The 288,358-nt window shown below is 33.9% G+C and overlaps 4 protein-coding genes and 1 pseudogene across 4 annotated transcripts in view; 4 read left to right on the top strand and 1 right to left on the bottom strand.

Moving 5' to 3' along the window:
- Positions 1 to 12,600, top strand: part of LOC100916733 (collagen alpha-1(XIX) chain) — a 69,744-nt gene extending 57,144 nt beyond the window's left edge. The window contains exons 6-16 of the mRNA XM_031968610.1: positions 630 to 665; positions 776 to 829; positions 1,482 to 1,535; positions 3,853 to 3,906; positions 4,511 to 4,600; positions 6,052 to 6,096; positions 6,202 to 6,279; positions 10,845 to 10,880; positions 10,989 to 11,033; positions 11,154 to 11,207; positions 12,445 to 12,600. Of these exons, the coding sequence (XP_031824470.1) occupies positions 630 to 665; positions 776 to 829; positions 1,482 to 1,535; positions 3,853 to 3,906; positions 4,511 to 4,600; positions 6,052 to 6,096; positions 6,202 to 6,279; positions 10,845 to 10,880; positions 10,989 to 11,033; positions 11,154 to 11,207; positions 12,445 to 12,600 (702 nt within the window). The remainder of the gene's footprint in view (positions 1 to 629; positions 666 to 775; positions 830 to 1,481; positions 1,536 to 3,852; positions 3,907 to 4,510; positions 4,601 to 6,051; positions 6,097 to 6,201; positions 6,280 to 10,844; positions 10,881 to 10,988; positions 11,034 to 11,153; positions 11,208 to 12,444) is intronic.
- A 6,184-nt stretch (positions 12,601 to 18,784) lies between these two features.
- LOC116423177 (collagen alpha-1(XIX) chain-like) lies at positions 18,785 to 39,085 on the top strand. The gene is made up of 8 exons (XM_031964671.1): positions 18,785 to 18,843; positions 19,102 to 19,155; positions 24,246 to 24,299; positions 26,464 to 26,517; positions 29,401 to 29,445; positions 37,919 to 37,969; positions 38,049 to 38,093; positions 38,753 to 39,085. The coding sequence occupies exons 3-8, from the start codon at positions 24,258 to 24,260 to the stop codon at positions 38,810 to 38,812; spliced, it is 297 nt and encodes a 98-aa protein (XP_031820531.1). The 5' UTR covers positions 18,785 to 18,843; positions 19,102 to 19,155; positions 24,246 to 24,257; the 3' UTR covers positions 38,813 to 39,085.
- A 7,842-nt stretch (positions 39,086 to 46,927) lies between these two features.
- LOC116419034 (collagen alpha-1(XIX) chain-like) lies at positions 46,928 to 89,767 on the top strand. The gene is made up of 12 exons (XM_031968609.1): positions 46,928 to 46,993; positions 51,705 to 51,758; positions 55,485 to 55,529; positions 58,442 to 58,486; positions 58,586 to 58,648; positions 62,079 to 62,114; positions 62,241 to 62,285; positions 66,701 to 66,871; positions 68,944 to 69,010; positions 79,247 to 79,375; positions 87,143 to 87,220; positions 87,383 to 89,767. The coding sequence occupies exons 1-12, from the start codon at positions 46,928 to 46,930 to the stop codon at positions 87,514 to 87,516; spliced, it is 933 nt and encodes a 310-aa protein (XP_031824469.1). The 3' UTR covers positions 87,517 to 89,767.
- An 8,435-nt stretch (positions 89,768 to 98,202) lies between these two features.
- On the bottom strand, positions 98,203 to 222,613 carry COL9A1 (collagen type IX alpha 1 chain). Its single transcript, XM_031968607.1, has 37 exons — positions 222,436 to 222,613; positions 220,753 to 220,830; positions 220,487 to 220,619; positions 210,677 to 211,073; positions 189,370 to 189,447; positions 188,520 to 188,540; positions 186,927 to 187,001; positions 186,369 to 186,404; positions 186,184 to 186,246; positions 174,449 to 174,502; positions 174,055 to 174,090; positions 169,980 to 170,003; positions 169,535 to 169,588; positions 167,025 to 167,078; positions 166,418 to 166,450; positions 164,668 to 164,724; positions 163,539 to 163,592; positions 159,533 to 159,586; positions 152,719 to 152,772; positions 147,440 to 147,493; positions 145,515 to 145,568; positions 145,307 to 145,360; positions 145,055 to 145,108; positions 144,383 to 144,436; positions 141,652 to 141,696; positions 140,066 to 140,119; positions 139,910 to 139,963; positions 127,659 to 127,712; positions 126,974 to 127,045; positions 124,204 to 124,239; positions 123,452 to 123,496; positions 122,215 to 122,247; positions 116,518 to 116,664; positions 115,944 to 115,998; positions 113,551 to 113,739; positions 105,745 to 105,822; positions 98,203 to 99,163 (listed from the first exon to the last, which is right to left on the bottom strand). Exons 1-37 carry the CDS (start codon positions 222,611 to 222,613, stop codon positions 98,979 to 98,981), a joined length of 2,850 nt encoding a protein of 949 aa, XP_031824467.1. The 3' UTR covers positions 98,203 to 98,978.
- Positions 222,614 to 263,940: 41,327 nt separating this feature from the next.
- On the top strand, positions 263,941 to 273,772 carry LOC100917260 (annotated as a pseudogene).
- Positions 273,773 to 288,358: the final 14,586 nt, after the last annotated feature.

Here is a 288,358-nt window from a genome sequence, read left to right as displayed (position 1 = left end):
CATGGCATTAAAAGCTATGGACTTAGAATCCAAAGGTTGAGATTTATGTTCCACTTTATCCAATTACTGGCTGTGTGACAATGAACAGGTTCCTTCATCTCTCTAGTCCTTAGTTCTTATCTATAAAATGAGGGATCTGGAAAATATGATCTTTAAGATCTCTTTCAGCTCTAAATCCTATGATCATATAGTACATTTACTTGAAAATAAAATATCTAGAACATGAAAAATTAAATGTTCTTCCTGGTTTTTTTTTTAGTCATTTGAATTCTTCATGAGAATAGTTGGCACTGAATTATAATAACACTGACCAAGTGGTGTCAAATGTAAAAAAGATTATATATTAGAAGAATAAATTTATAGGAAAAATAATCATTGTGAGAGAAGTGAGAGAAATGGCATTTGAATAAGAAGATGAATTTTTGTAGTCACTAATGAGAAAGAAAATTTAAAAATAATTATTTGCTTAATCTATCCAAGGATTTTATATTGTAATTAGTCTGTGAAACATTATTAACTTTACCATATCATCCAAAATTTTACATCTACTGTATATCAGTTACTATTTAGATAGATTGAACAATTACATTTATTGCTTTTGAAACTTAAGCTTATCATTATATTTATAGGGAGAAATTGGGATAAAAGGATCAACAGGAATGAAGGTAATCTCATTACTATCTTCATTTCTCATTTATAAACTTATAGTGATTCCTCGAGCTATTTTGAATATAAAGTAATCTTTTTTTTTGGTCTTTCTCAATAATATATTTAGGGTGAACCTGGTGATGCTGGTCCACCTGGACTCATAGGGAATTCAGGAATTAAGGTATATAAAGTTATAGTTGAAATAAAATGAAAAAAAAAAACCTATGTTCTCGTGTTCTATTTAAAGCAAAAGATGTAGGTTTGTCATGCATTTTTGAGATATACATGACTCTATGGCTTTACAATGCTCTACAAATTCATTAGTAAATGAATTTACTAAATTCATTTGTTATATTTACTATATTTGTGCTATATGGTCTACAATATAATTTTGATGATTGGGGGGAGGTTCCAAAATTATATTTGACATTGAATACTTAATTCTTGCCAATACTTGGCACCTATACCAATTACCTAGCTTCCAAATTCTTGAATTCCAAGTATTTTTGCAGGAATGCCCCAGCTGCTAGCAGCTATTGAGTGAGTGTAGCAAAGAATATATATCCTATTAGTGGATAAGCATATAACTCAGGCATCACCTGCTGTTAATAATAGATTTCTTTAAATGGAAACATCTGTAAAGAATCCCTCTAAGTCTAATGTATACAAAATTACTATCAAAGGCTAGTAATATCTGGAACAATCGCACATTCCTATAGACAAAACATTCTGGGTAGTCATAAAAGATGTCACTGAAGTCATGTGTATTTTGAAAATTTTATTTAGATATAGTATTTTTTTAGAGATAAAATATATGTCAATTTCTTATACAGGGTCAGCAAGGACAAGCAGGCCCTATGGGACCCAGAGGACCACCAGGAAATATTGTAAGCATAGAAGAAATCTATGTTTCTGATTTAGCAAAATGAGATATAAAGCTTTGAGAACAAGCTTGCTTTATAATCCCATTAAAAACAAAAAAAATAGTTTCTGAGAATTTTAAGATCTCTTCATGTGACTACTTTATTTTTTGTCACTGAAGCATATGATTTTCAGAGCAAGATTTGTCATCACCTCTACTAAAAGCTTTTGCACCTGCTCACTTGAAGTCAGTAACCAACTGCAATACAAGATTCTTTTAAGTATAATTAGCCTGCTTAAAAATTCCTTAAAACTATTATTAATTAAATGTTGGTTTTAGACTTCTAGGATAAGAAGAAAATGTGAAGCAATCATGTAAGATTAAGTATGTTGAAAGAAAAGTAGTCTTAGTGCAATTACTGCTAACTATATCTGAGTCTTAAGACATCAAAATACTTCTTGCATTGATATTTTCATTCAGAACAATAGCAATATCATTAACGCCAGAATAACAGAATTTAGAATCGAAAAGGATCTCAGTCCAACTCACACTAGAAAGGAATCACAGCTTTAACATACCTGACAAATAGCATTTCAGTCTGTCTTGAAGATTTCCAAAGAACAGAAATCTACCATTTGAGTTCCAGAATCAAGTACATGAATGGAGTATTTAGATTATTTTGCATATTTTGAATATGCAAGTGTTTTGGTGTTTTAGATGAATTTAAATTCTATAGATATGAACTTCTTAAAATGAGCTACATCCTAGAGCTTTCTATATGTGTTATGGAATTATTTGTCTGTTCTTGTTCTATAAACATTTATTATTTAGTGAATGTCTTACTCATTTTCTTCAAATAACTCGACAATTGTATCCAATGAGAATTTGCCAAATACTATCATGGAAGAAGGGTAAGGAAATAAATTAGGAACATCAAGGGAGGATATTAGGGAAAATGAAATTAGGAAAAAGTGAAGAAAATATCTGTTAGAGAGAACAAAGACAATTCCAGTATTAAAAGCACTTCATCTACTTCATTATCTCCCAAACTGTTCTTTCTGGCAGTACTGCTGAAAAAACTGCTTTAAATGAACTTTGTTTGGGTAATGGTTGGATTTCCCCAAGTGAAGCAGAGACTCAAGAACAAATTGTCCATAATTTATCAAGATGATCTAGGTAAATGTTACCTTGGTCTTGCAATGTGGGAAGAAAAGTATTTTATTAATTTTATCACCTGATAACACAAAAACACTAACTTGATAATAATATAAGTAAAATAGTAAAATGAAAGAGATAGGAGAGGAAAGCAGAAGTGACCAGAAGAGAGATAGAAAAAAGAAGGGAAAAGATGTAAGGAAGGAAGGGAAATAAATAAAAAAAGAGAATTGAGAAATAAAGAAAAAGAGAGTTAAAGAAAGATAATGACAAGAATATATAAACTAAGCAAGAGAAGAAATAGAAAAGTAGAAAAAAGATTTTAAAAAGGGAGAATAAGAAAAAGGGAAGGAGGGAGGGAGAAGAGAAAAAAGGAAGGAAGCAAGAAAAAAAATTTAAAGGAAGAAGACTAGTGGATTCCTAGAGTCAGTAGCTAGAACCACATATTTGCTGAGACAAAAGAATAAGAAATAGCTAGTATTTCAATCAATTATTGAATCAATTTTTATTATGTATTTATTATGTGTCAAGTATTGTGCACTACTGATAAAAAAAAAAGAGGCAAAAGATAGTCCCTGCCCTCAGAGAGCTTACAATTTAACAGAGAAAGATAATCCACAGATAAATATATTCAAAACTAACTATAAACAAGATAAACAGGAAGTAATTACTGGAGGGTAGGCATTAGAATTAAGAGGGGTTGGGGGAATTTTTCAAAAAATTAAAAAACAAAAAAGGAAAAGATATAGAATATAAAATGTCAGTAGGTAGAAAAGATTCTTGTCCTTTTTCCTTCCTAAGGATTGTTATATGTTATATTCAATTCCTCTGGAACCACAATTTCTCTTTGTGTCTCTGTCCATGATGTGACTATGTTCCAAAGTATTTGTTCTAGTTTTATCTTTAGCAGAGATGTTCCCAGGTGGAGACTGAGTTCAGTTTCCCTTTAACAGGTTACTTACTTATTGACTGTTTGCATTAGACCTCACCTAAACCAATGGTCTCAAGTACTCCTGCTGAAATTCTCTTATCTGGCCCAGCACTCCCCAAATGGCCTAATTTCTCTATACTTCTTTTACTTTCTTTACTTTCTATAACATTCTTATGATTAAATATTTCAAGTATAACTAATAATGCAACAAAATCATTTTTCAATCATTTATTTCCTTTACTTTGGAATTGCCAAGGGGTTGCCAGGAGAACATGGTATTCCAGGAAAACAAGGCATTAAAGGAGAAAAGGTAAGGTTTTGAGTTGATTGTTTTAACATATCATGTATTTTGATATATTTGAAAGGTGCAGAAAGTCTTATTTTGGGAAACAGCAAGGTTTGATAGGACTAGCTTTCTTTAATATGTATAACAAAAAATCTGTAGACAAAGTCAACTGAGGATCTGTGAAATCTGATCATCCATTTTTGGTTCTGTTATTACATTAATGTCAGTACATTAATAAGAAGTAATTTAATCTGGAGGTGGGAGGGGAGGTCCCTTTTTACTGATCTTTATATGGGTATATTAATGCTGTATAAAGATATTAATCTTGATTTCTTACTCAGGGAATTCTTTTAAATTATTTCATCTAATATATTATAGAAATGCACCCAATTAAACACATATTTGAAAATGGTGTTTACATAACAGTGTCACTATGCCCATGGTGAAATACTAGTAATAAAAAAATTTATATAAAGTTTTAAGGTTTCCAAAGCAAACCGAGAGATGAAGACAGGCAGCAGAAAGACAGAGGCAGACACTGGTCTGGTGGTTAATGTAATTTATTAGTATTTTTCCTTTAAAAATTACCTAAATAATTAAATTATCATTGCTTTTTTATCATTTGCAGGGAGATCCCGGTGGAATTATAGGACCTCCTGGACATCCGGGTACAAAAGGTGAGGCAGGTCCTCCAGGGATAAGCCTGCCTGGTGAACCAGTAAGTATGATTCTTAACAGTCATATTTCCCTTCATGATAATCAATATATAATCATATATGTATCTAGTTTCGAGTAACATATGGGCAAATCAATGTGTATAACTTTATTTCATCCTTTAGATAATAGTTAAGCCTTTTAAGGTGCTAATTTTATGCCTGGTCTTTCCAGAACCCATGCAGAATCTTGAAACTTTCACCAAGAAGTCCAGCAGAGAATAGGTGTGGAAAGTCATTTCAGAAAAAAAAAAAAAAAAAAAAAACATTAAACTTTCAGAGAAATAGAGCATAAGTTTAGTTCACAAATCAGTTCCAATTGTTCAGTAATGAAGAGAACCAGCTACACCGAAAGAACTCTGGGAAATGAGTATGAACCACAACATAGCATTTCTACTCCCTTTGTTTTTGTCTACTTGCATTTTTATTTTCCTTCTCAGGTTATTTCTACCTTATTTCTAAATCAGATTTTTCTTGTGCAGCAAGATAACTTTATAAATATAAAAGATAAATACATATATTGTACTTAACATATACTTTAACATGTTTAACATGTATTGGTCTACCTGCCATCTAGGGGAGAAGGTGGGGGGAAGGAGGGGAAAAGTTGGAACAGAAAGTTTTGCAAGGTTCAATCCTGAAAAATTACCCATGCATATGTCTTATAAATAAAAAGCTATAATAAAAAAAATAAGTTTAGTTCGGCCTTATAGATTTATATGTTAATGTAAATATTTATAAGTGTATATGATTACAAATATCTATATATTTATATTATTTATGAGTATATGTATATATATAAATATATTATGCTTAATTGTAGTCTTCTTGAGGGAAGTAAGGGGAAGAATGAGGAGAAAAAGAATAAAGTAAAAATACAAAGCAAAAAATTTAAAAACTATAAGGAAGCAAAGAAAAGATGGACATCTCTGAATATAAGGTGCAAGATTTATTATACAGACTTTCTTGAAACAAAATTTGTTTCATATTTTTAATCCTCTCTTATGTTTTATTGTATACATGGCAATTTTTTTTTTCTTTTTCTATTTTGTATTTGACATTTAAATATTTTTTAAAAGGAAAAAGGTCCAGCGTAGGCTAAGATCTAGCATATAGAAAATTCTGTATAGTTATTAACTTTAAGCAATTATACATAGCATTATTATCTCATAATCCTTTTTGTAACTTATCTTTAGTATTAATAACATAAATTATTAGTAAGAAATATACTTAGATATGTTCTCATTTTTTTAAAAGATACTTTCCATTTTTTTAAAGTCATTCCAATCTTTAGACTTCCTAAATCTTAATTGTCTATTTCTTATCTTCCTTAAAGACATAAGCACACCTACTAGGGATAATAAAAAAGAGGAGTTTATTTTAGACATTGACTATTCAAAACCTTTGCATTTTCAAGAGGACAAAAATAATGTTCACCTACTTGTTTATTCTTTAGGGCTTAGATGGAATTCCTGGGACACCTGGTCCACGAGGGCCAAAGGTATGAAAATTATAAGGCTTCTACCTTAAAAGAAACTGACAAAATATGGCAGCAGAAGTATGTTCTCCTTGAGATATGCATAAGTGGAAATCTCTCCTTACATAGGGTGAAAGAGGACTGCCAGGTGTTCATGGACTCCCTGGTGACATCGGACCTCCAGGAATGGGAATTCCTGGCCAACCAGTAAGTAAAATGAGCAGGTACTTTTGTAAACATTTATAACAATAATATATTCTTGATATTATTCTTGTTTTTTCAACTATCTACATGATATTTCAAGATAACCTAGAAACTAGTAACCTACTGATCCCTGAACTAAGCCTGTCTATATCACCTGTGGATATCATTAAAGTCTAACTGTTTATTAATTCTTGAATCCATTCACATTATATTCTGGCAGAAAAGGTAATAGTATCTGAGAGATTATACCATTTCTACTGAAAAATTTCTTGAATCAGGGATCTTCCTGATTACTGTCATAATATAGTTTCATAGAAAGGATGTGTTCCAAGAAAAAATAAAAGATGATTGCAAACTTATGGAGAGAAAGGAAGGCAACATTCACAGAAATTTGAAGCAATGTGGGAGAAAAGTTGGAGAAAGGAACAAAATTGAATGCATCTATGAAATTAGCCTAAACAAATTAAAAACAGTGCAAAAGTTATAGGGAAAAATTAATTTAATAAGTGTAGCAAATTCCTAAACTTGGAAAGGAAAAGAGCTCTGGAACTCTGCACACACAATTGGATTTGATTCGATCAACAAATTTTTATTAAGTCTTTACAATGTGGTAGGCACCATCCTAGGCTCAAAGAATTCAAAGCCAAAACTTAAATAATTCCTGCCTTCAAGAAATTTACATTCCAACAGGAGAGATAACATGTACATGTGGAAGTCTATATAGAGTAAATACAAAGTAATTAGGAAGGCAGGACTAGTACTGAAGGAAATTGGGAAAAGCTTCTCCTACAAGGGAGGGGAATTTTAGCTCAGCTTTAGAAAGAAATGGATTCCAGTAGATGGAGGTGAGGAGGGAGTGCATCGTAGGCATGGGACATGGCAAAGTTAGGGAAATAGAGACTGAATATCATGTGTGAGGAATAAGGAGAAGGCCAGTTTGCCTGGATTGTAGAGTGTGTGAAGGGGAATGATGGAAAATAATCAAAAAAATGTAGGTTAAAGCCAGATAAGGAAGTACAGGGAACATATATTTGATTTAAGAGGGAATTATGCATCAGTAGAGTTTATTGCACACAGGAGTGACAAGATATATTTGTTCAGAGAAAGTGGTCTTTTAAGACCAAGGGCTAAAGGTTCTGATAATGGCTCTATGTTTACTCTCTATGGGATTTGAGACAGTTACTTTATCCCCTTTCTTTCATGTAAAATAAGGGACAAAGAAACTTGCTATCTGATTGTATCCTACTCTTTGTGATCCTTTTAAAGATTTTCTTAGCAAAGATACAGAAGTGGTTTGTCACGTCCTTCTCCAGCTCTTTTTAGAGATAAGGAAACTGAGGTAAACAGGATTAAGTGACTTGTTCAGGATCACACAGCTACTAAGTGTCTAAGACTAGATTTGAACTCAGGAACATGTTGAATTCCTGACTCCAGATCTACAAACTATGGCAACATATGGCAGCCAAAAAACATCAAAAAAAAAAAAAAAAAACTTCCCTTTTAAGATTTATAATGGCAACTATTGAAAGATTACAAAGTACTTTGACAACACACTGGGGCAGAGAAGACTCTATTTTCCCTGATGTCATCTTTTCAAAGCTGAAAAGAAGGAAATCCTAGTTAATTCTCCTATTCTGGAATTGTGTCAGCTGTTATAAACCCTTAGCAAACTGACCAGCACATAGCACTTCCCACAACACCCCCTTTCCATTACACCACCGAAAAAAACCACACAGACTGGCAATATCCCTAACCTTAGGATCCCTACTCTTTTGGAACACAAGAAAGCACATTTTCCTTATTCCAACTCTGACTAGGCTGACTCAGAGGAAAACAGAAACTCATGTAGCAAATTAATAGCTCTATGAGCTGATCAAAGAAATCTGTGATGCTGATTCTTAAAAGACACAAGTTACATACTTCTATTGGGAGCAGCAGTTGATGAGAACTAGTTATAGCATTGTGAGTTGTATAGTTGCTCTTCCTCTGCTATATTCAATCACCCTTCTCTCTCTCAGTTTCTCTCCAAAGCTCTACTGCCTGTGATTATATGGTAAATATAGTACATTTTTGATAAGTACATTTGGATTTATTTGCTTTTTGACTGCCAACTGCATCCTGGATATCTATGGCTTTTCCCTATTGTCAGTCATAATAAATTCACACCAATGAAAAATTTAAAATAAATTACAAAGTTAATATCTTAATTGGAAGCAAAATACATGAATAAAATTATGAAGCACTACAAGAAATAGCTTCCATATAAGGGTTTTAGCAATTAAGAAAGAATAGAAAGAACATTTTAAAATTAGTCTTATAATTTGAAAATAAAAAGGGAAGAATTAACTATTCTTTTAACCATACCTTTTTGGGAAATAGGCCTTTATCAAATTTATCCAGAAATGTAAAGGTAGGAGGTGTGGTGAGAAGGAATGAAAATGAAGTAATGTCAGATAATTAATTTTTCTGAGAATACGAGATAGCTGGAAATAGAAGACTGAACATAGGGAAAAGTAGTTTTAGGGATTCCAGTTTGGGAATTTTTAGTCAAAGATAAAATACAAAGGAAAAAGAGAAGAAAGTAATAAAAAATCAAATTGATAGAAAAGAAGCAGCTGGAATGAATGGTGGAGAGTTGGTCTTAAAGTGAGGAAATACTGGGTTTGAGTCTTTAATTTTATACAGGATACTTATGTGAGTCTTAATTTGTCAATGCTATAAATTACAATCACTATAAATTACAGAGAAGCTGTCAGTCTACATAAGAAATACATGCTATTATTCTTGCCAAACACAAATTTTTTGAGGGTGTGGACAGTTTTTGTTTCTGTATCCTCAATGCAAAATGAAGAGAAGGGGATAGGTAGGAAAAAGTAAGAAGAGAAGGTAAGGGAATGGAAGGGAAGGCAAGACAAGGCAAAGCAAGAAAAGACAAGACAAGTGTCTGGGAGAGAAGAAAGGGAAGGAAGAGAAAGGAAGGAAAAGGAAAGAAAGGGGGAAAAAGAAAGGGAAGAGAAATGAAGGAAAGGGAAAGGAAGGGAAGAGGATAGCTGGGAAAGGATAAGGAAGGAAAGGAAAGGAAAGACAAGTGTCTTGGAGAGGGGGAAGGGAGGGGAAGGGAAGGGAAAGGAAGTGTAAAGTAAGGAATAGAAGAGAAAGGAAGGGAAGGGAATGGAGGAAAAGGGAAAAGAAGGGAAGAGAAGGGAGGAAAAGAGAAAGGAAGGAAAGAGAAGGGAGGAAAAAGAGAAAAGAAAAGAAGGGAAAGAAAAGAAAGGGAAGAAAAAGAAAAGGAAGAGAAGGGACGGGAAGGAAAGGAAAGGGAAAGGAAGAAAAAGAAGAGAAGGGAAAGGAAGGGAAGAAAAAGAAAGGGAAGAGAAGAAAAAGAAGGGAAGGGATAAAAAAAGAAAGGGAAGGAATGAAAAGAGAAATTAAGGGGAAAAAGAGAGGGTTGGTAAGGGAAGAGATAAGGATGAGAAAGATGGGGAAGGAAAAAGATTGTAAGAGGAAAAAAGCTAAGGATTAGGAACAGAAGAGATGATAAAGAAAAAGGAAAGAAGGGATGAAAAGGGAAGAAAAGAACAGAAAGCTGCTATCCTGGTGTTTCATCTACATAGAGTCTGAGAATTATCTGTAGAATAAAGGAAGAATCTAAATAATTAAAATCTTTAAACAACTCTAAACCTTTTTTTTAATTACTAAATGCTAAACTTTTGAAATTAGAAAAAAATGACTGGTTTGAATTTTACTCTTACTCTGGTGATTATATACCAGTTTTTAAGGTACCACTAAGCAATTCCTTACAAGCAGCAAGAATAGCAAGCTCTGGGCCCATATCTGGAGCTGGAAGGGACCTCAGAGTCCGGTCTGCTCCCTTCATTTTATCTATGTAGAAAATGAGACCCAAGAAGGTTAAATAATTTGTCCACAGTCATACTAGTACTAAGTTGTCAGAAGTAGGATTTGAACTCTATTATTTTGACCCAAAAGCCAATAATCTTTCCACTCTACCATGTTGCATGCAACTTAATAAAGCTTTACAGCAGAAATTAAAGGTGGGTATATTATTTGGTGGGAAGCTAAGTGGCAGAGTAGATAGAGCTCTGGGCCTGAAGTCAGGAAAACCTAAGTACAAATATGGTCTCAGACATTTACTAGCTGTGTGATCCTGGGCAAGTCACTTAACCATGTTTACATCAGTTTCCTTATTTGTAAAATGAATTGAAGAAGGAAATGGCAAGTGTCTTTGCCAAGAAAACTCCAATAGGATCATGAAGAGTCAGGCATAATTGAAATAACTGAACAACAACTATATTCATATTGAAAATGGGAAATATTATTAATTGTGAATTTTTTTAAATACCTGAATGTTAAAAACATTAATAACTCAATTGTAATATGTGTGTAATTTAGGAGTTGGATTATTTTAACCAAATGAAGATTTGTTGAATCTTCCAGAGAGTTGTTGAATTCAACTAAATAATTTACAATCCTTACTCTTAGTAAATGCTAATCCTAACCTACCTATACCTAAAGAGAGAATTCTAATTAATCATGTTTTCATTCTGTAGGGATCCAGAGGGCCCTCTGGAGAGCCAGGTATTCAGGTAGAATACTTACTAAGTCATTTGGTTAAGTAAATACAGCATGCTTAATAGACAGTAATTGTCAGAAGACTTCCATCATAAGTAATCATGATTTTTCTGTATTCTCAGGGTCCTAGAGGCCTTCCTGGGTTACCAGGAGCTCCAGGGAGTGATGTAAGTAATAGGTTTACATTCTAATATTTTGCATTGAGCTGATCTTTACATTTAAAAAATAATATTCTCTCTCTCTCTTTCTCTCTCTCTCTCTCTTTCTCTTTTCTTCTCTCTCTTTAGGGAGCTCCAGGGAGAGATGGGAAGCCAGGGATGCCAGGTCCCCCAGGTGACCCAGTATGTATGCAAGCTGAGTCTAGTTTATGTATTTGAAATACCTAGATTTTCACACAAAAACCAAGTAGTTCTATCAGAGCAAATAGATTTTTATTATCACAGCTAATTAGAATGTTTCCTCATTGTCTGGTGATTTTGTTTGCTCCCATTATTTTAGAGAGAAAAATCAGATTGAGTCAGCATTGTTTTGTGATAAACATTCATTTTCTAGAGTTTGTGATTCAGCTAGAGAAGTTTGGCCCCAGCTGAGTTTGGGCATTTAATATCTCAATCCAATAGCAATTATAGTCAAAATATATGTAGAGGTTTGACCCTTCCTAGTGCTAGATATTTAATAAATCTCATTATTTTCTAGGTAAATAGCCTGGATTATTGTTAGCTATTATTAGCATTCAGGAATGCTAATATTTTAAGAGATGGAAATGATGATTGTGATAATTAGAAACAATAAGTTTCTCAAAATTAGTTTAGATCAATAAAAGTTTTCTGATATTTTGTTATGAATATATTCTTATTTTCACGGACAATAAAATCTTCTTAAATAGCATCAGCATTTCTATATATGAGGTCATATGGAACATGGCAATCAATCAATAATTTTAAATGACGAAGCTTCCATCTGACCTCACAGTATTTAACCATACATATTTCTCACCTTTTCATACCTTGAACTCCTTCTGACTAAATGAGTTGAGTGTGGATATATATCTAGTCTTTATTTTTAGATTTTTTAATGAGTGAATCATTTTGTAAACTAGTAAATATCTATTTTAGCTTATAGAATAACCACAATAAAGGGCATTTTAAGGTGTAAACAAAATAAAATAAGCATTTGCTAAGGTTCTAAAGGTCCCTCTTTAGCCTCATTTTGACTTCACTGGGAAATAAAAGTACAGAGAATTAATGTAAAAATTATCTCATTTTCTAAAGCCTGTGCAACTACTTTTCAATGGAGTAATTTTTTCTCTTTCTAAATAAATTTTCTTTGTAATCCAGCCTATAATCAGTGGCAGTATTTGGGGGCATTACCCCAGATAGAATATTCTCAGAAAAGGGTAATACTTTCTCAATAGAATTCTTGGATCTCTCGTTTGAAACTCATAAATTGAAAGAGATGTGATCTTAAAATGACATTTATTCTTATGACAAGGATAGAACAGACTATTAAAATTTGGAACGGATTTTAGTGTTTGTTTATTTTTAAGTGTATTTATTTGTCCTTTTGTTCTTATTACAGATTGCACTTCCTCTTTTGGGAGATATTGGTGCTATGTTGAAGGTAATCTGTTATGTAATATATTTTTTGTTCATTTCTAAGGAAATAATCAGAACATTCTTACAAGATGGGGCTTGTTTATTTAGTTTCATCAACAAAATTAAATTTAAAAGGTAGGATGTGTATTATACATATATATATATATATATATATTCTAAAAAATGTATCTTACACCTTATAATCCCTCTACCTTGATTTCTCATGGGAAAGTTATCATACACCCAGTATTAAAATAAGCTATGGAAAAGAATAACATTAGTAACCTGAACAGATTGTTTTCTTGGTCTAAAGGAATTTTTTTTTCTAATAGAAATCTCTTTGCAGTATTTTCTTAATAGGAAGTTACCTGCATTGCTCCCTTAATGGGAGCCATTAACCCATTTGCTATACCTGTTCTGAGTAAGTATAATCTAATAGGGAATAAACCCAAATACAGATAACTAGAATAAATATGTGAATTTCAGATTTAGAAAACACAGTGGTGTGCAAGGTCAGAGAAGGAAGGTTAACCACTGCTTCTTTTCACAAAACTTAAGGAACCAACATATTATATCAAGGGACTATGCAAAAAGGAGAGAGAATATGACCAACCATGACAACTAGCTTATTATTAAGTTAAATGGGAATAATTTTCCCCACCTGCAAATTCAAAATTATATACAAAGTTTTAATTTTTATTCTGACATTTTCCCTGTACTTCTTAAGACTTTAAGTGTGTTAGAGCAACTGGATGTAAAAATAATCTATGTCTATATATGTTGTGAGCAGAAATCAAGGAGACTAGTGCCACAGGTGCAATGCAGTCTCATTTTTTTCCTAGTCCCTGACCTTGTGGGGGTTATGTTCCACAGTTTTGTTTGTAGAAATAGCAGCTCTCTCTCTATAAGACCTAAATCACAGCATCAGGTTTATGATCCAGTAATGAGAGGACTGTTTTCTTTCTAGGATTGTACATGCATTTTTATTGGAGGAATAAACATCAGAGGGCAGTTAGGTAGCCCCATGAAGGGCATGCCAGGCCTGGAGTCAGGAAGATTCATCCTGAATTCAAATCCAGCCTCAGACACTTACTAGCTTGGGCAAGTTACCTTGGGCAAGTAACTTAATCCTCAGTTCCTCACCTATAGAATGAGCTAGAGAAGGAAATTATAAACTCTCTTTGCTGTCTAAATGGGAATCATGAAGACAACAATAAACTTCAGTAGCTTTTAAACCTCATTAATCAAAAGCTGTTATTAGAATATCAAAAGAGTTTTAAAATTATCACTGAATACATTTATTTTTGTTTACACCTTAAAATGCTCTTTAGTGTGGTTTTTCTATAAGCTAAAATAGATATTTACTCGTTTATAAAGTAATTCACTCATTAGAAAATTTAAAAATAAAGACCAAATGTATATCCACACTTAACTCATTAAGTCAGAAAGGGTTCAAGATATGGGAGGGTGAAAGATTTGTATGTATAAAAACTGTGGGGTCCAATGGAAACTTCATCCTTCAAAATTAGTGATTGATTGCCATGTTCCATATGATCTTACATAATGAAATGCTAATGCTGATGCTATTTAAGAAGATTTTATTGTACATGAAAATAAGAATATATTCATAACAAAACATCAGAAAATTTTTATTGATCTAAACTAATTTTGAGAAACTTATTGTTTCTAATTATCACAATTATCATTTTCATCTCTTAAAGTACTAGCATTCATGAATGCTTGCTAGTAATAGCTAACAATAATCCAGGCTACTTACCTGTTAAGTTTTCCTTTAAAAAATAATGAGATTTATTAAGTATCCAGCACTAGGAAGGGTCAAACTAATACGTATATTTTGACTATAATTGCTATTGGATTGAGACATTAAATGCCCAAACTCAGCTGGGGCCAAACTTCTCTACTGAATCACAAATTCTAGAAAATGAATGTTTATCACAAAACAATGCTGTCTCTGTTTGGTTTTTTTAACCCTTTGTTTCATTTAGCTTACTGTCTTCATTAGCATGGCCAGCTTTGAGCAGGACAGACTGATTTTAGTACACTAATGTAGCTGTACAGGTAAAGCCTTTCAAAGTATCAAGGATCTGTTGGCCATTCCTTTGACCTGTTTTGTTCCATCCAACCTCACAATTTTTAAGAATTTTTAAAAATACAATTTTTAAGATTTGCTATTTTTGGCTTCAATAGAACTCTGGATTTAAATGACAATAGCAAAGATAATAAGTAGCCCAATTGGCATGGATATTACTGCCAGCACCTGCACAGAGTCAGTGCTTCAAAACAGTGAGATAAAGAATGTCACAATCCATCCATATCTTTCGTATTTCTCCACAGAACCAACAAAGATCTCCCCAAGCTGGGAAAGTGCTCCTTCCAGGTCTTTTTTATTCTTTGTTGATATTAAGCAACACTACATCTCTCTGTTATACCTTATTCTGGCTACATAACTGGCCCACCTACTTTTCCAATCTATATGATATCTTTTAGACCAGATGGTCTGTGAAGATCATTGCTAATAATAGTCTGAAAGGTAGTGAATAGGGTCCTGTATTTGGAGTTGTGAAGCCTTGGGTTCAAATACTGCCTCAGTTATTTATTAACATTGTGACTCTGGGCACCAGTCTCAATTTCCTCATATATAAAATTGGGATAATAATACCTGTAGTTCTTACCTCCAAAGATAGGATGAAGATATATTTAAATCAGGTCAAGACTTAAAGTGCTATATACTGAAGAACTAAGAACTGAACTACTTTCTGACCCTCACTATCCTCTCACACTTCCCTATTCTTTCTCCTAATAGTTCTTGTTCCTGGGATTCCCTCCTCCCATTTTGTTTGATGAATTCTTACTCAATTCTTTGAGATCTAACTCAAATGTCATTTCTTCCATGAAACCTTTTTAAATCTTCATTAAAAGTGACAACCTTATATCATCCCACCTCACCTATCTTTAGAACTCTCTGAACACTTTATTTTGGAACTCTCCTGTTCACATGTTTCTGATATATTTTCCTCCCACCAGACTCAGAGTATATAATTGTTCAGGGGGGGACTAGTACCTCTGGTAGGAGAGAATCTTTTGGTGTCCTCCTATCATCCCACTGTCATCTGTGATTCCAAGAAGTGTAGCATATGCAGTGGATGCATTCTGGTAAAAATTAGAATTGGCAGGAGGGCTAGCCAATTGATAAGTTGGGGGACATCTGTCCCAAGCACACCCTTAGTGGTTAGAATAATTCGTTCCAGTAGCCGTGAAGGCAACTGAAACAGCACTTAGAGTTTGGTCAGACACGGAAGATGCCAAATTTATCTACCATACCCAGCACCACCACTGGACATCTTAACTTTTAAACCCTTGGACTTTAATGACTTTGGAAGAGAGAATGAGGCTGAGCACTTTGCACAACTCAGTCTCACTTTAAATTCAATTCACATACAAATCAAGACATCATCCATCATCCACTAACATCATGATGCCTTTGGTCGTCTTTGAAAATGAAAGATGAACAACAATTGAACTCTTAGCTCATGGAGAAGAAAACCATATGTAATTTAAGTCTTATATTTCCTCCAGGTCTTAATACAATATAAATAGTCTGCACACATTGTCCTGGTTAGATTCCATTTGGAATAGGAACTTCCTGAAATTTGATTTCCAGGAGGAATTCCCAAATGAAGTAACTCCCTTACCAATGCAGATAGGCTTGCATCTTTATTATAATATATAGAATACTGAGAGGAAGAGTAGTTCTCCAAGAGTCACATAACCATTATGTGTCAGAGGTTGGTCTAGGTATTCTTGACCATAAGACCAGATTTTTAACTATTCTAGTATTTCTAACCTTATAAAGATCTAGCAAACAACTCTTCAAATAGCTATATCTACAGATATATAGATATATATATTTGGGGAGTTGGTATATATATTATATAAATATATATGTCTTATATATGTATATACAAAGGATACTCAAGTTTAATTTCTATTAATAAGATTTTGTCCATCGCTTTCTTAAGTCTAAACAATAACAAAACAATAAATCAAGCCCTGATTTGTAATGCTTGGCAGTTTCTAAAATATAAATTCTCACACTGAACATTTAATAGTTGGCTCTCACAAGATACTACAAACTGGCTTCAGTACATCCTGATGTTGTTTCTCTATGTATGGATTATATTTTCTCAGGGGTAAAACAGGAAACTATTTCGCTTCCACCACTCCATACACACATACCCCAACTCATTCCTATTAACCATTCTCCTATTTCTTATTTTATCACATCCAATGTTGTTATTTAACCAACAAGCCAAATATGGTAACAATCAATTCTATTAACAAAAACCATATAGATCTCAAATCATCCTTTGTGCAATAAACGAAATATGAACCCTGAATGTTGGAATTTCAAGTTGAACAATATGTAGAGAAGCAACAGAAAAATACCCTTCCTCTTGTGGATACAGTCCCACGAACTCTAGTTACAAAGAAGTAAGAGAATCGTTAGCTGCTCCTATTCTTCATTTTACTTACTATTTATCATGTAGTATTGCATATTTGTGATTGTATGTACCTTCATATACTGCATCCCCCTATCTCACCCTCAGATCATCCTGAAGGAACTATGAATCCTGTAGTAACAGAGACTAGGATTTAATTACCATTGAGTTTCATATAGAACCCAAAACAGTGCATTGCATGCACTGTACATTTAAATATTGGATATTTCGAAGATGTGATGTCATCCATGTGAATATTCTTTACCAATCTTATACCCATCTTTTTTTAACTTGACTAGCTTTGTTCTTAAAGGGCAGATATAGACTCCTTTGATGTGTACTCATTAATACATGATATTTCATGACAGTTTTCTAGTAGTTCTAAGATACTATTGTTTCATATTAAGCTATTAGTCAACTAAAGCCCCTAAGGGTTTTCCAGAGAGGAAAAAAAGGAAGGAGAAGGGGATAAAAGGAGAGAGACAGAGACAGAGAAACAAAGAGACAGAGAAGAGACATATACATACACACACATAAATATTATTAGAAATCTAAGCCACAGAAATAGTGCTAAATGCAGTAAATACAAAGACAAAAGTAAACTAGCCCTTCCCCTCAAGGAGATCATTTTCTAATAATGTACCTATTTAGGTATATACAAATCAGAAACAGAGTAACCATGAAGGGGAAGACATTAGAATCTCAGAAGATCAAGAAATGCTTTTCTCAGTGGGTAGCACTTGAATTGAGTTTTTAAGGAGAACAGGGATCCCATTATGTGGAAGTAAAGAAGTAAAGCATATCCAGGCATGAGTGAGAGCCAGTACAAAGACATGGGGCATTGGAGTATTGTATACAAGGAACAAAAAGTACAAGGAACAGAGCTACAGTTGTAGAGTACATGAGAGTAAATATAACAGGATGGAAAGTCAGGAAGGTCCAAATTATGAAGAGTTTTAGCTATATGATAAATTTTATGTTTGATTTATATTTTAAGTCCAAGCATTAAAATATAAAAGAGAAATGTGAAAACTACAATTGGTGGCAAATTAGTATCTTGTAAAGGAATCAATAAAGCAAAAGAAAGAGAATTTCCTTTAAAATGTTTTTAACAGTTTTTGGATTTGATGTAAACTAACATTTATTTCTCTAATGAATTTCTCCCCATTAAATAAATTTATTTTCAAATCACATTCTTTTTCCCCAATATACCTTTGAGTAAAGGAGAAAATCTTTTATCATAGGTTTTTTTTTCATATATTCCAGTGTTTGTGACAGCCTCAACTTTTAATCTGGATTCCTATATTGAAATTGAAGCCAGATTTTAGGGATTTGACCAAAATGTGTTTCCTATACATGACTAAAGTCAGTAGATCTTTATCCATTCCTAACAGAATGTTTGTAGCAGCTGTCATGCTAGTATCCCAGGGTTAAAAATTGCCAAAGGAGAGGAAGGAGGAGCTGGGGAGCCTGGAAGAAATTATTATGCAGCAGGAAAGGTAAGCGTAGAAATGATCTCATGGTACATTCTATTCCTCTTACCATAATCTAATTAGTATTAATTTTTGTAATACTATGTTATCTCATTTTTCTAGACTATAAGCTCATAAAGGGGAACACTTTCTCATTTATCTTTCTATATCCACCAACATCTAAAATAGTATATTGTCAATAGTATTCAATTAATAAATATTTGTTGAATTAAATCATACCTAATAGGCATTTAATAAATAAATCCTGAATGTGTACCTTTTGTGGAGTATAGATATGATGGTTTCCTTGATGTGTATCCTTAATATTCTCTTCAGGGTGATACTGGGCCAAGAGGCCCTCCAGGAATCCCTGGCAGAGAAGGACCAAAGGTAAGACAATTTTTTTATTTTTTCCTCTGGCTCAAATCCTTAATTCCAAGTAGAAATATAAAGATGTGTAGAAACCATATCAGTTCATCTGTGGGAGCAATGTTTTAAAATGAAGCTAAATTGACAAGGTTACATAGGTTGAGTGTTTTGACTGATATCTGGCTTCTCTCTGAAGTTTGGTCAGCATTTTCAAAGCTGCATTGTTCTAGTGTTTTCTGGAAAACAATAGAATGATTATTAAATATGATGTCTTTATAGGGAATCAAAGGTGAGCGTGGATATTCTGGATTACCTGGTGAGAAGGGTGAAGAGGTAAACATGATTTTTATTTTAATTATATTTTCTGTTATTCCTAGTGATGAAACACTAGTAATATATGACACTACCAAGTACAGAGTTCCTCTCTAATCGGTTGGTTTGCAATCCATGTCAAACTAGAATTAATTGGTCAGTTGAAAGACTCCTTTCTTTCCTCTTTTCCTTCCTTATGTCCTTCCTTTCTTCCTCCCTTCCTTTCCTTCCTTTGTTTTTTCCTTCCTTCCTTTCTTCCTCCTTTCCTTTCCTTTCTTCCTTCATTCTTTCTCTCTTTCCTTCCTTCCTTCCTTCCTTTCTTCCTTCCTTCTTTCCTTCCTTCTTTCCCTCTGTGGATACATAGGGCATCCTATGTGGATACATAGGGCATCATACCCTTACCTATAGATGCTCTTAAAAGCAGTTTTTTTTTTCCTCTTTTGCATTTCTAAATCCTCCTAAGATATTTGGGAGTTTACTCTCTAGATTTCTTTCTTAGCACAGACCTTAAACCAAAATCAATGTGATTCTAATCCACCAACAGGTCCCAGGTCAAGCCTCATTTGGTCATTGTTTGGCCCATGACTCAGATTGAATGTAAATAGCAGTCATTTCTGCTTTGGCCAGAAATCTTTAAGGTCTCCCCCTCCCAGATTCATTCACTCATTCATTCATTCATTCATTTAGACTTTTTTTGGACTAGGTGAAAGAGAAGATTCTTTGTCTCAATTGCTACCTAGTCTTAATCACCAAATGGATGCATTCTCAATCAAACTAAAACCTGTCGAAGACTTTAGCTTTAAAAAGCCCGTCTCCCTCTGCATCTGGGGCCATCTCCATCTATATCTGGTCACTGGTCCCAGATGGCTCTGGAGGGAAAGTGAGGCAGGTAAATCTTGTACAGCCCTCCCTCACTTAAATCCAAATCACTTGAATGTCATGGCAATACCTTTGAGAACGAAGGACAAACAACAAACAGCCTTAAACTGCTAGCAAAGTAAGAAAATAAATTTTTATAAATGTCTTTGTGAGTTTCAAAACTGTTTTTACTAGCTGATTTTTCACATAACAAAATATATTGATGTTTACTGCTAGCTTTTCCATTTCAAACATGAAGAAAATTGAAGCACTGAGTAAAATGACCAACTGAAGGTCAAATATGGTTCTGAAATAATGTCTGAATTTCTGCTCTGGGCCAGAGTGATATTCAGAATGCAGTTCTGTCCATGTATCACATTAACTCTTGGAAAAAATAACAATTATGATGATAAATTGTTGTTTATTTAGGCAGTTTTGAAACTAATAATTCTTAATGAAAATAAGTAAACCATCTGGCATATGCTAACCTTGATGCTAGTACAGGAAGCCAGCATACCATGAAACAGATTGGTTTTTACAGGTGAATCTACCTATCATTTTTGCTAACATAGTCATCCATGCTTTGTTCATATTACTGGGTATTATCTGCATTAATTTTTTTCATTTGTATTGATGCTATTTTGTAAAGAACTTTTTTCCAAATTGATGTTTAGGGACAATGATTTTTCATTTTTATTTTCACCTATAAATAAAGCACTAAACGGATTTTATTTTCAAAATAACAAGAGTAAACAAGTTTATGCTTCCTTAAATTCCTTAGAAGACTGCACCAAAGTACAATAACAGTAACAGATTTTAAATGGTCCAACAGCTTTTAACTGCCTAGATTCAAGAGGTAGATTTTGGAAGCAATTGAAAAGGTAATAAGAGAAAGGCCAGGAAATAATTGGAATTTGGTTTTTTAAAGAGGCTTCAAGGTAAATTCATTAAAAGTTAATTTTTATTGATTCTGTAGGGTACTTTTACTCTCTTTGTGGACTAAAAAGCTATTGCATACTGCTCCACTAGAAATAGCTACTGGTTCTAATATATTGCATAAGGAGTCCATAACATAGAACACAATAGAACTCTCATACAAGATTTTACTCAAAACTATTAATAAATTAAAGGATTCTAGTGGAATTTAGTGGTTTCAAGTTACCAGCTTCACAAGTGATGACATGATAAATCAAACAGAACCAATCTATTAATTTAGTTTTTCCCTGATTATTCTCAGCCATGAGCAGAAATTATAATTTCTAAAAATATTTTTTTAGAAAAATAATATAACTCTGCACTCTATCATTACAGCAATATGGCACAATGGATTTGAGACAGGAATTCTCTGGGTTCAAGCCCTATCTTTGATACTTACAATTTACTAACTTAGCCATGTGGCCATGGATAAGCAAAGCATTTAACCTCCCTATGCCTTGCCCTAGGCAAATATTTAGATATCTGAATTGCTGATATATACTGGTGTGGGAGTTTTTCCAATGGTAGTTCTCACTTATGTTGAAATCAGTAATCCTAAAATATCTTTCTCAACCCACCTACCCCCAATCTATTAGTCAAATAAAAGACAACATATGTGAATATCATTTTCCTCCTAGCTGAAAATATCTGTCCAGCTGCAAAATACTTTTATATTTTCAAGTCTTCCATTTCCCATTGCTTCTTTCTCTAACTGAAGGTACTTTTAGAGAGAAGTTACATGTACATTGCTTATGGCAAAGTGACTTCATTTGTCCAATACTCATGATTTACATTTCTGCAAAATTTATAGCAAATACCAGGGGAACAACTTGTTAGAAGCTGGTAGAGGACAGACACACCTCTTTCAACACAATGGACTCTCACTTAGTGCTCAAGGCTTACTAAGCATGTTTTCAGGATAATATGGATAATTAAGATATGGGGAGCTACTGTCAGCCATGAATTATTACAATGGGAAATAAATATTCACTAGACAATTACTGAGGCAAGACTTATGAGCTCAAAATATCCAAGCAATGAAGGGCCATAGCTCTGATGATCCCTGGATGGACATATAGTAAATTTTAATTTCTACTCATGGTTGGTACCCTGTGCTAAATGGAGTGCCCTACTACCTATGATGTATTTGTCTTCCTCAATGACCAGCTTGTCTCTTAAAATTATCTTATTGCCCTTTATGAATCCACAGTAATTTCTATCTATGCTACAACATTTCAGCTTGTTCAGAGAAAGACTGCTGAGAATGTATTTTTTTATTTATGGGCTGCAGTTTATTTTAAAGTTTAATGTGGTCATCAAAGGTTAATGAGCCTCAAGCTTATAAATTAGAAAATCTCAAGACTCATTCAGCAGCTATAGACTGATACAATGGTCAGGAAAGAATTATATATGAAATAGAATACACACACAACTTTATAAAAATAGGAAGATTTTTAAAGGAGCCCTCTATGATATTCATATTGTCTAATCTATAAATAGTATCTTTCTAAAGGAAAATGTTTCTTTTTATTAGAGAGATTGATAATGGGGTAAAAAGATGCCAAAAATCATGTTCTTGGTTAGGTGAGACACATTGTTATACCTTAGCATATATAGGGTGTCCCAAAAAATTTAGTTTTTAAATTAGCATGTTAAGCTACTAAAGCTTTCAATTGCCCTAAGAAATTTGGAATGCCTTGTGTAGTATGAAAAGCACCAGTTGGGTTTTGAATCATTCCTATAGTCACACAACTCTGTGATCTTGGATAAATTATTGAAGTTTCCTGCCCTGGGTCTCAGTTTCCCTTTTCCCCCTCTCTTCTCTCTTTCCATCTCTTTCTCTGAATCTCTATCTAATTCATTCTTTTTCTTTCTCTCCCCCTACTTCCTCTTCTTTCCTCCCAGTCTTGCTTCTTCCCTCAGTATTATTATATCATATTATTTGAAATTTGGAGGGATCTTACAGATCATCTCATCCAAGCCTCTTATTCTATAGATGCTAGAATTGAGGCCTAGAGATATTATATGACTTTAGAGTGATGTCAAGTATTATGAAAAAACAATAGAAAAAATGAGTTGCTAATTATTATATTCATCTGTTTTTATCTTTGTATATTAATAGATAGTTGGCAAAAAATATTCACATATGTGCTCATGTAAACTTTAGAAAAGCCCTATGAAGTTAAAGCAGTCATTATTATTCCCCCATTTGATAGTTGAGGAAAATGAGGTTCAGATAATTTAAATAAAAATGTCGTCCTCATTTTTCAGTCATGTTCAATTCTTAGTGATCCCTTTGGGGGTTTTCTTGGTAAGACATAAGTGGTTTGCCATTTTATTCTTTAGCTCCTTTTACAGATGAGGAAATTGAAGCAAACAAAATTAAATGATTTGCCTAGATTCACATAGCTAGTAATGTCTGAAGCTAGATTTGAACTGAGGAAGAAGAGGCTTCCTAACTCTAGACCAAGCACTCTCTCCACTGTACCACTTAATTGTCCCTAAATAAAAATATTGTCCATTACCTTAAGCCTTGTAAAAAAAATTCAAAATAAAAACATTTTGTTACTAATTCTTAAGCAGTATCATCAAACCTATGAGATCTTAGTCAAGTCACTTTACTTCTTGGTTTCCTCATCTAAAAAAATAAATGAATTAGACTAAATGATCCCTTCAGACCCTTCCATCTATGAGTTTACAAATCAAATTCAGATTTGCTTATAGACTGAAATTCCTATTAAAAAACAAAAGCTATTAAATTAATCTAATATTTTTAAATGTTGAAAAGTTGTTTCTGTCAAGAAATTATCTTTAAAAACCCTCTACTAGCTGATTAATAACATTACTTAAAATAATTTCTGTTCTAGGCTATGATTTGACATTCATGAATTAAATGTGAAAATCAGAGCCATAACTAAAGTACAAGAAAGAGTTTTATAAAACATTTATTCAATCAGAAAACACTTTTAACTAGCAATTCAATGTATTCATATAATGCTTGTGATGAAGCAATTCCTAAATGAATGCAATAGAATAAGAAACTTGTAATTTTTAAAGTCCATTACAAGTACAGAATTCTGGGTTTCTGTGACCCTCTGGTCCTAAAAAATCCTGAAGTGCTTTGGGAATGATCAAAGAAAAATCCAATTATGGTGCATATAACTTTAATGTTAGATGTATTTCCTTGCATGCATAATATTTTTTTTAGTTGGGTAAGTTATGGCTGGTATGACATACAGATATACAATTATTTTATGCTAAAATCATGTCCATTTCAGGGTCTTCAGGGAATGCCAGGCACTCCAGGAGCCCCAGGGCCTGTTGGACCTGCTGTAAGTGTTTAGGGTAACTATGTTTTGTTTCACAAGCTATTCCTAAGACATATAGACATGAATATAGTATAGGGCTACAGAAGATGTAGATCCATACCAGTTTTCAGTCAGTATTATTTGCCATCTTTCTGAGCATTAGGAACTTTCCATTGGTTCATAGAATAAGAATTTCATCCATAATTCAACAATAGATTCAATTTAACAAGCTCTTATGAAAAACCTGATATTTGTAGAGCACTTTTCATGTCTTAATCAGGAAGAGAATTCCTCAATGGTCAATAGCCAATCTGAGGGGTGAAAGCTGTCTCTAATGGAAGTCTTCTCTGTCCCCAAAGATAAGATGTATTTGGAGAGTCTTTTCCTCTTCCCACATCTGTCCTTCTTGTGCTTCATTCTACATGAAGTCTTCCCCATTGATTATTTGATCTTCATTGTACTTCTAATCTTTGCTACCAATTTAACTCTCAATTGCAATGGTCTTCTGTAGTGTAAATTAGTCTTGATTCCAGACATCAATTTTTGGGAAATGGACTGTACTTTGTTGATCTTTTGTGACCCTCCCAGTGCCCAACATATGGGCAAATATTGGTTAAGAAATCAGTGATTGGCTGATCGATTTCTATTTATTCAGTTTCAGTGTTCAGTTTAAGTGACTCACCTGATTTTACATGCTTAAAAACAACAGATATTATAAAAAAAAAAAAACTTAGCTAACTCCATGCTAACCCCAAGATTGGTGGTCCACAAAAACTTCCTGAATTTAATTCCCATAACCCATAACTTCATTTGTCCTGCAAGTTAAATAGTGTTTCTCATGCAATATGCATATTGATGGATATCACTTTTCTTTTACCATAATGCAGAGTCCTTAATTCAGGCATTATCCCTGTTTCTCAACAGCAAAGTTACTGCATTTTGCAGATAAACTAGTTATTGAATTAGATGAGCTAGGAAGAGAATTTTTTTTTTATTCTTTTAACATTGAATGAGAAACTTTGTTCTGTGTCAGCACAATCCTAGTATATCCTAGAAACTTTGTTCTACCTCTATACAATCTGAGCACAGTCCAATGGTTCTATAGGAATTATTTTTTTTGTGTGTAAATATGATCATGTTACTCCTTATAGCTCAAATATTCCCCTTTCCCTTTTTACCTGTGTTCCATCCCTATTCTTATTTTACTTCATACTCATTTAATTCATACTTGAGTCCAACTCAAGTGCTGTCTCCATCAAGTTTTTTTTATATTTCTACTTCACCTCCTGGGTTGCTAATACTTTTTCCAATCAGATCTCAGATTGTTTTATAACTTTCTTAGCATGTACTATTAGATTGTTACTATCTTTGTAAGTGTCTTATCCACCTACTAAACTGTAGGTTCCAGAAAATGAAAAACAATATTTTAATCTAAATTTTGTGCCTGTCCCACTGACTAGAACAGTGTTCTTCATATGTGAAGTAATAAAGAAATGTTTGTTGTTACTGGGGGAGGACTTAATTAGGATTATGCTATAAAAGGCATGGATTTATATGCTATTAGGTTCCCTGATGTTCTTAGGGTGTAGCCAACAGCTGACATTTCTAAGTCACTTATGTTTTACATATAATCATCATAGACCCAGCTTTCACAAACATAAACCTAATTGAAAATTATCTCTTAATATTAAAAGTGGAGGTAGAGGCTATTAAAGTGAATATGAAAATGTGGTTTTTAATGCTCCCAGGGACTAAAGTTAGTTTTTATTTTCTGTTGACATGATGCAGATCATATAAACCAGTACAGAAATCATTCTTTCTCCACTTTCTTGAAGTATTTAAAAAGTTGACAGCTTTCAAAAATTATAGCCCATTTAGTAAGACATAATGGGTAATGTTATGTAAATTACCATTTAAACAGCAAGTCTAAATTCTTAGCTGTATCAAAAGGTTCCAATTAAGGTCACTACATGTAGTTGGCCAAGGTGAAGAAAGCAGCCACAAAAAAACAAATTTTACCATTTGGAAGGCTTATCAGTCAATTGCAGCTGTTCTATCGGCCAGAAGAAATATAAACTTTTAGGACTGATTTAATTAGGACCAAATGACCTTTAAAATGGGTAAGTTTTAGTAGTCAAATCTAGTGTCATTTTATTGTTTTCCTCATAAACCAACTTGGTTGTTACAGGGCTCATTGGGAAGAATCGGACATCCTGGTCCTCCTGGAGCAAAAGGTGAAAAGGTAAACCCCGCCAAAAAAACACAAATACACACACACACACACACACACACACAAATATGTATACACATATGTCTCTAAATATATATAGTCTCAGAATATATATATATACATACGTCTTTGAATATACATATATATATACACTTTTTTGCGTGTAACTATGTATTTGTCATGTATATATATTTGTGTATATATCTTTCGGTATATGTGTGTGTGTATGAAATTGTTATAACCAAAACTCAGGTGCTAGCAGAACAAGACAGGCAGAGAAAGTCAAAGTGGAATCTCAAGAGAAATCCAGAGGGCTGAGTGAAGTTTGGAATGAGGGGATCTGAACGTGGCAGTAACAAAAGCAAGTCTACAGGGAGGGGAGTTTAAAGATATCCTTCCTCCCTCCATAGTGAGTGGTCCAGACACAGAAGATCCTTTTACAAGGAAGAGAACAGACAGGATCTAAGTACATTAGGCAAGAAGGTCATGAGGTCTGTCTGTCAAAGCAGAAATAGGAGCATTAATCAGAGGGCTTCCAAAGAATTGACAAGGACAGAGGGCAGGAGATAGAAGGGACCACTGAGTAATTCTAGCTTCTAAATCTAGGAGAATTGAAAGGAATTGAGAGGAGGTAGTAGCATGACATCACACTGTCCCAGTGAAAGTTCATTTTTTTTAAATTACCAAATAACATCATTGAAAAGAAATGGGGCATAATGGTTGTGAGTAACAGAAAAATGCTAACATAAATTTAAAAGACACAATGTGCTTATTCTATAGAGTTTTTGAAGATTTGCACTGACAATGTCACAAGCCCCCCCCCCTTTTTATTTCCATTCCCCATCCTCTATGGAATCCATTCAGTCATTCCATTGGCTTTGAAGTTAATGGGAATTCCACACTCAGATAAGCTTTGAGGCACAAACCAAGATGAAAAATGAGTTTCAATTGTAGATATTGTGCAAGAAAGTGTCTTTTAGTGGTCATATATTTTTCCTTGTTAATTGACTCATGGAAACTTTGGCATAATTCCCTGAAGGACATTTTGCTACTAGTCACTCACATTTAACAGGTTTTAGAGACACCCAAGAGGATGGACTACCTGGATGTAATGTGTTTAAGCAAATGCAAAGACTTGGTTTCTGAAGGAATGAGAAGCTTCAAAAATTGCAAAGTTTTTTTTTTATTTTAAAAGACTGTATTATGCTTTATGTGAATATTAAAGATGGTATAATACTTGTATGAAAAGTTGTCCACCACATATATTTGACCCAAATTTAGGAAATGAACTAACATCATGGACCATCAAAACACTTGAGTTGTATAAATAGGACATATATAGCTTTCCATTCTTATTTTTGGGACAACATAAAGAACAATATTTTTTGAGTCAAGAGTTTTGGATTCTGCCTCTAACACTACCATTATGACTTTAGGAAATTAATCAACAAACATTAAGTGCCTACTATATGCCAGGCACTGTCATAGATGTTAGGGATTCAAAAACAATAAATGGGATTGTCCTTAATATTAAAGATTTTATATTCTCTTGCCCTCCCTAAACTTCAGTTTCCTCAATTGTAAAATGAAAGAGTTAGAGTAGCTGGCCTGGGTGTAGTATTATGTGCAAAGCCATCCACAAATTCTGCTGTTGTTTCCTATAGACACAAAAATTATTGTTCAGAGAAAAACTAGGAATATTAGAATACCTTGAGATTAACATTTCTAAAATCACTTGGATTTTAGAATTAGAAAAAAAATATATCTTGGAGAAAAGAAAACTTCTGAATTGTGTTAAAAAAAATTATGAAATACATTACCTCATATTAAATTCTAAATTACTTCTCTCATAAATTTTTCATCCTGATTCTTTAAAAAAGAATTATGTCCCAGATAATTTTTAGTAAATTCCCCCAAAGGTAATATTCTATATTTATTAATTATATTCAATAGTAAGCTCCACTTTTTTTTCTTTTTTATATTGTGCCTGTGATCTCATTAGAGAAATTCCTAGTGAAAAATTCTCCTTTAATAATCTAATCATTGCCTGATCTGTAACCTATAGTTGCAGAAGTTATCTGACACTCTGAGAGTTACGTAATATGCCCACAATGCTATACCTAGTATTTATCAGAGACAAAATTTGAACTCAGGAACCAGCTCTCTGTCTACTCTCTATCTACTATACTATATCTCTAAAGCTGTTCATTATGGTTTTTCCCACAATTTTACATGAATATTGCCCTGAACACCCAGAACCTTATGTAGAAACAGTGGGATCAAGGTAGAAACAAGCTTACAGAAGGCAGAAAAATCTCTCTACAAAAGCCTCACCATATACATTCAATGTGAAAGGTTGTTTTTGTCAGTTGTCATTTAGAGCAGGCATAGGACTATCTTGGGTGGCTAACTCTTCTGTTATTTCTGTCACTATTTCTGTCACATGAACATAATTCTTACCAAGAAGAATGACAGAAGAATATGAGAAGAGATACTGCCCTTTTCCATGTTTAAAGAACAGAATCTGCCTCCAATACTATCATTGTTTCTTTGGACAATTAATAAATGCCCACTATGTGCCAGGCACTGTGCTAGGTGCTAGGGCTACAAATACAGTATATCAACAATCTTTAATTTATATTCTCTGAATCTCCTTAGGCCTCAGTTTCCATATATGCAAAATAAAGGGGTAGTCTATTATTTGAGTTGGAGGGAGAGAATCAGGGTGAATGAGCAAGCAGGTAAAAGCAAAATGATGTATCAATATATTTTTTCAGAGCATGGTTCTCTTGATGTTCAGATTTATGCTTTATAGACACTAGGTGACATACAAAAAGGAATAACTAAGCCAAATATTTTCTGACTGTGATATATATAATTCTTACACATTTTCAGGGCAATGAGGGATCACCTGGAAAACCTGGACCACCTGGACCTCCTGTAAGTTTTTTAATTGTTGAAAACTTTGAAATTTACATTTTTAACAATGATAGTTTATTTATCTAATCTATGTTTAGATGTAACACAAAGTTAACAAAATTATCAGGTATAATTAGGCATATATAGGTATATATCTACATAGGTATAGATATAGATATACTATTAATAAATAAACCATATATCCATTTAACCTTGGAGAGATTTAGCTCTCCTCTGTGTGTTCTACATGCAAAATACATTTATCTTTGCACTTTATAAATATTTTATTGCTCACTCTGCATCAGTATAATTATGTGACTATTCATTCCCCATACTTGCTTGTACTCATCAGTACTTCCTTAGAGTCTAAGCTCCTAGGGGTCAAGGAAAATCAACAAATTAAAATCAAATCAACAAGCATTTTCTAAATAGCTATCACATTTAAAGTATTATGCTGGGCAAGATAGGTAACATATGGTCCCTGCCCTCAAAAAGTTTGGGGATAAGATGTGTAGTACATGAAATTTTCCCTATATAATGGTTATATTATAATTTTTATGATTTTGATGAAAGACATATGACTCTCCAGATAAGGAGGAGAGATGAATAATTTTCTGTATTCTCTTTAATCAATATCAATTAAAATAATTGGATGTGACTAATCGTCTCTAAATCAGCTCCCTTGTAGTTCTTTAAATCTGTTCATTGAATTCTTTCCTCATCTAAACAGCCTCCATTGAGTTCTTTCCTCATCTGAAACAGAGTTCTATAGTCCCTACAGAGCCAAAGATTCATCTCTCTTCCCAAAGCCAAAAGTAAGGAACTTTTTCATGTGAGGCGAAAAAAAAAAAAAAAAAAGTTGAGATAAGAACAGCTATATAAAGGACTATCCAAATGTAAATGAGAAAGTAGAAAACTTAACCATTGCTCTTGCAAGGGTTGGGATGAAGGAAATAAACTCTAGCAAGAATTGAGCCATAAGAATCTTGGTAGGAAAGGAATGTCTGAGCTAATTGTCATCAGGATGGTAATTGCCTTTTGGTGCAACTCCTCATGGGGAAGAAGTATCATCCATACTAGCACTCTGAAAAAAAAATATTGCTTTACCCAAACTGGTACTGGTACTGGATTTAAGAATTTTAAGAGCTCTTAGTCCCAATAAGTAGAAAAATTAAATGTTGGGTTTTTTTTAAGATATCTAAGAAGCACACTACTTAAGTGCTCTACTTTTAACCCATTTCCTCCCAATTTGCTTTAAAGTGTTTACTTGACAAAAAGCAAATCATTAAAACAGGAAATATTTGAGATAAAAATTATGTTGTAGAGTTTTGTAGAAGCTGGACTACAAGGCATCAGGAAAAGAGTCATCAGATATAGTCCACAAAACACTTTAACCCATGCACTACAAGTCTAAGAAATCCTTCCCTTTTTCCTAGAAACAGCCAACATTTATTTAACTTTATCATTATCCTTTGTTTCATATCACTAAAAATACATAATTAAATTAAGGCCAGGAGAGAGACTAGTGTTTAAAACTAACATTTTCTAAGTAAGCACTTGAATCATATCCCATACAAGTAAAGGGGACAGAGGAGTCTATGTGGAACAGTAAAGGACAGAAAAGGATAGTCTAAGTATTATGGCTATATTTTTGTGCAAAAGCAGCTCACTGTTTCTTGGGGTAAAAAAAATCATACAACCCTAGAAATTAGAATAGAAGATTTTTTGTTCAAATACGAAGCAATATCCTCAGAACATTCAGAAGATATTCCTAGGGTTGACATAAGTCATCAGCAAGTATTTATTAAGTACCTACTATGCATTAGATACTGTGATAAGTAAGTACTGGTGATGCAAGTAAAAAAATGTTTAAAGATTGTTCTCAAGGAGCTCTCAAAATCCCTCAAAATCTAAAGGAGAGAGACAACAGGCAAACTATTTCCAAACAAGATATGCACAGGAGAAAATAGATATAATCACAGAGCAATTGAAGGATATTTGGAAAGACTTCTTGTAGAAGGTTGAATTTTAGCTGAAATTTAAAGAAAATCAGAGAAGTCAGGAGACAGAGATGAGGAAAAAAGAAATTTTAAGCATGGGGACTAACTAGTGAATATGTGAAAGTCAAGAGATATAAATGTTTTGTACAATGAATAGAAAGAGAGTCAATGTCATTGGATCACATAGCATATGTGAGGAGGAAGGACATTATGAAGGGATGACTCATCAGACCTGCGATTTAAGAAGATCAATTTGACATCTGAGTTAATTGTCATCAGGATGGTGATTGCCTTTTGGCACAACTCCTCATGGGGAAGAAGTGTCATCCATACTAGCACTCTGGAAAAAAAATACTGCTTTGCCCAAATTGGTACTGGTACTGGATTTAAGGATTTTAAGATCTCTTGTTAGATGGAGTGGGGAGAAAAGAGACTTGCTGGTCAATCAACCAGTAGGTTATTGCAATCGTCCAAGTGTGAGGAGATGAAGTCCTGCACGAAGGTGCTCAGTGTCAGAGAAAAGAAAAGACATACAAGAGAGATGTTACAAAGGTAAAATTTGCAGAATTTGGCAAGTGATTTGATATAGAGAATGAGAAATTAAATATGAAATTTAGGTTGAGAGACTTGGTGACTAGATGGATGATGGTGTCATCTGTAGCAATAAGAAAGTTCAAGAGAGAGAAGGGTTTAGAAGGAAATAAAATGAATTCAGTTTGGGGACTTCTTTTTAAAGTTTTAAGTTTAACTAAAATCCAATTCAAGATATCCAATAGTCACTAAAGATTCAAGACTGGGGGTTAGAACTGAGCAAATGGATCTCAAAATCAACAGATAAAAATGATAATTAAATCTATGGGAATGGATGAGATCACCCAATGATATAGTATTGAAGGAGAATTGAAAAAAACACCAGGATGGAGAATCTGGGAATACTTATAGTTTGGGGACATGATCTAAATGAAGTTTTAGCAAAAGAGAGTTAGAAGTAACAGGTAGAAAAAGATCCAGGAAAGAGCATCATCACAAAACCAATTAGAGTATCAAGGAGAAGAAGGTGACTGACACTATAAGAAATTGCAGAGAGATCAAGAAAGAATTGAAGGAATATAGAAAATACCCTCCGATTTGACGATTAAGACATCATTGGTAAACAGAGAAAGCAATATCTGATGAATAATGAGATCAAAATCCAGACTGAAGTTTTAAAAAGAAATTGAAAAGAAAGGAAATAGAGATATTAGCCTTTTCAAGATGTTTAGCCACCATCTTCTTTTGGGGAAAGAGGTAAGGCACAGTCTTTTATAGTCTTTCAGTGTGCTTTCCAATCCCTGCTACTTTGTTTCCTGAGGAAAGAGGAAAGGCTGTTGCCCAATTTCCATCTGCAAGATCTTGACTTCCATCTCCCATTTCATGGAGTGCTTTCCATATTTCCTGAGTGATGAAGAAGAGGAAAGGCAGCAGGAAGTAGGACTTCCATCTCCTTCTACATAGATACCATTTCTCAGTTTTTTTCCATAAAATAGGAGGCAAGATTCTCAGCTTAGAGCATGGAGGAATGGGGAGACATGGGAGGCTTGAGGAGAGGAAGCATGAAAAGGTTTGGAAGAGCCACTAGGTATAGTGGAGGGTGAACCAATAAGATAGATATTAAAGATTTTCCCAGCAGCAGTAAAGACCTAGTTGAGGTTATGTAACAGATTTTCAGTTGACTCAGAAAGTTGTGGATTTTTTCCTCTGTCATTAGCATACATGTAGGATTGAAGGTAGCACATAATGTATGAACCAAGGAGAGATCCAAAGCCAAAGATTGGCAGGGAAAAAATCCTCAATATAAAGGAGCCTCAATATAAAGGAGTTTTTACAGAAAAAAAAAAAACATTCATTATAAACCTCTTCTCCATTCCTCCTCATTTCAAATCATTCATGTCTTCTGCCACTATTTTCTCCTTCATTTCTATCTCACACAAACACATATCCTTTCTCCTTGCCAAGGCAAATCCTTCTTTATAAAAAGAAGCAATTCCGTTCCATCCTCCCTCTTACAGATTGCTCCATTTGTCATTTCTAAACTCTTACTTTAATTTTTCCCTGTCTGCTAATTGCTTCCCTAATGCTTACAAATAGGTTTATGTCTCCCCCATCCTTTAAAATCATCTCTCAGCCCTTCCACTCCCTATCATTTTAATGATCTTCTATGTCTTGGCTCTTATATCTAAACTCTGAAAAGACTGTCCTACAATAGGTCCCTCCACTTACTTTCCTCCTTCTCTCTTATAACTACCTACAATCCAGCTTCTGGCTTCATCATTCCATTGTTATTGTTCTCTCTAAACTTACCAATAATCTTCCTATTTCCAAATTCATTTTTTTAATCAATCTTCATTCCTCTTAGTCTTTGACTAAGTTTTTGTCAATGTAATCTTTTAGTTGTAACAATGTTAACTACCCTCTTCTTTTGGGTATTCTCTTCTTGCTACATATCAAGACAATATTCTCTCTAGATTTCAAGACACTTTCTCTCCCATTCTCTATCTTTTTGACTACTCCTTTGTCTCCATTAATGGTTATTAAATCAGATCATGCCCACTAACTATAGATCCTATAGGACTCTGTCCTGCACCTTCTTCTATTCTTTCTATATATACTTTTCTTGGTGTTCTCATCAGGTCCTATAGTATCAATTATTCTATTATTCTTTATGATAATGATTTTGAAATTTGCTTGTCCATCCCTCACTTCTCTGCTGACTTCCAGTCTCACATCTATAATTGCCTTTAAGACATCTTGAACTATATGTCCAGTAGACATCTCAAGCACATCATATCTAAAACTGAGTTCATTTTCTTTCCTCCTAAACCCTCTCCATTTCCAAACTTATCTCTTATTTTCAAGGCTCCACCATCTCCCTATATCCCCAGCTTCATAACCCAGGTATCAACTTTGATTCCTTACTATCTCTCACCCTTCCATATTCAGATTGTTGCAAGAAATGTAGAGTTTACTTTTTTGTCTCTTGAATACACTATTTTATCCTCCTATAGTATCCTATAGTATCCTCTTTTGGGTCTTCAAAGCCCTTTATTACCTAATCCTCCTACATTTTCAGTCTTCTTATATCTTACATCCCCATACATATTCTTCAATCCAGGGAGACTAGCCTCTTTGCTTTTCCATGAGCAGAACAATATCTCTTGATTCTGGGCAATTTTTGGCTGTCTCTCATGCTTAGAATGTTCTACCATATCTTCTCCTCCAGGCTTCCTTCAAGTCCCAGGTAAAATATTACCTTCCATACAAACTTTCTCCAATCTTTTATAATTCTAGCACCTTGCCAATGTTTAAAGCTTGTTTTGTAATATTTGTTTGCTGCTTGTTTCCTCCTTCAGATTGAGTTTCTCAAAAGTAGGTATTATCTTTTGTCTTTTTCTGCATCCCCAGGATTTTGCACAATGCCTGAAACATAGGAGGCATTATTAAAATACTGGAAATAAATGTAATAGTTGTTGGGATTTAGGTATCAAGTAAAGATTTTTTGAGGATGAGAGATACTTTCTTTTCTATTTATTGTAGTAAGTTTATTTTTAATCCACATTGCTTTATGAATCATGTTGAGAGAGAAAAATCAGAGCAAAAGGGAAAAACCATGGGATAGATAAAAAAAAACAGAAAAAAAAGAAGTGAACATAGCATGTGTTGATTTATATTCAGTCTTCTTAGATATTTTTCTGGATGCAGATGACATTTTCTATCCAAAGTCTTTTGGGATTGCTTTGGATCACTGAACCACTGAGAAGAACTAACTCTTTTGTAGTTGATCATCACATATTTTTACTGTTATTGTGTACAATGTATTCCTGGTTCTGCTTACTTCACTCAACATCAGTTCATGTAAAGCTTTCCAGGCCTTTCTATAATTAGCTTGTTCATCATTTTTTATAGAACAATAATATCCCATTACTTTCAGGTACCACAATTTATTCAGCCATTATCTAATTAATGGGCATCCACTCCTTTTCCAGTTGTTTACTACCACAAAAAGAGCTACTTCAAACATTTTGCACATGTGGTCTTTTTCCTTCCTTTATGATTTCCTTGGGACACAGACCCAGTAATGGCACTGCTGGGTCAAGGGGTATGCATAGTTTTATAGCCCTTTGGGCATAGTTCCAGATTGCTCTCCAGAATGGTTGGATCAGTTCACAATTCCACCAACAATGTATTAGTGTCCCAGTTTTCCCACATCACCTCCACTATTTATCATTATCTTTTCCTGTCATTTTAGCCAATCTGAAAGGCATGAAATAGTACCTTAGAGTTGTTTTAATTTGCACTTCTCTAATCAATAGTGATTAGAGCATTTTTTCATATAACTATAAACAGCTTTAATTTCATTATCAAAAATTGTCTGCTTATATCCTTTAACTGAGGATGAGAGATATATGGGTTTATCTATAGACAGTAGGAAAGCAGCTAGTAGACAAAAATATATTAGTTTCAAACTGGGGGTATTAGAGGAAGCAGTCCTCTGGAGAGGATAGAATGGAATGGGATCACTTCATGTGGAGGAACTTGCAAGAAGGACAACCAGAGGTGAATAAAGAGATAGAAGTGGGAGGTATCTGAGTGATGTTATATGAGATGAGGAGGAGAGAGAAGATGGCACTCTGAGCATATGGGCTCAATGTTTTTTCAGTGAAAAATGAGGTAAGATTCTCAGCTGAGAAAGTAAGGAGATTAGGAACCATAAGAGATTTGAGAAGGAATAAAAAGTTTTGGGAAAGCCATTGTATCAAGTGAGATATGAACCAATTAGGGAGGTATAAAAGAATTGTTTTGCAGCATAAATGCCCAGTTGTAGTTAGGTAACATAAATTTGTAGTAGATCCAGTCAGCATGATTTTGTGATTTTCTCTGTCTGGCTTTGTAGCTCTAAACTTCTCTAGCTTCTCTAGCGCTAAACATGAAATACATGACTTAGATTTAAGGTGGTGGAGGGAGGGATTAACCCAAGATTGAAACTTGGCATGGTCAGATCTTTAACAGGATAAGTAGGCAAGAGATTCAAGAGAACAACATAGCATTAAGGTAGTTCCTCAAGGACTCATTATTGGGACAAGAATAAATTGTTGTCTGTGCCTATGAAAAAATTTAGTGTTGAAAAGAAGGAAGGTTAAACAGAGGAAAAGAACTGGATTTGGGGTTGTAAGGAAGAGGGAGTATTCATAAATCTTTTCATATCTTCAAGCATTCCTGTGAAATTCAGAATGTCATCTGTTGCTTCTATATTTTTTAAATGGAACATATGCAACTATAAAAGTGCAGGCACAGTTAGGAATATTTGTCCACCCGAAGAAGAAGAATTTGGTCTACCTGACATTTACTATGGCATGGTCAGCATCTTAGTTATAAAGGATCATCTTCATTTTATGAAAATAAGACCCTATGAGATAAAAAGTCTTACCCAAAGTCACCCAAGTAGTTAGCAGAAGAGCCAAAGTAAAATTAAAAATATTCTGAGATTCCTAGGGCAACCATTATCTTTTATAATGTAGTAGCTATGTGACCCTGGGCAAGCCACTTAATACTATTTGTCTCAGTTTCCTTATTTGTAAAAGGATCTAGAGAAGGAAATGGCAAATCACTCTACTGTTAAAAGGATCTAGAGAAGGAAATGGCAAATCACTCTACTGTCTTTGCTAAGAAAACCCTGAACAGGTCATAAAGAATCAGATACTACCTAAACAAATGAACAGCAGGAAAAGATTGGGATTTCCCTAAATGGAAACTTCCTGTCTTAAAGATTCTAGAATTTTTTTTTAATTTTATTAATTCTGGACTTTACAAGTTAACTTTATGCCTTTAAAGTTATTCCCCAATTTTCCTGGGAATGCTTTTTTTTGTAGATAAATTCACACTGTGACATTACAGCATCTACTCTTTAACCATCAGTGCCTTTTGAAGAAACTGTGGGGAAAACTACTTTTCAGTAACCTGATTTTAAATCAGGTTATGCATTTCCATTTGTATTAGTTTTCTTGTATGTTAGCCTGTGGCATATACTAGAGAGGTCAGCAGGCTCTAAACAACATAAACTAGTAATTCAGCAACTGAATTTTAATGAATAGGTACCATTTTCCTTCATATCCATACATTTTTCATCTACTACACTTTAGCATTTGTTTCAATCCACCCTAAAAGTACTTTTATGCTCCAGGTATGACTCATATGCTTTTTTATCTTTTTTTCCACAGGGATTTTTGTTTCAATTTTTCCCTAGGGAAGCTAAAAACAGAAACTGAATTGTTGTAATATTAAATTCTGTCATTTATAGAATAAACATCTTCTTAGTTGAATATTTTGCCATTCTTAGAGTTAGCAAAATTTATTTCAAAAACCCAGTATAAATCATAAATTCTATTGGATCCTTGCCTTTAAGGGATGGAAATGATAATTACTGCATAAGTTGAGTGATTTCTTTTTTCATCTTTCAGGGTATGCCACTCAGTGAAGGGAATGGAATGAGCAGTTTATATAAATTCCAGGTAGTTATTTTTAATCACTTAAAATCATTTTCCAGTGTTATGTAAACATTAATTAACACTTTTCTCTCTATCAATTTAGGGAGGTGGAAGTGTTGCTACTTATCCTGGGCCCCCCGGTCCTTCAGTGAGTACTTATTTCTTTTAAGTAAACTCATGATAGCCAAACAATCATGGCAAAATGATTCTCAAAGTCGGTGACAGCCTTCACTTTGAGTTTCAGAGAAAATTTTCACAGAACAATAAAAATAATGAAACAATTTCATTGTTGGATTATATGTGCATTAAAAACAAATAATTAAAATTTTGTCTAGATATCATCTAAAACTAAAAAGATGGGATCATAGATTAAGAATAGAAAGGGATATCACAGGTCATCAAACCCAACTTCCTTATTTTGAAGAGGAGAGGACAGAGATCTAGAAAGGTTGTAACTTGTCCACAATGATACAGATTGTAATCAGCAGAGCCTAGAATAAGCATTCACCCCCCTCCCTAGACCCTCCAGAAAATCTTATTTTTTATGTGATACTCTTCAGGTATTGATTTTTAAGGTGGAAGAATTGCTCTGGGAACATTCAGAGTTTGAATGAATAATAATAAAAAATCCACCAAAAGATGAGCCAATGCAAACTGAGAGTGGGTATTATGGTTCTATTTTTAATAGTCACTTTAAAAATGTGTATATGCATATGTGAGCATATGTCTATGTGTTTGTACGTATATGAGTGTAATTATGCATGTGTGTATTTATTTATTTATACAATTTCAGTGATTTTCTTATAGGGTCCAAAAGGAGATCCTGGCGTAATGGTATGTATACTTTTGCCTTTTTGCTCCTTTTAAAAAATAATATTTCTTTCTAAATTGAGATTGGAGAATATGGTGAAATGGGTCTATCTTTCTAAATATCCATCCATTGCCATTTGAAAATAATAAGTCTGTGGCTAACATAAGAAAGGTAATATACTTTTTTTTAAAGATCCATCAATCTTCTCCCAAAGTCTGATATTGTTACTGTCAGTGGGACTCATCTCTCAGCCTTAGCTTGCTTCAGAAATCATCCTGTTACTCAGCAAAGAACACACAAACAGACCTTTTGATAAATAAAACATTTTCTCCTGGTAGGACTTTTCCTATTGCTGATTCATTATTTTAGCAGACTGTGGATTTACCCATTGGTATGAAAATTCCTTGGGGAATTTCTGAACAAAGTTCCTACTATAAATTGCCTTTCTTGGGATGAAATTCCTTAATACATGTGCCAGAGAAAAAGAGAGGCTGTTTGTTTGCTTTATAAGCATTATACACTGATCCCAAAGGGGAAGATTTAGTATGCTGTCATAAACCTACTTATTAGGAGTAATGTATCAAGAGGTTAACTCTCAGCATGTAATGAGAATACCTTATCTATTAGCCAAGAAGATGATAATTGGATGCAACATCCCTCTCAACCATGGAACTTGACTCTAAAAAATCTGTCAAATTTAATTAGATTTCCTTAATTCTTTGGCATTCTTTCTATTCTGTCCTTTTTAAACATATGTTCTAGCCTGTGTATTCTCCTTTAATGTCCCTTTAACCTTCAGGTATAGATTCAAAACCAATGGATTCATTCCCATTTTCAAGTGAAATATTTTAACAGCTATTTCATTCTACTTCCATCTGATGAGATTAAATTAATGGATTTTTAAGTCAGTAAGAACAAGCTGGAAAAAGCAACCATTGCACATCTGACTAAATTTTAAATAGAGGATTGATGAGTTCAACATTTTCTCTTCTTGGTAATTGGAAATGTATATTCAGAGCCTTAAGGACAAAATAAAATTATCTTTCCCTATAAACCCCTTCTCAGCCAGTACTACCAAACTAACAAATTTTCAATTGGATTGATGTGTAATTTAATGGTCATCTTTGCATCATTACTCAATGACCAAAATTTGTCAGTTCTTCACCTGTAATATTTTTGTTCTGTTTCCTTAACCTAATTACATATCCTAATTTGAATCATTTTTTCATATTATCATGAAAGCCCTTGCTTATCTAGTCTTACATTTTCAATCCAAATGAACAGTATGATCTTTATGAATCATCCATATATCTTCAAGATAGTAAATTGGGACCAGATAAAATACAATAAGCTGTCCTACTGGCAATTTTCCCTACACTAGGAAACTAAACTGTTGTTTTATCTTCATGCTAATAGTGCTGTTAATAGAAGAAACTGAAAATCCATTGTAGGAAAACAAAAACAAATTGAACTTTATTTAGGTGAAAACATAAGCAATAGCCTAGACTGTTGGATAGATTTGCATGAAATTTGATAGGTAGATCAGTCAAGCTACCAAAATGTGAAAAAAAAAAAGCCACAAATATGCAAGCTCCAGAATTAATCTGGAAAATAATCTTCTGTTTTTAAGGATTTTTCAATAAAAATGTGAGTTCTTAATATTTTAATATGTATAAATATGAAAGAGGAAGAAAAAAAGGGGGAGAGGGGAGAAGGGAAAGTGACAGACAGACACAGAGAGGGTAGAGAGAGGGAGAGAGAGAGGAGGAGGAGGAAAGGAGAGAGAGCTAGAGAGAGGAAGGAGGTAGGGAGAGAAAGAGAGGAAAAGAGAGGTGGAAAGGAGGGAGAGAAAGAAACAAAGGGGAAGGAAGAGACAGACAAACAGAGAGATACAGAGAAAGAGACAGAGACAGAGATAGAAAAACAGAGAGAGAGAGAGAGAGAGAGGAGCGAGAGAGAAAGAGAGAGGAGAGAGAGAAGAGAGAGAGGAGCGAGAGAGAAAGAGAGGAGAGAGAGAAAGAGAGAGAGAGAGGAGAGAGGGGGGGAGAGAGAGAGAGGAGAGAGAGAAAGAGAGAGAGAGGAGAGAGAAGAAAGAGAGAGAAGAGAGAGAGTAGAGAGAGAGAGAGAGAGAGAAGAGAGACAGAGAGAGAGACAGAGAGAGACGCAGAGACAGAGACAGAGACAAAGAGACAGAGATAAAGAGATGGAGACATCTTCCTAGGCTAGGGAAAATTTAATGTAAGTAAAATTAGTTTTCAGCATCCTTATGTCACCCCTTCCTTTGTGACCTGCCCACTGCCTTCTCCCCCATTCCTAGATGCTTGTTGTAGACAATCAAGTCTTTAGCCAAAATTTAATAATTATTGTTGGTGGGTTTTAGGCACTGTGGGAGGAAGACATAACAATTGCTTTGAGATGAAATTCTGTTTCACTCGGCTGTCCCAAGTATAATACCTGCTTCACATAGTACTCAGCTCCCCCTTTTTCTAGATTCTATGTGAAGTCTCACTCTTCTTTTTTGGAGGGTTTCTATATTTAGTTTTAATAACCATTGCTTTATGAAGCATGTTGGGAGAGAAAATCAGAGCAAAAGGGAAAAATCATGAGAGAGATAAAAAAGAAGTGAACAGAATCTGGGTTAATTTACATTCAGTCTCCTTAGTTCTTTTTCTGGAAACAGATGGCATTTTCTGTCCAATATCTATTGGGACTGCTTTGAATCACTGAACCACTGAGAAGAATCAAGTCTTTCATAGTTGATCATCACACATTCTTGCTATTATTGTATACAATGTATTCCTGGGTTCTGCTTTTTAATTTTTTTTTCTGTTTTCACTTAGCATCAATTCATGTAAATCTTTCCAGGTCTTTCTCTAATCAGCTTGTTCATCATTATTTATAGAACAATATTCCATTACCTTCATATGCCTCAACTTGTTCATTCATTCCCCCAAGTGATGGTATCTACTCATTATCTAATTCTTTGATACCACAAAAAGAGCTGCTACAAATATTCCTGCACATGTGGGTCCTTTTCCCTCCTTTATGATTTCCTTGGGATACAGAGCCAGTGATGGCACTGCTGGGTCAAAGGGTATGTATAGTTTTATAGTCCTTTGGGCATAATTCCAAATTGCTCTCCAGAATGGTTGGATCATTTCACAACTCCACCAAAATGCATCAATATCCCAGTTTTCTCATAACCCCTGCAACTTTTCTCATCTTTTCCTGTCATCTTAGCCAATCTGAGAAGTATAAGGTGGTACCTCAGAGTTGTTTTAATGTGCATTTCTCTGATCAGTAGTGATTTAGAGAATTTTTTCATATGACTATATGATTTATAGTCATATGACTATAGATGGCTTCTTCATCTGAAAAGTGTCATATTCTTTGACCATTTATCAGTTATATTCTTGTAAATTTCACACAGTTCTTTATATGTTTTAGAAATGAGACCTTTATCAGAAATATTGATTGTAAAGATTTTTTTCCAGCTTTGTACTTCCCCTTTAATCTTGTTTCTGTTGGTTTTGTTTACATATAAACTTTTTAATTTAATGTAATTAAAGTTATCCATTTTGCCTTTCATAATATTCTCTAGTTCTTCTTTGGTCATAAATCTTCCCTTCTTCAAATTTCTGATAGGTAAATTATCCCTTGCTCTCCTAATTTTTTATGGTATCATCCTTTATGCCCAAATCATGTACCCATTTTGACGTTATTTTGGTATGAGTTGTGAAATGTAGGTTTATGCTGAGTTTCTGACACATTATTTTCCCATTTTCCCAGCAAATTTTGTCAAATACTGAGTTCTTATTCCAGAAGCTGGAGTTTGGGAGTTTAATATTAGATGACTATAGGCCTTGATTATTGTATTGTGTATATCTAATCTATTCTACTGATTTACCACTCTATTTCTTAGCCAGTAACAAATGATTTTAATGACTGCTGCTCTATAATATAGTTTTAGGTCTGGTACTATTTAGCCACCATCTTTTGTATTTTTTAAATTAATTTCCTTGATATTTTTGACCTTTTGTTTTTCCAGATTAATTTTGTTATTATTTTCTCTAGTTCTAAAAATATAATAAAATAATGTTTGGAAGTTTGATTGGTATGTCACTGAATAAGTATACCAATTAGGCAGAATTATCATTTTAGTTATATTAGCTTGCCTAGCCATGAACAACTGATATTTTTCCAATTGTTTAGATCTGACTTTATTTGTGAGAGAAATGTTTTATAATTGTGTTCATATAGTTCCTGTGTTTGTCTTGGCAGATAGACCCCCCCTCAAGTATTTAATTTTGTCTACAGTTATTGTCTTTCTATCTCTTGCTGATAGGTAAATAGATAAATAGATAGGTAGACAGAAAGATAGATAGATAGATAGATAGATAGATAGATAGATAGATAGATATAAAAATATATTGAAATGCAGGTGATTTGTGTGGGTTTATTTTATATCCTGTAATTTTGCTAAAGCTGTGAATTGTTTCCAATGAGTTTTGGGGTTATTTTCTAGAATTCTCTAAGTATATTATCATATCGTCTGCAAAGAATGATAGTTTTATTTCCTCATTGACTTTCTAATTCCTTTAATTTCTTTGTCTTTTCTTATTGCTAAAGCCAACATTTCTAGTAAAAATTTAAATAGTGGTGATAACGGCCATCCTTGTTTCACCCTTGATCTTATTGGGAATGCAGGTAGCTTCTCTCCATTACAAATAATGCTTGCTGTTGGTTTTAGATAGATACTACTTATTATTTTAAGGAAAGCTCCCTTTATCACTATACTCTCTAGTATTTTTAATAAGAATGGGTGCTGTATTTTGGCAAAAGCTTTTTCTGCATCTATTGAGATTACCATATGATTTCTGTTGGTTTTGTTATTGATATGGTCTATTCTGGTAATAATTTTCCTGATATTGAATCAGCCCCACATTCCTAGGATAAATCCCACGTGGTCACAGTGTATTATTCTGCTGAAAAGTTGTTGTAATCTCGGCTAATATTGTATTTGAAATTGTTGCACCAATATTCATTAGGGAGATTGGTCTATAATTTCCTTTCTTTGTTTTGGATTTTCCTGGTTTAGGTATCAGTATCATATTTGTGTCATAGAAGGAATTTATAATTTACATAGTATTAAAATTAATTATTCTTTAAATGTTTGGTATAATTACCTTGTGAATCCTTCTGGCCCTGGAGATTATTTTCTTAGGGAGTTCATTAATGGTTTGTTCAATTTCTTTTTCTAAAATGGGACTATTTAAATAATTTATTTCCTCTTAATCTGGGCAATTCAGATTTTTGTAAATATTATCCATTCAATTAAATTATCAGACTTACTGCCATACAGTTGAGCAAAATTGCTCCTAATTATTGCTGTAATTTCCTTTTCATTTGTGGTAACTTTTTCATTTTCATTGTTGATGTTTGTGATTTGTTTTTTTCCCTTTTTTTCTAAACAAATTAACCAAAGGTTTATCTATTTTGTTGGTTTTTTTCATAAAACCAACTCTTAGTTTTATCTATTAGTTCAATTAGTTTCTTAGTTTCAATTTTATTAATCTCTCCTTTGAGTTTCACAATTTCTAATTTGGTATTTAATTGGGGGTTTTTAATTTGTTCTTTTACTAGCTTTTTTAGGTGCGTGCCCAATTCATTGATCTCCTCTTTCTCTATTTTATTCATGTAGCTATTTTGAGTCATAAAATTTTCCCCCTAAGAACTGTTTTGGCTGCATCCCATAGATTTTGGTATGTTGTCTCATTACTGTCGTTCTCTTGGATGAGATTATGTATTGTTTCTGTGATTTGTTGTTTGACCCATTCATTTTTTAGAATTAGATTATTTAATTTCCAATTTTATTATTTTATTGAATATAGTTTTTATTGCATTGTGGTCTGAAAAGGAAGCATTTACTATTTCTGCTTTTTTGCATTTGTGAAATTTTTATACCTTAATAGATGGTTAATTTTTGTGTAGGTGTCATGTACTGCCAAGAAAAAGGTATTTTCCTTCTGTCCCTATTCAATTTTCTCCAAAGATCTATCATATCTAAGTTTTCTAGGATTCCATTAACTTCGCTAGTTTCTTTCCTGTTTGTGTTGTGGTTAGATTTGTCTGATTTTGAGAGGGGGAGATTGAGTTTCCCCACTAGTACTGTTTTGCTATTTATTTTTTCCTGTAACTGGATTAAAATCTTTTCTAGGTATGTGCTCTATCACTTGGTGCATACACATTTAGTATTTAGTACCATTTATCAAGATGTACTTTCCTTCCTTATCTCTTTTAATAAGATCTGTTTTAACTTTTGCTTTATCTAAGATCAGAATTACTACTTCTGCTTTTTTTTTTTACTTCAGCTGAACCATAATAAATTCTTTTCCAGCCTTTTTATCTTTACTCTGTATGTGTCTTTCTGTGCCAAATGTGTTTCTTGGAAACAACATATTATAGGATTATGTTTTTTAATCCATTCTGCTACTCACTTCCCTTTTATGAAAGAGTTCATCCCATTCACATTCAGTTATGATTGCCAGCTCTGTATTTGTCTCCATCCTATTTTCTCCCCTGCATGTACTTTTTTTCTCTCTTACTTCCCTGTCCTTAGAAGTACTTTTTTACCCACCCCACTACCTTATCTCCTATCACCCCTTCCCCTCTTCTCTTACTTTTTATTCTAGTGTTTCTGGCCTCCCTTCTAGCCTGCCTCTCCCTTTTCTTTTCTCTTTTTCTTCCTACTTCTTTTTAGGGTTAGATAAATTTCTATGCCCATCTGAATGATTAAGTAATTCCCTCTCAAAGCCAAAATTGATGAAACTAAGCCTCAAGTAATTCTCATCACCCTTCCTTCTTTCCCTGGATTTAATAATTTTTTGCACCTCTTCATGATCCTTGTGGGATCACTTTTGAAAGATGATCAATAGATTCTTTCAATGATTATCCCCCTCCACCCCGCCTCTATTTCTTGAAGATTGCTATACAGGCTCTTTTTTGGTCATGAATTTCAGGAAGGCCAATAATTTTTAAATTGTCTCTTCTGGATCAGTTTTCCAGGTTGGCTGTTTTTCCAATTAGGTATTTCAAATTTTCTTCCATTTTTTCATTCTTTTTGGTTTGTTTGACTAATTCTTGCTGTCTCACAGAATCATTAGCTTCTATTTGCCCCATTCTATTAATGTGTGATTTTCTTTAGTTAGTTTTAGTACCTCTTTTTCCATTTGGTTAATTCTATTTAGAATATGTTTTCTTCATTGGATTTTTTTTTGCATTTGGCCAATTGTTTTTTTTTTCCTGATGCAGTTGGGGTTAAGTGAGTTGCCCAGGGTCACACAGCTTGGAAATGTTAAATGTCTGAAGCCAGATTTGAACTCAGGTCCTCCTGACTTCAGGGCTGCTGCTCTATTCACTGCACCACCTGCCAATTGTATTTTTTTAAGGAGTTGTTTTCTTCAGTCAATTTTTTCCTTCCTTTTCCAAGCTGTTGATTCTTTCATGCATACCTCTCATTTCCTTTCTTATTTTTTCTTCTACCTCTCTTATTTGCCTTTTAACGTATTTTATGAGCACTTCCAAGAAGCCTCTTTGGACTTGACACCAATTCATATCACTCTTTAAAATTTCTTCTGTGCATATTTTATCTTTGTCTGAGTTTGTGTTTTGGTCTTCCCTATCATCATAGTAGTTTTCTATAGTCAAGGTTCTTTTCTGTTTCTTGTTCATTTTCTTTCCTTTTCTTTTGGTATTTCCTTTTTACTTTTATGGTTGAGCTATGCTCTGGAGTGAAGAGGGCACTGTCCCAAATTTCCTGTGCAGCCCTAAACCTTGCCTTTGAGAACAGGGGCTCCTTGTGTTTGTGGGGGATAGCTTTGCCTGCAACTGTTCAAGAAACAGCCTGATTTCCCAGTGTTTGCCTTCTGAGCTGGGACTGGAAGTTACCCCACTGATTTGCTCCTCTGCTGAGTCAGGACTATGGGTCTTAGATGCTAATTTGTTGTGATTTAGACCCTCTTACTGACTTTCCCAGAGTCTCGTCTGACCTACCCCACTCCATCCTCACCTTAGTAGATGTAAGCTGATAAAGACCAGGGACTGTTTTGCCAAAAAATTGTCCTGTACACAATAGGTGCTTAACAAATATTCATAGTGTCTTAGTGACAGAGATGGTAAAAAGTCAAGCCAACTTGGATTTGGGCTTCACGGTAGCAATTATCTTAGTGGGCTCCATGGTACAAGTGTCTCACCATCATCTCCATAGTTTGAAGACTTTGATATTAGGATCAAGATCAAAAGGGCTAATTATTTCCATACCATATGCCTCCCTAGTGGAGAGGTTCACTCAGGAGACCAAAATGTATATGAGTTTGCTTAGTGAGCTTTGTATAGAAACAAAAGAATTTTGATGTTTCCACCATATGACTGGTCAATGAACTGTCTTCACTTTAATTTTATCCTATCTAACTTGTAACCTACATGGACAGTAACTGGGCAGACAAGTACAACCTGGCAATCACACAAACCTTCAGCAATGACTAACCATTACTTGCCTACTTCCTTACTAATTCTCATCCTGGGTTTATAAGGAAATCAAGGGTACAAGCACAGATAGTGTTTTATGAATTGATAGGAATGTATGGTCTTCTTATTGACTAAATAACTGTGAGCCCCAACCCAGAAACAAAAGAAATCACTTTTCATTGTGTTCCCCTCTGTCTCTGTCTGTCTCTCTGTCTCTGTTCTCTCTGTTTCTCTGTCTTTGTGTGTGTGTGTGTGTCTCTGTTTCTGTGTGTGTGTGTGTGTGTGTGTGTGTGTCTCTCTCTGTCTCTCTGTCTCTGTCTCTGTCTATCTGTCTATCTGTCTGTCTGTCTCTTTCTCTCTCTATCTTCTCTTTTCTCTGTCTTTTCCCCCTCTGATCTTCCCTCAGACCTTACATTTGTGAGAAAATTCATGTCATCTCTAACCATAGGCTACAGCTGCTGACTCATCCAGACCATAGCCTAACTATTCAATTCTCCTAGAATAACAATTAGTCTTCTTGTAGATAGCAAAGTTGCATGGTGAGCATAGAATCAGAACAAAAGGATTTCAATGTTTCTAAGCCCTGGTAGACCAATGAAATACCTTTCTTCACTCTAACAATAAAATAATCTCTCTTATTTGTATCAAAGTATGTGGACAGAGTTGGAACAATCTCATACTGTTTGTTTGACTCTCCTTCTAGACACTATAAAGACTAATGCCCTATTTGCCTTTGCTGATCACATAATACCCTTTTCAAGATGATTTATCTTATATTAGTCTTATATTAGTTACATTTAGATTGTTTTCCTCATGGTGAGAGTTTAGGAGACACTCAGCATCAATAAACTGTAATGTCTAAAATGCTTTGAGGTTTCCAGATATAAGAGCCAAAAAAGAAGCAAATGAATCCATGTGCTCACAGTGAACACAACACTTGCCATGCATTCATGTCCCCTGAATAATTTGTCAATAAAAAGACGCTGAGAATATTTGGAAGAAAGAACTTGCAATTAACACAGCAGCTGCATGTTTTTTATCAATTGCCTCCTCCATTGTAGGCATTTAACTCGAGTCTATGAACCATTGTCAGGGAAACTTCTAATGCTAGTGATCTTGCAAAAGCACTTTCTTTCCTAGATATCATCCTTTGAGAGTAAAGACAGGAAGAACTTCAGAGCAAGTTCTGAAGTTATATTTCCTCAAAAATAGAAGTTTTTAGCCTGGGGTTACGCATCCCCGCTGACCTTTGCTGTGAAAAGATTTCAGGAGATTCTTGAACTTAGATGGTGAAAATTTAACATTTTTATTTCTACTAACCTCTAACTGAAATTTAGCATTTCCTTCAGTTTTTTAAACATTATTCCAAGAAAGGATTTATAGCCTTATCACACTATAAAAAGGGTCCATGAAAACCAAAAGGTTAACAGCTCCTGCTCTAAAACAAGGGTGTAATTAACTTAGTCTGATCCAATTTCCATCAAAAAGCATTCCTAGAAATAAGACTAATTAAATACAGTTTTGTAGACCCTTCTTATTAATCATCAACACAAACAAATCTGTGACACCCCTAATCAAGGAGTTTCCACTATTTCATAAACACAGACAGAATACAATCTTCTTTATACCCTTTCTCTAAATGGGGAAGGATAAATTGACATAACAGGACAATTGTTGGAAGCATCGAAAATATTGAAATAATGGATATTGGCAAGGTTGAGAAAGAGATCAAAATCTTTGTGCAGTTTTATATTGCCAGACTTTGTATGTGACTGCATGGAATTCCTCACTTTCAGCATCTGGAATCTTCTTTCAACTTGCATAGAATCAGAATTTGTGTCTTCCTCTGGTTATCTCACTCCACATAGCTAAAAAGGAATTGAGTCCTACCTTTATATGGCTTGAAAATCCATGAAACCTTGGGTAGATCTCCAAATAGTTTTTATGGGGGTGGTGGGAAAGAACCATGGAAATGAAGACTACTGAAGATAACTTTTCCTAATTAAAGCTAATTAGATTATTGTCTGGGAAGATGACATTGAGAGTCCCCAATATCTATTTTTAAGGGATTCATTCATTTATTCAATAAGCATTTAGTAAACAACTACTTAGTGCTATTCACTGAGCTATATTCTAGGGTTACAATATCAAAATGACATAGTCCCTGAATTCAAAAATTGAACATTTTGAGGTGACATCCATAGAAAATGTGGGGTAATGTGATACAGTTGAAAGAATTCTGGGTTTGAAATCAGAAAAATTGGGTCTGACAAGTTTGAGTAAATCACCTATTTTGGGGGGCCTTATTTTCCTCTTCTATAAAATTAGGAGGCTGGAATATATGACCTTTAAATTCCTTCCAGGTATATCTGATCCTAAAGTATCATCTCAATATTCCAGAATTATTAGCAATATGTTCACAAGTCATCTCTACAGTAAATTATTGCAGAAACTCCTTCATATCATCCATTTTGATTATTATTTGTTTTCTTTTCAGAGCCAAAGTCAAAATGACTTTATAGGTTAGAATTGATGATAGTTTATTCTTTCTATCTAGAAAGATAGTCTTTCTATCTTAATCAAATATACCAGAACTGTTCTACATTTCAAGACCTCAGAGTCACATCCATGTCACAATGATGTGTTGAAGTTGGATTTGACTCAAGATGCTGAATGAAACATTTTTAAAACATTTTGATCCAAGTTACTCTTTATTTTCTACTTCTATTTTTTTTTTCTTAGGGAGAACCTGGACCCATGTGGCTCCCAGGACTAGAAGGATTTCCAGGTGTAAAGGAAACTGCTGTCTCCTATATTCTTACTATAGATAGTATTCTTTTTTGGCTGACTGGTTGCCTATTAATGGACATTTAAAAATTTCTATAACCCCAGTGCATGAATGGCTGTTATAAGTCTATTTATTAAATGCTGATGAGGATAGCATAAGAAGTCATAACAGAAATCTGAGTCATGGCAATGTTTTCAAAATAAATTGATGTTATATCTGCCCATGTTTGTGCATAAATTCATTTTAATTACATGCCATTATGGAAACTCTTTCCTATGTAATTGTATTTAAATACCCCAGTGTCAAAAAATGGGAGCTTAATTTGACAATCATTAACTGCCTCACTTTAAAAAAACCTGACAAATATCATCTGTTCTTACTTATAAAGTTCCTTTTTCAAATTTCTTGTATTCTCTATTAACTAACTCTACCTAATATACCAATTCAAGTGAACCACAGATTAGAACATGTAAAACATTCATATAAAATTAAAAGTTATTATATCTTTCCTGTGACTTAATGACTATCCATATGAAAAATTTCCTTTTTAAGTATCATAAATATCAATTTTAAAGGAATCAAAGCATGCACGGTACTCATGCCCCTTTACAAAATAAATAAGGAATAAAATAAACTTCATTGAATATGTGCTGTCTTCATCTACTATTGAAATGTGTGGGCAAGTTTTCCAGTAATCAAGTAGTCCCAGGTGCTTCTATAATTGGCAGGCTTTGTTAGAACCTGTCCATTCATTCTAATTTTGCTTGAAATTGGTATGGAGTTGACCTTGACTACTAGAGGGATTCATTCTGATTAAATTGTTAATCAGAATTGAAACAATCAGGAAATAAACACACAACACTCCTAGGAATGACTTTTTCTTCAGCAATTTTTAGAAAAACAAATAGCAAAAATGCATGGACAAATAAAAATGAGATAAATACTGTATTTCTCTAGCAATTTAATCTTTACAAAACAACTGTGTATATTAGATAAGTGTAAGTATAGTCCTTTATAAATTTTAAAAAATGAGACTTGGAGGGATGGAGTTATTTGTTCATGATCATAAAGCTAATGTGTAGGATTTGGGATTGGAACTCAGATCTCCTAAATTAAAGTATTCTTTTTTTATTATGCCATGCTGCTTTCCCCATCACTGTAAATAACCTTGTTGACTTTATCTCCAATCAGTATTTGAGTTTTCTTTGCAAAGGTTAATTCTGTTACTCTTGCTTCAATACTTCTGGGATCTATAATTTCATTAGGGTTGAGTATTTTCTCCATCAACACAATTCAGTATCTATATCTAATTGAGAAAGTTTTTAAGAGATTTTTAAGAGTTGAACTGGCCAAAAGAATACATTTTCCTATGGCCAACCTTGTGATAAGTTTCTCCATACCTAAATAGAATACCATTCAGACAAGTATTCCATTCCCAAACCTCTACTCAAAGTTTAGTCTTTCTATCTTAATCAAATATACCAGAACTGTTCTACATTTCAAGACCCCAGAGTCACATCCATGTCACAATGATGTGTTGAAGTTGGATTTGACTCAAGATGTTGAATGAAACATTTTTAAAACATTTTGATCCAAGTTACTCTTTATTTTCTACTTCTATTTTTTTTTCCTAGGGAGAACCTGGACCCATGGGGCTCCCAGGACTAGAAGGATTTCCAGGTGTAAAGGTAACACTGTCATAAAGTACTTGAATTAGAAGTACTGCACTGCTATTTGTCAGCCTGACAGGTTATTTTCATTAAGAGAAATGTTCTACTGTATGTATTTCCAGCGGAAACCCCTTAATTTAAAAGGACAGGAATGACACTGACAAATGATTGTCTTTATCTGCAGTTGTATATTTTATGTGGAATTAGAAAAGCCTGTCAAGAAATATGCCCTCAAATAGTAATATATATAAATATATAGAGAATAACTCTATAAATACAGAATTATTTTATTTATCTAAAGATCTTTCTCTGTATATGTGTGTATATATCTATATATGTGTGTGATTGTGAGTGTGTATACAGAGAGATGCTTAGAGAAGTACATAGAAAAGAACTTGTATTTATAGAATTATTCTGTATGTATATATTTATATAGGTTTATGAGAGAGAAGGAATGCAGAAGCAGTATGGCATAATTCAAGAATTCTTAACCTACATACATTTTTAAAATGTTTTGTAATTATTTCTTTTTTTTTTCTTAGTAATCTTCTCCATTTTATTTCATACACTTAAAAACATTAGCCTGAGAAGGGATCCTTAAAGCTTTACCAGACTCATAAAATAATTCATGACACAGAAAAGGCTAAGAACCCATCGCATACTGGTTATTGAAGCCAGGGAGACTTCTACCATATACCAGCTATGTGACTCTGGAGAAGTAACTTAAGCTCTCGGTGTATTATGACTAAATATTGCAGAGAAGGTGCTAACCTACATTGGTAGAAGTGATATTTGTAAAGCCTTCCTAAACCTAAAGTCCTTTCTAAAACCTTTCTAAACCTAAAGTCTTATACTAGTACTAAGTATGATGATGATGATGATGATGATGATGATGATGATGATGATGATGATAACAATGTATGTGTATATGTATATGTATGTTGTCTGTCTTCCTATAGAGAGCAAAGTTCTTCTCTCAGAGAAACAAATAGCAAGAGGTATCTAAAATAGTGTGCTCTGAGTTTCCAGTCATACATTATCAAGTATGAAAAGTGGAAACTTCTACTTCCAAATTAGTGAACAATAATACAAAAATATGTACTTCCAAATTAATTGACAATAAGAAAAAATAAGTACTTCCAAATTAATGGATAATAATTGAAAAACAGAGTATAGAAGTTAGTGTTCTGGGCCTGGAGTCAGGCAGACTCTTTGTGATTTCAAATGCAACCTCAGACATTTATTAGCTATGTGACCCTGGCCACTCATTTAACTTTGTTTGACTCAGTTTTCTCATCTATAAATCAAGCTAGAGAAAGAAATGGCAACCACTCCATTATCTTTGCCAAGAAAATCCCAAATGGGGTCACAAAGAGTCAGACGTGGATAAAATGTCTGAACAACGACAAAAATAGAAAAATAACTTGTTAAAAACTCTTATTAAAAGAAGGTTATCCTTCTGAAGTACATCTAGAAAATTTATGGATTTCTAACATATATGTTATTTGTGCAAATAGATTGTATTGCATGTCTGTACATGCACAAACCATATTTATGTATATAGGGAACTCCAGTTTAAACAACATTAATTACAAAATCTGATATTATTACTGTTTCTAAGGGAGAAGGAACAGAATCAGTAGCAATATCCCAAATGTATATAGCAGAGGCTGTTTAAACCAAATTTTCAAAGGCATATATCAGCAAGTATATGTGACTATATTACCATATATACTCAACATATACATATAAATATATACATGTAAATGGTGAAACAAGAGGTTGGGGAAACATGGCAACTTTCATGAATTCATGTTTATTTACCATTTCCTAGAGCTGTACAAATATAGGAGTAACTAAGAGTTATATAGCCCTTCCTGTAGAAATCAGATTTCTTCCCCATAAAGAACATATATATAAGTCCATAAATGTGCATATATACTTTAAAAGTCTAGAAGAATAAGCTCTCATTAAATTGCAAAAGGGTTTCAATTATTTTTCCATTATCATTTATTAATTTGGAAATGTCAGTTACTACTCTTGATAACATAAGGCTAGTTGCTCAATGTATAATCTTTAAGATACATCCAATTTTTGTTTCTTCTCAATAAGATTATGCTTTCTTTTGAAAGGTCTACATAATAACCAAAAAAACTTCATTTATATAGCAACTTAAAGTTTGCAAGGAATTTTACAATTATTACCATATTTTATCCCCAAAACAACCCAAAGAAGTCAGTATTACTATTAACCCTATTTTACAAATGAGGAAACAGAGCATAAAAATAATAAGTGACCTATCTAGAGTCACATTCCCAGCTGGTTTATAGCAAAATTTGAACTCAGGTTTTCTGACTCCATGTCTCTATCAACCTTTATCCACCCTTCTATCAATTGTATCACCTAGCTACCTATAATCAATCACTAGTATTTGTAATATACTAGTGATACATACAACACTCTTAGTCACTACTGTATTTCTATCCAGAAAGTGGTAAAAAAGCATGAGTTCATGAAAGCAGCCAGTTCTCCATTTTCCTCCTATTTCATGTTTTCTTTTGCTTCACTTATGAACTTTCCATACTTTAGGCAAACAAAAAGGTATAATAGAAAGATCATTAGAGTAAGAATCAAGAGATTTATATTGTAGTCCCAGCTCAACTACTAAGTAACTATGTTCTTTGGACAAGTTATTTAACTAAATTTTGGGCCACTATTAAAATTAGGGGAAGTGTATTCAGTGAGCTCCAAGAATCCTTGAGCTCTAAAAATTCGATCTTCCTAACATCCTACTTGTGGTCTCCAGCATTTCTTTTTTAGTATAGTCAGCTGCTGATGATAGTAAAAGTTACCTAGGATACTGGATTGCCTCATTTTCAAATGAATCTCATGAGAACAATTGAACCACTGTACAGTTGAGAACAATACAAGCTAAGTTTTCTTCCAACTGAAGAAATGCATATAATTAGAACATTTTTAATTGTTGATCTTTTTATTTCCATCTTTCATGCAGAAAGAAAAGCTTCTGCACAGCTACTGGTAGATGCTCAAGATGTTTAATCTAAGCAAATTTTTAAGTATATAAAAATGACTATTGTTTTAATGTTCTTTAGCATTATCTATATCACTTTTAGTCTCTACATTTCTAATAGGCTAAACTTAGGCAAAATATGCCTAAGATCAATTGGGACAGTAATAACTTGAAATCTTAGTTTCATTAAAGGCAATGTTTTTGTTTTTGTTTTACTTAAGGAAAAAAAAAGGAAAGACCTGGTTAGTTTTATTTTCGTTATTGTTGTTCAAAGATGAAACTAAACTTAATTTAAATTTAATTTAAACTAAATTTAATCATTGTAGACAGATATTCAATTGTTGCCCATAGGTAACTCTTTCACAAACTTATAGTCTTCAAAAAGTCACATGGGGGTACTAAGAGATTAAATGACTTGTCTAGGGTCATAAAGTTCATATGTACCAGAAGAAGTACTTAAACACCATAATCTTTCTAACTCTAAAACACAATACACTGTCAAGTCCCATCTCTAGTTATACATGTTAATTGATTTTTCATAATGTACTCTCAGCTACCATTTGTTAAGTTTTAACCAAATGTAGATTATTTCAGCCAATAGTTTTATATATAACTGTAGCATTTCTTACCCATCTTCATCAATGTTTTGATTTTTGAGATTCTACAAAGAAGTTACTGAAGTAATTAATCTTTTTTTTATTACCTCTGACCAGGGAGATCGAGGTCCAGTTGGCTCACCAGGGATAGCAGGAATACCGGTAAGTTTATTTCACAGGGTAGGGGGAAGTAAAGGAGGATTGTTGTAAATTATATCTCATTGGTAAACTTGTAAACTCTTGGCAAGATAATTAATGAAGAGTGTTAAGAGCAAAGAAAAGTTATAATATTTTCGTTGCCAGAACATAATGGTATCACTTTCCCTCTTCCATCATAAAATTGTTCCCTTCAGTGTATTTTCAGGTTCTTCATTCAGTAAAGACTCCTCCATTTTTCAAGGAAAACTGGTTTCTAATCAAAAATAGTTCACAATCGTAGTTATTTCACAGAAAGGATTGTGTCTGCGTTTACTCCACAATTCACGCCCACTCTTTTTCTTCCTTTCCATTAGGATCTATGTTATTTCTGACCACCCTAAGATTTTTTGGATCCTACATTATCACCATCATATGGTAGTCTATTCTTTGTCTTTTTTCTTCTTTTTCCTTTATTTTCTCTTTTGTACATTAATGTGGTCTTTCTCCTCTTTTCCATATTCATTCTATTAAACTTTCAAAGCTCTAAAAGGTTACTGATGATAAGCAATGTATAAGTACACAAGTGCAACTTACAAATGCAAATTAGGCTTTTCTCTTCTTTATTTTATCTCTTAGTCCCTAGTTATAATCTTTGGTACTCTAGAGACCATATCTTGTAGTCCCGTTGTTCATGCACTTCAAGTTGCTTTGCAGAAAGCCATAACCTGCCTTAGGTTTCACTTAGCCTCATTTTATTAGCTGAGCTTTATTACTGTTAATATTTCCTCATAAATTAGTCTTTCAATCCTCTCAATCATTTTTGTTGCTCATTGGTGTCAAATATTTTAATCTATTCAAGGTCTCCTCAAATGAATTGAAAGTACAGCACAAAAGGTTGGAATCATTTAGCAGAGCCCTGGAGATCATTCTAGTCTCCATTCAGGTTGCTCTAATTAAAATTTTGTGGTCACGCTTCATGAATAAAGGACCATTTATCCTTTTGCTAGGTGCCCCTGCAGAGTAGGTTCATGATAACTTCACAGAGGAGTCATTGGGAACATAGCACTTCAGGCAACTGTACAAATGCAAAGAAGATGACAGACAGGCTCCTGGATAGGACTGTAGCCATTCCCATTCTCTATTATTCCATGGAGCTATGCATAAGATATCAAAAGAAACAGAATGCATCCTCCATCTGAATCCATTGTGGAGCCTGATGATTTACAATACTTGTTTAAATTGCTTTGTACTTGGATAAGATAGGGAGTATGGGATGGTGAAGAATGGTCTGGTCTTAAAATCAAAAGACCTAGTTTCAAATCCTTCCTTGGACACATCCTGGTAATATGATCTTAAACAAGTAGCTTTAAACTCTCAGTATTCTGGGTAACTACAAATCAACTCTGTAAGTTTCAGAGAAGGTACTACTTTGCATTGTTAAACGAAGTCTCCTTGTTGGGAATTCTCTTTGACAATGAAAACATATTCCTGGTACAATTAAAATAAAATAAAAATTGTGGTATTATGATGAAGGTGATTTTCTTAATAAATTAAACTGATATTCAATTATATATATATATATATGAAGAGAGAGGAGGAGGGAAGGAAAAGGAAAGTAATGGAGGATAAAGGAGAGAGGGAAAAGAAAGAGAAGGGGTGAGGGATAGAGAGAGAGAAAGAGAGAGAAAGAGACAGAGACAGAGACAGAGAAGGAGGAGGAGACAGAGGAATAGAGAGATGGAGAAAGAGAGAAAGAGAGAGAAACAGAAGTGGGGAAGAAAGAGGAAGAGGGAGAGAAGAAGAGGGAGAGAGATTGTGCTAGGAACTGGAGAGTCTCCAAAGAATAAGTCTATACTCCCTTCTCACCTTCTTTTCATTTATTTATTTAATAGAGTTTACTATTTATTAGTATGTATATATCAAATAGGAATTACTCTTCTAAATAGACAACTTCAAGCTATGTGGCCTTGATTGAATCAAACTATCATTGATCAGGACATTTTTGGAGTTCCAAGTTTATGTCAGACAAGAAAAGTAACTTCATTATTTTTTCCAGCTTATTATTCTCCTAAATTGACTCTTAATAAGGTTGGAAATAATGTACCCTCTTCTTCAAAGGGGCATTAAGTGTAGTTACAAAATCTAAATAGGCTACAAGGGCAATTCCAAGAGAGGAATTCTAAACAGATTTGGAACAAATGGTAAATTCATTGGAATTGCTTCTAAGGTGAATACTTTGAGGGTAGCTAGGAGATATATAGTAGATATAGGCTGCAAATCAGGAAAATTTGTCTTCTTGAGCTCAAATCTGAACAGTTGTATTCAGACATTTACTAGTTCTATGACCCTGGGCAAGTCATTTAACCCTGTTTGCCTCAGTGTTTTCAACTGTAAAATGATCTGGAAGAAGAAATGGCAAATTACTTTTGTATCTTTGCCACGAAAATCCCAAATGGGGCCATAAAGATTTGTCCCCAACTGGAAATGACTGAACAAATAACTACTATGAAGGAGGACAATATCCTTGATAGATAAGTTTTAATATGCTTATATAAAACTCAGTAAGCCCCATAGCTAGTTATTGATAAAGTGCTTTAGGGTCTGCAAATCACTTCTTAAATGTCATATCATTTTAGTCTCACAATAATCCTGGTAGTTGGATGCTATTATTATCCCTATCTTACAGGTAAGGAAAAAGAGATTCGGATAGGTTAAATAACTTGCCCAGGATCACATAACTAGAAAGTGTCTGAAATCTGATTGAATCCGTATCTTCTGCATTCCATTTTCAGCACACAATTGTACTACCTAGCTGCCTGAAATAGTCAGATGACAATGTAATAGGCAAATGTACGCCTTCAAGATACAATGAGAAGTGGCTGTATCTGTCATATTGCCACAATGAATGTAACGTTTCTTTTTCATTCCTTTCCCAGGGAAAGTCTGGGGCTCCAGGGCCTCCAGGAGTACCAGGAGAACCAGTAAGTGTCCCTTTACCATCTCCTTTTTCCAATACATTTGAAATCAATAATTATTAACATATATGTGTATGTATGTATCGCTTTGTGTGTCTCTTTTAGGGTGAAAGAGGGCCTATTGGAGATATTGGATTTCCTGGACCTGAAGGACCCACAGGAAAACCAGTAAGTTTTAAATTTTGGTTTGTTTTTTGTTTTGTTTGTCAATTTCCAGTAGGCCCATAAAAGTGTGTGATTCTTAGCTTATCTTCTAAGGAGAATTAAGACTGAATTAAAAAAACCACCAAGAAAATAATTCCAGATTCAGCAAAGAGAAACTTTCATTTGCTGATTCAGCCTTGAATAAATCCATGCAGCATGAGTTACTGACTTTGTTGCCAGAAATGGTGTTGGAATGGGTCCAGTTTTATCAAAATGTACTAAGGAATTAATAATTCTTCCCTAATTCTCAGACACTCTTAAGAGTTTTGGTGGGGAATGTTTTGCCACATCATCAAATATCCATAGATAAAAATAGATAAGGACATCCCATTTGGATTTTAGGCAAAAAGCTTAAGTGTCAATTAATTTTCTTCACTGTTCTACTTTTTTTTTTTATCACTGCTAGACAACCTAAGCTTGATGGTGGATAGAGTGTTACATTCTAAGATTGGAAAACTTGCATTTGAATCCTATCTTTTACACTTATATATATACACAACTCTATGGACTCCAACAATCAATTTTCTTCTCTCAACCTCTGTTTTTAGAATCAAATGAAATAATATATGTAAAGTGCTTTGCAAATTTTAAAGTATTGTATAAATAAATATTATTATTGTTGTTGTTTCACTTTCTATGTAAATCACTACTTCAATATGTATTACTTCATTGTATCTTGTAAAAGTATATTATTACTAGCATATAGCATCAAGATGATATTATGACAAACATCTCTACTAAGGCAAATATTTTCTTTAAGAAAAAAAATTATCTTTCCATTAAAAATGAGAACAGGGAGGAAAGAAAGATGAAGGAGAAAATAATTTCATTTGATTGCACACAGACCTGCATAATCAGTCTCTTCCTCTTTTCATATTCATTGGCTTTATTCCCCTTCATTTAGTCTGTGATCCAGAGACTCTGACCTATTTGCACAGACCTAAAACACAACCCTCCATCATCCTTTCCTGTGCCTTTTCACTGACTGTTCATCATGGCTAGAATGTGCTGTCCCTTCATCTTTATTTTTGGTTTACCTGTCTTCTTTAAGACAACTCAGTTCATTGCATTAATCAAAGTCCTTTGCAAGTCTATTACACTGTTATTGTACTATAAAATTCTCCTGTTTTTCTCACTTCTGTTTGTATCAATTTATTCAAATCTTTCCAGGTCTCTTCAAAACTATCACCTTTATTGTTTCTTTTAGTACAGTAGTATTCCAATACCTTCATATCCCATAGTTTATGATACAAACTACCTTCTGCCCCATCTTCCTGTTCTCTCAGCCACTAGTATTTTCCCCTCTCAAATTACTTTCTGTCTACTCTCTATGTATCTTATTTTTTTTTTACATGATGTCTTTCTCCCATTAGAATATTAGCTCCTTGAGGATAGAAAGTATTTTTGTCTTTCTTTGTAACTGTAGCACTAGCCCAGTACCTGGCCATAACAAGCACTTAACAAATATTGATTTATTTACTGACTAGAACGACCTTTGAAGACATTGAGATCAACCCCTTCATTTGGCAAATGAAGAAATTGAGGCAAAGGGTTATCTTTTACATATCACAGTTCATAACACCATACAATGTCAGAACTGATAAGAACTTTAACCAGACTCAAGTTAGTTAGCTCAGTTGTAGAGCAACAAACTAATAACCAAAGGCAATAAATAGTCCCTTTGTGGGCCACTTACTTTTGCTGTGTTTCAGAACCACAGAGTATATCCTGTACTCCTGTAAGCCATCTAGAGAATGAATGTCAACAGTTCTTAGAGGAAATTGGGCAAGATAGTGTGAGTCAATCTGTGCAAATCTATCCCCACCAATAGAAAAACAACCCAAAACAAAACTGCCCCATAAGTGGTACGTCAAGAACAACAGCTCCAGGATTTACTGTTTATGTTTTGCAATATATAGGTTGCAAATAATATGTACTAAATAAATAAGTTTACAAAAAGTAAGGAAGACAGTATACAAATTTTCTTCAGTGACTTACAAAAGACAAGGAGGGCTAACATGATCTTTGATGGCTTGTAGTATATCTGAAAACACTGAATTAAATTTTTTACACTAGATTTATCTTCTTTTCTCCAAGTGACAGAGTTGGCTCCTTTCACATCCTCTCCTTAATCAGCTTTATCTTCTTTGCCTGTGTTTCTGATGTAATAAATTCTGTGAACCTTACACTTCAAGTAACATGTTCTTATTTAAAGTACTCACCATCATTCCCAGGATGTTTCCGAGAGGTTGGGAGACTTTGGTTGGTTTATCAACCGTGACAGATTTTAGTGTAATTTACAGCAGTGAAAACACACAGTTGTCTGCACTTCCATCCTCATAGAATCCATCCTGGCACAATTCTGGTCTCTTAGGCTTTTCAGAGGAGCATGTCCATGCAATTGCCTGCTGGCTAAGAAATCATTTTCCTTACCTTGATCTCCCTTTTCAAATCAAATCTCAAAAACACATCTGCAGTTAGGACTCTAGGTATTTGACTTGACCCCAAGTGCTTTTGCTTCTCACATCTTCCAGACAATAGTCCTCCAATCTCATAAATCTACTAGTAGGGCTCTGCTTTATTATCACCTCAGGAATAGCCTTGCAAAGTTCAGGAGACTTCACAATTTCTAATAAAAAAGCACTTATTTAGTACTCTCAATGACAGTGATTAAGGGTTCTCTCCTTCCTTCACCATGTGCCTACTGAGAGACATGAAGCCATCTTTTGATTGGCAGGTTATTTCATGCTAGGAATTTATTCCAACTGTACAGTGAAACTTGTTTCGAGTTTCAATTGAAGACATTTAATGAGGGTTGCTCTGTGCAGGAATATATTAGAGAATAGTGTTGCTTTGACTCATATTACCATGAAAATCTACCATAGCAAATACCTGGGGCATCCAGATTTTACAGGAAATGTTATGCACTGGGATCTGTAAGTAGCAATAATAAGAATAGCTAATATTTTTATTATACATATAGTCATATATGTATATCATGTAATTATATACACATTTATGTGTATATAATTTACAAATCACTTGATATAGTTTGACATTTCATTTTTACAACATACTTATGAGATGTACAACAAATTATTATTTTCCCTATTTCACAGATGAGAAAACTGAGTTTAAATTGATGAAGGAACTGGTTCAATTACAATTACACAGCTAGCTAGTGAATTTGAACCTTGGTCTCTTGTCTCCAAGGCCAGAGCCCTCTCCACTATATTATAGTGCCACATCAGTATGATCTAGGATCTATCTGACAGGGTCACAGATCAATTCCCTTAAGTGCAACTCATTTACTGAAATATTTTCCTCCCTCTGCTTTCTTTTCCTTTCCCTGTACATCCAGATGCAAGTAACAATGATTTTTCTCTTTTTACAGGGAATAAATGGAAAAGATGGCTCACCAGGTCTTCAGGTACAACAACTACATTGAAAATCAGATTTATAGTTACCAGAAGAAACTCTGCTATTGTTTAGACCAGTCTGGTAGTCATATGAAGGATCTTGGCAAATAAGTATCTCAATTATGATTTTTTTTCAGGGCCCAGTGGGCAAGCCTGGTGATAGAGGACCCAAAGGAGAACGTGTATGTATATAATCATTATCATTGTTTGAATCTATCTAATACAACTGGGCTTATCATTGCTCTGTTCTCACAGAATGGGCTAAACATACTTTATAACTTGAGGTACATGAAGGAATAGAGAGAGAACAAAATTCCAAAGCTAATGACATACTATGGGACCTGCAGAAGACCCTACCATAATAAGCTACATTACCAGTGTTTCATACCTGACAACAATAAATATTTCAGCAACACTACTTCTGTAAGGAGAGGGAATTTGTGACTGACTTAAGTGCATCACAGCTTCTAGACTGTTTAGTCTTCACCTCATCTCCAGTAAAGAAATTCTCACTACAACTACTACCCTTCCATACATAGCTTCTTAGCTTCAAATAATGGCTATTTAAATTTAGCAAGTATTAAATAAGTGTTCATTCTATTCAAGAATAATACCTAGAAAATACTTGGGGAAAAGACATTCATACATAACTGATAATAGGTAGAAGTGGTAAGAACAATGGTGAGATCTAGGCAAAGTTCTATGGGTAATTTAAAGCATGAAAGCTCATCTCAGAATGGGGGGGGGGGGAAGAATAGATGACTTCATGAAGGATGTAATGCCTAAATCTGAACATTACTGAAGAAAATGAAGGATTTCAATAGAAATTAAAAGAAACCTTTTGTGGCTAGAATAATGGTGGAAGCAAAAGCAGAGAAACAAGAGAAGACAAGATGAGAAGGATGGATAGAGTAAGAGAATGGTGAATATTCCAATTTGACTAGACTACAGAGTATATGAAAGAGAATGGTACAAAATAAGGCTAGAAAGATGGGTTGGAACCAAATTTGGAGGCCTACAAACACTTGGATCAGAGTTTATATTTCATTGGCAGGCATAAGAAAGCTACTACAGTTTTTTTGTTGTTTTTATTAAAGGAATGATGTGATAAAAGCAGTGTGTTTGCAAGACCATTTGAGCAGTAATTTAAAGGATAGACTGATTGTGAAAGAAATGAACTGGAGTCACAAAAACCAATTAAATGGATGTATTCTCTAAGTGAGAAAAGAGAACAGCATTTGCCATGGAAAGAGAAAGAAGAGTATGAATATCAGGAATCCTGTGAAATCAGAAATGAGAGAACTGTTCAGCTTATTATGTGCAAGTGTTAAAAGAGAGAGAAAGATTCAATATTACTTTGAAATTTGTTTTTTTTTTTAATTTGAGTCTACATTCGTGATTTATTAATGAAAGAAACTGTTTGTAAAACTCCTTCTAATAATACAGATCTCAACTCATCAGCAGCCTAGTCTTAAGACAATTGGGTTTCATTTCCATTGATAGGATCAGCTAAGGCATTTGAGTAGATCAAAATAAACAATGTAGACAGTGAAAAACTCTCAGACAAGGGCAGAACTTGAAGAGTACCCATGTTTAAGAGATGGAAGGAGACTGAGTAAACAACAAAAGAGACCACAAAATAAATGATCAAAGTGATAGGGAAAATGTAGAATGATGGAAAAAAAGAGAGGTATCAAGGAAATCAAGAGAAGATACAAAGAAAGAAAACAGTGATGATTAGCTGTTAAATGTGGTAATATTAGAGATTTGGGCAAAGGGGAAAAGTGCATTAAGTTTGGCAATAAGTGGTCCTGGGTGACCTTGGGGACAATAGTTCCAATAGATGGTAGGTAGGGAAGCCATAGTCCATAGAACTGAGAAATGAGTGACTAATAAGAAAGTGGAAAAAAATAAGTATAGGTACTTCTTTGCAGAAGTTTGACAATTAAAAATCAAGAGATACATAGAATAATGTTTTAAAAAATTTCAGGGTCAGGGAAAAGAGTTTGTTTTAAGAGAGCCCTATTTCTATAAAGTCCTATCCTTGTATCTCACAATGGTAGAAAGATGGCATTGTGCCAGAGAAATATAAGCTTAGGTGGGTGCAGTGTGACCTCAAGTGAAAGACTGAATCTGGTATTACCAACCCAGATAAGTATAGTTCATAACCATTATGTTGCCAACTACATGAGGAATTATTTGGCTGTGGCAGTCAAGGAAACAAAGAAAAATAAAGTTCTCAAACCTATGATGCTCTTCCTCTTCCTCAGTGATAGTGAGAGAAAACAAAATCATCCATAAATCTTAACAATAGATTCTCTTTATATGAGATGTTTGTCCAATGACAAATTGATATAATAATAATATTCAATAACAAATGTTTAAGCATTTATATAGTATCTACTATTTGCCAGGCACTTTGCTAAGTATTTTACAAATATTATCTTATTTGATTCTAACAAAAAACCTAGGAGGTAGATGTATGACATCCATGTTTTTAACTTTTGGTTTGTTTTTCTTAGAGAGTAATTTGACAATTCTTAGGAAGTAGTATTGAACAATGGATAAAGAGCTAGTGTAGGAGAAAGAAAACCAGGATTCGCTTTCTGCCTCTAACACATACTTGCTATAAGTTCTCAGACAGCTCTCTAAAACAATTAAGTCACAAAACAGATACTGATATAAGCAGTTTCCTATTACTAAAGAAAACACAGGTCTGGTCCAAAAAGAAGTGGGATAAATTTAGAAAGGTATCACAGAATCACAGAATATGAGTTATAAGATACCTCATTCTACATTATTATATAAAAATTGTTCTTTATAACTTTATACCTGAAAATAAATCATATAGCTTCTTCTTGAAAACTTCCATTAAGGAACTCACTAATCTCCTACCTTGACACATGGCCAGATGAACTTCCAAATTCCTAGATGGAAAAAAAAGAAGAATATTTTTAGTTGCTCCTGTACCTTCCAGAAGAGTAACTTTCTAATTCTGGCTGCCCACAAAGAAATAAAGGAGCCACAACCTCTCTCTCACTCCAGCCTCCAGAAAAAAAGGGAAACAAGATAGAAAGAAATCTCTGCTCACTTGTTTAACATGAGGAGAAAAAAAAAGAACAGAAAAAGAATCAAAAGATTGTAGCTTTCATAGCCATCCATAAGTGAAGAGAAATGAAAAAAAGAAAAGCTGAGAATAAGGAAAAAAGCTGAAATGACTTGTATCTTAAAGCCAACTGTTTCTGATCAAGTCAGGTCACATAATAAAATCCAGCTCTTATTTCTCAGTTCTAACCCTGAGGATGAAAGAAAGTCTTATTCTCTATATTCCATGGTCTATCAGCTACAAATATAGTGGAGATGGTATCACTTTTTTAATGAAGGGATCAGTTTTGAATCGATAAGGTCCTGCCCTATTAATAAATAGAAAGTCACATTCTCAATCTAGCCACCATGATTCATTGAAGACTACTATTTTGAATTAAAGAGATTGTGCCCTATTAATAATAGAAAGATACTTCCAGAATTTGTGATACACTTGGGGACCACTCCATCCTTGACTCTTCTACTAGGGTAGAAAGATAGTTTCTAGTATAATAGGTCTCAGTATGTCAGTTATTAACTGTGCTGTTGTGCTATAATGCTAAGTATGGCTAAGCAGACAGGCAGCTTCATTAATAGTTCCCCAGGTAGGGTATTAATGATATCTATCATTATACCTATCATATTATAACTGAGCAGACACTTCCTAACTTACTAGTATGCTTCTCCATAGCAAGCATTTTAGCTCTTGGGATATCCTAATAATTGTCTTTTTTATTGAAAGAAATACAAGAGAAATGGAGGTTTTTACATTTACCATATTGCTTATAACCAAAAGAATAAAACTCTAAAATATTTATGAATGGCAAGGCAACCTTGGTATAAAACAAGCATTAGAGAAAATTTACAACAAATTCAGATATAGCCAAATAATAACTTTCTAACTTCTCCTGACTCATATTACCTAATGAATGGCCATTTTGAGAAAATCTCTCATGGGTCCTTCATTTATGCCTTTTGAGAAAGCATTTCACTCAACTATCTAAGGACAAATAGAAATGGCTTCCATCATTTATGTTGGATTTTTTTTAATGCTTCCCTTTCCCAGGTGACTAGGCTTGTATACAACTTAAAGCAGATGTATGTGTTCAGAGTACATCTACCTCTACACACACACATAAAAATGTACAATATATTTGAAATACAAGCACAATAAACCACAAGTCTAAAAAGCAAGAATTTCAAATGGAAAGCAAATAAGACAAAGCAGGAAAAAAAACAGGTCAGATGTATGAATTCAGGAGAGACTGAGTGCCCTAAAATTTGATAGATTAGCCTTTTCATACCCTAGTACAAAATTCAAGTGACAAAATCCTCTACATCAATTTATCTTGTTGTTTCATTGACAACCTGGGCCTAAGAGTTATAATGTTGCAACAGCATGAAACATTAAAATTATAGACCAAGGCAAATAAGTGTAGTTTGATTCATTCCAGCCTTGATAGCTATTAAAATGAGTATAATGCCCTAAGAAATGGTCATTTTTCTCTAATAGGGTGATCAAGGAATACCAGGAGACAGAGGTCCACAGGGTGAAAGAGGAAAACCTGGCCTTCCAGGAGTAAAGGGAATAATAGGTCCCATGGGACCCCCAGGAAACAAAGGTTCTCCAGGAACCCCTGGGTATCAAGGGCCTCCAGGTACTCCAGGAACCCCTGGAATTCCGGTAAGCTACATCAGAGTTGCTTTTCTTTAAAATCATTATTGTTATGAATTCAATATCACAAATAAAACATGGAAAACAGGGGAAACACTATATCAAATACTGTAAACTTTGTAATGTGTAAACACATTCAATGTATTATTTTTTAAAGACATATATGAACTTAACCAAGTAGTAACAAACTGCTCTCTTTGACTTTTTCTGGACTTCTACTCTCCTATGTAAAACTTTTTTAAATGCTTTATTGATGCTCTTTATTTTTTCTTTTCATATCTATTGCTGCCCATCAACTTTCTTCCTTCTTCTCCTCACCTCAAGAGAAATCTTCCTTTTTTAAAAATATGTAGCATAAAGCCAAACCAAATCATGTTGATGACCAAAAATGTCTGAAGACATTTGTCTGGTTCTGTACCTTTATTCCATCAGCTCTCTACCAAGCAAGGGAAGAGATGTACCATTATCAGTCTTGCCTATTGATTTGATCAAAATCCTGAGGTCTTTCACAGATTTAATTCAATGCTTAAAAAGCAAATGGACCAAAATGATATGAAATAATTCTTAGACAGGGTCTATATAACATCAAAACTCAATTTTCTGAAGAGTCTGTTAAATGATGGACATAGAATAGAATATAAATGCTGATGAGGGTCTTCCCAGGGAAAACTTTTTGGTCTACCATGCTTTTTAATTAAACCTATGTAAAGAAAACAGATTATTTATTAATAATCCTCACTGTGATGACTATTATTTATTTAATGGAGATAAAATATCTTAGAATTAAAAAATATGGTCAAAGTGAACACTGACTTCTTCACAGAAATGTCAGAAGCATTAGACAAACTATCACTATCGTGAATTGGATCTTACTCAAGTTTCTGGATATTTCCCTTAACTGAAATAATTTAACCAACAGAGTTTCTGCTTTATTTTGCCCTCTATACAATGAAAATAGATCTGGGGGTATGGGGGGAGGAAAGGAATTTACTTGGTGTTCTATCCTTCCTTCCCTGGCCATTGCACACATGACCTATAATCTCCAAAATTGAACAATTAGATATGTATATTTAAAAATAAACAAAGCAATAGTGTTTATTAAAATTTGTAGTTGGTGGTATAAATCAGATTTAAATGATTTTAATAAGGATTTGGAATAATTTTGACAGCTGTATGTGGGCTTTTTTCTCAAGTAGATAAAAAAATTTAGCTTACACCATTAAGCTTTACTTAAGAGGTTTTATCTTTTTTTCTTTTCTCCTTAGTTCTCAGGTATGAGATACTAATGTTCTTTTTTATTTTTAGTTAAGACCAGAGGATGGTTCAATTCTATTATCTCTCAATGTAAACCACAGGCTTAAACCATTTTAATAAAAGAAGTTTCATTTACTAAAGATAGAATAATATGTAGTTTTCAGTCCTAAAAATAAAATCTCATTTTGGTCCCAATAAATGATATTCACCAATTTATTTATTACAGGTGCTGCCTTTTTGAAAACCTATTAAACCAATCCTTAATTCTTCCATTTCCTAACTTTCTTTAGCAATCAACTTAATTCTGTCAGTCAATCAACAAGGATTTGCTAAATAACCCATGTGATAAATATTGTTAAACACTACATTAGGCACTAGAGATTTAATGATAAAATCCATATAGTCAAGAAGCTTATATTCTAGTAGGACTAATATTATTGGGAAATCTGTTGTAATAATAATAATAGTAAAAATGTATATCTAATCCCACGGGTTTTGTAAGAGGAAATGTGAATATTCTTTAATTATGTAGTGCAGAAACACTTATCCATATATAGAAAAAGTGACACCCTTATGGCTTATCTATAAACCCAGCTCAGAATAGGTCTTTTTAAAATAATGAAACACCTCAGTTTCTTTTCAGCATTTCATCAACAAAAAAAGATATTTGCAACTTTGTTTAATCAACCTTCAAAAATATTATCCTTTGATTAAATTTATCTCTTTGATAGTTTCAGAGATAGAGTTACAAAACCAACTTTTTTATTCCATCTTTATTTGTAAGATGCTGTGCTGTAACAATTTATTCTTGTTTTTTTTTTCTCCAGGCTGATGCAGTTTCATTTGAAGAAATAAAAAATTACATAAATCAAGAGGTCCTGAGGATTTTTGAAGGTTAGAACATGATTTTCAGTCTGTGTTTCTGAAATTATTTCATGGAAAAATCCAATTCTGGACAAGATCTGAGTGTAATTTTAGTGGGGAAAAAAGCGCAGTCTGAATCAGAAAACCTGAATTTGAGTTCTACCATTTGTGTCTCTATGGCATGATTAACTTTAGAAGGACTAGAATTTAAGAACATCTTGAAGAACCAGACAGATTTGTGTATCACTTGATATACTTGTTCTCTCTAGTGGGGTTTTATCTCATATGTTTAAACTCTGGTATCTCACCTAAAAAATTATCAATGATCTCTAAAGTCTCTACCAAATCTATTCAAAATGAAAATCGTATTATCCTTGACCTAAACTAAGCATTACAGAAATCCCCTCTACAATCTGACAGATAAGGATTCAGCCTCTTTCTGAATACCTCCAGTTGTGGGAAATTCACTTCCTTATTAAGTTGCACAGAGTTATAATTGTTAAAAAGTTCTTCCTTTTATGAAGCAAAAATCTGCCCTCTATAAAATATTTCTGCCTACCAATGATGTTTCAGCCCTCTGGAGTAAAACAAATTTCAGTCTTTCTTCAATGTGACAGTCCCTTCAGATTCAGCTTCAGCTTAACTCTTTTGGTACATTGTGGTGCAACCAGTTATTAATTCACCCAGCTATATTATCTCACACTACCATTAGCTCACATTATGCTGTTTTCACAATTGTCCATCCACAAGACAATCATGAATATATTTGACATAGTATTTATCTACTGATATAAGATCAGTTTGTTACATCCTAGAACAGAAATGTCAAAAACATGGCAATGCTCCCCACAACACTCAAGTATCATAGAAACCAGACTAAAATACATTTGGGAAATATTTAATAATATTGAATAAATAAAAGTTGCAATAGAACATCAATTTTTGGTTTTCTAAGCCTTTTAAAGGCCATCAGGTATCCTTATGTGCAATTTAGTGGTCCTGTTTCCATTTAAGTTTAACATAATTGTTCTAGAATTTTACCAAAAAGTCAAATACATTAATCAATAATCTTTAGATTTAAGTATTTGCTTTCTCTGCCTCTTTTTTCTCTCTGTCTCTCCCTTTTTCTCTCTGTCTCTTTTTCTGTCTTTCTCTCTGTCTCTCTCTATCTCTGTCTGTCTCTCTCATTAAAACTTTTATCTGTTTCCTTTCTTCTGGCATCTCTCTGATTCTACTTTATTTCACCAACATTACCACTAATGTTTCTGCATTGACATCTAGAATTTCTTATCTGGACTTACTTGAGCTCAATTCTGAACCTAAGTGCTTTCTTTTCTTACCCATCTTGGGCTTTAGTAGTCATTTAATCATGTTGGTTCCACCCTTCCCAATTTAATGATCATTCTCCATAACAGAGGAGGTGGACACAAAATAGGAGTTATGTAATTATACTATATTACTTTAACCCATTATATTAAGCTGTGAGGCCAGCCTTTCTTAGTTTTTCCAGACCATTGCATTCTTTATAACTCATTTAAGATTTCACATTTTCAGATGCTAATTATTCTTATATATTCATTCCACATTTTTCTATTCATCCTTGTTATTAGTTTTCTTATATATACTTTTAAAAATATGATTTTGTCAAACAACTTTCTATGCAATCACAATTATTTAAATATGTGATTTCATTTTCAAAACTTTGTTTTTTGAATTGTCTTGTCTTTCTCATGCCATTTTTCCTTTTAGAAATTCTGACAATGGGATCTTTAATCCTTTATTATATCCAGAATGCTTTTTTTAGGAAATGCAAGATGGTTCCTATTCTTTCTATTTTGATATCCAACCAACACTTTCTTATTAGTCAGAATTAAATCCAAAGTAATGGCTTACCTCATTGCTTGATTAATTTTCTGAAATGTTCATACTATGGTTCATAATATGCTATCAGGTGACTTGTGAGTCATCAGTGAGATGTTGTTATCTCAAAAGTTAAAATGATAGAAGGGGATAATCAGAGAAGGGATAGGGAATGTTTTTGACATTTAAAATCCTGCATCCAGTTCACTTAACAAACTTTACATAGGTACTATATGCAAGAAACTATGCTAAATATTGAAAATACAGAGATGAAAAATAATATACTCTGTGCCTTTAAAAAAAATAAGCCTTAGAGTTTAATGAGAGACATGACAGATGACCAAATAAGTATGATATAGGTAAGTGGCACGTGAGAAGGACAAAACAGAGCCAAGAAGAGTGTTTTGAGAAATTTGAGGAAAAAATGATGATATCTCTTATTTACCTGTGAAAATCCTTCTCTTTCTTCAAGGCTCAGCTCACCTACCACAACCTCCAAAAAACCTGCCAGCAACTGTGGTCCACCCCACACCCACACCCCCCCCACAGCCTAAAAAAGTATGTCGTCCTCATCAGATACCATTAGAGAACTTTAATTAGTGTCCTCCTTTTCTTCATTGCATTCTGATTCATGTTATATTCATGTAACTAGATATTCAAGCTGATTTCCCTGTGGGCAGGGTAACATTCTGAAACCTAACTGTGTGGATTCTAAGAATTGTAGTCCTATACAAAAAGCATCCACCCTGGGAGGAGTTTGTGAAGAACATACTGGGTTGGAAGTGTGTGTAATTCAAATGAGGATATGGAATAGAGGCTCCACAGATACTTCCTCTGCTTGTCTGTCACAGACAATAGAAAAGCTTGAAGCTGCAAGTACAGGTGTATCTGGTTGTTAGTGAACTTTTCTCCACAAAAGGACTGATAAAAGAGATATAATTGGCTGCCCTTTTCCATGCCCACCCCAGTTGGTTAAATGTATGTTAAAAGCTTATCTGTTAGCTCTAATTGTTTACATACTAAATTATTCAATGCTTTTTAAAAAGCTAGTTTACCCTTGATTGAAAAGAAAAAAAAAAAATCCTAAACATTTAGCTGTCCCAGTTTCCACTACTATTTGGCTAAGCTAAATGAGAGAGAGCCTTCTAGATTTGATTTTATAACTCATGTTATATATTTTATACATCAGAGAGAGATGGACCATGTCCCCTTTCCTCCTAGCCCGTTAAGGTAGGAGTAAGCAAAATTCAGGTGGCAAAGAGCTCCAGGGAATCTAGGGATATGCTGAAATCAACTCAGCTTGGGAGAATCCTTTATTATATTTTCAGTGTAAGCATTTGTACCTCAGAAATTGGCAATTTCTACGAATTAGAACTTGATTTATTCTTTTATTGATTGCTTAGACTTTAAAAAGTGATGGAGAAAATGTGAACAGTACAGATTGTTTTTAAAATGTGTCATGTCATTTTGGAGGGGTGGGGTGGGGAAGAGAGAGCTGATTGTTAAACATTTACCAGCATGGCTCTGCATGCATCTTAGTGAGAAATGCAGCCTCCAAAAAAAGGGTATAAAGGTATGAACAAAAGGTAGTTCACATTGCATAGCTGGCTAGGGAGAAAAGAAAGATGTGATCTGCAAAGAATATAACTGGTCTACATTCCTAAACTTTAGCTTTTACTTTTCACCTACATCTTTAAAGCTTGCCACATAGTGCCACCTGCTGGTTACATTTATTTGTACAACTATTGTAACCTACCACCCCCAATAGATTGGAAATATCTCAAGGGAAGACAAACAATCTTTTTTCTTTCTTTCTTTCTTTCTTTTTTCTTATTTTTTCTTCTTTTTTTAATCTCTGAATTCCCAAAATCAAAGATATAAGCCTAGTTCATAACAGATGCTTAATAAATTTCTCTGAGATTAAATCTAATTGAATTGTCCTTTGAGAAAATATTATTTAACCTGGAAGCTCAAAAGTACTTTGAAGAAATGTATGCAGAGTTTCACAGAGAATGCTGATCTGCTGTTCTCTCTTCCTACAGAAGATGGAACAAGAGAAAATAGGTTCATTATAACAAAAGAAAAGGGTAATTAAACACTAGAATAGGCAACCAGGGAAGATTATGGAATCTCTGTTCTTAGAGGTTTTTTTGTTTTGTTGTTGCTGCTGTTTGTTTGTTTAATTGCACTAAAAAAAAAAAACCACACACAGTTTTTTTAAATTAATTAGAGAATGACCTAGAAGGTCCCTGATTGTCCTCCACAATACTGTGATCCAATGAGTTACCTTCTTCCTCGTCATTGCCTTGGTGCTCCCATTCTCCAAGGATGCCAAAACACTGAGTTCATTTTTTAAAGTGATTGTAATGGATTTGCCTTAACAGGCAAAATGTGGGTATTAACTGTCAGTAATCTTCCATTAGAACTATTTAATTTCCTGGTCCATTAGAAAGCATGGCCAAAAACTGTTTAATTGACAAAAGATTTCCCAAAAACAGAGGAAAGGCAATTAAGAGCACAGACGTTCCCATTTCATTTAGAGCATACAAAACATATTATTTTTAATTATCTAGCAGTTGGACAGGATTTATAAGAAATCATTAGCCTTGTGCTAAATAATTATTTTGGTGTGTATTTTAAAGGTGAGTAATTTATAGTTGCATGTAATTATTTAAAAGATTTTTTCCTGTTTGGTTTAAAAATTATAAATTACCAAAACCAATTGCTTTTGAATTTAATCCCATTCAACCCACATATGGAAGGAAGAAAAAGTGAGTTGTGAGTACTTTTGTTTGTAAGTTGAAGGTGTTTGAAACAGATGTGCCTATAATTAAGTTAAATGACACTGCACAAGTAATTGCTTTTCTGGATAAAATTAGAAATTATTTGCCAGTTGTACAATGGAAACTTGTCACTTAAAATATACTTTTTGAATTATTATTGCTTATGTAATGGGTTGTCATAGGCAAAGTATAGCCTACAGACCCCCCACTATCCTACTAATATCAGAAGAAAATGAGAAAAGTACCTCATATTTGGAAATTCTCTCCCTGTGGCAGATTATAGGCAGATTTAACTGTCACAGGATGGGCAGTCATGGAAAATGGCAGTGATCTGCATTATTGGATGGAACATTCAAATCAATAATATCATTTATCCCATTTGAGATTTTTGAGTATAGAATATTTGCCAATATAGCAAAATTTCAACAGAAGTGAAAATTAATGTCTAGTCTATAATCTAGTAAGAGAAATAAAACTACGCTAAAAAATAATTTGATATGTGTGAACAAATAACAAAAATACTGCTCATCATACTGGTCTATTTGTTCTTCCTTACACACATTCTTCCACTATACTATGTCTTCTTTCAAAACTCAGCTTAGGTACTACCTACTTCGGGAAGTCTTTCCCTGTATCTACTAGCATCTTCCCTTCCAAGGTTATCTTTTATATTTGGCTTGTGTGGGTTTTGACTAAAATTATATATGTACTTGTTTACTCTAAATATCAACTTTTGTTTTTATGTCTCCAACAGCAATTAGCATGGTAACTGAAATAGAGCAAGTGCTTACTAAATGATTTGTTTTGGGTTTTTTTAATAAATGCTTGCCAAATTAAGTCAACTCAGCAAGCATTTATTAAGCACATATTATGTTTCAAGTGCTGTACTAAGTGATAAGAATGTAAATACAAGCCGAAAGATAGTTCCCACCTTCAAGGAGCTTATATTCTCATAGAGGAAGATCATGAATACAAGGAAACTGAGAAGTAAAGGGAGGGAAAAGATATGAAGATGCATGGTGGGTGAGAAGGGTGGAAGAAAGAAACAAGTAGAAACTTGCTTTGGTGATTAATGGACACTTAGACATAAAACTCATTATATCCATGGGAAATTTTCCTGGAAAATGGCTACACCAAGCCTGATGAGTTTTTGTTTTAATTTTTTTATCCTGTTGGAATATGTGTGATATTGGAATTAGAAATGTCCCTCATTTTATATACCAGATGTATTCTTGAAAAAATGTTTGTAAATTGTATTTTTTAAAATTAAATAATATTTAAATAGACTAAATAGATTAGTTAAATAATATTTAGACTATTTTAAAAGTCTTCTTATCAGTTCTTTTGTAAATCAAACACATAATTTATAAAATGTTCATTCCTCCCTAGTCTATCATTTTTTTAAACTTGTAGCTGTCTCTATTCAATTTACTTAAGTGAGGTATATCAACAGACTTAGAAGACAGTCTTATTTAAATGGGCTTAAATACCTCTCATCTACAATCAAGTCAGATAATCTTGAAGATCTCCATAAATCTTATATGAACAAATGAAATAATTTATAAGAGTAATTATAATAATCATTTTATCTAAAATAAATCCCAAAATATGATATTTTTGTAATTCAAATTAATGGAATTGTTATTTTTAATGGTTTATATTGGTAAATTGTATTATGACATATCTACTCTAAGAAGCAATTCTATAAATAATATCTCAAATTGAATGCTAGTCTATATGTCATGTAGGAATTAATTTCTTCACAAGCGGCCCCACAGTAGCATTTATAAAATTATAAGCAGTAGTACTTGATCTTTTTATTGACTTTCCCCAAATTAGTCTCTTTCTACCTTATTAAGCCATAACTCCTGTAACATAATATAATTCCTAATATGGAAATATAGCAATGCTTAATTCTTAGACTTGAACAAGAATATTGCCTTCTAATAATATTTTATTGTTGATACATTCATTTTATAGTCAAAACTATTAATTAAATATTACTTTTTGCATTTTTTTTGCTGTTTATGCCTTTCTCTCCAGAGGCATCACATCACTTGAATTTCTTGATGTTGTCATAAGATAGAAGCAAGGCCAGCTAACAGGAGTTAAACATAAGAGTGTTAGCTCTGCCTTCTTTTTTTTTTAAATGTCAATAATGCTAAAACTCAGAATAAGTTGAGATTGGTGATGAAAACTAAGGACAAGAAAAAGGGTTTGTTTAGACATATTGGGAAAAAAAGGAGGATCAAAGTATGGATTGAATCCTTACTTAGGGTGGATGAATGATGATAACTGAGAAAAGAGAAGACAGAGCCTTTTTTATTTTGTTTCTAGGTTGTTGTTGTGTTTTTTTTTTCCTGCAAAGGAGAGTAATTGTTATACTAGAAATGACAAGGAGAAAAAATAACTAACAGGGACTTGACACCCACAATAAATAAGGAGATAGAAAGAGAGCACTTAGCTGTCCTTGATAAATTCAAGTCGCCTGTTCTAGATGAACTACATATTTTGGTCATAAAAGAACTGGCAGATGTGATTGCTGAACTACTGTCAGTGATATCTAAAAGATCATGGAAAATAGGATATAGCAAAATGTTGTACAGTCATTTTCTCTTATTCATGACCCTGTTTGGGGTTTCCTTGGCAAAAATACTGAAGTGATTTGCCATTTCCTACTCCAGTTCATTTTACAGATGAGATATTGAGGCAAAGAGAGTTAAGTGACTTACCCAAGATCACACAGATAGTAAGTGTCTAAGGTCACATTTAAACTCAGGAAGAAAAATTTCCTTTATTTCAAGTCCCCTGCTCTATCTACTGTACCACCTAGCTGCCCATAGCAAAATTGGTTAAGGCAAATAGCAGCATTTGTTAACCATAGGTCACTGATTCCTGGGAAAAACCTGGGAAGAATCTTTAAAAAGATGGTCAGCAAATATTTAGAAAGGGAAGTGATATAGTCAGCATGACTTCATCAAGATAAAATCATGCCAGGTGAAATTCATTTCTTTTTTTCTTTGATTATAAAATAATAAATGAGGAGAATGCTATCGATTATAGTTTATTTAGATTTTAGCTAAGTTTTTGATAAAGTATATCATATTAATCTTGTGAAAAAGTATGGAGAAATGTGGACTATGTAGTAATACAATCAAATAGATTCAGAATGGGATGAGTAGCCAGACTCAAAGAATAATCATTAATAACTCAGTATCAACCTGGCAAGGCATCTGCAGTGAAGTACCCCCAGTAATCTTTACTTACTTATGTTCTACTTAACATCATTCCCAATAACTTACTTGTAGAAAGGCAGATATGTCATGGTCATTAAATTCACACATAATACCAAGCTGGGAAAATGACTAAAACACTGGATGACCCAGGTGAGATCACAAAGGATCTTGACAAATTAGATAGAGGATCAGCATGGGGCTGAGTCTAATAAGATGAAATTCAATAGAGATAAATGTAAAATCTTATACTTGCATATAAAAAAGCCAACTCCACAGATATAATAAGATGAGGAGACATGGATAGATTGCAACTGTTCCAAAAAGAATCTAGGGGTTTTAATGAACTACAAGCTGAATATCAGTCAAAAGTGGCGTTTGACAGTCAAAAAAGCTAACAAGATTTTGCAGTGATTAGGAGTAAAATAGTTTTTAGGAATAGAGAAGGATCCATTTCACTGTACTCTGCCTTATCAGACCTCCTCTGTAGTATTATATTAAGTTCTTGACATCTTGGTTTAAGGAGGACTTTGAAAAGCTAGATTATTAAGAGGAGGACAAGCAGCTTGACAAAAAGCCTTGAGTATAAGACATATAAGAATTTGTTGAAAGAGCTGAGTATATTTAGTCTGGAGAAAAGAAGATTGAGAGAGAGCATAATAGCTCTGTTCAAAATTTGAAGGGATGTCATGTGGAAAAGGGATAAGTTTTGTTTTATTTGTCTCTAGAAACCAGAAATAGGAGTAATGGGTAGAAGTTAAAAAGAACTTTGGTACACAGAAAAATATAAAAGAGAGCCACCTATGGTCGTTGTCCCTGTCAGGAGTTTGGTTAGTACATTATAAAAGGTGTCCAACAGCATTGCACAGTGGATAATAATAATTGCTAACATTTATATAACTGTTTAATATTTGCAAAGCACTTTGCATATATTTACTCATTTTTTCTCTCCAACAATCCTGTGAGGTAGGTACTATTATTACTATCCCCATTTTTATACATGAGGAAACTAAAGTCCAGAAAGCTAAAGTGATTTGCATGGTATCAAACAACTATTAAGTGTCTAAAGCAGGATTCATGCTCTCACATATAGATGTAGTCTTCATTATAAGTTACTGAGCATTTAGCTCATTCTTTGAAATTTAGATCTTTGTCATAAATTCCACTGACAAAATCTCCTTTTTTGAAGAAGGGTGATTATCTTAAAGCTAGAAAAGACTTGAGAGATCATGTACTTTATCTACTTGGAAATCTGGCCTGGAGTCAAGAAGACCTGGTCCAAATTACCTGTCTTATGACCATAAGCAAATCATAGTGATTATCTAAGAATTTCTTCTAAAGTCATACTTCTTTGATATCTACATAGATAAAATGACAAATACCAACATTTCAATTACCTATTAACATATAATAAAGCATACCAATGAGGAGAGGGTTTTTTTGTTGTTGTTATTATTGTGTTGTTATTTGGTGGGTTTATATCTTTGAGGGCAGAGAAGAAGAAAACAAATATTCTACCAAAGAAGACCTGGAACAATTTCAATAATATTGAAACTTTGTCCTTTATAACTTATAAAAGTAACTTTTAGAGAACAAATATGAGTAATTTCTAATATATATATATATATATATATAAAACATATAAATACACATACACACATATTGGCCTAGCATAGCATTAATAACATGGAGTTGTGGTAAACATAGACCAGATTGTCATTCCTAAAATAATTTCATCTGTATTAATAAAACAAAGAACTCCGGTCCCACATATATTTAAAACATTTCTGTGGAATAGCTAAGGGAAGGAAGGTATTTTTAAGACTATTTTTAAAATGTGAAACTGAAGTGATATACCTAAATATAGTTCAGCAAGTCAAAGTCAGTCCAAAAATTGTCACCAGAATGTGATATAGCCTCAGTTCAGGGAAGAACCATTTATCAAATCTGATAGAAGTAGACAGCTAATCTCTAAATTTGAAGCAAAGAATCCCAACCTATTTTTTCATACAAGACAAGGTCTAGAAGTCTAAAATTTCCAAATAATTGCCTGGAAATGGTTCATTTGAATTATATAGAATCCAAGAGCTCTTCATTTTTTTGTGTATCATAAGTCCCTTTGGTGGTCTGGTGAGATCTATGAACCTCTTCTCAGAATAATACTTTTAAATGTATAAAATAATATGTAAAATTACAAAGGAAACCAAATATGTTGAAATATAGTTTCAAACAATTAAAAAAAAAAACCAACGTTCATGGAATCCAATTCAGAGCCCCCTAATTACAAATTGCAATTGCAGAACAAACAGGAGATGAGTTTTGGATTGTTGATATTTACACTGTCTCCTTGGGATTTTTATGTATTTTTTTCTGGGTTTTCATTAACATAGAGAGGATGGCACTATTCCTCTCCCAGATGAAGCTACCTGCTGCGATGCTTTCTGCACAAGGTCATGGAAAACCAGGGGCACCAGGAAAAGATGGATTACCAGGCCTACCAGGAGATCCTGGCCCCCGAGGTAAGTTTGTTTTTTTTTTATCAGTTTCTACCTCTAAGGTTTCTTATTCAATCAATACTTCTGAAAGCAGAAGAAGCCACACAGTTTCTTAATAATGTATGTTTTAAGACCATAACAATGTTTTACAGACTAATGATCAACTACTAGTACCAGAGATGTGTGCTATCTAATAAAAATTCTTATTCCATATAGTTGGGATTTAAATTGATCAATTTTAAATGCTGATGATATAAATTAAATTATTAATAGCAATAACCATTACTATATTAACAATATGTGATATATACATATTTCTTTGAGCATTTGATATCTAAGAATTTCAAAACTCATTTTTCATATGAGCAGAAATTATTATCCTTATTTACTTAATTCTATTTACTTCATGAACAAACTGAGGTGACTTTTCCACAAATGATGGTTTGGTCCAAAATATTTTTTTAGGATAACTATTGATAAGATTCAATTCATAAACTATTCCATCTCCCTTAAACTCTGGTTATGGTCTCAGAATCTATGTGCAGCTCTAACATGGGAATATTAAATGTAAATAAGGAACTGTTTCCAAAGGAAAAAATAAGGCCACAATCTTTCATGTGTTTCCTCTGTAGCCTTTCTCCCTCTCACCACCATCCTTACACTGTTTGTGTGTGTGTGTGTGTGTGTGTGTGTGTGTGTGTGTGTGTGTAGTGTTTCTTTTTTTACCTCCAGAACCCTTGAAATCAAAGAATACCTTGCATAAAGAAGGGAGATAAGGCTTAACTTAATTTGAATGAAGTGCATACCAAATCTGCCCTTCACTCAATAATTTCCTTTTGATGCTATTTCTCTGCATTTCAAAAGTTTTCTTATTTCTGTATAAAGTATTCCAAACTGTAAAATCATCTTATTGTTCATCAGAAATTAAAAAGCTGCAACTGTAGTCAGTCTTCCCAAATTCTTTCCTGGTATATTTGGTTTTAATTAGTGTGATTTCTAGTGTCATCCCACCTGATTTTTCATTAGTTGGCATGGGAGAAAAAAGTATCAAGGAAGCAATTAAAAACTGCCTTCATTCCCCTGTCAATTTCCTACAAGTCATAACTAGTGAGAATGTCACAGAAGACAAAACAGATAAGAAAAATTTCCAACAAAGGGCCGTTCCTACTATTGCTATATCACTAAGTGGTCTACATCATTGTAGAACTATTGCTTCATTTGTTACCTTTTTTAGTTTGGTTTGTCCTAAAGTCAGATCAAATTACAGACTGAACAGAAGAGTGAATACCCAGATGAAAATACATGGAAGTGCTATGAAAACCATGACGTCTAAGAACTATTAACACTGATAAGAGTAAATGCATGGTTGGAAATTGGTGAAATGATCACCAAAGAAGAGAAGAACATGCAGAAATGAGAGATCCAGGGAAAGAGATCATGGGATTAGAGGTAGTCTGTAGTGAATTATCACTTATTCTTTCCCTAAACATTTAACATATGCTCTACAAACTACAGTTAGATTGTCCAGGCAGGAAGTATTCCAAAGAAAGGATAAGCAGTATAGATGGTTGTAATAGAATAATCCTATTGAATATATTTTGAAAACAAACGGGAACTTTTTTTAAAAAATAATGCTTTTGCTAAATATCTAGCTCATTGGGTTATATAATTAGAGCTAGAAGAGAACTTAGAGTTGATCTAGCCTATATTCCTCATTTTTCCGGTGAAGAAACAGGTTCAAGAAAATTAAGACTTACCTTGAGTCCCATAGGAAGTACTTAATGGAGTCTGAATTTGAACCTTAGCATACCTCCTTAACAGCATCCAATTTGCAACTAATTGCTTTTCATAACATAATTATAGCTGGGCTCATAATAAAATTCCTTTACTTTGTGGAATGTCAAATACTACTGTTATTCATATTAGATGGAAGAGTAGAGACCTGATGGAAAATTTTATTTGAATGTTAAAGCATGCCTTATCTGATTTATAAATGACATGATTTCTAGCTTTTTAACAAAGCCTTGCTTCGTAAAGAAGGCAAGCTGACATGTTAACCATTTTTAATTAAAAGTTAATTTGAAGCTACAAAGTAACTTAAGTCAATTTAAGCATAACTCTCAATTTCTTAATTTCTCATATTGAACACAAGCATCATAAAGTAATTTAATTTATAATTTAAAATATATGTCTTCTAATCTCTACTACTGTCTTTTTTTTAAGTGTACTTTTTAATAGGTTATAAGGTACATAACAGAAAAAAGGTTATGAACTTTCAAAAATCTGAAAAATCTGAATATATTTTTGTGATGTGGAATTTCAAGTGAAAAATAGGAATATGATTAGTAGAGAAGATACCTCTGCACATATGTGTGATGCTATTTAACTTGATTTTTAAAAACACAATTTTTAAACTGTGCCTGAGTTGAGTGCCTGAGAGATCAGGCACACAACTGAAAGGAAAATAAATGTTATTTTTTTTAAGTGCTGGTATTGGATTGTGAAAAGGTATACAGCTCCAGTAATTTGTAGTTGACTTCACATAGGTGACTGCTTTAGTATTCAGAATATTTTAGTATTTAGTTTTGAATCAAAGGACTCCAAGGCTGGCTGTGCTATTTATTACATGGGCAACCAGAGCAACTCATTTTAATCACTGTAGGACTCAGTTTCCTTATCTTTAATTTGAGATAGTTGAATAAATTCTAATCCCATCCTGCTCAGGATCTATAATTTATGATTCCTATGAATTTGAATTGTTTGCTCTCCCAAAGTTAAGAATATTTTCTAGGATAAAAGAAAATGGGTTCAACCTACTAATATAATGGTCAACCTCCAGACTACTGGCTCAATCAGACTGATCCAGAAATTTCATCATTGTTATTAAAATTCAGAACTGGATCAGAAATCTCTAGAAAAGAGACTATTTGAACTTTGTATATGTGAGCTTGTTTATGAGGAAGAAAGATGCTTTGGTTTAGCAGTTTGTGTTCACAAACTTCTTTGGAAAGGAAGAAATAGAAAGATGCAAAGTAAATAGCAAAACCATCTCACATCCTTTGATTGTATGTACTCAGCAAAAAGAAAATCAAGTCTGAGAACATGAGATTAAGATCCAAGTTTAAGAAAGGAGTGTTTAACTCTTAACCATATCTTGTGGAATAATGTTATGTTTCATTTTTCAATTGCTTGAAATGACCAGTTAATCAATCAATAATCATTTAAATGCCTACCTGCAAATATAAAAGTGAAATCCTCCCTGCCCTCAAATAACTTATATTCCTTTGTATGAGACAAGAAAAAAAAATACACATATATATATATACATATCCACATATGTACATATTAATATTATATATATACCTTCACATATGCATAAATACATGCATACATATATTATTATAATGTTTACAAAATACACCAAAAGTAATTTCTCAAAATAAGGAGAAATATTACATATACATATATACATATATATATAAATGTTATTTTCTCTCGTAGAATATAACCTTTTTGAGAGCAGGAATAATTTTCTTTTACCCTGTAAAATTATCTTGCCTTTATTATATATAGATGTATATATCTATATATATATAGATAGATATGGATATAAAGAGAGAGAGAGATTTCATATACAAACATATATTTTTGCATATATGTATAAGTTCAAACATATAATCTGTGCATATATACTAAATGCAAGGTCATCCCTCAAGATCATGGAGAGACACATTTCATATATATGTGCATGTGCAAGCATACAAATACAAATAATATATACCTTTATATATTGTAATCTCTAATTTCTCTTCTATAATAGAATGTAAAATCCTTGAGGGCAAGATTCATTTTAATTTACCATGCAAGGTAAAAATTGCAAAATAATTACAGTATAATTTTAAAGGGGGAGGTACTAGAAATTTAGGGAATTAGAAAACACTTAAATAGAAGTTGATATCTGAGCTGAAAGTTGAAGGAAACTAGGAACTCTAAGAAGTATAGGTAAATAGGGAAGGCATAATAAGTCTTTGGATAAGAATAGATATTATGCTTCCCACTTTCAGTGACTTTATTTATACTTTTCTTTTGATCCCAAAAGCAAGGCTTTTAAAATTCTATTTTAAATGTTTTTTAGACAATTTTAGATTATCATTGTGCCTACAGAGTTTCAGTTAGTCCAGATCTATTAACTAAATTAAGAGGAAGATTCTCCTGGGTGTTTGGAATCAATTCTCTCTTGCCTGAAGTATACACCATTAGGTCTCCATGGTGCTACCGTCAGGGGAGTGATGATATTCCTCATTTATAATAATAGTAGAAATGCCCAAGAAAATCATAAGTCAACATGGGTTCAGCAATTTGAAGAAGAGGAGAAAATTTCCCTAATTGTTCCCCTGGTCAGCCATGTAAATTTAGAAAAGAGAAGTTTTTTAATTTTTCTGATCTCACTTGCCCTCTCAAGCCCCTAAGTATTCTAAAGAAACAATCTGATGTTGTAGCTAAAAGGCCCATCGATTTCAGAAGCCTCTAACGTACAGATATACAAGTTTATGGGACTCAAAACAAAGAAAATTCACATCCATGAGTTTGCTTCAATCCCTGTACCTGCCAGATTGAAAAAATCAGGTTCTTCTTTAATTCCTGCTCTTTTCAAGTTCTTCCTTCCATAAGGATGAGAGAGAGAGAGAGAGAGAGAGAGAGAGAGAGAGAGAGAGAGAGAAAGAGAGACAGACATAGATATATAGAAAGCTTCTGTTATCAGACCTTTCCTGATTCTTCTGTTAGTATTTAATAATTGTTTGTTGAATGATTATTTGTGATCACAGTTATCCACAAACACACTAATCCAAAAGATTCTTCTATAAAAACCTTCAAAGTCTGAATTACTGAACATTCATGTCTGAGTGCCTGAAAATTATATCAAAGGGAACACAGATGAGTTTTGATATATTCCTCCAACAGGAGCAATATTAAATGTCTGACAGACAGAGTAATATTTATCTAATATGCCCACAGATACATAAATGAAATCCTTAAATGTAAGTCTCAAGTTCCAATTGAAATGTTAGTAACATTTGTTATATAGTAATATATATGATACATAGTAACATATGTTATATAGCACATCATCTTTTTTTAAAAATTATTAGTTCCTCTATATCAAAATCACCACCCCTTTTACTTAATATATACATACATAAATATAAATACGTACATATGTGTATGGATATACACACACATAATACAGGCTCCAAAATCACGAACAAAATCACTAATTAATGTCAGCTTCATGTTTCAATTTCCAAATGTTATAATTTATTAATTTGAAATAAGATATCTTTACCTTAATAGGGCCATTTCTATTTATCAGTAATCTAGTCCAACTGCTCACTGAATATATACATACATATACTCATAAACTGTGTCTAGAGAGAGAAAGACAGACAGACATATTTGTGTCTTGTGGGTTTTTTAAAGACTGTATAGTAATATAATTATTAAAGTAGATGGGTCAAGATAAACACAGAATTTTAATTTGAATATGCAAGAAGTTGATAAATAAGGTTCTTTGTTGTAAACTACATCCCTTCATGCAGCTATAGCTCTAGTCCTTTCACTCATAGCAAGTCTGATGTTAGTTGGTCATTATTGCGTTTTTTTCCTTCTCATCATCAATACATTCTCATGTAATTGTTCTTCCAAAAATGCAGTGATAAAGGCTGTAGCTAAATGTCAAATACAACTCATATAAAGTTCATTTTTTTCTGTAATAGGGCATTTTTTAATTAGGTACTTCTAAAAGCTTTTTGATGAAGCTGATTAACATATTTTTCCTTTATTGTGTGTATCCTATAAAAATCATTTCTGCAAAAGACACTAGAGAAATGTTTTCATTGCTAATTAATATGAAACTATGATATAGTACCAATATGCATTAGACACAATTTTCTATACAATCCAAAATTGTGCTCTGTCGTTGTAAAATAAACATTACCAATCCCACCCATAAATATTTGGAGGCTTCTTGCTGGGTAGGTATATGGCATATGCTTCAACCTATTTATTAAATATACTATTTTTCTTGATTATTTCATATTTGTGAAACAAAAACAAAACCCATGGTCATGAAAATTCTCATGCTGCTCAAAAACTAACAGGTATTTTTTTTTTGCCTAGTCAAAGCTCAAATAGCATTAGATAAATACGAACCGTGCCACTGACTTGTTGGAATAGCTGAAAATCAGAATCTCTAAGGGCTGATACTTCTATACATATACAGAAAGCTGAGGAAAATTTTGAAAGAATTTTCATATGCTGTTTGTAGGGAACCATGAGTCTATAGATTTCATGTATTTGCCATCAGTCTGTTGTAATGGGACATAGTTATTAAAATGCATGACCAATTTGAAGCTAATTTTTTGCATTGATTATTTCCTATTACCATTCCATCTTTTGCTATGTCAATTGCATGTTTCTGCATGGTTTTATTGTTATTCTGATATCAAATACTCCTTAGGTAAAAAGAAAGTGGAAAAAATTATCTTTTCTCTTCTAGTTTATTTACTGTTAAGTGAGTTTAGAAACTAGTACAAGTCGGTATTGAATTTGATGTGGAGCTTAGCTTTAATTTAAAGCTCTGTAGTATCTGGATATCTTTTCCTAGTCTTAAAACACATTCTTTGGAAGTCCCTATATTTATATCTTTTGATATTTGTCTATGGGTTCTGATGAAAAGTAATTTGTGGTAGATAAATGGGCCAACACTCCATTTGGGCTCAGTTGCCTTCAACTGAAGAATGTTGCCTGATCAATATTTATTCAATGTTTTCAATCAGTGTTTCATCTCCTTATTTTTCTAACCCTCCTTGTAGTTTCCAACTCATGGGAGCAATAAAATCTCAGCCCTCATAAGGCATGAGAACTTGTACAATAAATAAAAATATAAATGGTAAATTGAACCAAGCCCTTATTCTTTATCCAGTGATTACAAGTATGTCACATATATATACACATTCTAGCTGTCATGTTGTTAAACATATAATGACTTTATTGAACTTCTGAAACTTGAACTGTTTCATGACCAATTTATTTAATTAAAAGAATAACATTTAAGGCAAGTCATTAAATATGATGGTTTAGCCTTGTAAGTAACAATGACTTCCAATAGATATTTATGTCCATTTCTGTTTCAAAATTATTTGAAGAAGAAGGTAAGTTTCATTTTAATTGCTTTGAGACTATTTTGATGCTCATTAGATAGAGTTTGACCAAGAAAACTTGAATGGCAAATGATTATCTTAAAAAGTAATAACATTATTATAGTTGTTATGAGAAGAGAATCAGTGATTGTGCCAGTGAATTCAACCCCTAATAAGGAAACATCACACACACACACACACACACACACACACACTTTTTTTTGCAATTTAGTAATTTTAGAGAATTGCCTAGTCCTGAGAAGGTAAATGATTTCCCCATAGTCAAACAGGTAGTCTGTGTCAGGGAATCCATGTTTTCCTCACTAAATTATTATTTATTTAAATAGGTAATTCCTAGCTATGATTTGATGGTCTATTAAATTTTAACTTGAGAATGATATGTAAATTTAACCATGTGATTGAGACCAAAGAACACAGCTACCATTTATCGTAATTTAACATTTAAGAATAACATTTAACCTTAAGATAACATTTAAGAATAAAGAAACTTGAAAATGGTTGTTGGGTTTGCTCTATTGTCACAGAGCACTTTTATTGTTTTGTGTTTATTTTTTGCATATATGTTATATAGGTTACAGAGGACAGAAAGGAGAAAGAGGTGAACCTGGAATTGGGCTCCCAGGAAATCCTGGTCTTCCTGGGCCTTCAGGTAATGATGGTATTGTTTTCACAACCAATAAGCCTTTATTTGTTGAAAAATATTTCTTCTTATCCTTGACTTTCCTACTTTATTATGTGTCATAGTATTAGGAGTAGCAGATGAGGATGTGGCCCCTTGTCTCCAAACTAATGATTTCTTTTATTTTATTAGCAACTTGTATGCCAGGTACACCCGGTGTTCCAGGGCCTCAGGGTCCTCCCGGACCTAGTGGACGGTGTAACCCAGATGATTGCTCCCACCCTGTGTCTCATGCTCAGCCACCAGGACATGAAAGTGGAAAATGAGCAGCTTCCTGAAAATGGCCTGATGTCTAGCGATGACCTCTACCAACTGAAAAATCTGTGGAACTTGGTTTGTTTTCATCAAATCAATTGTCCTGGAGCAGCACTTTGAGAGCATTTAAGCCAAATCCTTTGACTCCAGCTTCTGATGTAGACACCTCTATACTTTTTCCAAGTCCATTCCCAATGATTTATTTTATTTTTACTGTCTTATTGAAATTTTTCAATAAGATAAACAAGCCCAAACATTATTATGAGCTTTCCTAATTTGAAAGGAAATTGTTTTAACAATTTAGTTAGTTGAAAATTGTACATATTTTTACTGTCTCATCCATATGAGTTTTATTACTGTAAGGCATAGAAGAGACAGAATTACAAGTTGTCTTAAAGTTTAAATTGAATGTTCTTGCTGAAGTTTCCTGTCAACTCTTTACTCCAATATACTTCATATTGAATTTTTCCATCTACTTTTGATGGCCTAAGGGTGTGATGCTACTGCCTTCCAATTTAGTCAGACAAATCTTTTGATAATTTCCTATATAACAATGAGAGAAATTGTGTTGCTCTCCCACTTCTCAGGAGATTCTCATGATTTTAAAGAACTCAAAAACTCACCTTTACAAATAAAGTAAACTTTTGTTTTTGTTTTTTTTCTAATGATTAGCTTAGTTTAAAACTGAGCAACATTAGCTCCAACAACATGGGGGAAGAAAAAATTCAATACATACAGCCATATGTTCCATCACAACATGTACACTTCTCCAGTTGCAGATATTATGACCAACCAAGTAGACAGAATCTTCAACTGTGAAACAGAATACAGATTCTGTTAAGAAGAAATATTTGATGATGATGATGATGATGATAATGATGATGGAGTGAACTAAGGATTCTTTATCACATCTGAAACTGCAAAGAGCTCATAGGCTTTTGGTACCTGGGCTTAATGACTCACATATCAAGAAAAGACCATCCATCTAAGCAAAAAGCAATTGGGTCCATCGCTGCCAAAAAGAGCCCATACATAATAAAACTGACTAGTTCGGGGGGAACCTCCTAAAAGGTGAATGGAGAATTGTAGCAAGTATGCAACATCAGAGTGAAAGTGTGTATTTACTAAATACCCTCCCCAAAATAGAGCAAAGGACATAGATCAGATGAGGGACAGCAACCACACATCTCTGCTCTTGCAACCTGTACTCAGAGTCTCAGAAGATGGGATTCTTTTGAAACATTTATACAAGCTCCTGGAAAAGAAAGCCCAAAGAGTATATGTGGGTATGAGAGCAGGGAAAGAGTACAAAAAAGGAATTAATGACTGTGTTGTCTAAAACAAAAGAAAATGAAATTATAATCACTACTGGATTCTTAATCAATACAAGTTGTTTCATAGTTATTTATTAACTTAGCAGGAAGTTACCATTGGTTGTAAGAAATGAGTTTTTCTTAAATGTTTGATAGCTATACCTACAATAGCTAATCAAACGGATTGTAGCAATTCAAAGGCCATGTCACTTGTAGGATGGGGGTGCTTCTCCCCTAACACTGTTGTAGAAAATCCTCACTTTCCAACTTTCTCTTCTTAATAAAGAGGTTCCAGTTTTCCTAGAACAGAATGGAAAATGACTTTTGTCTGTTCATCGAAAATAAGGTTAAGATGGCAACTCCATTGTAAAAGCTCTACAGACAGTATAATTGGACTCTGAAATTGAAACAGTCTGAATGTAGTCATCATGTCTGTGGAACATGTCTGGAATTGAAAGTGGGAAAGAATTGAAGAATTGGCAGAACTGAAATTAGGATATTTCTTGTACTTAGCTGTGCTCATGATTTTAAATACTTTTCATTTTAATTTAGTGAACTGCTGGTCAGCTACTATATATGGCTAGGAATACATAGAACATCTTTTGTTTGTTTTGTTTTGTTTTAATTGATTTGCATTGATTTATTTTGTATCATTCAAGTAATTCCAAATCTCACAATTTTTGTGTTTTTTTTAATTATGAATTCCTGCTTAACACTAGTTTATTTCTTGTGATGATACCTACAATGGTGCTGTGTTTTAAACAAACTTTATGATTGGAGTCTTCATAAGTGTGTTTCTTTAATGGGATGTTATGTTCAAAAGAAGTATAAGAGAGTTATGACTTGGTGCTAAGTGTATATTTAAAATTTGGGGCTAATTGAAATATGATTCTCAAAACTTGTACCTTTCTTAATAAGATTTTATAGTGTTAATTTATTTGAATTTGTCAGGAGGTTTAACATTTTTGTAATTTAAAATAATTATTTTTACTTACTAATCTCCCATTATTTGTTTATCTTTTTCCTCCTTCATTAGATGAAAAAATATTTATTGTAATATTTTTTTAATATTTTCACAGATGGAAATATCTTCTGCTTGTGAGTAATGATATTTGTTTCATTGCTTTCTTGAATTTATGCTTTCACATGGTTTATTGACCCAGTTCAATTTTTATCCTATAATGAAATATGTTCATTTCAGTTTTTAGATGGTCTGATGCTATTATGGGTGACTCTACTCCCATGCTTACATATATTTATAGGAGCATAGTTTTTTTCTATTCTTTGTTAATTTTTTTCTTGGTAATTTTGGTTAAGATCTTATTGATTTATTCCTGTTTGGAGGATTTGCATTAATGATTTTTCAGATTTTTTGATAAAGAAAAATTATTTTATTTATTATTATTGCATTAATTGATACATAAGGCAAAGAAGATTTGTCCCCAGGATACAAATTCCCTGTTTTTTAATCAGGAACTGGGAACTGGTTTTCACTTTAGAATAAATAAGGATATGGAGTTGAGGTGAGAATTTTCTTCTCTCCTATTTTATTTGCCCTCAAACACTTTTGCTCCTTCTTATGAGTTTAGTAAATTTACAACACAGCAAAGATGTTTGAGTCCAAATAATACAAGATCAAATGAAGTAGTGATTTGGCCATCATCCAATTACTTTGAAAAAATTAAAAAAGAAAATTCTTACTACAGAAATGAATTTTTGTAAAGTATCTAGTTTTACTATGTTATAGATAATTGCCAAGTCCTTCTTCATTTCATAGAATATTTTTTTCATTCCAAAAACATTTGTTTGCTTTTATAGAGATGTCATTAATGTCTGATCTACTCAGCAGGGAGGAATAATTAGTAAATTCATGAATCTTTATACTTCAGATAAACAGCATAATTGTTTGACTAACAAGGTCTGTCATGATGACAAGACCATCAATAATTGACACTGTGTATACTTTTCCCAAATTTGTTTGAATTCCTCAGTCCTACAATTCAATTTAAGAGCTGAGTGAGCTCAGCCACAATATTCATTTGGGAAGTTTCTGACCACAGCATAATAAGGAATGACAAATTAAGACAGTTTTTTAAAGTGAGGATGCAAATAGAAGTATAATATAAGAGTTTGTTAAATAGTCTTCTCTACTGAGGTCATATATTCTGAGTTTTAACATAGGTCCACACATAGCCTTAATGGTAAATGTGAAAAGGAGGGGAGGACTCCAAAATATCTTAACTTGGTCACAACTAAAAAGAATATCAGTTCTCTGTATTTAATGACTATGTTTATTTATTCAAGACACTCCCTAAAGATATATTAGATATAAAATTGTCATTTGAAGTTTTTCTTATAAAACAATTGTATATAGATATGTTTTTCAAGTTTCAGTTAGGCTCAGATTTATTTTCTCCTTAGGTTTTCTCAACTGTTGAAAGCCTGTGATATACCTCCTTTTGTCCACACGATGGTGTACAGAGCAAAAGTGTTTAGAAGAATTGAATGGGCTTCTAGAAATTCAGAGCTTGACAAGTTCATTGGCAATGCCCTAAATCAAAACTTTCTTTGCACTTTGTAATTCATTAGGCTTCTCTTTATTAATGGTCCCCTGACCTTTAAAAGAAAAAAGGAGAGGCTGATGGGAAGACCTGAGCTAGCAACATCTTTTACTAATTTTGTAAGTTTTTCTTGTCACTGAACACTGGATTGACCATAAACTTTTTGGTTTAGTTTTTCTCCTTCAGGAAAAATATTCCTGAACATCTTGCAGTTTTTTAATTTATTTTATTTGCTTCCAATTCCCATACTCTAAGATTTCTCACACTTTATAATCACTCTGCCTTTGGAGTATCCAAGACATCTTTTGTTGACAAACAACTGACAAGAAGCATATCTTTTATAAAATTCTGTGTTTCAGAACAAGTCTAGTGTTCATAAAATCTGATCATTGCTTAAATCTCTATCATTTTTCAAAATATTTAAATTTTTACATTTAGATTTTTGTATTTCTATTTTTCTAGCAATAGCATAACTATTTGAAGTTGTTTACTTTGTTATTTAGCCTCCTGACCTTAGTAGTAGCCAGCCATTAAGAACTTTGGAGGTCAAACTTCTATACTCCTGGATTGATGACTCCTGGAGAAGTCCTGTGTTCCTTACCTATTCCATAGATTGCTTCTCACATATGTCTGAGCCTACTTTCAGAGAAGACATATTATCTTTTCTATGACTTCAGAAAGGAATTTACTTATTCTTTTCACCATGGTATTTTCCTGATTTCTAAGAAGGAGGAAGAGAAGGTACTTACAGGAATATCCAACTTTTTCATCAATATCTGTTAATATTCCCTAGCTTATTGAACCTTGTCCCTTGATATGCTGGCTGTTAAGAGTAACGTTGTACAAATTTTCTTAATTTCTCAGGAGGGTCTTGGGAAACAAGATAGATGGAGCATGTCTTTTGAGGATGTGACATACATGATAATATGTTCCAAAGATTTAACATAAACTGTACTATTCAACATCTCTCCTGCCAAAAATAACTTGCTCAGCTGGGTTAATTGTCAAAATAACTTGTTAGAGCCAGAGAAAAACTTAGTTCAAGTTAAACTGTGTTTGCAATGATAGGAAAAAGGGCAAAAAACTGACAGGCTGGGAGTAGGACCGAATTTGTGATGGCGGCTACATAGGCACATATGTGAAATCATTTCACCTCTAAAATCAGGCTTAGGGACCAAACTATGGCATAACCTAAGATTTTGGGGACCTAAATAGAAATTTTTCAGGTTGACTTCTTGTTGTGATCTATTAGTTAGAGTCCCCAAATATCTCAACTAACTTGCCCAACATGAATCATGATCAACTGGTATTTTTTTTTGTCATGAATGAATGTAAGCATGGGTTAGGTTTATCAGGAATGGTGTTTAGGACTTGATTATAATAAGCTCAGAAGTATAAAGAACACCAATTATTTTATTGTCTTACTGATATTTAAGTGTATTTCAGGATTGAACATTTTTCAATGACTGTAATTATATTTAAATTCAGACTGAATATTGTGGCATATTTTATCATTGTATTTATTTTTAAATAATGTTTAAGCATTGAACTCTCCTGATTGTGTTTATTTCTTGTCTTTCATGTTCAAAATGAGTATGGTTCAGTTCATGCAAATTATAATGAAATTAGAAAATTTATAACATATTCCTCAACGGCTATAAAACTTTCAAGTCCCTTAGGAATTTAAAATTTTTATAGCCATTGAGGAATACTTTCAGAAATTACAGAAGTAATTTCTAAAGTCAATGGCCATGCTTTTTCAATAAAGGACATGGTCCTAGATATAAAGATAGGGATTGAAGCCATGGTTTCATTTTATAGGGAACTCCCAGATGAAAAAACTGTTTTTCTTTACTCGTGCAAATGAAGTAACACGTATCAGATATTTTAAGAATCTAAAAGCTCTATATAAATGCTAGGTGTTATTAGTTGTAGTAATTATCACTTATAGTCTTAGAAAGCTGCCTAGAGAACTGAGAGCTTAAGAGACTTATCAAGAAATACACAACTATTATATGTCAGAGGTCAGATTTGAATTTGGGTCTGCTTTATTCAAGACCAACTCTATCCATTAGACTTCACTGCCTCTGCCTTAATTGGGAACTAACTTTAAAGTTAGTTACTTTAAACCAAATTAAAAACTAAATTTTAACTTACTTATTGTCACTGAGTAAAATATAAAGCTTTTCTCCATCCCTACTAGAATTTTTTATCATTGACTCTTTAAATATGTTCCAGGAATTACTGAAGTCCCATAAGGAAGTCTATGATATGGTCTGTTGGAGAATTAATGTTTGAAATTCAGTGGTGGCTATAGCTTTGTTTTAGTTATAAATGTTTTGGTCCTTTTTGAGCACTGTTGTCTTGGAAACCAGGTATATAAAAAAAGTGTGCCATTTGCTTTGGTCAGCAATTTCAAATTTATTTGAATACATGACATTATTCCTAGATACAATTATCCAATCTTAATTTTGTCTTTATGAAGCATTGGATTTCATTAGGACCTAGACAGAATATAAAGAATACTTACTGAGTAAAGCACCAAAAATAGCTGTCATGTTTTCATTGAATCCATTGTGTTTTATAATGCTCATCAAACATGGATGAATAAGAAGTTCTTGCAGTAGTTTGCTAACAAAAAAGCTATTGAGAACATCTAGTATAGAGGGACTCGAGCAAAGAGAAATATTCCAAATTAACTCCTCGCACACTCACAAAGATTTCAAATGACTTCCCACTCAATTCAAAGCCTATTTCTGTATATCCTAATTCTAGGTCATATTTTTCTTATTATTATTTAACATAGGTAAACAACTAAAAGCCAAAGTGTTTGGCATATGAACATATGAAAAGGCATAATAAGTACTAGGAAGCAGAAAACAATGGAATCTAGTCCCAACTAACCATCTGTGTTACATTAGGTAAGTCATTTAACCCTGGCCACAGGTTTCTTGTCTAGAAATATTTACTCCCTCTCAGCTCTGAAACTTTTCATGAGAGAGAAAGGGAGAAAGAGGTCTTTTCAACCCAGAACAAAAAAAAGTTTAAATAACCTCACAGAAGAAATTAAATACGGGATACCACTATCCTTTATTATCATCTGTCTACTGAGAGACAAGAATTAGGAATAAGAACAAATATAAAAGTCTCATTTTCAGAAAAAGTTAATAGAGGAAACCAGTTTTGTTAACAGCCAAAAAAAATTAATTTCAGACATTATTCTCTTAGAAACCAGGCATAAAAATTGTGTGCCATTTGCTTTGGTCAACAATTTCAAATCTATTTGAATATATGACATGATTTTATCTTTATCAAGCCTTGGATTTCATTAGGGCCTAGGCAGAATACAAAGTTAAATGTAATCTCCAACTAATATGGTTCCTCCCAAACAACCCAAAGGTAAAATTTTTGTTGTTCAGTCATTTCATTTATATTTGACTCGGTGATTTAATTTGACATTTTCTTTGCAAAAACAGGAGAATGGTTTGCCATTTCTTTTTTCAGCTCATTTTATATATGAGGAAACAGAGGTAAACAGGGTTAAGTGACTTGCTAAGGGTCACATAGGTAATGTCCAAGGCCAGATTTGAATTCAGGAAAGTGAGATTTCCTAACTTCAGATCTTCATTCATCACCTAGCCTTACCCAAAAGGCAAAATACACACAGGAAAACTATTTAGATATTTTTTCCTTCATTGACTTAAAAGCAATAAGGGCTTAATCTAAATTGCTGTAATACAAATATATCAAAGAAGTAGATTTCAAATTAGTTGTGTCTACTAGTCATTTAGAATTTCAGTTTTTGAGTCACTGTATTGATGAAGATGATGGACTGTGCTGATCCAGCTATGAAGCTGTTTAATCTTGAGCAAGATACTTACTTAATCCTTTGATCTCTGACTCTCAGTTTTCTTATCTATAAAAAAAAAAAAAGGTTGGCCCTAAAATGGTATAATTTTTAAAAGAACAGTACCATAGAATTAAAGTCATACCTGGCCTGCCTTTGCTTGGAAGACTACCAAATACTTAAAAAGCCATTCCAAAGTAATAAAAATAGTAAACAAAATCTTGCCTTTATAAAGAGCTTTTAAGTTTTTTCACATGAATTCATTTTTATTCTCCTACTCACCCTAGAAGATGGGTAAAGCAAGTGTTAGTAAAGGTAGAAAAAGACAGACAAAAAAAAGTATCTATTAAAAGCAGGATTTAGGAGAAGCTAATTTTAAGGTTTGCAGAAACCAGGTTCGATCCTGTGATATTTCTGAATGTGGAAATGTTTGCTCAGTTATTCTTTTCTTCCTTTCTTCCTCCCCACACACACACACACAAAATTGAACACAAATGCCCATAAATAGACTTTCCAAAGAGCTTACTATTCATTCCCTTCCTGCTAAAATTCTGGCAGACAGTGAAATTAATTACTCCAAATCACACATGCTAGTGAGTCACTGTCCAGTTAGACTGAGCAGTGACTTGCATAGTAAGTGATCTTAACTAAATGGTCTAATATTTTGCAATAAAAATTAATAAGACCTGAGAGGCCTACCCCAGAAGGGACTCACGGATGAACTTCACTAGCTTGCCAGTTTCCACCCAGCTCTGCTTATCTGACTCCCTTTTTTAGTGTTATTCCAAAAGATAGTTTATCCATCTCATTGTTACGTCTTGGATTAGGGAGAATTAAAGAAGAAAAAAGAGAGAGATACATGATTTAATCCCATATTCCTCAATTCCTCCAGGTAAAGAAACTGCTGAGCAGTTTTTTGGGGGGGTTTGCATTTCAATTCAATAGAAAGTCTTATGATACTCTACTAATGACTGTAAACTAATCCACTTTCCTGAGATTTACAATGTATTGTTCCTACTCTTTTGAAGGTGTTCATTTTGCTTATTCTATTTGAAAGCACTCATTTCCATAACCAATATTTCTCACTTGAGCTGTGAAATTTTTGAACACAGTATTTTAAAATAGGAACCTGGTTTTAAAAATAGTTGGATTAAATATATACTTTTCAAATACATTTGTTCTTTATTTTATTATGACTGTTATTATAACTGGGGAAAGTGTTTATTTGGTTATATAATTTTTCTTTTCTTGTATTGATTATCTTACTCTAGTTCAAATAAAAGTGTCTTGTTGAAAAAAAAAAGAATGGACTTTCTTGGCAGTTATTAAATTGAAGATGAATTGTGTTGTCTAAAGTAGTCCACCATCATCCTAGGGAACTTTAACCAGAAACCTATATTTCCTACACATTTATTTACTATTTGATATATGACAGAAGAGAAGATAAAAGGGAAGATAACAACAGAGTTGATCTCTGCAAAATGCACTGATCTCTACAGCCAATAAGCATTATGAATGCCTATAGATTTTTCCAAGGAATTAGATTTATTAAGCAGTTCTGATGAAATACAAACAGAATCTAAGATGATTAGATGATTGATTCATCTAAGCAAAACCATGTGTATTTTTTTAGCCAGTGCATAGCCCATGAAATATAGAGAGACATATATATGTGTGTATATATATATATATATATATATATATATATACACACAAACACACACATACAGACATATATATGTATCATTACATTATTAGGTCCCTCCATTCATCTAAGAGAATTGAGTTTTACTAACTTGAAGACACTGACTCCTTTGATCTATTGTTATGTATCCTGGGACCATGTATCTCAACCTTTGTGTGACATAAAATGAAAATGATAAATTCAGATAAAATATTGGAAGAAAAATCAAAATAATACAATTGTACAAGATGTCTGGAAGATGGAGGGCCCAACCTTGAGCCCCGTTGTCTCACTATGAGATGACTTTTTGTTTAATGAGAAGAGGTAAGCTTGGAAATGGTTTTGCATGAACTGAGTTTTGCGTATGGCCTTTAAAGATTATCCATGTGTTGGCATAGATGGCTTCCCCAAAAATGTCATCTCTTCCTTTGTTTCTTATACAGAAAGTAGAAAAATAGAGAGAAATTTCAATTCTGTCTCTAGAAAGTGACAATTGTCATTGTGAAGAATATGGAAATCCCAGGAACTTCACAATTTTTAGAAAATGTGCCGCCCTTTTTCAGAGGAATAAATGATCCACTTATTATGTATGTATGCTATATATACCTATTTATTTATATATTGTCCCCTCCATTATAATGTAAGCTCCTTGAGGATAGGACCTTACATCTTTGAACTCCCCAAGATTTAATGTTGTGCACTTTAGCACATGGTACATCTTAAGCACTAGTATTTTGACTGCCTGTCACCACCCTTCATGCCTCTCTGGTCTGGGGATCTGAGTGAATCACACTTTTTTGCTAATTGAATTCATATTATCGAGAATTTTTTATATATGTACTTGTAATTTCATCAATTTATTTTACTTTTGCTTAAAAAAAAACTTTTTTCAATTAATATTTATTTTTTCTTCTTTATACCTCTTTCTTCCCTATTGAGAAAAAGAAATAAAAATAAAGCCCTTGTAATAAATATTTATATAGGAATCACAGGTGAAGAAATTCATTCTAGTAATGCAGGTGAACAACTATTCTCTGAAACTTATCATTTTAGAGAGTTGTGGGGTGCTGAGAGATTTGGTAGTTTGCCATAAAGCATCTGAGGTGGGATTTGAATCCAGGTTTTCCTGACTCTGAGACTGGCTTTTTACCCACTAATACCACAAGATATCTTTTCTTTAAGAAGATAGATAGATAGATAGATACAGATATAACTCTGCAAATTTTAAAATGTTACATAAATGCCAGTTGTTATTACTGACCATGGCAATTAATTCAAAAACATACAAGGAGTTAAGAAACAGTGTTTATTTCTTTTTTGTTACAATGAAAGATGTTACTTAGATCTTTAAAATAAATAACCTGACTGATAAAAGTATATGAATTTCTGGATATTATGACTCCATTTACAGTGGCCCATTGCCCTGCTGCTTTGTCTTGTCACAGAAGGAACCAAGATGGAATTAATCTCCCAAAACAATAAGGATCACCAAAAATCATCACCAAAAATGAACACCCATTTTGTGTGACTTATGGAAGCCATTCAACATGACAGTGTTAGCCACCCAGCAATATTACATCGATGGAGATGTACATCCCAATGTCAAGTCAATGTGTCAAGTGTCTCCATAAGCAGTGTGGCAAGCTCTCCATAAGAGTTGGAATTGTGATCTGAGAATAAGGCATAAGTAGTTGATAATGCTGCAACTGAGGGAAACCAAACAGTCTTTTTTGTGTGTTTATTGGCCAAGGGCCCAACATACAGCATTATGTGCGTATATAGCACGCTATAAATTAGGGCTGCTGGTCACCGGGAAGTGTCTTTATTTAAAGGGATTTGGTTTTGTTAACTTTAACTTTGTTTTTCCTCTTGAGGAAAAAAGACAAAAAAGTCTTCTTGTATAGCACCATTGTTCTAAATCTGATTGTCAAGTATAACTTTTGTAATAATGTTAAAAAAAAATAATGAAAGTCTTCCGCTTATTCAGCGGCTTTGTGTACTGCTCCTCAGTTTTTTTTTTTTTCCTTTTGCCGTTATCTGTGGAAACAGTGATTAGCCACTAGGCCTGTCACTGATCTGGACCTTTGCTGAAAGCACGCTGGCCAGCCTGGACTGTACAGGAGGCTGGCTCACAGAAACCAGGGGGACCAGCAGGGCCTGGAGGGCCAGGGACTCCAGGAATTCCTGCAGGACCTGGAGGGCCCCGCTCTCCATCCCGTCCCTCTTTTCCATAGCTTGCTGGACCTGGATCACCTGGGGAGATAAAAGGAGGAAAATAAATAAAATACATTTATGAGTATGTATGTGTATGTGTGTATATACATGTGTATAAATAGGGGAAGTGGGGGGGATAGAATAGATGGGGTCTTTTCAACTTGCCATCATTTAACTTATTCTGTACAATATATTTGGGTGTTTAATAAATGACTAAGGTCTTCCTTCCTTTTTTTGATCCATGGTGGTAGAAATAAGAAATCCTAGCCACCAGATCACCAAGATTCCACACCAAGGAAGAACTGGGAAATTTGGCACAGCTCCAGAGCATTCACAATAATGAGAATTTCACACTGATTCCTCTTAAGCATGAAAGTCAATGACCAGCTTCAACAATCTTCCCTACGGATTTTGTCTTATGACTCCTTGGAAAAGCTCATAAGAAATCAGCTTTGTCATATTGTCTAGTTCTAGCAATAAAGTATTGGTGAACCAGTAACCTTGGCATTTGTTCCCAAGGCTACAATTAATTTGTTGGGTGGTTTTGGTCAGAGAAGCCTTTCTGAGCCATATATTCTCCCAGTGTTCATGCCATTCCTGAGGAGTAAATAAGGCAGAATGCCAGGAGAGGTCATAGCAGCCTTAGAGTTACGATCTTTGAGTACATAAATAATATCAAAGCCCATAAAAGGGGAAGAGGATGATACTTTTTCATATTACTGGCCAAAAATGAATTGCTCAAGGTGCTTTATTCCCCCCAAAATATTAGTCATTCCCATGGATTATCTTCCTGGAATGTTAATTTACAAACTACATACAAAATTTTAATGTATCCCAGGGTAAGTAGGAGAGCCACTTCATTGGCTAATGTCCACTTGCTCTCTTTATGGACATATTTGTAAGACCATTAACTTAATGATTATAATATATCCTAGCTAAACTTTAAAACAAGGCTTTAAAGAAATATCAAAATTCCAACTTTTATAAATACCTATGTCATTCTCTATACAATCACTGGAGGGCAGCATTGTGCTATATCTATGGATACTGATTCAGGAGGTTAGATTCTCAAGAGTATTTTAGCCTAGTTAAACTTTCAAATGAAAGGGGCTGTGTTTGCTGAAATTTTGTAAAAGGCTTTCTATATCAGATCAGGCCTTTGTAAATTCACAGCTTATTATTTTTGGCCCAGAATGCCCTTCCTAGAACAGTGAGGGTTTCATATTTGGGGGTTACGGTCAGCTTGTGCTTAAAGGCACAGTATATTTTTAAGGAAATTGATGTAAGAAGCAGTTTATTTGAAGTTCATAAAATAATTAAAATATCAGCCTAACATCTATAGTATAGATGTAGAAAGCTTCCAAGGAACATTTTAAACTCTAGTACAACTTGGTACTCTTTTTTAAAAATTAACATTTAGAAGGAAAGTTTGTTTATCAGAAAATTTTAATAAAGGAAATAGCTCATAAAATGCCATGGACTAATAATCCTGAAGTGTTAAGTGCTTATAAGCAACACATGAGAGACTGTGAAAAAAAGAAGAAGAAAGAGGAAAAACATGTGGCCAGTGGATTTATTGCATAAGCTCATATTTCATAGTTATCTCAAATTTCTTGACCTTTGCTCTATCACCCTCAACAGGAATCTCCTTAAAAGAATCATCAGATCCCCAGCTTCTCCTCATCTTCAAATATGCAGTGTATGATTCATGAATAGAATGGAGATCAGAGGGAACTAGCTTATGTAACCTCAGTTAATAAAAGAAACAAACTAAACAATAGCAATAATCAGCCACAATTGAGAATAAGAAAAGGAAAAAAAATTGGCATCCTTACAACCCAGCAATTGAGATAGCAGAGCAATATTACTTTTGATTGTGGAATGGTACTGTGAAATTCCATAAAATGTAAACTCCTTGAGGGCAGGACCTTTGATTTTTATCTTTGTATTTCAGTGCCTAGCAAAAAGCCTTGCACATGGTATGAAATCAATAAATAAGATAATGATCAAATGTGATAATAACTGCAAAATGCTTAACATAGTGCCTAGTACATAGTAAGTACAATAAAAATATTACTGTTGTTGTTTTTGTTATTGTTATTATCATTTGTTGAACTGAATTGGATTTGACTTTGGTGTCAGAAGACCTGAATTCAAATTCCTAGTCTGTTACAATCTGTATGACCTCTTAGGGGATGGCACTTCATTTTTCCAACCCTCAATTTTACTATCTGCAAAATGAGGGAGTTGGACTAGATAATATTTAAGAGAATTTTCTCTCCAATAACAGTACAGCAAAGATTGCAGATAGCACTGAGGCTTGGAGAAAACAACCAGAAAAATGAGAGACAAAGAAATTTCAAAGAAAGGAAAGGAATAAAATCAGAAATTGAGTTGGAAGGGACCTCAGAATTCACCTGGTCTATCTCATTAACAAAGTTATCCCCACCATAAAATGCCCAACAGTAACATACCAATTAGAAAGAAAGTTCTTTGAGAATATGTACTCTTTGAATCTTTATCTCTAGTGCTTAGCATAGAGCCACTTAATATTGACTGGCAAATCAATAACCTAGATGAAGATTTGTTGAGGGGAAGCCCTCCACCTCTTAAAGCAATCCTCTCTATTTTGGATAGATCTGGTTGGTAGGAATTTTTCCCTAAGATCAAGCCTCAGTATGCCTCTTTTTCTCTTTCTATCAATTGCTCCTGCTTCTGCCTCCTCAAGCCAAAGAAAACAAATCTAAACTCTCTTGCATATGACAATTCTTTGATATTTCAAGTTTGCTGTCCTATTCCTCTGCACCTTTTCTTTTTTTGGATTAAACAAGATTTATTCACCTGGTGAATTCATATTAATAGACTCAAAACCTTCATCACCCAACTGGAAATTCTCCAGTTTAAACTGACACCTGGAACCGAACACAATGTTTCAGAAGTAGGAAGGGTCCAAAGGGAAGAAGATGAAAATGAGAAATATGAGAAGGAAAGAGGGGCTAGGAAGAGACAGAGACAAAGAAGACAGACACAAAGACAGACAGACAGAAAGAAATATAGACAGAGAGACTGAGAGATGAGAGACAGAGAGACAGAGGTAAGACAGAGAAAGACAGAGAAACAGAGACAAAAATAGAGAGAAATAGCAGGAGTATAAAGAGAAGCTGAGTGACAAAAAAGGAGGTACAAGGAAATAAGTGGGAGAGGATGAGACATAGAGGGAATGGAGGAGGAAAGAAAGGAGACAGAAGGGGAAGGGGACAGATGCAATGCATGCAAACTGGGAAGCTACCCCATATGTTTCTACCAGTAGAATTAAAATGCTGAAAATAAAATCACAGAAAATATACTTTTAGATTTTTTTTCTTTAAAATAAAAATGAGAAGAAAATTGGAACATAATTCTTCTAGTCCTAAATTCCTATGATCCCTTGAAATATATCAAGAAATCTTTTTCACAGACACTGCAAAAGCAACTTTTTAAATAAAGTCTTTTTGAAATTGTCTCCAAATTCTGGAAGGGGACACTTTACCCTTTATGGGACGATATCTATATTAGATTAATGAAGCCCCAATGTGAAGAAGTGGTTCAGGAGGAACTCAGACGATCTTCAGTTTTTCCAATCTGATGCCTAATCACTTTTTTTCCCATAGGACCCATCATAGAATGACATTAAATAGTTCCCTCAGTCATCTTTAGTCCTACTTTATGCTGGGTTGTTCCCAATATGCCTTTCTAGGAACAGAAAAGTCAAAGGAGGTATCCAGTTTGGAGTTTAAAATTATGAGCTTACTGGTTAAATGACTATGGGTTATATAGTTGCCTTTCTTTGAGTCTTGGATCCTAATCTATAAATTAAGGAAGATAATATTTGTAGCACAAACCTCATAGGGATATTATGAGAAGTCATTCAGGATCATTTGTGTAAAAAATTTTGTAAAAATCTTTTATACCGCCTTTTTGATATCCAGGCAAATGGAAAGGAAATGTCTCTTTTCAACAAGAGACAGCATGATTATAGCTAATAAAAAGTTGCCCTCAAAGTCAGGAAAGCTGTTTCAAGTTAAATTTCTGGGCTATACTGGCTGTGTGACTCTGGACAAATCATTTAACTTTTCCGTATTTTTAATCAACCTCTAAGAATCCTATTCTCACCTCTCAAATAAATGAAATAGGTACCAATAGTAGAGGATGACATTATCTACACAAGCAATTAGGCCATTTATTCTAAAACCAATTGCATATAAAATTGGGAGAAAAACAGTTTACAAGAGCTGCAATGTAGGCAGCTAGGTATAAGTGTCTCCCAGGCCCATTAACTTGTGAGCTTGAGAGAAAGCGTAAGTTTTGTTTTGGGAGGAGTTAATTTTTTTTGTTTGATTTAGGTTTTTCATTTTGTTTGTTTTGGGTTTTTGGCCTTTTTTCATATCCTTATCATTTAGCAGTGTCTGGCACATGTAAACCCCTAGGAAATGCTTGTTGACTTAGAAAGAGATGGCATCAGTGTTTCATTAAAACTAAAATCATCTACTGTGAAACAGTAAATTCCTTTTCTCCTTCCTTCCATGCATTATACACTGGATCAGATCATGTTAAATAATGAAATGTCTAGTGTAGTCTTCCTCTTATCATCTCCTTGAATGCAGCAGAATTCTTCCTTTCATCAATCACCAGGGTCTTTGGCAGTCCTTAGTCAGCCTCTTGAAGGGCCCATGAATCAACAGCTTTCTAACAGTAGTGCTTTTTCTGTTTCTAAATTTATTCACTTTTTCAAAATGCCATTTTAAATAGACAATATATCACCAAGGGCAAAGGAATTATTAAATTCGGAAACTAAGACATAATTTTAACATTAATGAAAACCAGTGGTGATGAAACTACATAAACCCTTGGCAATTTTAAAAAGAAAAGAGAAAAAAGGTTTTCAAGAGCCAATTTCCCAAAATTCCCAGTTTTTCTTTTATTTTCTACACTAACCACTCTGTGAGGGAAATGGGTGCTTTGGGATTCTATCTATACTAAAGTTGACACAAGAATCTAAGGTAAAAGGCCCCTAAGTTAACTGGGTGCAGATAAATTGAGACATGATTCCACAGGGGCCTATTGATCTTACACTGAATTGTCTTCTAGGCCTTACTCCGATGCTCCCATGCAAGTTGAGGCTATGAATCAATTCTAAATGGATTGATAGTTCTACTCTAATTCCTACTGATATTTACTATAGGCAGCAGCAACAGCAGGAGGCTGATACTACCCTGGAAATATAAGCACCTAAGCTTCCCATCCCCTCTGGGGGACCCAAACCCCCAGAGTCTTCTGTCACTAAGTTGCAAAGAGTTCAGAACAAATCTCATAAATGTTTATTAAATCTACTATCTTTCGAAAGTGAGAAAGTCATAACATCATCGATTTAGAATAGATTTAGTTCAATGATCCAGCTACCAAGCCAGGAGTTTTTAAATATTTACTTTGAAGCAAGATACAACTTCTATTTTTAGACATTAGCTATTCATTCTACAAAATGGAGTGAAAACCAAATTAATATGATAATTGGTGATAACTCCCACAGGGTTATGCTGAAGATTACTTCTTTAGTGTTGGTATATGGGGATGTATAGCAGGGGATGAAGTTGTGCAGAGTTACTCTGGGGAAATTGTTCACACATTTTGGAGTACAAAGGACTAAACTGATAGACCTCTATTTGTTTATCTCTAGACTGGACAATTATAGCAACTAACTCAAAGATTTGTTGTGAGACTCAGTTGAGATAATTCATATTGCTATTCATCCTTTGATGTCAAACAGGATTGGTGATATCATGTTTGGATAAAATAGTGGATGATGGGTGATGTCGTGCCTTGTGAGAGAATTGGATTTAAGTGAGACAGTTATATAAAGTCGTCAGTCTCACTCTCCATGGCAGGACAAAAGTCAAGGCAACTGGGATACAGTGGATGATCCTGGCATCTTCCATGTCTCACAAAGCTCTAAGCTTCCACAGAACTTGCTTCAGCTGTTTTGCTGGCCTTTGGAACAAATCGTTCTCATCTGCCCATTCCACAAGGGAAGTCATCATGTACCTGGGATAAATATCCCTGTACCTCCCTAACTAGTTTGAGGCTCATCCATTACCCAGTTAGTCCATCTGCTGAGATGGTTTTACCATGATGTAGCTAGTACACATGCTACAGCTTTTTCATTATATAAATGTGGGTTATTATTTTTTTCATCTACAATGACTATCAATTACAGACCTCTATTTATTTAAATAGATTATAGAGGAAATCTTTTAGTTAATAGTTTGTGTTACTTTATGGAATTGAGTAATAAAATGTCATATCTTTTTAAATGACCTATAATTCAGACTTCATACTAATTGATTGCCCTTTCTCCAATTCATCTGAATTACTGGACTATTAGTCTACATTCTTCCTTATCCTTTTTTCTTTTTTTTCTTTTGTTTTTTCCTTGGTATTGCATTGGCATTAGATACCTTTAATATCTCTCAAGTATTTCAAATTGTTTAAAATAAGAGATACAAATTTTCACATATTATACTCAAAAAAACCAGATTTTTATGTTCTGGGTACAAATCATTTATATAATGAAAAGAATTTTTTACCTGGAAGACCAATGGATCCTGGTAAGCCTTTGGGTCCTCTTCCAGGAGGTCCTCTCTCACCCCTTTCACCTAAGTCACCTGCATCAAATTACACAAATGTTATTTTTTCACACTTATTTTTAGGGAAAAAAAAAACTTACCTGTTTATAGCATTGAAAGTCAAAGAGTTAGGTAACACAAATGTGATATTTTAAAGCATAGTAAGAACTTGGAATGAGACCTCATGTAATACAGAGGTATCCGATTCTCAACCTACACTGAATACAACCCAAACAAATTAAAATATATTTGGAAAATGTTTAACAAAATAAATAAAAACATATATAGATATTATTAATTTGTTGTTTTCTAAGTTAATATGGAGCCCCCATTTCTCTGAGTTTGACATCCCTGGTTATAAAAGATGGAGAGCAGACTTTGACACCAAGAAGCCCTGGGTTCAAGTGCTTTCTCCTCTGACAATGATCACCATGTAACTCTGGATAAGCCACAATCTCTCAGAATTGGTGTCCACTTTCCAGACAGAGAGGATACTGACTTGTATTGTTGAAGACAGTTTCTTTATCTGGGAATTCCCTAGAAATATAGATAATTGTTGCAGTGGATGGAGTGATGCTCCTGGAATCAGGAAGTCCTGAGTTCCAATCCAGATTTAGATTCTTTCTAGCTGTATAAACCTTGGCAAGTGAACTTGTGTCTGCCTCAGTGTCCTTAATTATAAAACAGGGATAACTAATAGCACCTAATTCATAGAGTTATGAAAATCAAATAAGATAATATTGTAAGTGCTTAAGAAATGCTTTCCTTCCTTTCTATACCAATAAAATCACATGACCCTTCCTTTTCCCTCTACAAATACTAATAATAAATGGTGAGACATCCCTGGTTTGCCATCAAAAAGAAACATATTTTGAGTTATTTTTCTAATAATGATAGGTTCTCACTAAGCCATCCACATTTGGCCAATGACATACAGCAAGACAGTTGTCCAGAAATGACACAATCTTCTGTCTGTAAAACAAAGCCAACATCCTGGAAGCCAGTAGCTTTTTGTCATTAGCAGGGTCTTCCCCATATAAACAGACAGCCTATGTTATTGCTAATCTCAAGTAATATATTATTTTCCATCTCCTTACATTATACAGTAATATTCTACAACAAGGAGAACAATTCCCCCCCATACAACTGTTTCATGTCAGATTCATCACCATCTCATTTGTCAATCAAAAATAACAACTACCATATCAAAAATTCAAAAAGTAAGACATGACTGTCACCAGTCACTGTATAAGCAAATATTCCTGTGCAGTTTTCTATAATGTTAAGGTAAATGTTTAGTAATAATAATAGCTTTTATATATAGCACTTATTATATGCCAGGTACTATGTGAAATGCTTTACAAATATTATCTCACTTGGTCCTCCCAATAACCATGGAAGAGTGTAGGTGCTATTATTATTATCCCTATTTTACAGTTGAGAAAACTGAAGCAAACAGATTAGGTGACTTGCCCAGGGTCACAGAGCAAATAAGTAATTTAGGCAAGATGGGAACAGATTTCTATCCAGGGTACTACTCAGTTATATGTGTGTGTATTTACATATATATGTGTGTGTGTGTGTGTATATATGTGTGTGTGTGTGTATATGTGTGTGTGTGTGTGTATAAGTATATGTGTAAGTATAATTGTATATCTATAAGATTATATATGTATGTATAAGTGTATATGTATAAGCATATATGTATATATAATACACGCATATATATTTATCACTACCTACATATACAGTATGCATGTGCATATGTATATTTGTGTATACACACATAAATACATATCCATTGAATCCTTATATACTGCAATCTTAAGATGAAGGCCTACATACTCATGGTGCTTCTGTCTTAATTGTACTTACTTGATATAAGAATTTTTCAGAATGAAATGACTAGCTTTTCAAAATCATTTTAATTAAGAATCCAAATATATAATTTAAGTGGAAGAGAAGGAAACCTCTTCTTTCAGATAAGCTCCAATCTTTTAGACCTGGTTATTTTCCATAAAGTGTCTGGATGATGATGTTACATTAAGATATTACAATTATCCTTTTAAAAACTAACAGCTAAGAAGCTACTTCAAAATTAGCAATTTAAATGACTCATCAGCGTCATTCTTAAGGCTTGCCTCCAAAGGTACCAGCATCCACAGGAGACAGGAGATGGGAATTATAAATTAAAATGGAGTTTTCAATTGAATTCTAAAATCTAAATTTATTTCCATATTCAATCTTGAAGACTGAGTTGATTTTCTACAATGGATTGCAAAGAAGCAACCTGCTATCTTTGCTACTTTAATATTGCCCTTGTATCTATGCTACTGAACGCAAAATTACCTGATAATGAGGTCTTATTACATGGACTCTCAGACTGAGCTACATTACTCTAAATTCACTATAAAACAAGGGGAAATGAGGCTCCTATGTGACATAAACCCTAAGCAAGCCTCCTTTCTAGGATTATGTAAACCTGACTCAGAACAGGACAAGATATTCATCAAGTATATACTTTGGGCAGGATACTATAGCTTTGAGAGAGACACAAAAGTGAGTTAAGATAGGATCCCTGCCTTTCTTGAGTTCACAGTGTAATAAAAGGATAAAACACAAATACAGATACAAAATATATATATGATAGGTGCATTAAGGAGAGGTATAGACCAGGGAAGGCATCATGGAGGAGGGAATATCTAAAACAGATTTTAAAAGATAGATGAATAGGAATTCATCCAAAGAAGAGAAAGAGAATGAGAGAGAAACAAGACAAGCAGAGGGACATAGAAACAGGGAAAGACACACTGAAAGACACAGAAAGAAGGAAAGTTAGAAAAAGATATAGTGAGAGAGACAGAAAAACAGTGAGAGAAAGAGAGGCAGAGACAGAGATAGACAGGACATTTCAGATATGGGTTGAGGTCATCATGTTGAAAGGACAGAGATAAGTTTGCATATAAGAAGGACAATAATAAAAGTCAAACTAGACCAGTTGGTTGATAATAAATTCTGAAGCATTAGTGAGCTGTGAAACTGTACTCCATGAGGCCAAAGGGTAAAGATTGTTACAGATTGTTAAGGGGGACCTTAAAGATGAGACAAAAGACTTAAATTTTACCTAAAAAATAATAGGCAGTTGCTTGGGATTTTTGATAAGAGGTATGACATAACTAGCTCTACAGAGAAAATACTTTTGATTGTGTGTGTTTTGGTCAACTACTTATATCTAACTCTGTCACCCCATTTTGGGGGTTTTCTTGGTAATGATACTGAAGTGGTTTGTCTTTTCCTTCTCTAGTTCTTTTTATGGATAAGGAAACTGAAGCAAACAGGCTTAAGAGACTTGTCCAGGGTCACATAGTTAATATGTCTCTGAAGATGGATTTGAACTCAAATCCTCCTGATTATAATATCAGCAGTCTATCCACTGTGCCATCTAGCTGACCTCAGAAAAGAGGTAGGAAATCCAATTAGGAAGATATTGTAATGGCTCAATCAATGATAATGAGGCTTTCTACTAGGGTGGTAGCAGTAGAAATAGAGAAAAGATGGATGCAAGAACAGACAGAATAACAGAAAATAGTTACTGGTTGGATACATAAGAGATAAGGTAGCAACTAGGACAGAAGCAAAGATTTGAATTTCTAGAGTCTGTTCTTTGACATTTCTTGAGATGGGTCCAAGATGAGATTTGCTCTGAGTCAGACATGTATGGACATACTCATTTCCAAGAAGAAAAACAGCTTTCTGGGAACATTTATTTAATATTTTAAAACTTTAAAAAGTCTTCACCAATCTAGAATTGTTATTTCTTTCCCATCTTTGCAAGCTACAATTGACACTCTTGTTCTCTATGAAGAGATTAACATTGAAGGTAGTGCTCTTCACAATTATTATATAACATTTTTTCCAAATATGAATCTGTATATTGGCACTTCTTTTTGACTCACACCAAAATGTCTAAAAATAAAGATAATGTCTAAAAGATCTAAGAGTCAACATAGATAATGAAAATTTTGAAATAATACTATTATATAAATACTAACATTGTTACATATAAATAAATACTAATATATATAATGTTTTGAAAAACTAATTGAGTATTAACTTCAGAATCCAATATGTTAAAAGGGGGGAAGACAAATTTAAAATCAACAGAAGTGATACAAAACATTATTTTAATCTTTATGGACCAGATTGCACCCATGCATTGGGTGGGACAAAATGATTCATCTATTAAAGGGAACCAGCAAAAGTTCATTTAATGTAAATTCAATGGGGAGAGATATATAGTAGGCACTAAATAAATGCTTATTAAATAAATGTTTGAGAAGTAGTGACATTACCAAAATGATTTCTCAAGGTCAATTATTAAAAGTTCTTCCCCTCTTCCTTCCTTAGAAGGAAGCTTCAGTTTCCTTATCCATAAAAAGAACTGGAGAAGGAAAAGACAAACAAACCACTTCAGTATCATTACCAAGAAAACCCCCAAAATGGGGTGACAAAGAGTTGGACTTAATCAAACGATTAAGATCTAAAGTATATAGATAGACTAAAGAGCAAGTAAAAACAGTATGTATCTTAGTTCTAAGGTGCTTTTATATTACTGTGTTAAATATGTAAATGAAAAACAAGATAATTTACAAATATTCTTAATCTAAAGGACATTGATGCTAACTTCTACTGAGTTCTAAAGCAAAAACTGTAAGCATCTCCCAGAAAGAAAGAAAAAAAAAAATCAAGAGAGGAGGTATTTCAGGGCTTTTCTTTCCTGGATTTCATTTATTTTCCTTTTTTCTTTTGAGAAGATCTTAGGACATGGCCTGAACTGATTACAGTACATTGTACAAAGTCTTTTAGTCCTTGGGGGAAAAAAAAGGATTTCTAAAAAGAGTCTTTTGAAAAAGGATTCTAAATAAAGTGACAATGTGAGAATAAACCGCAAGTTAAATATTCATGAAGTCTCTTCCCTCCAAGTCATCATTCTTTCTGAATTTGGCTGTGAAAATCCAGAAAATGACAGTAATGCTAAAATCTATATCCTCTCTCATTTGGAGTGCCTTGGGCTAAAAAAAATCTAAACTGTTAGTATATGAACAGATCTTAGGATACATTTGGAACATAAAATTTAAGGATTTTTAGAACAGAAGGATTCATGCTAAAAAAAAATATATTGTTATATTTACAGACTGTTAAGTACAGACTAAAGACAATTTACAAATGGGATAGGGTTATCTCTAAGAGGAAGCATAACCCCCATCCCCTAACCCCATCACCCATTTTCAAATGCAAACTGAGAGCAGATTCTGTAAAAGAAATATCATTATCACTTTTATATATATATTTTTTTTAATTTAATTTTTTTTTTTTTTTTTTTTTTTTTTTTTTTGCTGAGGCAATTGGGGTTAAGTGGCTGAGACCACATTTGAACTCAGGCCCTCCTGACTTCAGGACTGTTGCTCTATCCACTGCACCACCTAGCTGCCCCATCATTATCAATTCTTAAGGAAGAAAATGTAAACACTTTCTTGGAAGAGCTTTATTGAATCAAAGCCTTTATCTGATACACCAAGTATCTTTACTGCTTAGAATTCATATCCCAAATCAGGAGATCATTTGGAAGGAAAACAACTATTTCATCAAACTATGCTTGACATTTGAATTGGGTGTTGTTGGCATTTGGTAGTTTATGTAGACGGAAGCCTTTTTCTCTATTAAATGGAGTTTCTGGCCTATTCCTGACACACCTGATGAGGCCACATGTCAGGACTGCAGAGAAAGAAGCTACTTTGGAAGCTAGCTTCTCAGAGCCGCTGCATCCTGACCAATTCGATCACCTCAGCTGTGGAACAAATCTCTCTCAGGGGCACAGAAAGGCATTTTCATTCTCTAAGTGAATAAGGATGGGACTTAAGGGGAGACAATCAATGACTGACCCAGATAAAGCTCTGCATCCAATACTTCCATTTTCTTTTGTCCAAATAGAATAGATCCTTTCCAACCAGTGGCTTTCTATAGAAAGTGGAAATCTGAAATGTGTTCCTTCCCTTTCAGTGATAAGTTGAGTAATTGTTAATGCTCTAAAGGGCACCAAGAGGCTCTTAACAATGTGATCTGGTCTAGCAAATCAAACTGAGGAAATAATCGATCACAGAGAAATGGAGAACACTGGAAATAGTTTGACAAGTAAAGAGGGCCCAGCCACTCAGACCAGCATCCGAGTAAGAGTATCCAAACTAACAGCTGAAAACAGACTAAAGAAAAATAGCTTTTTCTGCCCCTTAGAAAAAGGCATGAATTCTAATCTTCAGGACGAATTCTAATCTCAGTTTCCTCAATGCACCTTATTGTGATCAACTTCTGAAAACTCAGAAATATTAGGCATTTTGCCAGATTTGCAAAGGAACCCCAATTAGACTCCCTTGTTTTGATGAGCAGTTTTGCACCTGCAAAAAATCACATATGTAATTAACTAAATTGCTCCAAATGAGAGCCTGGTTAGCTGACTGCACCAGTAATTCACTCCTACATCCGAAGAAGCAGCTTGCTTGCTCTTTGACAATTTACACCATAATATTTACTGCTAATTGGAGCAACACATTAAAGAAATTATTTCTCTACTTTGTGATGATACATCTTTCAGGTGTTTCTGAGAATACAACCCTCACTCAGAGTCATCCCTTGGGATGGCACAGCAGCTCTGGATTTTAATTTTCTCTGCAAACCAGTCAGCACATTTACACACCAATCTAATATACGTTTCTGTGCCAAAAAGCAAATGGTCTACAGGTTTGACCTTATAAATACCTAACACATTTTACAATTCTATTTTCTATAAAAATAATGGATCATAGGATCATAGATTTAAAGCTAAAAGGGACCTTAGTGTCAAGTTCAATTCTGTCATTTTATAGATGAAGAAACGAAGGTACAAAGAGTTTAAAATTAACCCAACTGATAAAGTATTTGAGGCAGAATCTGAACTCAGGTCTTCCTTATTCTCAGTATATGTCTCATTCACTATATCATGCTGTCACTCAAGATGAGTGGTTTAAATTAAATTGCCTTAAAAAGAGAAGAAAAAGAAGAGCCTCCATTAGGTAAAGGAAACTTTAATATGATGGACCACAATTCACCCATGAAGTAGGTGGGACCAAATAATTCCTCACCTACCAAAGAGAACCAATAAAAAGTTCATTTAATATAAATTCATTGAGGGAGAGGGACTTACATTGTAATCATCCAAATTCGTTGAATGAATGATTGAAGAACACTAGGATCACTATTTAGGCCAGAGATGATTCTGAGACAGGAACACTATCCATTAGAGCCTGCTTTATCTCATGCATATGTGGGAGTTGGGAAAGGTATGTGTGTGTATGTGTGAATATGGGTGTATGAGTATGCATACAACCTTTCCAACTTCAGCAGCATAGTACAGTGGAAAGAACCCTTACTCTTCAATCAGAGGACCTAGGTCCAAATCCATCATTAATCTTCCTAATACACATCTTAATATCTCTTCCTTACTTTAAAAAAAGGCCCAGATAAAAGTTAACTCTCCCTTCCAAATTTTTGAAGGGATATTTTTTTATCATACATATTCATGTAAGGAAATAATACCCTTATTCTTCCTATAAATCCCCATCAGTAAAGAGATAATCTGGGTCTATCACATAGCAAATGCTTCATAAATGTTTCTTGATTTCAGTTGCATAATATCTAAAATATCGCTGTTTCTAATAACAAAAAACCACTTACCCTTAGGACCTCTCAAACCAAGATCGCCAGGAGGACCTTTAAGACCTGGGAGGCCACGGGGTCCCATCTGGCCTGGAAAACCATTCTCTCCTGGAGGCCCAGGTGGACCTGGTGGTCCAGGTCTTCCTGGTAACCCAGAAGCACCTGAGTCAGGTCTCTTCAAGCTAGCAGCCATTAAAGCTAAATTCTCTGTAATTAAAAAAAAAAATTTTCAATACAGAAGTAACGCAAATTAAAGGAAGTATGAATTCCTAAATCTGTTCATATATCAATCAGCATTTATTAAGCACCTACTGTAGGTTAGGCACTATGCTAAGTGCTGGAGATATAAGTAAAACAATAAAGCAATCCCTATCAATTAAAAAATCTCCATAATCAACAGTGAGATTAATCAAATTAATCATAACTTCTCCATTATTTTTCTGTTCAGAAACCTCATTTTCTGGGGTAGACAGAAGAGAGAGCACACAGGATAAATATCAGACTTTTTTGACCATAAAAAAAGGTTCTGTAAGTTTCAAAATACAACCTGAATCCTCCAAAAGGCTAGAAATGACTTAAATAAGTGATCAAGTATGAGTAGATGGCCTGTTATCCTAGATAGGTCAAAAAAGGATGAACTATTTAATATCATTGAGGTTTAGGGACCCAGATGAGGACCAAATTCCTGCCTACAAATTAATATTCAAATTTCACCTCAGATTTATCTCCATTTTCCAGCCAAAGTTGTTTATTTTGACAGCTAAAAGCATTCTGGGAGTCAAGAAGTCTCAAGAAATAACCCATAATTTTAAGTTTTCTTGAAAATGTTTCCTCCAAAGTCTCTTCATGCTTGTAACAGACAGAGGGAAATTAAAAATAACCTGCTTCATTGAAGCTGTCAGATTCAGTCTTAAAAATTAATACCCTTTTGTACTTTTTTTCAGAACCCATTAAATAGACTATGAATCTTCAACAAGATCATGGAGAACAATGCCAAACAAGGAAATTATCCCATTAACAAAATTAAAGCCTCGGGAAGAAAATTGCTGTTTGTGACAAATGGAAGTCTGTTTTTTAGAGAATAGAAAAGAATATGAATTTTAAAAATGAATATTTTTATAATTGTTGATATGGATTAACGAAAATAAGTTTTGAAAAAGCTGAGAAATTATTGATATCTTGATTGACATCCTACCTTATACATATTTTGGGAAGGGGAAACAATCACTTTCATGTTCAAGTTACATGATTTTTTAAAAATTGAATTAAAAAAATATCACTTCTCGACCAAATTATAGCAAAGATACCTAAATTGATGTTTTCCAAAAGAAATATGCATAAGCTGCATATTTTATTGCTTCTTTTGTTCTAGGTATTTTCCATTCTTAATCTCTGTATTTCCTGTATCTAGCACGGTGGCTTGTACACATATTTAATTATTGTTAGTTGAATGGATTTGAATTCCAGGAATTTCCATAACTGCATGGAATATAGGAAAACAGGTAAGGCATTTTAAAAATCAAGTATTACAAATAAATGTTTTTCTTTCATGGAAGAGTTTCTTTCTGACCAGGCTCTAAGGAAAAATACCTCAATATCTCAGCAATAGAACCATTTCTTAGACTATTATTTCCTTTATGATTTCAAAACCAACTTAGAGATCATGATAAAAGGCACACTGTGACATTGGCTGGCTTTTTAAGACTTAGTCGATGGCACTTTCAGAAATTAATCATTGTCATCATTTTCAGAAATTAATACTTAGTGATTACCTAAGAAGGTATGAACATTATTTAGCCCTGAGTGAAAAATAAGATCTGTTGGCATTTTAATATCCCCATTAGCAGATTGGTGTTCCATTTCTATTTGCAAATGATCCACTGGTTTGGGGGAAAGCCATTTAGAGCCTTTTTTCGGGTATGTCACACTGATAAGTGGCTGGAGGTCCAAGGATGTGCCAAATTTTTTCTTTCTTTCCTTTTTTTGGTACTAGACACACATTTGGCTTTTACTAGTTGGATTAAATCGAATGAAAATGTAAAGAAGTAAAAAAATAAATAAATAAAAACAATGTAGAGGAGACAAGATACCTCTGTCACAATACTCTAAAAGTTTAGCTAGCTGACAAAAGAAAGCAGAAAAACACTGCCCTCTTGCAAATTATCCTCTTAGCAAAGAAGCAGGGGAAAAAAATAAAACTTTTTTTAAAAATAGCAAAATTGCTTTCCCAGTATGTCCCCAAGGCACTAGCAGCTTTTTAAATGCAAGATATCCAGAAAGCTAAATTATTTTTCTTTGAGTTTATAAGATATTATTGATGGTGACACATTCAATAAAATAGGTCTGACATAGTTATCCAAATTCCACCTTCCTTAAAGCACAAAATAGTCAAACTGTTGTAATGTATTTACCTTGCATAACTCTTAGGCAAACTTGCTTAATATGCTGATCCGTTGGTGCTCTACCCTGGGATAGGAAAGAGAAAAGGCAGTTTATGTGCAGAGCTATAAAGAAGGCACTGTTAAATTGTGAGCTGACAAATAGTGTCAGAGGGATAAGAACTCGGGCATTCAGGATGACTGTCTATGGTGTGAGCTGCCACAAATAGCCCTTCTGATAATAATAAACTTTTTTCATAAAATGCACATATTCCTACATATCTCAGGGGGTTAAAGTCATTCAGTTTTGAACTTCCCAATCATGGAATACTTTTCATAAAGGGACATATTACCCCATAAGAATATCAAGCACTTATCCATTGGTTTATTTATCTTTTTCCTGAAGACTAGGAAGAGCTAGGAATGAAGAGAAAGAAAATGGGCATAAAGAAATAGAACTGCAGGGGCCTGCTACCTTTGGGAAATCTACCTAATAGAATTGTATTATAAGAATTTTAAAAGGTTGTTCCAGCATCCTTCCATATAAATGATATTTTTTCCTAGGGAGGACTAGAAAATAAAATCATGTGAAATGACCAACACTTACTGCTGGGCCCTGGATACCAGGAAGACCTGTTGCACCTCGTTCACCTTGCATGCCTCGTGGTCCAGGAGGGCCTCTAGATCCTTCCACTCCTGGCAACCCCCGTGACCCTTCAGGCCCTCTTGACCCAGGCTCTCCAGGATTACCCACCTAAGAGGAAATGAGGCAATATAAAACCGTGCTAAATCCATTTTTAAATGCTGATTAATTTTTATTTTCATTCATTTGTCAAGCATTTATCTTTTCTTGTCTCTTCCAACATCCAAAAAAAAAGAAAGAAAAATAAAACCCTCCTAATAATCATGCATATTTAAACAAAACAAATCCCAAAGTCAATTATGTCCAAAAATGTGTTATCTCAGGAAAAAATAATGATAAATGTTGGAGGGGATATGGGAAAACTGGAACACTAAAACATTGTTTGTAGAATTGTGGAATGGTCCAATCACTCTGTAGAGCAATTTGGAACTATGCCCAAAAGGGCTATAAAATTGTGCATACATTTTGATCCAACAGTGTTACTACTTGGTCTGTATCCCAAAGACAACGTTAAAAAGGAAAAGAGAAAATGTTTGTATCAGTTCTTTTTGTAGCAGCAAGGAATTGAGTTGAAGATTGACTGAACAAGTTATGTTATATGAAGGTAAAGAAATACTGTTCTAATATAAGATAATGAGCAGACTGATTTTGGAAAGGTCTGGAAAGATCATTATAAATAGATGCTGAGTGAAGTCAGCAGAGCCAAGAGAACATTGTTCGCAATAACAAGAAGATTGTGTGATGATCAACCGTGATGGACTTGGCTCTTCTCACCAATGTGGTGATTCAAGAAAATTCCAATAGACTTGGGATGGAAAATGCCAATAATATCCAGAGAGAGAATTATGGGGCTGAACATGGGTTGAAGCATTGTATTTTCACCTTTTGGTTTGTTTAGTTTTTCCTTTTGTTCTGATTTTTCTTGTACAACATGACAAATATAGAAATACATTTAAATGGATTGCAAATATTTAACCTTTATTAGATTGCTGTCTTGGGGAGGGGAAGATAAGGTCTGGAGGAGAAAAATTTAGACCACAAAATTATACAAAAATGAATGTTGAAAACTATCTTCATCTCATTCTGAAGGTTAGTCCTTCACTTCTCTGTCAGATGTGCATAGCAGCGGGAATCATGATGTGTCTTTGTTAACCAAGGTTAAGTGTTTCAAATTAAATAGTGTTTTTGAAGATACTAACTTTTCTTTCTTTTATTAATGCAAGAAATTCGTGCACTGAAGTCCTACTCCAATTGCTCATCATGTCAGAGAAATGACTGTGAACTCTCAAAGTCTATTTAAGCAGAGTGCAAGGCCTGATTGGTCCAATTAAAATGGTAAGACTTAAGCAGTTGGACTGTATGAGGGCTTTATATCAGAGGATCAAAAATTTAGAGCTGTAAGGAATCTTAGCAGCTAAGGGGTTTCATTTCGCAGATGGAAAAACTAAGGCATACATAAGTGAAGTGACTTATTCAAGGTTATATAGCTCATAAGTGATGGGCAGGATTTGAATTCAAGTCTTCTGAATTCTCTAAAATCAAAGTGGATCATGACCAGATTGGCCATAGGGTGATGAATGTTTTGACAACCTTCAAAGGCTACCTAATAATAGTTAATATTGATATCTCCCTTTAAGATTTGCAAATATATCCAAGATGTTATTTTATTTTATCTTCACAACAAGCTTCTGTACTATGTGACAGATATTATTAGTATCATAGATAGGAAAACTGAGGCTGGAGAAGGCTTGGTGATTTGCCCAGGAAAAATAAATAGTTGAAGCAGGATTTGAACTCAGATCTTCCTGACTCCAAATCCTGCCCTCTAACATGTGTCAAAAATGAGAATCTACATTGAGGATGCTAAATTTGCTCATTCTTTCCCCCCCGCTTTTTGGGAGGAAAAGTGTATTTCCCCTTGCCCCTGAACATCTGTCTAAACAATAGCTGGTGATCAATCAGTCAGTTCAGTCAGCCAATAAACATTTATTAAGCACCTACTATGTGCCAAGAAGTGTGCTAAGTCTCATTATTGCTCTATAAGAAATGATGAGCAGGCTGATTTTAGAAAAGCCTAGAAAGACTCACATGAACTGATGCTGAGTAAAGCGACTAGAACCAAGAGAACATAGTTTATAATAGCAACAAGATTATGTAATGACTGGCTGTGACGCACATGGCTCTTCTCAGCAATGTGGTGATTGAAGGCAACTCCAATAGACTTAGGATGGAAAATGTCAATCGCATCCAGAGAGAATTATAGAGACTGAATGTGATAGAGGCATAATATTTTCACCTTTTTGTTTGTTTGTTTGCTTGATACAAAAAAGAGTCAAAACACAGTCCCTGCCCTCAATGAATTCACAGTCTAATGAATCATGAGAACTGAAGTAGTAAGATTTATAGCTGAAAGGGATCTTAGGGATCACCTAGTCCAATATTCCCTTGTTTTAGAAATGAAAAACCAAGGCACAGAGACTGAATTGTTCAAGATCATCTAGGAAGGTAATTTGACCTCCAGTTCTCTTACTCCAGTATTCACCATTCTTTCTACTGTGCCACAAGTCACCTAGAATCCCTTAGATGGCACACAGAATAGAACATAATCCTGGAACTAAGAAAAACTAAATGTAAGTCTGGACATAGGCACTTACTAGAAGAACTAGAATTTGAATCAAGATCCTGTAACTACAAATTCAGCTATGTCAGAACCACATAAATTTTTTTGCAAGGCAATCAGGGTTAAGTGACTTGCCCAGGGTCACACACAGCTAGTAAGTGTTAAGTTTCTGAAGCTGAATTTGAATTCAGGTCCTCTTGATTCCAGGGCTGGTATTCAGACCACTGTGCCATCTAGCTGCCCCCAAATCATATATTTTCTTAAATATAAATCACATATGTAAAAGAAGGTGGAAATTTATTTTTTTAAATGTATTCTTAAAAGCATTTACCATAATGCACATCCAAAGATCATTTCTAATAAAAATAAACTAAATTCACATTTTGTCAAACTATCTGGTGGTATTTATGGCAGAAGCAGCTACAATGTACTACTGTTTGCAGAATATGAATGAGATGATAAAAGAACAGAAGGCTGCAAGAGAATATTAATGTTCAAGAAAAGCGTGTTTATAAAACCAGCATATTCCTGGCTCTGTGTCATGAATTTAACATTACCCTTTAAGAAAGAGCTAATTTCAGGAAAAAGGAAAGGAAAGGAAAGGAAAAAGAAAAAGAAAAAGAAAAGGGAAGGAAAGGGAAGGGAGAGGAAGGGAAAGGAAGAGAAGGGAAGAAGGAAAGAAATTCTAAAGAGCAAAAAATAAGAAATAAACTAATATAATTTACTACCTTATGTGCAAACACAGTTTAGCAAATGTTTTATTTTTGCCATTCCTTTTTTATAAAAGATTGGCCTCCATCTAAGCCTCTCTGCCAAAAAGTATCCCCCTAGGGGATTTATGGCACAAAGGACTATGCTAAACAATAGGAAATGAGAGTTAGTAGTGCTAAAGAAATTCTACAAAATGCTAATAAATTCCCAGAAGTCCCTGTAATGATCCAGAATGGTTGAAGGTCAACAGCTGGAAAGAAACCAGAAGCAATCTACAGCAATACATTGTGGAGTTCTTGAGTCACTCCTTGGCAACAGAGGACACAAATTTGTAGTCACACTGAAAGTGTATTGGTGGAATCAGGATATAAGACAGATACTTTTTGCCCAAAAGAGATTCAGAGTGAAGACAGTCCACCTGGAAAGGGCAGTCCTAGGTGAAAAGTCACAGTCATGAGCCAAAGATAGAGTGACAGCTTTAAAGCTTTATATTGGAATGTCCAAAGCATACATAAAGGGAATAAGAGGGGCAATTCTGTCACAATTCTGTCTAGGACTCTCCTGAACTAAAGGGAAAGGGGAAGGGCAGGATATATTCTGTTAGTAACTTCTGGCTCAATTCAGGGAAAGGAGCAAATCCGAGGTCATTGCTTTTCATTAACAATTTTTTTTAATAACTAGGAATTTGATCCAAATTTAAATAAAATTAACAGTCATCCTCTCTCTTTTTATTTTTAATCGATGGACAGCTTTTTTGACTAATCAGTTATTTAAGTCCTTAGAATCAATATGATCCTGAGTATTCCTTCCATGTATACATAAGGAAGAAGAATTTTTCACTCCAAAATTCTATGAAAATTTTCTTTGCATATTTTCCTGACCCATGCTATCTATTTGACATTCACTGATATAGTTAGGTGACAGGACAGAGTACTGGACCTGGTGTCAGGAAAACCCATATTTATATCTTTCCTCAGACACTAGCTGTGTGATCTGGGTAAGTAACTTAATCAGGGCCTGCCTCAGTTCGCTCATTGGTAAAAACAGAATAGTAATATCATCTATCTGAGGAGGTATTGCTATGAAAAGAAAATGCAATAATATTTGTAAAGAGCTTTACAAAACCTTATTGTGCTATAAAAATACTACAATTACTATTACTTCAAGTGTTTCTGTAAATAATGACCTTTGAACATTAAGAGCCTTAATGGTATAGGAGTATGGCTGTCTCTCCCTCTACCTTGTCCCTCTCCCTCTCTTCCTCCCTCCCACCTTTCCCCTCTCTCCCTCTCTCTCTCTCTCTTTCTCTCTCTCTCTTTTTTCTCTCTGTCTGTTGTCTCTGTTTCTCTCTCTCTCTCTCTGTCTCTCTCTCTCTCCCTCTCATCTTTCCCTCTCCCTCTCCTTCTCTCTGTCTCTCTTTCTGTCTCTTTCTCTCTCTCCTCTCTCCCTCTCCCTCTCTCTGTCTCTCTCTGTGTCTGTCTGTCTCTCTGTGTCTGTCTGTGTCTGTCTGTATCTGTCTCTGTCTCTCTGTCTCTGTCTCTCTCTCTCTCTCTCTCTCTCACACACACACACACATACACACACACACACACACACACATACACACACACACACAGAGTATCACAACTGGCAAAAAGAAATGAAGAAATGTTTGGTTAACTACCTTCTAAATGTCTAATAAGCAGGCAGCTTATAGAAAATTTCTCTTCAGTTTTCAATGGTCAAAAGCATTTTAAAAGAGAACTACGACTACCTTAATGGAGGATTTCATAAAAGCTCTGAACCTCATATTGAATAATGTGAGACTTCTGATACAACAAGGAAAAAAGAGATCAAAGTCTTCCATCTGAAATACACTTTAATGTGCTTACTTTAACTAACATCATTTCTCCAACACGACTTGCATGTCCCAACACACAGATTACAAAAAATCAAAGAAACATTTTTCAATCTTATAATTACTTAGGAAATTACAATAAATACTGATGCTTTTCCCTAATGAATACAATTTCATTTTTTAAAATGACCAATTTGGGCAGAAAATTGGGAAATATATTGCTACTTAATGGTGACTGAGTCATTCCTAAAGAAATACAGAGACTGTCCTTTAGCAGAGTTACTTCCAAAGTTAAATGTGTTTCCATCATGGCAAGAGTTTTCTATTGGTTCAATCTATTATTTAAATAAATTAGTAAATTTGGTTTTTCTTTTACTTGGAGGCAAGTCCTTGAAGGATTGATGGTTAGAGATGGATTTCATAAAGTAGAATGCAGCAAAGATTATACAGTTTTATTGATTTTTATTATGATATTACTCTTCATCATACTTACAGATCCCTTTGGGCCTGGCAATCCTATATCTCCCTAAATCAATAAAATAAAATTATATTAGAACAATGTATTCACAGTTGAGACAATTTGCTTAAAACTTTCTAAACTGGATTCTATTATTGAAATGTTAGAGAAAATATGATCAAATTAATAAAAATGTGTCATAAAATGTGAAAATATCATAAAAAGTTCCAATGCCTTATAAAAATCGCAAAACCTAAATACCTTTTTTATTTTCTTGGAAGTACTTTTTTTTTTAATCTACTTCACTACATATGGTTTTCTTTCATAATTAAAAAAGTGAATAGAAAAATATCCCACCAGTGATATGTCAGCTAATAGAAAAGACATGTTCGCTCAAAATTGTCAGTCATCAGTTAATTAGCACTAGAAAACAAATGGGATTCATTCTCTTTGCCTAGAATAAATATCTGTAACTCAGAGAAAAATTAATACAAGCTTTTTTTCCAAATTTACTTGATAATGAGGACCATTTTGCTAAATGAAGTATCACATTTAGATTAAAGTTAATGTTTAAAATCAAAGAGAAAATCAGATCCCAGTTCTTGTAGCCTTTTACACTCTAAAAATGGTTTTAAAGAAGAATATGATGAGAAATGTTTCATCCTACTTTAAAGGAGAAAAAAAGTTGGTTTTTTTTAAAAATTTAATTTGTTTAAATGACAGAGATGACTAAATAAATTTCCAAATTATTTCCTAGAATCATCCATTGCACCAGGGTTTTATTGTTTCAAAACTTTAAAACTATAGTGGAGGATTCAAAAGATAGTTGTTTGTCAAGAATTGGGACAGTATCCCCTCTCTCCAACATATTTTCTCAATGGCAGAAACTATTAATTATGCGTATGTGGGAATACCATAGGAGAATTACTTATCAACACTGGATGCAAATTTTCTTTCACTGTGAAGATGTGTCCTCTAGAGACAAGTACTTTTTTTGTACTCAAAAGATGGAATGGAAAGAATAAGTTCATAAGAGTTTAGAAACCAAGTTTTCTCCTTATTCTACTTAGTAATTTTTTACTTATATATTTTACCTATAACAGAAGTAAGCTTATAGGCCACACTGTCTGGATTTTTCAGAAATCAATGAAATAGATTTCAATTAGAAAACATGCAATTTTTTTTAAATCCAAAGAAAACAAGTCAAAAATCTTTATAAAATTTAGAGCAAGATCACTTTAAAACAGAAATGAAATAAATAAGAGTGCCTTACTAGTTCTCCTTTTCCTCCTGCTTCACCTTCTTCACCAGCACGACCCTAAAATGAAGGCAAAAATTTCAAATTATTACTGTTCTAACTTAGTTTTAATTATCCAGCCAATCAAGAGAGTATTTACTGATTGCCTATTGTGGTCCTATCTTTCTGCTGAACATTGCAGAAATCAAAAAAAAAAAAAAAAAAAAGTATTTGTGTGGTATCTGCTTTCAAGAGGCTTATGGTCTAATGGGAAGTGGTACTAGCCCAAATAAGGCAATAGCTTCAGAGAGAATCCAAAAAAGATTTGGCCTGAATTTCATTTAGATTTCTGGGTTAATCATTAAAATCCTTAGCTTATTCATTGGGAAGCCTTTGAAGAAATGTTCTTTCCAAAGCATGAGGAACAGAGGAGAAAAAAATTTAACTTTACCTGTCAGATAATTTTAGTATGATTCTTTTACTGAAATTGCAAAATGTTAAAACTACTAAAGGCTAGCCAATTTGGAGGATACATGCCAAGAGGTTCTTTTTTTCAGAGGACAAAAAAAAAACATGTGCAGGCCCAGAGGGAGAGCAATAATTAACAGGAGATTGTGTGTGGCTAGGAAGAAAAATCAAACAATTTTTTCATGGGGAAAGAAGTTACTAGTCCCACTTTTTTAAAGCCACATCCATACAACTTCAGAGTAGCAATTGCAATTTACCATATACTAAATACCACATAAAGTATTTGATGAAACATTACAATGATCAAATTAAAGACTTACTTGTTCTCCTTTTGGACCAGGCTCACCAACTGAACCCTATAATGAAGACATTGCAATATTATCTCAAAACTAGGTACTTTAAAAATAATATCATTAACATATATTTCTATCTTGCCTAGATGGCAAGTAGTCCAATATACTTAAACATTAGACAACTTCTAGGGGAGGACATGGGGGGAAGGCAGGGAAAATTGGAACACAAGGTTTTCTAAGGGCTAATGTTGAAAAATTGTCCACACATATGTTTTGAAAAATAAAAAGCTTTAAAAAAAAGTGGTATCATTTTTTAAAAGGATGAAAGTACAATATAAATTTAAATTAACTATCTCCCCATACCCATAATAATAGGAAAAAGTAAGGGAATAATATCTCCCTGTCATATCTTGATGACAGTCAATTCACTAAAATATTTATTAACATTAAGCATATATTAACCCCAGCTTCTTAAACTATGATCCATGACCCTCTATGGGGTTTCAGAACTGAATGTAAGGGGGTCTTGAAATTGATTTATAATCAGGAAATGTTTTCATTACCTATATACCTGGAGTCACGTAAAAATTTCTCAGGTGAAAAGGGGTTGCAAGTGAGAAAAATTTTAAAAAGTCTTGCATGCAAGGCAGCAAATGCTGAGCATTTAAAAAAAAACAAAATGAAAACATTCTCTGCCCTCAAGAAGCTTACATTCTACTACTACTGTAAATCAGGTAGATAGAATTTGTACATAGGGATGTTTGAGTCAACTTGAACCAGTTTAAGAACCCATTGTCAAATTTTCAGTGTGAGCATTCACACCTTGGAAATCAGCAAAAAGTTATAAAACCGGTCTTGATTTATGGTTTTGGTGAATATTTTAACACAAGATAAAGATTCTAAAAGCCAGAGATAAGAAAGGAGTCCTTTCTAAGCTTTAAGGAATAGCTTGTAAAAATGAAAAGAAGTAGGAAAAAAGTGTCAAGGTTCAAAAATACAGTTTATGGACAGAATAGAAAATTAGGGATATAGTTGTATATTTTGAATTAAGGGCCAGAAAGATACTTGGGATTCAGATTGTAAAGAGTCTTAGAAAGTATATAGTTTATTCCATTACCAATGGGGAGTACTGAAAGTTTTTGAGCAGGAGAATATCTTAGGATGCCTTAAGAATATTGTTTTGGCAGCTATAGAGAAAATAGACTTCAGATATGATAGCCTGGGAGCCCAGAGATGAGTAAGAAAACTAGCAGAAATGGGTAAGATCTGGAATTCATTATTAGAGAAGAAAGTTATCAAGAATAAAGCATCCTGAGGCAGCAACACAGAACAGTGGCAAAAGCATTAGAGATCGGAGGTCAATGGCAAGAGTCAAAAGATGTAGGTGTGAATATCTGCTCTGTTGTTTAATATTTATGAAAACTTGACTTCTCTGAACTTCAGTATTTTCATCTAATAGATGAGGAAATTAGATTAGATGTTATCACTAAGGTTATTTCTTGCTCTGAATTCTAAATCCAAATAATATCTGAAGAATAGACAGACCTGGGCAGCTAAGAGGTACACTGAATTGAAAACTGGACTTGAAGTATGGAAGATTCCTTTTCCTGAGCTCAAATGTGATCTCAAATATTTTCTTGTTATGTGATCTTGGGCAAACCCTGTTTGTCTCAGTTTCCTTATATGTAAAATGAATTGGAAAAGGAAATGGCAAACCACTCCAGTGTCTTCCCCCCCAAAAAAAGAGAGGAGGTCAAGAATTGGACAAGACTGAAAACAGATTTAGAAATCAGTGGGATAAAAGAATACAATTCTTCTGCTTCTTGGAATCCCTACTTCTTTTCAAAGTGCAGCTCAACTGCTACCACCTACACAAGGCTTTTTCCTGATCTCCATCACCCCCCTGTTGTTAATCTTCCCTTTCAAAAGATGAATTTTGTATGTTTGTATATATACACACATATGTGAATATATACATGTATTTATATAAAACATATTTGTATATATAAATCTGTGATGTGTCTTTATGTATATATATATATATAATATATTCTTATTTATAAACTTATCTGTATACATTTCTCTCCAATTGAACATAAATTTCTAGAGGGCAAGAACTGTTTTCATTTCTTCCTTTGTGTCCCCCACACCCAACACAATGCTGGCCACAGAATAAATGTGTGTTTGACTGAATTGAATCGAAAATGAGAGGGACATTGTGGCATAATGGACAGGACATATCAGGAGACCAGGATTTCAGTGCCAGCTTTGATAATAATTAGCTATTTGAGGTGAGGAAAATAATTTGACCCCTCTGGGTCTTGGTTTCTCAGTTTGTAAATGAGCAAGATGGGCCTAGTGTTCCATGGTCTCAAAAGTCCTTTCTATTCCTAATGATCTGTGAATTGATGATCATAAAGTGAATATCCTTTTTCAACCCATAGTTCTTTTCTCTTTGGACAATAAACAATTACCATCTGGAGAGAGGTTTTTGGTTTTTTTCCATAATCTCCAAATTTAAAGGTCATTATAATCCAACTCTCTCATTTTATAGATGAGGAAACGATCCTAGAGAAATGAACCTCCCTCTTCAAAGGATACTGAAGTGTTTCCACTGCACCACATTACATCACACTAAAGAGACTCATCTGCTTTGTAAGTGACTGAACTATATTCTAGGGAAATTTTCCATTTGATTGAAACAAGCCTCCTACTTAGTCAGCGGATTCTCTGTATAACTATTTGTTAGCTTAGAAAATGCAGTAAATGCCCATCGACAAAGCATCTGAATCCTTACCCTGTCGCCTTTCAATCCAGGGAGTCCAGGGGGACCAGGCAGACCTGGAAGGCCTGGGCTGCCAGAGGGACCCTGTAAATCACCAAGCACAAAAAACAAAAAGTTAATGTAATAGCTAACACTCTGATCATACAGTCCCACCAGCTCATAGGAGCCCTAGCTGGCTTTGCCATTTCCTGAAGTAAATATAAGTCAGGTATCTAACTTTGTTCCTCTAAACAGCCCATTCTTCATAGATTTTTTTTTCCACTTGAGATCACCAGCTCTCATGGTTTACATTCCTCAATAACAGTGGGCTCTTTCAGTCTGGGCTTCTGCAAGGCTTGCTGTGTAAATAAGCAGTGTAGATATTTTAAAAGACAGCATTCATGCAACAGACTCTTGAGTTCCAGGAATAACCACAACCCAAATGTGGTACCTGATGTTTCTCATCAATTCAGAAAAAAATGTCACAGAATGCAGCTATTAACACGCTCTTCCCTCAAGGGTATGGAATTTTTAGTTATACTATTTCAAATATTGCTACCTTTCATTTCCAGGTAACACAAACTAAACCTGTTTTATCAATGACTTCTATATTCTTTCCCTCTCCATTCTGGACTTGGCTCACCCATCTCTCCTTTTTTATAATAGCATGAATTATAGAAAAATATAGCTGGGAAATTTTTTAAAAGGCATCACTTACCAGTTTACCTGGTGAGCCTGGAGGACCACTGGGTCCTAATTCTCCTCTGCTACCCTGTAAAGAGGTAAATGTAATTAATTTTCATGAAACAGCCCTCTTTTCCAAATTCAAGTGCTTCATGAAGATTTAAATAAAACAATATCCAACTAAAAACTGAAGTCATCACAGTAGCATCTCCATTTCTGGATCATTAATTTGAAGGAAGAGATTATGCCGATTCAACCCAATTGAATTCAATTTAACAAACACCACCTATGTGCCAAGCACCTTGTTAGCTGCAAGGAATACAATCATACAAACAAAACAGTTGTTCCACTGTGGGATCTTAAATTCTATTCCAGGAAGGTTAAAAAAAATGTTTAGTCTTTTTTTTTTTTTAAACTGGATTCGCCATCTTGGTGATTTCCTTAGTAGAGAAAAAACAGAGCTGCCTGAAATGCATAGAGATTTAAATTATTTACCCAGAAACATTGTATTAAGAATCAAAATCAGGAGTCAGTGAACAGTCTGAACTATTTGTTGATTATAATAATATTCTAGAAGAAATATCTTACAATAACCCTATGTGAAGGACAGCTAACTAACACAAGAGATAGAGCATTCAGTCTGGAGTCAAGAAGATAAGTTCAAATGTGACCTCAGACACTTAATGGGAGTGTGACTATGGCCAAATGATTTAAGCCTGTTTGTCTCAATTCCCTCATCTGTAAAATGACCTGAAAAAGAAAATGACTGAATAACAACAAAAGTCCTAAATGTGTGTATGAATAAGTATATATGTATATAAATGAATGTGCACATATATGTATATATATGTAGATGTAAATGTAATCATATATCTTAAGCATCTGAACAGAAACTAGGGATTTAGAAAACATTTTTAAAAATAAATATTAACAAACCAAAATTTCAAAAAGGTAATGTTAAAAAAAAAAATCCTGTTCTCAAAAGATTTTTTACTCAACCAGGAGAGGTGTAAAGAATGAAATACATCTCTTTGTTCTGCTTATTATTTGGTTCCCCTTTAAAAAAATAATGTAAGTAGACTTCAGAAACTATGAGAAAGAAACTATTATGCTTTCATTCTGCAAAACAACATTCTCTTTAAGACTTGATGAAAAATGATGAAAAGATTCAACTCTCTATTGGTATATAAATTTGTTCATCAATGAAATCAGAAGTCCTGTTAAAAAAAAAAATCCCTAGACATAGTTAACTATGTTAAACACTGAAGTTATTCAAGAAATAATTGCATTCCAAATCAAAGATACTTTTTCTTTACCTTATTTTTCTTGCGGTATTGGGGAATAGTTGTCTTTGGGTTTTTTTACAGCATGATTTACATGGAAATGTGTTTTGCATTTCTACACATGACAAATTGTTTGCCTTATCATTGAGGGGGAGGGAAGTTCCGAGAGAATTTGAACTCAGAACTTGACAAAAGAATTTTTAAATTGTTTTTATACGTAATGGGAGAAAATATTAAATTCTAAAAAGAAATAGTTGTATTTCTTATAAATCTAACATGTTAGGAGTGGTTATTCCTTTTTTAGTTTTTTATAATATTTAAAACTGTATCCAATAATACCATTCTATTCTTTATTACAAAGCTGGTATCTGTCTTTATCTTAAAGTTTAATTAATTATATTTCAGAAAAAAGACCCCCCCCAAAAAAATCCTCAAAATCTTTAAGCAATGTTTAAAGTTTAGAATATCTCTGAAATCAGTAAGAACTCATTACTGAGCTGAAATAGGCCCCAGATACATATTTTCAGCATCAGATATACTGACATCTCAGAGACAAAAGAGTTTCATGAGCTTTGTTGTCAACTGTAACCGAACACTCTAATATTCATTAAAACAACACTTACAGTTAAGGAAACAAAGCAGCTGAATATCTAGAGGGAGCTTCCTACTCAAATCCAACAGACATGGCCATCTATATTCCCAACTACCTATTCTGCCAGATTTAGCAAAAGTTTGCAGGTAGAGCCTATCATTTGTTCAGGCCATTTCTACTGTGAAGATCACTCTGAAAGGGCCTGAACTGGAGATGTGTGACTGTAGATGAAGAATGGGACAATAAAAATGAGATATTTCCTACCTTCAGATTATGAATTTCAAGATTATGTCCCACTCCAATGACTAGGTCACATACTTCAAAGTTTAAGACTTCTTTTCTCCAGAACACTGCTATGGTGACTAGTTCAAATTATTTTTTGGCAGAATTGTGGCTTCAAATAACATCATGCTAAAATAATCTTAACTTTAAAAAAAATGCAGAGGAAAGGTGTGAAATATAATTTACAACACCAGAAAGTAAAAGTTCATTGCCTGAGGCATACCCTGAAGCATTCACTTCTGAAGGATTAAACCCCCTCTCTTATCATAAATAAAAAGTGAAAGATTATCATTTTTTCTTCTACTTATAAACAAATTTTGTTTGGTGGTTTGGTGGGTTTTTTTTTTTTTACAAACATGCAACTAGGTAAAGGATTTGTGGGCTTCTACTTCTTTAAGGGGTTATATTACCATGAAAATCCAATATTTTTCTGATCTTGAAATCTTATTCCCTCTTCTTTCAATGAATGTCAGTCAATCAGTATGCTAGGCACTAGATACATTAAAAAAGCCAAAATAGTATCTGTCTTCAAGGAGCTTAGATTTAAATGGAGGAAACAACCTGTAAATAAATAGGGACAAACAAGATACATATAGAATAGATGGAAGGCAAATAGGGGGCCAAGAAAGAGCTGCTGCTTAAGGCAGACTTTGAGCTGAGTACTGAAGGAATAAAAAGGATTCCAAAGGTAGAAGTGTGGAGAGGGAACATTCCAAGAATGGGAATAACAAAAAAAAAAAAAAAAAAAAAAGGCAGAGAAATGGGAGATGGAGTGACATGCTTGAGAAACAGCAAGAAGCCCATTGTTGCTAGATCTTAGCCTTTGGGGAGGAGAATAAAGAGTAAGAAGACCGGAAAAGTAGGATGGAGATAGGTTTTAAAGGTTTTTAAAATACAGAGGATTTCATTTTTGAACCTGAAGGTAATAGAGAGCCACTAGAATTTACTGACTACAGGCTGAATTGCTCAAATGAAGATATTAGATTTAGGATTTCCTAGATTTAGAACAACATCTCCACCTGAGGAGGGGATAGATTAAATTAAGGAGAAACTTAAGTAAGGGAGGCCAATCAGGAAACCATTGCAAAAGTCCAGATGAGAGCTGATGAAGACCTGAACAAGAGTGATAGTTTTGTCTGTCCAGAGAAGAGGACCAGGAAATGTTATGAAAACAGAAATGAGATCTGGCAACACATTGAATGTTGGAGAAGGGTAGCAAGGGAGGGAGAGAGAGAGGGTGAGGGAGGGAGGAAGAGAGAGACAGAAAAACAGAGACGGATACAGAGAGAGAGGGGGGGAGGGAGGCAGAGAGACAGAGCCGAGAGAAAGACAGAGAGAGAGAAAGAGACAGAGAGAGAGAGAGAAAGACAGAGACAGAGAGAGAGAGACAGAGACACAGAGAGAGGGAGAGACAGAGAGAGAGACAGAGAGACAGAGAGAGAGAGACAGACAGACAGAGACAGAGAGACAGAGACAGAGACAATGAAAATGAGATTGGGAGTCTGAGTGACTAGGAGGATGGTGATGTTCTCAATAGCAATAGAAGATTTTGGAAGAAAAGAGGGTCTTGAGGATTTGGGAAGACAATGAGCTCCTTTTGGGATTCTTGAATTTGAGATGTTTATGGGACATAGAGTTTAAAATGTCCAGTAGGCATTTGATAATGTAGGATTGAAACTCAGAAAATACATTACATATATAAACAAATAGGTAGCTGAGAGCCATACATCTGGAACAACAGTTGGATAAGCTAATGAGATCATCAGGTAAGAAAATATAGGCGGGAAAAAAGAGAAGGCAGCCCAGGAGAGAGCATTAATGAGCTCAGTTAACAAGCCTTATAAACATCAGTAGACCATGCCCCTCTCAGTATCCCAGAAATAGTCAAATGTAACTATTATAAGTCTGAAACTTGAACATATACAAAAGCATGCATGAGAATTAATTAAAGGAACTGTGACTATTAATCCTGGAGAAGACTGATAGAGAATATGATAGTTATCCATCAAGTATTTGTTATGACATGATTTGAGATTAGTTTTTTTCTTCTGCTTAGTCCTATAGGGCAATAGGGGGAAGTTATGAAGACACAAAATTTAAGTTTCATATGAAAAACTTCTTGGTGATTAAAGAATAAAAAATTATTTAATTAGATTAAAGATTAAAACTGTCCAAAATGGAATGGGCTGCCTCAGGAGGCAATGGATTCTCTCCTTGGATGTGAAGCAAAAGTTGGATGGCCATGTGCTGGATACAATGTAAAAGAAATTCAAGATATAAGCTAGACCAGATGGTCACTGAGGTCCCTCTCATCTTTGAATTCAGCGAGTGACCTTACGGTAAGATCCATGAATTTAAGGGCATTTGTTCCTCTGCTTATGCAAAATTGAGATTCTTAACCTATTTGGGGCAATCTGGTGAAATCTATATAGACTCCTCAGAATAATAGTTTTAAATGCATAAAATAAAATACATAGAATTACAAAAGAAACCAGTGACACTGAAATTCAGTTATTAAAAAAAAATTTAAACAAGTTCATGGAACCCAGGTCAAAAATCCCTTACACAGAAGATGTTTTTAGAGACTATAGGACTTCTCCCTTTCTTTTCACTTCCCTCCTATAAGTCTTTGGCTAGTGAGTTCTTAGGTAAGTCTATAACAACATACTCACCAAATAAAGAAATAAAATATTTACTTTTCAAACAATGACCCAAGAGAAATAAAGAGTTTGTTTTGTACTAGAGGAATGGACAATTCTGGGGCCAAGTCTTATGGTTTCTACTTTAGTCTGAAAATAATCAGGTTTTCTTTCTAAGGTCTGCTATTTCACTATATGAACTAATGAAAGGATATTAGCAAGAGTGACAGGGACACAAAACAGTAATCAGTGCAAGCACAGATTAAGCTAAACAAATTCCATGAGAAGAATAATTAACTATGACACTGATGACAGGAAATGCAATGACAGAGCTGTTAATTAAAAGATAGAAACTGCTATACATCAGTGAGCTGGGGCGATAACAATATTCTCAGATACCCTGAGTTGGGGATCGGAAGTTAATATTTTTCTTCCAAAATACATTCATTTCTATTTCTCCCAAACAGATCAACCATCACAGAAAAGGCACTGGAATTTCAATTTAGTAGAAAGACCTCAAGGCACTGGAGTTTCAATTTAGGATTCAGAACTAGAAAGGCCCTCCAATCTCTTTTGACAAGAAAAATGAAGCCCAGAAAACTTAAGTGACTTAGTAGAAATAAAACTTTCAGTGTAGACAAAACATAAATGTAGGACCTCTCATTCCCCAAAATTTCAGGCTTTTTTTCATTCTATTAGTAGCCCAGAAACAATTTTCAATAGAAAGAATAGAGGCTAAGGCAGAGTCTTAACAGAATAAGAATGTCATGATGCAAGAATCAAGTTAGCTCAAGTCTTTTCCCATATTTAGGGAACATTTTCATAGTCCTCCTCCTTTTCCCCAGGTTAGGGTTTAGAATTCTTCAAGATGTATGCTGCTATGGCTACACCCAAAGAAAGAACACTTGGAAATGAATGTAAACTGTTTGCATTTTGGTTTTTCTTCTCAGGTTATTTTTACCTTCTGAATCCAATTCTTCCTGTGCAACAAGAGAACTGTTCAGTTCTGCACACATATATTGTATCTAAGATAAACTGTGACATATTTAACATATATAGGACTGCTTGACATCTGGGGGAGGGAGTGGAGGAAGGGATGGGAAAAATCGGAACAGACATGAGTGCAAGGGATAATGTTGTAAAGAATTTTTTTCAAAATAATATATATATATATTATATATATATATATATTTATATATATAAAGATCTATGCTGCTATGAGAAAGGCACATTGCCTTTTAGAAGCTTCTATTTGCATTGTTCTCCATGTGTAAGAGTAGTAAATTCCTTGAAAGTAAAAACTATATTTTTTCCTTTGTTCTTTTTTTTTATTTTTATTCAAGTGCCTAGCAAGATACTAGTAATGTAGTAGATACTTAGTAAATGTATTGCCAGCCCTTAGCATGGCATATAGGGTTTAATAAATGTTTCTTGTATTCTTCCTTTGTTTTCAAAGGGGACCAATGATATCACGGGTGATATCTTGACTTGCATGGAAAGTGGATTTAAATGAAGCAGAGTTGTGCAAAGTTGTCAACTTCACTCTCTGTTCTAGTCACTGAAGTCCAATAACAAGACAAAAGTCAAGAGAAAAATAAATGCTTATTGACTTAAGGGAAAGAAAAGCAACTATAAAAGACTTCTCTTTCTATTTTGTTGTGTACATTCTAATATGTTTACTAATACATTTAAGGACCAATCAAGGCATTATTACAATTTTCAGGAGAACTGGGATTATATCCCAAAGAGATTATAAAGAAGGGAAAGGGACCTGTATGTGCACGAATGTTTGTGGCAGCCCTTTTTGTAGTGGCTAAAAACTGGAAACTGAATGGATGTCCATCAGTTGGAGAATGGCTGAATAAATTGTGGTATATGAAAATTATGGAATATTACTGTTCTGTAAGAAATGACCAACAGGATAATTTCAGAAAGGCCTGGAGAGACTTACACGAACTGATGCTGAGTGAAATGAGCAGGACCAGGAGATCATTATATACTTCAACAACAATACTATATGATGACCAGTTCTGATGGACCAGGCCATCCTCAGCAACGAGATCAACCAAATCATTTCTAATGGAGCAGTAATGAACTGAACTAGCTATGCCCAGAAAAAGAACTCTGGGAGATGACTAAAAACCATTACATTGAATTCCCAATCCCTATATTTATGCACACCTGCATTTTTGATTTCCTTCACAAGCTAATTGTACAATATTTCAGAGTCTGATTCTTTTTGTACAGCAAAATAACGTTTTGGTCATGTATACTTATTGTGTATCTAATTTATATTTTAATATATTTAACATCTACTGGTCATCCTGCCATCTAGGGGAGGGGGTGGGGGGGTAAGAGGTGAAAAATTGGAACAAGAGGTTTGGCAATTGTTAATGCTGTAAAGTTACCCATGCATATATCCTGTAAATAAAAGGCTATTAAATAAAAATAAATAAATAAATAAATAAAAAAGCAAAAAAAAAAAAAAAAAAAAAAAAACAATTTTCAGGAGAAGAGTTACCTATATCTATGTATCTTTGTTAGCTATACGACACTATTTCAGCTTTATTTCCATGACTGGTAATGTTGTATTATCACTATTAGATAGTAAATGGTCCCTGGGAAATGAACAGTCTTGCTCAATTTAAGCCTGCTAAATGTGGCTTGGCGAGCACAGATATGGGCCCTGCTGTAAGTCTTCAGTCTATCTAAGGGAACCACTAAAGCATTCCATCAAAATTTCCTTCAAGATCATCCATCACTGAACAGACTGAGCAGGTATCTTTTTTAATAAATCAGAACCAGTTGTTCGTTCAAAAAATCCATGTAGATAGAGGTCATGGAACATGACAGTCATTTTTAAATAACAACCACTTATCTTAGGGTAGTGTTTGTGAATCTTCATTTAATGATGTGTCTGTTTATAAATGGATCTATTATTCTTGCACAGAATCATGAGAAAGGCACATTTGCTGACTTAAATTACAGTTCCTGAGGTTGTTTTGTAAAATCTTCCTAACTTTATTGAAGAGTCCTTCACTCTTAGGATTACAGAGAATAGGTGCAAATATTTTACACTATTGAAGGGACCTTAGAGGTCATTGTGTCCAGACCATTCCCTTTTCAGAGAAGGAAACTGAGGCTCAGAGAGGTTAAATAATTTTTCCTACATTACATGGCTAGATATGATCTGATTCTAATTTATTCCAATTTTCTATACACTATACCAGAGGTGTCAAATCCAAGTATGGTCAGAACCAGATTTAAATGTAATTGGAACATGCTTTCTACAAAATAAATAAAATATAATTTTTCATTGTTGTTCAGTCAGGTCTGACTCATTCTACCATTTGGAGATTTTCTTGGCAAAGATACTGGAATGGTTTGCCATTTGCCTCTCTAGTTCATTTTATATATGAATAAACTCAAGATTAAGTGAATTGCCGAGTATCACACAGCTAGTATTGGGACCAGATTTAACCTCAAGAAGATGAGTCTTCTTTACTTTAGGCTTTGCACAGAACATAGATAATGTTAATAGGTGTTTTAAGTCAATATGTGAGCTATGATATCCTTAATTAATGGTTATTAGCTTTAATGGTTTAGTGGCCCCTCTTATTTGAGTCTGATCCCACTGCAATAGACCGTGTTGTTGGAATAATTGACTGATGTTCACTTGATTTAAAACAAAAAAAAAAACAACTCAGTTGTTAAAAGATATTTAAAAAATCTATAAATGCAACCACAGCTTCAAAATCTTGCTGATTGAAGAAATAGAAAAATAGGAAGTCATTTTACATAATCTATATCATATACTATATACGAAATGCTTCTCTCTGGCAAAAGGAATACCAATTAACCCAGAAAGTCAGTTATAGATCAATGCTTTTATAAACCCATTTTATGGGATTAAAAGTACAGTTTGACTAATTATTTTACATTACCATGGTGAAGACTTATTTAGTCATGATTTAATTATAACTTTTGTGTGCATCACAAGGATATAAAAGACCAATTCACTTTTATAGTCATATTATAGACTGTTCTCTACTAAGTCCCTCTCTGCTAGTTTTTTTCATGGCATAGAGGTGACCCTGAGTTCCCAAAAGATGAGTCGGTGAAGCTTAAACTATAACAGATCCTATGGCAACCTGGAAAAATGTCATGGAAAATCCAGATGATGGATTGTTTATTATCTGAGAAAGGGCACTGATTCTAGTATAAAGGGCCTTTTCCTATCTCTGAATCCCCCTGTCATCTTAAACCAATCACATCATTTTGTGGGTCTCATTTTCCTCATCTATAAAGGGAAAATAGTTACTTAAATGGCCTTTGAGGTTCTTTTCAAATCTAGTTTTACGATATCAGCTTATCTCAGTTCTTAAAGACTCTTTATCAGATTGACTTCAAGGCCAAATTTAAAATTTTCAGCCATACCAACTCTTACAAACCATCTAGTAAGGTCTAGAATATGGATTCTTAACCTTCTTTGTGTCATTGCCCCCTCTGATTATTTGATGAAGGCTGTGGACCCCTTTTCAAGATAATGGTTTTTAAACACATAAAATAAAATACATAAAACAACAAAGGAAAATAATTCCATTTATAATAATATGTAGTTATCAAAATATTTTTAAAAACAAGTTTATGGGCCCTAAGTTAAGAACCTCTGACTTAAGGAGAAGGTTTGTAATTATATCAATGAATGTAAAAATCCTTGGATATATTGAAATATTTTTAAAAAGTACTTCTAGCTAGTGTTAGATAGACATATTTTGACCCATGCCACATGACTTATTTGGATATTTTATTATATAGGAAGTCTAGTTCTACTGTGAAGCAGACATTTTCAACTGCTTAGCTGGATTCCTTATGTCATTTTCAACATTATTACATGTGTCCTCTGCCATGGATAAAGGCTTCATTATAGAGACTGCAAGCCTAATCTCTGCCTTTGGAGAGTTTACAATAGAGTTGGAGGGGAGGAAAGTCTATGTATGACACATACATAGACTACTGCAATTTTAAAAAATGGTAAATTATAAGTACCCACTGAAATGGTCAGGAAAGTATCATGAGTTTTCTTTGTACCACTCATGCTCAGCACAACACTTGGCACATAAAAACTAAATAAATATTTTTGACTGACTGAAAAAAAAAGTATTATGGTAGTTCTTAAGAGGGGGGAAAATACTTCTTGATGAAAAGGAAGCCATGTTAGGAGCATCAAGGGAGACTTCAAGGAAGAGCTGGCATTTAAGTTAAGCCTTGAACTATGGGTAAAATTTTGATAAATAGAAATGATGGTAAGGACATACTAAGTGGTAAAAATCAGCTTGACAAACAGTCAAGAAGGCATGGGACATACTTAAGAAATTGGAAATCATACAATTTGGCTTGATATAGAATATATGTAAGGAAGTAGCACATGAGATGGCTAAAAGGTAGTTTGATATCAGTTCATGAAGAACCTTTGTTGCCAGGCCATGGAGTTTGGGTCTTATTTTTCAGTTGCATTGGTGGTTTTTGACTAGAGTAATAAAATGAAAAAGAGTAATGTTTTATGAAAATTCATCTGGGAACAATAAATTTCATGGACTGAAGCAGGAAGAAACTGGAAGTAGGGGAACTATTTGAGAGGCCAAAACAAGAGCCCAATGTTTTGATCTGAGACAAATCACCTTACTCCCATGGATCTCAGTTCCATTGTCTATAAAATGAGAGAGATTAAATTAGATTACCGCTGAGGTACTGTTTAGGGTTCTATGATCCTATAGTCTATGATCCTATTATGAGGAAGAGAAAAAGCAGCAATAAAAATTTTAAATATGCAGAAGACAAAAAAGACATTCGGGAGAAGACACAAAGAAAAATGAAAACTTTGTTATGGTCTAAATTTAAAACACATTTTTTAAAGCTTACCATGTAAAAGAAGAAGTTTATGTTTGTTTTATTCACAATTCCCTTTTTTGTTCATTGGATATTAAAATATTTTTGTTGATGTTAAATTCATAATAAAAAAAAGAAAAATTAATTTAATAAAGACCTGAACTCGTGTAGTAATGATGGTGATTCACATTTAAAAGTTGGGAATGGGCAAATAAATTATGGAACATGAATGTAAGGGAATACTATCATGCTGCAGGAAAATAATCAAAGAGAAGGGTTCAGTGAAAATGGGAAGATGAATGAGTTGATGTAAAGTAAGTGGAATAAGTTCAGGATAAGTTAAACAATAACAATATAATAAACAGATTTTTTTGAAATACTTGATAACTGGTCAGTGCAATGACCAATTATGATTTCAGAAAACTAATGACAAAGAATGATACCACCAACAAGACACACATTTTTGGATATGATCAATGAGATATATTTTTTTGCTTGACTATGATGTTTGTTACAGGAATTTTCTTATCCTTTTTTTCTGGGAAGTGTGGAAAATGGAATAAAATAAATATTTATTAAGTGAAAAAAATTAAGTTTTATTATGAGAAAAAAGGAACTATAGATTCAAGAAACAAAAATAGAACTGACATAGTGAAGTGATGATTAGATTTTAAGTGAGAAGAGATCAAAGGAAAGGGGAATTTAAGGATGATTACAAAATTTCAAGCCTGTATTACTAGAAAAATAGTAGGACTGTTAACAGAAAAAAATCTAATCAGAAGATGCCATTTCTAACTAGATGAAAAGTCTAATCTTACACACACTCAGATTCTTACCCAAAGAAATGAAGATAGTAGAACAGAATATAATAGATGCCTAGAATCCTTAGAATACCAGAAAATCTTCTGTATTAGTAATATGATCCTTGTTTTTAGATAAAACCTGATCAAAGCACAGAGAAATCTTTATACAAAGGTCAGATCCAAGAAACTTCCTCTACCAAGGAAGATCAGTACCTATTTATAATTTTACACTTGCCTGGGGCATCAAGAATTTTTATAATATGCCCAGAGTCTGCTTCTACACATGCATGTTTTAATTTTACAAAAGGAACTGAATTTTTAAAATTGAATTGAATTACATGAAGAGAAGATGCATGTCACTATATCTCTTGCACAATCCATAATTCCACAGAGCAGTAAAGTGCTAAGGATTATTTTAAATTCTATAAAATGCATTCACAGACATTGATCATCATAACATCCCTATTAATGAGGCATGGAAAATGGCAGGATCACTTATTTTGATGAACAAACTGAGATTCAGAGAACTTTTAAGTAATTTGCTAATAGTAAGACATCCAGTAGGTATCAAAGCAAAATTAAAATCCCAGTAGATTTGATTGACTCTTCTGAGTTCCACTATGACATGTTATCTCTTAAAATTGTTTCTTCCATAACCAAAGGAATTATTACATGGTCTTCTAAGAACTTTTCTCATTTCTTGAGCAAAAAAATCTATTTCTCATTTCATCTGTTTACATAATCAGGAAAGTCCTAGAAGAGATAAATCTGCAGGTACAGAAAAGACTAGTACTTACTGGTAGCCCCCGTGGTCCTCTTGGTCCAACTTCCCCTTGAGGTCCCTGTTGACCCTGTTTTCAAGAAGATGGGTAAATAACAAATTAGTAACAAATGGCCTTTTGCCTCTTGACAATAAAATTAATGAATTATGGAAAGTAGAAACAATATCTTACCGGTTTGCCTGAATTTCCCATAACACCAGGTACCCCAGGAGCACCTGTATTACCCTATGAAGTAAAGATATGCAAAATTCAATCAGAGCTAAATATCCATTCAATAAATTCACCAGCAAAACAAAAAAGGAAGGGAAGCTTATATTTATTAGAATTAAATGGCATTAATTTGTTGATTGCTTCTCTTAAAATTAGGGAGGTTTGTAAAGAATGTAGAAGCCACAAGACATTAAGTCATTCTACCCTTAAGATTTAAGATTGTATAGCTAAGCTCCAAGCATGATATTTTGCTTGCTAGAAGTATTTAAAACTGCAAAAATGAAGGTTATAAACCAGATGGGAAATTTCATTGAATGTCCCTCTGCAATGATTTTCACATCAGTCTTTTTTTCATCTTCTCCACTAATACTGTCTAGATAATGTCCTTATAACCTAAGGCCTGTAATGCTACAACAGCTTCTAAAGGATCTCCCTTACTTCCAGTCTCCCCCACTCTAATCCAGAAAATACACCACTATAGGATTAATATTAAGATTTCTTACTAAGACACTATGTTCTCATTATTCCCCTACTGTAAATTCTTCAACGGCTCTTCATTGCCAAGAGCAAAAAATAAAAAAAATTAGTCTATGGCCTTCCAGAGTCTGCCTCAACCTAAGAATAATAATAGCTAACATTTATATAGTCCCTCAAAGTTTGCAAGGCACTTTACATATAAGTTATCTCTTAGAATTAGGATTCTATGATCAATAACTAATTTTATATAGAACTTTACATGTATATGTCATATATTTATAGATACATGTGTTAGTTATACATACGCACATTTAACTATAAACATACAGTCAGAAGAACTTCATAACAGCCTTGAAAGGTAGGTACTATTATTACTCCCATTTTACAGATAAGGAAATTGAGGTCCAAAGAGTTGTCCAAAAAAGTATTAATATTATTTAATTTATTAATATCAAGACAGTAACAACTAGGCACTAAGGTATCTCTCCTAGTAGTACATGCATTTTTATTCAAAATCTAATTCCAATTAATTCCTATATTGTGTTATATTTAATTTCCTGAAATTTTTTCATTAATTCTCTGAAAAGTGGCTTTGGATAATATATTATCAATGTTTAGTAAAGCAGATAAGCATATAACCTTATATCTCTATAAACAGCTACTAGTGACTTTAATGATGTTCATTAATATGGAGAGTACTGTAATTTAATAATCCTATTCTTTCTATGTAAATTGTACTGAACAATCCATCTCCGTGTAAAAGGATGACAGTTTCATTAGATTAATACAAAAATCACAAGCAGCAAGCTTCTCTTCAAAATATTTCTGTTCACACATCTGAGAAAGAGATTTCATTATCTTCTTTATTCCTTTAACACCCTGGCTCTCATTTCTCTCCAATGTCAAATGCATTCAAGAAAGAACTTTTACATTTTGCTAATGTACTTAACACCTTGGCCTTCTTCTTTCTCTCAAATGTCTAATGTGTCATAAAAGTCAGGCTTTAGAATCTAAGAATTAGAGGATAAAATACCCCTTTAATCAATTAAGAAATATTCAAGCACAGTTACCTTTTCACCAGCAACACCTTTTGCACCAGGACTTCCAGGTAAACCCTAAAAGAATTACACAAAATGTGATCAAATGTTTCAACTGGAAATCTACATGGATTTCCCTAATGCTATACTGACATATCTGGAGAACACTGTAAGGAATTAAAAACAATTCACATTTTTTAATATTTGACCATTTGAGCCAGATTTAGCATGGGACAATATGGCTATTCACATTTCAAAGTGAATTCTTTGGATCTTCTAACACCACCTTATATTTCTCTTAGTCTTTCCTAATTAAAACATGAATTTGCTATTATATTGAAGCAACTAGAAGCAGAATAATTTCTATTTTAATTTTAATATGTTAAATTTTAATGAATAAAATTTTAATAATTTATTTTTCCCAGTTATATATAAAAACAATTTTTAACTTTCATTTTTGTTACAATTTTGAATTCTAAATTCTCTCCCACCCTTCATCCTCTCCCTCCACATACTCATTAAGAAGGCAAGAAATTTGATAAGGTTAAACATGTGAAGTTATGCAAAATATTTTCATATCAGTCACATTGTGAAAGAAAACAGACCAAAAAAAAAAAAAAAAGAAAGTTTAAAAAAAATTAGTTTGCTTCCATCTGCATTCAGTTTCCATCAGTCCTTTCTCTGAGTTGGATATCATTTTGGATCACATTTTCCTTCAGAATTTTCTTGGATCTTTGTATTTTTGAGACTAGCTAAGTCATTCATAGTTGATGATTGTATAATACTGCTGTACTGTGTGCAATGTTTTCTGGTTCTAAAGCAGAGTAATTTCTCAAATAGGAATTACCAAAATAGAATCTAAGGCCATCCAGACCAATAACAGTTCTTGTGGACAGGACAGAAGATACAGTAATTGGGCAGATGTAAAAACATCTGTAATAGATATAAGAACATCTCTAATAGCTGTAATAACAAACAGAAAATGAGGGAAGAGGGAATTACAGAAGTAGTTAGAACTTTACAGAGGAAGAAGGCAAGGTGAAAGGGAAGATATTTGGAGTAAGCCAAAGTAAAGAGCTATCAGGAACATTAAGATTCTGTAGTCATTAGTGATGAAGAACTTGGACATGAAAATTTCAAAAAGGATTTTAAAATTTAGTCAAAGATCAAAAAATATAGGGGACTATAGACTCAATATGATAAAATATTTTCTAGGGCTGACATTAATCAGGATCAACATTTACAATTAGATGTCCAGGAATGGACAATACAATTATCTTTCAATATAAAACTCTCAAGTTATTTATGCTAATGTAGCACAAAAGTGATATGAATAATTATGGTCCCCTCAAAATGCCAGGTTTAGAGATTCTAATTGTAGACATGTCCCCCTGTCCTGATGGATATCCTTTCCTTTCTTGTTTGTCCCTTCTCTGGAATATCTCTTAGGTAGAAATCTCTATTCTTAGAATTCTTCAATTTAGAAATGCTCAGTTTGGGTTTTTTATAATTGACTGACATCCCTCCAACTGCTACCTCAAAGGTAGGAAGTTAATCAGATTCACCTAAGCAAGCCTTTCATTTGAGTGACTCTGATTTCCAAACTGTCCTGAAGCAAACAGTCAAGTTAACACCAAGATTTCTCTTCCAAGAACATTATGGATTCTTTCCTACCATGATCTAATGACCATCATACATTTAGGACTCCTTGGCAACATTCCTGACTACAATCCTTCTATGCTGTTCCCTATACTACTTGGAAGGTATCAATCTTGACTTCACTGTGTGCAGTCAATAGACTGCCCTGATTTTGAGATATGTCAAAATAGGCTTTTCTAGTATCATTTGCAGTTTTATTATTGCAATTTTCTCTGCCATCTCCATCCTTGCATTTTGATTCAGGGTTTCCAATTAGTTAAAACACATGTTGACTTCCCATAAATGTACCAAATGTTCTTTCAATATTGTCTAGCTCATATAATCCTCCTGTGAATCCTTTTGAGTTACATCAGCAGACCCAAACTATATTTCAAAGTAATATATGATCCAAAACTCATCACTCTCATATTGCCCCTGGTTTCCATCCCATTCTCCTTGAGACTTAACCTCACTTCAAGAATCTGACCAGAGAATCAGAGAAGAAAAAATTCTTAGAGGAAATCCACCCAGCATCAAGGTTAGCCGAAGGAAAACATAGTGAATTTATGAAAAGTAAACATTTTGCATCCCAAAGAAACCCCCCAATACAAGTTTATAAAATTACATATTTTGGAAAAAATCATAAATAATTTTATTTGGAATTTGATAATTAAAATCAAACTTAATAAATGACAGAGCAAAATAACATTTTTGTTTTTATGGTTAACTTTTGATGTCACATTTCCTTCATTTCACATAACCTTCATTTCCCAGTATGCCTCTTCAACCTAATATAGTCATTCCTTCTAATAAGGAATGGGGAAAAAAGGGGGGGAGGGGCAAGAATTTGGCAAAATTGACCAACACAAGTCCAATATTGTTTCAGTGTTCCACACCATAGTCAGTTCTCTATCTTTGTAAAGAAATCAGGAAAACATATTCTCATATTTCTCTCTTTATTGCCAAGTTTGATCATTTTAATTTCACAACATTCAGCTTCCATCTTTTTGTTGCTATCCTTTTCATTTACATTGTTGTAATCATCATGTATATTAATAAATTTTTATTCAAATTTTCCTTACATATAATTATTGATTCAACTACATTTTAAGAACTAGATACTTACAGGAAGCCCCTGCCTTCCTACATCACCAGGAGGTCCAGGCTTCCCAGGTTCACCCTGAAAAATAATGTTTATATTTTCAGATAGAAATATTTCTTGAGTCATAATTGTATTACTTGAAAGGTAATAATAGCACATATACTATATATAAGAAGTAGTATTGCAAAGGGGGTAAGGAGTCGATCTATAAGAGCAAGATAGATTTAAGTCTTCTCTCCAGCACTCATTAGCTGTATGATTCTGAGTAAATCTTCCAATTCCTTAGGGTACTAATCAACTCTCAGTCACCATAAGTTGCAGAAAAGGCACCACCCAACAATGAAAGGAGTTCCCTTTAGTATCAGGGTTTCAGAAATCACAGGTCTAATCCCTTTCCTTATCCTTATCCATATATCATGTATTTAAGAGGAAAAAACACGCTACAAATTCTTAGATTAGCTATGTAAAATAACACATACTTGTAAAATGGCATATGACTCAAGAATATGGCAGTAGTCATTTATTCACTCAACAATCATACCCCGTCTCTTATACTTTTAGTAATAATACCGTTTCATAGTGCTATTGAAACCAAGCAAACTGGCTACAATAATCAACATTGTGTCTTATCATTGTGGCTCATTTTTTTTTTTTTAAAGACTACTAAATTTCACATTGATTAAGTTAGGTATCTACCTTTGATCCAGGCATTCCAGGGATTCCATCTCGACCATCTACTCCTGGCAAACCCTGGAGACATAAAAATCTTATATGGAAATTAGGAACAGAGACTCTGTTGCTTTTAGCTATTTGCTAAATTCCAAAATAGTTGGTAATTATTTTAAAAGAAATGGGCTTTCAAATAATAATAAAAATAGAATTATTGTTTTAATAACTAACATGGCTATATCAATTTAAATATGGAAAGTGCTGCATATGAGTACATACATTCTCTCCTTTGGGACCTGGAAGGCCATTTATCCCTCTAGGACCCTGAACACCCTGAAAAGAGAAAAAAGATAAGGGAGAAAAAATACATTTAAGTAATATACACGAGAAACATCCGATTATATTTTCAAAATAATTATTGTGGTTCTGTATATAATAGGAATAAAGGTTTTTGTGAATGCAGGGTCTGAGAGCATTTAGAACTCACTCTGTCACCCTTAGGGCCTGTTTCTCCTAGTGGTCCTCTCTGCCCTTGATCACCCTGAAAGAAATACATTTCTTATTAATAATGCAGAAGTTGCAGGGGTTTTTTTAAATCAGTATGCATATTACATGTTGTAATTGCTATTTTGTCCCAAATGTTTTTCACATTGTCCTAGAATGAATCAATATTTTAGAAAACATTGATATAAAATGAAATTGACTTGGAAATTAAAACTTCTTCATTGACTGAATTGAAAGATCATGATTTTGACAGATTCCTTCTACGTTATAGATATCTTTTGTCCAATCTGCAGATGACATTAAAATAAACCACCAAATCTGCACACCATCAACATTTATTGAGTGATGCCAACCAAATGTTCAGAAATTCAATATTTTGTGGAAAAGGTTAGGAATTTTGATGTGCAACAAACAATATTGATGTTGAGCTCTTTGGACTTTGAACTGTAACATATGCACAATAACAATAACATGTTATCATGAAGACATGAAAATAATTTTCAACAACAATTCTCAGTTTATATACATACATATACATACACACACAAAAAGTCTGAGTTCAAGTGGCTGCCACTGATACAAAAACTGTATGGTCCCTGCAACTTCTTTAACCTCTCAGGGTTCTAAACACCTCTCTAAGACTAAGTTGCAGAGAAGTTGCCAACCTGCATAGGTAAAGGGAATTTCCTCTCCTGGATTTCCCTGTACCAGTAGAATCACAGGTTCAGTCTATGCCTCTCTCTTTATTTTATATTTACTTTCAAGTCTTATAATAAGGGGATAGTTTTCTATTGATTCACCCATACTCTTTTGCCTGATTTTCTTCATGACCAACAGCTTGTATCTGTATTAAGTTAGAGGGACCATCAGTATACAGAGAGAATAATAATCCTATGTGAAGGTAGTGGTATAAAAAAATAATCAAAACAACAAAAACAACAACATATATAAGAATTAGAAGCACAGGCTCTTTAGCTATTTGCTAAATTTTCAAAGCAACTGAATAATTATTTTTTAAAATATGGACTTGAAAATTATAAAAATAAAATTATTATTATTATCATTACTATCATTAACATGGCTGCAAATACTTTAGGATATGCAAAATACAGAATACTACAGTCCGACTGAACTGTCTCTCTGTTCCTCACATATGACCCTGAGTCTCCCATTTCTGTGCTTTTAAATGTTTCCTATACCTGGAATGTTTACCCTTTTCATCTCTGTCTCAGAATCCTTAGTTTCCTTTCATATTTTTTTTCTAGCCAAGAATATGCATTCTATCCCTCAAATAACTTTGTCTATTTTAATATACTTATATTTGAACTTGCTATTTCCCCTTGCTAAATTGTCAGCTCCTCAAAAGAAGTTGTTTTATGTAATGTCTGGGCTACCTTTCTGAAGGATCTCAGGACCAGTCTTGGTCTTAGTGGAGAAGTGATGAAGGCAGGAGAGCCACAAGAGGATGGTCAAAAATGGAATGTCTCTTTTCTAGTTCTCTCAGCCCTTAAATACCTTGGTATGATTATATCATTACAGCACACTAAGTATATGTAAACTAGAGAACCATTACATCACCATGCTAAGTACTAGGTAGTTGTATACTAAAGAACCATCATCTCATCAATTCCACTGAGTTAACACCTTGTTGTAAGTATCCTTCTTTCAAGTATACTTCTCCAGAGTTCTGGCCCTCTACAATTTTACTTCTCTGTATCCATATCTCTTAGCAGAAATGCCTGGCATATAGTAGGCACTTAATAAATGTATTTGGTTAATCGATACCCAAAACATTTTGAAACATGAAAAACAATTACAACATCTATCATTCTATCTCTTCTGCTCTGATCAATAAAACAACAACATATTCCCCAAATATGAAGAATTAAGAAGAGAAAAACAACTTACAGGTGCACCAGGAAGTCCCTGGGGCCCAGGTTCACCATCAAGGCCACGAGCTCCCTGTAAAATAGAAAACAGGTGATAATGAGGTTCTCCCAAAAAGAATTGCATTGAAAAATCAATTATAATGTACAAATGTGGTGGAACACTATGGTGTTGTAAGAAATGAGAAAGGGGATCATTTCAGAGAAATCCAGGAAGACTTGTATGAACTAATGCAGAGTAAAGTGAACAGAACCAGAGGAACAAAATATATGATAATAGTAATTAGAGACTATAATATCCTATAATAGTTATAGTAGTTTAATAGTGAGTGGTTGTGTGTGGGTTTGAGTTAGACTTAGCTGTTGCTTGCATGTGTTTTAGTACCTATTTCTTCACGGTATTTAATTACCATACTAAAGGCCTATCATCCGGTTTTGGGGTTTGATGGAAGCGATAAAATTTAGTAAGGGGGGTAGTGGGGTTTAGTGGTAAGAAATTATTATAAATATTGTTTGTCTTTGCTTCTCGCCTAAACACACACAGACACACAAATACACACATACACCTTGGGAACAGCTAGATGGCACAGTGGATGGAGCACTGGTGCTGAAATTAGGAGGACCTGTGTTCAAATCTGACCTCAGACACTTAATATGTCCTAGCTGTATGACCCTGGGCAAGTCACTTAACCCCAACTGCCTTAGCAAAAAAAAAGAAAGAAACCCTGATTCACACATTGACCAACTACAGTTCCAAAAGATTAATGATGAAAAATGCTACCTATTCTAAGATAACAGAGCAAATGGACTGAAATGCAGTTTGCTACATGTTATTCTGTGTCTGTAATTTGGTTGTGAAGGAGGGTTTGTAACATAGCTAATATAATCATCCCTATTTGAAATGGATTTTATATCTCTTGCTTTCTCAATATGTAAAGAAGAAGGTGGGAGAGAATCAACAACTAAAAGTAAAATAAAATTGAAAAAAAATCTTATTAAAGAAATGAAAAAACATTAAAAAAAATTAAATATCATTTTAGCTGTTCTCCTTTCTTTTATAAGATTGATTTACCAACTTGGAAAGTCAGCAACTCCTTAAGCCTAAGAGGTGCCTCATTGATTTTCATGTACCTTTTATCTAACATGAGGGTTCTTAAGCTTTTTTATGCCAGGGACTCTTGACAGTGTTGTAAAGTCCATGGACCCCTTCTCATTTTTTTAGAAATGCATAAGAAAAAATGCATAGGATTACAAAGAAAATCAATCATATCAAGATAAGTTTTTTTTTAAGATCATATATCCCAGGTTAAGAACATCTGCCTAACAGCATGCACTAAGGAAAATTCAGTTAAGCACTTAGCACATTGATGCATCAGCCCAAATTTATAGCTCACATCATTGAAAGCACTTCAATGGTTATACTGCTTTGCTTTGATACATCTATATAGCCTTTAAGAATGTTTTTGTAAGTTAATATTGCTACCCCATCAAGGCATCAAGGTTTCAATAATACTAATAACTAATTGTTATAACTAAATTCCAGATACTTTGCTAGGTCCTCTCCAATCATTGTTTCATCTGATCTTCACAGCAACCCTCTGAGGTAGGTGAAATTATTAAACCCATTTTACAGATGAGGAAATTGAAGCAAAATAGAAATTAAATGACTTGTCCAATGTGTTTCTGAGGCTTTTATTAGAATTCAGGTCTTCCTGATTCCAGGCCCAGTGCCCTATCCACTACGCCACCTGAGCCTAGAGGATATATAAATAAATGAAATTCTTTAAAGTTTTGAGATATAAATAACTGCTCTGCAGTCACATTCCCAGAGTTTCTAGAGCATCTGGGCAAATCAGATAGTGAGTCAAGCTCTGATAGGCACTGCAATCACAGCTGCTCCAGCTTCTGTTGCTACAGTTGCTTGAAGGCATTTCTGAGACTCCAAAACCTCAAATCACATCAGAAGTCAGAATCTCAGGCATGTGGCCCATTTCAGGCGTGCCCTACAAAATCCTTTTATTTGACATTTCTACTCCCATTTTCAAGCTCCAGATATTGCCAAAGGTATCAGCTGTCCCTCCCTCTCTTCCCCGTCCTTCTCTCTCTTTCTCTCTCTCTCTAGCTCTCTCTGTGTGTCTCTGTCTCTGTCTCTGTGTGTGTATGTCTCTGTCTCTCTCTGTCTCTGTCTCTGTCTTTGTCGCTGTGTCTCTATGTATCTCTATGTGTCTGTATCTCTCTGTATCTCTCTGTGTGTCTCTGTCTCTCTCTCTCTCTCTCTCTCTCTCTGACTCTTTGTCTCTGTCTCTCTCATCTCCGTTGCTCTGTCTCTTTTTCTCTCTGTCTCTCTCTCTGAGACTCTGTCTCTTTCTCTGTGTGTCTGTGTGTCTGTCTGTCTATCTGTCTCTCACTCTCTCTCTCTCTTTCACACACATACACACACATACATACATACATTGGATAAATCATTTTATCCTTTCAACTTCAGTTTCCTTATCTGTTAAGAGGATAATAATAGCACCTACAGGATGGGTTGTTGTAAAGATCAAATGGAATCATACATATAAAATGATTATGGCTTGAACGTGTTTTATATGTCTGGATAATTAATAGTCAGATTCCGCCTAATACAGATTTGAAATAACTTATTTCAATCATAACTTTATAAGATAATTTCTGTCTTTTATTACCATTGACAGGGTAAAAATAATAATCCAAGATAAGTAATGTAATCTATTATTAAACATAAAACCATTAATAGTGTATTATTAAATATACAAATATTTTAAATACCTTATTGAATAATTAAATTATACAATTCTTTATGTTACTTGAAGACATGTGGCATGGTACATTGGAAAGAGCATTGTCTAAAGTTAAAAGGCTTGGCTTTACCTCCTGCTTTTGAAACAGACTATCTATGTATCCCTTGACAAGTCATTTAAACTCCTATCAGTTTCCTTCTTTGTGAAACCAAGAGTATTGGTCTGGATGACATCTTGTAGTCTACCATATATAGAACAATGATTCTCTGATCCCCAAATGCTGTTACAGCTCTCTCCACATTTTTTCTTATCAATAAAATAGGGATTTAAAAATTTAATTAAAAAAGAATGAGGATCATATTACTAGAAAAGGCAAAAGAGACAGCAAAAGTATCCTTATTTTATGATATCATAAGGTTCTTAAGGTCAGATGGGTAGAACAATGGGAAAGAGGGCCAGCCCTAGAGTAGGAGGACATGAGTTCAAATTCAGCCTCATATAATACAGTCCTGAACAAGTTACTTAACTCTGTTTGCTTCAGTTTCTTCATCTGTAAAACGAGCTAGAGAAGGTAATGGCAAATCACTCCAAATGAAGTCACAAAGAGTCAGACACTGATTGACTAAACAACAAAAAGGTAATAAAGGCACTGTGTACACATTATTTTACTTTTTCCTAATGACAAAGTATAAGGCTCTTCTAAATAGCTACTAATAGAAAACTTTAAAATTTGGATCATAAAAGTAAATGGTTTGATGCTGGATTAGAAGGATGGATAATCAACCTCACAACAAAGTTGAAGTTATTATTCCCATTTTACAGATGGAGAAACTGAAACAGGGACAAGCTAAGTGACTTACCCAAAATCATATAGCTAGTGAGTAAAGCAGACTTTGAATTCAGACTTTCATGACTCCAAATCCAACACTGGGCTATTATACCACCTAGATTAATACTTTTACATAATACAAATAAAGAAAAACTAATGTAATAGACAAAAATGTACAAGGTTGATGAGAAAATATAAAAAGAAACAAAAGAATAGACAGATATTGAAGTAAGATGACAGAACAGAAGAGGCAACAGTGAGCATTTAGAATTCACAACACCTTTTACTAAGATTCAAAACCAGTTACAGATCATTTGAATTTGAGGCAGCTAAAGAATCATAAAATACACTGATCCTTAAGAATTAGGAAAAAGCAAAATGTTACTCAGCATTCTCTTAGGTGAAGAATGACCCAGGAATAATAAAATAGACCTTATTATTCATCATTAGTTTTATGTAATGATTACAGAATGTAAGTTCCTCAATGACAGGGAGTAGCTCACATCTGTCTTGGTAACCTCAACACTTAGCACAGCATCTGACCCATAGTAGGTACTTAATAAATGCTTGGTAAGTTTAATTGAATTAAGACCACAAAAAGATACTTTTTATATCAGAATTCATAAAAAGAACATGTTTGAAGAACAACTTGATAAAAACTAAAGCAAAAAACTTTTATTTTTGTTCAAAAAATATCAAGTGGAAGCAATTCTCAAAAATCATGTCAGGAAAAACTCTGTGCTTTGCTGCTAACTAGCCTTGAAGTTTAAGGCAAGGTACTCTGGTCTTCAGTCTTTCCTCTCCAATAAAATAAAAGGGTAGGAGATTTAATGATTTCCAAGATCCCTTACATCTCTGAGAATCCATGTTCCTAATACTAATTAATTTTCTCAGTGAAAGATCATTTATTTTAAGAGATGATTAGGATCCAAAAAGGAGAGGCCTTTATAGGAGCAACTTAAAACTCCAAATAGGATTAGGAAACTATGTATAAATGGAAGGATACGTAGGAAGAAGGTTAAGTTCACATCCTCCATAAATGAAAAAACTTGATGTGTTTTGTATAATAGGGGACAGGGTAGGAAAAGAAAGGGAAAGAAAGGAGCAAAGAAGACCTGGTTTCAAAACATAGAATACTTCATGAATCTGTAATTCATATACATGAGTTGGACGCCCCATCTTATTTTACCATTATTAAATAATATTTGTTTAAATAGCTATTTAAATAAAATCATTTCATTTTTAAAATCAGTAATTAAAATTAAGTATTCATAATCTTCATAAGTTTCCTAAACTAAAAACAGAACAGTGTGAATAGGCTACTAAAGTGTTTTAAATGATTCTATCAATACGATGATCTTAAGCAAAAAATAGTTGAATAAATCATGACACATCCAAGCAATGGATTGTAATAATGCATTAATACCAACAAATATAATAAAGGTAAAGGGAATTGGACAGACCTTGGTGAATTAATACAAGGAATCATAAAGAGAAAACCAGAATGCATACTAAATATGAGGAATATTGATTATGAATGAAGAATACTGACTTAGAATGACTTAAAGTTATCAGATATTTTATACATTTAAATTAGTTAATGCAAAAGTATATATTTGTTAGAAAAAGGTAATAAATGTTATGGTTCTTCATCATTACATTTCTAATAAGTCATTTAATGTTTTAAAAATAAGATAATTTTGATCTTACTTTGTCCCCTTTGGCCCCAACTATACCGGTTATTCCTCTTAAGCCTTGAGGACCCTAAAAATTAAGAAAAGAAAGAAAAAGAATAAAAAAATAAATTTTAACTGAAATACATTTTAAAAAAAAATTTTATTGCTTCATTTTTTCTTTAGAGTAGGCTTTGTGCTGGTGAGCGGTTTAAAAACTATATCCCTCTATAAGAGAAAAACTTAAATTTAGATGGCAAAAATGAATGGCTTGGTACTGAACTAGAAGAAAGTCAGTGACCTTGACTGAAACATTAGAAAAACAGAATATTTTTATAACCAAAATGAATATTTGTAAATGATGATATCCCTAATAAAAAAAATTAAATCACAAAGGCTTTCTTAGCCTTGAAAAGTAAAAATGATTTTAAATATTATGAAAATTTCCATACAAAGCTAGAACTGGAATTACTAACAATCAAAACTGAGACTGATATTTTTTTTCATAAACATATCAAAACTTACATGCTCAGGCCAAATTGATAAAAGGCTTATCTTCTAATACAAAGTTCTAAGACTTCTAAGAGTTCTTTGACATCAAAGTTGTTTGAAATGTGAATAAGTTTTACCATTGGGGGAAAAAAACTGTTATACCTGACCAATACATCTGGCCTCAGTAATCATACTAATGTGCTTGAAGCCCAGTACTACAAGTTCTAAAATGAAATATATATTATCCATAATAGAAACTATTATAGATAATTGCTTTTCACATACAGTTTCTTTGAGGAATATAGATTTCAAGTTTCAACAAAGATTGCTTGAGACAAATATCTCATGACTCCCTTATTAACACATTGATATGTGGCTAGATAGATATGTGTGTGTGTGTGTGTGTGTGTGTGTGTGTGTTATGAGATATATTCAAGAAATAGGGAAGAATTGGAAGTTTGGGGTGTTCCTAAAAAAGTGTCAAGTGTTCTACCAGAGAATGGATTACATCCTATATACCCCCAGGCACCATGTTTACATCTGCATAGGAAAAAAAATAGTTCTCCATTCAAGCAATCTTGGGGTATTCTGAATTAGGAAACCAAAGGCAGCCAAGAAGTGAAGCACATTTCTCAAAAGTCAAATGTCTGTAATTAAAGGAAACTGGTAATAGTTAAAAGAACATTAGAATTGTGCCAGGGAACCTGGGTTTGAATCCTGAATGCTTCTCATCTACATAACTCTAAGGAAGTCATTTTATTTTTCTAAGTATCATTTTTCTTATCTGTATAACATTTAACAAATGTTTTGGCAACATATATGGTCTTTGTTTCAATAAATCAATCCAATTTGCCTCAGCTGTCTGTAATCACTCTCTAAGATTATATATTGCAAAGTTTGTTCACTGGGGAATTCCCTAAACCAATGAAATGACTGATCCAGTTTTTAAAACATCACTAGAGTTAAAGCAACATGTTTCCTTTAAAAAAAAAAAAAAAAGGTTAGTTGATGGTGGTTGTCTTTCATTCTCAAAGAGGACCAAATGACATTATTATGACATCCTTTAACAAATATATTCTATTAAACACCAATATACAAGGTGCCTCTGGAGGTATGGGCATTTTTAAGCTTTAATAGTTTTTAATAAAATTTATCAGCTTAACATTTCACTGATATTTTTGGTATATCCTTAATCTCAAAAGAAAGGCAGAGTAGAAGCAACTTCTTACTCTTTCATTCACTATTCAATTTCCTCTAGCTTGGTTTCTAACATGTTCTTTGGCAGGATCCAATTAGAAGAGCTCCCTGAATTAGTTCATATGAGTTGAGTGGAGAAGTTGAACAAGTGACCCATCTTCTTCCAACTTCATATGTTTGGGCTTCTGACCTTTATAAACAAAAACAATGTTTGTTTCCTGTCTCTCCTATAATGTTGAATGTACTGCCATGTTCAGTGAATATTTGGAAATTATTGCTCCTATAATTATCATTATTTATTCCAACATGAAAAGCAGAGTGTGTTAATTCTATCTTCATCTAGTGATCCCCCCAAATGGAACAGTCTGGCATAACATAATGCTTTGAAAAGAGGAACACTGTTATTTCAAATTAATTAACTATGCATATTAAAGCAGCAAACTACTAAAACACAAGGGAATGCCTTTTTATTAAAAGACATGATTGCCAGCAATTAAGAATGTTCTAATTAGAATGATAATATGCTGGGTTTAAAAAAACTAATCAGTCTGATCCTACCTACTCCATATTCAAGAGGCATATAATTGCCAATGAACAAGTGGCTAGTCTTTTGAACATGGAATACATACAGAACACCTTTCTTTGCTCTATGGGTAATCTTTTGGATATTTAAACCTTAAATCTGTTTTTTTTAGATTTTGGGGGGACAAATAGCATTTTATTTTTTATATTACATATAAAGGTAGTTTTCAACATTCATTTTTTGTCAGATTTTGAGTTTCACATTTTCCCCTCTCTCTCACCCCCTCCCCAAAAAAGCAAGCAATCTGATATACATTACATATGTTCAATCACACAAATATATTTCCACAATAGTCATGTTATGAAAGAAGAAACAGAACAAAAGGGAAAAGCCACCAAAATAAAGAAAATAATATGCTTCAATCTGCATTCTGACTCTATAGTTCTTTCTCTAAATATGCATAGCATTTTCTTTCTTTTTTAATTTAAAATTTTAAACAGAAAAAGGGAAAAAATCATTGTCATGAGCACAGCAGAACATGAGGGGATTCAACATATATAATGATAAATTTCCATTTCAAGAACTTCAGAATTGTCCATCTTTCCTTTGCTTCCTAATAACTTTTCTTTTGTTCTCTGCTATGCACTTTTTAACTTTACTTTTTTTCCCACTTTGTCCATCCCCAACAGGCTAAAGTTAAATACAGGTATGTTTGTTTTAATATACATACATAAACACATATATAGATATTCATACATATACATATATACACACATACAGATATATGGGTTGTTTCTTGTTTCCTCTAACTCTTCTATTTTACTTTTATTTGCTAGTTTGCCTTGCTATTATTTGGCTCCCCTCCCACTCCCACCCCAAGAATTCTTCCCCTATCTACTCCCTACACCCTTTTTGTCCTTATGTAGCCCTTTCCCATTAATCAACACACCTAATACCACTCATAAAGACCCTTCTATAGCTACCTTTTCCTATTCTCTCCCCCTCTTATTTCTTTATAGATTTTGGAAGTTGTTATACACTTCTGTGTGTGTGTGTGTGTGTGTGTGTGTGTGTGTATAATATTGTTATGCCCCCTTTAACCCATTCCTGATGAGTGGGATTTCAGCTCTACCAGTCCTGCTCTCCCATCTAATTCCTCTCTCTTATACCTCATTCCTATAGCATAGTTACTGTTTTTACCTTTTCTAACATAGTTTTGCTTTTTAGTATCACATCATACTCAGATGTATCCCAATCTTTCTTTTGGACTACCTAATTACTAATGACAATCTTATATGATTTACATTTCCATATATAAAACATAAAAAGTTAGACCTTACTGAATCTGTGAAGTTAGTCTTTGATGTCAGTACTTATATGTCAAATTTTTATTGACTTCAGGTTTGTTTGTGACAAAATTCTAAAAATCTGACAGTTCACTTAATGTTCTTTTTTTTCATTCAGTGTTATACTTAATCTTGTTGGATATAATATTTTTGACAACAAGTCTAGTTCTTTTGATTGTCAACATAAAATATTCCAGGCCCTGTGGCCTTTATTGTAGTCACTGATGAGTCTTGTGTGATTCTAATTGTGGCTTCAGCATTTTGAACCAAGTTGTTGTTGTTGTTGCCTGTAAAATTTTCTTTCATCAGGGAAGAGGAGTTAGAGTTCAAAATTTAGCAATGATGTTTCTGTATATTTTCTTTATAGAAACTCTCTGAGGTGGTGATCAGTAGATTTTTTTTCTATTTCTACTTTCCCTTCTTATTCTATTCCTGCAAGCAAATTTTCTTTAATTATTTCTTGTATTATTGTGGCAAGATTCTTTTTTTGATCATAGGTTTTGTAAGTCCAATTATCCTTATTTTTTCTTTTCTCCAGATCTATTGTTTTTCTTATAAGATGTCTCACATTCTCTTCTATTTTTTCATTCTTTATTCTTTATTATTTCTAATTTGGTGTGTAAGTGGAGATTTTTAATTTGTTATTTTTCTACCTTTTTAAATTTCATCCCTAATTCAGTGATCTGCTCTTTCTCTCTTTTATTCATGTAAGCATTTAGAAATATATAATTTCCCTAAATATAGCTTTGACCCTTTACTATATATAGTTTTTTATTGTATCATGAGATTAAAAGATGCATCAATCAATTTTTGTGCTTTCTTTTCCAAATTAACTTTTTTCCATAATTCTCTTGCATAAATATCATTTTTTCAACTTTCCAAGTAGATGTTTTGGGCTTGAAATCAATTCACATTTTCCCTTTCAGGTTTTAAATATAGTCATTTTGACATTATTATCCTTTTCTGAGTTTGTGTTTTGATCTTCCCTGTTGTCATAGTAACTGTGTAGGATCAGGGCTGTTTGTTTGTTTTTTTGCTTATTTTCAAGTTGATTTCTGTTGCTGGGGTATCAGGGGGCACTGTCCCAAACTTCTTACACTGGGAACAAGGGACCTTATCACTGACTTGCTATGTCAGGCTTCTGGGACTGACAGCTTGCCCACTGTGCTAGGGTGGCCCAGCCTAGTTATACCTATTGTTTCTGGGTATCCAGGACTGGCAGTTTGCTCTGCCTGCTGAGCCATAACTGCAAATTTTCTATTGCTGAACTTTGCTGTGGCTAAGAGCCTTCCGCAGCCTTAGCTAGACACTGCTTGCACTGAGCTGTACTCTCCTTTTATTCAAATAAGACAGACCTTTCCTGAAGTCCTTTCTAAGCCTGGAAAATTGTTTCACTTTGTCATTTTGTGGATTCTGTCACAGTAGAATTCTTTAAGAGACTTGGTTTAACATTGTTTTTAGGGGAAACGGGATAATTCAGGCAATTTCTTGCTTTCTCTCCACCATTTAGTCTCTTTCTTTTTTTTTTTTTCTTCTTTTGTTTCTTTCTCTTTTTTAGGTTTTATGTGATGGTAATTAATAGTGCTCCAAAGGGAGACATAACTTTGAAAGTAAAAGTCACATTACAAATATTTTGGAGGAATGAGAAAGAAATCACCTTTCAAATCTATGGATGGAGAAATAGTTCGTAACTAAACAAATGAGAGAATTACACAAGATGTAATTGGCTATTTTGATCATAATAAAAATTAGAAGTAAAATAGAAACCTGGGGGGGAATATCTTTGGAATTAATTTCTCTAATTCCCAAGGTATATAAGGAGCTGATTCAGATGTAAAAGACTAAAAGCCATTCCCCAAAAGATAAAATAGTCAAAGGTTATTAACAAGCAGTTCAAAGGAAGTTCAAATTTCTTTCACAGGAAGAAATCCAAGCTATCAACAATCATATGGAATAGAAAAATGCAAAATAAAACAACTTTCTACCCATATTCATCAGACTGGCAAGGGTAGCAGAAAAGGGAAATGACAAATGTTGAAGGGAATGTGGGACAACAAACAGATGGAACTGTGAATTAGTCAAGTCCTTCTGGAATGCAACTTGAAACTATGCCCAGAAAGTTATTAAACTGTGCATAATTTTACCACTATTCAGTGGTAGATACTATTTTACCCCAAAAAAATCAAAGAGAAGAAAAATCTGCATGTACAAAATATTGTAGCAATTCTTTTCATGTTATTCAAAAACTGGAACTCAAAAGGCCATTTTTCCATTGGGAAATGGTTAAACAAAGTATGACATATAGATATAGTAGAATATTATAGTGGGATAAAAAATATTAGAATGGACAACTTCAAACTAAACTGAAACGCTCTTGAAGATATACAAAGCAAAATAAGCAAAAAAAAAAAAAAAAAAAAAAAAAAGAACAATTTATAAAATAATATTATGAAGAAAAGCAGCTTTGTAAGACTGTAGAACTCTGATCAACACAATGATAGACCATAAATCCAAAATAATTAAGCTGAAAAATGCCACTCACTTCCTGATAGAAAAGTGGTGAACTTAAAATGTAGACATATATTTTTGGACATGGCTAATGAAAAAACTTGTTTTGCTAGACTATATGTATAATATTGAGAAATTTATTTTGAGGGTTTGTTTTTTAATTTGCTTATTGGGGAAAATGAGGGAGATAGATTAAATTTATAATACTAGTTATTTGAAAAATAAAAAACAAAATTTTAAAATAAATTATAATACATCCCCCCCCCAAAAAAAAAAGTATTTGGCTATATATTAGAGTTCTATCTCTCCAAAAGAAGGAAATTGCCAAAATCTTAATCTGTAATATTATAATACAAATTAATATTATAAAAGACTTAACAATTACAAAATGTGCATATTAAGTCACTTCAATTGCCTTTTTTTTTTTTTGTTCTTTATCACCCAGGACATTCTATCTTCCACCTTCATACTTTTGCTGTAGCCTTTCTACATACCTAGAATGCATCCCCTCTCACCTTACGTCTTAAAGTACTTAGTTTCCTTGAAAGTTCAGTTCAAGTTTCTGCTTCTACATGAAGCTTTTCCTGATTCCCCTAGAATTCCTGATTCCCCTAAAATTATCTTGCATATACTTTATATGCATTATTTATATGTACATGTCTTACCTAATATAATATAAGTTCCTCAAGAAGTGAAATTTCATCTTTGTATTTCCACTGCCTAGCATATTTCCTGTACATTAATAGAGGCTAATTGATTGATTAATTGTTTAAAGAATTCCTTACCGGTGGTCCTTGAGCTCCCACTTCTCCAAGTTCTCCCTGATCACCTTCTTCTCCCTAAAAAATTAAAAATTAAAAAAAAAAACAGTGAAAACTGAAAAATGTCAAGCAAAACAAGCATATTAATATCCCCAGTCTAGCTTAATTTCACATTTTAAAGTTTTCTAGTCTGTAGTTTAAAATACTCTGAAGATAAAATATTAACATAAGAATATTCTACCAAAGAGCCCAAGGCTTGCCAATGAAAATGTTATTTTTTATTCTCCATGGAGCTACAGGGAGTCACATTCAACCAAATAATTTCATGTGATTAATCTTTTCCAAATGAATTCTCTATAGAATATAAATTCAGACAGCTTGAACTTTTGCATTCACCTTAGCAATAATCCACAAAATGACACAATTTGACAAGAGCTTCTTTCCTTTTAATAGCTTTTCCTAAAAGATGCTTTAGGAAATTCAACTTCATTTCTATTTTCATTGTTCCTTTGTTCCATATTAAGAATAATCCACCTTCATTTCTCTCAAGGTCTAGCAGTGATAGTTAGAAATTTCTGCAAATGAAATGACAGTCAATTCCAACTATCAGCGTTAATGGAGAGGAACAAGTGATTCAGATAACCTAAAGCAGTGTAAAATGCAAAAATCAGTTATATTTGGTGTAAGAGTGTATTATAAGGTTTTTTGCAGATGATTTACCTCCCTAATTATGTTAAGATTGCATTCCCTAAGTACCAATAACTGATAGTGTAAGGAGGCAATTCAGATAGTTGCAAAGGATATCAGTCTGGTACATATGAATTGTTAGGAATAATTCCCTAAATAGATAGTACACACATGAATGAGCAACAGTTGTCTGCATACCTCTGATTAATTACCTCTCTAGACCACTTAATGTGGGGGAATGGAGAGAAGAATCAAACAAAGGTAATTTGCAGTTTGGCTTTAGTATATTTTTATTCCTTAGTTTATTTTTCAGGATTTTAGATATCAATTCAGATGTTTAACCCCTAGGACAGTACTGTATTTATTTGCATAAATACAAAAACCTGGATGTTATTTTTGCAAATCTAATAAATAGATTTAAAAAAGGAAAGGGTGGTAAAAAGGATCCAGGGTCAGAAAATTTGAATTCGAATATCAGCTATATTTCTTACTCCCCCCACTGTGAACTGGGGAAAATCCCAAAGTTCTCTGTGTCTCAGCTTTTTCATCAATAAAACTAAGAGATTGAAGATCACAAAATAAACACTCTATGTTATTTCATTTGATCCTCAAAGCATTAATTAAATGCTATATCATTATTGTTATCATTATTATTATTAAACATGGGAAAACAGATCATAAGATAAATGAATGCACCAGAATGTCCCTATACCAATAAAATTACAGGACTACCCCCCAAAAAAAGAATCCTATTTTAATGGCAAATTAAAATAGCTCCTTATTGGCCAATTTTCAGGTCACCTTTGCCAGCAGGTCTGAGGTATGATCCTCAATAGGGCAGTTCAAACACAGAAGGTACTTCAACCCAATAAAGTGGATATTCAGATAAAACTGTTCCTTACAAATAAACCGGCTTTAAGCATCTTCACTTGGCAAATGCTTAGATTTATGCATTTGATAAAAGGTCAATTTGCATATCTAATGCCTCCCACGAGGCCTACACAGCAATATTCTGCTTTCCTTCTGAGTTCTGTCAACAATACAAACATTAACTTCAAATAAGAGCTTTGGAAGCTCTTTCTCATCAATTATTTAATCCTTAGGGTCCTTAAGCACTTGTTGAGTGTAAGTGCATGGAAAGATAGGGTAAATCGTAGCTATTCAATAAATGACTGCTTACATGTATTGAAATTGTGTAAGACATCTTTGTATACTGTTTCAGGTGAGAAATTCAATTAATCACCAGAAATACAATAGTAACTTCTACTTAAAATGACAAATTTTGTGAACTCAGCAAAAATTTCAAAGGGAAAATGAATTATCTCTATGCCATATTTAAATAAATGTATGTTTCATTAGAATGTAAGCTCTTTGAGGTTAGGAACTGTTTTGTATTTGTTTCCCTACAACCCACAATGGTTTTTTATTCTTGACAATTTCTTTAGAAACTCCCACTGAATCTGCACAAGGTGATCCCAATTAGCTGAATATTTTTAAACTTCCTAAGGAACTTTTTATGGAAGAAGTAATTGCACACATGTAACATAAAACTAAAACTTTTCTGTGGCAACATCATCTCTCCAAATATAATAGAAGTCAACAGGGAAAAAATGTATAATTCCTCAGGGTTATACAATATCTGAAACAAGATTAACATGTTAAGAAGAAACATGGTATAAGGAAAGTGAATCTTCTTTGTGGTTCCAGTCAACCTTATTTTAGGGTTTATGAGCTAACTAGGAAAGAACAAGAATCAAAAATGATAATAAAGTTCATATGAGATTTCAATAGATATTCAAACTTCCTGAGTGTGCAACCAAAAGCTCTTCTTTCTAGGCATCCATTTCCTAGTCTGACACTAGTTATTATATACAGCTGTTGTATTACAGATGAGTAAAATGGTTCAGCTATATAGGGACTACAAAAACATGAGGCTTTAGCAAGTTCATCAAAATTCTAATCTGAACTCTGTCATAGTATGATATAATACCAAGCATTTGTATAATTCATCAAGGTTTTCAGAATGTGCATTTCATTTAAGATGGGTAGCTAGAGTGATGGAGCTAGAGTCAGGAAGACCCAAGTTAGAACTTTTCATCAGTTAGCTATCACTGAATCACTCAGAGCTTCAGTCTCCTCATCTGTAATATATGAACAATGAATGCAGTAACTTCATAGGTTATTATAAAGTTTGATTCTAATAATGAATATAAAGGACTTTGCAAACCTTAAATCATTATAACAATGTAAACTGATATCATCATCATCTTCATTAGCATTATTAATATTCCACAATAAGAAAAAGTCCTCCTTTTTTTCCTCTTATGTGAAATCAACGTAGTTTGACCTGAATTAAGTTTGAATCTCCTAGATTTAGAGTAAATCATTTGCCAGTATTCTTTTGGATGTGAGGCAGCTGAGTCTTTATGGCACTTGCCAATAGGTCACTAAATCTCAGTTGTCTCAGTAATAATGGCAATTCTCAATTCACTTTATCCCGTTTCTCCATACCTCGCAGTGATGATATAGAGTTGGGGTAAGGAAAAGCCTTTGTAAACCATAACATATTACCCAAATAAATTATAATTATATCTCTACAAAAGCCAAGGAAATAGAAAGCCAAGCACTATTCAACTAGCATTGGTATTGAAAATGTTTGCACATTGAAAAATGCAGTTAGGGGTTATTGTTGTTGTTGTTGTTTTTAATTCACTCTCATTTTCACCTTGACTCTTCTGATGGAAAACACATCAGATGCAATTTACAATAATGGATTTCATGAGGTGGCCATTTTGCTATTAAGTTAATAAAGTTGCATCATTTATGCCACCACCAAACTGTCTGGAAAACTCCCCCTAACTCTAAGCTTTAGAGACAGAAAATAAAAAGCTTTAGAGACAAAAACAATTCTGACCCAGAGCTGAGGAACCCTAATGATCAAAACCTATTGTGAAACTCTCTATTGGTTGATGCCATCAATGGTTTGCATACCTGAAATAAAATGAGTTTTTCAAGGAATAAAGCATTTAACTAAATAATGATGAAATAGTAGATGTGTCCAGAAAGGAAGCCCAACAAGAATGTGATTCACTTGGGAAGGAAAAAAGAAGACAGCAATGAAAAGAAAGAAAAACCTAAATGAATGCATTAAAAACTACACTTATTTCTTGTAAATGATTTACGTTAAATAAATCAAGGCAGGTCAAGAATATCAGTATATGCCCCTAAGAATCTTGCATTTAGGGAGGAAAGGTAAAACATTTTATGCTTTAATAATGGTAATACTGGTATTAATCACTACTTCTCAGAGTCAATTTTCCAACTAAATATTTATTTTTCTTACCTTATGACCTTGTCTTCCTGGTTCCCCAATTTCTCCCTTTGCTCCTTTGTGACCCTACCAAATATGAAAAAAATATATATCATTTCAGTTCTTATCTTTCTCTAGAGGTTGCCCTTAAAAAAAGATTTGGCTTCCCCAAATCCATAGCAATATGCTACTGGAAAAAGAATTATTAAACTCAAGAAAAGAAAGTTATTGCTTAAAATATCCTTTTAATCTTCATATAGTATGCGTGGAAAGATCTCACATTATCCAATGTTCCAGTCAACTATGGCTGCTCCCTATTCTCTAAGACTATTTTTCTCACTTTAAAATGAACGAGACATAAAGACTGCTACCTCAGTCATCACAAAAGCCAGGAGATGGCAGTCTTGACTCAGCTACCCACCCCAAATCTCCAAATTAATGTGAAAGTTTATGAAACCGGGCTCCCTCCCACACAGAAAGCCCTTTCTTGAGAGATAGTCATAGGCAAGGTTATTGAACAGCTATTTGATCCTATCAACTATTTCTGTACCTGACATGACCTGTCTAATGATTCCCATAAGGGAAATTGGAATTGGGTGGCAAAAGGAGATTTGAAAGTAGCTTCAGTTGATTAGTAGTTTCTTTTGGTATATGCTCTTTGGGTGAAAACCCAGGCAGTTTATCTTGCTCTTGGCTTCCAAAAGCTCATCTCATTCCAGGACCAAAAGTCTTCATCCTGTCTAATCGAATAATTCCCAGTTCTCCAGAACTATTCAGCAGTGTGTTTTTAGGCTAAGGCCACCAGAATCCAAGAGGATCTTTACTGGTAAATCAATCATTTTCTCTCAGTAGTTCTTCAGATTGGGACAAAGGCTTTCTCTGTGTCTCTCTTAGGGCTCGATCTAAATTAAGCTGAGCTCAGAGATAGGGAGAGGAGAGAGCAATTTATACCATCACAGAGTCATTTGAGATTTGTCTAACAAACTTCCTTTTAGGAGATTGTATACTCACCCAAAAAAAAAAAAAAGAGACATAGTAAGAGAGAAGGTTTTGAGAATACTGTTGCTCTCTACATGAAAGAACAGAACCCAAAATAAATATTTCCCTTCTTCTCTCACCCCAATAGATCAATTCTAATAAATGTAATAATAAATTCCCTTACCCTCATGCCTGGTAGACCTGGATATCCCGAACGACCAGGTGGACAGGAATTGGGACACTACAAAAATAATCACATAGAGTTAGCAGGGGAAAAATAATATTTTAAAACCAAATAGGCTAATCAAATAAAAATATTAAGAAGTTTCAATTGGCACACCAAGCAAATTAAATTAAATAGGTATTCATATCTCTTTTCAAAATTTCATTTCATTAATTCAGTAGCCTATTTCACTAATATTAATCACTAATATATTAAATGAGAGGCAAAAAAATGGTATAGTAACTAAAGACCTAGACCTAGAGGCCTGGGTCTCATATCTCAGCCATCCTGGGTTAATGGCCTCCAAACTTTTTAATTCATAAAACCCAACAGAAAAAAAATGAACACATACTCACAATACATTTATATTTATTAATAAATTATATACATGTCCTCATTATCTGACTCAAAATGAAAATGAGAATGAGACAGAGACCTTAATTTGAGTTGATTACCCTCAGCATATTCCCAAAAAGGCATATATTCCAGCAGGGAGCTGTTCTAGGGGACAGAGGGTATTTTAGAATTCAAATAGGTAGGTAGAATTGTAGCAATAGGTGTCTAGGTGGTGATTAGATTATATTTATATCTATTTTTATATCTATTATATTTATATCTATATAGAATATGGATTATAATTGCTTTGAGGCACCTACAGTTTAGTTTAGTTTAGTACAGTAAAGGGGAGATTAGGAGCTCACAAAGTAAAATCAGAATGCAAAGTAGGGGAATTTGGGTCACCAAACATAAGGGTACATGTAATTATGTTAAAGACAATCATCATGAATGGCTATCACAGGGATGTTGAGATGCAATCCATCTTTCCTACTCTTTGACTGGTTAATCACATTTAGCCCAAAGATTATGCCATGATTCCTTAAAGGGCTGCTGCCCCAATTCTAGAGACCACTTTACTGAGAGACCCTCTAAGATTATAATTTTCAGCATAGATTTGCCTTATTGGAAGCAATTTGCTCATAAAGAGCTCTCTAAATTGATGAATTCAAAGGCTCAGAAGCAAAAATGAACCTAAAGCAAAATACTATAGTATAATAGATGGGAAAATGGACTTGCAGCCAAAAACCTGGGTTCAAGCTCTGCCACTAAAATATATAAACTATATATTGTATTTAATTATACTTTAACATACTTAACATGTATTGGTCAACCTGCCATTGTGGGGAGGGGATGGGGGGAAAAAGGGGAAAAATTGGAACGAAAGGTTGGCAATTGTCAATGCTGTAAAATTACCCATGAATATAACTTGTAAATAAAAAGCTATAATAATAAATATATATATATATAAGCTATATGAATTTATGGTTGTTACTTAATTGCTACCCAAGCAATTTAATACTATGTTACAAAAGATTGGCTGAATCATATCAATAAAGCTAGTTTCCACACCACCAATTCCCTACATTAATGAAAACATAGGTCCAGATACAAAAATACCTAAATATAAAATAGTTCACTTCTGAAATAAGGGAAATGAAATAAATAATAAACATTGGTCAGTTCCAAAAGGTCATAGAACAAGAATAATTTCATGCATGGAAAAATAACCAACTAAATCCTGTATTATCCAATAGGAAACTGCTGGGATACAAATTATTTGTTCATCCAGATATCAGATGAAAGTCTGCTTCCTAAAAAAGGAACATACAGTTTTTGACTGACACAATTTTATTCATAAAAACTAACATCTTACCAGTGGATCTCCATCATGAAATCCAATTGTTCCCTAAACAAATAAAAAGAAAACAAGTTACAGAATATTCAGGATCATAACTTTTCAAGTAAAATAAATATAATTAGTTCAAATATCTGTGGACAAATGGTGGCAGAGAGGCATCTGCCAAGAAAATAAATGAAAATATCGCACAATTAACAAGACATGGCAATATGAAATATTTAAGAATATCCTAGAAAATCAAAAATCTCCTAATAATTGTGCTAGTCCTTTAAGGGGGCTCTATAATTGTTCTTTCATACTTTGAGGGATTTCTCCCCACAAGTTTGTAGGAAGGACACTTCCCTAAAGACAAATAAATCCTATCCAATCCTATCTTGATCTTATTTTTAAAATTTCTTATTCTGCAAAACATTATTTTTCCACATATTTTCTATATTTAAAGAATTCATGCCTTTAATAAGAGATGAAAATAGATAGCCACATTGGGAAATGATGATAGTTATAAATAAGGGATAATAATGATACTTTATGTTTACACTCATTCCTTTATTTGCTCTATAACTACATTTGTAAAGTTTGACTCTATGGACCACAGAAAGATCACAAGGTTAAGAGTACTTACACTTGGTCCTGGAGGACCTGGAGGGCCAGGTGGTCCTCTTCTTCCAGGATCACCCTAAATATTGGGGATATAGAAGCAAATGTTTAAACAAATGACAACTTGTGGCACAAAATAGAGAACAAATGATGTGGTACATAAAGACCCACAAAACTCATCAAATGTTTAAAGCAAGCAAGGAAATCAATGAGTCCTTCCTAATCTAATAATTTCCATGGAACAAGAGCAAGATAATGAATGAGTTCCATCTCTCAAACTAATAAAATGAGTCTAGACCTGAACACAGAAATATAGAAAAGCCAATTCTTTTGGACAGGGCATTTCTATGTCCAAGTCAAAGGTAAATTAGGAAGGAAATGCTGCTTGATTTTTATAGCTATTGATAAAACCAGTAAACATTAATGGTACTGTGAATACTATATTATAGTAATAATATTACCTTCATCATGAAAAAAATTAGTTTCAAATGAGAAATAGGTAAGTCTTTGCAGTAAGTCTGTCCCATGCCAGTGTTTTTTATATCTCATTCATCACTTGAGTTATTATACTTACTCAGAAAATTCTAATTGGCATTGTGTTTTAACTGGTTTTGAAATCAGAATTTATGCATGGCATGTGATTTCCTTCTTCCTGTTCTGCCACAAAAAATCACTAACAAAAACTTGGATCATTTCCATCTTATTATTATTTCAAATGTTTCCAACTCTACCTAATCTACTCAAATCTACTCCTTAAATCTTACTGTGACCTAAAATTTTTAAAATGTTGATCTCTCAAAGTCATTTCTCTGATCATAAACTTCTTTATTCTCATTGCAAACGCATTGCAATTATTTCTGTTCTAGCTTGTTCTTTTTCCTTATTCTCTCTGGTCTAGTGTGACTTTCTGCCTTTCAGTCTTGACCCTAGAGTTAATCAGTTCTAATACTATGTACTATGCTAGTGCTGTGAAGATGTAGTACAGTCTCTGCCCTTATAGAGTTTGCAAATTCTAAACATTCATATGATGTTACTATAACAACTATGAAATGCTTAGTATAAGAGTTGACATTTTATATATTTTACTTTGGCATATGTAAAATGTTCTTTATCCATAGTTTTGTACTTTATAGCAAAGGGGATCCACATATAAAGTGTGCTGAGTAAATACAATGTGATTTCAATGGATTCTGAAATCCAGAATGAATTTCAATTGAAAATATATCCATTTTAATCTGATACCCCAAACTTTAACCCTAATAGATGTAAATATAATTTTGGGTGGTTCTATATGATAGAGAAGAAGCTGTTGATATAATGAGTTTTGGCTTTTCACAGAGAAATCCTAGATTTGGTCTAGCCCAGAGAATACTAATAAATGTTTTCATCATCAGCTAGGGGAGAAGGAGAATGTATATAACTCACACTTAAATTTAATCTGCTTTATCAACACTTTATTAAACCTAGACAATCAACAAAAGGATAAATCAAGCCCTAATGTGAATTTTGTGTATTTCCAAGATATAAATGTTCATACTGAAAATGTAACAATTAGCTCTCACAAGCCACATTAGGAGTTAGTCTAATTCCAATTCTATTATTTATTAATTGTGAGATTATAAGCAAGTTACTTCAACTCTCTGAACATCAGTTTCCTTATCTGTAAAATAGGATAATAAAATATGTGCTTCCTTCTTTGTGAGGTTGTTATGGAAGTCAAATGTGATGATGAATCTAAAGTATTTTGAAAACTTTAAATTCACATAAATTATCTGCTGCTACTATTATCATTGTATTCATGACACTTTAATATAAGTGGTCATAATTTTAGACCACTAATTCCTAATTTCATACAAATGATCTAAAGAAAAAACTTTGCCTAAGGATTAAGTAACTTGTTGTTCAGTTATGTCCTACTCTTTCTTACCCCATTCAGATTGCTTTTTTGGGGGGGAGAGATTGCTTTTTTGCTATTTTTAGCAAAGATACTAGAATGATTTGTCATTTTCTTCTCCAGCTCATTTTTTAGATGAGGAACTTGAGGCAAGAAGGATTATGTGATTTGCCAAGGATCACATAGCTAATAAATGCTTAAGGCTATATTTGAACTCAGATGTTCCTGACTCCAGGTGCAGCTAGTTCTCTATCCATGGTATTCTAGAGACTTCAATCTGCCCTTAACTAGTTGTATAACCTCTGGCAACTTACATATGGCAGTAACTATATGCTATACTAACATTAAACCAATAGTTCTCAACTCTTTTGGTGTCAGGACCTTGTCCCTGAACTGCTTTACTGCTTTAAAGATTTGCTGACACAATGAAAATAAGGGTATGCTGGACCATACTAAGAAAAAAAAAAAAAAGCAGAAGACAAAAGCAAAGTGACATTACTGTTCTAAGAACCCATCAATATTATTACTTAAAGGCAATAGTTCTACACAAACAAGTTTGCATATTTATAACAATTTCTTTCTTTTTGATATCTTCCAACAAATCAACAAACATTTATTGAGAAATAATCCATTTTACTCACAGATGGTCCCACACGTCCAAGTTCTCCAGGAAGTCCTGATGCACCAGGAGGTCCCTAAAGTTAATAAATTAAAAGGAAATTAGGGTTTTTTTGGAAAAAAAAAATACTTGATCAAATCATATTTAAAATCTGATTTAAAGGTATGTGACCACTGGTCTCTCAACGAGATAGTAACACATTCCATAAATGACCAATTACTTTGTGTGGACCAGACATTTCATAAACTAATCCAAAAATAATTTTCTATCCTGAAACACATAGCATAAGAGGATTGCCACAAAACAATGGGGAAATATCATAGTCACCAAAAGACAGGTGAGCAACAAAAGTACCACATGGCAGAATATTATTTGTGGAACAAACCTAATAGAGCAAAAGATGGACCATTCTTTTTTCTAACCTCATCTTTTTAAATAAGCTAATTGTTCTATAAAATGATACTTACCGGTGGTCCAGGAATACCACGACCCTGAAAAAATAAAATTTTTATTTTACGTATATAATATCATTTATTCATGTACATGTAAATAGACACATAGAGATATTTCTTGAAAATAAATTATGTGGAATACTACTTACTGTACTAGAAAAATGATAAACTGGTTAATTTTAGAAAAAACATAAAAAGACTTGCATGAAATAATGAAAAGTGAAATGAGTAGAACCAAGGGAATGTGGTACAAAGTAACAGCAATATTTTTCTAAGAACAACTTTGAATGACAAAGTCATTTTAAGTATTACAAATATTCAAATCAACTACAAAAGACCTATGAAAGAAAATGCTCTCCTATTCACACTCCAAGAATTCATAAATAGAAGTATGTATAAAATGGTTTTACATATATATGTGTGTGTGTGTGTATATATATATATGTATATATATATACACATATATATATATATGCATGTTTATGTCAAATGGTAGTCTCTACACCAAGGTGGGGGGGGGGGAGGGGGGGAGAAAAACAATTAAAACTTATTAGCAGAAAAGCAAGAGATGTTTGAAAATGATGTTAGTATTTATTGCAGTGGTTTTTTTTAAAGCACAGTGCAAAATGAAATTCATGGTCTTATACAGACTCCTCTTTTTATGTTATTCAGTACTAATGGAAATAATCTTTTTATTCTGTCTTTTTATTTAATGAATACAAAATAAATTTTTAAAATTTAAAGAAAATAATTATAAACCATACCACCAAAGATAGACATTATATTGCTCTTTTTAAAAAATGTTTCATATGAAATGAATTATTTGTCTAAAAAAAAAAAAGGCAAACAAGTCTTCATTTCTAAAAGTTTTAGTTCTTGGAGAGATAAACTAACCAGTAAGATTTTTCTCCCCAATATTTCAAAGACCTGTGATTTCATTAGTATGGTTATTACTTCTAATTACCCAGATTACCACGATTTCTCCTTTTGGAGATGATGTTTATGCATTGTGGAGATAAAGAGAGTTATCATCCTGCAGTCACTCAACAAGTATTAATTAATCACTTAGTGGCAAGAACTGTAGTTGCTAAGGGCAGTGGAATGGACTTTGAATGATACAAATGGTCTGTCATCATCTGTTGCCAGGGCAATACCAAAAGTCTTTTTGGTACAAGAGAATCTGCCAGGGCTTGAGTTCAGTTGTCAAAGCCTTCAAAAACACAAGGTCAACTGTACACTACAATGGGGTAATGGATGAGGACTTGAGAAGAAGAATCAGCAAGATGTTCCTTTTAAAATATTTTCTTTCTGTTTCTTTTAATGAAAGTAAATGAAGTCATACAATTTTGCTTATAGAATTCTGGCTGCTATAATACTTCACATTCATGGAGTGTCACATTTGATGATGATTTAAAATGTTATTTTTTTCATGTTTTTAAATGCAATTTACCTTCAGATAATTATGACTACAGTATGGAAAAGGATAGAAACTGGATCTACTTTCACTGAGATAGTCACAGAAATGTCGAACTATAAGATAGCAAGCAGCCTGCCAAACTCCCTAGTGCTGGCAGAATCAGATTAAAATATAATTGAGAAATGTTTAACAAAATAAGTGGAAAATGTAACATAACATAGAGAGTGTTAATTTGTGGTTTTCTGAAGTGTCTCTTTCTATTTGAACTTGATAACACTTGATAGGAAACTCCCAAGTGATAAAATTCCTTCTATTACTGAAAGTCAGCATCTTAAATTTGTAGTCTCATAAAGTAGATTAGAATATTAAGAAATTGAGTGACTTGCTAGGGTCACACAGTCAATATGCGTCAGAGGTGAAACTTGAACCCAAGCCTTTTTGACTTTGAAGTTAGCTTTTTATCCACTATGCTCAATTTCCACTTTTACAAACTTGTAAATATGATATATTGGTTCCAAAGAGACAGGTTTAATAAAAAAAAAAAGTTTTTTGTGCATTCATGAAGCACAAATAGTCAAGTCTATGGCAAAGAAGAGAGAACAAACCTTTTAAACAATTGGAAATTTATGTCATAGACTTCTTTCCCGGCAGTACTTATGAGAATTAAAAGTGTCTCACCTCCCAAACTTTGCCATAATAAATTTGATCTTGAATCAAGTCATGCTATCTTTTTGTATTATTTATATACTTTTGCACATGTTTTTGTCCTCTACTTAGAATACCATCCTCTTTTCATTGCCTCCATCTAATCTTTTTTTCTCTTGAGAGCAGTCCTGGTTTTTTATTCTTCTGTTCCCGATTCTTTTTCTTCCAGGTAGATGCCTCAGAATCAGTCATCTTTCCTGCTACCTTTGCAAAGTACTATAGAGTCCATTATAATAGCCATTTTAGGAGTCAGCAGACCTGAACTCCCTTCTTCACTGTACCACTTCTTAGACATGTAAACTTAAGCAAGATACTACTTCACTAAGCCTCGGTTTCCTTATCTACAAAGGCAGGGGAACAAAGAAGACCCATCCTCTGCCTGCCTTCTAAGATTATTTTAAAGATCTAAATAAATGAAATAATGTGTATAAAAGTCTTTTGAAAATAATAAAAATGTAGGTGAAATATAAGTGATTTTTGTTATATGAATTTTTTTAAAATCCTCATAACTGAAACATTCAGTAAAATCCCTAGGAATTCTCTTGGTAAAAGTTGTCTACACAAGCAATCAGTTTGGGGTGTTTTTTTAATGGGGAGGGACTTTTAGAAGGGTATAAAGATTGGGATTTGGAAAGTGAGAGGAGAGGATGGGGGAGACTTTTGATGGGAATGTGTATTGAATTTCAGCATTAGAGGAGGGAATGGAAGGATTGTTGGAAGGGAACTTGAAGTAGGGGATGGAAGGTGGGAGGAGAAGACAAGGTAAAAAAGGATAGGGTAAAAAGAAAGGCTGAGAAAGAAAATAGTGAGTAAAGCAAACAATTAGTTTGATAGTTTTAACTGAATTGGCTAGTTATTCACTGTTTCATTCAGTCCTTCATTGAGTGAATCTTTATTTGGTTACCATTATGCACTGGGCTAGACAATGAATCAATAACAGTTGAGACACAGCCAGAGGTAACTAAGGAGTTTTCAAAAATATTATTCATTTTGTAAACAGAACTTATTGAAGAGTTACACTTATTTGCAACATAATTCTTATACAGAACAATCAGATTTATACAATAAAATATGGAAGTGGTGTTTTTCTAAACAGAAAATGAAAACATATTGTTTGGCTATAGACTACTAGTAGTATTTTTCAAACGAGCAAAAAGATTTGGATTTTACAAATTTAACAATTCAAGAGATATGGTTGAAGAAAAAGTAGTGCAAGTTATTCACTTCAGAAAATAACTGATAGCATATGAAAGTCTAATAGGAAAGTGAACAGATGCTATGATATAGCAGAACAAGCTGGAAGAAGGATGTAGATTTACAAAGAGTCAATGGATGAAAAGTAGTTCTCCAGGTTGTTCCTTTTGAGAGAAAGGCACTGTTACAGTGATCTATGTTGAATGTCTAACCCCATTACTAAATTTCAGCCTAATGGTAGGTACAATGGAGAAATGACAAGTACGAGAACAGGATAAGAACTCCCAGGAAAACTGTTTTTCATTAGGGTTAAAACCAAGATGCAGGGAGGATACCACAATTTATTCATGACTATTGGACCTCTGCTCTTGGTTTATCTTAGGATACGGTTTTTCTCTCAGGCCGTTATGCAAGAATGATTTTCCTCTATAACAAAAGATTGGGTTTCCTAGAAAAGGAATACTTAAGCAGACTGAATAGTAACCAATCAACCCATGAATACTGTATTATTCATCTATGTACTTTATACTGCACATTTAAATTTGTCCAGAATTATTCCACTTACAGAAAAAAGTAAGATTCCATTATAATAAATTTCAGGGTGGTGTTCTACTTAACCCCATGCAATTAATTGCTATAGAATGTTCATTTTATCAGTCAAAACTTTTAACTATATTTCTATGTAAAATGTTTCACCAGGAATATCATTGAGGCAGAATTAAACATTTTCACACTTTTATTTCATCCATATAGTATCTAAAAATTTTTACTTACTGGAAATCCACGTGATCCTGGGACTCCAGGCTCTCCCTAAAAACATAAAATAATTTCTTTTTATTTAAATATTCAGAAGAATATGTGGATATATGTGTGTGAGAGAGAGACAGAGAGACAGAGAGACAGAGACAGAGACAGAGACAGAGAGAGAGAGAGAGAGAGAGAGAGAGAGAGAGAGAGAGAGAGAGAATGAGAATAGGTGTGTTAGGGAGTGGGGTTTGCCTATGTAAGTTATCATGGCATTTTTATAAATGAAAAATTATTTATGTGCTTTTAAACGACATTTCTTTATCAATACGATTGTTTCTATTATTGAAAATTAAACTGACATGCTTAAATAAATTTTCCCCAAAATGAGTCATAAACATTCAAGAAAAGGTTTTCAACTTACTTTTTGTCCTCTTGGACCAACTGCACCAGGTGATCCATCAGGTCCTGTCAAGCCCTTTCAAAATAATATGTGTAATGTCAATGTTAGCTCATATAATTCTATGGTAAATTGCTATGCAACTAATTTAACTTAAACATATTAAATATTATTATGATGTTTCCAAACTAATTGTGCAAATAGCTTCACAGAAATACAACTATATTTTATTCAAAGAATAGTAAACTCTAATGACTTTTGCCTGTTTTTGGACTATGAAATTAAATCAATCTAGTAATAAGTTTTGATTTGACAAGGACATTGTGACCAATTCAATCTTTTGCTTTTTATATTAAAAAAAAATCTGTCTGTTCTAGTGAACAAAATCGTTTATGACCATGATTAACACATCTGTTATATTTCACTGATTTCTTCTATCTCCACATTGTAAATATTATTAAGGATAATTCATTATGACATAAAAGCCTTTCTAATTAAGTATGGTCATTTGCAGAATATGCATTTTTGTTTTGGTTCCACCATTCAACTAGTAAGCGTACTTTATTTTTTTCTATATGTAAAATAGAAATTATATTTGAACACTCACCATCTCCCTACTCACAATAATGTTTTGAGTATAATCAAATGTTTGTAAAATATTTTGTATAGAAACCTGGTATATTTACCTTCTTTCATTCATGCTAGATAAAATGTAATTGCATTCTAGATAGGACATTCATGGATCAAGGGATATATAATAGTCTCAAAGGTTTGATTGAGTAAATTTTTTACCCTTTTGGTTTCAATGCATCATTTTCATTCCTGAGTCTACATTCTTTTCATTGGCTAAAGAAACATAGGAGTATAATGATAGAAGGTAATTGAATGTCAAGTCAGGTTCTAATTCTGTCACTAACTAGCTCTGTGAACTAAGACAGTTTGTCTTAGTTCTCACCGGACCTCAATTTTATCATCTGTAAAAAGAGGAGTTATATGAGATGACCTCTAAGGTATTTCCTTATACTTTAGGAATCCTGTGAAGGATTCCTTCTAAATCTTGTGAAAATACATTAATCGATATTTACATGCCAAACAAACCCTACTTGAATTCAAAACTTAAATCTATTATTATGAAATTCTATGTATATATCATAATTTTTTGATACCTCATTGTTACTCCAGATTCCTTGTATTGAGAAGCATTATTATTTAATGGAAAACACACTAGATCCAAAATCAAGAGAGAACTGGGCTCATTAATAGTCATGTGATCACAGTCAAATTATTTAATCTCTCTGAATCTCAATATCCTGATCTGTAAAATGGAGGTGACAATAAAACTAAAGCAACTTGATCAGAGGGCTATTATGAGAATTAAATAAGATAATAGCTAAAGAAAAAAGCTAAATATATCAAGCTTTAAAGTTTGTTAAATGCTTTACAAATTTTATCTAATTTTATGCTTCCCAATCCTGGGAGATAAGTGATATTATAATCTCCATTTTACAGATGAGAAAACTGAGGCAGACAAAGATTTTTTTTTTTCTGTTTGTGTGTTGGTGTGTTTTTTTTAAATGACTTACATAGTTGGTAAGTGCTTGAAGTCAGATTTCAACTAGGGTCTTTTTGATATCAGGTTCAGCATTCTATACATGTATTTAGATACATAAAGCACTTTGCAAATCATTATGTATTTATACAAATGAAAATTATTATTTATTTCATTTTGGTTAGTGCTGGATTATTAAAGTATAGCTGAATTTAGAAAAATATTGTCAAACTTGTGTGTGTAAGTTTCTATATTTGGCAAGACATTTGAATTTATTTTACTGTTTTCCATTTTTAAACTTTTCTTTATTCTTATTCATTTCTAGTTGTGGGTTGGCAACTAAAATTAAAGTCAACAATTGTAACTTTTTTTGATTTAGTAAAAAAAAAGTAGATATAATATATTCTGAAAACCACTTATTAACTAGTTCTTAATAGAAATTATTAAGCAATATTATCTTGGGAATAGTGGTAGCAATGTAAGAAAATCTTTAAAAAGTTTGAAAGCAATACCTAAAACTACATTAAATCTGTCATGTTCTCCACCTAAAGGCATGGAGAAGGGTATGTTTTATATTAAGCTGACCATTCATCTTGGAATATCTTGGAATTTATTTCATTGCTTGTTCCTTTATACTTCTCCATGACAATTAATTTTCTGTAATAATCATGTAGATAAAGAAAATGAAAAGGGAAAGATTTGAGTTCATAAAGTTAATTACTGGACATTTACCAAAGGGGAGAAAACTCAGACAAGCAGAATAGCAAGAATTTTTGACAAGCTTTCTTTGATTTTTTTAAGCTTCATAATCTAATTACAAGATTATAATTTGGCAACAAGACAAATGGCCACTTGCTGAGTTCCTATTATAAAATCAAAACTGCTCTCTTAATTTTAACCAAATAAATCACATCTTTGTTGAGAATGTATGTACAAAGTAAGATACATTTTTTTAATCCTGGGTCCAAATATGACTGCTATAAGCATATCATTCATTATAACTTATCTACAAGCATAATTTTATGCATAAATATTGTAACACCAATGGGGTGAATTCACAAAGATTCAGCTCTTTCATCTGTTAGTGGAGGCTTGCTGGAATGCTTATAAAAGAAATATTGAAACCACTACAATGATTGTATGTGCTACATCAGACTACTGACTAGATCCCAGGTTGATATCCTTTCTTTAAAAGGACTGGAAAAGCAGCCTCACAAAGATAAGGGGCAGAACTTTTCTGACAACTACATCATTCTCATAAAAGGATAAGTTCCCATGTGGTTAACCAGACATCTAACTATTATGTTTCTTAAATAGCATGAAAATACATTACAGGAACCGACATTTCTGGAACTAACTTTACTCAGGATCAAAATGGAATTTTTAAAAATAGGCCCAGAAAAACTATGTAGTCAGTTTGCCATTCAAGACCAAAACTTGACAGAATACAATCTAATATGGATCCCCATAAGTTTCTCCCCACCCCATTCCAGGTTGATCCTTGTAAGAAGATATCTTTATACCGTGGAATCATCTTTTGTTCATCTATCTTAAGATGCAGACATAGAAAATAAAGAAATCCCTGAAGGAATGACTGAAATTGAAAGATTTATGCTAGAACAAAGATTAGTTCTATATATCCCTATGGGATAGATATATATAGATATAGATATACTATGATCCCATGGGAAAGTATAAGGTGATACTAATATTTCCATATTTTTAAGTCTTGAAATATGATTTACATATATATGTAAAATAGAAATCTCTCTCTCTCATACACACACACACTCACACACATACATATTGTAAGTCAAGTTATATTAAGCATTTATTAAGCACTTACTATGTTCCACACAGTAAAATACTAGGAACAAAAAGAAATGCAAAAACAGTCCTGCTCTCAAGAAACTCTAATGATGGAGACAACACATAAACAATTATGTACAAACAAGATATATACTGAATAAACTGGAGATTATCTCAGAGGAAATGCATTAAGATTAAAAAGGAATGGTAAAGGCTTCCTGTAGAAGATGGGCTTTGGAGGAGACTTATAGAAAATCAAGGAGGCCAGTAGGTAGAGATAAGTTCCAAGAATGGGGAAAAGCCAGTAAAAATGTCCTAGGGTCAAAAGATGGAGTGTTATTTTGAGGAACAGCAAGGAAGTCAATGACATGGATCTAAGAGTACATGAAAGTGAAGACTTGTAAGAAGAGTAGAAAGACAGGAATGGGTCAGATTATAAAAGGCTTTAAAAGTGGCACAGGATTTTATATTTTATCTTGGATGCAACAAAAAGTTTTGATAAATGCTTTTTCATAAATTGTTTGATTTCTTCCTACTTTTTATTTTCATTCTTCTCTGTTCTTTCATATTTTCATTGCTGTTTTTTTTTTTTTTTGGAAAGGGTAATTATGTGTTGCTTCTTTCTCCTTATTTTGGAGAAAAACTAAGAAAAATTTTCTCCTCCATCATTCTCAGAGCTCCCATAATTTTTCTGAAGACTAAAAGGTTAAGAGATCCTTTCCCTCTTGTGTTTTCTCCCTAATTAGAAGCATCCCAGTAAGACTGACATCTCTTGTTCTCAATATTCTCTCTGGATGAGTCTTTTCCTCTCATGAAACTTAATTGTACTCCTTTCCCTTTGATGTATTCTCTGGTTGACCATAATATGTATGTGATTTGCTATTAGAAATCATTAACGTCAAGTTCTTAATGAAAAGTAGTTATCTGGTTAAGCAAATTCCCCTTTTGTTTTTCAGTCCATATTTATCTCTGAGCTGAACTGTCCCAATAGTGTCCTGAATGAGATCCATAATCATTTGAAAAAATTCAGTTAAAATAGCCATAAAAGAAAATGTCCAGTGTCCAAACTAAGACATACTGTCAAAAGTGTAGCCAATAGAGCTTATCCATCAGCATTTAAATCTTCAAGAGACACTAAGGAAAGACACTGAATTGAACATCATAGGAAAAAAATTGGGCTGGAGGGACTCTAGAAAATAAAGCTATACTTTTAATGACCTCGAGCTTCTCTCTAAAATAAAGTCTAGTTTTTTAACATGAATATTCTTCCAGAGATGCCATATGCCTGGATGTCACAGAATATTACTAAAGTAATCCAAAAATTAAAGTTGTGCACCAACCACTGAACAATGGAGGGCGGAGGGGATCTTGATCATTCTGAGTAGGCTGCAACCACTTAAATTCACATCCATTTAGATGCTTCATGAGGTCAAAAAATTTAGCAATGGAGGACTTTAAAGATTGATAATTACAATCTAGTTCAGAAGAGGTTGAGAAGTTTATGCTATAGATAGAGAGGTACTAAGGCATTATATCATTTGGCCCCATCAAATCTCATGGGAGAGTGGGAATCAGAGGACCTGGGTTCAAATGCCAGAACTGTTACCCATGTTAGTTTAGTTAGTTTACATCTCTGGGCTTCAGTTTTGACATCTAAAAATGGGTATTGTAAATTTGCACCAGATGGTCTCTACATTTATTCCAGTTCAACACTATTTCTTTGACTGTCTTGTTCCCAGCTGATTTTCAACCCTTACCATAAATTTTCCAAATAACCTGCACAATAAATTATAATCTTAAATAGTTACTATCTACCAGTCATACTATTTGTACATATGTACAAGGATTCAGAGTAACTCTTTCCTGTCACAGATTCTGTAGCTTACATGTACAACCAGCAAGGGCCTTGTAAACACATCTCTGGTACTTCTAAAAGTCTAGAATCCAAGCACTCTGAATCTAACCTTAATTCCAATTATACCTGCTTGAGAGGGATGCTATAAAGGAAACCAAAATAATTATGTGCCCAAAAAGTCATAACATATATATATATATGTTATGTATGTATTTATGTATGTATACAGATGTATATGTATGTATATATGTACATGGACACACAAGTGTAGACATATCCTTTTTAGTAGATATACACAATTATTTCTATGTAATAATATATATAATCCTATATATTAAACTATAATAATACATAATAATATACTAAATATTATGTGTCATTTATTATAGCACCTCCCTCCCAGTTACTGTGAGTATGAGTTAATATTTGCATAGTGCTTTTCAAACCTTAAAATACTATGTAAATATTAGCTATTACAAATTATATATGTGCATAATATCAAAGATTTATGCACATTAATGCACATATGTATGTATGTATAGGTATTCTTCATACAGAAATATAATTGATAATAATTTCTCTTCTAGGTAAAATGTTACCATCAAACTTTTGGGGGATTGGTTTCATTTCTTTTGGTCTTAAAGAAAAAGACATAATAAGTGAAATAAATTTTTTAAAAGATAAGAAAAAGATTTTTCTTGTTCTCAAAACAAATTTACAACAAACTTCCATCAATGTTCTTTTAAAGGGATATCATGAGGACATATTGCTAGAGCAAAGAATGAATTGCTTATATTCAAAACTGTTATAAAAATGAAGGTCATAGGCAGAAGACAGGATAAATAGAATGTTCTCAGCAATTTGCACACTGCTATGATGCTTGATGGATAATCCAGAAGTTATACCAACTCCAGAGGAAGACTGCACTGTTATACAAAATATCACCTATGATTAATTCATAGTTCCCCAAAATTCCACAAAGCATAAATAGCATGATCAACTTTAAATTATTTTGCTTTCAAATGCCTATTAACTTCCTTCTTGATATTGTCAATGATCTCCATGTTCAATTAAACAGTATTCTGATTCCATAAGGGGTGGAATAAAAAGTGAAAAACCTGATTTCTAATTCTGTCTTTGCCACTACTAACTAGCTGGGTGACCCTGAAGAATTTTCTTATTTGTGCTGAGTGCCTCAGTTTTCTCAACTATAAAACAAGGATAATAAAATCCAACCAATTAACTTCACATGGTTTTCATGAAGTTAAGGTAAGAAAGTAAGTAAGTAATTAAGTAAGGTAACCCAATTAGGAAGTATTTGGAAGAAAAATGCTATACAACTGCAAAACTACAAAATCCCATTTCTACTATTCAGCCAGGTTTTTCCCACCATCTTAAAGGTTCTTCATGTAGTTTGAATCCCTTAAAGCTTTCTAAAGAGGACTGACCACTAATTAATAAGAAAATCCCTAAGTACTATACCTTTCTCAGGTTTTTACTGTTCCCTTTCCCTAACATATAAGCTCAATTTAGATGCATACCCACAAGTGGGGATGACTGAAAGAGAGAGAGAAACAGATCTGAATTTTATTGTTTCTCTTTCTGTCCTCTTATCCTATTCTAGAAGACCCAAGTGGGGATGTGTACATGTAAGCTACAGACTTTTTGACAGGAAAGACTTACTCTGAATCCTTGTACATATGTACAAATAGTATGACTGGTAGATAGTAACTACTCAAGGTCATAATTTATGTGCAGGTTATTTGGAAAGTTTATGGGAAGGGTTGAAAATCAATTGGGAATAAGACAGTCAAAGAAATAGTGTTGAACTGGAATAAACGTAGAGACTATCTTGTCCAAATTTACAACACATTCTGCCTCTACATCCAAGAGAATGTATGACTCTCTTTTTAGAAGGGATGTCTATTCTAATCTTGAGATCCAGGAGATTGTTAAGTGATTTGCTCACACTCATAACTGGTAGTTACTATGAGGGGCAAGATTTAAACCTCTTTGGTGATTACAGAGTCAGTGCTTGTTTCACCATCAGAGAGAAACGAACTCAAGTGGAAAGGAAGGACCTAAGAAATTAGGCTGAAATGAAAGAAGAGGAGGTTTTCCACATTCTAAATTGGTATTGGTGCTACAGAGGAGGAGATAGTATCTGACCATATGTCACCCACACCTGCCTTCACCACCTTTGCAAACTACAAATATTCAAAAATATGAATTACAAAATTGAAAAGTAAAGAGGTTTCTAATACCAAATTAGGCTTATTAGGATACAGTGACCTTTTGAAGTCATTGTATTAACTTTTTCAAGCCACCAGGAGACTATTTGGATGCACTAAACTAAATGGTTCTATGAAAAATTTAGTACCTTTTCCTAAGTATCTAATTTACTCTTTAACTAAAGAAGAATGACCAAGAGACACATAAATGTAATATTGTAATAATACTAATATATTATCTCTCTCTTTTTCAATGAGAGATTGTAGGAAGACTGTTGTTTCAGAGTCAGAAAATTGTACTTGACCTTGGTTAAGTAATTTACAGTCTCCAAACCTCAACTTCTTCATTTGTAAAATTGGAAAAATAGTATTATCACTAGTCAATTTATAAGATTGTTGTGAAGAATGAATTTTGTAAACTGTAAAGTGCTATATAAATGTGAGTTGGTATTATAATTATTGCTGGCTACCAAAAAAAAAAAAAAAGAATAACATTCATTCAAGTTCAGTTTTGTTTTTAAAATCCAGTTAATTCTACACCAAGTTTTCATAGCTCCAGGCAAGTAAATTACTAACGCCATTATATGTATCTATAACTCTAAGGAATTATTGTTCTATAAGAAACAAATAGTAGGATGATTTCAGAAAGGCCTGGAGAGATTTACATGAACTGATGCTAAGTGAAGTGAGTAAAATCAGGAGAACACTGTACACAGCAAAAACAATATTATATGATGATCAACTGTGATGGATTTGGCTCTTTTCAAAAATGAGGTGATTCAGGCCAATTCCAATGGACTTATTATGTATCCAGAAAGAGGACTATAGGGATTGAATGTGGATCACAATATAGTACTTTTACCTTTTTAATGTTGTTGTTTGCTTATTTGTTTTTTTCTTTCTCATTTTTTCTCCCTTTTGATCTGATTTTTCTTGTGCTGCATGATAAATGTGGAAATATATTTAGAAGAATTGTACATGTTTAACCTATATTGGATTACTTGCTGTCTAGGGGATGGGGGAGGTGGTGAAGGAGGGAGAAAATTTTGGAAGATAAGGTTTTGCAAGGGTGAATGTTGAAAACGATCTTTGCATGTATTTTGAAAAATAAAAAGCTATTATTTTAAAAAGAGAGAGAAATTATCTTTGCATCAGAAATGAATACATTCTACACAGAAATCATTTGTTGCACTAAGCAGTAGAGCTACTGGTTTTAGTATTCTCATACTGACTATCCTTTCATTTTATTATGAGAACACAGTTCAGTATATAGGATATCATTATGTGTCAAAGCAGGAACTGAAATCAAATTAATTATATAGTCTGAGTTTATATTACCCAAAGACTAATATAACATTCCTTTTCCCAATCCTAGAGTTCTCACAATGCTACCACTTTACATTCATAAAAAGCCCAATAAAACATTTTAACATATAATGGGAGCCAGCCTAGCAAAACATTAAATGGCTTACAGAGATTATCATCGTAACTGACTGATAGGGAAGATCTTGTTTAATTAAATGTTTTAACTCATGGGGAAAAGTAGCTGCAGCTTTTCTTAAAATATAGGGTCTTAGGGGCAGCTCGTTGGTATAATGGATAGAGCATCAGCCCTGAAGTAAGAAGGATTTGAGTTCAAATCTGGACTTAGACACTTAATACTTCCTAGCTATATGACTCTAAAAAGTCATTTAACCCCAATTTCCTCAGATAAAAATATATATATATATAAGGTCTTATCTAAAAGTTGAAATCAAAACATTGTTTCTATCTTCAGAGGTTCTTAGGTATTGAAAATTACCTTTAAAATTCGAGTTCTCTATAGTTTTTAAAGACAAGTGGAGAAATGTTAACAGCAGTATTTCCTAAAATGAATATCAGTAGGTAAGGGGGACAGGAAGATATTTATCTTCCCCAGTAGTAATCTGGTGGGAAAAAATAAACCATTCAATCAATAAGTGTCTACTTAGTAACTATATGTTCATGTACTGTCCTAAGAACTACACATTTCTAGGGCTCATATATCCTCAAGCACCTAAAATTTAGATAGATTAGTTAGAGTTTTAGACTGGGAACCAGGAAGAAATGAGTTCAAGTATTGAGACGCTTACTTAATTAAGTTACTCAGGGCAACTCACATAACCTTGGTTTGCCTCAGTTTCCTCATCTAAAAAATGAGGATAGTAACAGCACCTATCTGACAAATCTTCAAATTTTTGTGAAATATTTGTAAAGAATTTTTAAAGCTTTAAAGTGCTACATAAATGCTATTTATTATTAATGTTAATTAAAAGTAAAGGAAACTTCAGAAGTTTACTTTAGATTGTGTCCCCTAGAACTTGAGAATCATCCTTTGAAGGTAGAGATAAAATTGCTTTGTTAGTACCTAATTTTGTATGGAACTTAGTTCTATATAGGTTATGTCAAGTTTCATCAATGATTATATTTTGGAGAATGATATGGAAAGAAATGTCTTCTTGGTTATCATTTGGGGTTTCCTTTTTATTGCATGCTACTGGCTCTTCCCAAGGTAGAAAGAGAGAAGGAAAACAAGGAAGAGAGAAAAAAAAACTAGCCGATTGGACAAATTACTTAAATTTCACAGTTATAAAAATGTCTCCTTAAGAAAAGTACCTTTGATACAGTAGATTAACTCTTTCTTTTGAATTTAGAATCTGAGAGAGTTGCCTAGGACTCTAAGGTTAAATGATTTGCTTAGAGTCATCTAAATATGTCAGAGGAAAGATTTGAAGCCAGGTGTTCCTAAATATGCAATTAGTTCTCCATCCATTATGACGTATTGCCTCTTAAATATAATATTATGATACGACCATTCTTCTTCTGGAAGATTTACGATTGTCACCAATCTCTAAGGCTTCTCTCACCTAGAGTCTGCAATGATAACTTGGCTTGTCTTTCTCCCTCCATTATCTTCATCTACCCATAACCCAAAGTCCTGGTTCCCATTGGAAAGCAAGGAAATTAAAGAGACTTTATTAGAGGTTAATACTATCTTATCCTCCTTCAGAATGGTGTAATGATAACAGCACTAGACTTGGAGTCAGAAGAATTATTCTGAATTTGAATTTAATTTAATAAACCTAGTGTCAAATTTTCTTGGTATAGTTTGGGTAGTCTCTTATTTCTCTTAGCCTCAGTTTCTTCCACCATAAAAATTAGAAAAGGACCATAATACTACTTATACCATTGATCTCACTGGATGCCTATAAGAAAAGTGTTTTTTAAACCATAAAGGGTTTGCGTAAAATGCAAATATAAGATGTCTTGCTCAATTCTTAGGTACATTATTTTATCTAAATGTTTTTTAATCTCCCTAGCACTTGTTTTATGCTACAGTAATAGGAACTTAAAAAATAAGAAAGAAAGAAGGAAAGGAAGGAAGAAAAGAAAGAGGGGGGAGAGAAAAGGAAGGGGAAAGAGGAGGAAAGGAAGGAAGAAAGGAGGAAAAGAAGGAAGAAAGGAAAAAGAAAAAGGAAGGAAGGAAAGAAAGAACGAATGAATGAATGTACAAACAAAAGAAGTAAGAAAGGAAGTAAGAGAGAAGGAAAAAGGAAGGAAGGAAGGAGAAAAGGAGGGAGGGAGGGAAGGAGAGAGAGAGAAGAAAGAAAAGAAAAGAAAGAAAGGGAAAGAATGATGGGAGAAAGGAAGGAAAGAAGAAGGGAAGGAAGGAGAGAGGGAAGGAGAAAGAGAAGGGGAGGAAGGAAAAAAGAAAAGAAAAGAAAATTAAAGAAAGGAAAAAATAAGACCACCAGATATTTTCTTTAACAACACCAGATGAAGAGGGACAAATCCCAAGAATGTTCAAGATACAGATTTAAACATTTCCTCTCTCAGGTAGCAACAACAACAACAACAACAAAAAGCCTCACAGCCCAAACAATGTCCACTTCCCTGCCTCAAACCAGTCAATCCGAAAATCATTGGACAATTGATTGGGCACTGAGTGTAGAGAAAGCAAAGTTATTTCAGTTAGATAAGACAAGGCACTTCTGTATTCCTCTTTTTTGCAGAAAGGGGATAAAGGCCAAACTGTCTGAGATTCTTCACAATCCCGGCTCTGTTTCTGAGGGGCGGAAATACCAGCACAAGCTAAGTCCACTTTCCAGGGATGATCCAGTTTTCCTCACACTCTAAGCCCAGAGCTGTCAAAAAGCCTCCTGCAGCGTAGCCAGCCAAAGGCTAGCACAAGGAGGTATTCAAGGCCTCTCCAGCAATTAGCTCTCAATCAACCTCCAACCCAACTCCACCCCACCCTTCTGCAAGTTCTGCCCCAGGTCAGTAACTATGTACTCACATCTGCACCTGGTGTACCCGGCAAACCCGGAGCTCCTGGTTTTCCTGGGTCTCCACTGGGACCCTGAGGAGGTGAGGGAAGGAAATAACAAAGAGAAAGAGATTTTTAATTTGAGGCACTTTTTAAATGTTTCAAGGCATTTTTAGAAGGAAGGGAAGAAGCTGTGTTTGAGGCCATTCACTTACCGGGGGACCTGGGGAACCCTTTGGACCTCGATCTCCCTAAAGTAGGAGAAAAAAGAAGAGAGGCTTTAAATGAGTGACCTGAGCTACTGAATTTATCCAAAATGCACATAAATTCAAGGAAATGGACTATACAGGGACATGGAATGAGAAGATTTGTGGATATAACACAGGGAAAGGGAAATGTGACACTTTCTCCTCTTGTGAGGCAAAATTTATAAAACGTGTAGATAGATGTGAAAGGGTGCAAAGTGCAAACTTGCATCTTTGGCTCCTGAGTACCAGCAGCACTGTGTGTTAGTCTTGCAGTCAGTTTGTTACTGATAGATCATGAATAGGGCCGTGGTGATAGCAATGTGCATGTTGGGGGAAGTATTAGTTAATTTTGGTTTGATTTGGGAAGTTTAGGGGTAACAACCCATGGACCATCCTCTGCAGCTTCCGGTGGACAGCCTTCCAGTTACAGGATTTGGGGGGAGTGATCAGGGAAGGGAAGCATCAAGGCAGGGAGGACCAATTACCTCCAGCCACAGAATGGGGCACCCCAGAGAAAACACTTACGTCAATACCATCGATGCCTGGAACTCCTGGGGGACCGGGAGGACCAGGAGGCCCTTGGGGACCCGGGGGACCTCTCTAGTGGAGGATACACAAAGAACAATTTAGAGAATTGAGTACTTTGGTTCATATCTGCATCTCCACCTTCCCACCAGCCTCCCAACTAGGTCAGCCCAACTTGAAGCCCACAGGAACCTCTCAGTCTTAAAGCAAATCCTGGGCTCCAAGACAGCTGAGCAGCCCAGCTCCTTATAGGTTATCCGATTGGTTATTCATCACTTTTTAAAAGCAACATTCTGGGCGGGGCCTCTGCCTAGTTGGGTGTTCCACTGTTTTAGCAAGTGATCTGGACCCAGGATAAATGAATCTAGAATTACCACCTAAGAGTTGTGTATTGAATGAGAAAGTGCAATGATTTTAAATCATCTTCAAATAAAATAAGAAAAGGCTCATTTGATATATGACTTGAATAAAAAAAATGATTTTCTGTTTTAGTTAAAATTCTCTAACTAGATTCTAAAATATCTCCAAAATAAGGATAAAAGTTCAGATCAACATATAACCTTTGTCTTGCGAACTGAATTTATTTTAATTTCTTTCTTTGATATACCCTATAGCATGGGGAGGAAACTGTTTTAATGGAAAGAAAGTTGGGGAAATAAACTAGAAAATACAGTCTCCAGGGAACTTGGAGAAATTCTGCCTTGCAAAAGTTTTGGCTTGAAAATTACATTCAGCTTCACAATGGAGTGGTACCTTTTATCTTAGCAAAAAGTAAGATTAGCTTATAAAGTACTAGAGAAATTATATACATATGTAGCTATAAAATAGAAATATTAAAAGTAAGAGGAAGGGGGATTTTTTGCTATGATTTAACAAAAAGCTCCTAAGACTACACTTGGTCAAGGCAAACTCTGTTTTCATGATTTCAGAGCTCCATCTGCCAGGCAGGTTACAATGGAAGCTTTGTAAGTGAAACCTCAAACCTCCACTACCCTCACCCACCCCAACCCCTATATCCACTAGCAAAGGAGGGAGCAGACAGGCTAGAATTAGAGTCTGCGGGAAGGTGTCTTTAAGACTTGGTTGCCTAGTGTCAATTCTGGATCTTTCAAAACTCCCTCTCTTCTTACCTTGGACTAGAGGGAAGAAGCTCTAACCTCAGTTCCTTTTTTAGAACCAAATCTTCTCCATTTGCACTCAGAGAATCTGTCTCATAACTATGATGAGCCTTAATATAATTTAAATTTAAAAAAAAAAACATGCAGCCATTCAATATCACTAATTTCTTTCCTGAGCAACTAGATTTTTCCTTTAAAGGCTGTCTGACTGACTTGCAGCTAGATCAGAAATTGAGTCCTCCCCCTGCTCTAGCACAAATTGCAAATACTACAGGGCTGGTAACTGCAGCAACAGCTAAATTTGATGGAAGAGATTAGATAGTCCCTAGCCTTGCACTGGCTATAATGAGCATCCTCTGAGACTCTTCTCCAGTTTGCCTTTAACAGGGCACATCAGGTTTTCCAGAATAATTTCTCTTTAATTTTTTAGTTTTGAAAGAAAAAAAATACCCACATGCCCAGTGACCAAACTTACCTCCCCATTGATCAGGCTTGGCTGCAGAAAAAAGATATGAGAAAGTAAGAAATTGATTACATAAGTCACACAAGAACTTACTTGAGCCACGCACAAGCAAAGAAAGTGCAGAAAGACCCAGAGACGGAATGGCCCTCGGTCCTGGGAAGCAATAGCCATGTTCACCACCTCTCTGGCTAATCCACGTGCTACACTGCACTGCCTGTTGCCCCCGGTGGATTTTTAGACTCACAGGACATATAAAATGATCTCCATCAGCACCCTAGCTCTCCACCCCCCACCCACAGGTCTTCCAAGCAAAAGCCCTGGGACACCAACAGCAAAGGTAAACCAGCAGCTGGAGGCTTCTATTTCTTCTGTTTATGAATGATCCTGGAGGAGGGTCACCAGGATTGGAGGAACCTGGAGGCTGGGGCGAGGCAGGATAGAATGACAACAGTCCCCTTTAACCCTTTCTGCAAAAGCAGCCTCCGTCTGGAGCAACTAAAAAATGGTCCTTGGCTTCGATAGCCTCACCACAGCTGTCCTGGGCATTCAGTTTTGCCTTCAGCTTTACTGAGAATGACAAGTGAAAACTACCAGGAATAAGCTTTAAGGAGGGGAAAATGGCACACCTAGGAATAGTCTGTGCAATTGGACAGACTGCTGAGCATTCAGAAGAGAACGCCAAATATCAGCCAGGCGGTATGGCAAAGTGCCTCCTGAAAGACTGGCTGGGGGCTGGGGTTTAAGCTTTCTGTGGGACCTTGAGTGCATCAGGAGAATAAAGATATGTAGCTAACTCCTTAAGAGAGGGCAGCAATTAGAAATGTAAAGGAAGGGGTGGAAGAGGAAAGTGCCCTAGCTTTACCCGGACTGGAAGTTCATGGCAAGTTTCTCTTCTGGGTCTCAGAGGGTCACAATGAATCAGCAACCACTGGAGTTCAAACTAGAGAAAGACAAAACAAGGTTCAGTTCCTTTTAAACAGAAATATGTATGCATGAACATCACCAAAAGCCTATCGTGATCGTTGTTTGGCTTAAAGCTAAATTCCCAATAGGTCATCTCCTAGATGAAGTCATCCTTGAACTCCTAGTTCCTCCCCACTAAATTTTTTTAGTCTTCACTTTGAATGTGTATAGGGTTGGATGTGTACATGTTGGAAAGTAAGCTCCTTGAGGACAGGAACTGTCTTTATTTTTGTTTTTACAATCAACAGTAGCTGCTTATAAAATGCTAGTTGGTTAACTGATTTACCTCCAGGACCTATAGCAGCATTTGATAAATACTTGTTAAGTGATTATAATGCTTACTGTCACACAGAGGCAATCCTGAGTTCTCAAAGACGACGCCTGCACAAAACAAAGCATCTTTGGCAGGTCCTACCTAAGTGAAAAGACTATAGACCTAGCAATAGACTGTAAAGACCAGTTCAAGTACAATTAACCCTTCCACATCATGACTTTCCTATCACTCCTTAAACCCCTCAACATGGAAGGGATAAGTTCCAATTGTTCAAGGATGAAGAGAACCATCTATACCCAGAGAAAAGACCATGGGAACTGAGTGTGGAACACAACATAGCATTCTCACTCTTTCTGTTGTTGTTTGCATGCATTTTGTTTTCTTTCTCAGTTATTTTTCTTCCTTCTTGATCCAATTTTTCTTGTGCAACAAGATAACTGTATAAATATGTATACATACATTGGATTTAACATTATTTTAACATAGTTAACAACAGTATTGGACTGCCTGCCATCTAGGGGAGGGTATGGGGGAAGGAGGAGATAATTTGGAATGGAAAGCTTTGCAAAGGTCAATGTTGAAAAATTACCCATGCATATGCTTTGTAAATAAACAGCTTTAATTTAAAAAACATGGAAGGGATAACTGTAAATTCATTGAGAATCAGCAACTAAAGGTCAGTCACCATGTGATGAACTGGGTAACCACAGTAATTATTATTGAATATTATTATTTATTATTGAAGGAACATGATCTTCATTGGAAGAGGAAGCACACAATCCCCAATCACCTTTTCATAAATCTCAGGTCAGCATAAGAAATTAAAGAGTAAATTTGGGGGAAGTTTTGCTTGAATCACAGATGACAATATAGACAAAGTTTAGAAATTCAGAAATGCATGAAATATATTTACAGTATTGCATAATATTAATGTTTTTGTCACATACCACAATAATTTAGACTGCTGTGATGCAAAAAGAGGGCCAAAAAAATTTACATGGGTTTTCCAGATCATGGAAATACCACATTCCTTAAACCCCTCAACATGGAAAGGATAACTGTAAATTCATTAAGAATCAACAACTGAAGGTCAGTCACCATGTGATGAACTGATTGACTACAGTAATTATTACTGAGGGGGCATGATCCCACTGGGAGAAGAAGTATACAGAGAAAAAATTCTATAATGAAATTAATGAAATGTTAAGTAAAGACATAGCAAGTATCATTAAATAAGGATCAAATAATATAATGGAGAGTTCATTATGTGAAGTAGTACAAAAGCTATTTGGGTGATTATAGGCTAACATGACCTGGGCAAATTGGAGAGTATAGAGCAATAGTGTCCAATTCAAATAGAAATGGAGGTCATATACAAGGCTCTCTATGGGCCTCATGTTGTCCTAAAATAATATATATTAATATTATATATGTTTTATTATAATCTAGTTGTGACCCCCCATAGAGACAAGTTTGACATCTCTGGTATAAAACATGTACTTTTCCTTGAATGGAAGAATTTACCCTTTTTATACATGTAAATAAAACTTCTCTGTCCAGGAACCCCAAATTCTGGGTACCTTAATGGCTAGTTGACTTGCCAAAGGGGCACAGTTATATCCCAGTCCTGCTCCCTTCAAAAAGAACATGAAAGAACACCTGTACCTAGTGGATGCTCTTATCATGAAGATAGAAAATGGTCACAAACAGCAATGACAGAAAGATAGAAACTTGGTATGTGTGTAAAAGCAGAACTAGGATCCTAGTTTAAGAATCTTTGACTCATATATTTAGTAAATTGCCTAGAGGGATGTGGCATTTAAAAAGGTGAGTAGAGCATAAGAAATCTAGGTACTAAGAAAAGTTGGAGAAGCATTATTCATGCTGGAATGATGAACCCTTAGAATCTAAGAGATCAAAAAGAAGGGAACAGCAAGGTCCAGTGGAATGTGAGATGTGGAGTAAGGAAAAGAATAAAAAGAAGATTTAAACAAGGCTTAATCACATCCAGATGGCAAAAGCTTTTTTCCAAAAAAATTGGGAACTAGTAATACAAAAGACAGAGGCAGTTAGATGGCTTAATAGATGGAGTTCCAGATCTGGAGTCTGGAAAATTTGAGATCAAATCTAATCTCAGACATTTACTAGTAGTGTGACCTTACAGAAATCAGTTAACTTCTGTTTACTTCAGTCCACTGGAAGAGGAAATAGTAAATCATTGCAATATTTTTGCCAAGAAAACCCCATGGATGGAGGATCATGAAGAGTCAGACACTACTGAACAGCAACACCACATCCTCTAACACAGCCATACCAAGTTATTAGTTTGCTCTTACCCCTGAAATTATTTTTTATCACTTTGTATAGATTTTGCATTTATTTATTGTTTCTCTATATATTGCCCCGTCTCCTCTCACCCCCAAGAGGAAGCTTCTTGAAGGCAGGGGCTGCTATGTTTTGGTTTTTGTCAGTGCATATTTCCATCACCTAACACATTGTTTTGCATGTGGCAAGAGCTTTAGTGTTTGTTGAATTGAATTGTGGTGGAAAGAAGATGAAAGTAGGGAATGAGCATAATAATGGGAAGAATGTTGAGATATGACTTAGAAAAGCACTAAAGCAGTAAAGAAGGGGAAGAGGAAAGATTTGAGTCACCAGAAAAAACAATAAAAAGGTATTATCATGCTCAACTGTATTTTTTGTGAGATTTCTTCATAGGCACTTCAAACCAGATAAATTGTAGTTACTGAGTAAATAAATTCTATCGGTACTTGAAAGCCTTCTGGCAAACCACCAGATCATAAATCCAGACACATTAGGCCTTTTTCTTCTATTCAAGGACAAGATTTCCTCCTCTAAAAATCGATATTATTAGACCTTCTAGATCTAGAGAGGGGTTAAATTACTGTCTTATTACATCTGGGAAGATAGTCTAGGTTATATGACTGGATGTCAAGTTATGTGGGCAGACAAAACTCAAGGAACAGAATGTCCAGGGTCCTTCACTCTTGCTCATTTGCAGAGAGAGTTTTCTACTGAGCAAGACCTCAATCTGCCTGTGACTCTGTAGATGTCTTAAGAAGTCTGAAGCCAACCAATTGGAAAAATATTAAATGCTCTTGGATAGGGCGAGCAAATATAATAAAGATGACAATATTACCTAAACTAATCTATTTATTTAGCGCTATGCCAATCAGACTCCCAAAAAAACTATTTTAATGACCTAGAAAAAATAACAACAAAGTTCATATGGAAAAACAAAAGGTCAAGAATTTCAAGGGAATTAATGAAAAAAAAATCAAATGATGGTGGCTTAGCTGTACCAGATCTAAAATTATATTATAGAGCAGCAGTTACCACAACTATTTGGTATTGGCTAAGGAATAGATTAGTTGATCAGTGGAATAGATTAGGTTCAAGGGATAAAACAGTCAACAAATATAGCAACCTAATCTTTGACAAACCCAAAGATCCCAGCTTTTGGGATAAGAACTTACTGTTTGATAAAAATTGCTGGGAAAATTGGAAACTAATATGGCAGAAACTAGGCATTGATCCATACTTAACGCCGTACACCAAGATAAGGTCAAAATGGGTTCATGACCTAGGCATAAAGAATGAAATTATTAATAAATTAGAGGAACATAGGATAGTTTACCTCTCAGACCTGTGGAAGGGGAAGGTCTTTATGACCAAAGCAGAACTAGAGATCATTACTGATCACAAAATAGAAAATTTCGATTATACCAAACTGAAAAGTTTTTGTACAAACAAAACTAATGCAGACAAGATTAGAAGGGAAGCAATAAACTGGGAAAATATTTTTACAGTCAAAGGTTCTGATAAAGGCCTCATTTCCAAAATATATAGAGAATTAACTCTAATTTATAAAAAATCAAGCCATTCTCCAATTGAAAAATGGTCAAAGGATATGAACAGACAATTCTCAGATGAAGAAATTGAAACTATTTCTAGTCATATGAAAAGATGCTCCAAGTCATTATTAATCAGAGAAATGCAAATTAAGACAACTCTAAGATACCACTACACCTGTCAGATTGGCTAAGATGACAGGAAAAAATAATGATGATTGTTGGAGGGGATGCGGGAAAACTGGGACATTGATGCATTGTTGGTGGAGTTGTGAACGAATCCAACCATTTTGGAGAGTAGTTTGGAACTATGCTCAAAAAGTTGTCAAACTGTGCATACCCTTTGATCCAGCAGTGTTACTACTGGGATTATATCCCAAAGAGATTATAAAGAAGGGAAAGGGACCTGTATGTGCATGAATGTTTGTGGCAGCCCTTTTTGTAGTGGCTAAAAACTGGAAACTGAATGGATGTCCATCAGTTGGAGAATGGCTGAATAAATTGTGGTATATGAATATTATGGAATATTACTGTTCTGTAAGAAATGACCAACAGGATGATTTCAGAAAGGCCTGGAGAGACTTACACGAACTGATGCTGAGTGAAATGACCAGGACCAGGAGATCATTATATACTTCAACAACAATACTATATGATGACCAGTTCTGATGGACCAGGCCATCCTCAGCAACGAGATCAACCAAATCATTTCCAATGGAGCAGTAATGAACTGAACCAGCTATGCCCAGAAAAAGAACTCTGGGAGATGACTAAAAACCATTACATTGAATTCCCAATCCCTATATTTATGCACACCTACATTTTTGATTTCCTTCACAAGCTAATTGTACAATATTTCAGAGTCTGATTCTTTTTCTACAGCAAAATAACGTTTTGGTCAGGTATATTTATTGTGTATCTAATTTATATTTTAATATATTTAACATCTACTGGTCATCCTGCCATCTAGGGGAGGGGGGGGTGGGTAAGAGGTGAAAAATTGGAACAAGAGGTTTGGCAATTGTTAATGCTGTAAAGTTACCCATGTATATATCCTGTAAATAAAAGGCTATTAAATAAAATAAAAATAAAAAAAAGAAGTCTGAAGCCCAGAGAGGGTTACTAATTAACCCTGGCTACACAGCGAATAAGTGTCAGAAAAGGGATTTGAACTTCTATTTTCATAATTCCAAACCAAGCAGTCTATCCATTAAACTACACTGCCTCCATCATTAAAGTCAAGAGATTAAAATGAGTCCTATGAAAAGAAAGTATGGCTTATTGTATATATTGATGATCTGGAAGCCAGAAAGGCATTTCAGTGAGTTCTAGTCTTACTTTTTAAATAGGCTAGCTGTATGAGCTGGACAAGTTTCTTAATTTCATAGCCCTGAAAGCAATTTATTAAATGAGTCAGGTATTATTAACCTAGAGTCCTTAGTCCCCAAAGGCGTCTATTGACAGATATCAGGGTAGGCTGGAATGTCTATGAATATGAACATGAAGGAGGGGGAAATTACATCTTTTTTCTTTCCCTCTAACTTCAAACTGAAATTTAGCATTTCCTCCTTATGAATTCAGACCACAAATATTATTCTCAAAAGGGATTCATATCACAAGTCTGCCAAAGAGTACATGATACAAAAAAAGGTTAAGAACCTCTGTTACAAGTTGAAAAGAAGGTGTCACCTGCATTGGTAAAGAGAGTCCAAATAATTCCCTAAACCAATGAATCACAGATCGAGTCTCTATCCCTTATTCCCTGAGCAAAGAAGTCATAGGACAATAAAAGAGGCTATTTATACTTCATTAAAGTAATTTGCATACAGATAACTCACATCTTCAGATAAATATAATATTTCTCTTTTTAAAAACCTATTTGCATTATAATCACCTTAGAAGTTTTAATTATATGATTAACCAAGAAGCCTCCATCCTTTCTGTTTGGGCTTTTCTTAAGAACAATTTCTTGCAAACGGCAAAACTATTACTGAACATGGTTTTTCTCCAAGTTTGTAATGCTCTCTGGGCAAAAGAGAACATCTGTTTTAATATTCAAAGTACTACTGTGTGGTAGAGTTTAATAGAGAATCATACACAAATCTATCTATGAATATAGGTCAGGTCTTTCAAATAGACTTTGAACTGAGGATTTATGCACTTATCTGTGTATTAATATAAATACCAACTAAGAATATTAAGAATTTTGTATATACCTACCCTTCGGAGGTATGTAATATGGATCCCATTTTCCATGTAATTAAGAAAGATTGGCAGGAAAGAGTCTTTTTCATTAAATACTTCCAAAACACACTAGTTATAACATCTTTATATTGAGAGGTAGCATTATATAGCAGACAGTGAGCTGGCCTTTGAGTCAAGATATACTGACCTGAATTAATTCCCTATGTCTGATACATATTGGCTGTGTGACTCTGGATATCTCTCTATCACTATATATACCTCCTCTAGTTTGACATGAACTTCATAAGGAATAATTTCCAGGCCAAAGATATAAGTTCAGTTCATGACCATGGAACTGAACAAAGCTATCAGAATCCTATCCCTATCATGAGAAAACATGGCAGAAGTTCAATGAATTCACTCACTCATGCAAAAGCTATTATTCATCAAATGCCTACTACAGAAACAGAACTGTGCTAGGTACTGAGGGAATACAAGATTACAGTGTCTGCGCCCTAGGAGCTTCCAATCTAAGAAGATAAGACATTTATATAACTATGCCATCAAACTACTTGGTTAGTCAGCTATAAGAAGTACATGTAAAAAGTGCCTAGTTTAAGATCATCCAATATAACTTCAAACTATCTTTACAACCTTAATTCATGCTACTTTCCCTTTCAGAGACTAAAGCTCTAGGCCTGGAGTCAAGAAAGTCTGAGTTGAAATCCAGTCTCACACACTCACCAGCTGTGTAACCCTGGGCAAAGCATTACAATAACAAACAAAAAAATCTTTTTTGCCTCAGTTTCCTTTTCTGTAAAATGAAGAAAAATATGGCTCCTATCACCCAGGATTGTTGTCAATCAATAATCATCTATTAAGTGCCTACTAGGTGCCAGACACTACTTGATTCCTTCCTTCTGTTGCACACAGTATGCTCCAGACATCCCCATAGTCTAAATGCCTCCACACATTCATTCATGGAAATCTGAATATGACCAGAAGGAATTCTTTTCTCATCTCCTTTTTTCAAACTCTCTTCTCACCAAAGGTCAACTCAGGATCAACTTTTTTGTGATCTTTGTGCTTTTACCTCCTCAAAGTCTCTTAGAACACTCTGTGTGTGTGTGTGTGTGTGTGTGTGTGTGTGTGTCTCCTTTGCTCTTCTAGCACACTATCCTGAATAAGTACATGGCAGATCCCTCTAGTAAAGTAGGATTCTTAACCTTTTTTTAATATATTGGACCCTTTTGGCAGTCTGGTAAGATCTCTGGATCTCTTCTTAGAATAATTAAGGACAGACTTGAATTCAGATCCTTCTAACCTCAGCACTCTATCTCCTGCTCCACCTAGATTCCATAACTCTGCCTAAACTTTATTAGCATCCAACTATGTTAAGCAAACAAAGACAAATAATAAAAGAGAGGGGAAAGTAAGTTTGTATGTGTCTCTGTAAAATTCCCTTTATGTTCCATGAAAATAGAAAAATAATACGCATCAACTTTTTAATTTTTCACCAGTTTGGGTAAGTCATGGGTCAATTAAAAAAAAAAAAACTAGTTTCTATCAAAGTTAAACCAATGGTTAGTTTTGTATTCAGACTAACATATAACATCGCTTAAGAAAGTTCTTTCCATGTAAATCTGCTTCATGAGGATAATACCTCACTAATTTTATTGCCCTCTAGTGGACAATAGGAAAGAGTATTATCCTATAATACACAATTCAGGCCTCAGAAGAATTCTCTCAGCATGCCTTTGAGGAAGAAAAAATTCAGTCACATTATATAGAAATGTCACAAGCAATCTCCTCCATGTGGATCACAGAAAAGTCTATGGACACTACGACCACATTTTTTGTATCAATTCCAAAGTCCCAAGTAGAAGACTTTTCTTGTTCAAGTCATTTCAGTCATGTCCAACTCTTCATGACCCCATTTGGAGTTTTCCTGGCAAAAATAAATTTGGAGTTTTTCTTGTCTTATTTTACAGATGAAGAAACTGAGACCAAAAGGAAGAAGTGACTTGTCAAAGGTCACACAGTGTCTAAGGCCATATTTGAACTCAGGCCTTTCAAACTTCCTGGTACAGCATTCCATCCAGTAGATGAACAGCAAGTCTATCCAGACCACATGGCTGCCCTTAGAAGTAATAATTTAGGAGCATGCTATTTTACTTGGCCAAACTAACATTAATCAATGATATGTAATAATAAATATATTATATTATAAATAAATATTATAAAATGTATATCATAAATAACTGAAATAATAAATAATGACCATACCAGTGTTTCTCATATGGCATTACAGGAATTGGAGTAGGATCCATTATCTCACTGGTACAGAGAATTCTTAAATGGAAAAACTTCCTGTACCGGCATAGATTTGATCCTTCTCTGAAACTTACAGCTTCAGAGAACTGCCTAGAGTACCAAGAAACTCACCTAGAGGGACACAGCCAGTAGGTACCAAAAGGAAAATTTTAGCTGAAGTCTTCTGGGATCTAATATTGTCTTTTATCTACCACATAATGCTATCTCTTACATAATACCAAATGATCTCATATAGTGCTAAATAAAAATATCTAACATTTATATATGGGACAGAAAGACGCAAATTAGTGAGGTGTCGTACTCATTGAGCAGGTTACAAGGAAAGAACTTTCTAAAGGGATGTTCTAGGCTAGTCTGAACACAAAACTAAACAATGATGTAACTTGTTTTTGATGCAACTTGGAAAACAAAATACTTACTGGCTGTGTGACTGGGCAAGTCACTTAACCTTATTTGCTTTAATTTTCTCATCTTGAACTGGAAAAGGAAATAATAAACTACTCTAGTATCTTTACCAAGAAAACTCCTAAAGGGGTCACAGAGAGTCAGACATGACTGAAAAATACTTTAACAACTACTACAACAATCATTAATATTGCTCCTACTATGTTCTGGGCACTGGGTTAAGCACTGTGCAAAAATTATTTCATTTTACCCTCCTCACAACAGCCTTACAATGTAGGTGCTATTATTAATATCCCTATTTACAAAAACTGAGGCAAGCAGAGATTAATTGATTTACCCAGAGTCATAAGGCAAGGAAATGCCACAGATCAAATTTGTACTCAGGTCTTCCTGAGTCCAGAACTGGAACTCCATTCATTGTACTACCTATGAGAGACTATTCTAACCATAATCTTGAAACTAATTTCCCCATACTCACATGCTCATTCCCCATATACTTGAGAAACTAATCTAATTGTTTGATATTGTATCAATATCACATATAGCTGAGGATAGAAAATTGTCATCCTTGGAATCAGGAAGACCGGATCCTATTTCTCTGACATATAAGCAAAAAATAACTCTCAGTACCAAGACCATAATTGTAATAGAGAGGTAGCTGATCTGTCCCAGTGAGATTTTCTACACTAGGGAATCATCTATATTAATGAAATCATAGTTCCAGACCAAGACAAAACCAAAATAAAGTTTTAAAAAGTAGCTATTTTCTCCTTCCAACAATGTATCCACCCCTTGTTATATGGTAAAAAATAAATTCTAAAACAAGTATGTACTCTTACAGATAAGTCTAACAAATGTAACTGAAGAGCCCTGTATTTGAAATACACCTTAAAAATATTACATTTATCTCAAGATGGTTGGTGACACAGTGGTCAGAGTGATGGGTCTCGAGTCAGGAAGACTCATCTTTGTGGGGCTTTAGATACTTACTAGCTGTGTGATCCTCAGTGGTCATTTAAGGCTGTTTGCCTCAGTTTCTACTTTTGTAAAATGAGGGTCCCAGACAAGGAAATAAACAAAGCACCCCAGTATCTCTGCCAAGAAAACTCCAGATGGGATCACACAGTTGTACATGACTGATATGAGTGAACAATAGCAACATTATTTGTCTGCCCAGTCAGGTTTGCTTAGATCATACTTAGGGGAATAAAAGAATAGTCTGTGAGTCATATGTTCTCAAGGAACTTTTGTCCTCATCAAACATGCACCAAATCCTCAGTATAGATCCTTGAAAAAGCAGAGAGGAGAACTTTGTTTTCTAATAGAATTGTACCCAATAACTTACCTCAACAATCACAATGAAAATTCACAATAAAGAATCTGTCGTAAAATAACATGTTTTTATGGGGTGCTGCCAAGAATTCAAGTTGTTTTTTTTTTAAGCAGGATAAATGGTGCCATCATAAAATATGTACACAAAGGAGAATAGAAAATATGGGATTTATTTCTTTAAAAATCAAAGTAAGCAATGTATTACAGCAACACATTGAAAGAAAATATCAAGTGTTCTGAGGCCCCTAAATAACCATGGATGATGAAGCAGCATTGCGGCTCTATACCATATGAGCAAAATATATATGAGCGAATATATTGAAAGGTTTATGAAAAAGCTCTTGAAATTGGTTTCCTTTTCCAATTTAAGAAAAGGAGAAAAGGAAAAAAGGACAAAAGATAGGCAAGGGAAAATCATGGACTAGAATAATATAAATGAATCTTTTAGCATTAGGAGTCCATCAAGTGTTGTTTTCTATTGCATTTTTTATGATGCTGTTATCAGGGCTTGTTTTTGACAGCTGAAGACACCTTTAGAACAGAAGCTTTGCTTTTGATTTATGTTACTTTAGAAAAAGCACAGTTGCACCTCTTTCAGAATATATTGAATTACTGTCATGTGTCAGAGAAGCAAATTCCATGCAGCAAATTTTAAAAATGATGTTCTCTGTTATTCTTATCCTAATGTTTTTCTTCATTTTAATTTAAATTTTCTAACCTAGAAATATTGAATATTCATTGTCTCCAAGTATGAGAATGAGTGGATTGAGAATTATGACTCATATCTTATAGGGATCTCAGAATATTTGGAAATCAGTAATCATTAACCTTCTCTCCATTAATAAGAATGGTACAAAAGACATCATTTCATCTTGAAATAAATTCAAGTTAACAAGCAGTCATTTTAAAAAATAATTAATCACTTTCAACTTCAGCTGAATTGAAGCAATATCCTCAAATTCTAATTTCCAACGTATATAATTATATTAATCTTTGCAATGTAATTTATAAACACAAAGCATCTTCACATGCATGGTTTCATTTGATTCTCACAACAATCCTGTAAGATAGGTAGGTATGTCAGCTAAATATGTATTTTATTGATATGGAAAATAAAAATCACTGAATACAAAACCTTCCAAGATCATAGGTTCACAGATTTAGAGCTAGAACAGACCTTAGAAGGACAACTAATCCAACCTCTCAGTTTCACAAATGAAAAAACTGAAGCCCAGAAAGATTCATAAGATTAAAGGCTTAGAACAGAGTTGCATAAGATTTTAGAGATAGAATTCCCCTTTTCAAAAAAGAGAAGAAAGAAGAAGAAAAGAAGAAGAAGGAGGAGGAGGAGGAGGGAAGAGGAAGGAGGAGGAGGAGGAGGAGGGAAGAGGAAGAAGGAGGAGGAGGGAAGAGGAAGAAGGAGGAGGAGGAAGGAAGGAAGGAAGAGGAAGGAAGGAAGGAAGGAAGAAGGGAAGGGAAGGAAGGAAGGAAAGGGAAGGGAAGGAAGGAAAGGAAAAGGAAAGAAAGGAAAGAGAAGGAAAGGAAAGGGAAAAGGAAAGGAAAAAGGAAAGGAACCTGAAAATCAGAGAGAAGTGATGGACCTAAAATCACAGCAATATTATTATTGGAATTGACAGAACCAGGATTTCAACCCAGATTCTTTGACCACTATTATATAGCAGTATTATATAGTGGCTTTAGCCACTATATAATACTACTCCATCAAAAAGGATAAAAGCTTAGTGAGTAATTTTAAAGAACTTAATTTGTAAGAACCCTGGAGCAAAGTAAATTTAGTATTTAGTTGTGGCAACATATTCTCATTGAATGGTAGAATCAAAATGTCAGAAATTATTGTTCTCCTGGTCTTATTTTATTACTATCCACTATGCTAGTTAGATATTGGTCAGTATGTAGTTGCCAAAAGCAATAACTATGCAAAAACATTTTCATATTTGTATTGCATTAGTTCACTTAATTTAAAATTAAGTCACATGTCTATATATTTCTAGATTCCCAGCAGCACAACTCACAACAAAATTAATAAAAACAAACATATTAACTTCCTTTTGAAAACAGGTTTACTTTTAGGAAATTGGTAGGAAAGCATCATTAGAACATAATTAGTATGATTAATATTTTAATGTATGCTAAAATGAAAATTTGTATATGTATAATTTTACATACATGTCTACCTGTCTGTGCATGGAAAAGATGTTTTCTTACAGATATTTGAAAAATATTCATTTTCCATTATGTGATTTAGAAAAAGGTCTATTTTTCCCCAATTCATTTCAAAATTATAAATCCATCTACATATAAAACCAATTTAGCATTATATATTATATATAACCCCCCCAAAAAAAGAGTTTTGAATTAATGAGGGAAAAGTTTTAGAGGAAGTAGCACTCACTCTTCCTTGGAGGAAGCAAGGCCAGAGAGAAAATTGTTTGAATTTTAAAGCAGTATATCCTTCATTCCTCTCCAGGAACTATTCCTGACTTTTGGTCTTTCTTTATCCCACTAATAATAATAATAATAAAGGAATTTACTGTACTAAAAATGCATACTATCCAACTTTATCCAGACCCTTAAATCCTTTTTGTCATCTTATGCATTCCCTAACTCACTTTCCACAGTGACTCTTCAAGACATTTTCTTCTTCCCTCAAGTCCCTAAATTGAACCCTATCATCCCCAGATGACCTTGGAATCTACTTCACTAAAACAATTATGGGGTATGAGCTTCCAGTTTTACTTTCATCCCAACCTCAAAAAATACCTGTTTCTGAACCAGCTCCCTTAGATTCTTATTGTTTCAGATAAGAAAATATTCTTATTCGTCTCTAAAATTAACCCTTTGACCTGATCATATGATTCTATTCCTTCTGAACACCTAAGTTCCAACACTAACAATCTCATTTTATTCCTGCTTTCCCTATCCTTAACAACTATACATTGGTTCTTTCCTATCTTTATTCAGATGTAATATAGCCCTTGCCTCTCTTAAAAATTTTTCACTTGATCTTACCTCAACCACCTGCCTTTCTGTGGCTTTTGTTGTCAGAATTATCTAGTTAAAATCCATATAACCAACATTTAAGTACAAGTACATAAAGTACACAAAGTATAAATAAATACATAGTACAAGGCATAGAATACACAAAAATGAAAAATATATAGTTCCTCTCCTTATGAGTTTTATAATTTAGTAGGATGAGGAAAACTAACACACATAATCAGGATACAAGGAAAACAGTGAAAAAGGAAAAGGAGATAAATACTATAAGAGATCTGAAGATCATAAGATCATAGATTTAGATCTGGAAAGACTCAGAAACCAACTAATCCAGTGGAAGGTTACACCATGATCTGGCAATTCAGAAAACAATTTCACAGGGGAGGTAGCACTCTCTCTTCCTTGAAGGAAGACAAGACCAAGGGAAAAGCTGTTGAAATTGTATCATTCATTCCTCTCCAAGAACTACTCTTTTTTTGGTCTTTCTTTACCAGGCCAGAGAAACTTTCTCACTCTGGTTTCACTCTACTTCTAGATTTCTTAGTCTAGACCTTTAATCCACGCCTGTGGCTCCTGTGATTGCCTAGCTCTTCCCCAAACTTCTAGTTAAAAAGAAAAATGGCCAGGGAAGCCATCTCTTCATTTCTTTCTACTCCTGATTCTCTGAACTTTCTCTTCCTTTCCCTCCCTGACCCAGCCTGTCTACCTCCTCTCCAGAACTCCTATCTCACTTTTTAGTTTCCTTTTATGTATTGTCTTTCCTCCATTAGTATATAAGTTCCTTGAGGGCAGGAAATGTCTTTCTGCTTGTATTTATATTTAAAGTCCTTAGTCCAATGCCTAATACATAGTAAGCACTTAATAAATACTCACTGAATCTATCAATACGAGACATTACAGATCATCAGGGAAGGATTCATAGAAAGAATGTTCCAGACATGGAGATTATTTTGTAAAATAGATAAGTAATGTAATAACTACTAGTCTAATCTGGATGGAACACAGAATGTATAAAGAGAAAATGGATGAACTAAGGCAGAAAAGGTAGATTAAATTGTGAAGAAGCTTAAATGTCAGGCTAAGAAATTTGCATCTGATCTTAAAGGCAAAAAGAAATCACTGACAGTTTTTGAAAAGGAAAATAACATGATCAAAGCTATGTATTAGAAAGGTTATTTATTACTTGTGTGAAGAATGGACTAAAGATGCTTCCACTAATTATAACTTAAAAGGATTCATGGTGCATACTTTGTTTCTCTCAAAAGAGAAGTAATGAATAATAGATGCAAAATAAGATATACTTTGTCAGATGCTGTCAATATGTTGGTTTATTTTCTTCAGCTCTATGTTTTATAAGGAAGAGTTTTTCAAGAGGTAGGGGTATGAAGAGAGATAATTGAAAGTTACATGAATGAATAAGCAGAACTAGGAGAGCTGTTATCAACAACATTGTGCAATAATCAACTGTGAACCATTTAGCTCTTCTCAGCAACACAATGAGCCAAGACAATTCTACAGGATTCAAGATAGAAAACGCTATCCACATCAAGAGAAAGAAATGATGGAATCTGAATGCAAACTGAAGCATAGTATTTTCACTTTATTTTTTCCATTGTTTTTTTTTCCGTCTGCTTCTCCTTTTCGTAATTATTATGGAAATGTTTTATATAATTGCACCTATATCAAATTGCTTATCATCTTAGAAAGGGGTAATGAGAGACAGAGAAAAATTAGAACTCAAAATTGTTTTTAACAAAAAGAAAATTAAAAAGAAAATTTCGTTAAAATTTAACGAAAATGAATGTTTAAATTTACATGTAATTGGAAGGAATAAAAGGTATTCAGGTAAAAAAAGTTTTAAAAGGAGTTTTTGTTGTTAAGGTTTAGAGGAAAGTTAGTGTTACACAGTGGATATAACACTGGGCTTAGTATCAGAAAGGCCTGGGTTCAAATCTTGTTTCTGAGATATAGATATAAATAAATGTATACATATAACACACACACATACACACACACACACACACACACACACACACACATACACACACACACACACACGAGACTATGAGACCCTGAGTAAGTCACTTAATTTAACCTCTTTGTGCTCTTATTTTGCAGAGAAGGTATCAATCTGGATTGAGAAAAGGAATTTCTTCACCAGTAGTTCCCTATGCCAATAGGGCATCCACACACAGATTGAGGTCTCCAAAAATTAATTTTTAACATTTAAGAGAATATATTGGAAAAAAGACTATAATCACGGAGAAAAATTAGAAAGCTGCTTCAATACTTCAGGGAAGAGGTATCAAAAGGCTAAAGTCTGATGATGTCAATATAATTGGACAGGACAAAATGTATCTGAGAGATGTTGATGAGGAATAATGAGAGTTTTGCCTGCTGTTTCCATTTCTGTCCTCTCCTTAATCCCCAGCAATAGAGTGCTTGTTGTTCACTGAACAAAAATGAAGTGAAAATTCATTAAGGGTATGTGCTCTTTGGTTTTTATTTTATTTTATTTTATTTTATTTTATTTCTCTGGGACCTAACATAATGCGGAGAAGGAAGCAAATCCTTTACAAACTTTTCTTGAATGGGATTGAACTTTTATTAAGCTCTGTGTGCAGAGCTAACATTCTACTGAAACTACTTTCTTGAAAATCACCAATGACTTCTTTGTTATTAAATCCAATAACCTTTTCTCTTTACTCATTCTTCTGGATATCTCTCATGCATTTGAAACTGTCAAATAATGGATCATTGAAACTCTCTATTCCCTTCATTATATTTTTCTGGTTCTCTTCAGTGTTATTTTTTCTGATTCTTTTGCTGGCATCTTTTTCTCCTCATACTCACTAATTATGGGAATTTCCAAAGGCTTAACATGTGCTCTTTTGTTCTTTTTTTCTAACACTTCCTTCCTTGGACAACACATCCAATCGCAACTACTACCTCTCTGCCAGTGCCTCTCAAATGTATAATTTCAGTCTATTTTTTCTCCTCAATTTTCCTCTTATTTTTCTAACAACCTCTTAGATGATTCTATTTGGTTATTTCAATGCTACTTCAAGCTCAATATCTCTAAAACCAACTCTAAGTTGGTTTTCATTTCCCCATGAAACCAACTTCCCTATTTTGTCAATGGAAAATCATTGTCTCAGATATAGAAATGTAAATACTTGAAGTCATCGATAACATCCCTCTAAATTATTTTTCTTATCCAATTTCTACATCATTGATTTTTCACCAAAAATCTCATATCCAACCCTTCTTCATTTCCATTGTTGTCATCATAGCTTAGGCTTCATATTATTTCAAAATGCAACCATTGTATTGCCCTCCCATTGATCTTTTCCACTCCACATTCTCACTATCCTTTCTATATTGTGCACTTCTGATGTTATTTACAACTTTGATGCAGATTCTGGCTCTATACTTACAAGCTGTGCAATACTGAATAAATCACAGGGCTCTCTCAATCTCCATTTTCTTATTTCTAAAGAAAGACAATTTCACTAACTATGACATAAATATGATCCAAAAGTCAAATTATGAGAAGCAGCATAGAACCAGATTTAGAGTCAGGAGGACCTGGATTAAATTCTCACATCAGACACTTATGGTTATGAGATCCTGCTAATAATAATCTCTGTGCTTTAGTTTTACCATCTACAAATGGGAGGAAGGCTGGATTCTTGACTTCTAAGGTCTCCCCTTATTTAAATCCAATTCACTTGCATGCCATGACATCACTTCCCTGGTATCATGGTCCTCTTCAAGAACAAAGGACAAAAACCAATTGTGGGGCAGCTAGATGGCACAATGGATAGAGCACTAGCCCTAAAGTCAGGAGGTCCTGAGTTCAAATCTGCCTCAAATACTTAATACTTCCAAGCTGTGTGACCCTGGGCAAGTCACTTAACCTCAATTGTCTCGGGGGGAAAAAACTGGACATAGGGATGGCAAGCCACTGCGTATCTCTGTCAGTAAAACACCAAATGAGATCACGAACAGTTAGAAATGATCAAAACAACTTAACAAGAATAAAATCATAGAGGATAATCCAATCTTACTGCCTATCTCTGCTCACTGAAATCCAATCCATTCTTCAAGGTTTAATTCAAACGTTTTGTTTCCTTATCATTTCCCCCAGTCAATGGAGTCACTATATCTTATTTCATCATGTGACATTTTGCTTCTACTTCTGTTATATAATTAACAACTTCTTATCTATGTAATATTAATGGACATATTTTACCATCCCTAAGAGAGTATAAGATCTGTGAGGACAGAAGTTCTTATTTATCTTTCTCACAGCATCAAGAAAAGTTCATCGCATGTAATATGCATTACATATAATATATATTATGTAACAGATAAGTATATATAATATGTATGATGGTTAAGTCTAAGTTCATTAGGGATTAAAATAGTGACATTGCATGTTCATCTGGGTAGAACCTATTTAGTAATTATTATTTTGTATATTTTATGAACACAGATCTTTTGTGTCAAATATTGTTTTTAAAAATACTTTTGTTACCTTTGAATCCTAATATCCTAGATTTATGGTTGGAAAGGATATCCTGATCTTATGGATAAGCAATTATATATAATAATTATATATATATATTATATATACATTATATGTTTTATATATATTTAATGTCAATAATGTCGTCACTTCAAAATCAATATTTTTAAAACCTAGCATATCATTTCCCAGTAAAACCAGTTCTCCCTTCCAATTTTCCCATTTCTTCAGTGGCACCACCATTATATCAGACACCAAAACATGAAAACTTGTCATCATTTATGACTTTTCCATCTAGCTAATTTCCCAAAGCCAGCCAACTTTCATGCCCTATTGATATTTCCTCCCAAAAGTCTCTCATACATGATGCTTCTTTTCCATCTCCACCGTCACCGTAGTAATGCAGGTATTCCATTATCCCATGGACTAAACATCACAGCTGCCCTCCAGTTGGCCTACCTCAATCCCTATTGATAAAGTTACATTAATAACTTGATTTTTGAATAAATTATGTCTTGTTTTGTTTCCTGATTGCTTTATATAAATTGTTCTTATCTCTCCAACTACTTTGGAAATTCTTTGATTGATTCACTCATTCAATAAGCATTTATTAAGCCCATACTCTATACTAGGCACTGTGCTAAGTGGCAGAGAGTAGGGATTATATCTTTCGAATTCTTATGTATTCTTACAGTGCCTAATACTTACTAAGCATATAGTAACTTATCAACAAATATTTCTTAACTCACTGACTGAAATCCATCAGGCTCAAAAGATCACATACTGTGCAATGGCACAGAATGAACTTTATAACTGTGAGAGCATGCATTTGACTCTGTTGTACAATAGCCAGTCTGGAAAGCCTGTGGCAGGGAATCTTGCCAGCAGGAACAGCAAGGTGCCACAGGGCTGACTGCCATCAGATTTCTAACCTCTCTATTTGAGGTGTAATAATTCATTAGTTGAAGAAACGCTTTCTCAAGTGTCTACAAGCCAGAGCAGAAATGTGGCAGCTACAAATTGCTTCCTATCCATCACAGAACATAGATATTTCACACTATCCTTCACACTCATCATAATTCTTTTTGGGAAAAAAGCTATTTGAACAGTTCCATTACTGCAGCTCCAGCTAACTTATTTTCTTTTTTGAGGTTCAGAAGGCATCTCTACTCTGTATCACACCAATTGATTCCAGGAGTATGAGTTTTGTATTTTGGCATTTTACTTAAAATACAAATGCAGATGGGCATAAATGATCAATTTATTAATTCACAAATCCTAGCTTTTAAAAAATTCCTGTTTTTAAAAAGAATTCTTAAATATCTTCTGAAAAGATTGGTGCTGGTTAAGTCTAAGTTCATTAGGGATTAAAATAGTGACATTGCATGGTCATCTGGGTAGAACCTATTTAGTAATTATTATTTTGCATATTTTATAAACATAGATCTTTTGTGTCAAATATTGTTTTTAAAAATACTTTTGTTACCGTTGAATCCTAATATTATAGATTTATGGTTGGAAAAGATATCCTGATCTTATGGATAAGCAAACTAATGATTTGCCCAATTCCTGCAAGATCTAATTTTTCAAAATCTTAAGTATTGTATCTTTTCTGCCTGGCCTGAAATCATAGGATTCTATAATATCATCTCTAATTATTGTTTTCCTGAGCCTTTCCCATATGGCCAAGTGATTCTTTTTAAAAGACCTAGTATTTGCCCTATTCAAGATCTACATGATTTAATCAATAGTGAATAGAGCCAGCAGACACAATATCATGTCCTGCAAGTTGAGGAATAATCCACCAGCTATGCCACATCCAGAAGTGAACTTAGGTGGAAGAATATTTTCTTGAAACTTGAGTTAACTCTCCCACAGAATCAAGGTGGGGAGATGATCAGTGTGTCTCTAACTTCAAATTCTTTCTATTCGATTCTAATTTCGATTCTTTCTATGTATTTGTTCAGTAAATCAATGATTCTTAAAATATTGCAGATCTCTAAAATCTTTTCAGAGGTTCTACAAATTCAAATTTTATTTTTATTTCTAATTTGGTAAATATCTATAAATATAACCCACTTAAACTAATATTCTTTGGATATATCTCAATGACTTTAATGGCATAAAAATACTGAGAACAAAAGTTTGAGAACTAAAGTAAATATCCATTTGTAAAAGCTTCTCTTTAAAAAAAAAAAAAAAGTATACATTTAGTATCTCTCCAACCATATTGTAGATCCTTCTTGGCCAAGTTCTATTTCTTCACTTTCTTTTGGATTTGAATTCAAGTCTTCTTGGCTCCAGGACTGGCACTCTTCTGGCTACCTTGTATTATATGTGTACAAATTATAAAATGTTGCTGGAATTTAGATAAGTTGACATTCTGTGAGGGCAGCAGAAGTTGGAGACTTCATAGAAAAAGAATTAAAGTTGGAGGTCAATGGTCCACATCATCTTGTTATGTCTAAGGTAAGTTTTCAATAAACTTATAAAAATTAGATGATGTTAGAGCTAAAAGAAACTTTAGCATTCAACCAATCCAATCTTTTGAGAGGACCTAAGCCCCATAACTCTGCAACCTAGAACTTTGCAAAATCATTTTTTCTCTAACATTTCTTACCTGCCATCTGCCCCATATTTCTACCTCTTCTTAAGACAAATACAATCAAATCATCACTATCATAGATTTTTGAAAGGATGTTCTAATGGTCTGATCCATTGTTTAACTCACCATCTTTGGAACTTTCAAGACTAAAACCCTCTCCCATGGCCACTGTTTCCTGTTAAGTGTTGCTACTCCATTAGATTATAAACTCCTGACGCAAAAAGCTTTTTATATTCATATTATCAAAGATTAGAACCATGCTTGGATAAAGTTAGAGCTTGATAAAGGCTTTTCATTTATTTCATTCATCAATTTTGCAGATGAGTAAAACAAATCTGAGAGGTTTGCTCAGAATGTTACCAAAGTAGTCAGAGATATATGAAAGATGTAATCCCAACTTTTGAGTTCAAAACTTTTTTCACCATGCTTTCTGTGAATGAATGTATGCACTTATGCATACATGAAAGAAAGAATAAATGAATGAGTAAATAAATATTGCTGTGCTTATGAAAATTGAAAGAAAATGTTAATTAACTAAATTAATAACTAATGCAACACTTACAAGACTACATATTTGCCTAGAATATTTGGAAACTATTTTTGTTAAACTAATTTTTTTAAGATTCTCAAATATATAATTTTTGTACTCACCGGAACAGAAACCTGAGGATTATCTATGAGTTTTCCTAGAACAGCAAAACCATCCACGTCAATCTTGCCCCTTGGCTTTATGGGTAAGGATTCAATCCTTTTGCAGTCAATAAAGAGGGTGACACTTGTCCTTTCCACACCAATCATAACTTTATGCCATTGGGAATCAAACAAAATAGGAGTATTTGAAAAAGCTGCAGTTTGAAGACTACCATCCACTCCTTTATAGGAAAATGCAAGGGATTGAGTTTGGCCATTAATCTTCATGCCAACTTGCTCTTTCCCCATGGAATTCTGTATCTGCCAGATGCTCCAGTTCTTTTTCAGAGTGTTTCCAGTCATCCGAAAAGTTGTTAAAAAGGAATATTCTTCAGGTAGTCCATTGGGATACAAATGTCTGGGTAGAACCAAAAAAAAGTAAACATAAATCTTATTTTGAGTTCCATAATTCCTTTTTAGGGTTTTAGCAATTCCCCAGATTCCAAGCTTACAGAAAGACTGTGGTTTGAGAATCTTAACTTTCACTATTTTGCCTTTCATAACCTTCAATATAGGCCTTCCCAGAGACCCAAGCATGCTTCTATTTTAATTCTCAGTTTTGGAGAACATGTAAAAGCCACCACTGTACTAGCCAAAGACACTGAGGTGTTCTCAGCTCTCAAGAATCCCAACAATGTCATCATTTATTCTAGCCAAAGAGCTAATATTATTCAGCCTCTGTACCAGGACCAGACTTTGGGCCCAATTAATGAGAGATAATTCAGAATTCAAATCATCTTCATTAGTTTAAGAAGTTGGTGCATTAGAAAAAATTACCAAAATTTTAATGAGATGAATACATATTAAAGAATTTTAAAATATTAGTAATTTCAAAGTAATTGTGCATTATTTTCAGATTTACTTGAATATATATAAATATACACATATACATGTGAGTCAGTACATATACACATATATTTATATATGTATATATACCATTATTCCTTAAAATATGCTGATATACATTACTAAACATATATTTTATGAATTTCTGAGTTTCTAAATATTTTCTGCATCTTCTACTGGCCTTCACATGTCATTTGGTGCTTCTGCAAAATTTCTCCCCAGAAATGTCCACCCACAATTTATGAAATCAATCATGGGGAAAGTTGCAATGTGCATACAATCTTCATATCACCATGTCCTCAACTTTGTTATACATTCACTTGTGGAGCAGAACAATTTATGAAACATTGATCCCTTGCAAATCCCACCCTTCACTTTGGACTTTGTTCTGCAAAAGAACGTTTACTCTGCTTCCAGTTCTCTTAGAATTGTGCTTTGTCCTTCTCAGAGCAGATAAATTTCTAGTGTATGAGCCAGCGAAGGGATCCAAGTAGTAAACTGTCTATTCTTATAAATAATGAGTGTGAGAGGCAAGTGTGAATCAGCATTCATCCTATATTTCCCCTCAATTGTCTCTCGTTTTCTCCCTCTTTATATGTCCTCATTATTACCCATATACTTACTCTCTCCAGCTTCCCTTGAATTGGCAAAGAATCCCCAAACCACACCTTTAATCTTAGAGGAAAACACATAGTGACCTGTATCTATACCAACTTCCTGGTAATTCTGTTACTAAAATAAAATCACTAAAATAGAACTTTTAAAAAAATGAAATTCCAAATTTCTTACTAATCTGTAAGCATTGACAGGCAGAAAATGAAATGGGCTTCTGGGGGTAGTCAATTGCCTCTCATTAGAAGTCTTTAAACAAAGATTGAATGACAGATATGTGAATGACAGAGGGCAATTCTTGTTCTGATTTGGCTTGGGCTAAATGGTCTCTAAAATCTCCTTCAATTTAGATACTCTGTGATTCCATGAAACGGTATTACTATCACTCTTCCTCCAAGAAACTGTCTTTGCTTCTCTAAGAATTAAAGAAAGACTAAGAAACAAGAAATCTTCAATGAAACTAGATTGCAATTAATTCTGTTATTGTCCACTATATAACCGAGGGATAAGCTACTGCCCTTTAGCAAATCTCAAATATCAGTGATCATTGCTGAGTTTTGAATTTGGTCCAGAATTCAGAAACTCAAATAACCTCCCCTTGACATCTCATTACCCTCCCCTATCTCTAATGATCAATTTTTGAAGTGAAAGCATCAGGGATAAAGAGGAGGGAACTATGTCAGAAAATATACATTTGATTTGTTGTAATAATATTTCAATTATTCAAATATAGTAAGAACATATTATAATGAATTAGGATTTATCAACTCAGTATATCAACTCATCTATTGTGGAAATAGAAAACATCTATTCTAGAAATCTTCATGAATTTTTGTCAACTTCCTAGTTTCATAAGATGTCACTTAAGTTATCAAAATGATCCAGTCTTCTTCTGACATTTTTGAATCACAGGATGCATGAAGAGACCTTAAAGAACATAGTCAAATCCTGTTTTACAAATGAGGAAACTGTAGCTAAGAATTGTAAAAAGTTAGTTTAGAATTCGAATTTCCTCATTCCACCACACTATGATGACTTACTTACTTATATATATAAATATATGTATATGTATATATATATATATATGACTTCTTACTTATATACTTATATATAGTCACATAGCTTACATGTAGCCACCCTTGGAGAACAGAACATTCATGTAGCCACCCTTGGAGAACAGAACATTGAGGAAAGCATTTCCCTTTCCTATCAGTTCACTAAAAGATCATGTTAAAAAACATAATTCTAAAGGAACATACAAGGAAGTGTAGGATAAAGGCTAACATAGAAAGGACACACTCTAGAATTGAAAAAGGCTTCAGAGACCATGTAGTCTAACTTCTCATTTTAGAGAAAAGGAAACTGATGCTCAGGGGAATTTCAATGATCTGTTCAAAGTCATAAAAATAGTAAATCAGAAGCAAAATTTGAACCCAGACCAAGAGAATTAAAAGCAAAAGATAGAGACTTTTTAGCTAACTTGCCAGAGTGATTTAGTTTTTTTCATACCTTTGTTTTCATAATGGTTCAGCTAAGTAGGACAACAACCTTCAATAAGTCCTGATGCTTTGTAGAATTGATTTAGTAAATAACAGAACACTTGACCTTCTTCTGTTGGTCTACTGTGGCTCTACCCTGGTTTCTCTTGAAGCAATTATTTTCTATAAAACTATTAGATTCATGTTCTTAATGCTGTATTCATATTTTTATCCATCTATGCTTAGGAACTAATTACTGATGTCTACTACTATTATTCTCATTGTTGCATACTTTTCGATTCCACTTAATCACTCATTGAGTTCTTATTCTCTGTTTTACATCATTTATCCTGTACATTTTGATTTTAAATATTTGTTTATTTAAAATTAAATACAAAATAATAAAAGAAAACTGAAAAAGAAAGACAAAAAAGGGAAAAAAATGTTATGTACCCAGCAGAACATCAGGGAGAATTCAAAATATATAATAATAAATTTCCATTTCAAGAAAGCATATAAAATAATAAAATAAATTATGTACATAGCTGTCCATCTTTTCTTTGCTTCCTTTTAGGTTATTCTTTTGTTCTCTGCTGTGCACATTTTTCTTTATTCTTTTTTTCCTCTTTCATCCTCCTTCTTCCCCCAAGCAGGCTACAGTTAAGCATAGATATACTCATGTATATATATATATATATATATATATATATATATATATATATATATATATATATATACACACACATATCTACACCTGCATGGATACATATATACATACACACATGCACATATGTAAACATGCATCTAAAACAATATTAATTTGGCTTAAATATAACAGACTTCTCTCTTGATTGAATCTTTAAGTTTGACTTTGTCTGATATCAATGATTGCTAGCCCTACTTTTTTTTTCTAATAAATTCTACTCCTGATCTTTGTTATAATATTTCTGTATATCTCTTATTTCCCATCCCTGCTAACTCTTCTATTTTAGTTCTACTCCTAAACTTGCCTTGCTATTATTTAAACATCCTCCTATCCATGAATCTCTCCCTTATCTTTTTCCCTCACCCTTTCCCTTCTCTTTATCTATTCATGTTAATCCACAAACCTTGTCTCACTATTGCACTAGGTTGCAATATCCCTTCTATATCTCACCTTATCCTATTCCCTACCCCCACCTTTTTTTATAGATTTTGGAGGGTGCTATACCATATTCTATATACATATACTTCCTGATATATATATATATAATTATAGTTCCCTATTTAACTCATTTCCATGAGTAGGTTTTTAGAACCTCATTCATATAGAGTAATTACTATTTTAACCTTTTCCTTAACAATTTTGCTTTTTAGAATCAGGTTATACTCAGCACTGCTTAATTCTTTTTTTTGAACTACCCAATTACTCATGTCAATCTTAGATGTATAATTTATATTTCCACATATAAATTATAAGCCGTTTGTCCTTGTTATGTCCCTTGAAATTAAAAGCATTTTAATTAATTGATTCACCTTAATTAATTAATTAATTGGGAAGGGGCAGGGAGAAGGATAGGGAGAAAAAATTGGAACACAAAGTTTTGTGAAGATGACAATTAAAAACTATCTTTGCATGTATTTGGAAAAATAAAATACCATTAAAAATTAAAGTATTTGCCAAACAAACATTTGGTAATAATAATTAGCCTTTGTGGATCACTTTAAAGTTTTTAAATGCTTTATAAATATTCCTTCATTGTATTGTATCCCCAAAACAACCCTGGAAGGTAGGTGCTATTATTATACCCATTTTACAGATAATGAAACTGAGATAGAGGTTAAGTGATTTGCCAAGGGTCACACAGCTAGTAAGCATCTAAGGCAGGACAACTAGGTGGTAAAGTGGATAGAGTAGGATTAGTAATTCCAATCCTATATCTTATGCTTTTGTACATGTCACTAAAATAATCTATTTCCCTACCATTCAAATGTGAATAATATTAGTGGAAATGTTGCTATGGTAATTAGCTAAGAAAGTTAAGCTGATAAATCTGCCTTCTTTCTCTATTCTCTTAAGCAATATTACATCTGTGGTCAATGTTCCAAGAAAGACTCTAAGGCTACTACGTAAGATGGCAGACTTCTAGTAAAAGGAATTTTCAGACTAGGAATAGCTCTGGAAATAAAGCCAGAAAATATTTAGGATGGGCTGCATGGAAGGGTACTTAGTTACTTCACACACACACACACACACACACACACACACACACACACTCCTCCAGAAGATCCTTTTAAGTGATTATTTAAGTGATAAAGTGATATACCACTTGATAGAGACTTTAGAGCAGGGAGAAAAGAAAATAGAGAGAAATATAAGCATTCTGATACAATGGCAAGAGTATCCCTCCCAGAAAGGAGGGCACTCAATCCAGTTATCTCTTCATTTCCCACCAAGTTGCTATCTGGATTCCTGCCTCATACCCCCTCTGCTAGATCTTCCTTTCCCCTTCTTTTAGGCTTTCTTTTTTACATGTTGTGTTCTACTATTAGAATGGAAGCACTTTGATGATAGAGAATATCTTTGTTTTTGTTTATGCTTTATTTCCCAGCACTTAGTATAGTATCTGACACATCTTTGTTGTTGTTCAGTCATATCTGACTCTTTGTGACCCCAGGGTTTTTCTTGGCAAGGATCTTGGAGTGGTTTCCCATTTCCTTCTCCAGCTCATTTTATAAATGAAAAAACTAAGGCAAACATGGTTAAGTGTTCTGGCTCCATGCCCAGCATTCTATCCACTGTACTACCTAGCTGCCTAGCACATATTAAGCACTTAATAAATGATCATTGATTGACTAATTGACTGATTGACTCAGAAGATGGACATGAATTCTGAATATTGTGCTTGATATTCCTGTCATCTTGGGAGGCAAATCTCTTTCTCTCATATCAATGGGCATTTGCTTTAAGAATGTGCTAGAGCTAGAGCTAACTTGAATCTGAGAGCCAATAAGTGGCAAATGCTATAAATTACCTCTTTGATTTATTGTTTTGTTGATTTTTGTACCTAAGAAATTATAAAGAAAATGTTAATAATGCAGATCAAATTTGAAAGTATGTCATTGGTACACCTTGGTTTATTTGTTTTCTGGAAAGCAGGTAAATAAAAATTTACCACAAGCCTACTTCTGACTTTATTACATGATTCTTGAGGTTCTTTCCTGATCTATATCTTAGGAGGCTATAAAGTCATTGTATTAGAAAATTGAAAATGAAGAATTATGAAAAGATTTTCAAAATCTCTCCAAATTGGCCACATTGGTCAGCTGGAAAATTTTTTCAGGAACTCAGAAAAAAACATAAAAAACAAAGCATATGTGGACATTAGTTTGCATGACCTATTGGTATTACCTCCCCTTTGTAGAAGTGTTCTCGCCTTTTCCACATCTAAAATTTAAATATGAGGGCTCTGCCACTGTAGAACCACAAGCAATGACCTCTATCACTTTTCCTAATTTTCCAACTTCACTATTATTAGGATGAAAGATCAAGTTAACTTGTTTGGCTCACTGAATGTGTGGCAAAGACTCTGATTTCAGCTAAGGAATAGTTTCAACCTGAACTCACTGAACAATTTCTGGCTATTGAATCTTTGGGTAAGAGAAAAAAATCATTATGATCAAACATCTTTTCCATTAATTTAACATAGCAAATGACAAAAATAAAGAAAATAAAGAGAAAAATCTAAAAACAAATTTCATTTAAGAAAATATGATTAAATATAAGACTCACTGTGTATATTTCATTATTTTATCTTTTTTTTGGGGGGGGGAGTCTTGACCTATGATTCCATTGCTATAGGACACTCCTAAGTACTCAACCATTCATGTTTCATATTGCTGTCATATTGCTCACCTTAGTCCAGGCGAGGCTTCAATTCAATACCTACATTATGCTAACCAATGTGCTTGAAAGCAAATAGTGAATTTTTACATGATAAAAATATGATTTAGGAATAAAAACATTATTATAGATTTAGAGCTGGAAGGGCCCTCAGGAATTTGAACCTCAGTTCTCAAGCTCATTATGATTTTCACTGTACCACATTTAGACATAGGACCACATATTTGGAACTGAAAGGATATTTCAAGATCATCTAGTCCAATCCTTTCATGTTATAAGGAAAAGAAGATTTAAGTAACTTTCCTATTGGCAAAATGATAGTAGGCATCACAGGCAAAATCTGAACTTGGGCCTCTTACTCTAGAGTCAACATTTTCCCCATCATTTTTAATATATAAAGTGAGTTGGGGGGATTCTGCAATATTTATGTTGCTGACTGTATTAAATCATATAGATCATATAAATAGATAAGCATCACCAAATAATGCCTGAATAAATTTAATAGCATTCACTCTCACTGGCTTATGGGAACTTCTTATATTGCATTATTGTAAAGATACTGTCCAGATAAATAAGTAAATTTGGCAGTATTCAGAGTTTAAAAGCATTTCATTCCATAATGATTTTTTTATTATATTACTACCTGCACCAAATTGCTTAGAGTGAGAACCATTGGAATTTAAGCAAAAAAAAAGTCTTTAATCCTTTACACAACTGTTAAGGATCTTAGCTAGCAAAAAAAGATGATTTCATATGAAAAAAAAATTAATTCAATTGTCATGGGAAGTGAGAGAAATGAAATGCTATAAGCTACTTAGATATGGGCTTTCTGAGCACACAGTTTAAAGTCGGGAAGAGAAGAAGAGGAAAGTATTACAGTTACAACATATACTTGGCCCACAGTTTCTGTCCTGTACCCCCACAAGGGATTTCTACTGTCTGTTTTTGAACAGTAAACTTAAAGTTAAAACATCTCTTTTTGCATGCTAGTTCTGCCATCTCCTATTTATACGGATTTAAGAAAGCCACTTAACTTTCCTGGCCTTGTGTCTCCTCATCAGTAAAATGGAAGTAATAGTACTCACACTACTAAGAAAATTCAAACTATTATGCCATAGGGTTGTTGTGAAGAAAGCATTTTGCAAATCATAAAGTACTATAAATGCGTTAGCTCCTACATATATAAGGTTCCATGAGTTTAATATCCAGCAGCACAGAAGCTGTCTTTGGAAGAAACCTCATATTTTCTGTATGACCAGAGTTGTCACTTCTCAGAGTTATAGAAGTTAACTTTACCTTGGAAGCAAATTGAATAGAATATATGAGTGAGTTACCCTATCCCAGGATTCTTTACCCCATGGATCTAGAATAGGATTAAAGAGTGTTATAAGTAGAAAGGTATTTTTAGAAATTGTTTTTCTTTTGTTCCTTTTACATATTCAATGAAAATATTATGGAACATTTGTTTCTTATTACCTTTAGTGGATTCTCTCAACAATTCTCTCCTACTCTCTTCAAATCTTGCTCCCACACCAATTCCTTTTTTGCCCCTGAATTTTTTTTAACAGACTGGCAATAGGAGGGTATTTAGGTGGTTGGATTTGGGGAAAGAAAATCTGGCAAAACATGGTATCCCATAAAAACTGTTTAATGATGAAGCTGAGCATTTACAGTAACATATAACTGACAAAGACCGGTGAGTAGACCTATGGGCAAGGCAATCTGGGCCAGCTTTAAACACCCAGTCATTGTATACATGGATTCTTTGATCACAAAGCTGGAAAACCAATCATCATTAACAATTAGTGATAGTAGCAAATCATTTTGTTGGGAATAAATAAAAGATAGACAAAGTCCTCAATTTTTTACCCTAAAGTAATTATTCCATATTTAAGAATAAAGATGGAGCAAAAAGAAAAATTCTATCCAGACATAAAATTTTCTTCTGCAAATTGGTGAACTGAAAAACATAAAGATAGAAAACAGAGTACCAGAAATTTTAAATTTTCCAAAATCATTACACTGATCTTTAATTGACTACAAAGTTTTTATCTTATCTTATAAAGTACTTTGTCCATTAAACTACCACATGAATCTAAGTTATAGATTATAGTAAAAAACATGAAAAAACCTTATATCTCAATTTAAGACTGAAATAATAGCACATCAAATGTTAGATACTCACTAACAATTGGAAACTCATTTTATAATAATGGTGCTATCAACAACTTACAGATACATAAGAGGACATCTGTTACAAATAATTTAAAAATTAAAAGGCCTGCTTTCAGGTAAGGAGGTCCTTATTCTAATGAAGAATTAATTTTCATTACTGTTGCTATTGTTACTACTGTTATCCTAGTTGCTTTTGTTTGCTCATAGTTACAGGACAAGTTGTAAAGGACAAAGAAAGTGTTGTGTTTCAGCACTAGGCTGTTTGAACAGCACCTCTATAACCCCTTCTAGTCACTCAGTGGCGCCTAGTTGAATGAATGCTTAATATCCAACATTCTACACAGTGGGTCCTTTCAGTCAAAACCAGACAAATTATAGAATAATAAAGCTCAAGGGAATAAGCAAACTTCCTGTACTGCTTCTATAATAGTCTCACCGATTTTTCCCCTGGAAAGAAAAATAATGATATACATTCTGAAAATAGAGAAGAGCATACACAGATTCAACTCCAAAAGAACATTAATATAGCCATAGATTTATGGATGGATAATCACACATATAGACTTTACATAAAAAGAATCATATTTATTGCCTAAAGAAGAAAATAAATTAAAAACAGATTGATGTCCTGCTGCCTTTGATTATAGTGGTAGCATATAGAAATAAAGAATGTTATAGTGAAAGGTTACTTTTGAAATTATCCAACCCAGCTGAGAGTATGTGGTTTGGTATTGATGAGAAGCAAAACACCAAAAACAAAACAGATATAAATGTTACCTGGTTGGGATCCTGAAGTCTACATTATTTCCTAATTTATAAGCCACTTGTAATGATGTTGAGCCTGTAACCTTCTGAATAGCTCCTCTAGATGCTGCTTTATCTACTTGGAACTGAGAAATTAAGTCAAATCCTATAGAAAAGAAACATAAGATAAGATTATTAGTCAGATTCATTTTATTTTGTTCCATCACTTTCATGAATCAGAAATGCAGAAGTCTAGAAAGCCAGTATCAATATTTCCAGTAAAATTGATATCCACTTGCCTGGTAAGTCATCCTGGCCAATCCGGACTTGTGGACAAAGGTCATTTTCAGGATTGGGAGTCAAGGAGATGGGGAATCCTATTGGAAAGAAAAATTATTGTTGTAATTCATCATCTACAGATGAATCTGCGTCATAATTAAGAGCTAATAAATTCTTTACTGAAAGTTGATTTATAACTATTGAATATTATAGTGGAGATTTGGACAAGAAGTTGATTTGATTGACCTAACCAGTTTATTATTATAATTTGCTTTCAACTTAAGATGGAATGATTCAAATTTACAAATTCTCCATTTACTCTTACCCTGGAGGAGATTAGGGAATAAAAGGGAGTGGGCTTTTTAAATAACTTTGCTAAATACAGAGCTTGGCATATAGAAATGCCTTAATAAATGCCTTTTCATTCATTCATTCATTTTGAAGCACAGCTATACTAATATGTACTGAATGGTGTAGTGTCAGGAGCCTGGTTGGAAACCTTCTAGTGGTTTAGGATTTTTAAAAAGTTCATTCACTAAGTCAACAAAATTTTTAAAATTGTAAGAAAACCACCAAATGGCTCAAGGCCAATTCAAGCAGCTCCTGGACGATGAAATCTTTTGCAGCCTTGCCTTCTTTTAGAATCTCCTTTTCCCACAATGACATTAAGGAAGAGATCAAGTATACTCCAGCAACTTTATTGATTTGGAGGATTCGTATATTTTAATCTGGGGGACTTAAACACCTAGATCTGCTAGTCAAATATTCTCTCTTTTTAATTTGGTAATAGATGGTAATGAGATGTAGAATAGAGAGGAGAGAAAGAAATCAAGCTTTGACAAACAGGAAAATTAAACATTTTCCCAAATTGGGTGTTAATGTATAGTAAATCTCCAACTTAGAAGCTACTAAAGGTAGGATGTAGGAGAATGATACCCATTTTTCTTGACGAGTGAAAGGTTCTTAAACTTTCCTGAACTAGGCATTCAACTGTGGAATAGCTTCTGTAGGGGGAGCCCTGAACTCCCAGAAGACCATATTCTATCAATCCCTTTTCTGTTTTCCTCAGGTAGCCACGTGTCACCTACTGAAGAATCACAGCTACTTCAAAGTAGGTCTAAGTGAGTTATTCTCTTCATTTACTTCTCTCTCTCTCTCTCTGAGCCCCTCTAACTAGTGACTTTAACTTTTGGCAAAATGTGATTATAGCCAGGATTTGAAATCTAAATTCAGTATTATTAGAAGAGAATCAACCACCTGTCACCCACTCCCCCTAAAAACAGGATCATAAGGAAAGTTGTGAAGGAAACTGCTATTTCTCTCAGTATTCAAATAAGAGAAGCAACTTTATAAAGTTCTTGGAACCCTGGACTCAGCATCAGAAAAATCAGGCTTTGACTTCTGTCTCAAACAGTCACTAGCTGTACTCCTCATGTAATTTATCTTCCCTCAATCTCAGTTTCCTCATTTACAAAATGAGGATTAGAAAAATTATAATACTTTCCTCACAGGAGCAACTGAGATAGTGAATGGAAAGGGCTTTATAAAACTTAAAAGCATTGTATAAAGTCAGCTATTACTTCCATCAGCCCATCCTTCTTCATTTACTCCCAACTAAATGAAAGATACAAATAATACCTTGAAAATGTTTTCTGCACCCAATCTAATCCCCTATTTCCTGCCAAAAGAATGAAAATACTTACTTCGATAACGCTGAACAGTTGCAGATGCCCAAGGTCCCAGCAAACAGCATATGAAGAAGATAAATGGAATTTTCCTATAAAAGAATAGAGAGGGAGTTGGGGCACAAGACTGAAGCAGAATGTATTTGGTGAAATGAGGGCTACTGCCTGGCAGAGGGAATAAGTCCAATTCTATCATGGTTTATCCATTGTTATTTTCAAAATTCAAAAGGATCTTTATATTTATGACTTTGCTGACTTTATCCCATTGTATTCACACACACACACACACACACACACACACACACACACAAGAGCATAGAATTTCATTCTGAAATATACCAATATTTTTCCCTAAAGTTGGATTCCCCTCTAAAGAGACTCATTCTTACCAGCCGCTATCCATGTTTCTAGTTGTTTTTTTTCTGCCAACTGGCCCCCTCGGAAGGGGGCTACAGTGGGATCTGGGTTATGCTGGTACTCCTTGAATGTCAGTTCAGGACTGAAAAGTCCAGGATGCTGCCTCAAGTCTCCTTGCCCTTACAAGGGCTGAAAGAAAAGAAAGTGAACTAGGGGCAACTGGTGCTACTTTAATCCTGAGGAAGGAAAAAGGGGTGGAGAATGGGTTTGCTCTGTGGGCCCTGGTCGAGTTAGGGGTGGGTCTTGAAAGGTAATGAGGTTATAAAGAGGGAGGAGCAAGCAAAGGAAAAGTTTCTGCAAAATGATTCAAGATGCAAGAAAAGCTGGTTCTGAGAAAGTCACCCAAAATTCACCAGGAGAGTTGTTGCAGATAATAACCACAGTGTTTGGAAGACTGAGTAAAAAAATGGTGGTGGCTTAGAATTTTGAAAAAATTGTTCAAGTAAATCACCCATCTCTTATTTCCCCTTTGATTCTGATTTTGATTCTTTGATTCTGAGGTTGCCAGAAGTGTATAGATCGTGCCCAAGTCCAGGCTATTCCCAGATCTAATTAATACATTTGCCTCAGAAAATCAATTTGACTATAAGCTGAAGTGAACTTCTTGGGAAGCAAGCTTTAACAGCAAAATACAAACACACAAATAAAGTTAAGTCAAACAAAAGTAGAATTATACAAATGCTAAATGGGAAGATAGCTCTCACTGTCCTACCCATCCCCATAAGGTAGTTTGACTTGGTCTTAATCCTAGGATTTTTGGTTTGGTCTAGGAAGGTTACAGGACTTTTGGTCCTGAGTCAATTCATCCCAGGTGAATTTCTAGAGGCCAGATGACATTAGAATATCTTCTTGTTCAGGAGTCCAACCAAATAAGTAGTGCATAAAATGGCAGAGTTGGAGTTTATAAGACCTGGTTTCAGATCTTGTCTCTAAATCTTAATATTTCTATTTAAGATTTAAAAGTCTTAATTTTTTTCATTTATAATATGGGGAAAATAAGGAATGGAGCACCTACCTCTTAAAGTTGTTAGAATCTAAGGAGAAATGTATATGGTGTGATTTGAAACCTTAAAGTATAATTTAAATGCTAATTATTATTACTGATAGATGGAGGGGTTCTGTTTTAGCCTGCACAAAATTTGAAGGAGGTTCTCTCATCCTTTTCCTTGTAATTATAAAATAAACTTATTTGTTGAATCCCATCAATGCTGTAACAAAGAGGAAAAGAAACCCATTGACAGATATTGTCTCCTTTGCTCTTACTCTAGCTTGCATTCCACTGTATTTTCCCAATGTTTTATTATATTCCTTAGGACATTTGGTAAATGTGATTTATTGAATTGAGAAAATGAGTGACCAAAATCCCATATTATCTGTGATCTCTAAATTGGCAGCCCATAAAAGATCATTTTAATTGGAATGAGGAACTAGTTAATCTAGTTCAATGATTATCCCTATTTATTGAATACTCTATCACTTGTATGACTACTTCTACCCGGCAGTTACCCATTTATCACCTACAATATTAAACTATTCTCCTACGCACAAACCCCTTTCTTATGTGTACATTTGCTCTCTACAAATTCATCCTTACCTTACCCCATTCTTTTGGCTGATCGATACTAACATCTCTTCATCCTCCTCATACTCATCTTCATTCTGGGGTCCCTCTATTCTTGCCTCTTTTTTCTATTCATCACTGCTATTCTGCTTTCACTTGCCTAGCTACACAATTGATCCAATGATCAGTAACTTTAATGATTCATTATCCTTCATCCATTTAATTCCATTCATTCTTGAACATCTGCTATCTCTGCTTTGGTTAACCCCACTATCCATCATCTCTGTTCATCCTCTTGAGCTGCTGATCACAGCTGGAGAAAGGCACAAAACTGTGCTGATGAATCTCTTATAAATTCATGCCATCTAATCTCAACCGAGTCCCCCCTACTGAACAGCAATTCTTTTATTCTTCTTAGCAATTTACTATAACGTTGTCCATAATAGTTTTTCAAACATTTTCTTCAAGCCTCCAGCTCTCCAGTATCTCTCCTCACTCTGAGCAGACATTTCACTTCCTACTTTATTTTACACACAGTATGTGTGGGAAAGTGATAAATGGATTTGGAGTCAGGGGATCTGGATTGAAATTCTGACTCAACTATCTAAGCTGTGTCATCCTAGGAAAGTCATTTAACTCTTCTGAGCCTGTTTATTCTTTAAAATGAAGAAGTTGGAAAAGGTCCCTTCCAACTCTACTTATATTAACTTATAATCTACATTAGTTTCTCCCAACCCCAATTGGTATATCTTAAATATTTCGGTGATGTTTGATCTCATTGAGGAGAATATGCTCCCCAGTGAGGCACACCAAAGTCCATTTGGGGCTTCTTATCCTGTGTAATTTTTGTGCATGTCCTCCACAAGTCCTCCCAAGATTTATCCAACATGGTAGGGGCCTTCTTCTAAATTTCTCAGCTTTATGTAAATACCAATAGAACTCACTGACTATCCATTTAGTATCCCTAGCCCTCTTTATATGACTGCCCTACTTCCTCTTCCATTCATATATTGCTTCAGTGTTTTTCACTCATGCTACTTTTACTGAACACTTCCTAAATGTAAATACACTGCAGTCTACTCTTATACAGCATTTGGATTAATTGGGGTCTTTTAGATCATCTGCATTTTTGATTACTCTGAAATTGTACTATTCTTTGATTCAATTATTAGCTTCTTAGAAGTTCATTGGTTGAACAATTGGGATTTTTATTTCAGTCATAATTGTGAAGTTATTTAAATTATTGCATAATTTCCCAAAAGCATTCTAGTTCACTATATTTTTCCTATGTAGTTCTGGAGTTATTTTGTCTAATTGCTATGAACAAAATACTCCATCTCTCAACCACTTTCATTTTCTCTGGTTGTCCCCCTTTCCTGGAACTGCCTTCTAATTTTCCTGGTATCCTTCAAATCCCAACTAAAATCTCACTTTCTGGGAAATTTTTTCTAATTTCTCTTAAGTGTAGTGTCTTACCTTTGGTTTTTTTTTTTTTTCCCTTTTTATCACATATACAATTTGTTTTTATATTTGTTTGTTGTCTAACCCTAATATTAGACTGTAAGCTCCTTAAAAATAAGGACTGTCTTTTGTCTCTCTTTGCAACTCCAGCACTTGGCACAGAGTCTAGCAAATAAGCATTTTATAAATGCTTATCAGCTAACTGACTATTCATGACTTATTCATCCAACTTCCTGCCATTGTTTCAACAATAAACATTCTTCAACCATTTGACTTTTCCAGTGTGAATAATTGGATTTTAAAAGTGTATTATTTAGAAGGCTTTATGATGTCCCAGGACTCAATACAATCAGCACAAAAAATCTGCAGATAGAAGTATCTAAAAGTCTCTGTGATAGACACCCATCATAATTGTCACCAATATTTCTGGCAAGGAAATATTTCCTTGTTTTATCCATTGCTTGATATTTATTTCCAGAGAATCATCAAAGTTATCCTTGTCATTATATGTTTCAATTAATCTTAGATGATTTTAATATATCAATGGGAAACAACTTTGTTTAAAAAAAAATCTCGGTCAGCATTTTAATTAAATCAAAAGAATTAAAGAGAATTAATTAAGTACAAGCTATTGTTCTTGAAGCAGATGATACAAACAACATATGTCAGCCAACAAGGAATTTACCTTCTTCTGGAGTAGACGGTATGCATATATTAAAAGTATATACAGAATTACCACCAAATGAATACAAGACAATTTGGCATTGGAATCATTAGCGACTAGTGACATCAAAAAAGGCCCCATGTAAGAGGAGTGATCTGAGATGAGTTTTAAAGGAATCTGAAAATTTGAAGAGACAAAGAAGTACATATGGATGTCAAGCTGTGTAAAGGCATGGAGATGGAGGGCAGAATGCCAAACAATGTGCCAAACAACAAAAAGGACTGTTTGGTGGACCTTTGAGAGTATAAAAGACACAATCAAATGCTTTTTTAATAGTCAACAACAAGAAACACAATAAGATCTTTGATTCTTTTACCTTGAAGTCAATTGTTTGACCACAAAGATGCCAGCTGCTGTAAATTATCAATTATGAAAATCTTTTTGTTGTTGCTAGTCACTCATGTCTGATTTTCTTGGCACAGATACCAGAGTGGCTTGCCATTTTCTTCTTCAGCTCATTTTACACATGAGGAATACTCTCAATAGATATGTATGTATATTATTCCCACAAAAATTTAGTAGAGATAGAAAAGTAGGCATTTTTATGGCCACTTTTTGGTTGGTTGAAATGTCTGGGACTTTTTCCAAACATTTGGTATCCTCCCCCTCTTGAGAAGTGATCTCACAACCCTCAAAGCTGTGTTGCCTCCAGCATAGACATCCTCTGTAAAAATCTGGTTTAGTCCAGATGTTCTTATCTTTATTTGCCTTAATCCCAATTATACTTCTAATATAACACATAGGTGGCTATGCTATTAAAATGCATGTGTTTTGCCTCCACTGTCTTTAAAAGAACATAATTTGGAAAATTTGAAAGATATTTTTGATTTTTCTTCTGTTTATTATCCTCTTTCCATTGTCATTATTATATGCTCTTGGGGTCATTTCACTTCATAAGATGAGAGCACCAAGTTTTCTACAAATTAATTTTTCCTTCCACTACTTTTTTGCTATTTGATACTATTCAAAATTGCTTGCTGCCTTCCTCTGTAAGATTTTACAAATTTATTTTGTAAGCAGATGTTGCCCTTAGCTGCGATATCTCTCATGCTTGGCAAGAGAGCAACTGTTTTCTGTTCTAAGTAACCAGTAATATATTTTGGTCCCCTCACTGTGACAATTAATTTACTCAGTTAAACTTTTTAAAGGAAAAGGTTGAGTCCAGTTTTTCTATTGGCCTTTTTCTTTCAGGATCATTAACTTGTTTAAATAGGTCATGTTCAACTATTTTGTTGCATACTGTATCTTCTCATTTTTATTTTTTCTTCTAATTCGATATTGATATTGATTTTTTGCTTTAACAAGCCTCATAAAATTAAGAGGCTGAACCAAATGGTTTCTGAGTTTCAATCCAGCTTTAAACCTATAATCTTAAGATCCTTTAAGCCAATGGTCTAACTATATATTGAGAAATGATTTGAAAATAACTTCTACATTAATGTGCAGTTACTTTCTTTCAGTTAAAATATGGTCAATTTAATTTTCCTGAAGTTACTTAATGCTTGCCATCCCCAGAGCATCCCAAATTTCTTCTTGAGTGCTCCTGATCTATATGGATGAGGCTTCTATGTAGTTTGTGAACATTTGATGTCTTTTGTTTCTTGATAATAAACCATATTTCTCAATTAAAAAAAATATATATATTGCTCCATGTCCACCTTTGCATTGAAGTCAACAAGGATTAAAGTATGTTCTCATTTAAATTGTAGAATCTCAGTGAATTCTTGAAATTTCTCTACTTCCTCATCATCTACAAATGAAACAGTTTTTAAAACTGCATTTATCTTCATTACAGCCTTTTAGCAAGTGTTCACCATGAGGATCCAAATTTTCCCATGATATTATGTTTTTTGGCTGTCTTTAAATTCATAATAAAATCAATATTAATAATTCTTATTTTTTGCTTTTCAAAATCTGTGCATGATCCTTTTACAAGTTTGCCTAAGTTCCCTATAAATATGAGTTGTCTTTATTGAATATAAAAACAATAATAAAACCTCTCTATGCCTCTCCATCAATTCTTTCTTACTTTCCCCCCATGTCTTATTTATGATCTTCTTCCATTCTAAGACTAATCTCCTTGTCTTTCTCCTAGATTACTTTCTCCTCTCTCCAGTCTTATTAGGCTCTTTATTCCTATAGCCATTATATCACACCCCCACAATGATAAGCTTTACCTCTGTCTGTAAACATACTGGATTCTTCAGTAGCCTTTTTAAAAAAGCCTCTTTAATGAACAATTTCCAACTCAATTGAGAGAATTATATCTATTAACATTGCTATCAAACTTCTACAAAATAAGCCAATCTGTAATAAACATTTATTAAACATCTGATATGCACCAGGCACTATACTGAACATGGGAATACAAAAGAGATAAAAGACAGTCCCTGGATTTAAGGGGCTTACAATCAAACAAATATGTACAAACAAACTATATCAGAATAAATAGACAATAAATAAGAAAAGGAAAGCAAATTAAGAGGGATTGGAAAGGACTTCCTATAGAAGATGGGATTTTAGTTGGAATTTAAAGCAAAACCAGAGAAATCCATAGACAGAGATGAGAAGAGAAAGCAATTCAGGTATGGAGAACAGTCAAAGAAAATGCCCTGAGCTGATTATGGAATGTCTTGTTCATGGAACAAATATATTTGACACTTATTGTCCCTACTTCTTCATTCTTCAAACCCAAGTAATCTGACTCCAAGCCTTCTACTCTACACAGTGCTCTTTCCAAAATAACCAATGGACTCATTATTGCCAAATCTTAAGTGTTTTCTTCAATCTTCCCTAATCTTCTTTATCCTCTCTGCAACATTATATACTGTTCATCATTCTCCCATTTGATTCCCATTGTCTTTCAAGACACTGGATTCCCTGCCTACCTTTTAGCTACTTTTTCTCTCAGTTGACCTAGAATCAAGAAGACTTAAGTTTACATCCTGCCTCAGGCATTTACTAGCTGTGTGTTCTTGAGCAAGACATTCAACCACTGCCCATCTCAGTTTTCTCATCTGTAAAATGAAAATAATAGCACCTATCTTCCATCATTGTTGGGAGGAACAAAGAAGATAAAATTTGTAAATTGCTTAAATCCTTATTATTATTATGTCCTTTTCTTTCTGATGCTTAAATATGAGAACTGAAAGAAGTTCTGTCCTTGGAACTTCTCTCTTAATACATTCTCTACCTTTGACAATCTTACTCCTATAGTTTTAAAGATCACCTCTATGCAAATGAGTTTGAAATCTATTTTTGTCAAACCTGGCCTCTTCATATGGTTTTTGAAACTTGAATACTTTAATATCATTCACTCCAAAAATGGGTAGGAAGTCATATAATGTTGTAATTGTAGCCTTTTTATTTAAACTAGTGTCTAAAGTTGGGTACCTCTTCTGTAAACATACTGGAGTCTTTACTAACCTAAAAAATACTCTTAAGTGAATCCTGTTTCCATTTTAATTGAGAGAACTATATCTATTACCATTGCTATCACAATTCTATAAAGTTAGTCAATAAACATTTATTAAACATCTGTTATTCCCCAGGCATTATACTGAGCATGGGAATACAAGAATTTAAAGAAAAAACTGGCTTCAAGGAGCTTACTTTAAAGAACAGAAAGGAAAAAAGATATATTCATTACAAGTTTAGTTTTACCTTATATTGGGAACTGTATTTAAGACTGGTAAGTAGTATTACAAAAGGCAAAATTTTTAAAAGTTACAACTGGGGAAAATAAAGACACTGCAGATTTCTATTTTAAAATGTGGTACTCTTTTTTGCTCACATTCTTCCTATAATTCCATCCACAGTTCTCTATATTATAAAGCAGGATGCACAGATCACTACTAATATAACGGAGTTTCACTATCTAAAGCAGAGGTTCTAAACCTGGGGGTATGTGAACTTCAAAAAAAACTATACTTCAATTTAATTAGTTTTCAATGCAATCTTATGCATTTTATTTTATACATTTGCAACATTATTGTGAGAAAGAGTCTATAGTTCTTCACCAGATTGCCAAAGAGACCTGTGACACATTCACAAAAACAAACAAACAAATCTAAGGATTTGTGCTCTAGAATGTAACATAAAAGCTAAACTTCTCCTTTCAGACTTGCTGCTTAAGACTCTTATGTCCAAAGATAGACAAAACATATGTTTTAATAAGCACTTCAAATTACTATTACTATTACTATTTAGACTATAGATGTTTGCAAAGAGTAGTATTAGGCAAGCTTGTTAATTTAATAGATTCATCAAAGATACAAAATGGATCATTTTAGGAATTTTCACTCCTGACTTACTTTAAAAATACAAATCCAGAATTTTAATTTTTAATTTAAATGAGCATATATGAATATCCACTATACCCCTAGGTTATCACTGCTCCATAATAGTAGTATAGATCAGTATTCTAGCCAAATATCACTGTATCTTTCAGAATCCTTGCTAAAATGCTCCCTCTCAGTGCAAACTATAGAAGTCAGAGATTTCAGGTAACCCCTGAGTTCCAGTGATTTGAACTCTTGTGAGCATTATTAATCAGCTTGCTTACTATTCTATTTATAGCATTGCTCCTAGAGAACTAACTGGACCCATGAAATCTTATTTCAACTAACATTTATTAAGCAACTGTTATATTCAAAACATTCTGCAAGGTAGTAGGGAAATAGGGAATACTTCCTTAAGTACTCTGAAAAAAGAAAATTATGTCAAGTGTTTTTAGTTTTACAATATGGCAATAGAAAATATTTCTTTCTAAAATGAAATTGTTGTCAGCCCATCATTGACTAAAAGTGTTAAGAAAATACAGCTGTTGCCATTGCATTCTCATCCCCCTTCCAATGCTTACTTCCACTATCACTACAAAGGATGAGAAAGGAAATGTAATCATTCAAAAAGGAAGCTATCCTTGTCCCTCATATAGCTGACTGTCAAACTCGACACAGAAAGGTTCTGTGACTGGGTGAACCAGGTATATATACACATCATGGTGTTAGGAGCCCATGTCCCCCTATTCATTTGTTTGTGAATCAATTTGGTTTCTGCAGACCTGCTAGACTCACTTTGAAATCCCAGACTGTTGAATCTTGATCCAGAATTTTCCCAGAGGGTATATATAGATCCTTGATGAAGACTGTCCTATGGGTGGAGGGTAGAGAGCTGACCTCAGTCGGAGTAGGACAAGGAATGCTATTGATGAGACTAACCATGGACTAATGGCAACAAGCAAGGCAGGGGCCCCTTCTCTTAGAAGGCTTGGGGCTCCTCCTATAATGCATTATCAACATAACACTCAAGAAAGATGAAAATACCATCCAAAGGGGACTTAATATAAAACACTTTTAAATAAAGATTCAGTTTTTTTTTAAATACATATTAAAGATCCAAAGCAAGAGTTCTCAACATTTTTATGTCACAGAACCCTATGGCAATGTGGTAAAGCCTATGAATTTTTAAAGGTAAAACTTAGAATTTTTAAAAATTTATTTTTGGAAAGAAATGCTAGTTTTCAGCTAAAGTTTAGTGAAAATAAAGTTTTAATTTTTTTTCTCTTCCAAGTTCACAAAATCGTTGAAATCCATCCACAGCTCCTTAAGGACATTCCTCCCCCATTAAAATCTCCTTTCTAAGGAAGTAACTCCCAGAAATATCTTTTTTAGGGCTAGTCAATCTTAGCACAAGCATTTATATTTTTATCTGAAAGAAAAAAAAAATATTCAAAATTTCTAGTAGGCAGCGGCAATTCTGTTAAAATGCTATAAATAAACCACAGCCAGAGCCAGAATTTTAAGAAGAAACTTTCTGGCTAAAATGAGGATTAACAGAATTGTCAAAATTGGGCCTCCCACTTGTTTTCACCATTCTTGGTTTTATTCTTTATTTAATCTATTTATTTTTCATTCTGTGCTTAAGAAGGTAACAATTATTTGTACTGGACCAATAGATTTAAGGTGATAGGCATTATTAGCTAAAGTACATTAAAAATAAATACATTGATATGTAAAAAAAAGCATATTACTATGATCAATCAATCAATAAATATTTAAGTACCTACTATATTCTAGGCACTGTGTTAATATGAAAAAATATATATTTCTGAATAATGAAAACCTAACACAAATCCACATCATTTTTCCCAAGTGACTTGTTCCAAAGAAGGGTTTATAATAATATCTCATATTTATATTATTTGTCCCTAGTTGTTTACAACTTCATCAAAATACATGTCCCTTAAAGGTAAAGATTTGTTTTTGTTTTTTTAATTTTCTTTGTATGTAGTCTTAATACAGTATCTCTCACACCGAAGTTCTTAATAAACTGATCTGTAAACCAAGTTCACTTAGCGCCAGGAAAGGGATATCCCCTAACTTAAAAAACATCCTGCACTATATCCTGCAGGGGCCTCCCCTTGAGTTCTCTGCCAGTAGTCAGCTCCTTCTGCTGCTCTTGGCCAGAACACAGTAGTCCAATTCAATTCAATTCAACAAGCATTTGTTAACAACATAAAATGTGCCAGGCCCTGTAGTAAACTGGAACAGAGACAAAAACAAAAACAGTCCTTGTCCCCAAGGAGCTTATTTTCTAAGGGAATTTTAACTGCATTGTAATCCTTACTTTCATAATGTGTTTCAGATAGAGTTCAGCAGGAATCAAAGTAGAAGAAAGTGTTTTGTTCTATTTGTAGGTTGGTTGTTTTTTTTTTTTCCTTTAAGAATATGTGCTGAAAAATAACGTTTTGGTCATGTATACTTATTGTGTATCTAGTTTATATTTTAATGTATTTAACATCTACTGGTCATCCTGCCATCTAGGGGAGGGGGTGGGGGTAAGAGGTAAAAAATTGGAACAAGAGGTTTGGCAATTGTTAATGCTGTAAAGTTACCCATGCATATAACCTGTAAATAAAAGGCTATTAAATTAAAAAAAAAAAAAAGAATATGTGCTGAGGAAGGAAGGGTGGTAAGAAGAAAAAGGTACCCTGTAATATTAGAATTATGAAGAATAGGTAGGTCTTAGGTGTGGGTTAATTGTGGAAGTGTTTCTGCTCCAGAATGCAAAGAGTATTAGGATTTGTTAAGGGAGTCAGACAAAGGGACCAGAATTCATGTTATTAATTAAATTAGCCTAGCTGAGATGATGAGCAGAGTATGTGATGAAAATGTAGACAGATGACAGCTTAGACTTAAAGAAATATGAATGGCACACCTATAGTCTTGCTACTAAGGAGTGATCTTCTGTTATGCTTCTATTAAGGTTAAGAGGCTTTTCTGGGTGAACATATGGGATTTGGAGCCATAGGGACAGTCATAGTGAATACTAAAATAAGAGGAACAATGATGAAGCCTAGATTCTGTCCCATAGGAAAAATTGTTCCATGAGCACCAAGACCTAAGGACAGTAGTATGTTCAAACTTTCTAGTCTCCAAGAACATTATGGTTATTAGAAATGTTTGTTTTATACTACTGTAAAATATTTTAGCACATGCTTCTGCATCTCTCTCCTTCCAACTAGTCTTCTCTATTCCTCTCAGTCCTGAATCTTGCTTAAGAAAAGACAGCATTTTCTCCACATAACCCAAGTTTATTTTTTCTGATCCACAGAGTTTCACACTGTTTAAATACTTAATCCATATTACAAGTAAGTGTCATAAGACTTTAATAAGTGTTCTTGAATAAATGGGGGAAAGCATTTAGTAAATGCTTAATGTATGCTAAGTACCATCGTGGATTTTGGTATTTTAAATTTTTAAATGACATACTCCCTGGCCTCCAAAAGCTTGCATTCTATTAGAATATACCAAATAGGAAAGTGGGGAAAAGGGAAGGGTATTTTGGTCTGGAAAATCCCAAAGATAGTGAGCAGGGGCAGTTCTTTGCAGCAACAAGAGTAGCATTTATTTGATTCCAAGCACAAAATATAGAAAAGGTATAGAATTAGGGAGAAGGCCTTATTGGCAGGGCAAGTGGCAAGATGTTTGGGGCAAGGAATATTCTAATGGACTATGGTATTATCTGAGTAGATGGAACACAACACTAGAGTGGATCAGATAAGTTTATACTCAGCACTTAGCACAGTGCCTGATGCATAATAAGTATTTAATAAATGTATATTAAATGAATTAATGCTCACCAATTCACCAATCAGGACAGCTTAGATAACTAATTAAGCCCCAGTGCAAGAGTTCCAAAACTGAGTGGGTTAAGTTCCACAGGGAGTAAGGCATGGTCTCTTGAAGTTCGATCTGGGAGATGCTAATGGGAAGGAGGAGGGCAATGGCAGAACAGATGGAAAGATGTCTGTGATAAATGAGATATAAATGACTGGATGGCAGAATTTCTCTTAGCACAAGGAGTCCCACAAGCATTTTGTTCTAGAAGTTTGTAAATCAGTTGCTTGAAACTCATAATCTATTTTCCTATAGATGCTGCATTCTAAATAGTAATTGAGATCCTAAAACCAGTTCACAGAAACCGGTTTGATCCAGGTATAACTCGGTGGATTACAACTGGAGGCTCCAGTTGGTAGAGACTTGGGAAGACCCCTCTGGCATCATCAACCCCTGCAGCTAGAGCAGACTCCTAGGGAGTGAGTCTTTGGGCTGGGCATGAGAAGTGGGTCGGTAGAAGCCACCAATCCAGCAACCAATGGGAGCAACCAGTGACATCTTAGAGGAAAATAGAAAGAAGAGGTATCACTGAGAAAAGGCAGTCTTAGAGATGACAAAGGGGGAAGCTAAGGGAGTGTCTGCAACCCCTCCAGCTGGCACAGTCATGCTTAAGTAAGGGACATTTGGAAGTCAAGTGTTCATAAGTCAGGAACTCCTTGTAATGCCAGCTACCTATTAAAAGCCCACAATGGGATTCTTCCAATCGTTAGCTTCCACAAGGCCTTTTGAGAGCTGCAGAGCTGCCAAGAAGGATGATGAGCCTATTGATCCAATAGAACATCTATTAGATAAATTAACTTGGCATAACAAGCACCAGAACCTGATTCTTTGTGTATACAAAATGCTTTTTTTGTATCATTCAGGGGCCCTCAAACTATTTAAATAGGGGGCCAGTTCACTGTCCCTCAGACTGTTGGAGGGCCGGACTATAGTAAAAACAAAAACTTTGTTTTGTGGGCCTTTAAATAAAGAAACTTCATAGCCCTGGGTGAGGGGGATAAATGTCCTTAGCTGCTGCATCTGGCCCTTGGGCCGTAGTTTGAGGATTCTATGCCTTTTGTGGGGGAGTGGGAAAGGAGGAAGTCTGGACCTGTGGAGGGAATTTCAGCAAGGAAACTCCTACATATTAAAATGGACATCTGCTCTGCTCTTAGGAATATTAAATTATGGTTCCCCAGAAAGGTAAATGACATGCCCAGAGTCACACCAAGCTAACTTAGAAAAACACTTGGTTACTGAGATCCCTTTTTTTCCTTTCCTAAAACTTAGAGCATTGGGTACTACCGTGCAATTTTGCTGCATCCTGTGAAATTTTGCAATATGAAATTCTAGCCCAAAAGCTACATCACTAGTACAGGAGAAAGAACACTCCCATAATTGGAACCTCTCCTTCTTGGGATCTGCCAGAGACTGGACTCTATTGATTCCATCTTTTAAGAATCCAGGGCAATTTCCAACCCCATTAGGCACTAGTGAAACATTTTTAGTGGAGGTACCACAATAGGTTTAAAAAAAAAAAAAAAAAAAAGAGCAAACCATTTTTCTCCATTTCAATGGCCAGTAGGTGGCAGTGTGACCTTGAAGTTAGAGGGCCAAACTGAAAAAAAGAAATTCTCAATTTGGTTCTCCATTCTTGGGCTGAGAGAAACAATTACATTTTATTTTTGAACCAATTATTTCATTTCTTCCTCATTTTCTCCAGATTTAAAGTGAAGCTTTTAAAAAGAGAATTGCTTTCCTGGCCACTATTTTTATCCCTGTTGGAGTTAATGAACAAAACAAAAAACAAAAACAAAGATACTGAAGTCTATTGAAGTGTCTCAGGGCAAACAAATTAAGATGAATAACTCTTGATTCTCCGATTGAAATTCTTCTCTTCAAAAGCAAAGAGGGAAAAATGAAAGCATAAACCTAGAAATATTTGCATGGACAAATCAGGCTAATTATTACGATGGCCCCTTCCTAAATGGGTCATGCACTTTTCTTTCTCATTCACCTGGATTAGGAGAAAATGGAATATACATCCCCAAATAGCAGCAATCCTCACCAAAACAAATTACTGACATCTTAGTCTTTAGCTAGATGTTGCTCTATCTATTTTCCTAATTCAAGGCTCCCTCCTTCTATGTTAATCTTAATCTGAATATACATTTGTTACATATAATCAATCCCCAAATAGTTGCAATCTTCACCCAAATGCATTACTAAAACATCTTAGTGTTTAGTTAGATGTTACTCTATTTTCCTAATTCAAGACTCCCTTCTCTTATATTAAGCTTAATCTGATTTCATTTTATGTAATTTGTCTAGAAGCTGAGAGTGGTAAAAGAGACAAAAATGGAAGGAGGAATGATCAGGGTAGACGAATGGAATGTGATTTTTCCCTCCAGGCTTCTAAAAGAAAATTCAAGTTACTTGGACCATCAAGGTGAAAAGTCCTCTGCCATACCAAATTTCCTATTTTCATTATACTTTTTTGAAAAATTCCTTTAAGGATTAACTCTTTGTCTCTTCTTTCATGGAAAAGAAATCTTCAACATATATAGGATTTAAATATATAGGAATCAATTTAGCTGTTTTGGAAATATTCAGGAAAGTGAAAGGGAGCTTGAGTATAAGAAGATAACCCAAAGAGAAATGTCACCAGATCACACATTTTGTAAATATGGATAAGGGAGAAAATAAAAGTTAAAATTGATTTGAATTTATTTACAAAGTCTGGTGCAGGAGAAAAAATATTGCAGCCAGAAGTAGAAGACCTGAGGTAAGATTGTTTCTATCACTTGGAAAGGTCCCTTAACTCCCTGGACCTCAATTTCTTCATCTGGTTCAGGTGATATTTGAAGTCCATTCCAATTCTAAATTTGTGGCCAAATATGAATTAAAGGCCTTTAAATAAATACCATGGACAGTTATTAGTAGCTAGCATTTATATAGAATTCTTAGGTTAACAAGATATGTATTTTCTTCTCTGATCCTAATGGGACAGGTGTATTATTGTTCTCATTTTCAGATGAAGAAACTAAGTCAGAAGGTTAGGTGATCTGCACATTGTCACATTGTAACTGAGGCAATATTTAAATACTTCTTTCTGATTCCTGCTTTATTACATTATAGAAATGCAAATATATGTATTTATTGCCTAACCTGTTGTATGTATATGGGTGTATATGTGTGTGTGTGGATATCTTACCTCTAAGGATATCTATTTCTAAGAGATAACATGGCATAGTGGATAGAAATGACTTTCAAACTACAAGGATGTGGATTCAAATTTTGATTCTGACACATAGTGATTGTGTGATCTTAAGCAAGCTACTTAATTTCTCTATTACTAATATTCTCTAAATGCTCTAGACTCTAGCTTCTTAGGTCCTTGATTGTGGGTCATAACCCTATATGGGCTGAAAAGGGGTTGCAAGTGGAAAAAGTATAAGAAGCCCTGCTCTGGACAACTTCCTATGACTATAAAATTAGCAGAAGAGGTGTTGATCTACTGCCTTATGCAAAGAATTCCCTATATCAAGGAAATTATGATTTCATTCCCTATCATTTATCTCTGGTACTAGTTTAGGAACTCAAACGAATCAGGTATTGTATTGCTTTTCACCACCCCCTGTTCATAATGGCCATTTAATACATTTTTGTTTATTTGAATTAAATGTGAATATAGAGGGGTTATCCAGAGATCATCTCAGGCAATAAAGTCATAAAAAATGTTAAACACAGTAGAAAAGCAAAGTGATAAAACTGTCTGCAAATGACTGTGATTTTTACAAAGAATTAGCTTTTTAAATAATTGGATTTCCCTTCAAATCCAATGAATCTCATTCAGAATGTCACTATTTCTCCAGTTCAAGGAAGATCTAACAAGATGAAATTTCTCTTTTAAATGTTCAGAGTATTCCTGAAACATTTTTCCATTTCTCTGATTCTTTTGCTCTTTCCTGGGCTGGCTGTAGGCTGGTTGTGGGCTGGGTGGTAGGTTCTATTTTGATGGAAAGTCCAAGTCTGCTGCCAAACCTGAAGTTCAGGAAGAAACTCACAACTGCTTCCTTATGAGGTAACACACAGCAGCTCAGCAAGGAGACAACAAAAGCAAATGTTCCAGTAGAACAGGGATTAGGGAAAGGAGTAGGTAGGAAATATGTCAACAACTAGGGCAATAACAGTAAGAGGAAAACATAAATAATGCCAGGAATGCCCCACCTTTGTTTAATCTAACAGAACATTTAGAGGAAGCCTAGATAGCAACTCAATATTCATTTCCCTTTTCATAAAAAAAAATTATTTAAGATTCTATTTACAATTATATGGGTTCTCACAAAAGCCTTCGTGCAGTTTAAGCTTTAGACTGTACCAGGACTTTTGGGACATCTCATCTACTTTATCCAAAAAGAGGCATTTGGGTTTGAGGGAAAAAATTCACACTAACATATCTATACAGTGGTTTTAAGGTTTGGAAAGCTTTCCTCACATTAATCTTGTAAAGTAGTACGTAGTTGAAGTATTATTATTTGCTTTTTATCAGTGAGGAAACTCTGCCCATGGTCACAGAGCTACTAAAGATCTGATAATTTGAATGGAATTCTCTAATAATAGGAAAGAAAAACATTTATTAAGTAACTCTGTGCCAAGCACTGTACTTTACAAGTATAATCTCAATTGATCCTCACAGCAAACTTGAGAGGGAAATACCATTATTATCCTCATTTTACTGCTGAGAAAATTGAAGCAGATAGAAGTTAAGTGACTTGCCAGGGTCACACAGAAAGATAGACTCAGGTTTTTGTGACTAAGCCCAACATCCTATCCATTGTGCCATGAATAAAGAATAAGTTTGTCTTTGGCATCTGACTTCCCTACTCAATGTCTTTAAGCTCTGGCACACATTTGACCTTCATAATTCTCCATGATCCTATTTTGCTCTTCATTGCAAATATGCAAACATGACAAAACTTGCCAGGCTAATATTATTTCAAATAATATCTATGGCAGAAGCAATAACTTAATCCCTCCCCAGCCCCTAATCCTCAACCCCCATGCAAATTAAGCTGGGTTTTTTTCCTTAAAAGGTATTAAAATATTCCTTGAGATTAGATTGACTCAGGTGACAAAAGGCCCTTAATTATTGGTGTCACTTCTTCATCAGCTAAAATGATGTTCCTTTTACAAAAGGAAATGAGAAAATCTAGGAAATTGGGGTGGGGGATCTCATATATTTAATGGGAGCTCAGCTGAATGAACTCAAGGGATTCTCAACCTTCTATCATTGTTGAGTATCCTTCTGCTCTGGCTAAATATCTCTCCTTTTGTTAACTGTTGAAGTACTTAAGAATGCTTCATTTTATCCCAATATCCTAAGACTGGTCTGGGTTGGACCCAGACCAAAACAATTGGCATAGTTTTGCAAGATTAAAATATATTAAGCTCATTGACATGAGGGATGGGCAATTGGAGGAAGGTGAGCCTATTCATTGACCTTCATGCTTAAGGTGTTGCTTTTAGAGATGGCTCTAGAAATTGTGAGCTACACTCCACTACTGGAAGATTAAAAAGCAAGCTTCCTGTGGCCATTTAGCAAGAACAGGGCAGCTAAAGAGCACAGTGGATAGAGAACCAGCCCTGAAGTCAGGAGGAGCTGAGTTCAAATTTGACCTCAGACACTCCCTGGGCAAGTCACTGAACTCCAATTGCCTCAGTCAAAAAAAGAATATGTAATTATGCTGTGTCCTTGAGTGCTATAATGAAGATAATTGTGATAAACTGTGTTTCAATTTTGCTGAGCATTCAAGTTTGCCTCCTCCAAGAGAATTAATATTTTGAGAGATTGAGAAAAATATTTTCTCTCATTAGAAAAGGGCAAATTCTGAAAAACAAGTTGTGACAGCCCAAATACCTTAGTATTACCACTGGTCATAATCATCCAATAGTCTGGTGAAAGCTGCCTGAAAAAAAATCCCTTTCAGCCTTAAGGGTTTCATATTTGTGTAAACTATTTGCTCTTGAATGGCTTTTGGGAAATATCAATGCAGCTAAGCACATTGTTTATATTTGTATGTATCTCCAATTCCAGAAATGTTTTTGTGCTACTAGGAAGAATTTCCTGTGGCACATGCCTTTGAGGGGTTATACTTCCATATCAAATATGACGCACCAGAGTCTTTCAACAAAATTCATGGGACAAAGTTATAATTGATCTTTCAAATTCCAAATTAAAAAGCAAATAAAATTGAAGCAAAACTTAAACAATTTTGCAGAGCAGTTGTTATATTAATCAAAAATTCCAGGGATCTGCCTTGATTTATATTTTGTTACTTACAGAAGTTTTTCATGTCTTCCTTCAAGGGTTGGCTATGTCCACATAAAATTTTAGAACTGAGGACTGCAGGCTTAGCTACATTGATATTTCCCAAAAGACATTTAATTAGCTGATGACAGGGAGAACTATGACATCAGTTTAAAATTTTTCCATTATCATCCCAAACTGTGAAATGTGGATTGTGAATTATATTTCTCTCTATGGAACTTCCAGTGAGGGGCTCCTAAAGAGCACAGAACAAGCTCCAGGAGTAATTCCTCCAATCCAAGCAGAAATGATTATCAGAGGCAACTGTGAATGTAAGAGATAGCATGCTGGGCCTGGAGTGGAGAATCCTGCCTCAGATACTGACAGCTGTGTGACTTTGAGCCAGCCACTTAACCTCTGTTTGCCTCTGTTTCCTCAACTGTAAAAATGGAGATATTGTGAAGATTAAAAGAGAGAATATTTATACAAAGTGCTCAGTACAGTGCCTAGCACATAATACCATAGAAATGCTTATTCCCTTCCTCTCTGCTACTTACACATCTGAAACAGAGCACATGCACTGGCCTAGAATAATTTGACTTAGTTGTTTTTTATACTGCTTTGTGTCTTTTCCCTGACATAGGAGGGCAAAGTCAGGCCCCAGAAGGAACATCACCCACAGCACTCTTGCTAAACACAGGCCACTGTAGCACATGTCCTGGACAACTTTCTTCATAAAGTGACAGAGTCTAGCTTGACAGAGTGGGACAGAATCGGGCCCTGGTAGTGTCCATGCATAGTATTGAGGCCAATAGCAACTCTCTGTCTCAGCACAGAACTCAGGCCCTAATAGTCAGACAAATAGGATTTATTAAGTACCTACTATATCCAAGACAGGCAGCTAGCTCAGTGGCACATAGAATATGGAGTCTGGAGTTAGGAAAATACTCTCTGTGTGACCCTAGACCTCAGTTAGCCTCAGTTTCCTCATCTGTAAAATGACTGGAGAAGGAAAATGGCAAACCATTCTCAATATCTTTGACAAGAAAAACATAAATGGTATCACAAAGAGTCAAATATAACTGAAATAACTGAACAATAAATATTGTAAGTACTATGTTAAGTATAAGAAATATACATGGAGATTAAAAAAAACAAATAATCTCTGCTATATATACACAAGATACATAAAGGATAAATTGGGTATAATCTCATAAAGAAAGCACAAAGATTAAAAAGGTCTGGGTCAGTCAGTAATAATCTAATAATATCATTAATAAAATTTCAGTTAATAAATTATATTTAAATTATTAATTTAAAATTAGAAATAATTACATTTAATTAATAAATTATAAGTTTATAAATAATATTTATTATTATTATTAAACTTCTACTTTTGGCCAGATACAGTACTGGGCATACAAAGAAAGATAAAGGTCACTGATCTTCCAGAGATTATATTATAATATAATGGGTTTAGAAAACATACAAATAACTGTGTACAAACAAGCTACATAGTGGATTAATTGGAAATAATTGACAGAGGGAAGAGACTAGAATTAAGACAAGTTGGGAAAGGCTTCCTGCAAAAGATGGAATTTTAGATGAAACTTAAAGAAAACCAATCAAGCTTTGAAACAGAGATAAAGGACCATTTTCAGATTTGGAGGATAGACAGCCAATGAAAATGACTGGAGTTGAGAGAGGTGCTGTCTTGTGCAGGAAACCAGAGTCACTGAACAAAAGAATATTTGGGGACAAGGAAGTGGTGGGGTATAAGGTAAAAGCAGACTAGGGGTGAGAGGGGCAGGTTATAAAGAACTTTAATCATACACAAGCCATTCAAGAGCTTTTTATTATTTTTTATATTGGAGGTAATAGGGAATAATAAGGACAGGAGTGGATTTGGTCAGGAAGATCACTTTGACAGGTGATGGTCTAGGGTTTAGAGATCAATACCTGGCATGAAGTCCTGTACCAGGATGATAGCAGGAGAAAGGGATATATGTAAGAAATATTAAGAAGGTAAAATCAACAGGCCTGGCATAAGCTTCCTTCCAAGGAAGTCAGAGAAGCTAGAAAGTGGCCATAAGAAGAGAGAGCATTCTTCACATGGGGAGAGCCAGTGAAAATGCTTGGAACTGAGAGATTATCCTATGTGAGGAAAACCAAGGAAACCAGTGTCTCTGGATTATAAAGTATGTGTAGGGAAGTAGGATATAAGAAATTTAAAAGGAAAGAAATGGTCAAGTTATGATGGACTCTGAAGACCAAGCTAAGGATTTTATATTTGATCCCAGAAGCACTAGGATGCCAGAGTTAATTGAATAGGAGGTTGATAAGGTCAGCTCTGTAGTGGCAGCTGTCCTGCCTGAAGGAGGTGGAGAGGAAAGGAGGTAGAAAATGATGCTGCCAAATCAGCAGCAAGCTGATACATTGTTTTATCTGTTTTAGTTTTTCTTTTTCTCCTTTAGTGCTTTTTATATCAGGCTTCCTGAGTATTGGAGGTCAGGGTTGACCAAGAACACTGCTAAAGTCATTTTAACTCAAAAAGTTATCAAACTGTGCATACCCTTTGATCCAGCAGTGTTACTACTGGGCTTATATCCCAAAGAGATCATAAAGAAGGGAAAGGGACCTGTATGTGCACAAATGTTTGTGGCAACCCTCTTTGTAGTGGCTAGAAACTGGAAACTGAGTGGATGCCCATCAGTTGGAGAATGGCTGAATAAACTGTGGTATATGAATATTATGGAATATTATTGTTCTGTAAGAAATGACCAACAGGATGATTTCAGAAAGGCCTGGAGAGACTTACATGAACTGATGCTGAGTGAAATGAGCAGGACCAGGAGATCATTATATACTTCAACAACAATACTATATGATGACCAGTTCTGATGGACCTGGCCATCCTCAGCAATGAGATCAACCAAATCATTTCCAATGGAGCAGTAATGAACTGAACCAGCTACACCCAGAGAAAGAACTCTGGGTGATGACTAAAAACCATTACATTGAATTCCCAATCCCTATATTTATGCCCACCTGCATTTTTGATTTCCTTCACAAGCTAATTGTACAATATTTCAGAGTCTGATTCTTTTTGCACAGCAAAATAACGGTTTGGTCATGTATACTTATTGTGTATCTAATTTATATTTTAATATATTTAACATCTACTGGTCATCCTGCCATCTGGGGGAGGAGGTGAGGGGGTAAAAGGTGAAAAATTGGAACAAGAGGTTTGGCAATTGACAATGCTGTAAAGTTACCCATACATATAACTTGTAAATAAAAGGCTATTAAATAAAATAAATAAATAAAATATTAAAAAAAAATAAAGTCATTTTAAATAAGTCCTTTAGAAAATCGTAAAGACCTTATCACCAAGGGGTGAAGTGTAGTAAGAGCAATAATTTGGTGTTTTGTTTTGTTGGATTTTTTTGTAAAAACAATTCAGATTTTATTAGTGATTTGAAGAAATAAGAGCTTTAAGGCCAAGAATTATCTCATTCAAGAAAAATGCAAAGAAATCATGAAAGACTGAACAGTTTACTTATTTTACATGAACTAGTAAACAATGTAGTACTTTCTAAATATATTATACTTAATAAATACTTGTTTGTAAAATTGAAACTAATTTATGAAGGTAAATTTTATTCTTTCGTAATTTTTAATTTTTTAATTTTTAATCTGTGGGATAAAACTAGTATTTCCATAACAGTACAATTAAAAAGACAATTGTACATAAAGCTACAAATCCACTATTCACAACTTGTTATTCCTTTCAAAGAAACAACAAAATCATTGTGTAATTTTTTTTTCTTTTTCTCCCCTCCACTCCAAAAATGGCTACCATTAGATACAAATAAGTATATGTGTGTGTATATATGTATATATATATGTATATATTTGTGTATTTTTATATATGTACATACATATACATGTAAAACTATTCTATGCATACATCTTTTTATCAGTTCTTTCTTTGGATAGCATCTTTCTTTATATGTCCTTTATAATAATTTGGGTATTTATAGCAAACAAAATAACTATTCACTCAAAGCTGTTGTTAAAACAATATTGTTAATATTGTATACAATGTTCTCTAATTGTGTACAAAGGATACAGATATATTAATGATTCTTTGAGCATAATTCCAGATTGCTCTTCAAAATGGTGGGATCATTCACAATTCCACAAACAATGAAGTAGGGTCCCAATTTTTCCACAATTTCACCCTTTGTCACTTTACCCTTCTATCAATTTAACCAATCTGGTAGTTATAAAATGGCAATTCAAAGTTGTTTTATCCACATTTCTCTAATCAATAATGATTTAGAGTATTTTTATATGACTATATATTGTTTTGATTCCTTCATTGGAAAATCCTTTGATCACTTATCAGTTCGGTAATGACTCATATTCTTATAGATTTGACAAAGTTCTAAATGTGAATTTCCCTCCATTTTATTTTACTCACTATTTTCCTTCTCAGCTTCTCTTCTTAGCCTATCCCTATTGCCTTATCTTTTCCTCTTATTCTTTATTTTATCCACTCCTCTAAAATCCCCTCTTTTATGTTATCCCCTACCCTCCTAATCTTATGCTACATACCCTTTTAAAAGTCCCTACTCTAATGTACCCACAGTTTTTTCACCTCTCTAGTTCAGAAGACTTCTAAAACTCTTCTGGTGTACATTTTGTTTCCTCTTCAACCCATTTCACTTCCTCCTGTTTCCTCTGTATTGTTACTTTTCTACTTCATTTTAATGAAACAATTACTACATTTTTCCTTTTTCGACACAGTTTTATTTTTTAGAATCATCCCATCATATACAACTCAGCTACAAACTTTCTTTCAAACTACCATAGTAATCACTACAGGTTTAAGAGTACTGATTTTCATATATCATAAGTAAACAGTTTGACCTTTATTCAGGACTTTATAATTAGTCTATAATGATTTCTTCATATTTCTCCTGGATCCTTTATACGAAATTTTCCATTAAATGTGATTTTTTTGTTACTAATACCTGAAAGCCTTTCGGTTCATAAAATATCTTTTTTTTTTCATTCAGGATTATACTCAACTCTGCTGGATAAATTATTCTTGGATGCAACACCATCTCCTTCCAAGTTCTCCAGATTTCCTCCCTGAACAGATAGAAAAATGCCAGGAAATGAATATAGAATAGCAACAATAAAGGGGTAAAGCAATTGTCTTCCTAAGACATCTTGAGAGAACACCAGAAAAGACTCCAGGAACTAAGATTTGGTACAAAAAGGGTAAATATACCTCTAGGCTAACTCCACAGAATCAGCAAACAGTACGCCCTGAGAAAATCAGAATAGATTTCAAGAAATTTCACTTTAATTAATTTCCGTATCATTCACAGACTTAAGGAATTTTTATTTCACAAAGTTTCATTTAAAGAACAGTAGACACTGAATGGAGTTTGAAGGATCCCCTGCTGTTTTGGGAAGTCAGATTTGGTCAAATGTAACCAGATGTGATTCAGGTTGTGGATGTAGGTGAAGAGGAGTAAGAATAAGTCAAGTGAAAGCAACAGCAATAGTTTCCCATTCTTGTAATATAGGTTAATTTATCCTTAAAAAGATACTGAGACATTTCTCAAATTTAGTCAGTTGGAGGGAATAAGGAGCCAGATTATTGTTACTTCTTCTTCACTGCCTGAGCACAAAGCAGGCACAATAAGCTAGGGATAGAGGCTAGGATAGAGTTCTCAGATATTTGGCTGATATTTGGCTGTTCCCTCAAAAAAAGACACAGTATGGTACTGTGAATAAAGAATTGTCATTGAATCCACAAGGACCAATGTTCAAATCCTGTCTCTGTCATTGATTCTGCCACTATGGGCAAACCATTTAACCTTTCAGTGCCCAGACAACTTTTTTTTATTTTTTAATTTTTATTTTTTTCTAGGCAATTTTGTAAGATTCTAAGTTGAAGAGAAGATGATGAGCTGTATTAAGGGAAGGAATTTTATCACCTGGGAATTCTTTAAACCAAGGAAATCACAGATCCATCTCTTCTCTATGTTTTCATAAGAGGTAAAGTGGTACAATGAAAATACTGGTTGGTTGGTTGGCTATTGATCTTCATGCTTGAAGAGGACTAAAATGACATTCACTATGTTAGAATTGAATTATAATGTGTCTGATTGTGGCTGATCTGACCAAGACGAGCTCTTAATGCTCTGCCACAGGTCAGGCACAAAAAGTCCATATGAACATTTAGGGTAACTTCTCTAATTTTGCATTATCTCATGTTTTCTTTGGGCTAATTCAATTCTATTTTGCTCATTGATCATGGCTCCTTCTCTGATAAAAATGCCGGGGTGGGCAATCCTGTGCCAGTATCTCCCATGTCATGCAATCGATTCTCAGTTCTTAAAAGAGACCTTGAAATTTTCCTTGCGTTGCTTTTACTGACCACCTTTTGAGTACTTGCCTGGGAGACTCCAAAGGAAAGTGAGGGAGAGGAGAGGTATTAGACTGACTATCAACTGAAGGTCTACAGAGCTATTATGCTGATCTCATTGTTGTAAGTCTGTGAAACCTGGACAATATACCAGCACCATGCCATATCTTAGAAAAATTCTGAAGATCACCTGGCAGGATAAGATACCAGACACTGAGGTCCTTTTTCTAACTAAAGTGCCAAGCATTCCAACTTTACTGCAGAGAGCCATTGGGTTGGTAACGTTGTTCGAATTCCAAATGTGCACTTGCCAGCAAACTAATTAATTAATTGATGGGTAAATGAATGAATAAATGAATTTATATATATATATATATATATATAGAGAGAGAGAGAGAGAGAGAGAGAGAGAGAGAGAGAGAGAGAGAGAGAGAAAAGGAGGACGAGGAGGAGGAGGAGGAAAGGGAGAGAAATTATTTATGGAAATATGGGACTTAGAATCAGGACACCTGCCACTTAACAGCTATTTGACCATGGGTAATTTCATCTCACTGAGTCTCAGGTTCCTCATCTACAAAATTAATATGATAACAACATTAGTATTCCCTATAATCATAGAAGTGTAAGGAAAGTGGTTTGTAAATCTTGAGATGCTCTGGAAACGGTCACTGTCACTATTTTATATGAGACCTGTTAATACCATTAAGCAAATTATGTTTGTAATCCCAATCAGTTGATAGTTTATGGTAATACAAGAATACTCTTCTCTGGAAAATTTATGCATGATTAGTGGATTTTTGGAGAGCAGATCCTTAAGACCTAAAGGAAAAGGCATAACTCAAGTTGCCATAATAAGTTTTTGGGCAGGAAGATCTTTCCTTGCATGTTGTAAATTATAATAATAGCAGGTTTTTCTACAGTGCTTTAAATGCAAAGCACTTAGACTCCTCTTATCAATCTGTGCAATAGGTACTGTTGTCTCCTTTTTACAGATGAAGAAACAGAGGCTGAAAGATTGAGGAACTTGCCCACTGTCACTTAGCTAAGGAAACACCTGAGACAAAATTTGAAATCAGATCTTCCTGAATAGTGCCATCAACACTACCTAAAACAGGCTTTGAATGAGGTTTTTGCTCTGTTATTTAAATGAAGTCCTTACACACACACACACACACACACACACACACACCCATATACACAAATCTATAACTTCCTTTGATCCTCACATTAGTCATGTGAAAAAAACGTGAAATCAGGTGAACATGCATCCACAAAAATCCAAGGAGATTTAAAACAATTTGTGGGTTACCATCCAATCAGAATCATAATTCACAAAATCATATTGCTATGTTTCTTAGTAGACCAAATGAAAGACATTTAATCAAATAACATAACCAAATAAATCACAAAAATTACCTAATACATTAGTTACACTGTTCTACAGGTTAACATATCCTTAGTGGAAAAAAAGATACATGCAAGGAACATGCATGGCCAGAAATTATGTAAACATTGGCACAGTCCTGGGGGAGCATATGTAGCCAGGAAACACTCAGAAAATGGCATATATTTATGGAACACATCAATTCAAAGAAGAGACATGGACAAGAGCAAGCAAAAAGAGCACATGAAGCCATATGATATCATAGCACTAATCTCTGGGCTCCTCCCTATACAGTCTCCCTTCTACTGCCTTCTGTTCTTAGCTGAGCTATTAAAACAGCTGTGAAGACCTAATCTCTGGAAAATTTGTAGCTTCAAATTATTTATATAATTTCAGATTATATGCTCTTTTGAAATGCAGATCCTGACCAGCGTACTAGGTACATTAACTACAAAAGTAGTTAGCATAAGCATTTTTAGTCTGCCTTTTAAACTGCCTGTACTCCTTATAGCAGGACATCCCAAACTAATTCTTATCCAAATTATGGTCAGAGAATTACTTTAAATTCTTATCATACCTCTGGACTAAAATTATTCTTAAGAACTTCACTTAAAGTTACAAAGACTCTGAATGAGGCTATGATAAGGAGGCTCTTTTTAACATCCCATCATTCACTTCATTGTTTTTATCAAAAACCAATAGGGCAAGTTTGAGTGGAGATGTCTAAAAAAGTCTCTACTCTATCATCACCTTGAACAGAATCAATGTCTTTCATCATAATTATCATTGTTTTACTGATAAGGAACTTTAAACAAAGAAGTAGCAAAATTTATAAATTCTACTTAAAGGAAAAATCAATAGAATTCAGATTTCTTAACTTCTTGTCTAGCATGCTTTCACTACACATGCAACAAGCAATGTTTTTTAAAATGGCAAACATTTGACCTCATTATCTAGAAGAGGGTACTGATTCTAATGTACAATCTTGCAACTTATTCTTTTCAATTTTTTACAAGTATGATCTCTTCCTTCCCCCATCCCATATCCCCATCCCTATCATGAACAATTAAAAATAAGACAAAATAAAATCTTCATGTCAAACATATACAGTTCAGCAAAACAATTCTCCCCACTGGTCATTTCCCAAGTCTTATTCTGGATTTTAAGTTCATCAACTCTTTGGCAAAAGATAGGTGCTATGGGTTTATCTTTAGTCTTCATAATGTGAATTCTAACAGACCACCCTGTATCCATTATCAACCATACAAAGGAGGCCAATATTCCTGAGACTGTTTTATCTTGTCAGTTTGACCAATGTTTGCCCATTCCACCAAATTAATAAGGACCAGGCAGATAAGGGACTTTTCCTTCCCCTGAGCAGGTGTACTAGAGGTACTCTTGCCCTACAAGTAATCTTTGTGGCCAAAGTACCCTCATATATATGTAGATCTAATTCCCATAATGTTGTTGCTGATGTAGACATAATGCACATGCAAGTTTGTTCTCAATTAATACCCTACCAAAATCCTTCCTAACACTCTAGACCCTAATTCCCCTGTCCCTCTTTGCCTCTGATTTTTAAATGGCCCTCTTCATTCATAGCTGGCCATTAAATCACCTTGATCTGACTGTTTTGCCCTTTGATGAAATAAAGAACTCCTTGTGGCTACAATAATGCCTTTGTGAGTTTTTTACATTTCAAACTGCTCTCTCAGAACCTGGTGCTTCATCATTCAGATTTGTGGTTTATTGTTGCATTTATCAGAGGTAGATGGTCTTTCAAAGTTGTTTGTTTTTTTCTCAAAAAATTTTAGAACTGAAAATCTTATAATAGATTAATGTTGAAAACTAGATTTATAGGTAATTGAAAAAAAAATACTATTAAATGGGGAGGAAAACAAAATTGGTTTTTTCCTTTATAATGCCATTATATACATTATTCCTATAGTTTAACTCACTTCACTCTTCATCATAGAGACCTTCCCACTTTTCTCTAAAATTGTCCATAATATTTACATTATACTTATATCAAATCAAGTCAGCTAATGTTTATTAAGCACTTACCATATGTAAGCCACTTTTCTAAGTTCTGGGAATACAAGTAGAAAGAAAAAGTCTTATATTCTAATGTAGTGGGGGAAAGCACATAAAAGGAAACTTCAAAAGGGGATGGGAGAGGGAGAGAGAGAGAAAAGATTAAGCAAAAGAAAGGCATTATAGAGGAAAGTCCATGCATCTTGGAGAGGAATGAAGACAGGGATCAGAAGTCCTCAAACTACAGCCCACAGTCCAGATGTGGCAGCTAAGTACGATTTATATTATTTAAAGGCCCACAAAACAAAGTTTTTGTTTTTACTATAGTCTGGCCCTCCAACAGTCTGAGGGACAGTGAACTGATCCCCTATTTTAAAAGTTTGAGGACCCCTACAAGTACACAGCTTTTATCTTTTCTGTTTCCTTACATGAAATTAATGGCTCGGTCATCTTTTTTAGTCATAAATCAACAAACCACTTATTGTCCAATCTAATCCAACAAGCATTTCTTAAGCACCTACTGTGACAAGGCACTTATTATAGAAAATAAAACAATAACTCTAGAAGTTAGAGCATTCACTTGAATCCAGGGACAGGAAGCCCAGATCCCCAGAAAACTTCTATCCAGTTCAGAGCATTAGATACTAGTAAGGAGTAAAAAAATACCAGTCATTCCTATTTGGTCAATACCGGTATTAGTAACGGACAATCCAAAAAGGGAACACGATGTTTAGTAGTTTTCTTATCTTAGAAAAAAAAAAAAACTAGTAACTAAATTAAAATTGAAGAAAGCTTCCAAGGGCCCAATGATGACAAGGTTCTTGGAGGAGAGCAAATTCTAGTTAAGAACAGTCTAGACCAAGCAAGCATGAACTTAAGAAGCTCAAATTACCACAAGGACGATTTGGTGCTCCAGAAAATTTCAGTTTAGAACAAGAGCCACTAGAAAGTAAGTATAAGAAAAATCTGTACATGGGCACACATACATGTAATTGCACATAAAGGATAATAAAAATTTACATTTTTTGAGAGGTAGTGTGGTATAGCAAATACATAGCCAGTTCTGTCATATGAATCCTCCCAAGATATCTTGGGGTTTGCTGGCTAGATTTCTTTCTTAAAAACCAGACTTCAAACCAAAACAATCTGATTAAAACTGGCCACTAACAGGTCTTAGGCCAAGCCCATTTGGAATTGAGTCCTATTTAAGTCAGGTTAAATGTAAATAGCCATCATTTCTGTTATGGCCAGAAATCCTGAGGGTCTTCTCCTGCCAGATTCATTCATTTATTTATTATGTATTTAGATTTTTCTGTACTAGGCTAAAGGGAAGATTCTTTGCCTCATTTGCTACCCAGCCTTAATCACTGAATGGATGCAGCCTCAGTCAAACTGAGACATGTTTAAGACCTTAGCTTAAAAAAAAACCAAGGTCTCCAAACTATCTGGCTATCTCCAGTAGTATTGACCAATAACTGGTCACTGGACCCAGTGGGCTCTGGAAGAGAAAGTGAGGCAGCTGATCTTGCACTGCCCTTTCTCACTTAAATCCAATTCACTTGCATGTCACAACATCATCTCCCTGGTGTCCTGGTCCTCTTCAACAACAAAGAACAAACAACAATAATAACATATCAAGTGAGAGACACTATTTCTGACTCCCTGAAAGAAATCATGAAGCCAAAAATGGGAGATGTGCTATGTGTAGGGAAAAGATGTGAAATAGAAATTGTTGAACAATGAAATGAACTTTGAAATGCGCCTAAAAGGGAGAAACAGAGAAAAATACACAAGTTTAGGTATTGAGACTCACACAAACTCAGCACATCTGTGGTGTGGGTCTTAAAACCAATTCAGTCAAGAACAACAAAATAATAAACAATAAAAGAATAAATTACCTAATATTATCAGCCTCACCAAGCATAACCTTACTACACAGTGAGAAACTGCTACTATAAGAGGTTGGGTTTTTGTTTTGGAATTCTTGTTTTTGAAATGTAGATATTCTCCCACATCTCATTATCTGTCTAGACACTGGCCAATGACAAAAATATGTGCAAAATACATAAATTACAAAATCTCCAGGGTAATCAGTGGAAATTGGTCTCATGTTACAATATTAGAAGATGTCATTTGCTAACAGATTTGTCCCCCATAATGGAGACACCCATCAACATAACCCTTATAAACACAGAAGACAAGAAATAGTGAAATTTCTGTGTTGTATCCAAGAGCTAAATGATATACTCTGAGTACACTATTAGGAGTGAAGAGGAAAAGCCACTGAGTTGGCTGACCTTCACTCAGATTTATAAATAACCATAGAAAGAGAAGTTTTCAAGAAAACAAGAGACCAAAAATGCCTCAAGGTTTTACTATGAAACCCACTGAGTTCATTCCAATTATTCTAAGTCTAGAGTGAAGCCAGCTGTGAATTCAGCCGTAATTTACTTAGTTAAAATTCATGTTCTTTGTTTAAAAAGTGACTGTTTCTGTCAAAATTCAAATGCTGTCATTTGCACAAATAAGAAATAATTGGAACTGCATTGTTACCAGATAACATCTTTTTCCTTCAAGTAATATATGTTTTCCATAGCTCACTGAATTACTCTCAATCTTTCCTAATCTTACCAATTCTTCATAGCCCCCCTCAAATGCTTTCTGGTTCTCAATTCTTCTTCTGAAAACTATTTGTTCACATTCTTTAAATGTTTATGCAATGGGGGATGAATCTTGGCTTTATATATTTGTGGTAAGGTTGATGGAGGACCCTGATCAATTGAATGCTTCAGGTAACTGAGATAATGAATTGATAAGATTTTGCTTTTATAGACTTTGGTTGAATTCACTTGTAAAGGATATTAAACCTTGTAAATCCTGAGTGAGCTATTTCACAATACAAATGGTTCTAAAATGAGAATGGTTCATTCACAGCTCCTAAAGGAACTCCTTTAAAGGACGTGAAGAAACTCTTCAATCAGACTTAAAGGAGTAATATGGCAGCTAGCCATTGACTGGCTGAAAGGTAGGCCATAGTCCTGGTGGAATTTTTTAAAGATCCAAAGAACTTTGTAGAGCTAAGGAATCAGTCACAATTAAAGAAGCTCTGTCAGAAGGGAAATTTAGCCTGAGCAATCTGGATCAGATTTAAAGAGCCTAACTGAGTTACTTGCCCAGGAGAGAATCTGCACCCAAGAGAAGCGATGGGAAAACACATCAGACATTGGGACTCTGTAGCATTGGAATCATGACTGCATTATCCACATAGGTCCCCTAAGCATATGCTCTTCTACTAGTACACTATATGTATGTGCCTATTCTCCCCATTGTTGCTACATGTATTTGTAGGATAATGTGTCCTCAGTTGTGAGGGGAATTTTTTCTTGCCAGTGTTCAGGTTATACAATTTCAAAAGATACCTTTGCTTTGAGCAAATTGTGTCAACTGGCTGATTGGAGGTAAATAAATCCATCAGTAGAAACTTGGGAGCTATAGTTTTAGAAGTAGACCCAAAAAGTATCTTAAACATGAGTTGGTTATTCTGGCTATCCACGTATGCAAATTGAAGGGTATTCCATAGAAATTTCTATATATCTGGGTAGTTCCCTACATATCATGGTTATTCAAACTTTTAGGAGACATCTTTGGATGCAAAAAAATTTTTCCCACAATTGAAAGTTGCCCTTCTTACAGCAGTCTTAATGATTTTGGTTCTGAAAAGCATTTAAGTTTCATATAATTTAAATTATTTATTTTTCTTTGAGGAGTGCTTCTTTTCCTCATTTGGTTAAATACTCTCCCATTGCCATAACTAAGAAAAATACCTCATCTGGTTCTCTTCTAATTTTTTATAGTGGTACCTTGAATATTTAAGCTGGTTATATATTTTGAGCTTTTTGTTTTATATAATTTGAGATCTTGGTTTAAATCTCAAATGCCTTCTGACTTTGAATCCTAGTTTTGACATTAATTAACTTTATGACTTTTGGGTCACTTTATTTCACAGGACCTCAATAGAAAAATCGTAATATGATATATTCGTGATTTCTTCCGGTTCTAAACCCTGTGATCCTATAAATCTGTTATTCCTGATAATTCTTGTCTATGTTGCTCTACCATACTGAATATATCTTTGCCCCTGATCATAGTCAGTTTAGCATTTAATCGACTGTATTTGTATTTTTATCCGATTATTTCTTTTAACAAAATTGCAAGTTTCTCCTGGGTAAGCCTAAGTATCTATTTTTTGTAGTGACCAGCTTGCACAAAGCCTAGTGGCAAATTACAGCTCAGTTAATTGCAGTGAAGTTAATTTAACCAAGCCAAAGCTAAGTATAGCCTGATCTTTAGTTGCATCACCTATTTTTACCAAAGTGCAATGACCTTAATATATTGTTTTCATCATGTACTCTGGGAAATTGCATTTAATTTTCTTCCATGAGAGAGAAAGGGTGGGGAGAGAGGGACAAAGAGAGAATGAATTAGAAGGGACCACAGTGATCATTTAGTCCTTCATTTTACAATTGAGAAAATGGAGAGGCAGAAAGTTGAAGTTGAACAACTCTCTTGGATGTTATAAGTCTAGTTAATAAATGATGGAGCTGGCATCTGAACTAAGGTCCTCGGACTATAAATCCAAGAGTTTTTCCATTGCATCAATCTCTTTTTGCTCCATTCACTTTATAATTACCTTCTACATTTTTACAGCCACATCATTCAGCGTTATTGTACCTTTGTTTATCTTTTTGACTATATACAATATACAAGAACTTGAAGACCTTCTACAGTATAGATCCTTCAACTTTTCTCTCTTCTGTGAATAGTATCATTTTCAAGTACTCTCAGATCTTTTGTTGGATGTTTGCAAGCATGGACATGAGTTATAAATTAGATGGCCTATATTTTTAACATGTAAGCTTGAAATGATTTCATTTTATTTATTAGGAGTTTGGGAATTGCTTTCTTTTTTCTTCTTTTGAGGAACAATAGAATTTCCATCCTTCCTCTGTTCAATATCCTTATCTTTCTCTTCCTTACTCTACTAATTAACCTCTAGCTCTTTCATATTTACCATATCACTAGAGATGATATAAATTGTAGGCTTCTTATGCCTATTGCATTTCTATAGGGACACCATTACGGGAAGGAAGTCTTTGCACTCTGGTTTGTTAAGCAATAGGAAATGTTTAGTTCTCACCACTAAAGGAAAAGGGAAATGGTTTGATTAGTAAGAGGAGGTATAACAGACACAGGATCAATATAATAAGGGAATAAGGCAAAGATTTTGACTGTTCATCTGCTGATCCTCAAAAGGTCTGTGTTCAGGTGGGGGGGGTGGGGAGTGAAACTTCCATAGATTATGCTGGATGTAAGTATATGGGTACCTGGGGTCAAAAATAAAAAAACAAATCTAATAAAACATTGCCCAATCATTTCCTTGCCATATACCATTCCAGTCTCTATCCCCCATCTGGAAATGAAGGATCCACATTTCTGTTACTTTGGCCTCTGATTGATAAGTATTCACTTTATCTTGCCTGATCTCAGGCTCACCACTTCCTAAGCATCTCAGTACCAGACACCCCCATTCCCACCCCTGTTTTCCAACTCAGGATCTAAGAACAGTAACCAAATGAACATTACCATTACTGGTAGAAAATAAATTGCTTGATAGCTTCAATCATGATTCATTTCAACTTTCTTGTCCAGACACTCCTCTCTGACTACCACTCCCCTAGATAAGTTGTTATTTTCTATTAGAATGTTAGCTCCCCAAAGACAAGAACTGTGTTACCTATATTTGTATCTCCAATGTTAGCACAGTGCCTGACATGCATGTATCTATTATAGATACTCTTGAGGATCATTATCTCAACTCACACTCATACTACTAAGTCAAGTGCATCTTCTCCCCACCCCTTTTGATTTTAGGAGTAGTAGTACTTTCAAATAAATATGCCATTTATTGACCCAATTATTAATATTCCAATATTATTGCATCAACTAGCTTTGACGAAGTGATATTTAGTAATATAGAGCAAGCAGCAAAATATAAATACCACCACTAACCCCAATCAGGTGCACATTTTCTCCTATTGTACCAAAGTCCCTGGAAAATGTAGTTTCAAGTTTAAAAAGGTGGTTATATAGCATTCAGCCCTTCAAGTTTTTGTTCAAATGTGGCATAGATGATGGATAAGTTACTCTCTCTTGGATGCTATCAGTCCACTGCAGTTCTGGTAAAGTACATCAATCCTCACTGAAGTACTGGTGTTTTGCCTGGCTCAGCTCCTGGCAAACTCTGATATGGCATTTAGTTCTTGAAACTTTGGGTGACTGAACACTTTCAAAGTCATAGCCTAGTCTGTTCCATTTCTGATATTCCTTCACCTAAGAGCAGGAGAGAGAAATTCAAAGACACAAAGAACATTAAAGTCATGTTCAAAATCCTATGTCATTCCAGGTGGGGACATAAGCAGCTGGCAGCAAGATGCTCCCTTCACAGAGCCTTATAACAATTCTCTTGTCATTCAAACAGCCAAGAAAAAGAAATCAGTAACCTACACAGGAATCTTTTGTATACTCTCCTAGTCTAGCCAATTAAAAAGGAATAGTTAGTGGACTAAAAACAATCTTAGAATGTCTGAGCATGATCCAGAGTGGAGAGAAGAATGTTTCATTACATGTCCAAAAACAAGCTCATTGACCATTCACATGCATGTTCCAAGAATGGGGTCTCATTGAACAGTCCCTTGTTACATAGAGTAAATGCTTAATAAATGCTTATTAATTCATATATAGGCTACATGCTTTGTTAATAAGAAAATAGCAATATAGTGAAAAGAACATGGACTTGATTCTAAACTCTGTCATTAAACTATCTAGACCTTTATTTTTCTGGAAAAAAAAAGAATTGTCTTGCTGATGCTCCTTTTTTACTGCAATATTTGGTGATTCTTATTTACTTTAGAATACCAGATCCCTTGGAATCATCATTTGTTCAATGGATTATCAGGTAAACCATATATCTATTCACACTGGTGGAAAGAAAAATGTAGACATATAGATTTAAATTATCCAATATAGTAAATATAGAATGAACATGATACTGTGCCATTATTGGGGTAATGACTGACTGCCTCATATTTGTAACTACTTTAAATATTGGAAACCTAGCTGTTTCTTAATTAAGTGAAGCTAGAAATCTAAATTTAAAATAGTATCAGAGCCATTCACCAAATTATCTTTCTTCCAGAAAAATTTAAAAACTGAATTAGTTCTTGAGGGAGTTGCCTGACCTAGTTATCTTCATATCAGTGGTGCGCGACAATGTTAAACTGGCTAACTATGCAATAAAGTGGGTTCACAGGGAAAATTATTTTCATATGCTAATAGGAGTCTGTGCCAAGAATGCAGAAGAAACATATTGCTGCCGAAAACCAATTAGCATGAAGCCATTGGACTTAAAAAATAACTATCTACTCAAGGAGATACTAGCAATGAACCCACACCATTTGGGAGACCATGTGTTTCAGAAAGACATCACTGATTTCTATCTTCAATGTTCATATGCTTGCCATATAAAATGTTCTAACGGTCAAAGTATAGAATATTATATATATATATAATTTTAATAGTGTGTTATTTTTCTAATTACATGTAAAATTAGCTTTCAAAATCCATTTTTATAAAATTTTAAGTTCCATTTTTTTCTCCCTCCAGCCTCCCCAAGACAGCAAAAAATCTGATATAGATTCTACCAGTACAATTACATTTACCATGTTTCCATATTAGTCATGTTAGGAAAGAAAAATCGGAATAAAAAGAGAAAACCACGAGGTAATCCCCACTGTCTACCTTCTCCAGTCCTACTCTTAAACTATTACTAAGATCAATACTGAAAAAACTCAGAATTACACTTGCAAAATATATCACACATCCTTGATATATAATTACAAGCAGGTTTTCACTGTTTTTTTACTTTTTTTCACTTTTTAAAAAATCTCTGATTGACTCCTATGAATAGATAGATGACTCCTAAATCTACATATCCAGATGACTTTGCCTCCCACTTTGCTAAGATTAAGGCAAATGTCAAGTTGCTCTGTTTCACCCTGTTCTCATTTTGTAACTTCATCTTCAAAAATTTCTTTTTGCTACAATATCAGAAAACAAAAGTGGATTATATCTTTGCAAGGTCAATCTCTCTATTCTTTCTTGAACTCCTTCTGTGTCCTTTAAAAACATTTTCTATAATCCATTCATTTCCTTCTCTTCTACATGTGTTTCTCAGTCATCTTCAATATCTCCCTATCTCCTTCTTCACTTATTCCAATCAGATAAAATCACTCCTATCCTTAACAAAAGTTTCTCTTGACCTTGCCATCCCTTCAAACTATTGTTCTATAGAAAAGGCTGGAACAAAATTTACTCTGTATCATGATGTGGGAATTGCAATCATGCTCTTAAATAAATAAAAAATTAAGTAGATAATTAAATAAATAAAAAATATATTTGAAAGGAACTGTAAATAGTGTCAATACTGTATATATATATATGTCATGTTAGGAAAGAAAAATGGGAATAAAAAGAGAAAAACACGAGGTAATCCCCACTGTCTACCTTCTCCAGTCCTACTCTTAAACTATTACTAAGACCACTACTGAAAAAACTCAGTATATATATATATATTATATATATATATATATATATACCAAAGCACAATATATAGCATAATAACTATAAGAGATTTTAATGTTTTTCTCTCAAAGCCAGACAAGTCTAATAGAAAGATAAACAAAAAGGAAATAATTAAACTGAACAAAATGTTGAATAATGAAGAGCTAGAGAAATATATTGGGTCTTCTAAATAGGAACATTTAAGAGTATACATATTTCTCAGCATATGACTTCTAAATCTACAGATTCAGAACTCATCTCTCTCCTAGGCCTCAATTTCACATTACCAACTGCCTTTTATGTATCTTCATCTTGATGTATCAAATTTAACATATCCAAAATGGAATTTTTATCTCCCTAGCCCTCAAAACACGTCCCTGGTCCTTACCTCCCTATAATTATCTAAAGAACCACTATCCTCTCAGTCACTCAGGCTTACAATCTTGGGGTAATTGTCAGCTCCAAATTTCCCTCTAAATTTGCATATCCAATCTGTTGCCAAATCCTGTCAATTCTACTTTTTTATTTTGTATACATCTCCTCTTCTTTGACACTACTACCACCTTTGTATAGCCTTTATCACCTTATTCCTACATTACTGCATAAACCTTATGATGAGTCCTCTGCCTCAAGACTCCCCCCATTCCAGCTTACTCTTTACTCACCTGTCCAAATGATCTTTTTAAAGAATAGGCCTGGCCATATCACCCCCTAGTCGGTAGTCTTCAGTAGCTACTTATTACCTCCAGGATCAAATATAAAATCTATTTCTCTTATAAAGCTCTTCATGACCTGGCCCATCTCTGCCTTTCCACTCGTCTATAATTTATTCCCCTTCATCCAGTGACAATGACTTCCCTGCTTTCCTCAAAAGCCACATTTCATCTCTTAACTCTAAGAATCTTCCCTGGCTATGCCATATTCTTGGCATTTTCTCCCTACTCATCTCTACCTTCTTGTTTCCTTAGTTTTCTATAAGTCTTCTCCCATTCCTCTTTAATCTTAATAACTTCCCTCTAAGATTATCTCCAATCTATGTTTTATATATCTTGTTTGTACATACTTACCTGTATGTTGTCTCCTCCATTTGATTGTGATCGCTTTGATCACAGGGATTTTTTTTTTTTTTGCCTTTCTTTTTATGCCCAGTATTTAGCAGTATATCTGAAACACTGAAACAATTACTTAATAAATGCTTGTTGACTTGATTTACAATAAAAATAATATCAGTTGTATTCTGAAGGAAGTGGATTTCTTCAACAAAGACAAGATCTAACTTAGTTTCAATTGATCAAGGATGGACAGAAGCAGCTACACCCAAAGAAAGAACACTAGGAAATGAATGTAAACTGCTTGCATTTTTGTTCTTCTTCCCAGGTTATTTATACCTTCTAAATCCAATTCTCCCTGAGCAACAAGAAAACTGTTCGGTTCTGCACACATATATTGTATCCAAGATCTACTGTAATCTATTTAACATGTATAGGACTGCTTGCCATCTTGGGGAGAGGGTGGAGGGAGGGAGGGGGAAAATCGGAACAGAAGTGAGTGCAAGGGATAATGTTGTAAAAAATTACCCTGGCATGGGTTCTGTCAATAAAAAGTTACTTAATAAAATAATAATAATAATAATAATAATATCAGTTACCCAGATTCACAATCTCACAGCCATTCCCAGCTCTTCATTCTTCCTCATCAGCAATATCTTGTCAGTTGAAAATTAACAGTTATGTCCGTTCTTGACATCAATCCTATAATCTCCCCAGATTAGGATTTCCTTACCTGAAACCTTCTAATTATTCTCCCTGCATCTAATCTCTTCCCCTTTAATCCATTTCCCACAAAACTGCCATAACAATACTCCTAAAGCGATAGTCTGAGCACATCACTCCCCTGCATAAGAAACTGAATTGTCTTCCTGTATTATCTAGAATAAAATACAAACTCTTCTGCTTACTATTCAAAATCCTTAATAGTCTGGTTCCAATTTAAATCCAAATTAAAGTCTTGAAACACTGATTTAACATTATTTCTCTTCACTTACTCTATATTTTTAACAAATTAGACTATTCTGCATATGTATCCTGCTAATATACCGTTGAATGGATTATTCCCAATACCAAGAAGGCTTTCCCTCCTTACTCCTTACCCCCCACCTTCTGCTATCATTTGCTTCCTTCAAGACTAATCTTTAGTGATAGCATCTACATAAAACCTTTCCTGATTTTCCATCACCAACAACACCCCTCTCCACTTTTAGGACTTTCCTTCATTCCTCAAAAATACTTTCTAATTTTTTGCTTATAATTTTATCTACTTGTCTTCGTGTAGGTTATTCCCTCCCAGAACAATATAAACTTCTGAATTCATAGATTACTTAGCATTTGTCTTTGTATTCTTAGCACTTAGCATGATATCCAGCTATAGCAGATGCCTAATAAAAGCTTGATGAGTTGATTTGAACTTGCCCAAGTCAACAAATCTTTCATATAAAAATACTCTTATCCATGTAAGGGTCATCTTCAATTAAAGCCAGTTACAACAAGTAGCAAATGACAATGTCTGTGAAGGTTGGGGGAGTACGTATGTATGCAATACAGGTGAGTGGAGAATAAATGGAGAGAGAGGCAGATCTTATGATGCCATGAGTTTGGAGATTTTTTCCAGTTATACTTTCCTAGATCCTCAGAAAAATTGATGTTCTGAAAGAGATTTTATATTTTACACTCAATAATTCAAAGAATAAGACATATTGAAACAATCAAAACATAGAATCAGAAGTCTATATGGGATTTCAAATCACTTCTGGCAGATGCCATGACTGGGACATAGATTATTGTTTAGATACTTCTAACACAAAAGGAATTGAATCATGGCTCAGAAAATACAGCAGTTTGTTTATAGCACCAAGAGTTTGTGATAGCAATTCAGAATAGGACTTTGCCAGCAGAAATTACATAAAGATTAGCCTTAAGGAGTCCTGATTTAACTGAGTAATACAGATTATACCACAAAATAGTGGAAACTGTGTACTTTTCATGGTTGATTGCAAAAAATTAAACTCTACTGAACACGATCAGATAGAATTGCAGAATGTAGATAGAATTGCTTACCAGAAGCTCACTATCATTTATTAAAAAAAAAAAAAATAGATTTTCATAGTACATATAAAATCCCAGAATATCCTTCAGAATTAAGCCAATAAACCACTCTGAACCTGGAGCATCATTATAGAAACAGCTGTTGGCCTCAACCACCTAGACATAATATTGATCCTTCTAGAGGGATATATTCTTTTGAGTTTAGTCATCAATATAAATACACACAGACTCACACATATTTATACACACACCCACCTCTCTCTCTCTCTCTCTCTCTCTCTCTCTATATATATATATATATATATATATGTTTACATATAGATGTAAGATATTACCTCTATATGCATGTGTAGATATGGAAACAAAAGTATCTGCTTAATTTAAAATTATTCCAAACCAAACACAGAAGATATTTTATAGCATCCTGTAGTATATTTAAGTTTTTATTGTCTTGAGTCAAACATAAACATGTTTTATATTAGTAAGTTTGGATTACTCTGTCCTTAATTGCTTCTTCTCACAGTGAGTAATATGCCTAGTATAAATATGATTTGTTTCCTTTTCTCTTTTGATTTACATAATGTTCTTATAAAGAAAAATTGACTAATAAAGATGCCATTGAAGAACTGTTTGAAAAGGGTGAATATAACAAGTTGCTTCATAATTTAAATTTGAAATTCTAAATGGATTTGATCTAAGCATGGATTTAACATTAAATGATCATATATTTTTTTAACCGACACAATTTCATGGCAATTTTGCCTAAGGAAATTCAAATCTCATTCTCATATTTGTTATTTTTGAACATTTTGTTTCTACATACATTTATCATCATCAAACTTATAAATACACTGTGTAATGAGGCTTTAGCCCATGCCCAGATCACCTAATATGGAATCAACTACATGGAAGACATTTGGACCCAAATGCATGAGTATTCTGCATTGTCCTATTTCACAACTGAGATCAACACATGGACAGCACAGTTGGAGCTCTCTGCAACTTTAATCTACAGAAGGATAGCTTCTGTCTTTCTCTTTCCTGTGGTGGAAAAGAGTGAACTTATTTGTTCAAGGCAAGTAACACTATGTAGTAAGGAGTATAGTACAGGGCATATGGCCCCAAGAAATAAGTTTGAGATTTTGATCCATTTCATCTGTCCTTTTCAGTTCTAACCCCTATCCCAAAGTCAAGTGGTATACAACTCTTTCCTTATTGGTAGAGATGAATATCCTGCCCTAAATGATGGGCAAGGAAGAGGTGGTGAGAGAGACAAAAGCTTCAGTTCTTGGCCAAGTTCCTATGAGGGCTCTTCAAGCTGGAGTGCTTCAGGACTTAAGGCCAGTCTCTTGCAAGTCCCCCTTCAATCTCCAATTGGCTTCCAATTTCAAGAGAGGAGATGGAAGAGATGAACCTCACTTTGTGTGGCTGAAGGAAAAGATTCTGGGAAGATACGAGCTGAAGGTCATCCTCTGTCATGTTGTTAATCTTCAATCTCCTAGAGAATCTGGGGAGTTTCCTCTCAGGTGAGATCCAGGATCCTATCTCTTTGTTGAGCTATATCACTTTGTTCCCAGTGGCAGAGTTCTTTTATTCTCTGATATGTATTCTTCTATGTATATTTACCTTGATTTCTGTTTTACTATAATTTAGATGATGGGTTTCTTTACTATTTTCTCTGTGTATTCTTTGTCAAATTGGTATTAAATGAGAAAGAAGTCAAACCTTGATTATAGAGCTCAGAATTCTTTACCCCCTCCCCCCCCCAAAAAAAAAGATTTGGCAAAGTGATCAAAAGTTAGCTCAAACCCAATCATGTATTTTATTTGATTAATATTTAAGTGAGTAGATAAATATACTTCTATCCCCATATCCTATCTATATCCTATAGAGAAGAATGGTGGCTGCTGGCCTCAACTTCCTGCTTCTCTCATGGCAGAAATGAAAATCTCCCTTGAAGAAAGGTGGGAGGAGAAGAGACTAGAGCTATCTATTCTGTCTCCCTTCAAGTCAACTAAAGACAAAAGCTTTGCTGCATGTGGAGCCTCAATACACATGTGAGGTCTACATGTGCAGGTCCTGGACCCAGGAGCTCAAGCTATGGGAACCTTGAAATCCAGAATTCCAGGACAGACTTTGTACACAGGTTAGCTAGGAAATCTTGAGAAGCAAGAGTACCAGGTTACTAGCCTGAGTAGAGGGGTTCAACTTGGTGAAGATGTTAATAGGAACTAGGTTCAGCCTTGAGCCTAATCACCATTCCCTACCCAGAGACCAAGGTGGTATGTGGCAAAATAGAGGCAAGAGGAAGAAAGTATGAACTAGAGGTATCCAGAGAAAAAAAGTATTTACATTTGTTCTTGCTATGCATTTAAAGTGAATATTCTTTTGTAAAAGCTAATTTATTATAAATGACTAAATTGGGGGAATATAATCAATGGAGGCCCTTGCCAATAGCAGAAAAAGGAGACCATCTCCCCATCCCCTAAGGGAGTGAGAATAGAACATATTAAACCTGATCCTCAGATGGCTGAGCCAGAACCCACTGATGTTAAAAGGCTTTAAAGATTGAAAAAGCACTTTACATGATTATTTTGTTTGACCCTCTCAATAATCCTATATGGGAGTTGTTATTATTATCCTCACTTTATAGAAGAGGAAAATGAGAACTTCTTGATTACAAGAACTTTGTTCAATTTGTTATAAGTGCCACCTCTCTCAAAGACTGCATATATACTAAATACTTTTACCATTCTTATGTCTCTGGTGACAGTGACATTGAGTTTTCAATGCCAAAGTAACATAAGTTCTGGAAATCATTTCAAACTAAAAAGGCTAATGAACATATCACAAATATACACAGTGACTATGCCTCCAAAATCAAACTAGCTATATTTAAGAAGATTTGTTGCCATATTAGCCTAGATTGATAAATCCTCTCCAGTCATTACAACTCAATGACCATTTAAAAAGTCGTAGAGAGATTTCAACCTACACTAAAGTATATACTCACACCAATTAAATCACAAATCCTTGAAATTTTGAAATAGATACACATCAAGAAAAGGAGCTGACATCCATCACTGGGAATGAAAATTATTCTTGACAATGTGTAATAGCTAATAATAAAGTCACTATGTAAATCTCTCAGCAAAATTATATAGAAAACTGTATTTTGAGCAATGTCACATAAATATGGAAAATGTGCTTACCTCCATTCATATTGGTTTAAAATTATTCAAAAGCTGAAACCCCTAGAGAAGAAAAAAGAGTGCATTAAATATGATGTTAAAAATATGGATTCATATGCTACAATGAGAGTTATCCATATAACTGCCAAGGCTCAAAATACTAATAAAAATTGTTTAGGCACTGCTAAAGTTTTCTGGAAGGCTCAAATAGATTTTCTCTTCTATAAGGTCATTTTGAATAGAATTATCATCAAGATTTCTTTTTAAAATTATTAATATTTTCTTTTTACATTGTTTACATTTCTCCCAGTGTCTCTTACCCTTCCTCTCCCAAAAGCCATCCCATGTAATAAAGAATTTTTAAAGAAAAAAAAAAAGGAGGGGAAGGATTATAGGAAGATGGTGGACTAGATCAGAAAATTCCAAATGCTCCATATTTCCCCCACCAAAAAAAAAAAAAAAAAAAAAATGTGCCTCAGGGAAAATACAAACTGATGAAAAACAAATAAGACTTAGAACACAACAGGTTCTTCCTGGGATAATTTCAGAGTTCCAAAGAAAGACCCAGGATTAACTAGCATGAAATGTAAATACCTCCAGATTAGTTCTGCTGAAAAAGCAAACCAGGTACCCTGGAATTTTCTGGGTTCAGGGGTAGCCTTGTCCTGAACCCCTTTCATCTTCTGGACAGTGAAAGGAGTCATGGGGTCTGAGTCTGGGAAGATTCAGGGAATATCTGTTATTAAAGAATGCCAGGTGCAGCTATGCTGCTGAAATGTGGCCCTGGGTGAAAAGAAACCAGCACTCCCAGTGAATGCAGAAGCAATGAGGTAGAGTAGCTGTGGCTGTGGGCACTTAACCCCAATTGCCTCAGGGCACTTACAGGAGGATGGAGTTCTTGGTTTAGGGTTCCAGTTTGGAGGGGAGAACTAAAGGAAGACCTGAAACCAGAAGCTCTAAGGACTAGAGTTGATTTCACTATTAAGTTCTTATTTTTTTAAAAAATGAGCAGGCAAAGAAGAAATAACCCAAACATAGAAAATTACTGTAGGAATAGGAAAGCTCAGGATTCACAATCAGAAAATATTGGAATTTTTAAAAAAGTCTTCCCTACCCTAAAAAGTAATGTTAAATGGTTACCCACCCAAAAAGAATTGATAGAATTCAAAAAGTACTTTAAAATAAAATAAAAAAGACTGAAGGGGAAAAAATAAAAACAATCCAAGAAAAATAACACTATGGCACAAAAATCAACCAACTAGAAAAGTAGACCCAGAGTCTTAAAGAAGAAAATGACTTTTTAAAAATTAGAATTGAAAAAGGGGAAGTGAGTGAAGTTATAAGAGACCAATAAATAATCAAACAAAACATAAAGAATAAAAAAACTGGAGAATGTGAAACATAAGAACAACAATAGATCTGGAGAACAGATCAAGAAGAGAAAATATAAGAAAAATTGGACTACCTGAAACCTATGATAAAAAAAGAACCTTGACACAATAATGCAATAAATAAAGAAAATTGTTTAAAGTGATAGAAAAAGAGGGGAAAGTAGAAATAGAAAAAAAAAAATCCACTGATCACCATCTCAAAGAGATCCAACAAGGAGAACATATAGAAATATCATTGCTAACGAGATCAACCAAATCATTTCTAATGGAGCAGTAATGAACTGAACTAGCTATACCCAGAAAAAGAACTCTGGGAGATGACTAAAAACCATTACATTGAATTCCCAGTCCCTATATTTATGCACACCTGCATCTTTGATTTCCTTCACAAGCTAATTGTACAATAATTCAGAGTCTGATTCTTTTTGTACAGCAAAATAATGTTGTGGTCATGTATACTTATTGTGTATCTAAGTTATATTTTAATATATTTAACATCTACTGGTCATCCTGCCATTTAGGGGAGGGGGTGGGGGGGGGGTAAGAGGTGAAAAATTGGAACAAGAGGTTTGGCAATTGTTAATGCTGTAAAGTTACCCATGTATATATCCTGTAAATTAAAGGCTATTAAATAAAAAAAAAAAAAAGAAAAAAGAAATATCATTGCTAAATTCCAAAAATCCCAGATTTTTCTTTGAAGAAAATTTTACAAGCAACAACAATAAAACTATTCAAATATTCTGGAACCACAATAAAAATTGCACAAATTTATCAGTAGCTACAAAAAAGACAGTAGGTCCTGGAATACATGTTGACAATCAAAAAAAGTAGGGTTGTGGCTGAAAATGTTATACCCAACAAAATTAAGTATTATATTGAATGGAAAAAATGGACATTTAATAAAATATCTGATTTTCAGGTTTTGTCTCAAACAAACCTGAACTCAATAAATAGAGAATTTAACAAATAAGAGTCAGTATCAAATACTAATTTCAAGGGACTCAAAAGGATACATTGTTTATGTTTTATATGTGGACATGAAGAACATATGTCTAAGATTGACACTAGTAATTGTGTAGTCCAAAAGAAAGGATGGAGTACATATAATATGGTATATGTGTGTGTGTGTGTATGTGTATATATATATATATATATATATACACATACACACACACTAAGAAGGGTATAGCACCTTCCAAAATATATAAAGAAACAAGGGAAGAGGGGATAAGATAAGGTGAGGTAGAGAAGGGTTTTAGATTAATGGGAGTGAGGGCAGTTAGATGGTTCAGTGGCTAGAGTACCAGCCCTGAAATCACGAAGACCTGAGTTCAAATCGGACCTCAGATACTTAACCGTTGCTTATCTGTGTGACCCTAGGCAAGTCACTTAACCCCAATTGCCTTAGGGAAAAAAATACATATACATATATGTGTATATATATATATATATATATATATATATATATATATAAATGGGAGTAGGATAAGGTATATATAGACTAATAGTAATGGGATAAAGAAGGAGAGAGAGTAAAGAGAGAAAAAACCTTTTTTTAAAAAAGAAAGGAATAATAAAAACAATCAGTAAAATTGATATAAAAAGTCTGAAAATATTTGTATGTTTCTGCCATTGTGGACCTCCAATGTCAATAAAGAAGAGTGGGGAGATGTCTTCTCATTTCTCTTTTTTGAAGTCATGCTTGTTCTTTGTGGTTGTATAATATTCACTGTTGATTTTTTGTATTGTATTCACTGTGTACATTGTTTTCTTGGTTCTGCTTATTCTTCACTATCTCTGCTTCTCCCTATTCATCATATTTGTCATTTCTTAAAAGCACGTGATAACATTCAATTACATTAATTTGATATAATTTGTTTAGTTATTCCCCACTTGATGGGTATCTACTTCATCATCATGATTATAAGGAGAGAAGTCATAATACATTTCAAAGCTTTCATAAATTCTCTTTTATAGGAAAATTTTTATAGACATCTCTCCAGAAATTGGAGGGAGAACCCTTCTTTCTTCTTTTTAACTGAGACAGCTAAATGGCATAATGGATAGATTGCTGGGCTTCATATCAGGAAGCCTTAGAAATTTACTAAATGTGAGATCCTGAACAAGTCAATTAACCACTATGAGAATAGTAATAATACCCACCTCTCACAATTGTTGTAAGGATCAAATAAGATAATTGTAAAGTACTTACTAAATGCCTTACATATATAAGTATGAGGGCTAAATATATGTTTTGTTGCTATCTGGTCATTTCAATCATGTCTGATTCTTTGTGACCCCTTTTAGCAAAGATATTGAAGTGGTTTGCCATTTTCTTCCCAGCTCATTTTACAGATAAGGAAACTGAGGCAAACAGCATCACATAGCTAGTGAGTGTCAAAAACCAGATTTGAACTCTGTAGGTTAAGTCTCTCAAATTCTAGGTCCAGCACTCTATTGTACCACCTAACTGCACTTATATAAATATTAATTGTTGTCATTAGCATTCTCTAGCATAAATGGATACCAGTGTCCTTGGTCAGTTTTTACCAACTAATTTTTTTAACAGATTAAGTTAAGCCTTTTAATGTTGTGATAAGAACAATTGCTATTTTTGTATCTTTTGTTCTTAAAGAGGGCTTACTGTGTGCCTTGACTTGCAAATGAATTTGATTTGTGAGGCAGGACTGTGCAAAGTCATTAGATTCAGAGTCCTCCAGAGTCATCTGGATCCAGTGGCAAATCATAAATCAAGAAGACTGAACATGGTCCTGAATACAGTGGAAGACGTTGGCCTTTTTAAGTTAAGGTCTTTCCCAAGTCTCAGATTGTCTGAGGCTACACCCATTCAGTGATTAGGTAGGTAAAGAATGAAGCAAACCCTGTTCCCATGCAGGTTAAATTAGTTTTTCCTGGAGAATTAATTGTTATGACAAAACGTGAGACTTTATATAGGAAACTAAAGGCTTAGACTGTTGACATCACTTCTGGTTATCTGAGTTAAAACAGATTTCCTACACCAGTTGATTTCTGGATGAGGAAGCAGAAAAGGGGGAAATATTGGTGCTAATTCAATAAATAATTATTAAGATATGAAAGAAATAATCATTTCTGTCAATCCACTATACTAAGATACTTCTGAGGGGGTAAATAGGGAAAATAAATAAATAAAATGGAATAAAAATAATCAAAACAATAAATCTAATATTACAGAATTAGCTAAATATCTTAGGGGGGACTGAATTTTAAAAAATAAAAATAAAAATTATTACCTTGTTGAAAAATTTTAATTGGAACCATGGTCGGAAGCCATAGAATTCAATCCACACCCAAATAAAATTTCCTTACATATTATACACAGGTGTTCATATAGCCTCTGTTCTGCTTGGAGCCCTCCAGAATGGTGAATTGTTAACTGATTCAGTCATTCTATAGAGTAATGTCCATACATACTCTCCTAGCAATGTACTATACTTTAGCTGTATCCCAAAAGAGATAAAAGGAAAAGGACCTACAGACTTTTTAGTCAATTAGGGAATGGCAGAAAAAATTGTAGTATGTGATTATGATGGAATACCATCATAATACTATAAGAAATGGTGCGTAGGATGATCTGAAAAGACTTCCACGAACTAAAGCAAAGTAAATTTACTGTGTACAGAGTAACAGTAATATTGTAAAGATGATAAGCTGTGAATGATTTAGCTATTCTCAGCAATACAATGATCCAAGACAACTCTGAAGGACTTATGTAAAAAAATGTTATTCATTCCTCAGAGAAAGAACTGGTAGTGTCTGAATACAAATTTAAAGAATATTTTTCCCTCTTTATTTTTCTTGAGGTCTTTTTTTGAGGGGGTCTATGTTTTCTTTCACAACATTGACTATCATGGAATTATTTTGCATGACCACACATCATGTATAACATATCAAATTATCTACCTCTTGATGGGGGAGAGGGGAGAATTTAGAACTCAAAGTTTTAAAAACTAATGTTACAAATTGTTTTTACATGTTATTGGGGAGAATAAAATACTAAATAAATTTAATTTTTGAAAGAATTAATAAAAAAAAAAAAAAAAGAAAGTTTCCCTTATACCAAACCTGTTTGCTTCTTTGCAACTTCTCCCCATTGCTCCTAGTTCAGAGTGCTGGGAACAAGTAGATCAAGAATAATTACTCTTCTCCAGGATAGTCTTTTAAAGCCTGGAGAACAGTTATCACATTCCCTCCAAGTTTTCTTCCCTCTACATACCCTCATTTCCTTCAAACAATTCTCAATTAATTCAGCTAAAGGCAACTAGGTGGCACAGTAGTAGATCTGGGGTTAAGAGGACTTGAGTTCCAATACAACTTCAAACATTTATTAGCTGTTTGATACTTAACATTCTGTGCCTCAGTTTCCTCATCCATAAAATGGCTATGATAATTGCTTCTATCTCACAGGATAGTTGTGAGGATAAAAATGAGATAATCTTTGTAAGGTGGTTTGGAAACCTTATCAATGTCTTTTATAAAATGTGGCACCTACATTTCAAAAAAATATATCTTTCCCTTTTTATATTACCTGTTCACAATAACTATACATTTTGGGGTGCTTTATGAGCTATTTGCCATCATTTTTCCAGCCCCAAAGCTTCCTTCAGAAATCCAGCCAAGACAATCTGAGACACTACAGTGAGGAAGCTCCATATATAACCATATCAAAACTGGAGCCTCCTCAGGTAATTTCAGTCATGAAGAATTATTAAAAATATGGAAAGGACTTTTCTACTCTATGTAGATGCAGTTCAAACCTCTCCTATAGGTGGAATTTGGAGATACAATTTTCTGATTCATTTGTGTTTTTCAGAACACAGAAACCCAGCACCTGTTTGTTCAGACTTTTTGGCAAACCATGAACCATGAGTGGATTGGCATAAACAGATTGTTCCTGGATACATTCTACATGCTAATGCACCTGCTTTTAAACCAATCCTTTGAGGTTTTAAAAAGAAATATATGGGAAGAAAGTCACGTTAAACTACTTCTGGTTATCATAATGAAAAAATTTTGTGCGCAGACAGTAAAGCACCTTGTGGAGTAAAATTCCACTTTATTGACAGACTAAAAGTAGAAGCAAAAAAGCTTACAGCAGATAAAAGCCTGAAGTCTATTAGTTTCATTCTGCAAAATTGCAGCTAAGACAAAGAATTTTACATTACTATATAATATAGTCAGAGGTATCTTTGAAGCAATTTTGGAACAAACTCTCTTTGCCATTGAAGATTTAATAAAAGAATTAAATGCAAACCAAACTAAGCAGAATGATGGCAAAGGACACATTGGACTTGTCCTTCAGTGTAACTATGAAAAAATTGCTGACAGATTATTTGAAATGGCCAGCAGACAAAGCCCTCTTTCCTTGAATAGGAAGTGTCTCTACAAATTGGTCACAAAGTTCCAGTGTTGCTAAAAGCATATTCTCTCAAGATGGACTTTCTCAGGATAACAAATTGGAAGAGAACAGGTTACAGCAAAAGATTTGTTTGTCAAAACTGAAGTTGCAAGAAGAGAAAGGAGGAAAAGATAAAAAGCAGAATATGGAGACAGCTGTGACTTTTGAGAAAGATAGATCAAGAACCACAAAGAGAAATCAGATGAATAAAGGGAAGAATATGAGTACTGATTCCTCTTTTCCATGAGATAGGCATGTCCTTAAGTTCTGAAAACATCAGCTCAAGGGGAGCATGTAAAAGAAAAAATGGTTAAAGACCAAAAGCCATAGAAGTAACAGATGGCTTCAAGGAGCCAAATAAGAATACTGAAACAGAGACTAAAAAGAATGAAAAAACAAGGATTGACAGGTCTTGAAATGATGCCAGTCATCAGCAAAAAGAAAAAGATACTTGCAAGAAGACCAATGATCTGCATGCAAATGAAAAAATTTGTACACCACACTTCAGAAGACTTATACAAAAACTCCTGTTGTGAAAGGATCACCATCATATCTATTATTTCCACAAAGCCAGAAAATAATGACACAGATATCCCTAAAATGGTCACAAAGCAAAGGAAGTAAGTTGTTAATGAAAACAAACACATTGCTCCTGAAATAGCCTGGAAGATTTCTTCCAAAATGGTTAATCTGAAAAGAGTTACAATTAACTAGAACCACCGAACTAGAGATAAAGTGTCAGGATATAGATAAAATGATAATGATTAAAAAAAAAAAAAAAGAAAGAAAGAAACATAAGTGAGTTGGTACAAACAGTGTTCTTCCTCCCCAGCAAGATAAGGCCAAGTTATCCAAGAGAGAAAGGGCAAAGAGTACAAACAATCCAATAGATTGTGATTTTCTTCCCCTCCAAAAAGGTTAAATAGGAGTGTCAGGACATCAATGGATTCCTTAAAGAAGAAAAATGAATTTTTTGGTCTCTAGAACAAAGGATACTTTTCAGACCTCCAGGTAGAAGAATGAAAAGAAACTCAAGAAACATGTTTAGTGCTTTCTAAGTGTGAGATGGTTTTCTGAGTGATCTTTGAAGAATTCAACTTCCAAAAAAAGAGTAGGTAGAAGAAATATTTTCTAGCACAAGGCTAATTAACATTCCAGAATGTCATTAGCAAGGAATCACATTAAAAATATTATTTTTTCAGCAATAAAAACTGAGTTGTGGTACAAGAACTAGTTCAGAAGCATGGGTTCTTTTTATTTGGTAAAGGGAACTGGGAAGAAAATTCATAGTGTTAAAAACTGACTTTTAATGAAAATGATGGTAGAACAGAAACAGACCTCAAAAACACAATTCTTTTGACCAAGACCTTTTTGTTTGTGCTTACAAATTGGGATTAACTAATGAAATGTGTTAGCTCTTCTGGCTTTCTTGCAACTGTGAGTCACTTTTTTCCCCTTTTTATGTAAATAGTATTCTGTTTTTTTTCCAATTGCTTGTGGAGATAGTTTTCCACATTCCTTTTTTCTAGGATTTTGAATGCTAGATTTTTCTCCCTTTCTCCTCCCCAAGATAGTAAACAGTCTGATATATGTTGAACACAAGCAGTTATGTTGAGGATGTTTCCACATTGGTCATGTTGTGAAAGAGGAAACAGAACAAAAGGAAAAAACCACATACACAAAAAGTGAAGATGCTTTGGTCTGTGCTTAGACTCTTATCAGTTCTTTCTGATTAAAATTGTATGGCTAGTCTTGGGGAGGGAAACTACATTTTCTTTCAATTATTTCTTTCTCAAAAAGAGAAAAAAATCATATTCAGGTTTATACTTATATATTCCAGGTTAGATGATGATATTATTACTAAATAGGTGAAAACTTAAAGGACCTTTGGGGCAATGATAGAACAAAACAAATAAACACTGGCTAAAAAAGACACATAAAAATAAATGAAAGACACATACATACATATGCATTTAATGCAAAAGATTAAAAATTGGGGCAGTGAGGTAAGTGACATTATTTATAAGTAGGAAATTCAATGCAAGCTAAGACACAAACATATAATTAGACTGTTGGATATTCTGCAATTTACTTATGCCCTGTAACTTCAGCTCTCACAATTATTGAGTAGCAAGACAAGTTCAGGCACAAAAAAAGAATGAGTTAAGTATATTTATACATATATAACCATATATATCACTTAATTCCCATATTCCTAGAGTGTAAATGAAAATTCACATTCAGAATAATAATATCAGGATTTTTTAAAAAGGCACACTGTCACCATAGGCCACTGAGAATTGAAAAGAAAAGAAATAACTACCAAGCTAGCTGTCAAGTTACAAAGGTTTTTTTTCATAATTTTGATTTTGCAGAAACTTAATTTTTTCCCATGGATGAAAACTGAGATACTAATGGTAGATCAAGGAAAAAATAAATGAATGAATAAAGCATTTATTTACATTTGCCAAGTACAAAGGACCATGCTAAGGATGGAGAATGCATATTAAAAAAATAAGACAATCCCTGTCTTCAAGTTGCTCACATCTTAATGAGGAAGATAATATATATGTTTCAACTTCAAGTCAGATGGAAAGCTTTCTTAGTCTTTAACATATGGCAGCAAAGCAGTTATTGATGCCTCTTCTTCAAATCATATCAGCTTCTGATTTTAAATGGTTAGGTCCAGATTAGTGTGACCATTGAATTTCTATAAAATAGTCACATATATTTGAATATATACTATTTGAAAATCTAATTATATAAAATATTTTATTGGTTCTAGCACAATGAAGATATGCAGTGTGAATATGAATTATGCAGTCACTTTATGGCATTCATTCTTCCAACTAACCAAAACCCAGCTTTATTTGACAGTGCCAAAAACTTTCTTTTCCAAGTCTTCAGTAAGTATGGCTTTAAGAGGGAAGAAAATAAACATTTATTAAACACCTATCATATTCCAAGAACTATGCTAAATAGTACACAAATATGATCTCACTTAATCCTCACAACTCTAAGACAAAAGTCTTATTATTATCCTCATTTTAAAATTGAAAAAAAATGAGGCAGACATATTAAGTGTTTTGTCCAGGGTCACACAACAACTAAAGGTCTGATATTAGGCTTGAACTCAGCTCCTCTTAATTCCAGTAATCTCGATTGTACCACCTAGCAGCCTTCTACTTCAGTAGAAGTTGGGGCTTGTGTCCCAAGGTGATGGCTAAGGTTACTGGGCTCAAAGTGCTGCTGTGTCCAAGACTCTTAGATACAAGGTCCAGGACTTTCTCCATAACCTCTGAGGAGAGCTGGTGGTCAAGATAGTGGTAGAAATGGACTTACCAGCACATGCTACTTGCAATTATTTCTGCCCCAGATTGTCCAGAGCTTCAATAAGGCTAGTTTGCTTGTCCTATGTGTGTGGCAATTGGTTGGGATAGCTGGTCCTTTCTCCCTAGGATCTGCCCCTTTGGATGAAGGTCAGCTTTGAATTTCAAGCTGAATTAAATGATTTGGAAATAAGTTGGTATGTAGGAATTTTATACTAAAGAGTGCACAAAAGCGGTTATGTGTTTTTCTCCCTTTTCCCATCAATGTTGCTGGCTGACTGACTTTTCAATCAGTATCAGACCAGCAAGTAATGGTTTTAAGTAATTGTTGTACCATGCCTGACCTCCCTGATGCTGACTGACAGCTGAGTCAGTCAGTAATAGAAGTACAAATTCTAGAGGATTCTGGAAACATAAGATTATCTGAATTATTCTCCCTTATAAAAGGAGAATAACACAACCACAACTCATATTTATATAGCACTTTAACATTTACATTCTCTTTCTCCATGATAATTTTGTGAAATAAATGGTTGTTCCCCAATCACACACACACACACACACACACACATTTTAGAAAAAGGATTATGATAGATTTAAGTGCTGCCTTACTTTAAGTCTAACATTCTTTACCACACAGACAAAAAGATTCAGTGCTATTCTGAAAATGATAGGGTACTGAACACTGCTGAAGCCTCAGGTTTCTTCTTATTGTTTCCTTCCCCATGATACTTTACATAGTAAAAAAGGGATGGAAGATGCTGGCAGCTAGGGACCAAATACACCTGAAGACAGCAATTCCACCAAGTCTAAAACATTGTCCCCAGATGTCACAGAATGAGCATGACTTTGTTTAGAATCCTAGTCAACACAAAAGTAATTCAAAACTGTTTGTAAAATATTCCCAAGAAACTTTGTAGCTACCCATAAGTCGACCTGTGGCATTTTTTCAAAGTAGCAAAGGAAGATATTTTGTTAACCATGTTACTTTCCAGATGTATGCCTATGTGAAAATTTCTTTCTTCTGCTACTCCTTCCATTTTCTCATTCAATCCATGTTAATCCCATCTTTGTTTAGACCTTATCATCATTTAATCACCTTTCCCCTCTACTTTAAGAGAACAATGTTTTTGTTAATATCCCAGTTCATCCCTGAATTCTCTTACACTTGAACCTCTTATGCTTGTTTCCTCACTAAGCACTAACTAAATCGTGACTTTTTCCTTTACATATTGCATTCCTTGAAACTCTCTTCAATACAGTTGATCATTTTTTTCATATCCTGTGATATCTGACAACTCCCAAGGTCATGATGTCAGTACCAAGATCAATAGTTGGATTTTTTTTTTCTTTTCAATAATAGCTTTTTATTTTTCAAAATATATGCAAAGATAGTTTTCAACAGTCACCCTTATAAAACCTTGTGTTCCAAATTTTTTCCCTCCCTTCTCCCCACCTCCTCCCTTAGACAGCAAATAATCCAATATAGCTTAAACATGTGTAGTTCTTTTATACATATTTCCACATTTATCATGCTGCGCAAGAAAAATCAGATCAAAAAGGAAAGAAAAAATGAGAAAGGGAAAAAAGCAAGCAAACAACAAAAAAGGTGAAAACACTATGTTGTGATTCCAGTCCCCAGTTGGATGCAGATGGCTCTCTCTCATACAAGTCTATTGGAATTGGCAAGATCAATATTTATGACAAAAAATGACTGTGACTGGATGGGTTAATTCAAGATTAAGAGAGAGAATAGTATTCATATGCCCTAGAGTTGAGCATCATTGTGTTATGGATACTATAGTGTCCAGATCATAGCCTTCTGATAATACTGAAAAAAGTTGAAAGTCCAAAATAAGGCCTTTAGATTTAATAAGTCTGGATTTCTTTGTTCCTTTTGGCATCATCTCCAGCACTTCAACACTGTTCTATTTTGGCATCTACTTTATAGGGATATAGAGGTCAAAAGGAACTTTAGAAATAATCTAATCCAATACCCTTTAGCCCTCTCCTACTTTCTTCCATGATTTCAAATATTTAACTCTTCACCCCAATCCCTATCATTATCTTTGGTGATTTCAGTATTTATGCTGAATTTTTTTATTCCTCTTCATCAAGCAATCCAATTCATGACCTTCATTTTTACACTATTTCAGTGACCTGGAAGAATGATAAGATTATACCTCATTATTCCTTCCTTTCCCTCCACCCCAAACTCAGAACTCAGAATATATCCTGAACTCAGAAATCCTGCTTTTTTTTTTTTTTTTTTTACTAATTTTACAAGTTTCATTAATGCATTACTAGGGGTCACACTCCCTAATTGAGTAGAACTCAGGTCTTTCTGTCTCCAAGCCCAGCACTCTTATCTACTGAGCCAGCTAAATGCCTCCAAAACACTAAATAAGTGCTACCTATTATTGCCATCATTAATTCCAAAACATTCCCATTTCTTCCTAGCTATCTCTCTTAAATCCCAAAGAATCCTGTTCAATTAATTGGGTGAAATTATTCCAATCTAATCACATCCAAGGTAGGAGGGGCAAGCAAGGAAACTGCATTCTCCTTGTTCTCTAGAAGGCATTCCCTTCAGGAATATCATGCATTGTGGTGAGAGAAGGGTGAAAGTATTCACACCAGGCAGAATAATAAAATCATCTATCCCAACTGCTTTATGCTTTTTTTTCTCCTAAAAATTTCCCAAGAATCATTATATTTAATTACTTTTGATTCCTTCTTAAAATAGTATTTAATAAGAACACCTAAACAAAAATAAATGTAGTAGAGGGAAGATAAGAAATCTTTTCATTTAATGCAGCTGAATTTAACATCAAGTCTGGCTTGTATGGTTTTTTTTGTCTTTGTAAGTCTAAACTGTTGCCATAGAAACTGGTGTCTAAAGAAAAAATTTAAGCAAAACATGGAATTATTGCTCATGATATTCTCATAAATGTGAATAGCATAACAGTCACTCAGAATATAAATGTTTAGGGAACAGAAATATTTTACATGACTAGTATAAAGAAATGGAAAGATATAAACAAACAGATAGATAGATTGAACATTTATTAAGTATTTACAATGCATCAGCACTTAGCAGAGTCCCTTTCACATAGTAGGTGCTTAACAAATGCTTTTTGACTGACTGCCACCATTGTGTTAAGTGATGGTGATACATATAAAAGCAAGAGGTTACATGCCTAGAGGTGGAAAGAGGTAGAAAGAGGTAGAAAGGTTTCTGCTGGGCTGAAGAAACTGAAGAAATAAGCTTTGGAGGACTATTTCTCATCTATATAAGGCAGATAGCTTACCAATAGGAAAGGAAGATTGGGGAGTCAGAGGTCAAGTCTTGGAGAATTCAACTTAAATCAGTTTAAATATCTTTCATCTTTAAGAAGTAATGTTTTTTAAATGCCATTAGATGTACACTTTGAATTCACAAGATGATGCTTCAAAGATCTGGAGCACACTGTGTTGGGAAAATAGCTTATTTTAATAAGATAGATCTTGCTAACAAAGAAAACTTAATATTTCTGTTCTGTCTTTCCTCTGGCTGAATGAAAATTGAATATGCATTTGTTCATATTTTTCCATAAAAATATCTGAACCATTTAATGTGAAAAAATAAATGAATAGAGTTAAATAAAAGCAGCTAATACTTTATAAATTTTTCCCAGGCAAAAAGTTGAAAATCTATATGCAGTTGGTTCACAGATTCCAAATAGCATATGTCCCCTGGAATTTAAGAACAAGGTCAGGACTTCACCCTCTAAAATTGAAATTAATGTGAATAAATATAAAATGAGTGAGATTAGCCATCTGCAAAAGTAATCTACCCTGAAAGATTTTTAGATGTGTTGTTAATGAAGAGTTATGGCAGATAACTGATTCTTAAGGACCCCAGGGAACCGACCTACCTAAAATATCTCATTAGGAAGTCTCCAGTCTAAAATGTCACCAATGTAAAATAAGCTATGATCTTGGAAATTGAAACATGAGGCAATGAAAAAGAATATTTTAAAAGAAGATATGGAGAATAAAGAATTTTTCAGTTGCCATTCAGAGAAAAAATGCCCTAATCCTAGATAAACATTATCTTTAAACAGAAATATTTTTCTGGTAGAAAAGGAAAATTCACCCTGACTAGCCAATGACCAGCCAATTTGAATTATCCCTTATTACCCATTCCCTGTGGTCTTATTCCCTGATCACCAAACAAATTTCTGAACCATAATTTGGTCTCCTTCTTAATGGGGGGGATAGTAGTAGGAGGGACATTAGTTTAAAAAAAACAAAAACCTTGCAAACTGAAAAAAAAGTGGGGGGAGAAAGAAAATTCAAGATAATCTGGAAGCTATGATGAAAAAATCAAAATAAGACATTGTGGAAGTCCTAAACTTAAGATATTTAAATGCTTACATACTTGCAACCTTGATGCACTACATTTTGGACTTAAGATGGACAATGACAGTCTACTAATTTGTCTTGCTATCTCTCATTATTCTACTTCACACATCTCTGTCAGTTTAATCTTCCTAAAAATGCAGCATTCATCATTCCATTTTTTTGATCATTTAGGCTATCTGACAATGATCTCCCACTGCTTATTGAATTTGGGGACCAGATCTGTGATTTCATCATATTTAGAGTTCCCAATGAATAATTTTTCCTTTGAATGAAGATAGGCAATTTCTTTACAACCTTTAGTCTAAAAGAGCTGCCTGGGCCACTGGTAGATTAAATGCCTTGTCTAAGGTCCAATATACATGTAGTGATGGGATGTGGACCCAGGTCTTGTTGACTGAGTGCAATTCCCTAGCCACTATGCCATGATGCTTTTCATATTATACCCTGATTATAGCATAAAGTTTAAAATTCTTAACCTGGCATTCAAGGTCTAACCTTAATTTGCATTTTCAACCTCGACTTCTACTATTCACCTTCTCAAACCCCCTCATCTAAACTAATTTACTTTCCCCCACATATACCTAATGTTTTCCTTCCTTTAAACTTGTTCCTGTGATTCTATCAACTCCTTCTTGCTTATTCAAATTATACCTAAATCTCAAAACCAACTCAGATTTCACCTCCTATTTGAAGCCTTCCTTGCCTACTCCAACAGTGACTTTCCCTCCAAACTGTTTCAGCACTTATTTGTACTGCTCATTAGTTACTTACTATATATAGGAATAATTTTTTAATTAAAAGTCTTTTGAATATTTAGTCTATTAACCCATTTCACCCCCTCCCCAATTATTTTTGGCTGCTGCATATCCTCAAAGGCCCTTAATATTATTATTATAAGATTAATAGGTGTTAAAGACAATTAACAGATACCTAATTGAAGTTTTCTTCCTGATATAAGCTGAAGAAATGAAAAAAGCCTGATTGAAAGGGGTAAGAGCTTTTCAATTCATGGGGAGAACTGAAAAAAGAGAGAAAGTAAGTTTGCCTTAGAAATATCCATATTGGAATTAGAGGTAGGGGAAAGATTTGAACTTTGTGGAATATTCTGCAAGAGATGACTCCTATGAATCTCTACATATGCTTTATGGGGAGCAACCTCAACTAGTGAAAACTCACTTGAAAAGACCTCTAAAATCTAACCACTATGAATAGGAAAACTGTCTTTTGTTGCCTTTTATAGTTATATTTATGTGTACATATATAAGGTGTACCTAAAGATATATACACATACATGTGAGTGTATATATTCATATTTATATATGCTTGTGTATGTATCCAAATCCATCTCTATCAGTTTTCCTTCCCAGTAAGGTTAGAGATCATGTCTTATACTTTCTTTTTCATAACCCTCTTTCCAAAATATAACAGAGGCATACTAAATAAATATTTCTGGTTTTGTTTTGTTTTACTTTTCATTGACATTATCTTCTAAAAAGAAAAATTTTATGAAAATCCTTTGAAGTTTCTTAAGGTGACAGAATCATGACAACTATTAAAAAAAATTTTCTTTTAAAAAAATTTTATTTTATTTATTTTTGATACATTTTGAGTTGCAAGCTATTTTTCTCCCTCCTTCACTACACGTTACAGAAGGCCAACAATTGACATAGACATATATGTGAAACCAATACAAAATGTATTTCCTAAACTATTTTTCTCTCTAGAGGTGAATAGGATCTTCATAGTTTATAGTTTTGTTTTTGGTTTTTTGCTGAGGCAATTGGGGTTAAGTGACTTGCCCAGGATCACACAAGCTTCCTAGCTTAACACTTCTTAGTATTAAGTGTCTGTGAGGTCAAATTTGAACTCAGGTCCTCCTGACTTCAGGGCTGGTGCTCTATCCACTGCACCATCTAACTGCCCCCATAGTTGATTAGAATTTTCATATAACTCAGAATAGCTTAGTCATTCACAGTTACTCTTCTAACAAATATTGCTGTTACTTTTTATAATATTCTCTTGTTCTGTTCATTTCTCTCTTCATTATTTCATGCAAGTCTTTCCATGAGTTTCTAAAATCAACCTGTTCGTCATTTCTTACAGCATAGCTGTATTCCGTCATCACAGGTATATACCATGACTTATTTAGCCATTCCTCAATTAATGAACATCTCTTAAATTTCCAGGTCTTTTCTACTACAAAGAGAGCTGCTATAAATATTTTAGAATATATAGGTTCTTTTCTTTTTTTCTCTGATCACCTTGGGGGTATTACTAGGTTAAAGCAATATTATTTCTATGTATGTGTATACATATGTATCCATGATATGTGTACATAAATGTGTATGTTCACAGTTTTACCAATAGTGTATTAGTGTCCAAATTTTTCCACACACTCTCCAACATTTGTCATTTCCCCCTTTGACCATTTTAGCCAATGTAATGAGTGTGAGATGGCACCTCAAAGTTTTAACCTGCATTTCTCTAATCAACAATGATTTGGAACACTTTCTTATGACTGTGTGTGTGTGTGTGTGTGTGTGTGCAATTGATTTCTTCTTCTTGCTTATTTTTATTTTTTGGGAACGATTTATGTTATTATAAATATTACTTCATTCTCCATATATTTAAGAAATTAAATTTTATCAGAGAAACTGTCCATAAAATTTTCTCCAGTTTTCTGTTTCTTTCTAATATTGACAACATTGGTATTATTTGCACAAAACTTCTTAAATTCAACAAAATCAAAATATCTTTTATATCTCACAATATTCTTTATCTCTTTTTTATTCATAAATTCTTCTTTTATCCATAAATCTGAGTGGCAATATGCTCCATGTTCTTCTAATGTGCTTATGATATCTCTCTATAATTGGAGGTCATTTATCCATTTTGACCTTAGCTTGATAGATAGTGTAAGATATTGGTCTAGACCTAGTTACTACCAGACTGCTTTCAAGTTTTCCCAATAATTTTTATCAAATAGTTCATTCTTATTCCCAAAGCTTAAATCTTTACATTTATCAAGCATTTGCATTTATTACTGTGTGTTGTATATACACTCTATTCCACTGATCCACAATTCTATTTCTTAGCCAGTACCAGATAGTTTTGATAATGACCATCTTATAATATAGTATAAGATCTGGAACTGCTAGACCTCCTTCCTTTATATTTTTTATTAATTTCTTTAATATTCTTGACCTTTTATTCTTCCAAATGAATTTTGTTATTATTTTTATTATAATAATTTAATTTTGATAATTTAACTGGGATGATACTGAACAAATAGATCAATTTGAATAGAATGTCATTGCTTATATATTGGTTCAGCCCATCATGCACAGTTAATATTGCCTCAATTATATAAATCTGACTTTATTTGCATAGAAAGTGTTTTGTAATTATGTTCATATAGTTCCTGAGTTTGTCTCAGCAAGTATACTTGCAGATATTTTAAATTGTCAATGATCATTTTAAATAAAATGTCTCTTACTATCTCTTCTTGCAAAGCTTTGTCGGTGATATATAGAAATACTAATGATTTGTTTGGGTTTGTTTTCTATCCTATTACTTTATGAAAATTATTTTTCAACTAGCTTTTTAGCTGAATCTCTAGGATTCTCTAAGTGTACTATCATTTCGCAAGCAAAGAGTGATAGTTTTGTTTTCTCATTTCCATTATATTTCCTTCAGTTTCTTTTTCTTCTCTTATTACTATAGCTAAAATTTCTAGCATATAACTGAATAAAATAATGGTGACAATGGACATCTTTGCTTCACATTTGATATAATTGGCTCTAACAAGTCAGGGGTTTGACTATATGCAGATAATAGATTCAGTAATAACCATCACATCAGGAATGAGTTTGTTCCTGTCTGTTAAAAATGATTACTTTCATTTTTGTTTTGTTATATGATGTTCATAATGTCCCTCTCTTATTCTTTTCTTGAAGAAAGTATCAAAAAATTTCTGTATAATTAACAAGTACTTGGCCTTCCTCAGCTATTTGATGAAGCTGATATAGTACTGGATACAATTCTAAACATATGTTTCTTTTCTTCTCTCATTTCTTTCTTTAAAAATATTTTTATTGATATCTTCTTTTTTAATCACCTAAGTTTTCTCTCATATGCCTTCCTCTTTTTTTCAATCCCTTGAAACAAAAAAATTGCCTCTCTTTTCATACCCATAAGCCATGCTTTTTAATATATTTTAATTGTCTCATCTAATTTTCTTTATATTGAAGTTCTCAATTAGTGAAGTATATACTGATACAATTTGGAAAGATCTATCATGTTTTTCATAAAATTTCTCTATCTCTTCACTCACTGCAACAGAAGTTGGTATTTAAGTTAAAATTACTTACATAGTGCTCCTTTTTGTATACATATGATTACTACATTGGAAGATGCCTAAATGTCCTATAAAATTATGTCTTAGGCAGATTTCTTTGGATGTTTGATAAAACTTTCTCCTTTATTTGTTTCTTGAACACGTAAACCATCCTCTCATTTTACTACAATAACCTTTTGTCTTTTAGCTTTTTTGGTAGCAATAATGTCAAGACTGATGTCATTCATTTTCTTCAATAATATGTCCATTTGTTAGGTATTAGATAAGTATTTATGGTACCAATAGTTAATGTTTTAATTTAATATTTACAGCTAAATTAATAATTGTGATTATATGTACCTTCTACCCTCTTTCTGTCATCATCATTGCTTAAGTGCTAAGAGGTCTCCATAAAACTGAGAGTCAATTTGATATTTCTCTTGGCATAAATAAAAAATGTATTGTTAAATGTCTAAGTTGGTTTTCAGAAAGCAGATACAGACTTTTTCCAGTTTTACTTTAATTTAAATAGGCTCTCTAAATTTCCATATATAATTTAAATAGCTATTTTTATCCTAAAAATCATGTCAAATGGTGAGACACCTGGATTTTCAAAAGTATTTGACAAGATTTCTAGCACATTGAAAATGTTTCTCTGCAAATATGGAAATTCATGAAGTCAGAGAACATTATACCAATATGAAACCAAGTATCCTGAATAAGAATGTTGATGATCATGGTAGAAAATAGTTTTGTTTTATAAATGGATCTTGGATTGCTCTTGTTATCTCTTCTCTGGCAAGTGAGTGACAGACAGGATATTTATATTGGCAAGGAAAGGCCTGCTTGTCAAACAGTGCTTTCCCTGATAAATTTAGAGCAGGTCAGGAAAAGAAGCAATGAGGTTTTTTTCATGGGAAAGAAGGCTTGTATGAACTAAGAGAGAGTGAGGAAAATAGGCCTCGAAGAACATTAGATACAATAAAGGCAGTAATGTAAGTGAAAACAATGTTTAAAAAGCAATTAAATTGTAATTACACACAATGAGCAATCTTAGTAATGATATCCAAAGTTGAAACAAATTTTTCATTATAAGAAGCATCATGAAACAACAGATAAAGTGTTGAATTTAGAGTCAGAAAAACTAGGTTCAAATCCTACCTTTGACTATGATATTGTTGGTGTTATAATCATTGTTTGATGTTGTATTTAAAATGATTAAAATCAAATATGGAGTCACTTGGACTAAGTAGACTTGATGCCATCTGGCACCAATTATCTGTCTTCAATTAAGTCCTCTTTTAGATTATATAATCTTGCCACCTGATCACCAACTTTGAGCATGTTCCTTCCTCAACACATCTCCCTCACCTTCATGGGAGTGAGATTCTTGAATGTGGGGGCAAACATCCATCTGTTTATGTGTTATAGGGTATATGTTTGCTTTGTTTGCTATTGTGGTTGTATCATTTCCTAAATACCAATTTTATAAAAATCCTAAATCTAGGTATTCATTCTAGTCCATGAAGCCAAATAAAGTAAAACTATACACATATATAATATACACACATGTATATGTATAAATGGCCACAGTGAACTAGAAGGTTAGGAGGCAATGATGGCCTTGCACTCTTAGCTTAGCATTCATGTTTGCTCAGATTCTTTGCAGGACACCATCCTAAGGATCTTGAAAGCATGAATGAAACTGCAGTGCTGCAGTGTTTCATACCCACATAGCCCTTGATAGTTTATTGGGAGGGAAAGAAGGGAACAAGCATTTATTAATTAACTAATTATGTACGAGGCACTATGCTTAGGTCTTTACAAATATGATCTAATTTGATCCTCACAACATTACCAGCTGGAAGGTACTAATATCCCCATTCCACAGTTGAGGAAAATGAGGCATACAGAGCAAGATTACATGACTTGCTTAGGATCACAAAGATAGTATCTGAAGCCAGAATTGAATTCAGATCTTCCTGATCCTATTACCTTCTCCACTGTACCACCTACCTGTTAAAAAAGCTACTCCCAGAATCATTTGAGGGGTTACAGATTGACAGTTAGGAATTGCACAGAATTAAAAGACTTTTTAACCTAAAGTCACGTAGAGCCTTGAAATAAAAGCTTCTATTCCTCTAGTTGGAAGAAATTTGTGTTTAAGACTTTATTCTTTTTTACTGTTTTTGTCCAACAACCTTGGCCTGACTATTGTTGCTCATAATCTCTAGTTATGATTATAGAGCTATCAGCCAGCCTATCCTTATCAGAAAAGGCTTTCCAGTTATTACATCCTTTTAGATGAGAGCTAAAATAGCTTTTAAGAGACAAAGCTCAGAAATAGGTAATAAGGAGAATCTCAGTAACTACTTACCCAATGAAGATGGTTAGCAGCCATCAGATGAAGAAGCATTCAAGAAAGACTGGGTGTTCAGAGGCAATTATGAAACCAGCACAGTTTCAAAGCCTATCAAAGCACAGTAAGATGCTCTGTAACTTTGGCACTGTGGGTGGGTTGCCCTGGCCACATATCTTCCCTATTTAAATACCCTCAAACTGTATGCTTTAACTAGCAAAGAGTGCTCCAGGCATGGGGACAACCAATGAAAATGTTAGAGTTGGGAGATGGAATATGGTAATTGAAGAATAGCAGGGAGCCAAGTGTCACCGGATCACAGAACATATGGAAGGGAGTAAGGTGTAAGAAGACTGGAAATGTAGGGCAAGATAAGAAAAACAAAGAACTATAGGAAGAGGAATCAGTGACAAAGAATGAATCTGACTTCAAACATTTACTAAATGTGTGAGCCTAGCAAATCACAACCTCTGTTTGTTTAAGTTGACTCAAACTGAAAAATGAAGATCATATTAGCACCTTCCTCCCAAGTTTGTTTATAAGGATCAAGTGAAATAATATTTATAAAATGTATAGCATAGCACCTGACACTTAATGGTGTTTAATTAATACTTATTCTTTCTCCCTTATGCATCTCCTTCTTTACTTTCCCTTTTCCCCTTCCTCTTCCCTTCCCATAGTATGATATGGGCAATATGCATTCTTCATTTTCTTGTTTTCCCCTATGGTTATTGAGAGAGATCCAATACTGTTATGATATTTAATGCACTCAACCATGCCATTTACAAGCAGGAACATATGGGGATCCTCTTCATCTCACATGATCTCTCTTTTTTTTTTGTATTTTACACAGTGCTTCTTTTATGATTGTGGCAAACATTTTTGGCAAGCATATGTTTCCTTTTTAATGCCTTGATACAATACTCAAAGGATCATAAAACAAAGTTTTTATTATATTATTCAAGGAATTTTGTATGATCTTAACATATACATGGGAGATGCTTCTTTGAAGGAGAATCTGTTCCCAAGCCAAATACTTTTTTTGATCAAAACAAAACACTCTTAGAGTTCTTTATCCTCTACATCTTGAAATTGTTGTGAGTGTGAAGATATAGCCTTGTATGGAAGATCATTTATAAAAGCCTACTTGTACTTTTTCTCTTTTTCCATAAAGGAGATGTATGCTCCATGCATATCAAGATGATCCTTCTAA

Source organism: Sarcophilus harrisii, chromosome 4 (assembly GCF_902635505.1).
Source record: "Sarcophilus harrisii chromosome 4, mSarHar1.11, whole genome shotgun sequence".
Classification (NCBI taxonomy): domain Eukaryota; kingdom Metazoa; phylum Chordata; class Mammalia; order Dasyuromorphia; family Dasyuridae; genus Sarcophilus; species Sarcophilus harrisii.
Note: the sequence above shows the minus strand (reverse complement) of the source record. Positions and strands in the feature narration are given on the sequence as shown.

What these genes read in the sequence shown, in the direction of transcription:
- LOC116423177 (XM_031964671.1), top strand. Translation starts at nt 24,258, where the DNA reads ATGCCAGGCACTCCAGGAGCCCCAGGGCCTGTTGGACCTGCT. An exon ending in CTGGACCACCTGGACCTCCT is followed by an intron (nt 29,446 to 37,918) that starts GTAAGTTTTTTA and finishes TTCATCTTTCAG; the next exon opens with GGTATGCCACTCAGTGAAGG. An exon ending in CTGGGCCCCCCGGTCCTTCA is followed by an intron (nt 38,094 to 38,752) that starts GTGAGTACTTAT and finishes ATTTTCTTATAG; the next exon opens with GGTCCAAAAGGAGATCCTGG.
- LOC116419034 (XM_031968609.1), top strand. Translation starts at nt 46,928, where the DNA reads ATGGTAAAAAGTCAAGCCAACTTGGATTTGGGCTTCACGGTAGCAATT. An exon ending in TTATCTTAGTGGGCTCCATG is followed by an intron (nt 46,994 to 51,704) that starts GTACAAGTGTCT and finishes TTTTTTTCCTAG; the next exon opens with GGAGAACCTGGACCCATGGG. An exon ending in CAGGAACCCCTGGAATTCCG is followed by an intron (nt 66,872 to 68,943) that starts GTAAGCTACATC and finishes TTTTTTCTCCAG; the next exon opens with GCTGATGCAGTTTCATTTGA.
- COL9A1 (XM_031968607.1), bottom strand. Translation starts at nt 222,613, where the DNA reads ATGATAGAATTGGACTTATTCCCTCTGCCAGGCAGTAGCCCTCATTTC. An exon ending in CAGGCATCGATGGTATTGAC is followed by an intron (nt 186,405 to 186,926) that starts GTAAGTGTTTTC and finishes CTCCTACTTTAG; the next exon opens with GGAGATCGAGGTCCAAAGGG. An exon ending in CGGGTACACCAGGTGCAGAT is followed by an intron (nt 174,503 to 186,183) that starts GTGAGTACATAG and finishes TTATTTTGAAAG; the next exon opens with GGCTTGACAGGACCTGATGG.